This window comes from Pithys albifrons, chromosome 6 (assembly GCF_047495875.1).
Source record: "Pithys albifrons albifrons isolate INPA30051 chromosome 6, PitAlb_v1, whole genome shotgun sequence".
In the NCBI taxonomy this organism is placed as follows: Eukaryota; Metazoa; Chordata; class Aves; order Passeriformes; family Thamnophilidae; genus Pithys; species Pithys albifrons.
The window spans coordinates 26,057,027-26,345,384 of NC_092463.1; the positions used below are offsets into that span (position 1 = coordinate 26,057,027).

Below are 288,358 nucleotides of genomic sequence, written 5' to 3' on the forward strand. Positions count from 1 at the left end.
TATGGTGCTAGTTGTCATTACACGTGCACTCTGTATTATGTTTTTCTCCCCTACTAAATGTCCTTCTTGTTGACTTCATAAACGTTTCAGTACATGTGAAGATAGAAGCAAACACAGCATTTCAAGTGCAGAGGCATTAGCACCATGTCTTGGAAACACTGCTGCTTTTCCTTTCTGCACTGACTCACAATATGTTTTACCAATAGCATCCTGTGCTTCCATTTGCAACTTCACATTTATTTTTTATCTTTAAAACTCCACCCATTCCTAAACTTACTGACTTATAAAGAGCTAATCCTTAGTTTGTATCCATCCTATTGGTTAGTCTTCCTGTGCCATATATAAGACCTTACACTTACTGCTATTTCATTTTATGTCAAACATGAGTTTTCACAGTCGTGCAATTTCTAAGTCTTCTCTTTTTTTCTTTTTTTCTTTTTGGTACTGATTGTTCATAATGAATGGATTAATCTCTTGCTCATACCTCTATTTTCTTTGCAGTGAGTTCACTGTTCTAGACCAGGATATGCCCTCATGTGCACAGCCAACTCCACTGTGAAAGCTGCTGTCTGTTTAAGTACTTATACAGGACTGCCAAAGGTCCCAGGATGGTCACTTGCTCTGAGACCTGGCATTACGGGACGCAGTGGTGTTGGTCATTGTTATCTTCAATTCCTTTCCTCCCATTTTGCCCAGCCTACTACAACTATTTGGAGGCTGTAAGAGCTGTTTTTCCTATTGGAAAATGAAACACATTCTGAAGAGGCAGTGGGTGGGTAAATACTTCAGTGGAAGAAACACAACTCTGTAGTCCTTCATATGTTGATATCCTTTGAGGATATCACAGGTCTAAAGAAGCATTTGCACACACGCACACCTGCTACCAGTAGGATTTCTTAGAGTTACTGCTTTATCTTCTTTCTCCTTTCTCCTTTAAAGTGCAAATTTTACACATTTTTCTATAGGCATGAGTTGGTAAGGCATTGCTTGTCATGGCAGCTGTCACTGCTTCCCTCTGCCAGCATCCCAGCACCACAGCCCAGGCAGCTGCTTGGCCAAGACACGAAGCAGGCTAGCCAGAGGCTGCCTACCTCTGGAATGCAGATCCCTGGCCCTGCATAGCTCTCACTTTTATTCGTCTGCTTTAATGCACTGCCCAGCTGCAGCTTCACACAGGTGGATTCCACTTAGGACTAAACTAACTTCATACGCAACTAGTAAATTGACTGTGACAGTCTTACCTGAAGTAGAAATACTCTTCATTTTTATATTAACTTTTCTTTTTCCTCCTTCTTATCACTGTTGGGCTTTTTGCTGTCTGTGAAATGGCACAAACTTTCCCCAATTTTTTTCTCCAAACAAATTCGAATTTCTTTGACCTTGATCAGCATTTTCCTCGTATGTAGATTATAGTTCATATTAAATTGAACTGAAATACCTTTTAACATGAAAAGTACTGAGTAGCAAAAAGAAAAGAAATTTACCTTAACCTATCCTCTGTTCCAGTTCATCTGACATTTTGACACCTCTGACTGATTTCTTTTGGAAAATCATTGACTGAGATTTTTAGACACCTGGGATTTTTCACTGGTTTTTGGTAAATAAATATGCTTGCTCTACATTAAAACACATTAGCTTGGTTAAAGAGCTTTTTTTCTGTTTCCACAAATACCGTCCTGTTGCAAATGAAGTCGAAGGGCATTGGTTCTCTGCATGTCTTTGTAAATTGACTCTGCTTTTTGTTGTTGATGTTGTTGTGTGCCCTCCCTCTTCTCTCTGTCTTCTTCATATTTCTATGGCTAGAAGACAAAACTGAGCTGGTTATTGAGACAGCATCATTTATTTGTGTTCTTTAAGCAGGCTGCAGCAGAGCCAGAAGATAATGGGCACCTCATTTATTCAGGCTTTGAATGATCATATTTAATTCCCAGTGACAGCTGTCTTCAACATATTAGAATTGCAAATCAGCGCTGTTTTGTAATGGCCTTCTATTGAACGTGATTCAATTATGTGTGGTCCGTAGCAAGGCAGGATACGGTCTTAGTATCTATAGCAATATTTCTGCAAGCTGCTGCTCTTTACACTGCTCACATTTAAGCTGTCTGTTTACCACAATGCTTTCCTTGAACTACACTGAACTCTCTTCATTTTCCAGCTAAATAAAGAAGAATGAATATAATTTGTAAAAGCAGTTATCTGGTCAGACATATTACATACCCCATCTTCTTTACACATGTCTGGAATCAGGAAACACTTGTTAAAATAATTGTTATTATACTTAGAACATTTATATTACAAAAGTCATTAAAGTGGACTTAAATTATTATACATTATTAGATGGTACTAAGTACTAAAGCTAAATACTCACTTGACAAAAAATTGTAACATCATATCAAACAAGTAAATTTTCTTTTAGCATCATAATTTTCCAGGAAAAAGACAGCAAGGCTTAACATTTATAAAGCAAGATAAAAATAATAAAATTTAAAAAGTATAGTTTCAAAAGTTTTCAGAAGTCCTGTTTCATTTACTATGAAACGGCTAAATCCCATGCCCCATATATTCTACTCTGCTTCCTGGGTTGACACATGCATATGACATTTCAGACTATGCTGTTGAAGGTTTGAATTTCAACATCATAGTTTAAAAGGTATCTGTGTTTGTTATAATATAAAAACCTTTATAAATTCTGATTCCACTTGTAAGGCAAGTTCTCCTGTTTTGTTAGGCAGCCTCAAAAAGAAACCTTTCCTCTGCACAAATTCAGCAAATACTTCTTTCAGTGCAAGGCAAAGCACAAACGTTATTCTTTTCTTCAGGTTTTCCATTCTTATGATCTCTACAACACTGAGCTCCTGTAGATATCTCATTATACACAATACAACTGTCCTCAGCCCCAGGGCTCTCTTAGCATCTTTCATCTTGATGGCACAGTGAACCTATAGCAGAAATACATAATTTATTCCACAAACTAGAGTGCTGGGCCATCATTCCAAACTGTTTGATTGAACAACAAGAGGGAAATTATTTTAATCATACACTAATCTTGAATTGTTTAAAGATGCTTTCTAGATAATGGGGTCAGAGGAGAAGATATCCTCAGTTTGAGGTTGGTCCTGCGCTGAAGCCAAAGATGTCCCAGGTGGGATAGAAGGTCACAGTCATCCATGCTAACCACACCACTCTCTCCAATGATGCTGCCTTGAATTCCACTGTGCATTTACCACATTCATTCACTTCTTAAAGGATTACTTGAGAGTTTTTTCTTATTTTTTAATTCTTCAAACCTTTCAACTGTCTCCTCTGAAAGATTTTGTTGTCTTTTTTGCAAAAGTTTGGGGCATGTTAATTTCTCGATTACATTCCTACTTTCATTTATGAGCCTTTATTTGATTTAATTACATTTTTGAAACCAAAAAACTGATGTGAAAATAGTCCCTGCTTCATCACTCTCATAGGGGATTAATTGCATTTTTTAGATAAGACCCATTTGTTGTTAGTGGCTGGGCATTTTAGCCATATATTCATGTATAAATTGTATATTCACCTACCTGGGAAACAAACTGGAGCTTATGGAAGCAGTTTAATTATTCTTATCATGCCTACTGCATGAAAAAACTATGTATGTGCAAGCAAATATCTGTATATGCTGTTTTTGCACATGATCCTTCTTGAAGCTGCTCCAACGGTCTCCCAAGAGTCAGTTACTTTAGCTGGGTCTAGGCCTGTTTTCAGAGGTATTTAGGGATCTAGAGCCCATCAGTCCAAGGGCTAGATGAAAAATCTGGCTGTACACTTAAAGAAAAGCTATGCCAATAAGTTAAAAGTTAATGTAGAAATTACATTCAAAGTCTGCTCTGGTCAGACATCCAGAAAAGAAAGTTGTCTCCTTTTTTATTAAGCTACCTGAACCTTTCAGCTGACTAAAAACTGTTAACAAAGGGAATGAAAAATATGGATAATGGAATAAACCAGTCTCTACAATATATTATTACAGTCGCATTCTCTAAATTCGTCACAATCTGAGACTTTTAAAAAATTATTAGAAGGGAGTAATTCAGTTACTTTCTTACATTTTTCTCCTCTTGTTTTTTCTGTTTTTATAATATTACCTTGAAAGATTTTAATTAAAACTCTTTTTCTTAACAGAAACTAACAACAGGGATAAAATTTTGTTTAAGAATGAATAATGGAACAAGGAAAAAGAGCAAAAACAAAACACACACCACAAGCTCTACAGAGAAGAGCAAAGTGAAAGGCTTTATAAAAAAAAGTGAAGGAGAAACACAGTCTTATCTGTGCCCTTCAGTTTATTTCCATTGTCAGGCATTAAGAAAACTTCTGTATATCTGTCTTGGTTTTGACTGGGATAGAGTTACTTTTCTTCCTAGTAGCTGGTATAGTGCTGTGGTATGGATTTTGCATGAGAATAACATTGGTAACACCCTGATGTTTTGGTTGCTGCTAAGTGGTGCCTACCTTAAGTCAAGGACTTTTCAGTATATCATGCTGTCAGAGGAGCTGCACAAAAAGCAGCAGGGAACATGGCCAGGACCACTGACGGAACTGCCCCAAGGGATATTCTGTGCAGTAGAATGTCATGCCCAAGGGATGAACTGGGGTGACCTGGCCAGGAAGGGCTGAGCACTGCTTGTGGACAGGCTGCACATTGGTCAGTGGGTGGTGAGCAACTGTATTGCGTATCTTTTTTCTTTGGTTTTATTACCCTCTCTCTTTTTGTTATGTCCTTTTATCCCCCCCTCTTCTTCCTCCTCTTCCTTCTCCTTATTATTATTATAATTATTATTGCTATTAATGTTTTTACTTTTTTTCAGTTATTCAACTGCACTTATCTCACCACACAGGTTCTACCTTCTCACAGTTTTCCACTCTATCCCAGCAAGGCAGGGCATGGCATGAGCAAGCAGCTGCAGGATACTTAGTTGCTGGCTGGGGTTAAAATACAACAAAATCAGAATATGTCCCTTTTTCATCACAGTCTTTCACCTTAGACACATTGCACTGTGACTAAAAATGAAACGCAAGTGTGATGTCTACACTGTGGCAGTGTCTGGTGGGGCTGCCAGAAGAGTATGTCTTGCTACAGCAGCCTGGCATATGGGTCATCATACTGTCTGACCCTTCTACATCATTCTTAGGCTCACATTTTCAGATGCTGACCTTCACACAAAATTTTATTGGCTGTTTCTTTCCCTAGGGAAACAAGGTTTATATTAACTGCAGTATCACTCTCTCAACTAATTCCACACACATACAATCACTATTAACACAAATTTGAAAGGTATTAGAAACTTATAACCTATAATATTGCCCTCCTACATGTTTTCTGAAGACCAGCAGTTAACAATAAATTTGGAAAGACAGGAATCTATGTCTGCCCCAGAGAGGCACAGGTGGCCTCTGCAGCTGCTGATGCAGCTGACACAAACACACTGAGGAGAGGTCAGCATGCGGCATCTACATTGCTGCTTGCCTTAGGATACTAGAGGGGACATAGAGGGAAGTGGAAAAGGTGCTGCAATATTGGGCACAGTAGACCCTAGTCCATATGAATCCAGGCTTCATTGATTTTATCACTCAGAGACAACCTTTTTATTCTGAAATATGTAAGCTTACGAAAACTACACAAACAAAACTAACATCACCCCTTGAGTATGTATTGCTGTTATGTAAGACTGGTCATGTTTCCAGTCAGCTACCACAGAAAACAAGGCAGTTTCTTTCTATATGGCTTCATGTAATGGATACTAATGATGACTTCCTCTGCCTGTCATGTAATTTGGTTTAATTAATGTCATTTGTTCTGGTAATTGTAAGAAGATCAGGACCAGAGTTCATGAAATATGAATCACTTTCACATCCCATTTCAAATTTATCATCCCATGTTATCCATACATACAATCATTGTACAAATAAAATAAACCTTTCCTCAAAATAAGGAAATTAAAAGTAAATCCTATTACACCTCATTCTCCAGAGGCATGTGTTCTGTAGCATTCACATACAGTAGGCCACCACTCCAGAACCTCCTAGAAGTGTCAGCCTTCAAAAATCATACTTACCAACTGCATTGCTGTAGCACTTTATGCTACTTGCTGCTGCCTCAGTCGACTTATTTTGCAAAGTACAGAGAAAATTAGTGCAGACATCAGTGGGGGAGATAAGGCAACCAGCATTGCTCAGCTTGACCTCAGGAGGCTGTGCTCATACTCTCATGTATAAGTCTTAGTTAAGAAGGATATTAAGCAGGGATTTGGAGGATAATGTAGTAGTTTGGGTCTGCTTATAAGGATATTTCCCTTTCCCAGGTTAGGGGGAGGTATAGCAATACTATGGGGAAAAAATCAAATGTGTCTGCCTGAAACTTCAACAAGTAGATGAAGAAGGATGGTCTTCAATTAATTTTTTTAAAATTTGAGCACAGGTTTTCTGGTCTTCCTTCTGCATTAACATTTTTTATAGTCTTCACATTTGTTTCTTGGTTTGAAAATGTGCTTTCTGATACATCCCCTGGCTGGTTGCATGTGGTAGTGTTTTCCTGAAACTGTTGATATTTTTTGTGAGGAATAGGGACTATTGGAATACTCAGTAATGATGCTAATACACATTCACTTGTAGTGTTGCTGCCTAGATATATAGTAATTGCTCCAGAGCCAACTGAAGGTCAGTGCTCACCCTCAGTCTGAAGATAAGGTCCTAAGTGTGTTGCAAGCAGTTGTGAAAAGCTTTGAGAATTAATCAACAGATTAGGTTTAGTGAAGCAAAGGGGTACTGTGCAAAACAAAAGAATCAAAGATAAGATAAATACAGGAAGAAAGATCTTTGCAGCAATATGAAGAATTATCAGAGGAAAACAATTACAACAAAAGACAAAAAGTGTGTTGTAGTAATGGAGTCACACGATAATGCCTAATTCTGCTACATGGAAAGAGAGGAAAGATTTGAGATATTGCAGCAAGAATCATCAAGATAGCCCGAATAACAAAAATAACCCTCCTAGCAAATCCATGCTATGAGCCTCAGTGACAAGTCTACTAGTGTTCACACTCATAAAGTGAAATTATAGGCTGGAATTAGAATCAAAGACTAGTAGCTATCTCGGAACTGAATACAAGCCTCTTTGAGACTATATAAGATAATCGACATAAGGTTTTTGTTGTTTGGGGGTTTTTTGACAAAATAAGTGAAGACTGGAGTAGAGAGGAATGTGAGTCCTTTTATAACAGGGTGTTAAATTTGTATTTTCACAGGCAGATATGCAGAATACAATTAAAGAAAACAAACATGATGCAGAACCACTATAAAAATTTGTAAGTAAGGTGAATCAGACAACTTCTCTAAGGGACTACTTCCCAGAGATTCAGTGGTAGGAAGGAATCAGAAGAGGACAGGATCTGCAGAAGATGGTAGGATTTGAGCAAATGAAAGGCTAGGATAGAATATTTGTTCAGTAAATTTATCAAAAAAGAAGCTGTAGTGACAGAAAGAAATATCAGTGAAATGTAGATACTAAAACCAAAGGCAGACAGAAAGGGAGTTTGGTAACAGAGCATCTATATGAGACCGAAAGAAGGGAAGTAGGTGGGAAGAAAGGTCTCATCATTATAGAACATTATAGAATCTAAAACATGCTCTTTATTGTGAAAAAAGAATGTGAAGTTATGAATGATGTTATGGAGAGTGCAAATGTGGTCACTTGGTAAAGCACTAATAACAATGGAAGGGTCACCAGCCTAGGAGAACAGTGAGAAAAGCAGAGAGGAGGAAGAAAAGGTCACATCACATTTTGCCAAGTTTGTACAGTAAGAAATAGGAGAAGTCCTGTGGGAAATGGGTGCAGAAGCTATATATCTAAAGAACTGGGGGGAAAAACATTGTGCTGAAGTAGCTGGAGGTGTCAGTGTGGAATTCAGGCAGCAAACAGAGTGGGGACTGCAGAACTGCATGGCCAGAGTTGTATCACATGCTGAGGCAATGTAAGTACCCAGCTCCTCCTGGTACACATCAGGTCTTTCTGCTGTCTTGCACACCTACTTTCTGTTGAAGTGAGTATGGCCTCTGAAGTTCTTCTATTTTTATATTCTTTATGCTTAGAATATTATCTGGTAATTATCTTACTGAGACTATTGCCTACATTGTAGAGACCTCTGAAGTGACCTGGCTCTTTAGTTCTTGTGAGTTTGTATTTTCCACAGCCACTTTTGGAAGGGGAAAAGTTTATGGGCTCTAAGTTTCTTACCTGAAAAGACCATGATTTCACTGAAATTCAGTCTTATTAGTATCAGTCTTATAAACACCAGACTACAAATGTTCCAGCACATCAATTCTTGTAGTAATGGACCCAAAACTGAACACAGGATTCAAGGTGCAGCCTAGTTCCAAGTACAGAGAGACAATCACTTCCCTAGGCCCACTGGCCACACTGTGTTTGACACAAGCTAAAGTGCCTTTGGCCTTCTTGGCCACCTGGGCACACTGCTGGATCATGTTCAGCTGGATGTTGACAAGCATTTCCAGGTCATTTTACACCAGGCAACTTGCTAGCCACTCTGCCCCAAGCCTGTAATGCAACATGGGGTTGTTACGGCCCAAGTGCAGGACTCAACACTTCACCTTTTTTGAACTTAGGAGAGTTGGCCTCAACCCATGGATACAGCCTGTCCAGATCCCTTTGCAGATCCTTCCTATGCTCCAGCAGATCCACTCTCACACCCAGCTTGGTGTCACCTGCACACTAACTGAGGGTGCACTCAATCTCGTCATCTAGACCATTGATACAGGTATTGAACAGGACTGGCCCCAGTACTGAGCCCTGGTCACCAGCTGCCAGATGGATTTAATTCCATTCACCATTGCTCTCCGAGCCTGGCCTTTCAGCCAGTTTTGTACCCAGTGAACACAGCATGCTTCCAAGCCATGACCAGCCAGCTTCTTCAGAAGAATTCTGTGGGAGACAGTATCAAAGGCTTTACTGAAGTCCAGGTGAACTACATCCACAACTTTTTGCTCATAGACTAGGTGGGTCAACTGGTCATAAAAGGAGATCAGGCTGGGCAAACAGGACCTGTCTTTACTAAACCCATGCTAGCTGGCCCTGATGCCCTGGGTGTCCAGTACATGCCCTGTGATGCACTCAAGATCTGTTCCATAACTTTTCCCAGCACCAACTACAGACTGACAAGCCTTTAGTTCTCTGTATCCTTCCAATCTTTCCTGTAGATGAAGACGTTGATCACATTGACCAACCTCCAGTTGTATGGTACCTCCCCATTTAGCCAGGACCAATGATAAATGATGGAAAGTGTCCCAGTGAGCAATTCCACCAGCTTCTTCAGTACTCCTAGGTGGATCCCATCTAGCCCTGTAGACAGCACACAATCTAGTGAAAACTGAGAATAATTTGGTAAAGTGCAATGTGTCCATTTGGAAAAGATTCTGCAGTTACTCCATCTACAGTCTTCTGCAGGTCAATTCCTCCATCAGATATTTTACCCAAAGAAATTGATGTCTGTAGTCACTGGTTGGAAGATTTGGGGAAAACCAAAACCAATCGGTTCTCAACATTTTGTTAATATGATGTAGTAAAGGCTATTGCAATGAACCATCAGCACTGTTTTCTAGTTTCCCATTCTGTTGTGTGGTATTATTTATATGGAATGCAGTTTTATTTTCTCTTACATTCATTTTCTCTCATATAAATTCTCTGTACTTGGTACATGGTGATTCACAATCACCAAAGAGCCTTTAAGAATACTACAGATGGAACAAAGAGTGGCTGTTCTGAGAGCCAATTCCCTGACTTCTCTGTGGACAAAGAAGTCAGATTAGCAAATTGCCATTATAAAAGAAGCTCTCCAGCATTCTCTCAGTTTGGTTCAAATTAACAGTTGCCAACTACAGCAAGAAAATTTAAGCTGAGGAGTTAAATGAGAAAAAACACAAGTCAAATTGCTCATGAAGTGCAAAAGTCAATCAAATAACCAGTTTATCTGACTCCAATACAGTTAAATAAACATTGTGTTATTAATATAATAAAGCAGTCCTCTGACTTTCTAGGACTGTGGTTCTCTTGTCTCATGAGCACCCCAGCCTCTCAGGACTCAGCCCCGACACTGGAGATAAAGGTCAGAGGTGAGTGCTCTGAAAGTAATGCCAGCAGCTCTGCAGCTAAAGAAAACTGTATTAACTTGGACCCCAACAGAACACATTGCACAAATAGAGTAAATTATTTTATGGACTCAAAAACTCTTAGAAAGGTAATCTATTTTCATTTTAAAGTGCCAGAAAATATAGATTGTGCCACCTAATCTTTGATGTTGAAAATGGTCACTTCAAAGTTGTGGCAATGGTTCAGTGTTTTCTTGTACAAGTTCTCTTTCTACCACTCTCTCCCCACCAGATATTCCAACTCTAAGTGAGCACTCTAGAACAATGTTTTATTAATCTGATCTCAAAAACTATTGCAAAAGGTGTAAACAAACCCCTGCATTTGCAATTGACAGCTCCATGCTTACGCACACCCATACATGCAAGGAAGCAAAAATCCCTAACTGATTTATTTAACTTTAGTTTTAAATGAAAAGACAAACAACTCTGGAATAAATGAAATATCTTGAGGTTTTTAAAGGCTGAAACCACAGCAACTAAATAATTTTAAACTCAATGACAGTCTGCAGGTCTCCATCTCAGGGCAGTTCTGTGCATCCTAACATGGTGCACTACGCCATGAAAGCAGCAGTTGATTCAGGAACCCTCCCCATTTTGTCTTCAGGGAAAATCCTCCTTGCACAACAGTGTCTTAGTAGTGGGTATGAACAGGAAAGGTTGCAATGGGTGCTATGCTGGTATTATGGTTTCCAAGACATTCATACTTTAAATACATTGTGACATACAAAATTCAGTTTAAAACACCAGACATCACAGGTGTTCAACCAATGTGTCACAGTATTTTAGGATTACTGAAGTCATACATATATATCCTTAAAACCCATATCCGTATACCTGTCCTTTCTCTTCTCATTAGAAAAAACCAAAAACCACAATACAGTTCTGAGCTTAAAGAACAAATGAGTTCAAAATCAGTGATGTCTTCATCATGAATATTTTTCCTTATCAGAATGGAGTGTCCTGAAACAATTACTATGTATTTAGGCAGCAGCACTACAAGTGAATATGAATTAGCATCATTACAGATTGTTCCAATAGTGCCTATTCCTCACAAACAACAACAGTTTCAGGAAAACATAACACTACCACATGCAACCAGACAGGGAACGTATCAGAAAGCACATTTTCAAACCAAGAAACAAATCTGAAGACTATAAAAAATGTTAATGTAGAAGGAAGGCCAGAAAACCTGTGCTCATATTTAGAAAATTTAGTTCAAGTTTTTAATAATTTCTGACAGCTGCATTGTAAAATCTCTTATTTCTACAACACAAAATGTTATAAGCAGATGCTGCATTCAGACAGTGACCTTGTCAGAGAGTACTGGGGGATTAAAAAAAAATAGGCACATTCCCTGTCACATTCTCCAACACCATTATTGCTCTACTGCCCCATAGAAATGTCATGCAATTAGTGGAGGATAATGCATGTTAAATGTCTTCCACACATGAAAAAGTATGGGAAAGCATAATTAGAATTAACATGAAGAATATTTTGCACCATATCTCCCCCATTTTTATCCTAGCAAATGAAAAGAAATATGCCTGTTCTCCCCCATTATTAGTTATCATCAGTATCAATGCATGCAAGCAGTACAACAGCACTAGATGCCATATTTATGCTAACTTGCTGAACTAGTTTTACAGTTAAACACAAAGAACAAATGCATCGTTTAATGCATCAGTTTTGAATTAATATTTTAGAAGAAAATTCGATCAACTCTGCTTACTTGAAAATCTTAATTCGGGCAGCAGACACTGTATTGCTGAGAAAGAGGAAATATTTTCAAATATACAATCTGCATATTTTAAAAATAATTCAAAATGATTTTTATTAGTATTTTGTGTCTCTGTAGGAGACCAGCTATTGTTCATACCTTACTTATATCAGATTCACCTCTGTGGGCCTGCATTTCTGTGCCTGTACAACCCAAAAAACAGCCTCATTTCACCAAGAAGACAAGTTTCTATTTTACTGTTCTCAAAATTTTTGAGGAAACATTTTCTTCACATCATACTATTTTTCTTTGTTAAAATAATTTCCAAATTGTACTAGCAATCTTAAATATAGAATCATTTTCAAATATGGTCAAGGTTTACTACCTGCATTTTAACAGCATGAGAAATCAAAGCCTATGGGTCTTGGATATTTTATTCAAAATTGCAGAGTAACAACAGGAACTCAATATTGCTCTTTCTTTTCACCCAACACGTTCTTTCCACCAGTCCCCAGAAATCAAACCTACACTGATACTGTGTAATCTAGACTGCACACATGGAATTTTTTCCATTTTGAGTATTCCTACTCCAGCATAAATGCAGATTCCATTTCCATTCTGGTTTCATCAAACTGATATTCCAGGAGTTCAAGAAGTGAGTTCAGCATGTTTCTGCAAATAACTGCTTGATTCCACCAGCTTCAAACATACATCAAACATAACCAGAAAGCAATTGGCAGTGACCATTACACATTAAGCATACCAGAGCAGATAAGAACTTAAATGTGGAAGTTCAACACAGTAATTTTGAAATCTAATCCTCGTTGATACCTGCTTTCAATTTGCATCTCATTTTTGACACAAATTCCTCAAAACACCTAAACGTGGACACTGAAGCACATGCAACAGTACCTGAGACCTGCTCAGGGAGAAAGAGGAAAGGTTCTTAGAGTCTGTTCCAAGTCTCAAAGGTCAGGATGTTGATACAGTGCCCAAAACAGTGCTTCTTTTACACCACAGACTTACATCCTGACAGGACCATTCAGCCCATTGCCATTGTGCAATATATCCAACACCACAAATATCCACCTCCATGTGGTATTTCCAGCCAGTCCAACTTGACATAGATGACATGCTACTCTTACAGCTGGAGCCAGGTGCCATTTGTCCAGGTGCACATATGTTGACAAGTGAAGCCAGTGTTGAGTTTAATGTTGCCAGACTTCTTGTACTGGAAACAAATGGCAATACAAGAGATGAGGCATCCATTCAAATGGGCCCTCCCTCCCTCCCTCCCTCCCTCCCTCCCTCCCTCCCTCCCTCCCTCCCTCCCTCCCTCCCTCCCTCCCTCCCTCCCTCCCTCCCTCCCTCCCTCCCTCCCTCCCTCCCTCCCTCCCTCCCTCCCTCCCTCCCTCCCTCCCTCCCTCCCTCCCTCCCTCCCTCCCTCCCTCCCTTCCTTCCTTCCTTCCTTCCTTCCTTCCTTCCTTCCTTCCTTCCTTCCTTCCTTCCTTCCTTCCTTCCTTCCTTCCTTCCTTCCTTCCTTCCTTCCTTCCTTCCTTCCTTCCTTCCTTCCTTCCTTCCTTCCTTCCTTCCTTCCTTCCTTCCTTCCTTCCTTCCTTCCTTCCTTCCTTCCTTCCTTCCTTCCTTCCTTCCTTCCTTCCTTCCTTCCTTCCTTCCTTCCTTCCTTCCTTCCTTCCTTCCTTCCTTCCTTCCTTCCTTCCTTCCTTCCTTCCTTCCTTCCTTCCTTCCTTCCTTCCTTCCTTCCTTCCTTCCTTCCTTCCTTCCTTCCTTCCTTCCTTCCTTCCTTCCTTCCTTCCTTCCTTCCTTCCTTCCTTCCTTCCTTCCTTCCTTCCTTCCTTCCTTCCTTCCTTCCTTCCTTCCTTCCTTCCTTCCTTCCTTCCTTCCTTCCTTCCTTCCTTCCTTCCTTCCTTCCTTCCTTCCTTCCTTCCTTCCTTCCTTCCTTCCTTCCTTCCCTTCCTTCCTTCCTTCCTTCCTTCCTTCCTTCCTTCCTTCCTTCCTTCCCTTCCTTCCTTCCTTCCTTCCTTCCTTCCTTCCTTCCTTCCTTCCTTCCTTCCTTCCTTCCTTCCTTCCTTCCTTCCTTCCTTCCTTCCTTCCTTCCTTCCTTCCTTCCTTCCTTCCTTCCTTCCTTCCTTCCTTCCTTCTTCCTTCCTTCCTTCCTTCCTTCCTTCCTTCCTTCCTTCCTCCTTCCTTCCTTCCTTCCTTCCTTCCTTCCTTCCTTCCTTCCTTCCTTCCTTCCTTCCTTCCTTCCCTTCCTTCCTTCCTTCCTTCCTTCCTTCCTTCCTTCCTTCCTTCCTTCCTTCCTTCCTTCCTTCCTTCCTTCCTTCCTTCCTTCCTTCCTTCCTTCCTTCCTTCCTTCCTTCCTTCCTTCCTTCCTTCCTTCCTTCCTTCCTTCCTTCCTTCCTTCCTTCCTTCCTTCCTTCCTGTGGATATATATCTCTCTCATTTGTCCTTAACCCATACTGTACTTATTGAGTCTTAAGCTGTATATTCTTATTACTTTTTCTTAGCAACATAGAAAATATTTGTACAACATTAGATATAGAATAAATGCCTAAAAAGGAACATTTAATGGAAGGGTTTGGTTGGATTATTATTGAAGTATTATTGATTCTGAAGTGCTCAGTTATATAATATTAAATCATGGCACCCAAATGAAACCTGGTTAGCTTTTATACAGACAATAGGATAAAGGATGGCAGAATCAGAGCTTACAATTATAGTTCTGAAAAACCTTATTTTCCATGCTCTTTTCCATAAAAACATACACGCCAAATCAAACCAAAAAGAAAAATATTTTTCTCAGCCAGTGACCAGCAGCCAGTGTTTAGAAAAAAAGAACATACGAAAGGGAAAGTAGAGCAGTAGTTGCCAGCTACTTCTTTTCAAAACCATCCATCTCATGTTTAATAGCTGTTCACAGTCTTACCTTTATAAAATTGTTTAATCATTAATGATTTTGAACTTATTTGTCATTTTGGCATTCCATGAAAATGAATCTCAACATGTAATATTGTTATGCAGGAAAGGGCTTTCTTCTTTTGTTTGTTTTAAACCTGCTCCTAACAATTTTCTTGGGTACCCCACAGTGAGTAATCATTCCCTATTCAGTTTCTTCCTGTCATTCATAATTTTATATTCCTCTGTCAGATCCACTCCTTGTTGTCTCTTTGCCAAGCTGAAGAACACTGGTACACTGTTATATCTCTCAGACAGAAATTGTCCCATACCTCTAACCTTCCCTTCTGCTCTTCCCTCTGCCCTTTCGAGGTCTATTTCTCTCTATGTTTCCCCAAACCATTCACTGTGTTCCCATCTCATCAATATACACATAATCAAGCTTTCTGATTACTTTTTTTTATTACCATTCTTTTCCCAATGCTTCTTAATATTTTATTTTTCTTTTAATGCTTGCTAAAAATTGGGTTGATGCCTTCAAAAAAGTTTCAAGATTTTTGATAATTTAGAGTCCACCACTGTGAGCTTCACCATTGAATCTGTTTTTCCCTCAGGAGGATTACTTTGCATTGATTCTGTCTTTTCTCAGCCAACCACTCAACACTAACATCCTTACACAACTCTTTACAGTAAGCTTTGGCTATCTGAATAATTTCAAATCAGCCAAAATTGTCTCATTATTCACACCCTTTGCTAGACCATTTAAGAGTATGTTTAATACCATACAGCTCCATCCATGTTCTTTAATCCATCACTAATTCAGGAAGAAACTTATTCTTTATACCATTTGGTGATAGCCTTTGGTGAGACACCTACTAAATATCCAAGTTATGCCAATTCTTCTCTGTTACGACAGATTAAAACACTGTGACTTACTAACTCTAATATTTATTATTATTTCATCCAACAAGCTCACTATGGAGTCCAGACACACTAGCAAACTCAAATCTCACACCATACAGGTTCTTTAAAAAACTTGGCTTCACAGCTATCACCTTTAGGCTCCTCGGGTATTGGGGCTGATGTTAGTCATAGTTAACCTTCACAGGATGGGGTTAAGCAGTTTAGTTTTGGTTTCTGCTAGAGTTCTCACATTAACGAAATTCATTTCTGTTGCTTTGTTACTATACATATATAAATCTGTTCTAAACCTTTTTCATGACAGCTAAGTCAAGGTCCTTAGTTCTCCACACAGGAAGACTCCACTACAAAAAAACCAAACGAAAACAAACAAACAAAAAACCCACAAACACACACACACACAACCAACCACACCTCTTTTTGCCTTGTTTAGTTAAGGGTTGTCTGTGGTGGTTTTGCTCAAATCTTATCTTTCTGGAATGTTTCTTTCACACTTTGTCAGAACTAGAGAGTCAGACTCTCTACTTCTTTTATTTTAAATGCTGTTATTACTTGTGCTAATGCTTTTTAGCAACATAAGGCTCAGCAATGTTTTTTTTTTAATCTGTTTCATATGAGTTTTACATTATCTTCCCAGGGTGTTGTATTTTCTTATTTTGATAGAAGTTCCACAGTGCTAGACATCTCTGGTACTTTCAACAGTCTTCTGCAAGGATATTATCCTTTGGGCTACTTCACTTGATTTATCTTGAGAAAGGGTCTTCATTTGTATGTACTTTCTAGCTGTAAATTGTATCATGGTGAGCAGATGGGCAAAAAGTTGTGGGTTTCTCCCTTCCCTGATACTGAATTTGAGAAAGCTGCAGCCAGGATTGAAGGACAGGTCATCATTATGATTTTAGAAAACAATTGCAAGGATAAAATTAATTTTATTTTCATTATTATTTTCTAATAATCTTTTGTGGATTAATATAACAGCTTTAAGAACTGTAACCACTGATAGATAAGTGTACCACATGGCATGTAGTTAACATCAAAATATAATTTCAATAATTTCCATTAAAAAAGAAAGTGGAATAAAGCATATGCTGTCTGGGATTATTTGTGAAATATTATATCAGGATCATCTTAATCTATTACTCTGAGTTCTTCATTGTGGTTGTTTTAGAAAGTAATTTAGTTTCTGAATATGACTAAGCCTGCCTTTTTCATGTCATTGCAGAACCTTTCACCTGGGCTAAAAATTAGACATTGCATTTTATTATTCAATGAATATACAAAATCTTGCAAGGAAAAGATGACCTTGTTACCATGTCAACAATCTCTCTTTTCTAGATTATTGAAATGAAAGGTAGGGCTAAGAGTTAATTACCACTTGCACTGCTGAATAAAAACAAAACAAAAAAAAAGGGTAATTGCTGTTTCAAATGAATTCTTACTAAGACAACTAAAAATTCTGCATTGACATGAGACCTCATAGAAATTATTTCAATCTGTCAGCAATTAGTTCTCATTCTCTGAACACAGTGTGAAAAGTTCAGTATCTTTTTGCCACAAATACTTTCATATTCCCAATTTCATGCATATCAAAAGGCACAATAACTAAAAATTAATTACCAAACTAATATTTCTTCTGTAACAGTAACTGCCACATTGTACTGGCCATAATAATATTCAATGGATGGTTAGTTTTGGTTGATCATACGAAATTTTTGTTTTACAAATGATTGTGACAGATCACAGGTTATTTCAAGACATTGCCCCACACATGAGCACAACAAAAGTCACTGCTGGTAAATTTGGAGCAAAACAAAGGCTGTAGCAGAAAATTTCAAAAACAATGTTGTAACAATTTATAGTTCAATTCAATGTGTCTTATTTTAAAAAGCAAAAGATGGTCAAAAGTTTAAAAATCTTAGTATTATATATCATCTTGCATTTTTTCACATTTGAAATACTGAGAGTTGCTGTAACGAGTCAAAGTCAGCAAATGACTCAGCTTGGCATAAACAGTCTTCAAATCAAAGAATCATAAAATCATTAACGTTGGAAAAGACCTCCAAGATCTTTGAGGCCAACCTTTGACCACACACCACCATGTCAATTAAACTATAGCACTAAGTGTCACATCCAGTTGATTCTTGAACACTTTTAGGGATGGTGACTCCACCCCTTCCTGAGCCAGCCTGTTCCAACACCTGACCCCCCTTTCAGTGAAAATATTCTTCATAATGTCCAGCCTTAAGCTCTCCTGTCACAGACTGAAACTATGTCCTCCTGTCCTGTCACTGGTTGCCTAGGAGAAGCGACCAACCTTCCAACATGCCTAAACCTCCTTTCAGGTAGTTGTAGACCATGAAAAGGTCTCCCCTGAGCCTTCTCTTCTCCAGGCTAAACAACCCCATCTGACTTATTCTTAGACCCTTCACCAGCTTTGTTGCTCTTCTCTGGACAAGCTCCAGCACCTCAGTGTCTTTCCTGTAGTGAGGGACCCAGAACTGGACACAGCACTCAAGGTGTGGCCTCACCAGTGCCAAGTACAGAGGGACGATCACTGCCCTAGTCCTGCTGGTCACAGTATTTTTTATACAATTCAGGATGCCTTGTCCTTCTTGCCACCTGGGCACACAACTGGGTCATGTTCAGCCACTGTCAACCAGCACCCTTAGTCCCATTAACACCAGGCAACTTCCCAGTCCTTCTTATCCAAGGCTGTAGTGCTGCCTGGGATTGTTGTGACCCAAGTGCAGGACTTGACACTTTGCCTTTTTGAACTGGCCTTGGCCCATAGATCCAGCCTGTCCAGGTACCTCTGTAAAGCCTTCCTCCCTCCCAGCAGTTCCACACTCCCACCCAACTTGGTGTTGTCTGCAAATTGCACGTAGGTGCACTTGATCTCCTCACCCAGATCATCAATAAAGGTATTAACCAGGACTGGCCCCAGTACTGAGCCTTGGGGAACTCCAGCAGTGACTGGCCACCAAATGGATGTAATTCCATTCACCACCACATTCTGGGCCCAGCCATCCAGCTAGTTTTCAGCCCAGCAAATAATGCATCTGTCCAAGTCATGGCCAGTCAGCTTCTTCAGGAAAATGCTGGTGGAGGGAGTATCGAAGGCTTTACTGAAGTCCAGGTGCACTATAACCACAGCCTGTCCCTCATTCACTAGGTGGATCAACCAGTCTTAGATCAGGTTGGTCAAGCAGGACTTGCCTTTTCTAAACCCTTGCTATCTGGGCCTGATCCACTGGTTGTCCTGTACATGCCTTCTGACACACTCAAAACAATGTGTTCCATAACCTTCCCTGGCACCAAGGTCAGGCTGACAGGCCTGTAGTTCCCCATATACTCCTTCCAATTCTTCTTGTACATAAACGTCACACTGGCTAACTTCCAGTTATCTGGGACCTCCCCAGTTAACCAGGATCACCCAGATCACAGTGAAATTAGTTCAGGGATACAGGTAATGCTTTGTAAATTTTTCTCCATCTTTTTTCACCCACGACATTTTTTTCTCCAGCTCAGTGAGCTCCCCTGAATTAAGCAGAGAACAAAGCTTTTCTCATTTAACCCAGAGATAAATTCACTAAGGCCACCCTTGCACAGTGAGAAACAGTCAGTGGATGGGAAAAGAGGTTTATATAAGTAAATGTATATTGAGTGGTCCAAACCCACTGTGCCATGAAGCAAATTTTGAACAGAGTTCAAGGATGAATAAAAGCGTCTAAAGACTGTATGGGCCTCTTACTTTCTTAAGTAAGTATGAAACTAGCAACAATTTCCAGGACCATCTGAAATTCAAATGATAGGAGATGAAGAATGTCAATGCCACTGCCAAGAGGAATTTTCCATCCTGTAATTACATGGATTGCAACCAAAGTCCCCTTCTATGCACTTCACACTTGAGAAGCAATATTTTTCTTTCAAATATGCTTAAAATATAATAACATATTACACACAACCACTTCATGCAAGAATGTAGAGATATCAAATTTAGTCAATCCATGATATAGGCAGGCTTCCACAAATCTATACACACAACACTGAAAATAATTTCAGCTATATTTGTAATTAGTTTTGCAACAAATCTTTCATAAAAGAGAACAAAAAAATTTTTTTCTTCTATTCTTTTCAAAAAAAACCCCATTTTTCTCCTTGCCTCTACATGTTATACAGTTGGGTTTCTTCCTGACCTTTTTAATTTCTTTTTTCTCTTCCTCCATGTTCATGTGCATTCTTTTATTCATCTACCTGTCTTCCTTCCTTTTTCTAGCCCTGCCTCTTTCTTCATCATCAAGTAGCAGTGGTACCTGGAACACAGCCTCCAAGTCAGCCTCAGCTGGTTCACATCCATTTTGTTCATAAGAGGGTACCCAGAGCATAAAGGCTTTTTTCCCTGATACCACAGTACCCAAGCACAGTCTTGTCATGGAGTTATCCTAGAATAATAAGAATAGAAAACGTAATGGCTGAGGGATCTTTACACCTGTTTATAGTTTAGAGAAAACAGTAGATACCTGACTGTGCTAAGTTCTTTCTTCTCTGGTTTTGCATTTGTATTGTTCAATAGCATGTCGTTACAAAAGTAAAACAAAACTGCATGTCTCTTTTCTCCAAGTCATGCATCCTACCTTCTCCTGCCATCTCTGCCACACTGGACTACTCATTTGTAACAGAGGTACCTCTTATGCACAGCAACCAGGGGAACACAGGGCCAAGAAAGAAGAGTGGAAACCACATTTGTCTTGCCAACCCAATTTTACAGTTTTACTACTGAACTTTGTAGCTTCATGGAATTCATGGAGAGATTTATAAAAAGATGACCTGTGATGAATATTAAGCCATGATAGCATCAGTGAAGTACTTGAAAACTCAGTCCACAGAGAACTTTGCCCAAATACAGACGCAGGTTCCAGTTGAGACAAAAGCCAGAGAAGTTATCCAAGTATTAATCATTTGCACATCTTTTCTTGCCAACATTGTGAGGTTTTCAAGGACAACACTCTGCCCTAGTACTCTTGCCTCTAATTAACTCACAGTGTAATCAATGGGATGTGTAGCTGCAAAGCTCTGGAAAGATTTTGTCTGTCTATAAAACATTAGAAGGAAAGTTTTTGTTGTTGAATACACATCTATTCACAGAAGCTAACAGGTGTTTGCTCCACTTTCTGCAACTTAAATGTATAACCTTCAATTCTATAAAACCTATTGATGAGGAGAAGAGGGTCTTTTGACAGAGTGCTAGCAAGGCATTCATGAAGCCTTCTCAGTCATACTCTGCCAATTATTTCTCCATGAAGTTCTTGCAAAAATATTTGCATGAGCTTGTGACAAGTCCTATATCCCAGAAGGATATCAGCTTGAGTAACTCTGGATTTGTCTACATATAGGCAAACATATTTCTCTTAGTCAAAAAACCCCACAAATTCATGAATCAAGAAATACACTCTAATATGCTTCTTTTAGAGGGTGAAATCAGAAGAATGGTCGTGTTGCCAGTTTACCTAATTTTTAATAACTTTTTTTAAGAATTAAGGAAATTCCTGAAAGTTAAAGAGTGAATGAAATTCCTGTAAGCAAGAGATTTTTTCTTCAGAGATGTTTTAATTAATGACAAAAATAACCACGAATTCTACTGGGAATAACTTCATTGTTGACACTAATAAACTGAGCCATCCAATGCATCCATAAAAATAAAAGAATTGTACCAATTATTTGTTAGTAGATTTGTAATTTTCATAAACACCAAAGTCACAACTTAATCCTAAATAGCAAATGCCATAGCAAGATTGGCTATTAGGTGCTTTAGAAATAAGGTGTGGATAATGTCCTTGTACAGAGTTCTTCTTTTATTATGCCTATATCTTGTTTAAAGTGTTGGATTGCCGCTGGTTGCCTTTTTGATTATTTTTTGCTGCCAGGCATGTTCTCTTTTAATTCTTTGCACTTTTATCCTGCTTGTTTAGACTGTAACTTTCTTGCCACTAAGAGTAAAGTATGCACTGCATGGCCTTTCTTCTTCATTATTTATGCAGCTATAAATAAAGTTCTTTACTAATTGATTAAATAATTACAGTAAGTTTCTTCTTAGAGTTCTTATGTTGTCAAGTCAGTTTAATTTTTCTCTATGTTGATATTAAGCTTTTTTCAGTTATTTTAGAATATTTTTGGTAAAGAATTGTCTTGACACAGTAGAAAATACACTACTAAAATTTTTATGAGAAAAATCTTTAGTTTCTTTATTGTATTATTTCCTGCATGCAAGCCAATTTAGATGGCTATGTGCTTATTATATTCCACCAGACAAGAAAGCAGTGATGTACCTAGAAGCCCATTGGAGGCAGGAAGAAAGTTGCACTGGGCAAGAGTGCCAGGCCACATATAGTCCTGGACCCATCAGAGGAGGCAGCTGCTTCACACACCTTGTAAAGAGAGATTCAGTATGGAATGAATGAGCATGAGGAATAAGACAAAGGTAAACCATATCAGATCTTATAAAGGCCTTCAACGGTGAGCTACTAAAGATTGGGAGCAGAATCCATGAGTTAAGGAACATTATTGGAACGTACGTTGGAACTGGCTCACTCAGTAGAAATGAGGAACACTTTGATGAATGTTAATAATTTTTCCTACAAAGAGAGTTGCCAAAGTAATGCTTACAGGCAGCTTGTCTCCCTAGTCTTCAGGGACATAGACAGTGGGATCAGAGCAATGACTATTCTCAGCTAAAGAGACCTTGTGTTGACAGGCCAGAAAAAAGAGGAGAGAGCAAATGAAAAAGATGTATCTCCTCTATAACAAGTCACAAAACAGGTATGGGCAACTTTAGTAGCAGTTATAATACAACAATAGAAGATCAACACAAAAACATTCTCATTAAAAAAAAACCCTAACAGATCATTTGTAATGTTCTTTAGACAGACATCTGCTCAAAACAAAACTTAATCATGACAGCATAGTCAAAACTGGCTGATTTTGACATTTATAGCAAGGAAGTATCTTTAAGGGAAATTTACAGTTGCTGTCCAAAAATCAAAGCGTTCTAATGTGGTATTAGATAACTCCAGGTTTGCTCCAAGTGACAAAGAGAACATGAAATGGTTGCTCTTTATCTGAGCATGCCCATCACTTGGAGGGCTGGTGAAAGGAATCACTGTGAAATTGCACTAAAAAAGGTATTAAAATACCTTACCAAGTGGCATGGGATCATACTGGTAGCTGTGGCAGCGGCCCTTCACAGCCTTGCCAATCAGAATAGTAGTATGCTACCATCTGCAGATTTTAATTCCCCCCTGCCAAATTCTGTCAGTGATATTTGGCCTTTCCCCTACCCCTCATCTTTCAAAGTAATACTGTCACATAACAGTATTGCTGAACAGAGTTGGATGGGAGGTGACTCTTCATTTAGAAAAAATTCAATAGTTTAGGTGAAGGTTATCTGTGGTAGAAAATGCAAGATATTTCTTCGGTAAAATACATCTTTTACAAGCTTTGTGATAGTAGGAAATGTCCTGAGATGTCCAAACTAAAATAAATTTACTATCTGAATATTTCCAAAATTATTAAATTCAGACGTGACCTTTTTCCCTTCCAGTTTGCCTTACAGAGGGTCTCTTGCACCAAACCAGAATTCTGCACAGAGACAGAGGACTGGATTTTGCTGCTGTGTCCAGAGCTGTGAAAGATCCACAGGTCTTGCCAAGGGAAGGTTTTCAGTACAATGTATGACTCACTGCAGAACCACCAAGCAGACCAAAGAGGATTTGGAGCAACGGCAGTGACCAGAAGCTCTACAGCAGCATAGATGCAAAGTAACCCTAAAGTAGCAACTCCCTGCAAAAGCTTTCTTTTTTTTTCCGGATCATTCCCAAAGATCATTCATGCCATATTTAAAGGCTGTAAAATTGCTCAAAGCATCCTCAGAGATGATATCTCTTCTGCTTGCCCTAAATCAAAAGGCAGAAAAGTGACTGGATTGGAACAGGGCTGGGGTAGGGAGCAAACAGGTGGTAAGGAGCAATGATATTCTGTATCGTTCTTCATACTTGTATTGCTCAGTAGAGAGACGGAATTATTACCAAAGTGTATCCCCAAAGCAAATAAAATCTATGCACTGAAGGAAGTGAGTTTATCAGCATTGAAGCCAAGATATGGACTGACGGATGAGCAGGTTTTAACACCATTACTGGATCACATTGCTTCCTTCATCACATTTGCAGTTACTCAGTGAAAATCTGCAGCATAGCCAACAGTCATCTCTTACTATGATATCCTTTCAAATTGAGTAAATCCGAGTGCTGATATACACTGCAGATTATTCCAAAGAGTAAAAAACCCAATATGATCATATATAAATGTTGCTCTACTTTTCAAATAAAGTACTTTATGAGTAATACATTTTTCTCTGAAGCAAGGGTGGTTTTTATAAGAACTTCTTAGTAAACAAGATCACAGTCAGGAAATGGTCTTGTCGTCCTTCTTGGATTTAATCTTAATTGAAATGCAGCAACAAACAAAATGCATTTTTAAAAAGACCTTTCAAACCATACAACTGTTCTTATGCCTCACAGTTAATTCATTAATAATTTCCATAAAAAATACTAAGGGCCACAAAGTGGAGTAGGGAAGAGAGGAAAACGAGATTAAGCTTTACTTTCATTATAATCCCTATTCAGCTAAAGGAAAATATGAATTTGTTAAAGCTGAGAATCTTTCCTTTTCTGAAGGACAATTTCTATTTCATTCTAGGAAAAAAAAATCAAATATAGATCAGAAAGTGGGTGGTGTTTTTCCAACATTATATTTTCATTATGTTAATTCAGATAGAAAGCAAACACTGTTTTCCAAGTCAGATGGATATTTAAGATTTTTTTTATGTAAATGTTAAGAAATTGCTTGCTGTCAGCTACAGCTATTGATTTCTACTCCTTTCTCTAAGCTGATATACGCAAAAAGTGCATTTCTACTTGCTGACATTCCCAATATATAAACGCATACTTTCAACAAAAGCATGCCCTTTTCCCAACGGTTTTTTTTGGTTTGCATTTAACAAAATAGCTGCAAATGTCAGGTATTAGAAGGGTTGAAACAACCTTTTCTATTTTGTTGTCTTTAGAACCCCATCTTTTATTCATGACTTCTCTCTTAGTGCTGGAAGGGAGGCTGTGTTGCTATAGCAATGCCCTGCATATCCTTGTGGATAGCTTACAGTTTCACTTTTTTTAAGCAACAAAGAGCCATTGATACTACATGTTGCCAAAGGTTACAAAAGTTGAATTCTAAAATGGAAATATTTCTTCTATAAGGCTGCATAGGATATATGCTATGCAAATTCAAAGCACCAAGTAAACATACAGCCCTTTTGTGAATACAGATGAACCTGGCATAATACTGTTTGGCTTCCATAAATTATACGTAAGAACATTATTTAAAATATACTCGTTATCTACATTATTCAAAATATAAATGTTCAAATATGTATGACCTTCTATTACACCTTTCTGACCTGAGGTAGAAATAAAACATTTCTACATTTTAACAGTTCTGGATAATAAAACACGGTCTTATATTCCAATTATGATTTAATGGTAAATACACTCCCAATGTCAGGGAACAGTCACCTTATAGAAGCTTCCCTGCCCACAATGGATATTAAATATAGTTGAATGTCCTTCAAGGCTCCTCAAGTACAGGGTTTTTTCCTACCCTAATTGATTTCTCTTCTGTCAGATTTGAGTTCCACAGATAGATGTTTACATAGTACAAATTCAATAATAGTTCAACAAGTTAAATCAAATAAAGAGTTATATAGAAAAAATAAGGGTTGCAATTATAAAAAACAAATTTATACTGGTGATTCAGCAGACAGCAGCAAATTACTCAGAACATGTCAAAGAGAGTAACATGGGCAAAACATCTCCCTTCACTACTACAGTACAGTAAATCAGAAAGGAAATCCAAATTTTTCCACCCTCAAAATGTAATGCAGATAGAACAAGTACCTCCCATGCTGGGTTTACAGCAGGTATTCACTGCCTTGCTCCCACTGCACTGACAGGAGGAACGAAACCGTTTACGGAGGTGTTTCAGTGGAGTGATTCACAGTTCTGTGTAATTGTTCTGACATCGCTACCTCTCGGGTCAGAATTCCTAAAACTCTGAAATACTCAAAACAAGATTGCCTCGCTCTTCTTTCCACAGAAACCTGGCATAGGAAGGCCACCGCTTGACAGATAGCAACAGTGCCACATGGAGCCCATCCTGTGCCTCGCAGGTTCACCTCAGCCTGCTCCTCCCCCGCAGTGACACTGCGGCACTCTGCTGGGGCCAGGCAGGAGTGGACTTAACAAAATAGCTATCCTGCCACTCAAAACATCTATTTTAGTTTGCAAATCTAACAGGATTTAGAAACGCATGGTAGAACTACAGCAGGGCAGACTGCAACACAGGAAACATTCATCAAATATCATCAGGACCTGGACCATTTGCGTTCTAACAATCCACCTCCACTATTAGAGAGTGGGATATGCAGACTTTAACAGACTTCGTTTAATTGAAAAAAAAAAAATAAAACATATACCAACCATTCACAACAGGCAACACCACTGCCCCAACAGAGCCTCTACCAATTTTCCTGACCCTGTCCAGCTTCAGGTGCTCCTGATCCATCTCAGAAAGAGAGAACCTGCTCTGCTGGACCTGGTCCTCCTGCTGATGACCTGGTCTGCAGTGCTGCTCTGCCAACTCACCTTTCACATCAGTCCTGTGCACCACAGCAAGGCAGTGACATGCCAAATCCACCCAAGGACTTTGTTCCAAAGGAGTTTGGGCACCTTACTTTTTTTTTCCTTCTGCAAACCCTGAGCCACAGAATTTGATTATGGTGGCTCCTTTGTCCAAAGAAACAGCTGGGCTGCTTGAGCTTTTCCCAGCTTGTTTACAATAGTTCTGTTCTTCCTGGTTTTACAGTTTTATTTTGCAGCTCAGGAAAACCGCTTGGAAATGAAAGCAGCTGACAATAAGGACAGGTTACATTGCTGCAGTCTACCAGCCCATTTCAGCCATCGCTTTCCAAGAGAGGCTCTCAGAGGGACAGGAGAGCTCTGAACTCAGGTTCCTGGAGAAGCATCTCATTTACACCCACAGTTAGGCACATGAGGAAATGTTAGCACAAACCAAAAAGACAAGAATGCCACTAACATCAACTCACATTCTCAAGATTACCACACAACGCTGTAAAAGAAAAGTATGTTAACCTTTTCTATTCTTAAATGATGACAATGCCACAAAGCTTGCTAGAAGTTCCTTGCTAGACATTTGTAAGAGTGCCATGTGTGAGCCTGTACCCCCACCAGAAATGGTCCATAGAAAGAGACTTTAGGCTGTGACCTCATTGCCTAGAGAAACCAGGAGAATCAGGAGAGCAAACTGTTGTACTCTCTGAGACAGCTCCATGCCACTGTCCTCATGCCCATGCAGCACCCATAAGTCTGGCAGAGACTGCCAGTATAGGGATACAGAAGCCAGAATCCAAGCTGTCTGTATTTTCTGTTTGTCTTTATGGCATTTGATGTCACATACTTTTTCTGAAACATATTATCTTGTTACAATGGGAAATTATGTGTGCCACACTGATGGGCCAGAAATGCTGTACTCAGACGTGCTGCATGTAGGTGTGCTGTTGAGGTAGAACCAAGGACAAGCAGAACAAAATTCTCCTTATGTCTCCTCTTGGAAGCTCATCTCAAGCATGTGGTGGAATCCAGATTTTTTTTGTATTTTGGTTGAGGCTTATTGGTGATATGAAATGCAGGCATGGGCTTATCTCTGACACAAAGACACTCTTACCTCTCCACTGAAATGTGAGTGAAGGACCAGCTCCTTCTAGACTCCCCTAACTGGTTTAGCACAGCTTTCCCAGATGTCAAAGTTGTGAACACCCTGAGTTTGCATTTTACCAACATTTTCCTCTATCAGGTGCCCCTCACAGAATTCCTGTCGAGTACTAGGGTTTCCAGCAGGATCCATTGCTTTGGCTTCTCACTTGGAGGCATATCATCAGAGCAGAGATGGCAAAGAAACCCCTGCTTAAAATAAAGTCCTCAGTCTGATACAAGGTGTGCAATACTATATACAACTAATACATTCTACACAGATGCTCCCCCAAACTCTACTATGCAGCTTTTATTACATGCACCTCCCAAACACAGGCCAGGCTGTGACCATGAGCAAGACCTGAGCTGGAAACCAAACAAGTCAGACTCACCAAGTCTCCGATTGGAAAAATCCTGCAATTACCGCACTAACATGTCTGAATCTTTTATGCACATTCTCTGGGGCTCTCACTACTGGCAGGCTGCTTATTAAAACTAGCTTTTTTGAGTTACATAAAGTAGCAGTTTGAGGTGATTGGAAAATTTTGTTTTGTGGGTTTGTTTGCAGAAATAATTGCCTTTAACAGCTGTTTGGCATTCAAAAGGATTTTTTGTTTCATGAATTGTGGGACTTAGTGTTTGAAAAGCTGTTAATTCAGTAACAAATTTATTTGTTGTCTTCTTACTTTAACTGAAATTTCAACTTTTGCTTGCTCTGATTTCCACTGTGACAACACCTGGCATCATAATCTCTTTCCCAGTATAAATACCTACCTACCCCCCTCAAATTACCTACTATACTTATTATTGCCTGTCCTTCTCGAACCCTCTCTAGTCCTATTTTCATGCTTTCCTCACACTACTAGTCTAACTTTTGACCCTTAAACATCCTTCTTCTCTTCTCTGACACATTCTAGAAACTTCTTTACCATCTGTTTGTTCTCACAATGCTAAGTTCCCTCTCAATATGCTCTTAAAGATGAAGTCTGGGCTTATAACTATAGAATGTATATGGAAAAAGTACTCCTGGATAAAAACAGTTCTATAGTCAAGATTGATGCTGAGCAACAAAGAGATGTCATGGTCTAGATTTATAAAAGCCTTACACCTATTGTGCTCGTCCTCTCTTCTTTGCTGTGTTCAAACATGGGATTTCATGTTGCAAATTCTGCGCAAACCTACATGCATTGGACCTCCCTCTGAAACAGAGAACAATGCTTATCGACAGATAAAAACTACAGAAAGATGGAGATGAAGTTACAATGACTACAGCAATGACTTGGGGTAAAATCATTACAGGGCACTATAAACCCTTGTTAAATCAGGGTAAGTCACACTTGAAATAAATCTAAATATGTGAAGATATCTAGGGTATTCTTATAAGCTTTTTTCTTTTTTTTTCATACTGAAGGGCCTTACACACTGGCCTGAAATAACATGAGCTAATAATCATGAGATTCCAATTTGACAAATATGCTGGTCAAGGCCAAGCTAAGAGACCTGCAGCTGTACTATGCAGTGATACTGAACATTAGAATTTTAGCATAGCCTTTTGAGATTTTGCTCTTAAAAGTATAATAATAGATGCTATGGCAGACCATGAGAAAATGAAAAATTTCCACAGCTGAAAAGGGGCTCATAGATGATGGGGATTTTAGTGCTTGTATATTCAGATAAAATCCACTTTTAAAAGCACAATTAATTTTTTAGGTATTCTTGAACTCACAATAGAAGGGGTATTCTTACAGTCATTCATAGCAAAAAAAAAATCCAGAAACCTTTATACATGATGCCATTTTTAATTATTTTCAAATTAATTTACATACTGAAATGCAATATTTTTAAAGAACAATTCTCAGTCCATCACATTTGCTGAAGGAAATCTCTGTAGCTTTCACAAACACAAGTGAGAATTTTTTCATATATTAAAGAAGTCTCCAGTGCAGAAGACTTGAGTTGAAATTTCTTTCCTGATTCAAACAATGTGGCGATCTGAATGTAGGTTTATACATTCTTGGTGGGAGTCTTGGTTACTGGTTATAAATAGTTTTAGGAGTTTTGTCTTTGCTCTTTCTGTCAATGCTCCCTTAACACCTTAAAATTTATATTCAGCCAAAATCAATGGATCAAATTTCACTGGCATTTGCAAAGTTCTTCCTTTCTCTTGAAACTTTCTACTGAAAAAACTATCCTATTAAGCATGTAAATTATCAATCAAATTAGAGAGAGCACTCTGACATATTCACTTTCAGTTTTGAGCACCACAACTAATAACTGAAGAAACATCTGCTAGGTACAAAGAGAGTTCTACTCACCACTTTATAGCAAGATGTTTTACTGTAGAAACTACTGAAGGATGAAGAGAAATTCTCCTCCTTATTTTCCTGTTCTTTTCAGTTACAGCACACATGCTCGAATACAGTTAATAACAAACAAACAAACAAACAAACAAACAAAAAAAAATCTGACTTCAGTCAGCCCCAGGCTCTTCCTTATTCATTCCACACTTCTAGATTACCGATAACATCATAGGAACAAATATATGCTGAGATTCCCATAGGCCCATTTGATTCTAAGTAGGTTTATGGAATGTCAAGCAGATAAGATGCCCATCTGGGATTCCAGTAATGTGTGCAGAAGAAATCCCATAACACCCAAAAGAGAAACAACTTGGCAAGAAGCAAAAAACCCCCATTCTTTCTAAAGCACTGCTTTTCCATGTGTCGGGACCCTTTACAGCGATGGAAACCATGTGGTAGGAAGCAGGGAAAAAGCAACCAGAACCATTTTTGATCAAGGTACTTATACCAGAGGGGTTACAGGAGACAGGAGCCTAACAGAAGAACTAAACTGATGTTGCTAAGCACACATAAAACTGCAAATATTTGCAAAGTCACTATATTTTAAGTAACATAGTCCTATAATCAATGTATAGAAATAAATGCAAGACACTTACTGTGGGAAGCCTGATAAAATCAAATGCAAGTTTTCCAAAGACTTTGCAATAGAAGAAATTATTCTTCTAATATCATATGTGAAGTTGAAGTGGCTGTTAGAGCCAGGCACGGGAGGTGGTAGCATGCTGCCCCCCAGAGACTGCATTGATTGCTTCTCTTAACACTGACTTTTTTAATATTGGAAGCAAAATCTTGTGTTCTTGCTTTCCCCTATGACCAAGGAGCTCTGATCTAGTCAGTTCTGAGCTGTTGTAGGTTTCAGTAGCCATTGGAGGAAGAGGAATAATTTTCTTTACTGCTGCAGCTGAAATCTGACTCTGAAGGCAATAGACGATGCCTGCTTTTTGTTGTTTTGTATCTGAAGTTAACAATTTACCTGCAATCATAAAAATAAATTTTGATATTTACTGTTTTCTCATACAGAATAACACACTCCATGTACTGCTTCTTTGTGTTTAAGAAGATAACATGAGAGATTTGATAGCACCTTATCTTACCTGCTTAGCAATCATCAAAATGTAGCAAGGTAAGGAAGTCTTCACACTCATTCTTCCAAAGCTTCTCTAGCTGTTTTGAGTTCTTGTTTGGTCTTGAAATCAGCACAACTGCAATGGCACCAAAAGGTATACAAAGTCATGGATGTTTATGTCACGTAGGAAATAGTTTTATCACTAAAAAAACCAGGGCTAGAAAGACAGACCTCTGGGTCCAAATACTCACAGCTGACACACTGGCTCAGTCGTTTCTGCCACTCTATGTCCATTTTTTTAATTAGATTTCTCTAATCTCCTCTGAGAAAATCAGTGTCAAGCGTCTCCTCCTTCCTGGTCCTCTGTTTTACCTGGCTCCTTCTCTTTATTTTGGTCCCCTTTTCCCCTTGTCTTATTAACCAACATGAGCATTCTGAGAGGACTCCTTTACAATTATTGTCTTTTCTTTCTAGAACTCTGATCTCATATTGTTGATTTCAACTGTATCTTTCACAGTCCTGAAATCAAACTCTATTCAAAATTAGTGAATTATGTAGTTGAGATGCCCACAGTATTTTTCAACTAATTTTTGCTACTTTAACATCCTCTTCTCAACTCTACTTTAACCTCCTCTTCTCACCTCTACATCCATAGGCCTCCCATTTTCTCTCTGAGGTCTTTAAGGCTAGGTCCATTTTGTCTTAATTTTGGTAAAAACACAAAACAAAAACAAAAACCCTGGTAGAGAATATTTGCTGTAAGGCACTATAATGTCAAGAGAAAAAAACTACTCATTTCTTTCCTGTCCTTCATCTTCAATCAAAATGGAAATTTGATATTTATGAGAAGCTGAGAGTTTGTCATATTGTCTGCTGCTGCAGAAAACTCACATGCACTGTGAAGACAGGAGAAATGATTTAGAAAAAGCCTAGTTGGTTCTGTGGGAGATGGATCACAAAGCAAGTACACATAATCTGGGTATCAAGTAGCTCAATCCCAATGTTTTTTCCTGAAAGAAGTGGGAAATGAGGTGCAAGATACATACATGGTTCCCTCTAGCTGCAGGACATTTATCACCCATACAAATTTTTGAGGGGATATTTTCACAATCCTGAAAGCAAAGATCCACACAGATAAATAGAGGTGCATCACCAACCAGTTCATCAAAGGAGCAAATTTGGCAAGTAGGCTCACAACTGCTACTTGAGTTTCAGGATGTTTCTCACAGCTCTGTTAACTGGTCTAACATGGCTCCGTTAATCTTCTTGGAAAATTATAATCCCTTGTCCAAAGGATTTGAGGGAGAGAACACAAACATGTAAGGCAGGTGTAGTCTTGTATAGTATCCATATTCCTAGCAAAGGAACAGGTCTCAAGCCACTGATCCAAAACAGACCATTTTAGATGTAGGCCAGTACAGAGCTCAGAGCCATCAACTCCCACCTCCACATTTTTTCCCTGTAAAAAGCAAAGGTATCACTACCTGGTGTCCAGCTAACTTAACAAAGTAGTTTTAACAATTCCAAATAGCAGCTGTTAGTTCCTGCAGATGTAAGTTAGAAGCAAAACAAATACAACAAGATTTTTTTAAAATGTTTTGCACACACTGGCAAAATGCATTGAAAAATCCTTTCAACTGAAGGGATTTTTATATTGAGTGTATTTGTTATTTAAGGGAGTGACACAACAAATTGTTTGCCACTTTCCATCTTGAATTCACTAATCTTGGGTCAACATCTGAAAAAGATTGCTACTTTTATCAAAATCATGAATGGCCAGATGAGAGGCATCTCATTCTGCACTTAACTCATTCAGCTCCCTCTGATAGTTTGTGCCTATACAAGCATGCACTTGCTGTATAGGTGAACAGCAAACAAAAGGGTTACAAGCATGTTTATAAGTAAACTGCAGTGATAATTACACTGATTGCAAGATTAAAGGGAATGCAAAGCCGCCTGTGAGTGGAGGAGCAAGAGCTTGGCTAAGTGCTCAGAGCTGCAGCCCCCAGGCCTGGGTGATGGGCAGAGTGGAGCGCAGGGCGCAACCCCAGCGGGAACAGTGATCCATGGTGGTAGGCACCCCTTTCAGTGGGGCAATCAAACAGGTTTGATTATCACTATCTGCCTTTGTCCAGCCCTGACCTACACATTGCGCTGAGGGACATCTTTGTCTCACTTCTCTTTGGTCAGGGAGTTCATGGAGCTCAATGGGCTACAGCCGGCAGTCCATTAACGGGGGTGCTGGGCTTGGTCCCGGGCCACCCAGGAGCCCCGCTGCATGTTCTCACTGAATGGCTTCACTGGTGGCCCATTGAAATGCGATAATGTCAGAAAAAAGAGTTGAATGAAGGAGCCAATGTACACCATTGCTCAGGCAAAGTGACTGCAGCCTCCAACAAAGGCTCCCCTGTGGTGATGTTAAGCAGAGTTATCAATAGTGCTAAGGCAGAGCAAGAACTAATGCTCCAATCATGTCATCCACAGGTGGCACAGATGGAGCCACTTCAATACAGAAACCACAGGGCAACATTTCCTGGTAATTCTATCCTCTTTCCAGTGCTAGCATACAGAAAAATGTGCAGATGTCATGTGGATCTCTTGTAGTGTGTCAGACCCCCTTGAACCAAGCTCCAAAGGACTTTTTTGTTTCCTGTTCCTTTTACTATTCACACCAACTGTAGGCAGTGTTAAAGTCTCATTTTGTGGGAAGTAGAAAACTTGGGGTTTAAGGTACACATAAATAAATTGCTTTACTTTTTCTGAGCTGTGTGATTGGACCTTGCTAGCCGGAATGGAAACTGTTTCAATGTTTGCAACAAGACAGGATACATTATTACACCATTTCGGCAATTCTTAGAGGGCACATTGAGTTATTTTGATGTATTTTAAAAAATTAAATTAAATCAAAATACAGTTGAACTCACATCCACTATGAACATGAACATCTTTCCTTCCCAGCTGAGTACAATGTTCACCTCTAATGTTTCAGAGACAAAACAGAACAGAATAAAAACAGGGCTCCTAACAACTCTGAATACAACATCTATACAAAGCAAATTTGCAAAGCTCAGCCAAGGCAAAAGAACTGCCACAGTTTCTGCTCTAATTAACAACTCATAACTTTGTCTATGTATTTCCATTGCTGCGCTCATAGTAGGTGGTAAATGTTCAGCAGAAAGGAAGTAAACATCTCCACAAAACACGTTACTTTTGAACAAGACAGACATCTTCCTTGCTTAGGCCTAAAGACCTGCATTCATTTTCAAATCCTTCATATGAGACAGAAGGGAAGAAAACAAAAACACTAAAGAAAATTCCTCTGCCTGGGAAATTCCATCATTCAAAGAGTCTGAGATAGGATTCATTCCAAAGGGGGTTCCCACAATTACAGGCAATCAGTCAGGACAAGCCACAGGTCATGGATGCAGACCACTCACCAGAAAGCTTTCCTCAACTCTAAAGCTACCCAAAAACTAAAACCTATGACTCCAAGAGACACAAAGAAACAGAAGAAATCATACCAGTACTCGAGGTCTTTATTCTACAGTGAATTGGTTAAATATAATTCCCAGATGATTTTAGGAAGAGAATTAAGCACAGCAATACAGAAGTGAGAGGAAAAATTCCCTAGCAGTCCAACCTGGCTGAAAAAAACCTCTTATTTGGATTTTGGCTCTCGTTCAAATCCCCTGCTTACCAGGGAGGGACACCTTCTGCTCTATATAGAGAGAAGGGGAACTGGGGACCAGAAACATGAACTAGGCAGTCATCAGTCCTGAACAACAAATAGACTCAAAATTTCTCCACTCCAATCCAAAGAAAATCCACTATAATGGTAGAATTGATCAGAGTGCTAAGACTAATGAGATACAGGTGGGGTTTTCCCATTGGCATCATGTGGACTGGATTTACCCTGGGAAGGTGAGGTTTTTTCCAGTCTGCTGTAGCTTTTTTCAAAATCCATTATTGTGAATACAGAATTCATTACATCAATACAAATGCTGAACTAATATTTTAATTTACTTTGATGTTTAATGGTCTGGATATGATTTGCATTACTTACCAATGTGTTCTCCACTTACACATAATTAAGCTATTCTAAATTCAGGCTGGTAATATTAAAAATTGTGATACAGAGTGATAAAATTTTCAAACAATCATTAAATCAACCTGGCTCTGGAATATATGATTACTTACTGAAAGCAATAGGACAGGTCCACTGAATATAAAGAGGTTTTGCTTTAAATTCTATAAATGTAGAATTACAATAAGACACGAATAAGTCTTTTACAGACTTTCATCCATTTAGATCAGGTTTTCTATGGCCCTTGCCATGAAAATTTATGCATGTTTGTTTTCTTTCTCTGAGTTTTGGAAAGATGGAAGGAAATATAAAAGATATTCTGATGAATAAAGCTTTCCCCCTACTATTTAATCGTTTGCTAATTGTTAATTATTGTTTTCCACTTCACATCCAGCATACAAAAGTTCTGGAAACTTTAACAGAAATTTTGTCTATGTCTTAACCTGCAGAATTCAGCAACCCCTTAAGCTGTGTTCATCTTCATTACACATTTTGTACCAACTCCCATTACAGTTGGAACTTGTTTTCTATCCAGAAAAAAAATACTTTTCTCCACATTTTGACCTTAAATGCTGACATACAATTTCAAAGGGATGTCATAAAAGATGTTATCAGAATAACACAACAGAAAACTTTTTGAAAGTAATTTTCCTTGAGAAAAACTGCTTTCACTTAGGACAGAATCACCTGCTTTTCATTATTTACTTCTTCTTTCCATCTGTATGCCTGTGACGGTGAAGGCTCAGCAGATCTCTGTGGAACTTTAAATCATGAAGCAGGAAAGAAACTCCTGCTGTTTTGTATGACTTAGTCTTCAACACCTTTATAACTGTGCACAAAACCACTGACTCCAACAATTTCACAGCTGGCCTTCTCCTTCCATATCTCCACTTCTAAAAATTTCTCGTTGCTGCCCCTTATGGCCAGCAAACTGAGGAGGAACCTGATGCCTCTCCCAGAGAAAGGAGCAGGAGTCTTCAGTACCCAGCTGGTACAATGGTTCTTTTTACACAACTTTTGGTATTAATGTACACGCCTAGGTGTTTTATAGGACAATATTTATTTTCTTAATTTTTTAAAAATTTTTCTAAAACTCACAACTAATAGTTTCTACTTGCTTTTCAAAGTGTTAGGTTTTACAATGCTGATTGCTTCTGTTTCACCCAGGCCTTCTCACTATGTTGTCCAGTAACAGAACATATAGTGATGACTGGAAGGTCCTGTATGTGTATAGTCTCATCCCTACAAACATGCTGAACACTGCCTGTTTACACTTGGAGGAATGAGTCATTTCACTAAATCAGGCTTTGGCTAAATAATTTTTCCTACAGTTCTTAATATATTTTTAATATATCCAAATATAGACCAGAATAATTTTCTGCAATACTGGGTGGTACCTTGAGGAAAAGAGAAAAAAACTTCAAGATTTATTTCTCTCTATTTTAATGAAAAAGCAAAAAATATCCGTGTTTAAAATGTTACAATTGTCTTAAATATATCTCCATTTCAAATGGGAAACAGCAGCTTCACTTCTGCATAGTGTGATATTTGACACTATGTAATAAAAAGTTCTGTGCCTTACATATTCTATAATGGGTAGATCAACCAGTTAGTATCATGTCATTCATGCAATTATACACAGCACTTGAGCTTTGCATAGATCTCAAATGTTGTCACTTCAAAGGAGTTCAGAACAGAAGCAGTAAGAGAACAGAAGCAGTAAGAGGAAAGAAAGAGTAAGAGAAAAGGTTCTCTTCCTTTTGGACTCCTTCTTAAAGACATGCTTTTCAAAGCCTTCACATCACACTAAAAAAGTTCACTTATGGCTACCTGAATGAAATGACTTTATAATTGTCTGATAATTTAAAAATTAAACTTAGAGATTGCTCATAATTTCAAAATGATAACTAGTATCCCTGCTAAACTGACCTACATTAAAACAATTGTGGTGACAGAGTTCAATTCCATTTGGCTCCATTTGCAGGCAGTCTGCATGGCATAAGGATTCATTTTGCCCACCATTTATGGGTGGTGAGTGAGACAATAACCCCTGCCCCAGCATTTGACAATACACCAATGTCTGCATTCAACAGGAAAGAAAATAAAAACAAACCAAACAAACAAACCCCCACTCCAGCTGTAAAACAATTGTATCCAACTTGATAGTGTCTGGAACACAGAAGTTTTTGGTGTTTGTGGGATACAAATATCCTGCAGACTGGGAGGAGGGTGCAGTTCTTCCATTAGCGCAGACCAGGGCACCTCTCTTCAGGTCCGAGCACATCCTGGACCATTCTGTAATACAAAGACATGAACAATAACAAAAAAAAAACTATTGAAAAAGAATGTCTACAGATTATTTGTAGGAAAAACATATGTGGATTTCTATAATTCACAAAAATATAGTTAAGAAAACGTGCAGACTTTTAAATGGTCACAAATCTCTGTGGGTGATATGTGATGACCAGAGGGCTTTTCCATATATTTAGCTAATTGCAAACAATTAGTATTTTCAGGATATAATTCCAGCACAAACGGTAACAGACAGAAGTATTTGACTCCAGGTACTCTGTCCTGTGATAATTAAATGTGGGAGTGAATAGCAGTTCTTTCACCAGAACTAGAAGGAAGCAAGCACTACCTTAGTTTAGTAAACCATGGGCCCAGTTTCCAACCACACAAGGGGAAAGCCTTTCACTGCCTCTATAATCTACTAGCTGGTCATATAAAACCAGAGAGTGGGAGAAACCCATAGGAATCAAAATTCAGACCAGCATGTAGTAGCAGCAGTTCCTGACTAAACTCATAGAGAAGCTGTCCTCATCTCTTTTCTCTCACACTCACATGGAAGAGCCAATCAAAATATTCTTCACCAGGCAAGCAGAGGGACAGCCAGTAAAGGGAAGGGAACACTATGGCCATGAGAAGCGTTTTGCAGTGTGATGCTCTTTTCTTTTATTCCTCTTCAACCTAAAGCACTCTGCAACTTCTATGCTATCTTCCACTCCAACGTGCAAAATTTCTTCCATCATTTTCTCCTGTACTGTTCAGTGGGCCATTGGAGTAGTGATGTTACCTTTTCTTCCTTGTTCGGCAAGAATTTCCTTTTCTCACCTCACTCTCCATCCACACCAGACAGGAACACAGATGTGCTCCCATCGTCTCTCTTCTTGCAGAGTTCAGCAGTAGCCTCTGCTTTTAAGAGCAAGGAACTTGAAACAAACCTCTTTTTTTGCCCTCCCACTTGACAATATGGAGCAGATAAAGGAGAGAGAACAAGACTTTGAGTACTGGCCAAAATACTGACATACTGTCAGGAAATCATGAAAATGCTGGGCTGAAATAGATCTAAAGAGATCACCTAGCTCAGCAGGGTGCATTAAGGAAGAAATCTCTCTGCCAGCAATACAAATGGTGGGCTCTTAATACTACCATTCCTGACCCACAACTTCTCATCAGAGTATTCGACTCTTCATACTCACTCTTTTTCATTTTTCCCCTTTAAATCCCACATGGTTTGTGCTGTCACTCAGCAAAGACCCAGACCCATATCTCAGAACATGTCACTGACTTCAGACACACTTTCCCCTATGCTGTGTTTTAATGGGTTTTGGAGAGACCATTGCTCAAGGAATTTCTTCTTTCTGCAAGTCACTCCAGAAGAGAAAGGTTAAGTGAAAGAGGAGATGTTTTACTAAGCCCATTGAAATTGCATTCGTTACATCCAAAGGGATTTTTTTCAGGCAGTGCACTGGATTGACAAGAAAGCAGCTGCTCTGCAGCAAACAAGAGTGAAAATTAATAGGAGACCAAGGCAAAAGAAAAACTGTGCGTTTTGCTAACCCACATCAATTTTTTTTATTTGAAAGAGCTCTCTTTGATCTCTCCCAGACTAATTACTGTCCTGGGTCTGACTGCTTAGTACATTGGTTGTCCTTCATAGAAAACGCAACCATTGCAATAAAATCTGTACTGAAACTATAAATGAAAATACAGCATCCAATAAAGATGAAATAGCATAAGTTTTCTGGGAGAATACCCATATCACAAAACTTTTTCAAGTATTTTTTTAGCTGAGCAACAGCATGTGCACTAGTTGTCAAAATGAAACAGTTTTAAACAGAAAAACCATGTATCTAAAAGCAAGGCAGATTAACACCCAGGGCTTTATGATGTATTTTATTTCTTCATTTCTTCCAATATAAAGTTGCCACAGACTGCTGTTCTAAACTCTATACTACCAATCTAAGTCTCAGGTATGTGGATTTTTTCCTGTGATAAATTTGTCTACTGCACCTAGGAGTGGAATGTTCACAGAATACATGGCCATAACTGCCAAGAGATGATGAACAAATTTCAGATATGGCTGTATATAGGCTATACCTTTAGCTTGTATAGGTAAGGCAAAGGAGGGAGTATGGGCTGTGTTAAAATTGCCTTACAGTAAGAAAGAATAAAAATGTGAGATCAACGCAACTTATCTAAACACCCCTTAGCTTGTTGTATTGCAATGTATCACTCAGCATGTGCTGAAAACAGCCTCTTTCACAGCCTGAGCCTTTGTCTGTGAGTCTAGAGCCAGGCAAGGACGGCTATGACTGTGTCTGACTTAGGGTTACCTCCTTCACCAAATCTAGATTTATGAGCAGAATGTTTATTGTGCAAAATCAACCTTGGTGGCACATCTAGTGGGGATTGCAGGTCCAGAGAAGAGCAACGAGGCTGGTGAAGGGACCTGAGCACAAATCCTATGAGGAGAGGCTGAGGGAGCTGGGGTTGTTTATTCTGGAGAAGGCTCAGGGGTGACCTCATCACTCTCTACAACTACCTGAAAGGAGGTTGTAGCAGTAGAATAAGAGGGCACGAGCTTAAGCTCTGCCACAGGAGGTTTGGGTTGGATATTAGAAAGAAATTCTTTACAGAGAGAGTAATTAGGCATTGGAATGGCCTTCCCAGAGAGGTGGTGGACTCTTCATCCCTGGAGGTTTTTAAGATGAGACTGCATGTGGCACTTAGTGCCATGATCTAGTGGTCACAGTGGTGTTGGGTCAAGGGTTGGAATTGATGATATTGGAGGTCCCTTCCAAACCAGTTCATTCTATGATCCTATGATTTATATGAAAGCATCATGACACCAGCAGGATCCTGTGTTTCTGCCACAGTCATTAACCAGAACAGAGATTTGCTGGTTCAATGGACCCATATTGTTCCACATCTGTCACAACATCCACTAGCACATCTGTGCCAAATTCAGATAGCAGCTCATCATTCCCACTGCCTGTATCTCAAGGTGGGGGGTCATGTCCCAGCAAAGGTCTGACTGAAAGTCCAAGCTCTGTGAGGTACCTGTGGAAAGAGATCTCAGCATTTGCTATGGGGTCACCAAGAAAAACCCAAACATGTGGTCCTACAGGTGAGCACATCCTGTACCAAGTAACTCTGTTTATAAATAGTCTTGATAATAATGTATATCAGGCTTTATAGTCACAGAAAAGGCTCTGGACCTAATACAACAAATGTTTAGGTCAAATTTATTCCCAACCTGCTCTGGTCAGATCTGTTTTTATCTCAACTCTTTGTGCCCCATATTGGATGCCAACTAAGGTCGTTGTGGTTTAGGAATAGTATTGTCCAATTTAGCCTTCCCACTAAAACCACATTGCTGCTCACTCACTCCCCCTGTCTCTCCCCCTCCTCTCTGCAGCGGGATGGAGAGGAGAATTGGAGACAAAAATGGTAAAGATCACAGGTTGAGATAAGAACAATATACTGGAAAGAACAATAAGATAAAACAAACAGTAACAGCAACAATATTAATTAAACTGTACGAAAGAGAGAGCTATTCACAAGCAAAATGCTCACTGCTGAGCCCAACCAAATGTGACCGCAGCCACACCATCCCAGCTTCTTCCCATCCCCAGCAATGACATGAGTGGGTATAGAACAATCTCTGTGTCCTAGCCATGTCCCCTCTTGGCTACGTTAAAAATTAACCCTAACCTAGCTGGAACAAGGACAATTTGAAATGTAAAACAAGTCTCACTGACATTATAAAGATCAAGAAGTAAAAGCAATAGTTCTAGTCCATGTAACTGATTGTATACCACAGAAAAGTATTTTAAAATATTTTCTCTGAATGATGAAGACATTTTTATGGTAAACTGCTTCAATCACTAAACGGAAATCTAGCTTCTTGTCCTTTCTTTTCTGTAAACTTTTCTTTCTATCAGGCTTCTGCAGTTCTTTCATCTCAGAATAATAGAAATCCTTGGATTTAACAGTTAACATACATAATTAACATATATTCATTTTCTGTGCAAATTGCATGAAAAAACTAGAGGTCAGCATGACCCTGAAAACACAGTAATAGATTTGGTAAGTCTTATAAAGGGACTTGAGCAAGAAAAGACCTTTATTTTATCTTTTATCAGTTTTATTCCTAATTACAGTATATAAAAGACATAAAGAAAAATCAGCCAAACAAACAAAAACTACTTTCTGGCTAGATGCCCTCTTCCATCCTCAGGAGAGACAGGCAGAAGGAGAAGGTTTAAAACACAACATTGCTGTAGGGGGAAATTTTAGATCTTTTGGGAGATTGCAAAGATGAATATGACATCTAATACTGCATTTTTACCCTTTGAAGACTTGGTTTTGAGAAGCATTTCAACTGATAGAACTGTATCAGTCCAGCATTCACAAGGCCCAGCAACAAACTGCAAAGAGCATTTGAATTAATAGAGTAATGAATCAGAGAAGAAAATGCAGTCCTTAAGCTGCCAGATGGGCTCCATACTCTTCTAAACGCTGTTACCTGACACTGAGTTCACAGAAAAGTTAATCTTGTGCACCCTTTACAGCTAGTTATATTGCCCCACATCTTCTGTTTGTATGTGTAAAATTGATAAATATTTTTGGTTTAATTTGCATACCCCTGAGAAAAAATTTCGCATAGCTTTCCTACACAGATACTATGCAAAACATTGAAATATAAATTATATCTTATGCAAAGACAACAGAAATTTTGACTTATGCCATAGCTCACACTTGTACCTATCAGCATGGAGCAGATATTATCAATAACACGAACAGAGTAAGAGTCACTTTTGCACCACAAAGTTCCAAATACAAGATCAGACAGATGGCAGGTATTACTTCCTCTCACCTAAACACCAACAGCCTGATCCTTCAGCACTTGCAGACCCACAAAAGCCAATTTTGTATCTCTGCAGTACTAGTTCCATGTAAGACCTTCCAGGAACACAGTTCATTCACAGTATTCTCAAGTACAGGAAAAGGCCTTCTATTTTGAAAGTACCTACTGTGTACAGAGTTAAAATAACATCAATAGAGTTACCTACAGAAAAGAAGAGAAACAAAAAAGCTAAACATCTGGAATTTAATGCCAGGTATTCAGAACAGCTAGAATAGTACTCTTTTCTGTACATTTACCCTCTGCAAGTCATACCAGCATCACAGACCAGTATCCTTTGATTTTACATTTCTTCCTCAAAATTACCATGCTATTGCTCTGCACCAAGAAGTCCTTTTTACTCATGATCCCAGTTAGAAAGGCACTCAGACACTCGAAGTATCACTTAAAGCATCATTTAGTGGAGCTAATACTATAAAAAAACCTGAGGATACTACAGATGATTTTACATCTCTTCAGATACTGGGGATCCTGACCTGCATGGCATCAGATGGGGATGCAACCAGCATACAGATCCCTACATCATTTGAAGCTTTTAAGCTTTTATGGGATTTTTTTCAAACATTTCTATTCATATTTACGTGTGAACAAAAAGGACATTCACAGAACTTGTTACCACATTTTCAGATAAAGACACAAACACCTGGGTGGTGTGATCGCTGCTACCAACTGGGAGCTACCCACACACTCTGTCGCCACAGTCACTGGCAACAGCTGTCCCGTGGCCAAGGCGTACATGCAGCTCAGCACAGGCCTGAAAGCAAAGTTATAAATGCAATATTTAAGCTGCTAAAGAAGTGCAGCACAGGCGTGCAGCTCCTGAGGCAAATTCCTGTCACTTGGTCAAGCTGCAAATCCCTAAACCCTGTTTATTTTTCTGCTTTATTAAAGAATTCCTTACAGCACTGAAAAAAAACTCCCAAAGAAAATCAATACCTATTACACATATTTAAACCTGTTGCACCAACCATAAAAATAAAATTTCTAAACATGTTGATATGCATACAAAACCCTAAAATATGGCCATAATACTATTTTTGCAATTATATTAGATAACTTCCTAGCAGTTTAGGAAAGAATTTATATATTCTGTGGGAACTTTCAGGCCACAGGATACCAATAAAATAGCAGGCAAAAGTATGAGTATTTGAGATTAAATCTATAATTAACACATGAAGCATTATGAAAGTTATGAAAAAAATGCAAAAGAAACAAAACCCTACTCCTGGCTTTGGTTTGTGTGCTCACTAATTTTGATATTAGATGCACATACCCATCTTAGTTTAAAAAAAAGTTAGACTTATTCAACTATACTTCCCATTTGTCCATCAGTCATTTCACTCTAAAAATTTCAGAATTTCATCATCTTGAATTACATCAGTGGGAGGATTCAGAGAAAGCACTTTACTACTGTGTGTGAGAACTTGTGGATAAGAGATAACAGCCTACATTGCTGTTCCCTTTGGAGGGAGGTAGAGGAGACCTGACAGCTGAGGTTAAAGTCATTCCCCTTCCACCAGCTACAATATCTTCCACTTCTTGTCTTTAAAGCATAGGGAGTACTTCTGCTGCCCAGTCCTGGCTGGAGGGTTGTAATCTCAAGGCCGAGGAAGTGACTTCATACTCATATTGGAATTACTCCTTCCAAGGGAGGGATTTCAAATCCCAAGTGCTGGTGATGCTGAAAATTCTTCCAAATGATTATCACCAAATGTGATTGTTAACAGTCTGGTTACATATGTTTCTAAAGTTAAAATTGGAGATAATGAGATTAGCCTGATATTAGGTATCAGCAGGTAGCCCTTGCTGTGATAGCCTCCTTCATAAAATAAAATATGACTGGGGTATGGTTGGTCCTCTGTAACAAAAATCTTTCTTGTATCATAAAGCAGAATAATAAAGCAACGCATACCCTGAAGCCTACATAGAGAAGAAAAAGAATTATTCTATATAATTTCAAACAATACTGGGTTATTTATATTCCAGGAGGGGAAAAAGCCAAACACCACCAACAACAAATTGACCAAACAAATGGAAACCCACACAGAAAGAGCATTACTTAAAATGAGAAACAGCTTTCTCCAACTTGCATATGAAATTTTTATGATAGAGCCCCATTCAGATGAAGCCTGATTAAAAATGTTCATTTGCAGGCAAATGTAAGTGTTCATTTGTTGGCTATTGCCTGATCATTAGGAATATATATGCGTCTAAAACTATTTAAAATGGAAACATTGGAAGAATTAAAAAACAAAAACGAAAACAAAAATGCATTTCAACCCAAAAAAATTTCATTTGCTTTCTATTTCGAGTTATAATGAATACTTCAGTCATACAAGAAGCAAACCTACACAATCAAAGAATGAAAGAATCTGGACAAAGCTGAGAGTTTAGTAACTGTTGTGCAACTAATACAGTTTATCATGATTCACAACTTTTTCCACAAGTGCTGAGTTTTAAGCTGTTCAGCACTAATGAGTTATTGAAACAGAAAATACACACTCACCAACTGATTAGTGATTTAATTCCTGCAGTTAAAATGGTAAAAAATTGAACAGGTCGGCTATTGGTTACATACCATGGATAGACTTTGCCTTACTCAATTTATTCATATACCTCAATCCAATAATCGTTTCAACAAAATAATCCTTGTATGATTAAAAACTGCATCCTGCTTCATAGTTTTAAATCTAAAGCTATGTTTTTATTGTGTTGGGCTCAAAATACCTTCTGTATAATATAAATGGCTATTTCTTTTTACTTCTAGGGTTCCCAAATAATCTGATAAATCAACATCCAACACATTAAACCTCATGGCTTCCCCCCAAAGAAGTGCTATTTTACAAGTGAGAACATGTGTAGAGATTAAGAGGCAAACTCACAGTAGCACCTGGGAACCAAGTAGTAAAGCCTTGCATGATTTTGAGGTGAGAGTGAGCACACAGATGGAGTCATCATCTGCAGATGGCTACAACGTCTCTAATTCAAACACATCTGGACAGGTACTGAAGAGGTGAAGCTGTGTATCCCAGACCTTCAGGGAATGTCATCAGCACAAAATCTCAGGGACTAGGCTTCCACTTTTTGAAGCTGTTGCATATGTTACCATTAATGTTTATGGGAAACACTTTAGTATGCAGTTAACACTACCATGTAGGTCTTTTGCATATTGAACGATTGCTTTTGTCACTAGACAGCACCCTATGCCTTCTGCAGGCTGCCTTCAGCTTCACAAAGGCTGTCAACACAGGCAAGAAACAAGCAGTGTGGGGTTAGAAAGAAAATAAGTAAACAAAAAACCAAATAAATCCCACAATATTTCAGGGACTGGGCTTGCATTAAATTTCCCATTTCTAGGGCATCACCAATATTCAGCCAATACTCAGGCAGTAGCAGAGCAGTGGCTATGCTGAGAACAGATTCAGCTGCATAAAAGCAGCTCAGGGTTCTACCCAAAAGAGGCTTGAAACAGGACGGACCTTCAGCTTTGGTTCCTCGAGGTTTTGGGCATGTGCCTCAAGCTCTTTGCTACCTCTCATTTTACCAAGGTAAGAAAGATTGGAAATTATCTGGTTGGTTAGGAAAGTCAAGGATCACAATAACAGTGAATTGTCTCAACCTTTAGGAAGTCATAGATGGTTTAAGAGTCAATTAATTTGTAATAACATTAGTAAGCATAAGAACATTGGTGTAGTGTTTGCCATGGAAAATTAGGAATTTCACACTTTACAGATCCTGAACATGCCACTGGAACATAGCATGGTATTACTAATTTAAGGGCAGAGGTAAATTGTGTCAAATTTTGCACTATTGTGAGTTAATATAAAATATCTAGTGATGACACTTAAATACTTTGCTTGTGGTAAAGTATGTCTCCTTACCTGCAAGCAGGGTGTTGTACTAGCCCAGGGTGCTGCAGTTTTATAGCAAAGAGAGAAAGCAGTGGCCAGACAATTCATCGTAGGCATTACAAGTAAGTCAGATGGAAGAGGTGGGATCCTGAAAGCAAGAATCATGGAATTTGCAGGAGTATCTTACAAAGCCTTAAGGTAAGTCTGCCAAAACAGTCCAGCAAGGAGAGGACAAGCAGTCCATTACTAGAGAACCCACAGAAGATCAGAAGATTCAGATATCCAGTAAGATTTTTTTTTGAGTGGTTTAATGGATTTTATAACTCCAGTTGTTTTTTCTGTGCTCTCACTGGACCAAATATGTTTGATTGAAGTATATTCCCCACAATGCTGCCATTTCGATCTCGATGGATGACAAGAATCTCATAACATCCATGTCCCACTGGAGATGCAACTCACTCAGCTCTATAATCTAAGCAAAGAATTCACGGTACCTTAGTGACAGTTGCATTTTAGTATTTTTAGTTTTGCAGATGTTATTTGTCAGGGAAATAACAACCTTCCACAGAAGACAAGTATGGACAGCATACAAAAAAGGCAAGTTAAAAATCCCATGTAGGTACTGGAAAAAAAGTTTAAAGTGTTTTATTAGACATAAAGGTAATTTTTATGGATAGTACTAATGAAACATGTATTTTCACTTCAGAGTCTTCCAATGTCTGTATAAAAGAAGTTTTCATAATATTCCAAACCAGAACCTTGTTTCTTAACAATTAACAAAAGTTTTTACTACAACATGTTTAAAGTATACTTGTCCAAATGGTTTTCTGGGTCATCTCCACTCCATTTTTAAGTGTATCTCTCCTCACTTTTAAACATTTTTGCAAGATTCATGGTGGTTAGTTACATTTCAAGTTCCAGTGATATTGGTTTATCCAGTTCAGTGAAATTTTGGGTCTTGATTTTAAGATGTTTATTTAAGGTATTATTATCCAAAAAACTCTGAAAGCACTTAAAAAACCCACAACAAAAGCAGAAACCAGTTTATCAGTTACAGCAGGCTTACTTTGTAGTTACTCCAAACAACTTTGTCTGATGAAAAATTGAAAAATATTTTATGCAGAAATCTTAGCAGTGGCAGGTATTCTAAATGTGTTTATACATCCCCATCTCCTCCCCCATCCAAAAGAGAAAAAAATAAAAGTGGAAAATCAATACATTTTTCTAAGTGTTTTTTATGGTGGAGGGTGGGGGTTAAGGATACTTACACTGACAGGGTCAGTTAGCCGGACTACTGCTGAAGATGCTTTAGAAATCAGTGTAAATATACCCAAACACAGCAGGACATACACACCTGAGATTAAGCAACATGAGGAACAAAAGGCAGGCAGGTAGATCTCAAATCAATTCCTACCCCAGAAAGTTCAAAGAATTCATTCTTTCCCCTTCTATTTGCCTTTTGATCTTGCATGAGCAGGGATCCTGGACACACTTAGCCTCTGCAGCAGACCTGGCTCTCTGTGCCCATTCAACATTTCCTCTGGCTTGTTTCCACTCAAAGGTGCAAAGCCCTGGGTGTGCTAAATCAAGGCAGGCAATGTCTTTAGCAGGATTTTAAGAAAGGATGAAAGGGATTCATTCCCATAGAAGCCTGGCAAGCAAGTGCAGATGTGCTACATAAAGGACTTTGAAGGTCAACATTTTCTGCATAAGGCAGATTCTGATATTTCAGCCAAGTTTTAGCATAACCACCTGAACTTGAAATCATACTTTGAACTGAGTGCAGGCTTTTAGTCTTCCTTCTTTCCCTTCACTCTGACAAATAAAGGTAAGAATCATATACCATAATCCTCTCTATATATTGGGGGTTTTTTGAGACGTGGTGCTGTAAAATACAAAGCCAACCAATTTTCAGCCACCACCCAGGGCCACACCCTGAGATGTGCTGAGTAAATGATCTTAATATGGCAATAAGCCTCCTCAGGTTAGAAGCAGCAGAATGTGGTCACCTCCAGGTATAAGTTAACAAAGAGAAGTAATAATCACTGCTACATTTTTGAACATGAAATAGTGGAATATTTTGACAGAAGAATGAAAGGGAGGAGAACTCGAGTTAAACTTTAAGTAAATAGCGTTTCATGAGGAACCTCGAAGTGCCCTCTTCTGGCACATGGCATTAACTGCAGACTCTGAAACATCCTAAACCCCCAGGACTTACCGTCCGGTTATAAAAGAAAATTCTTTTGACACACATTTTTTGTTAAGAAATGGCCTTTATCAGCTACGGAGCAAGAGTGTGAAACTGATCAGATACTTTTATAAAATAAGAAACATTTAAGTGATCTGTTAAAATTTATTTTAAAGTGTAATTAAACAGTTCATACTGTTTGGGGGTTTTTCCCCAAAAAGCATGTGCTTAAGATTTGTATTCATTTAATTGTATTATTAATATCATGTAATAGTAATGTTATTAATCTGCAACAGTATTGATGCAAATCCTCACTGCATTTCTTACTGCTTATTATTATGGACATTCCTTTTAATAGCTTCACCCTAGGAAACAAAACATGTAACCAAGCACAAAAAGTGCAATAGATGAAAATGTTAGAAAAATAAACCTGAATCCTCTGTTTATTTCTGGGTTTGGTGTTGCAATTTAAAATACTCATTCATTTTCCCACCTTTCCTAAATACTTTTATCAGTGTAAGAGATGTAGTATATTTCATTTTGTTTAATTACGTATTTTGTTTCTATGGCAACTAGACAGGATCTAATACATTTCTCTTCCTTCCTAAGCCTTTACATAGCAATTTTCTTTCACGATACAGTAGCGAAAGATAATCCTTCTTTAGAACTCCCAGCACTATCTGTTCTTTCCAATATCCCTTAATTACTATGCATTAGGATTAAAACCAATTGTAGTTGTGTAAGAAACTGTGTAAAAAAAAATCTAACAGGATCTAGACAGAAAATTCCGTAACTACTGTTAACTAACTTCAGCATAAATTTACTGCCACCTGCAGGCTTTCAGCATCATGAGCCTTGGGAGCAAGGGGTACCCACCACCTCATACCCCATGGCCATGGAGGGAAAGCAAATTTGATGTTCCTACTTAGGCCAGCTGATTCAGATTTATTTTAATTACAGGAGAAGGAGGAGCCACTAATGTTTCCCTGTTTAATGAAATAATGTTGCTTATTTTAATTTCTGTTGCCCTATTGTAGCTTGCTTCTATTCATGAAGACAGTGATGATGTCTGAAGATATTCCTCCCGAACTGACATGCTAATAAAAGCTGTAAGTTCTGCTGCTGCTAGCCATCTCTTAAACAGTGTGCCTCATGTATTTTTCTATTATTCAAAAAAATTAGTTTAAAAACATTAAGACAGGTATTTTTTAAAATCTAGCAAGTCACACAGGACAGTAAAAATCATGCCTGTAGTTAAAACATCTGAAAATGTTGTTCTAGGAAAACTTAAAGAGATTACTGTTACTAAATGGCCTGAGTCCTATACATTTCTATTCCTTCATACAGGTGACTCATACCAAAAGAGTAACACTGACACTTGTAAACCTTGCAAATACCAAAGTTTACCTATAAAGACTATTTATGGAGTCATTACCATGTGAAATAATCCTTACTTACAAAATCATACAGTGTTTTTTCCCATAAGAAATTGTGTCAGTCAGTGCCCAGGGTAACTGGGGCTAAATCACCCATCTTACCAATATTTTTTAAATGCTGGTATTTGACAAACACTTCACCCCTTCATTTATTCTATTTACCAGTTCAATCTTTATTAGTTATTTCTTTCAACATTGAGTTCAGCACTGCACCTAACCTCAAGTCCTCTGCCTGCTAGCAAATCTCTCAGCTCACTTTCAGCATTCAAACCTTTCCTGCAGCATCAGGGAAAGTTAGAAGTGAGGTCCACAGGAGAGCCAGCACACTCAAACAGGAGTCAGCTCAACCCATCACTTTTCAGCTTTCCAGGCTGGTAGTTCCAGAAAAAAAAAACCAATAGAATTGAGTCTTAAGTGTTGGAAGTCACATCTGATCCACCAAGACCATACAGATTTTCCATACAGAGAAACAAAAGCATACATAATACCATGCACGCACATTTAGTCTGGCATTTCCAGGAAGTACCAGGCTTACTGAATACATGCTGTGCTTTTGATTAAATTGTAGGCTGCAAATCCCATGCTGATTTACTGCAGATGTACCATGTAGCTGACCTACACATATGCTGCAGAAACACTAAAACATTTCCAGACACCAGTCAAGTTACCTGGAAGTTCACATCTCCCAGATCACTCTGTTAGAACTCTGAGGTACCTCAGGTACCACAGGTAAAATATTGGTTACCTGGTCTTAATTCCAACAGTAGCCATGCCCCTTGCCTGAGAAAAGCATAGTAAAGAACTTTCTTAGGAATGATCACATGGCCTTAGAGCACAGCTTACTTTGCCTTATGTAAAAGGGTGTTTGGACAGAGCTGTCACATGCAGAAACTGAAGAAATCATGTCCTATTTAGCTAACACAAAGAACAGTGAAACGCTCCAACAGATCTGTTATCACAGAATCTTAAAATGGTTTGGGTTGGAAGGAATCTTGAAGATCACCTAAGCTCCACCCCCTCTGCCATGGGCAGGGATACATTTCACTAGACCAGGTTGCTCAAAGCCTCATATGGATAAAAACACTGAAAATTTTAGCTATTTAAATACACGGTCTATTGAACATATGCTTTCTCCCTACCACTTCCCTTTGTCATCTAAAGAAGGCCAAAAGGAATAGTTCTTTCCACAGTAATAATTGAAGAATTTCTCCAGAAGATGGGAAGCTGTATTAGTACTTCCCTGTTTTGATAGAAGTCAAAACTTTTTTCTTTCATTTCAAACAAAAAACCCCCAAACCTAAAACCAAACAAAACCTCCCTTGCAGAACAAATTGAACCTATTGGTGGAAGACAGCATAGGTTTTAAAAATTAGTGAAAATTCCACTATTTAGTCATCTCTTACCACTTGATGGGGGTAGTGAGCTAGTCATGGCAGGCCTTAGCATGACAAGTACCAAAATCCAAGTGCATTTGGAAAGTTTAAGAGATGCTTATTACAAGATACCCAAGGTAAACTCCACATGTATTTAGGCATTGTCTTGTCACATTAAACCAACCGCATTTCAACTAAGTATACCAAATACTTCAGTATGGGAAAGATGAACAGATCAGCTTGCTTTGTGTGTTTAGTGAAAGCCAAACATACCTATTGACACAGAAGCCTTTCATACACATATACAGAAAGTTATTGTTGTCATTCCATGCCTCTCACTCTTCACTTACTTCCTTTTTCACATACTGTATCTCATAGAATAAGTCACATACCAAACATTTTTTTCCTTTCAGCACTTTACAGATCTTAATCCTATCTGTAGTTTAAAACAATGATACCAAAGCTTGAAAAACTCTAATGTAGTGGTGTAAATGATAAAACAGATGGACAACAGGCTAACAATGCCTATACTTCAAAGGACACCACATCGCTTACATGTTATGTTGGAGCAAGTAAACCATTATGTGTTCAAATATTTAAAAAATATACAGTGTGTACAAACATGATTCGCCCAAGCATGAAACAATTAACCAATTACAAACAACAACCAACCTTACAGCTTTCCCATCACTTACATAAAATTCATTACAGGTAAAAAGGAAATCCATAGCTCATTTTCTTGTACTTTCTGGAAAGGAACAAGTAGATCCCAGTTGTCGCTCATCAATAATCCATACTGCTATAATAGTTACCTGTCCTGTTAATATGAATTATGTTTATTCTGAATTAAGAAGTCACACTCATCAATGGTTAGTCCAAGGCACAGGGCTATACAAAGCAAAGTTCTGCTTTGTACAAGGAGATCAGATTAGAAACAGCTGTAGAATTAATCTATTGCAGCTAGAGTGATGAGGAGTACAGGAGAGGAAAAGGGTGGATTACAAAACCATTTTAAGCATGTCAACAGTTAAGAGGTTCTTATCAGTGCTTACATTTGCTGTACAAACAGATCAGAATAAAATATTCCATAAAATATTTTTTAAATATTGCAAGAAAAAATCTATATATAAATACAAACTCTCAAAATTCAAAAGAAAAAAGGGCAAGTCAAAGGTCTTTAAAAAGTTTTAGGCCTTCTGAAAATTTAAAAATATTTCCGTTTAGCATTTGGTGTATCAGCAATTCCAACAAGACTAGAAAATCAAAGAGCAAAAAACCATAGATGCCCACTACCACAGATCATTTATTTATATACTAAGTTAAAAAATGGAAATATTTTATTACAAAAAGTTTATCAAACAACTGTATACATACAGTTAATATTGGTAAAAGCCAACATATCAATTGATACTTTATGTACATTTGATTAACATCACACAATTTTAGAAAAGCACCACTAAGCAGAAATTGATTTGGCATTTGGAAAGTAGTTACCACCCTGCACTAGAAGAGAAAATTCATTTATATGTTACAATAAAAATTCTTATTTGCTGTGATCATTTAAAGCAAATGGATGCTTCCTTTCTCCAAAAAGAATAATTTTAAGTGGAGATTAAAGTGCACATAACCAACGCATTAATAATTCTTCAACAATCCCATATATCATTCTAGATGCTCGAAGCATATCACAGTAACATCAAGGATTTAGGACTTTTCTCTGTGGCTTAAAGAGTAAGATTTTGAATAAAATTCAGCTTCCTAAGCTGCATGAAATACTGCTAGTGTACAATAAGATGTAATGGAGTACAGAAATTTGGAAAACAGCATTTGGTGAAATAGTCAGTGTAAATTCTTCCAGATATATGATTTCTGGGGAAATATTTTCCTTTCTAAAAAAAGATCCATTGTATTTCATACATCTGTGGACCAAACATGCAGACCATGCAACAGCATTTACATAACCATCCCCGCAGTCGTTCTTTGTGGGCTACACATAACACAGGTTGGAGCAACTCTGTCTACCTTATGCATAAATTTTGCTGGCAATCAAGAAAAAAAAAATCACCAATGATTGGTTACTGTAGAATAGGGTCCAACACTAGAAAAGTGCTCTTCAAAAAACAGCTCAAAATATTGGCTTTGTCTCATTACAAGCAATATAGTAAACCTTATAAAGTATAACACAGTCAGTACCAGCAGAACTGATGAGGACAATAATTTTAATAAATCAGTCCACTTTGAATAAAAGAATGCTTATGCATGTTACAATCTATTCAAAAGCAACAGCTGAGCAGGCTAAATTTACATCCACAAGAGAAGCATGACACGGTCACTGAAAACAAAGTGAGTTGCTGGTAATTATGGTTATCACTTTTTTCACACCAACTGGTCGCCAGTTGGTGTGAAAAAAAAAGATTTTTTTTTTCATTTTACAGATATGAGAAGTTCTGAAGCATTATACTTGAAGAGCATACTTCATATCTTAGGAACTGGACCCAATTTAGAGGCAAAATATCTGTCAACATGATTTATTCTCCTCCGGTTTCTGAAGGCTGTTCATATGAAGTTTACATACAGCACAACCAATACACATTAGATACTGCTGTAAATGTATAAGGAATACAAAACACTATTAAATACAACTTTCACCCCATGGCACATCAAGCATGGCAATACCACTTGTTTCACATCCAGTTAGCAATGGTCAGTTGTGGTTATGCTTTATTGAATATTTTCCTTTCTGTAGCTGAGAAATATACAGCTTGGACTTGCTTCCATCCGGTCTTTTAAACCAAACTTCATCATGGTTAATTGTTGTAATTATGGCACTACAGAAAATGAGGGAAGAAGGGTCAGGGGAAGAAAAACAAAAAGAATTTACAAACCTTATAAGCTAAGAATAACCTCATAACTGCAGCTATATTACTACACATCAAATGAAAATAGGCATCAGTTGTAAACGCCAGGCCCCAAAGACACTGCCTCCACTATAAGGACAGTTTTAACAGAATTCTTTGGCAATTGCACGTGTCTAGTGAAGGCAGTTAATGTTTCAGCCATCTGTCTTATTTTATTTTCTTATTAGATAAATCCTTAAGGTGTACAAACATTTTAAAAGAACAATAGTCACACATAGAAAACACAATAAACTACCCATACTAAAAAAAACATACTTGAAATTATGTTGAATATGAAGTATTTGGAAAAAAGTTAAATGGCCTGAAGCCACAACTTAAAGTTCAAAATGTGTTCAACTGTTAATCATTATACCAAGACCATAAGAAATAAAGTCAAGGCTGATTTAGAGAATCACTGTTACACAAGCTCCACTTTTATGCTCCTTATGGTAACCTTTTATACAAATGGTGAACACAAGTCCCTCCCCATACCTCCTAGGAGGAAAAATAGTTTCAATTATAGATTGACAGGGAAAAAAGGCACAAACCGAGAGATTGAAACAGTTAATAAAGATCTTTCACATACTGAGGATGACAAAAGTTGCTCTAGGAAACTCTTCAGCCTTAGAAGTTGCCTGTTAAGCATCAGCTTTTGCCTTTTATCAGACACTGGATACTAAGATCTTTATTTGGCCCAGTTCAACTGCTATGTTCTGCTAAATTAATTCATTTTTTTTAGTTTCAGACAGAATATATAGTTTACTAAAATACCTTTCTGTTTCAGACCTGAACAAACACCAAAATCACCAAAATCTGTTCCTGTTCACCATACACATGGAAGAAAAGAAACAGCCAGTTTTACAGTAAACTACTGCTACATGAAATAAAGTCCATTTTCCTAGATGGATACACATATCTAACCAACACTGGGCTTAGACTGATTTGCCCGAATCAGGAAAAGGTAACATATACATTTAATTTTAAATACACTTAGACTTTCAGAAATTGCAAATATTATTCTTACAGAGAAAATACATTTATATATCTTAAACATTAAATGAAATTTGCACTGTAATATTTAGTCTGTTCCCAGACAGAACCTTTGTTAAAAGAAGGACCAACTCTTTTCTTTCAGAGCACCAATCAACTGAAAACAAAGCTTATCTTCAACAGTATGAAGTGTTTTTCCATAATTATTTTTGGGTGAGCTAACAGATCAAATTCTCAAAATAATAAAAAAGAAATTACTCAAAGGCTATTCAGATATTAGTAAGAGCTTAATTTTTTGTGAGAACCTAACCTGACAAATCTTCAGTGAACTCCAACCTTTACTAGTCTCTCTCACAAGTCCAGCACTCACCCTTCTTTGGTAATGCCTGTCTTCCAAGGTGAACTACTAAATGTTACTGAGGTAGCAGTATTTCCAAATAGGCCCTATTCTTTACTTACCTTCATCCTAGTTATTGCTTAACATAAAAGCAGATAGTTGCATAAGCTAAATAATCTGTACCTTGTAGGACACTCATCTTTCTTATCAATGCATATCGTCTGTCCACGTCCATACCACTCTCCATCATAATAGAGTCTTCCTTCTTCAGATCTAGCACTATGTAGATGCTTTTCTAATTTGACAGGTGCTAAAATGATTAATAAAAGTAATTTAATATTGACTTCACAGAAATCTTAGATATTAAAATGCACTTTCATCAAATTATTTACACAGAATAAACATTTTTTTTCCAAAAGTAGCCTGTCTCTAAATAATTGCATGAAAATTAGAAGCAAGATACCATTTTATTTCCAGTCAGAAAAATTAAGTTATATTTTCATTTTCAAATAGAAGCTATCACCTGCTTGTTTCCTCTCCTTTTTCCTCCTTACTCACCTCCTCCAAGTATTTGATTTTACCTAGCATTAACATGCTTCTCACCTCAGTGCCAAATATGAGTACCATTTCTTTCCCATGTCTCTACTTTTTCAGGGTTGTAGTTTGCAGTGAATGTGAGAATCCTTTAGAATGCACACATAAGGTACAGATGCTCTCAGTTTTCTGCCTCATCTTGTGCAAACACTGGCATAGCTCGCTAATATTAGTTGGTGTAAAACACTTTAAAAGTTTCAATTTTTGTTGATAATTTTCTAGAATTTATGTGTCAACAGAAATAACAGGAATCAAGCTACTCTTATCAGCACTTGAGAGAGGGGAACGACAGAAGCCACACCTTCCAGCTACCTCACCCCACCCTCCATCATATACCAAGGCTAAAATCAATACCATCTGCCTAGATACAGTTTGCACCATTGCACAGAGCAAGTTCTGTCTCACAAAAGCAGACAATGTTTACTTACGTTCTGGCTTTACTCTGTGTGGCCCCAGTGTAGCCATTGCCTTGAGACACAAAAGAAAAAGTTAGTCAGGAAGCACAGTTGTTTTTTTCTTAACTGCCATTTCTATTGTGAAGTTATTTGCAGTATAGCTCAGGATACTTGCCTTTACATGCAAAAAACACAATGAGAAGAAATCTAAAAGAAACGAGTGTTCAATGGTCACTCAGTAACTACATAAAAAAGCATTTTGGGGGTGAAAAAATCACCTTTTTTTTATTTCACACAACTCTGAAAGTTTTCTAAATTAAATCCTCAAAATTGCTGTTATGCAATTCTGTCAAGAAAACACAAAATTACATTAACTCATTCTGAAAACCAAACAATTGTATGAACAATCTACTCTTTGATTTATACATTACAAGCTCATAAATTTTACTTCATGCAAACTACAGATGGCACATAGTATTAGAGTAGGTTTAAAAAAAGAAGCACTTGAGTTTTTTGGCATTGATTGATCTGTTTGTTTTCTGGAGTTATTCTTCATATTTCCAGAAAATCTAAAACAGAGAAGAACTCAAGGGAAACACAGGTTGTGTCTTTTCCTCTGACGTGATGAAAGAGAAAAGTCAGACAAGTTCATATATAAAGGTCACATTTTACATCTTGTTTAAAAGCCATACAAGAAAAAAACAGGATGGAAACTGACTCACAGAGACACTTCCCACCAAGTTTTTGAATTCACCTAAGTAGTTTGCTATTCCATAAGTTGGGAAGCACCAGAGTACTAGGGGAAGCTTTCTGACTGTAAGTGCAAGGCAAGGATAGCATTTCATTACACCAAGTTCTTTCAATAGTCTTACAAAGATCTGAAAAGGCATTATGCAACTAAAAGCTGGATTTATTTTTACAAATACATAAATTTATCAAACAAATTTCTCTTCATATAAACCATGATTCTCTTGTCATCTGGGAAAAACAAAGCTTCTCACTTTAAGGAAAGGTCAAAGCATAGAAATCTTCATAGAATAAAAAAATTTACTGTATGAAAAACATACCATATGATATGCATTTTTTAAAAAATCTTCATTTAAAGCAAAATCCTATCAGACTATGCTATCAGAGTTTCTCCTTAATTATGTTAGACTATGAAAAAGCAGATCCACTCAAAACAGGCTTTAGGCTCATTTTTTCATGGAAAATTAGACTCCCCATTTACAGACAAACTCTTACACCAACCACTTTGTTGGATTCCTCTGCATGACTTGGGTAGAATCAGAAATAGTAGCAATAATATAGCTTGAACTGAAAGGATTAGCTGATTACTGAAGAAATAAAAACCTATTTAGTGTTTTGATTGGGTAAGAAACACAGTTACATATTGTTAAGTAGCAAAAAGAATAGACACAAACCCAAACTAAGCCCACAGCCACTGGCATTCATCCTTTCATCTTACCTTCCTTATTGTTGTCCAGTCTTCAAGTATATCAAGGTCTTGTAACATATAAACTATATAGGGGCGTGGAACAGTTAGGGAAAACTCTTTTAAACAGAAATAATAAAATTACTCTAATGTTTGTAGAAAGATATTAATAGCTCTGTTCTTCCAACCTTTACTCAAAGAATACCTACCTGAAGTAAAAGCTCACACAAATACATTTATCTTTGAATTATGCAACCTAGAAGTACACTTTAACAATAATTAAAAGAGGTAAAAAATAGAAGGTAGACTTTCAGACTATGAGAGTTCAACATGAGGATAAAAGATACACAACTGAGATATAACCATTCCAAAAATCATTCTTATTTGCAGTAATTCAACTTACAATTAAAATTCACTGCAATTTCAATGTACCACTGCAAATCATCACCTACATTAGTACCAGCTTTAATAAAATAATTATTTTTACAGCATTCTGCATCTTTGAGAGGAAAGTAAAGTCAGCACCACATTTAAGAAAATCCAATATTCAAAAAACAGGAAGTAGAAAGGCAAAAGCCCCTTCCTTAATCTATCAACTGCAAAGTAAAAAATGTGTATTAGAACTTCAAAACAAAATTCCATATAGCACAGCTATTCCTTTACAACAGTCTTCATTTTTTACTTTGTTTTTCCCCATTTCATCTCTAAAAAACAAGTTTAGAAGAAAGGTGCTATAGATGCTCAAAAAATAAATTTCCTAAAATGGAATACACAAGCTTAAGATCAAAATTCTGTTTAAAATTTTTAATTTTAAGAATTTTAAGTCACTTTCCAATTTGTTATTCTCTAAATCGCAAAGAATTACAAATCAAAGGCCATGTAAGTTTCTACGTATTTGCTTTACACAGGGCTGTAAAAAGTGGTAAGTTCACAAATATTTAGAAACTATAAACAAAAAGAGGAAATTAATTTACTTCACAACTGAAAGAATTTTCAGCTTTATGAACTGCCTGAAATTGCTGGGATTTTAAATCTAATACTATGTTAGTGTTTTTGGTTTGGAATATATTCTAAAATGGCAAGGTAGCTCATAATTCACAGAATCCAATGCCATTTATACAGACATCCTGAGGACAATGATGACGAACAGTCTAAGAAAATACACTTTCACAGAACCTGGCACCAAAATTGTTAAAGGAATTAAGAAACTAATGAAACCACTTGTAACTGTTGATTAATACCACTTGTAACTGTTGATTAATACCACTTGGCTTTTAAGCACTAGTTAAAAAACATCTCTACTAAACCCAATTTATGACATATCCTAATGGAAGAACTTTGTTATTAGGACAATCAACCATCTGGGATGTGCTCCAGTAAATCAACCATGCTGAAGGAGAGTGTCCCAATGATGACACATTTTTCAAAAACTTCTTCCTTCCCGCTTTCTCCTAACATTAAAAAACGCTGTGAAAGGAGCAGGATTTTTTGCAGCAGCTTAACAATAAAAAAAATTGACTTTATACCCATTTATATAACATCAATACTTAGGAATTGGTCTGTTTTAGATAGTCTCCATGATTCTGGACATGAGTCAACAGTGTGCACGTGCAGTCCTGCCAGCCAACTGTATCCTGGGCTCCATCAAAAGAGGAGCGGCCAGCAGGTCAAGAGAGGCAATTTCCCTCTTCCATTCTGTTCTTGTGAGACTGCACCTGGAGTGCTGCCATCAGCTCTGGAGTCCTCAGCATAACAAAAATGTGGACCTGTTGCAGCACGGTCAGAGGAGGCCACAAAGATGAGCAGGGGGCTGAAGCACCTCTCCTGTGAGGACAGACTGAGAGAGTTGAGATTGTTCAACACGGAGAAGAGAAGGCTCTAGAGAAACCTCATTGCAGCCTTCCCAGTACCTAATGGGGGCTTATAAAAAAGAGGGAGCGCAACTTTTTACATGGGCAGATAGTGATAGGACAGCGGAAATAGTTTTAAACCAAACAAGGAGAGATTCAGGTTAGATGTTAGGAAAAAATTCTTCACTTAGAGGGTAGTGAGGCACTGCAACAGGTTGCCCAGAGAAACTGTGGATGCCCCATCCTTGAAAGTGTTCAAGGTCAGGTTGGATGGGCTTTGAAAATCTTGGACTAGTGGAAGGTGCCACTGCCTATGGCAGGGATGCTGGAAGTACATGATCCCTTCCAACTCAAACCATTCTATGATACAATTCTATGATTCTGGCAACTTATAAGCCTCCACACCTCTGTCCTATAAAAATGTTAGGCAGGGGGTAGGAGCAGAGAAAACACCCAGTTTGCAAAGGCATCTCCTTCTCTCTCTGGAGAAAGACGATACCATCTCTTAGGTGTTACACCTCAAGAAGTTTCAGCTGCACTGCATGCTGTCAGCAGCACAAAGTCATCAATGCAAAACTCATAAATACTATCCTCACTCTACAGGAACCCAAAACTCAAAAACATCCCCCTTGCCAACCATCTCAAGTTTTCAAATTTTAAACTCTTAATCAAAGAGGGTTCTAAAGCCTATGGAATTGTTAAGAAGTAATACGTTGTGGTAAAGATGATCCAGTATGAGAAACAAAGCTACAGAGGAGAAGTTATTCAAGTCAGGTTATACTTCACAAACATAATGCCTAACTTGCTTCTGCATTTGCTTCTTAGCTCTGTTTTTTTTAAGGGTTAGAAAAATCAACTTTTAGAAATATTCTCTACATATAACTAGTAGTTAGATAATAAAATCTTCATTTCAATTTTTATAATGGGATATGTCAGCATGGTTTCTCTAATCTAAATAACATCTGCCATCTAAAAATCAGTTTTGATAATTCATTATCACTTCAACATGTTATTAATGACATAAGTAATAAAAGGAGCTATAAAACTGCAAACACTACTAGAAAGAACAATGATTTCAGTAAAAGGATATCTGATACAACAACAGGTTTCTTCTTGTCTGGACTAAACGGATCCTTCCTTTTCTTCCTGGACTGGAGCTCATCATTCCATAATTCTAAAAAGATATAACAAGAACATGCTATCAATCAGAAATATTTACATGTTTAGCTCTTTTTACAGCAGAAAACTCTCTCCAAAATTGAAAAGTAACACATTTTCTGGTGAGATGCTGTTTCTGAACAGAATTAAAGTGTTACGAGATTATGCAGGCCTGAATTAATTAATTAAGGGATACAGACAATTACTAAACTAAAGTTTAAGTTCTGGCTAAAATCTACAGCCCAAAAGCATTCTAATGGATAACGTGAAACTCACCAGACACACTATGTGTACAGTCAACTAATCAATAGCCACCAGAAGATTAAAACCAAACAAAAATCTCTGAACTCTGAATTTCCATTCACCTGAGGTAATGTCAATGCTATGTCTGTCTTCTTCAAGTCTTCTAATCTTCTCTTCTAGTTCACTTTGTACAGTATCATACAGCAGAAGCTTCTCACTCTAAAAAAGCAAGAATACACATTTTTACATTACTAAGTTCCATCATCTAAATATATATGACAATTTAGAGCATCAGTGGTAAAAGGCGGCAGAAGGTAAGAGCAGCTTTAGTGGAAAAGTTTTCAGAAGTCATAAAGCACATGACATTTCTCTCTATCCACTTTCTTAGCGTGAGATCCTGTCTCCTTAATGACAACACTCACTCAGCATAAATGAAAATCTAGTTACATATTTATCCAATATCAATACCAAGAATAATTAAGTATATATATAAAAGCATGCAGCTAGCTCTCCAGAATAACTTTGCATTTTGACACAGTATTTTCCTTCCGGATAGCAAAGATTTATTCACAATGAGTAACTGTAAAGCACTGACCTTTATGCCACCTTTCATTACGAAATTATTCATTACAAATCACAAAAGCAAGTGTTTTCTTGGAAGGCTTTTTATTAAGCTGCCTCCTATATCAACCAGTCATTTATGGAGAATTATTACCTAATCCCAGAGTATCTATAATTGGCTGTTTTCATAGATCTGAAAAATACAGCAGAATTTTGAGCACATAACATAATCTAGACAGCTGTGAAAGCAAAACTGTCAAAGCTGTGAGAAACATTTCTAAAGCACTGCTTTAGAAAAGTTAGCTAGTTGGTCCTTTTAAAAGGCCACTTGTTTTCCAAATAGATTAACGTATTGCCTGTAATGTTGGGAGTATCATTAGCACTTTGTATATAAAAAGATATACAAAACCAAACTCTGATATGAACTTCCTACAGCATTTTGTGTGATCTACACTCTCTTCCATCTCTAAGTATTTCATAATGAGAAAATCAACTTCACGACAAACTGCTCTCATTATAGTCCACTACACAGGATTGATACTAAAATTACACAGTATCTATATAGATCAGTTACTCTTTTAAAGGCAGCATGAAAAAATCCCCTAAATACTCCAAAACAGTAACTTGGAATTAAGCTGAATTCTAAGCCTCAAGGAAATAACTTTACTGCTCTGTCATAAGCTTGCACAGTTCCAAAAGTGAATGATGAGGAAATACAGCTGATTGATAGATTTTAACATTCTTTTTCATTGAGCAATGTCTTTAACAACTCTGGAAAACAGAGACCTTAGATTTATTCAAAAAAACAGCATAAGCAGCACAAGTCACAGCATTTAGGTATTCACTACCATGTCTCTGTCAGAGGCTGGAGTTCTCTACACACAAATGAGCAGGTGTCTGCATTTCAACTGCTCCTGCCCACACAAGAGCATACTAATAGAAACTTACCTTTACCAGTGTTCAAGCTAGTATGCTGGAGTGAAGCAAACCAGCTGAAGAATAGACAAAAACAAGGAACCCTGTTCTGCTATATGACCGTCATGTTTACCATTCCCTTCAAGTTAAAAGTATTCAAATTGTAAAGACCTCCTTTCATATAATTGTTAATATTAATTTAAAAACAAAATTTTTCCAGGGGAATTTAAGAGGTGGAAGCCTCTTTACATATACCTGAAGTGGCAAATGAGTATTATCTGTTCTGAGACAATTTAAAAATTCCATTTTAAAATTAAATAGCATTTGTGTTTAGACATGTGTTCTGCTCACAGTACTTCGTGACAAATAAGGTGTGAAAAGCTATTGCAGGCACCAGAGGCATTTTTGCTGAATAGTTGTATTCTAGTGGAACAGTGATTCTACAAGCAGCACTGCTGACTTAAAAGAGCTTTTACCCCCAAGAGGCCCTTATTGAATGGTGGATATTTGAATTCTGAAGGTTTCACAGTAAACATAATAGGGACAAGGACCACCTTAGAGAGGAATAACACACAGACAAAGCAAATCATTCAATCACAGATGAGAGACCTGCAAGTCTTACAGGATTCTGTCCAACCTCAGGAATACTCAGAGGAGCAAAGACAATGAGTAATGAGTAGTCCTTCATTATACCTAATTCTTTTCCAAGGCTTCAAGAAAAATGGAAAGCTTTCTAAAAGTAAACACACACATTCTTGCTTTATTGGTATAGTAGCAACCACAGAGTTCAGGAATATGGTGAAACACTCAAGATGAAAACACCTTTAAGCAACTGAAAGGGGGGCTGAGGAGTACTATGATGAAAATCCGAGGATCTAAGTAACTATGAACAGCACTGGACATACATGTACTTGAGTGTTTATACTACAGTATTTAGATGCTTAAACAGGAATGTTTATGTTCAAGGAGAATAGTATGTTTTTCTTGTAACCTCTTTTGAAACTACAATTACATCACTAGCTGTTCAGTGCATCCCAAAAAGACTTCTGAGGTTTGTTATTGAAATGTGTTTTTTGCTAAAATTGACAGATATTTTAGCTACTTTCTTGGTAGTCTTTTTATTACAAAAGTAGAAAAATCATGTGGGAATCTATTAATAAGAACCTAATAATGAAAAATAAGGAGACTTAGCTACATATATATATATGCAAAGCCAAACTCTTGAAAAACTCTTCAACATCTTCATAAATTACTTGGATGAAGGACTGGAAGGGATACTAAGCAAGTTTGCTGATAACAGTAAAATGGGAGGAGCTGTTGACTCCCTCAAAGGCAGACAGGTCCTGTAGAGAGACCTTGACAAATTAGAGAAATGAGGAATCACCAGCCATATGAAGTTTAGTGAGTGCAAGTGCCAGATTCTGCACCTGGGATGGGGCAATCCTGGTTGTGTGTATAGACTAGGAAATGAGATGCTGGAGAGCAGCACTGCAGAAAGGGACCTGGGGGTCCTAGTCAATGGCAAGTGGAATATGAGTCAGCAGTGCCCTGGCAACCAGGGGGGCCAACCATATCCTGGGGAGCATCAGGCACAGTCTCATCAGCTGGTCAAAGGAAGGGACTGTGCCACTTTGCTCTGCACTGGTGTGGCCTCACCTTGAATATTGTGTGCAGTTCTGGGCACCACAGTATAAGAAAGATATTAAGCTCTTAGAGAGTGTTCAAAGGAAGGCAATGGAGATGGTGAAGGGTCTGGACAGGAAGCCATATGAGGAGCAGCTGAGGTCACTTGGCTTGTCCAGCCTGAAGGAGATTGAGGAGAGACCTCACTGTGGTCTTCAACATCCTCCTAAGGGGAAGCAGAGGGACAGGGATTGATCTCTTCATTTTTGTGACCAGTGACAGGACTTTAGGAAACAACATGAAGCTGAGTCAGGGGAGATTTATGTTGGAAAAGGTTTTTCTTCCAGAGGGTGGTTGGGCACTGGAACAGGTTCTCCAGGGAAGTGGTCACAGGACCAAGTCTGAGAGAGTTCAAGAAGCGTTTGGACAATGCTCTCAGGCACATGGTGTGATTTTGGGGGTATCCTGCACAGAATCTGGAGGGTCCACTTCCAACTCAGCATATTCTATGATTCTAATTTTTTGATGCTTTGAATAATCTCCTACATGGACTTAAATGTCACATGGAAATTGCATTCAAATAGCAAGTAACTGCAATAATAAAAACATGCACTGAACCTGAAAAGCATGACAGACAGTAAAGTTAGATGAGGTTAGTTATCAATGTGAAACAACAGGCACAACCTCACAGTGCTGTCGAGAGGCTTGAATTTCACACTCGTACTTGTTCTTCACAGATTCCAGACAAAGCTCTCTATAGATACCTGTAAATCAGACAAATTATAGCAAAATTACTTTCTTTAGCAAATACCCAATTTCCCAATTCCCTTTTAAGACTGCCTGCAAGTCCTAACAAATGCACACAGTGGAAAATACAAATATATTAGGAACTTGCAGTGGCTGGCTGCTTCTAAGAGCAAAAATAAGAACAAGTAAACTCTTAATTCTGAAGATATGAGAAAAAAAAAATGCTATTTTAAGTCCTTCCCCTGTCAGTCAACAAATTACCCCAGTGTTCATGCTAACTTTACAAAATACGTCTATTTCATATTTCTGATCAAATTATCCCGGATATCGTCAGGTTTCTTATTCAAGTACTAAATGGCCTCTTCTATTTTCTGATTAGAGTTTAAAATTATGCTTTGGGGTTTTAAAATGGCTAGAAAACTGACTGAAAGAAAAAGGTTTTACAAATTAATATTCGGAATAAGACTTACTTTGTAATGCATGACCTTAATAAATTAAATCAATTAACAAGACTGTTCCACTCTTTGAAATAGTCACTTTGTGACACAAAGCATACCACTTCTAAGTACTAGGAGCATTTTTTACACATTTCTGAAAATATGTCTACTAAACAGACAGCTGAAAAAAATCTGAAAGATATCTGAAATGTAGTATCTGGCAAGCATATATAGAACTTGATGTACTATATTCAATGCATTCAACACAAAATACTTAAACAGTTTTAGATTACAAACTTTAGGAATTAAGTTTGTACACACACTGGTGATATCTCCCAACAAAAGAACTTGCAAAACCAACTTCCCTTAGAATTCAACTGACTATAAATGAACACAGTAAAAGAGGAACAATACTACCAGCAATTCCCCTGAAAAATAAACCACCAAGTATTACGTTTATCATCTTTCTGCTGCAAAGTCATTTTTTATCTAGACTTCTAAATTTTCTTTTCTTACATTGCTGTATTACACTGGATTTTTTTTTAATATTTACATCTGACTGGCATATCTAGGTCACTGTTTATTTGCCTGAAATCAAACAATATTATCCTGAACAGTTCCAGAAAAAAAGAGTTGTATTTCTGACTTGCTGAAATAGTCAAGATCCACATTTTGTTTGAATAGTGCCTTAAAGAGCAGAGAAACTCAAGTTTCTGTTCTACCACAGATGCAATTATCTCCAAAGTTTAGCTAAGCATAGCTTAGTTTTGGGGGCTTTCACCCCTTCCTTCCCTCTCTCACGTTACAGTAGGTCCTTATAGGTTACCTGCTGGAGGTCAGTCCTGCTACTACCGACTCCTGTCACGACTCTCAAATAGGAAGAGCAAATTAGTCTGTTCTGCAGCTTCTTGCTTTCTATGGAATAATTGTATCAAGTTCCTTCAGTTGGGGACAACAAGGAAAAAAAATCTGGTTTTCTATTCTCACCTTCAAGAAAACTTCAAAGTTTTAATGCTGGGCTTTTTTTACATGGACCTTCAGCGCTGCTGAAGACCGATCAGGAGAATGCACACCCATACTCACCTACGAAAGCACTGATGGACAGCCACATTTAAAACTGAAAACTGAAAGCCTGGATTAAGGTTGCTTTTATAATCAAACCTTCTGTAAGTTCATGTGCAATTCTTTTGCAAAGCCCAAGTGGGCTACTTAGGACTAGTCATGTAAATTGGCTTAAGAACTTAAAACCAAGAAATTCTGGGTCAGCAGCTGAGGAAAAGCATTAAGAGCTGGAGGGAGAGAAAAGCAATAGATCAAAAGATTTCAAATGCTCAAAGTCAAGTACCAGTGAGGACATGCTGAGTAGCACTGACACAGCACTAGTATTATGCCACAGTATTTCTAACTTTAAGACACACTCCTTTAACAATTCTAAAGAAAAGGGAAGATTGACTTTAAATTGCATATCAAGTTTATACTTTGAAACAGCAATACTCATTTTACATGCCTACCTGCCACCTTGGTTCGGATTTGCATATTTTCTTGTAAAGCTGCCAATGGTTCTAAATATTCAGGTGCTTTTCCAGCTATGACCTCTTGCAGTTTTGCATCCACTTGGCTTAATCTTTCTTTGTAAAGTCTTAAAAAATAGAAAAGAAAATATGCATTTTATTTAAAATTACATATTCATATGTATTTTACTTGGAAAAAAAGACAAGTTGGAAGAAATATTTTTAAAATATCTGTTCCTCTGTCATCTCTCTGTTGATGCCATAGAATGCTGAAGCAGAGTGAAGATTTGCTAGCATTTGAATTTTTCAAAATGTATTTGCTTTTTGAACAATACTATTCATGTCTATTAAGCCTTTCTGTAAAGTGAATGCAAACAACCAGAAGTGTAGAAAGCCAAGATAAAATGAAATGTATCTCCATTTCTAAGGAAGAAGAAAAAAAAATTGCATGTCTGTTTATAGGACTAAGATGGATTAGGATGTGAATAAACTTAGAAGAGGACACGAAAAGGTGATACAGTACACAGGAACAACTTGGCTTATGTCATGAAAGAGACAGACATTTTGTGGATAGAAACAATCACTCACTTTTGTGTTCACATATCTGCTCCCACATTACCATAAACCCAGGAAAAAGAGATGCAGGCTCTTACTGAAGTAACCCTCATTTCGTCTCCTGTGAAAATTCACATATTGCATAGTAATGATTTCTAACTGACATCTTCCATTCCTGCCAAAAGGAAGTGTATTTAAAATATTTTTATTTTACCTGAAATTCAATCCTTCTATAAAAGCTGATGTTTATTGGCCGACAATGAAGAAACCTGCTTGCACTTTTTTAGGATTTCATGTAGTATCAATTACAAACATTTTGATTTCAATAAAGTTCCACCTACCGTAACTGACAAATATACTGTTCAATATTAGAATCATCAACATAACTAACTGTTCCTGTTCTCATTTTTTACCTTGCACCCCACAATCAAAAGCTGTAAAATTAAAGCAAATATGTACAAACTGTAAGTGTTAAGAACACATCAGATGTTATCTGTTTACACAGATATAATAGATGCCCTTGGGTCAGGGATGCTGCTTTTTACTTATTTAAAGTGTAGAAGTAATTAATTAGACAAAACGAAGTCCATGTATACTGACACATCAAGACCTCCTTGAGAAGTAACTGCCTGTTCACCTGCCATCTGCTTCCTCATCATCTTGTTTTGACTACTGCTAGGTTAGAACACACGCTTGACCTGTGGAATTGTCATCAGCAATCGCTCCCCACCCTCTTACCTGAAACCGATCAAGAGCACGATCGACGCAATCTGTCCTACAGTGAACTGACAGAGCCTGCAGCTGATCAAACCCCAGTGTGCTGGGCTCAGTCCTTGATGAGCATGCTGTGCATGAGGGGGTTAACACAGAGCCACAGCAGAGGTATTTAGCTAGAACATAAGCCAGGGTGCAGAGTGCACCTGGGTCAGACACTCACATTTGATTACACAGCATCAAGTACCAGCTACATAAGAGCCAGCAGTTATGGACTGGGTGCTGCCAGAACTTGGTACCATGAAGCAGTTGATGGACTGAAACTATTTATCCAGTATTTTCAAACAGTGATTTGCTTAAGACTGATAAATGCTTCCAACCACTGTAAATTCTACTTATCTCATAGCATCCAACTAACCAATAGATCTATGCAATGCTTCCTCCATATATAGCACAGCTTTACCACTCCTCAAACATCCTTTGTAATCCCTAAACCCCCCAGAATACTTCTTTCCTTCCTCTCAAGACCACCTGCTTTCATTTTCTCTCCTTAAACGTCTGTTTCCACAAATTGTTTTCAGTCATCCAAGCTGCTGAACAGATGGAAGAGTAGGGCTGAACTCAACAGTTTTCCAAATGCCAAACCAGTCAGTACTGGCTCCAGTACTTATCAGTTGGCTCCATTTCACAGGTTTCTCCACGCTCAGCCTAAAGAACAGCAGGACAAACAACCTTCTCTAGACACTGCAGCAAGGAATTTCTTGTTAGGCAATTATTTTCAGACTATTATTTACAGACCTCACAGTCCCCTGTTATGCAAAGCAAGTTGCATGTCTCAGTTCTGCAGTAGATAGAAATATCTCACAATATAAACATGCATCTGAAGCATGATGACAACTGACTAGGTTTTCAATTAAAGCATATGCCCAAGAACAGACCAGGTCTCCTCAAAGTTTCACTTGCCAGGTACCTTATTAAGTCAGTTGCCAAATTACCACCATCTGGAACAGATGCATCTAACTTGTCTGGGCACATGTGAAAACAAATTCAACTTTATATACATAGCTGGAGCTTGCCCAAAGAAGTACAATGGAGCTAGTGAAGGGTCTGAAGCACAAGTCCCATGAGCAGCAGCTGAGGAAGCTGGGGTTGTTTAGCTTGGAGAGAAGGAGGTTCAGGGGAGACCTTATCGCTCTCTGCGCCTAATCTGAAAGGAGGTTGTAGTGAGGTGGGGGTCAGGCTGTTCGCCCAGGTAACAAGAGACAGGGCTAGAGGAAATGGTCTCAAGTTGCACCATAAGAGGTTTAGACTGGATATTAGACAAAATTTCTTAACTGAAAAGGTGATCAAGCATTGGAAGAGGCTGCCCAGGGAAGTGGTAGAACCACTATCCCTGAAAGTGTTCAGAAAAATGTGTAGATGTAGTGCTTAGAGACATGATTTAGTAATCGACCTGGCACTGTTAGGTCAGTGGTTGGACTTCATGATTTCCGAGGTCTCTTCCAACCTTAATGGTTTTATGATACAAATGACTGGCTGTAATACAAACAACAATCACTTTTTAATAACTGGCTATTAATATCATCTCTTCTACTTGGTAGGTTTTTACTGTTTATGTAGGTATTATGGCAAACCACAGGGAGAGAGAGAACAGTATTTTCATTCTATTTAGTACTGGTATCTGGTTTGCAGTAACCTAAAGAAACTTTCATTGGTATCAACTACAAAAACTACTGCAATATAAAAAATAAATAAAACCACCAATTTCCCTAAAATCACAATTCCTTGGTTCTACTAAGGAGTTTGATGCAATAGACCCACGCCAGCCCTTCACAGCAAAACCACTTCAAAATTACCGTTAGAGAAAAAAAAGTCATATAAATACATAAAAGTATTCTAGAGCAACTGCCTGCAAATAATTTCAGAACTCCCAGTACTTATTCTTCTCCAAAAGTAGTATTCACATACATGCAAGAAACACCAGCTGCACACAATATTTCCATGGAATGGATCATCAAATGAGACACGTAAAACATTAAAATACTTACTGATCTTTAAGATCTGTAAATTGCTTTTCAAGATTGGACATTTCATCTAAACATTCCATTCTTCTTCTTTCACAGTCCTCATCATCCATTTCTAAGAATAAAAAAAATTGAACAATGTAATATATAACAAATAAACTGGTATTTTGTTTCTAGTGAACATGAAAGAAACCTGAATTATGGCCATCAGCACTTTATCCCCTATTCTCATATAGCAGAATATGACAAATCACTTGTCATATGAGCTACAAAGTAAGAAACTTAGACCTAATTCTAGAACAAACCCCATAAAACAATAATTCTTCCACAAAACAAGAAACAACAGCACTTTGAGACCTCAAGAGGTTACATTCCAAGACTGATAAAACTAAATGTACCTAAGTGATGCCTAGGGATTTAATGTGTTTTTGTGGATTTTAGAACCACGTAAGTTACACAGATTCTTCTAAATTTCTCAAATCCAAAAGTCAGTTACTAAAACTCTAAAACAAGATTACAAGCTTTCTCATGCCCTGCCAAGGCCGTGGTGTTTGTGAGAAGCCACCTGTAGATAGCAAGAGGGTGGCCTAGAAGGTCCTGGAAGATCTCCAGGGGGCTGTCCTGAAGACCCTCTTGGTTGGGGCACAGTGGGAAATGAGAATTATGGTTGGTTGTTAATATCTCATTTGTAAATTACTAGAGAAGTTATAAAAGTTGTAACATTTCTGGTCAGGAGGGGCACATCTTTGGGTGTACACCCTGGAAGCTTCTAATAAAGGGTAACCTGTCTATCTTTCTCCATTAAAACTGTTTTCGTGTGTCTATTTTTTCACAGGAATAGGCAACATAAGAATGCACGAAACAGAAAAACTAAACATTGTGTATCACACCAGATGACAGACACCAATAAGCATGAGAAATGATCAGCCACTACTGAAAATTCAAGTGTATCCTGAGTTAGTATAAACAAAAGCAATCCTCGGAATGCAAGCACAGTTCAACATTGCATTTGTCATATAAAATTCAAGGATCGTTTTATTAAAATTCTTTAAATAAAAAAAAACACATGGTTTTGAAACAGGTTCATCCTGTGCAATTTGAAGAGATTTCTGAAGTTGAAATATTAATATAAAAATATCTGTACCTCCTTTTTCTAACAAAACATTTCTTAACCTGGAAAGTCTAGAACTTTTATGCAGCAAGAGTAACTAACATTAAACTCTTTCCAGGGTTTTTGTTTTAATTTATATTCCTGATTTCTTTCCATAATTTAGCTAGGGAAGCAAAAGTAAAATAAATAGCAACTTTTTTGCAAAAAATTTTGCCACTGTCATTGAGACATTTGATGTTACTAAACATGTGCTGTTACCTCCACTGCTGTTTCTTACACTAGACTAGAAAACCAAGAAACTAAAATACAAAATTCTTAACTCTTTCCCACCCTTTCCAGAAGAAAAAGAAAAAAGTCTGATATGTGAAGCTCATTTATAGCAGCAGTTTCTGCAGGAATTAGTCTCTACAGTTACAGTACAGCCAGCAGGAGACAGGCAGAAGGGACGGCCATGCAATCGGGAACTGGGACTGCACTGGTGCAAACAGCTCAGGTGTTTGAAAGAAGGCACTACCCTAAGGAGGTTGTATCTATGCAAGCAGTTACTCTGGAAAAAAAAAATCCTACCTCCTGACAGAACTGTAACCCTAACCCTAACCCTAACCCTAACCCTAACCCTGAACCCAGCAGGGACAGCCTGAACTCACTTTTCTAGATCATACACAATCTGAGCTTTTAGTTACTTCCTCATTCATATTCTTCCAATAAACAAGTTAAACTGCTTTCTGCTGTCTCCTACACGAGCTACAGAAAGCTCCATGCAAGTCTTCATTCTCATTGTTTTACAGAAGAGTATGGCAATGTGCAAAGGTGATAAGATGAAAGGAATAGTTTCAGGGTCACTAGCTACTTGGAAGGACCTGACTAACTCAGACGTCTACTCAGACCTGTCAATGTATGAAGGTTTCTGAATTAACTTGTTTCTGAAATCATCACAAACTTCTAAGACTAAAAATTACAATAGCCCTCTCTGCCTGGATATGAAAACCAGCAGGCAGCAGAGCAATATCAATCTGTACTACGGTGGCACCTGTGAGTCCAAATTAAAGACCTACTGCAGTCTGTCATACAACAGGTAGTACAATCAAAGCAGTGTGTGCAAAGTTTTAAAGCATAATACAACCTGAAGTATTTGAAAGCAGAGTAAAAAAATTTAAACTTAAGTACATTGAATGGGGAGCGTGGAGGAAGAACATATCAGGCTATTAAGAGATATTATGTAAAACATTGTTCTCAAAAATAAGGCAGAACCAGAATCCCAGAAAAAGGCTGGAAATCAGATTCAAGAAGAAAGTTTTATTTGGCTGTCTGATGCAATACTAAAGCCAAAAATAATTTGGCAACTTTCCTGTTGGTCAGATTTAAGGAAGGTGGCAATCATATTGCTCAGAGTAGTCTAAAGCACTTATGTGCTATAAAAATAAAGCTGCTTAAAAATTTGAAGGCACCTTCCTGTGAAACCCAACAGCAACAAACACTGGGATACCAATAGTTTTCCCACTTTATTCTCAAACACATATTTCAGATGTGTACTGCTATGTTTTTTGGTCTAGGTATGTTTTAGTAAGGAATTCACTCATAAGCTTTTCTTAAATTAACATGCATTTTATTGTTTGTGTGTGTTTAAGGACCACAAAGCAAAAATAACTATTCAAACAGTTACCCTGGCTGAGGGTCAGTGCACACCCACTGCCTGAGCAGGAGGGGACTGCATCTTATGAAACTTGTGTTGCAGGGAAACTGTTATGCATTGGCACCTGAGGGCACAGCTGACTCTCTCTTAGATACTGAAGTAACACGTAACTCTCTCCAGTTTCCCCTCAGCTACAAATACCCTCAAAAGCCACAGAATCACAGACTATTCTTAGTTGGAAGGGAACCACACGGATCATCTTAAGTCAATGGTCCATACAGGGGATTGAACCCATGACCTTGGCATTATTACAACCAAGGTTTAACCAGAGGTAACCTCAGTCTGTGACTTTATGCCAAGAAGTCTACATTCTACCTATCATTTACACTGAATGTCAGGCTTGTTTCATCTTTGTTCTGTCTCCAGTAAGACTCATAAAGCAATGAAGATTTTCAGAGTCCTGAAATATCTTTAATGGATATCATTTATGGAATTTCTTCACCATGGCCTTAAACGAGGGAAACTAAACTACAGACTAGGAAATACGCAGTGCTGAGAAAGTAAAAAGTTTTAGGATCAAATCTCTTGGCTTTAAATTTGAAAATTTATATCACTGGAGGCGGGATTGCTCATTTCATATTAAAACATTTGCTGAGAGGCCCATCCTGTCTCAACACCTCAGATTTCCCATATAATCTCATATTGCAGTGAGTATTTAGGGTACTTTTAAACACTTTCAAAATCACAGTCAGTTTTTCCCTATTATGGTCAAGCAGTCCAGTACAGTAATTAGGGCAGCCTGGGTTAAAGACAAAAAACCCACATAGTACTTAAAATGTAACAGCACCTAAAATAGCTTTTTTAATAAGCTGTGGACTATATAAAGTGTTTTAAAAAGTAGGCAAATTCTCCTCTGGGATGCTGAGCATAACTCATGGCTTTTTTCACTCATCCCTAATAAACTGTTCTAAATCCCAGTCAATAAAAAACCTGCACTATATACATAATGTCAAAAGGAACAGAATAGAAAGAGTGTCAGCTCTCCAGGACAAGTCATGCTTCTTCTAACAGAACCTTTGTATTCTCAGGCATCTACTGGAGGAAAAAAAAAAGGAAGCTGAATGCAAGTAAAGCAAATTACAAATTTAACAAAAAACATTACTGATTTCAATTAAGACTTATTTCATGCAGTGCTAATCATCTTATGTTCATAAGAGCAATATGCTTCCATGGAGTATGTTCATATTTGTTAGGACACTGAGACAAGCATGTAATTTCCTATAATCTTCACATTTTGAGTACTCCCTTAAAAGTCTTTCTCTGTGGAATGCAACAGAAATTATCTAGAGAGCTTCTTGTATTGTCTTAAAGAAACACTCACAGATTACATTCACCAAAGCACAACTCCTCCTTCCTAATCCCAGAACAAACCAATATAAGGACAAAACAACAAAAATATTTGCCTTCAATAAAAATCAGTCAAAATGTCTTAGAGGACATGTAAACTTCAAAGTTTTCTTTAAAAATACCAAATAACAGAACTACAAACAGGAAACTAGGCAAATTTTGAAAAAAAAGCAAACTTCAAAGCTAGAACTAACAAAGACAATTCCCTCTTCATGAGAGCCAGGTAGCAGGGAGAGGAAAAGCCAAGTTTACATATGTTATACCAAACTCACTTTCTCATACAGAAAATGACATTTCCTCAGACACAAAGATTAGCTAGAGAGATGAAAAAAGGGCATTCCCAGATGGCATCTAGCTCCAACAAAAAGTGGAAGGCTAAAATGGGCAAAGTCACTAGTGAGTTTTGTTGCCATGAGTTCACCCAGTTCACCTCAGTTCTCCACTGAGATGTTTTCACTTGCTACCTTTACAGTGAGTAAAGGTATTTATAGTTTTTCTGACACCTTGGCATACAAAGGCCAAACAAGCAAGAGAGGGGGTAGGAAGGTACAGAGCACTGGAAGGTGTTGGTAAGCATAAGAGGCAGACAGTAGCAGTCAGCATTTAGATCCATGTGGACATCACACACCAGCAGCCTGACTTGTAAAATGGGGTTCTAGCAGCTCAAAGACATGACAGGATGGAGAAAAAGAAGAGGAAAAGGAAAAAAATAATAGAAAGCTCTGTATAAATCATGGGTAGATTATCTGGATTTGTGGATTAACCAAGGCCTCTACCAGGAGATCAACTCTGGTGCAAAGTGAGAAGGAACTTAGATCAAGGTATAAGGGAATTACTATACCAGTACTGCAACCACACTCACTCAGCACCAGAAGGGTCTGCACTCTGCTTCTGAAGAGTGCGCTTGGCTGTATTTGTAACACACCTGTGGGGCTTCAGCGCCTTGCTAGCCCATGTACAGGCAGACAAGGACAAACTCCATGTATGCACACAGCACCACCATAGCAGAGCTTTCCCTGAACTCCATCAGTCAGTGTAAATATAAAAGCCACAGAATTTAACTTTCAAAATCTCCCAGATCGTTTAACACTAAAAATTAAGAAGTAACTGTATGCTGAAGACTTTAGCAGACAAATAAATCAATCACAAGACTAACAGTTGTACAAATAAAATTTCCCAGCTGCCTAATTGGTCTGGTTCATGGCATCCCACCTCTTCCAGAGTGTCAAGGCCACAAGTCAATATGCTAGAACAGGCATGGGACAGGAGCCCAGCAGACCATTCTAAATCACTTAACCTGCCAGAAACACGTCAGAACCAGGACTAGTCCTGGCCCATGTCAAGACTTCTCTCAGTTCACTAATTCTGGCCAACTTCCTTTCCATTCGCAGTCTTGCATTTCATCACTAGTCCAATAAGGCACCACAAATTTCTACTGGTAATCATCTGGAAAGACATGTCAAGATCAAAGACAGAAAGAAGCAATTACAAGGAAAGTTTGAACTTTCTTATAACACACTGCAAATTGAGCATAGAAAAACTAATTCTTTTAAAGGTGGATTTCACCTACTAATGTAATTCCAAATCCTCAGTCCAGCAGGAAGGTATGGAAAAAGGAAAGAATCTTCAACAGAGCAGAGGCTGAAATGTTTTGCAAAGGAGGCCAATGGTATTGACATGACTTCCAATATCCCCTCAAAGGCAGATTTCAAAGCATCTAATTGAAATTCACGGATTTGCATACGAAGAAATACATACGCATATACACGTACACATATGTATGTATATATGTACGTATGCATGCCAAGTCCTTAACCGCAGACGCCAGCGAGGGCGCCCCTTCGCGGGTACACTCTCAAGCCCAGCAGTGCACAGGCCACAGCACCCCCACGGATCGGAGCAGCGCGGCCCGGCCCGCCAAGCCCGGGTGCCAGCCGGCTACGGAGCCGGCGGCTCGGGGCGTCCGTGCCCCTGAGCCCCGGCCGGCGGGGCCGAAGCAGGGGCGAAGCCACAGCAGGGGTGGGCACCAGCAGCCACTGAAGTGGTGGGCGGGCCCGGTGTCTCCCCGGGGCAGCTCCGGGTGCTGAGGGAACGGCAGCGGCGCCCCCTCAGCGGCGCTGCCCGCGGGCGGCCACGGTACCTGAGCTGTCCCCCTCCTCGGAGACAGACGAGCTCTCGGTCTCCTCCTCCTCCGAGCTGCTGCCCTCGTTCTCTCCGTAGTCCACCTCCATCTCATCGTGATTATTTTCCTTCTTCTCCCGGGAATGGACCGGCATCGTCCCCACCACCACCGCGGAGTCGCGAGGCCGCCCTTCCCTCCGCCGCTGCCACCGACCGCTTCGCCCCGCCCCGCCCGGCGCCTGCGCGCCCGCCCATTGGCCGAGCCCCGACGCCGTCCGACGCCACGCGCGCGCGGCACTCTGGGAGTTGTGGTTCGCCCGGAGGGGCGAGGGCGGGGAGTGGGCGAGTGTGAAGCGTCTTGGTGATGTGAGGGGCGCCGAGAGGGGCCGGACGAGAAGCGAGAGCGTCTCGCGCCTCTTCCCCGTCCCGGGGCCCTCACGGGATTTCTCGTCGCCGAGAGAGGCTGCATCGTGGCCGGGCAGTGTTCGGAGCGCTTTGCACCTGCCCGCGTCTCCCACAGGTGTCCGGGCAGGGCCGGGGTTCGAGCGGGGCCATTCCCTGCCGGGGCAGCGGAGCGAAGATGTGGGGCCTCATGTCTGCCCGCACCACCCGCCTGGCACCCGCGCTCCTGCCCAGGAGTTCTGCACCCTGGCAGAGGTGTGCTTTGTGGCTCACCGCCTCCCTATCACCTTCCCCCTTGCACCCCGCAGAAGAGAGGTCCCTGTGATTACTGGGGAGAAGTTCTTTACTGTGAGGGTGGTGAGGCACTGGAACAGGTCGCCCAGAGAAGTGGTGGATGCCTCATCCCTGGAACTGTTCAAGGCCAGGTTGGATGGAGCCTTGAGCAACTTGGACTAGTGGAAGGTGTGCCTGTGGAACGTGTTCCTGCCCATTGCAGCAGTCTTGTAACCAGATGATCTATAAGGTGCCTTCCAACCCAAATCATTCTCTGATTCCATGAATAGCGGCCTCCCCGGCAAGAACTTGTTTCTTTCCCAGTGTCACATTCTGTGATATGCTTTAAATAAAATTAGACTTAAGTTGGTCCCCTAAAGCTGACAGCTGTCCACTGAGAGTAGATATGAGAAGGGACTAAACAGATATGCTGCAATTTATGCAGGGTTGGGATAAGTTTTTTGGCTTTCCATTCATTGACCAATTGCTGTTAATTGTGCTAGGTAATGAATACAAGTGGTGCTTACTGGAACAAACTGTCTCAACTGCCCCTTGCTCTGAGGGACTAATTAGCTCCACCTCAGGACATATGCATGTACAAGGAACTCTGGCAAGGATCCTCAAGAGTTCTGAAATACAGAGCTGGTTGTGGCCTGCAGGTTGGTGTTGGGTGGTATCTTTGGGGCAAAGGTGAGCTCAACTGCACTGCACAGGCTGACTCCTGGGGTCTGGGCCAGCTGAAGGAGAAGCAGAGGTGTGCTGTGTGTCTCAGTGATGTGCTGCTCCTGTGAAGTTAAGGTTGTACATGCCTGGCAGTAGCAGTTCTTCATACTGAGATCCCAATTTAGTCCCTCTGTACACTCTGGATGGATGTTATGGAAGCTATTTTGTGAGGCAACAGCTGCCCATCTCAACCTCAGTAACCACCACTGTACGTTAGTCACTTCTTTTCTACCACATCTCTGTATATCCAATGCAAATAATTTTTCCTCCAAGAGGATTGTATCTATCTGTACCACCTCCTCTCAAGAAATATTAGACAAAATTAGCCACCTCCCATCCTTCAGTGTGCAAACTCTTGTCCCTTCTGTTTCTGTTGTCCCTGGTTTTGTAGCCAGCCGGGGACCCAGCAAAACTTGGCATGTTTTGTCCACACCCATCATAATTTGAGTCAGTTTTTTTCATAGAACCATAGGATGGTTTGGGTTAGAAAGGACCTTAAAGGTCATCTAGTTCCAACTCGCCTGCCATGGGTAGGGACACCTTCCACTAGTCCCATCCAACCTGGCCTTGAACACTTCCAGAGATGGGGCATCCACAGCTTCTCCGGACAACCCGTTCCTTTTCCTCACCACCTTCACAGTAAAGAACTTCTTCCTAATATCTAATCTCAGCCTACGATTTGTGAATGAACTGTAGCGCCCATGGGAATCCTGAGTCTCTTCCCAGATCAGCAGCAGCGGGAAGCCGCAGTTGACGAACACCTTTCTCTCTCCTGCCCGCCTCCGCCTGTTCCCCCACAGCTCCCCCCGCCCCTGTCCCCCCACGGCTCTCCCCCCTCGCCTGATCCCTCACGGCTCCCCCTCCCGCGCCTGTCCCCGCACGGCTCCTCCCCGCGCCTGATCCCTCACGGCTCCCCCCCCCGCGCCTGTCCCCGCACGGCTCCTCCCCCGCGCCTGTCCCCGCACGGTTCTGCCCCGTCTGTCTCGCAGCCCCGTCGGCCCCGGGCGGAGACGGGGCGGGGCAGGCGGCTGCGCATGCGCGGGGGGCCGGGCGGGCCAGTGGGGTGGGGCGCTTCGTAGCGTCTGAGTGAGCAACAGCCGGCGGCCTTGTCCGAGGTATTTCCCAGGGAACTTGCGGGACTCTGGCCCAGTGCTGGTTCACAGAGCCTTAAAAACCGACAGAGGTGGTTCCCCTCTCCTATCTATACATCTGTCTGTCTGTCTGTCTGTCTATCTATCTATCTATCTATCTATCTATCGCTGGTATTCCTTTGAGGTAACAATGACTAATACCAAAATAAAAACCAGGGTATTTCATATTCATAGGGATTCAGAAAAAAAATTAAAAAATAAGAATGTCTCACAATCCCCAACTCAAGTGTTGCCCTTTGGACTAGCAAGATAAAAAGACTAGAAATCAAAGGGTCTGGACTAGAAAAAACTACTGGAAACAGGAGCAGGGAAATAAATGACAGGAAGACAGGAAACCTTTGGCTTGATTGTAACTTCCTATTCAAACAATTGGAATTAGCTCTAAAGGAGCTGAAAATAAACCCCAGAAGGAAACCAAAGTTCCCATGCCCCGGTGCAAAGCAGAAATCATGATGGGGAGCTAAGCCAGAAACTTTGTTTAATAACACACAATTTTACATACTTCTGTTTATAGCCAGGAGAGGGGGGGATTACCCAGCTAAAGTAATAGAAACATCTACTGTCTTGAGGATGAAAAAAAAAGGTACTGGTTGAAAATAACCTGACTGTACAAATGGAGTGCTGGAAAAGCTAAGACAAAAGGCTACTTCCAGGGATTAGACATGGGGACACAGTGCTTGTAGCTTATAATTTATTACCAGAAATAATTTATCAGATCACCTATAAGCCCTTAACATACGAAGTGGCAACCCCTAGTGACATCAGGTCTCTAGGGGTACATGCTAGAAGGAGTGGGGAAAGAAGTCATTCTGCCTCGCTTACTAGAGGACTTGCAAAGATTTGTGTCTTATTGTGTGTACATACCAGCTATTAATCCAGTCAGCTACCACAGGACCAGGCTGTAGAATGACCATCAAGATAAGGAAGGAAGCATTAGGTGCCTACAAAGGTATGATTTTCTTTTTCCTGGATCACGACTTACACCCTTCATCAGAGTAAGGGAACCATTTAAAAGGTGATTATCATCATTCTCATCTGCTCGGCTCCACAATACATGGGGAAGTGGGGATTAACAGCTGGCATTTTTGTGGTATTTTTGAATAATTAGAAAGAGACATAGTCTGTTAACAGGGACACTTTGCAACAATTCAAAACTGGAAATTCTGTTGAAAGCTGATATTGAAAAAATTTGGAAGCAGTAACAATAATTTTAAATAAAGTGCTGACTAGTGCAGCTGGTCATACCACTTTTCCCAGTTTGGGACATCTTTAGAAAAAGCTAGAGCAGTAATTTTACACCCAATTTGTAGAATGCAGGCAGTGAGTGCAAATATGTATTACTTTAGAATCTGAAAAGCAGTTACTAACTTTCAGATTATCAACTTGGTTGCCAGCTTTTGTTGTAGTGAGCAATTGCATAGTAACTGAATATTTCTGACAAGAAGAAGGCTGTAAAGGCAGAAGCCAAAGATATATGAGTCACTAAGATGCTGCTATATATGAAACCTTCAAGGAGAAGCAGGGGCGAAAGAGCGTTTACTATGTGGGGAATATAATGCACATCTTAATGAGTTTTGAAATATCTTCTGATCCCAGTTTGAAGATGTAGTATGTCTTGGGCTGGTAATCACAAGTTTGGTTGTGAGGGGTGAGGTCCTCCCAAGAGGACAGGAAATCAATATATTAGCCAGAAAGAAGTGGTAACACTGGGGTGTTTGTGAATTCTAGCAAACCAAATTATGCCACTTATCACTAAGAAATTATACACTGGATATTTTATCAAATCTCATTCTTCACCCTCAATTTCAAAGTGCAATATTGGGATGTGGGTGACAAGAATATTAAAAAGATTTCCCTGCAGGTCAAGGTCAGCAGCAAGTTGAAGGCTGTTGGATTGTGTTCCTTCCTCAGCTCATCTTATCTAGGCAAGATAGTCTGATATATGCAGCAAATGGTGTAAAGTAAGCTTAAAACTACTAATCAAAACAAAGAGATACGATCTATTTCCAGAATATACTGTCCACTTCTGCAGGTGAGATAATAGGAGAGATCAGAAAGGATGGTAGAAAGGAAATAATTTGCACAAAATTAGAGGCTGGCAGACATTCAGAGGTTTTTTTCTGAGTTTGTCAATATTGCAAAACTATTTCATAAGTTGGGGAAGAAAAATAAGGCATCTCAGTGGTTAAGAAAGTGTGTGAGTACTTTAGGTTAAAAAAAATGTTGCAACTGCCCCTGTATTGGTCTATTCATATTTCAAAAGCTCTTTTGTTGCCTAAAATCAAGGAAAAAAACTTTCAAGACAATATTAGTATAGGGAAAGTTGAGAGCAGTTCTCTAATGAAAGTTTCTGGTGCACAAAGTATGTAGATGTGCACCCAGTGTAGGGTCCTTACAAATTTATAACACTACTTAATTGTCATATCTAATGGGAACATCCAAACCAAGAACCTTTTGGCCCCAGTACCACCCTGGTACCATCCTCAGAACTTCAGAACTGCACTGTTGGAGTGCCCTCAAGGGTTCTGTGCTTTTTATCTTGTTATTCTGGTCCAGGTGCATGTTTTCCAAACACGATGTCCTTGCTGCTATCTTGTCTGTTGAAAAGACAGTTAAACAAAATTCAGAAATGTGGCACAAACCATGAGAAACTGTGAGAAACTGTTAGCTGCTACCTTGAGTGTAAGAAACTATACAGCTATATAAAAATTCCACAAATACATAAAAGATAAAAATCTATAAATGTATAAAATTCCTAAGGCATCACTTTCATATCAGATATGGGTGCTAGTGCTTACATTAGAACTCAAACATTGTGAGTTAGAGGTGACTTTGTATAGCAAAAGTCTAAATTCTCTGGCACTGATGAACAGGAATTAATAAAGATTACATCAGTTGAAAATAAATTCCAAGTGTATGAAGGTATATACCTTTTCTGTTCTTTGAACATGGTCCTAGCATGTTAAGAAAACAAAGTTTAGGTGATGATGGGTTGGGGCTTGGGTTTTTTGAGAGGTTTTTTCCTTTTTTTTCCTTTTCCTTCTCCCAGTTGCACTTTCCCTGCTACTTTTAAAGCTATTGTCTAATTTAGATCTCATATTACATGAGAGCATGAGTATTAAAGGTATCAAATTTCTGCATGTTTTCTGAAACAGTATCTGGAGCAAATAATCACTATTAATGTCCCAGAGAGGAAAATGTATTTCCTCAGCTTTTACCCTTCCAAGGGACAAGAGTCAGCTTATCAACCTGTACATATGTAATTAATACTTAACTCCAGTCCAGCCTCCTGCCCATCTCCAGTAGGTGGGGGAAGACTAAACAAGGGAAGGTTTATCATTGTGAAGAAAGGTGACTCACCACATTTGGTGGCTAGAATACAAATTCAGAGGAAATCTGGGTTCATGAATTCTGTAGTTCTTGGAAAAATTTATTCAGACTTGGGATCTTTGGTAGTTGGAAAGACTGAAGTGTTCTAACTTTCCACCAGATGCTCACACAAAGGTATTAATGCTGATACACTGCTTAACAAAAACCCCAGGGTATAAGCTCATGAAGAGCTCTTTCCTTTAAACACAGAAGCATTTCATCTGTGAGATGTGGAGTTGTGCAAATGAGATGAGAAATCATGTTTTCTTCCCAGAAAAAGGATTTTGTTGACGGAACAGCTAGATGTTCCATTATTCTTATGCTAGAAATACATTACAGGATCCTGATATTTGACTGCTTAGGTGAAAGAGCCCAACATCTCCAATATCAATGTTATATTAGGCTACTAAATTGCACATAACCATGGTTTTGACTTTTCAAACCTTAAATATCTAAGTTTAGGGGCCTTTTTCAAAATTAAATAGTTGCAATTAAGTTAACTAAAAATTTGTTACTCAAGATGAACAGGAATACTGTTGCACAAGGAAAGCAATATACCCATAAGATTACAGCACACCATTTGAATGGCCAGGGTGCAATTTGCAGAGGCTTCTTTATCAAAAGCAAGACAACCCCCAAAGGAAGGAAACGGTGAAGCTAAATATGAAAAGATCAAAGGCAGTGGAACACTTCTTAAAAATTCTTTTAAGTTTCTTGTTTTCCCTCGAAGGACCATGTGGGCAAATAGCTCTTCAGTGTATGCACCTCAGGGGGGTCAGGTTTAAGATTCATGCTAGCTACCTGACAACTGGGAAATACTTAGTGAAGGTCTGAGTACTTTTTACTTACTTTTAATCATGTACCTTAATGTGGTGTGAATATCAGTAAAGCAAAAGTTCCAGAAACTTGGATATCTGTGGGTGTATGCAGGAATCCAAAACATAATCTCTCAATTTGAAATGTAAACTGTTGAATCAGGCTAGAACTGAAGAGTTTGTGCTCTCTTTGATACTCATGTACATGGCAACAGCTGAAATATTTGGAAATCATAAATAAACTCTGAGAAGTTAATTGATTGTACACATGTGACCCAGGTGCCCCTACTACTTTGAGGTCCTATGGGGCCCTGCAGAGATAGTAACAAGAAGTGGGAGAAAAGTTCTGCAGCACTTAATTGTCTACACTACTCTAAAACTTTGGTTAAACTTAGTTATGATGATCTCTCCACATTTGGACAAACTGTTTTTAAAGCTGTTTCTTTAAAGTGGAAATGCATAGAACTGGTACAGTAATAGCAGCCTGGAATGCAGCAGAACCTAACCTCTCCCTAACTAATCCTGCTATTTTCTAACCTTGTCCTTCATACATATTCAAAGACACTGAAGTCACATGCTTCAAAGTCAAGCCTTTTCAAGAGCATGGCTTTTCCTGTGCATGCCCTTCCTGCCTGGTGTGATCTACACAAGGAGGTTGTCTGTAGAAGCCATTATTGTCTTGGTTGACACCACTCCCTCCTGTCATTTAATATTTTAATGATGTCTGACTCTATTTATTAAGCTCTGTCTTCAGTTAAAGATCTAAAAATTAACAAGCAAGTGAATTCTCCAAAGAAAAGGTATCTTTTAAAGATTGTCAAAAGGTAGAAATGTGCTAAGAATTAATGAAATCTAGAAAACAAAGCACAGAAATTAACATATCAGATTTTAGAGAGCTGAAATGTGTGCTATAATAAAGCAAATAATTGGATTGTAATACTAGCTATTACCTGATATTGCTAATCTTCAGATCTGATTTCCAGAGGTGGTCCAATATGAGATGCTTTGGGGCAGACCACACAGGCAGGCAGATGACACCAACTCCCTCACTGATGACTTTCTAACTAAATTCTCCTGGCTGTTGCTGCTGTTGATGAGGCTGTGAATAGGACTGGGACAAATGTGGTCTCTTGAGCCCACTTCTGGCTTTGCTGTAGAAACAGCGTGGGCATGATCTGTGGAGCACTGAAGACATGAGGATGCCCCAGACTATCAGGCTGGACCCAGCCATGTGTGATGGCTCAGCCTCGATGCCAGCAAAGGCATAGGCAGTGAAACCAGGGAGAAGCAACTCTGGGCAGGAGCTCAGGGTGAGGAGCTGCAGCACTTTGAGGACCAGTGTGGAAAGAGGAACTATGAGACGACACATCGTTGCCGGTTGCACAACTGAGGCTTGAGTAAAGGTTTGGAATCGCTGCCGCGGTGCACACGGTCGCCACCTGAATTTCATTTCCTTACTGCCTGCAGGATTCCCCCCTCACACTGTAGCGTCTCTGTACAGCCAGAGAGGCTGTGTAATGTGGTGACTTCACATTTTACTAATAAGCAGCTGAAGTACATTTTCCTACCCCCGTTATTGCTGTCCAGGTGCGCAGACGCTCCTGCGGCGCGGCGATGCCCCCCCGGCCCCGCTCTCAGGCCCCGCTCTCAGGCCCCGCTCTCAGGCCCCTCTCCCGGCCCCGCTCTCCGGCCCCTCTCCCGGCGCCCTGCCAGCCCCGCTCTCCCAACCCCTCTCCCGGCCCCGCTCTCCCGGCCCCTCTCCCGGCGCCCTGCCAGCCCCGCTCTCCCAACCCCTCTCCCGGCCCCGCCCGCCGCGCCTGGAGGTGCGCTGGGCAGCGCCGCCGTGACGTCACGGCGCGGTTGCCATGGGGACGCCTGGGGTCGCACCTGACGGCTGTCGTGAAGCGGCGGGCGGAGGGTGAGGGGAGCGCAGGCCAGGCCCGGCCCGGCCCGGCCCCCGGTCCGGGGGGAGTTGGCTCCGCGCCGCGCCCTCCGCCCTCGCCGCAGCCCGGGTCTGAGCGACGAGGCGGCGCTGCCGGCGCTGGATATGTAGGGGCCCCGGAGCGGGCGGATCCCGAGGCCGCTGTTTGACTCTGGAGCGCGGCGCCGGGGTTCGGGCTCGGGTCCGGCGGGATGTTCTCCAAGAAGCCGCACGGGGACGTGCGGAAATCCACGCAGAAGGTGCTGGACACCCGCAAGGACCCGCTCACCCGACTCAAGCATCTGCGCGTCCTCATCGGTGAGGCGGCCGGGAGGGGGAAGGGACCGGGAGCGCAGAGGGGCCGGCTGGGCACTGGGCCGGGGGGCGGGCGCGGGGCTCCGCTCCGGCCACGGACCCCACCCCGCGGCAGGGGGTCCCCGCCCGGCACGGCGGGGCTGCAGCGATGTGCCGGGGCCCGGGATGCTCCGCTCCAGCAGTGCCAGCGGGATTCGGAGGTGTCCACCGCGTCTGGAGGTGGAAGTCCTTTGACGACCGTGGAAGGAGGCGAAATCTGGTGTGGTTACCCAGTGAATTATTCTCTAGAATGCTGACTGCTACATTGGTGGGCATGAATCAAAGTGACTGGTGAGCGCAAATGGGGCTGTGACTCCTTAATCCACTTCCCTTAAGTTCTTACAGTTACGATTTACGTTTGTGTACGTTTTCAAGGTAAGAGCTACCCCAGCAAGTGCTCACTCGAATAGGTGTGGATGTGCATCCATACAGGCAGTTTGAAAGCACTTTTGGTTTGCCAGCTGGTCAAGAAGGGCGCACAAGCCCTTAAATACTGCCGCAGTTCCACGTGAACAACCATTGAACCTGACCAGTGAATTGGAAATTGTGATTATATGGAATAATTGCTTAATGGAAAAAACAATGGGAAAAACCCTCTAGAGTTAACGATTTCAAAATATCTGTTAATTGCATGTGTTTGTAAAAATCTAAGTAATTGTCATCAACCTGTCCTTGAAAAAAGAAGTTTGCTCCTGAATGTCTTTCGGGCCCTTCAGTTCTGTAAATGCTTGTGTTGCTTCTGACAGTTTAGCGACATGTGAGCAGGGTTGGGTCAATGGCAACTGCGTTCTGTGTTTAGCACAGTATGCTGAATGGATTATTTTGGGTTCTATCCACAGTCTGGCATTATTTATGTACCTTGTCCTCCAAAGCTGGATTCTTTCCTTTCAAAGGAAAAGGGCTATTGCTCCCTTTTTTGCATTGGTGTTTGAAGGAACAGGTGTTGCCATGTTGCACCATCTGCTGCTGCATGAGTTATTTTCTGCAACATAGTAATTATCTAGACTTGAAATGGAGCAGGGTTGTGTAGCCAGCTATCCAAGAGCTTCCCTAGGCAGATGTATCCTCTTGCTTCACTAAGAATGTACCACTGTTCTTACCGACCTGTACTGAGCCAGTGGCATCTTGCTCTATTGTTGATTTTTAGCTACTTCATCAGCTGCAACTTAAGAGGAAAAAACATTATAAAGCAACTAAGTACCTCTCTGAACTTAGGTTTTGTGGCTAAAGTACATTGAATGTTTCTAGCTTTGCTTTAGTCTGCAAAACACTCTTAGTGATTTTGATCAGATCTGTTCTAGATTTGGTATTTTAGTTGCTTGCAGTTTATTTTTACGGGGTTTTTTTCTTCAGCTTTTTTAATAATTGGAAATTTCTGTAAGATTCAAGCCACAAGTTCTGGATCAAGAAGACATTCTTATCTAATCTAAGGTTTCTGTTTACTGCCTGTAGGAGAGACCTAAATCTGCTGGGCATGTTTTCATATGATTCCCCACCCTCCATGTGTATGTCTCAGTTGTTGAATCTCAGCTCCCTCAATATCCTTTCTCCAAGTTTGGGACAATATATTATGTGACTGGAAGTAGGCAAAGATGTAACTACTTTTCAGCTTGTCAGTTTTGGTTACATCTACAAGATTCGTCATTATGCCAATATTCATAGGTGCATGAGGTACAAAAACAATGTCTTTTTTAGAGCAGAGGTGTAAGGTGTTTCTATACACATTCCTATTGTAGTGCAGGACAAGTGTGTAGCAGATTATTTGAAGTCTGTCTGCTGTGATCACCTCCTTGCCTTATTCCTTAAATTTCTCTACTGCCCAAAGTGGCTTCCAAATCATAAGCTCTATGCCCTTTCTTCTCCAATTGTTTCTTTGACTAATCTGCAGGACCAGATTAAAAAACTGAGGTGTCCACATAAGATAAACTGCTCCCTGAGGTGTCTTCTCGTACAGGCCCCGTCCTGCAGCTTGAGTGGCGTAGGCTGCATACCATTTTTGACTCAGTGACAACTCCCCCAGCAGAATCTTTGCCATGTTTCCATGTGTTCAAGGGAGCAAAGTTGGGTCTTGCCAACAGACTATCTGAGGGGTGAGGGAGGAAATCTCAGGTCAGCTCTTTTCAGCATCTGCATGAATAAAAATTTATTTGCTTTGTTTATTGCTCTTAGTCCCTTGACATTGAAGACTAAAGGACTATCCAGAAGAGAATTTTCTACAGTTTCACATCCAGGAGGAGGAGTGAATATTCTCTTTTTCTTTAATTTGCAATCCTTTCAGTAGGCCTGGAAAATGTATTGGACCAGAGTTCTTTTCTTTTTGCTGCACTTTTTAGTCCTTCGTTCAGCAACAAAATCTAGGCATAGGCTTGGATTCAGTGTCAAGACTTGAGAGGAGGAAAGGGAGTATTAATTAATTTTCCTTCTATTTTATCAAGATATCCAAAGCAGCAGTTCTCCACTGAGCCAAAATAACAGAGTAGTCATGAAAAGAGGCAAGTGCTTGTGAATTACAGAGTGCTGGCTGTCTATTAAGCCAAAGAGGAGGAATCTTAAAAAATTAATTATGGTAAAAAACCGAGAGTTGCATCCTGCAAGGCAATGGTACAGGTCTAAAAATATTTAAGATATTATAATGTCTTTGTTAGTAAGGACCAGAAGAGACCAAACAAGATCAAAGTATCTAATATGAATCTAAGTGAATAGACAGCACAAAGGCTGTGACATTTATTTTTAACAAATTAAAAGTACTGTACATTAGATAATTTTTTAAATGTCTCTTACAAATAGCTTAGCATGCAGTGAGTTGTATTTCTCTAGGAAAAGGTATCATTGTTGACAATGACAATGTTTATGCAGTTTAAACTTAGTAAACTATGCAAATTAGTTTTCATAGAGATATGTAGAAATCTTGTGTCTTCACAAAGTAGTGGTGTACCAACCATTATACCCAATGTCATTGGGGCTTTCGGAGTCTTGTTGCCATAGTCAGTGTATAGAAGATTTGAGTATGAGAATGACCCAGATGAGAGTAAAACTTTAATGAAAAAGGACATTGGCAGTTTTGAAAACCCCTTCTGTAGGGACAGATGGTGAAAATATGTAAACACATGAAAAGACTAGGAAATAAAGTCTATTAAGGCTGACTGAATTTGAAGTTATGAGTTACAGTAAAATATTTTTGTCTTGGGAAACTCTTGAGTGCTAGGCTAGCAATCAGTTATAGGCACGCTGGGGGAAAATGCATTTGTTGTTGTTTGGTTTTTCGTGTTCTTTTTCTGTTTTTGAAACTGTTTTGTAGACAGCTACTCTTTGCCACTTTACTCCAATGTCCTGTCTCTGATCTGTGTCAGTTGGGCTCTATTCAGCCTTTTTTGTAATTCAGGAACCAAAGAAAATTCTGTGAAAATCAGAAGACTAATTCAGAATTGATTAAATCATTTGGTAAAGCAAATAAAACGTGTCAAATTTATGCCTGTCACAGGCATAAGGGTTTTTTAGTAGCGGTTAAAGCCTTTAGGAGACCTCCAAGTAGTAAGAAATATTATTATTGCTAAGAAATGCTAAGAAAAATTGGGAAGAGATTGAAGTCTTATATCCTGGGACTTAGCAGTATGTGAGTGAAGGTGATCTGCTTTGCATTGTTTTCCTGCTGCAGTATATTTCTTGAAACAACTAGAACCATCTGCTTTAATAGGTTATATTCTTTTGAGATGTATTAGTTTCTTCCCATAGGGAAGCATTTACCCCACCCAGCTCCTTTTGACTTTTTTCTTCTCAGTTCTGAGAAGTACCTTTGAATCACACACAGTTCCCTGATGGAAGTTTGGTCAGTGTGTGACTTTTTATCAAATTGTGCTACAGACTTGTTTCTATACGCTGGAAATGCTGCAACAGTTTTGTTTACTGTGTGCCTGGGTTAGTCAGAGCATACAAACCTTGAGCAGGAATGTCAGATGGGACTTCCTTGGGGTCTTAGGGCAGAGGCTGAGAAGGGAGGCCTTGCTGTAAGGAGGGCTGCCACCTGCATTTGGTGCAGGTGATCCCTGAGACTTCTCCAGCAGAAGGAAGGGGAGGCACAGAGTCCACCTTATAGAATAAGATATGTATGTATGGCCAGACTTTGTGAACGCAGACTTGGGAATGGCTCTCCCCACCTGGGTGTGCCCTTCCAGCCTGTGCAGTGGAGTTAGTAGGTGAGGCACAGCGTGCACAGAACTGGCCCCATCATTCAAGTCCTGAGGTCCATCTGCCACGGCCGAGCGAGCTTGGACAGTGCCAGTGAAGTCTTCGGGACAGTTCTTTGAGTATTCTGTAAATAATTAAGGCAAGTAGATATGTGACCATTTCATAAGGTCATACTTCAACAATATTGAGTTTTCATTTTGATGTCAAATATGTTGGTGCTACCTCTTGAATTTGAGTTTGTCAAAATTTGTAAATAAATAGGTTTTCTTTTTTAAAAAAGGCTAAAACATCTAAACATTTAATGATTTTTATGTAATGTTACTGTGTGCAAGTAAGTCAAATGAATGTACTTGGTTTAAAATTTACTTATATAGCTGAGTTCTTAAGATAATAGTTTTCTTTTTGGGTTGGGTTCACCAACCCCACCCCACTTTTCACTGTTTTGTAGAGTAGAATTTACAGACCTGTAACCTGCTATTTATTGGTTTGTTTTGTTATACTTGGTGGTTGGTTAGTGCTTGCCATCTCTTGTAAGAAATCTCTCAAGGGGAAAAGTCTAGCTATACTGGACCGAATGAAATGGGCTGTGTGGGACTCAGTATGTGCTTTCTGATTTATTATTTAATATTAAATAATAAACAGAGATTGCATTTGTCTAAAGGGATTTTAATTTAAGGAATCTATTTCACTGGCAGTCGGCCCTAATGCTTCAGCTGTATGGCATTCATTGGTGTTGCACATCATCAGCATCATCCATAAATGAAAAATGGTTTCTAGTCATTAAAGTGACAGCAAACGAGAAGCTACAACAAAACTAGCAGCCTGGAGTTTGTTTGGAGATAACTGTTCCAGAAGTTTCTGTGGATATGCAAAGCTGTATTATTTTTGGCAAGAGTTGAAGGGGTTTGTTTTTTTGATCTGTTTGGGGTTTTTTCACTTTTGTTTGTGTTATTTTGTTGTTGTTGTTTTTTTCTAGTAAATCCAATTGCACAGGGCAGTGTCACTGCTCTAATTTATGGATGTAGCTGTGGGTTGCATGGAGTTTAGGAAATTGGATTTGAAGTTCTGTCAATCTTGACTTAGCCCTGAACCAGTTATGTCTTGGTTGGGAGCAGAGGGGGAAGATTTGCTTTGCTTTAATATTCTCCCTAATGTAGCGCTCAGTGCAGCAGTGGCCAGTCCTGCTGAATTGCCAGGGTAAAGGCTGGAGCCACATCAAAGGCCAAGGGCAGATGAAGGGGAGGCTCCGATCACTTGGTTGTGAAGGAAAAGGTTTGTGTGGATTTAGCTTGTGGCAGTTTGGAATGAAAATAAGTACATTACTATGGAAGTGTTTGGAGTTGCTTAAATAAAGGCTTAAGTTCTGGAACGTGTGTGAATTGTTATGGAAGCGTTTCCTGAACGTTTACCAGTGTAACTCTTCCAGAGGTTGCAAGCACCTTGAGAGAATTAGCTTGGCAAGCTGGCAACTGCTTCTGCTCATTGCTGTAAAGCACTGGGGTAACATTTTATATGGAGATGATGGTCATTGTTGCTGTTAACCTGCTTATTTTATTGTGTGATTTTTTTTTCTTTTGTATTTATATTTGAAAGATGGTGGTGGTTGGGAGTTCAGACTTGTTTGATGCAAAATAGAAGTCCTTTAGAAGATTTCAGAATATTTTCTTTGAGCAAATTGCCATTTTTTAAAACATTGGTTTTGATAAATAACTGTTAGTTAGATCTGAAATAGTAAGGGCAATGCAAAGCCTTTGTTTAATAGATTTGCATTTGTGGTCTGTTATCAGAGCTCTATGACAGTATTAACTGTGCCAGAGCCAGCAGTTGGTTCCTGAGGTTTTCCACGTAGCCTTTCTCAGTTACAGGCTTTTCTGTTCGAGAGACGGTCCTGGTGTAACCAAACCTCTCGACTGTTTTGCTGTACAGAAGCCCTTAAATTTTTCAGCATGGAGAATTAATACTGTCCAATTTGATTGTATGCTAACTGAACTTGAGGACACTGGGAAATGTCCTGCTTTCTAATGGATTGATACCAAACATGTCAGTCTGTAGCAGGGCTCTGCTTTACAGAAATAGATCCAGAAGTCTGGCCACCTTCCAGGTCATTGTTTGCTGCAGTTGTCGCCAGTATTTTGGTTATGGGTAAGGATGAAGGAAAGTGACCCAAAAGCCAGTAAGACTTGGAGTGAGAAAGTATAATGTTTTTGTGACACTATGTGCCTGGAAAATTTTATATATAAACATAGTATTAAATTCTGAAACACTTAAAATAGAACATAAAATTAACCACAACTTAATCTGTAATTACATAGGCTATTTTGTTAAATTCCTGTAATGCAATGCAGGAATTTAACAAAACTAATGAAGGTTCTCCTCAGAAAAGTTAATATATATCTAAGATCTGTGTTGGGAAGGTTTCTCTTTAAGTTCAGTATTTTGATTGTTTACTTCTAAAGTTCTGCCCTATGCAGAAAGGTACTAACTTACTTGCTTTATAAAATTTTAATTTTATACAGCAGGCAGTCATCTAAATGATACAGATGCATTTCCCCTTTCTAACTCAACTAATTTATAAATATGTAGCAGATTTCGTGGATTAGTTTATAATAATTTGTAGGGTAATACTTAGAAAACAAAATGAACAGGGAAGACGAATTGTGTATAATGAAAGTTAAAGCCCACTGAGATCTTCTTACAGCAAAGGATTAGGGTGTTGTGTATAGTAAAAATCTGATTCTTTTTCTCATTCATGTTTTACATCTGGCGAAGTAATTTTTAAGCTCTCTGAGCTGTAACTTTTCATTGTAATTCCAAGCATGATGTGCTATTCAAGTAGTATCCTCCTTCTAATGTGTAATAATACAGGGTGAAATTTTTTTTAAAATACTTTTCTGCATGGAAATTAATCCTAGTTAAAAAGGGATGTGCTGATAAATGAACAGTAATAAAAGCATTGGAGGAAATGGGTTTTCTTTCAGACAGAACAAATTTTCTACAAGAAAACTTTGACCTATAATCTTTGCTTACTAAAATGATCACCATGGACACTTAAATTTTGAGTATTTTACTGAGATAGTTGAAAAGAAAGTGACCTTTCAGAAAGTTTTGAACAATTAACGTTCAAAAGAGTTAGCCATTTGAAAATATAGAAAACAAGTTTCTAAAAGTACAGTCCCAGAAGCTGATAGAAGGTTTTTTGGTTTGATTGTTGTGGGTTTTTTCCTTCAGTCCTTCCTTGCTACAGCTGCAGTCTGTGAGGTACCAGGTGACAGCAGAACTTCCATGTTTCAGTGGGTTTAATGGAAATAGGAATTCCAGTGGATCTGGTACTTGAACGCTTTTGTGATGAGAATCATACAAATATCTTAGATAACCAGTCACCCATTTTTAGTTTGGTTGTCTATTTCAAGCATGAAATTAGAACAGAAAACCATAAGCTGAATACAACTTCTGAAACGTAAACCAAAAAAGGGAACTTAACTTCTTAATGCTGAACCTCAAAAAGACTTACACTTCTTTTAGAACCTTTATGGGAGGAAGAAAAGGACAGAGAAGCTGTACAGTGTCTCTTTGTGCTTAAATGTAACCTTCTCCTTGAAACAAAATGAAAAAAACCCAAATCAAAACCCCATCCACTGAACACACAGAGTTAATACGGAGATCAGATTTGTGCCAGTTTTTAAGTTACAGAAAATTATTAAGGAAAAAACAGCATTCAAAGATTTATGTTTCTTGCTTTTGTAAAGGATGAAGAAAACTGCATTTTCTTGACAAACAGCTTTTTTAAAATGCTGGAAATCAGGATTTTAGTGTACTAAAATTATGCTTTGTACCATAGAAAGTTTAATTTACAATAATGTCCTGTTTTTCCCTCTCACATTCTGAGGAACTTTTCCAATTACTTCATATGGTGCCAGATCTATTTTTGAGTCCTTCCCTCCCAGTCTGAACATAGAAACAAGAAGACATGGAGTACATTACTTTGTGTTAGTTACATGATCTGTAGTATAAGAATAAAAAGTTCTTTTTTAAAAAAAGAAGTTATGAAAGTTATGGAGGAAAGCCTGTTTCTGTTTAATCCTACTTTACCTAAAAATAAGGGTATGTCTCTCTTCTTAAAAAGGCAGAAAAGGCTTACCTAGCCAAAACAGAGAAGCAACTTCCTGCAAATTCCCAGTTCAAGACTATCTGAAAAGGATGTGCTGCTTTCCTGTAGAGGAAATGATTTTTACCTTTGTATTTGATATTTATGAGAGAACATAGAGAAGAGACAGTGAACTAGTGTTGGAGAAAATTATTTTAAGGTGTAAGAATTGAGCAGCTCTATGTTTAGTTGATCAAAAAGGTGAAAGTAAACTGAATATTTTAGAGACATTTTCATTAGGAAAAAACCCAGATCTTTAATTAATGAAGAAAGCTGTAACACAGCATATAACTGGAAGTTTAATGTTGCGGTAATGAAGGAGAGCAATAGTCTCTCTGTGTATGTATTAGTCTTGTGGATTGTGTTCAGTATCGAGGTAGCTGTAAGATGGAATGATGTTTACAAGTGGCCAGACTAGATGACTTCCATGTCAAACTCTTCTAAGGTCTACACTGTTGTCTCCATGCTGTATCTGTTTTTGTCCCCTCCTTCTTCTTGCCATAATTCTGTATCAGGGTATTTGAAATGAATTCCAAACTTCTCAACCAATACAAGGTTCCAAGTTTCTGCACCAGCAGCTCACTGAATACACTCTCCTTACCTTGAGGGTGTTGTTTAATGATGAGCAGATGCTCTTTCACTCCAGGTGGCAAACCAATCAGAACAACTGTGTTTTACCTCCCTTAGAAGGAAAGCTGTTCTTCAGCACTACCAGAAATTGTTTGTGGGTTTTTAAAAAAGTTTTGTTTTCACATAATGAGAGAACAAAATTCCCATTAAATAAAATGTTACATTTTCTTCCATCTGATGCGTTGGAGTTTATTGCAAGAATTCAATTGTTGGTAACTGGTTTGAATTTTAAAAACTTGCTTTTGATTATGCTATCAAGTATGATCTTAGGGAGAGATCAGAGTGAAATGCATTAGCTAAAGAATTTGCAAAGTCAAGGGACTTTTTCCTTTCCTCTGACTCTTGAGAGCTGTAGCTGTATTCCAAAGGTATGCTGTTAATGTTAATTGGATGTTAGTGGTAATAGTACAAGTCTAGCAATGCTTCTCCAGGCGTTTTCTAAGGTGATGGACACCACATTTTTCTTAAATAAAGCCAAAATAAAAATAATTTTAAAAAATTTTGTATTTTAGTGTTTTTTGTTGTCTTGTTGTTTTGGGTTTTTTTTGTCTGCTTCAGAGTTGACCCATGTCTGGGGAAAGAATGAGGGCCTATTTCAGGAAGCAAAACATTTAACATGCCTGCAAAAATGCAGCATTCCTGGGTGTTGATTGGCAGAGGCCCTGCTTAACTGCTTCCCATCCCTTTGCTATTTGGAACTAGTATTTTCTGCACATTTCCATCAAGTGAACCATTCTACTGCTTCCCATGTGCAGTTCCCATTAGCAGTTAAATATATGGACTACAAGATACCTTCTGCCACCCTTCTTTCCCTTGGGAGTCTCAGTCATTGCTTTCTTTTTTCCTTTCATCCTCCCATCTCAAACTCTTTTTATTTTCTTCCAGCTACATTTTCTTGTCCACAGTCTAGGACTCACTTAGGGTTTTTCCCTATGAATGGAAGTGGTTGTAATGGTTGTGCCTGTGCTTTAGTCATTGCCCCATTTTGTGTGCACTTGCCCTGACAACTGGCTTGTTTAAAGTGGAATTGTTTTTTTGCTGTTCCTTAACATTTCCACCTCTGAAGTCTAGCAGGGCATCTGCTGATCTGATTCTGTTTATGCAAACCCAGGTGTTTGGTGGTCGTGTAGATGGTCAGGCACATGGTTGCTGCACTGGACTGTTTATTCCTAACTGAGCTGCCTTGCTGAAGAGTTGATCTCAGCTGCTAATCTAGCGCTGACTGCTGTATTTGAGTGCTCTGGCTCTGCAACACTCACTATGCAAGATGTTGGCAGAATACTGGGATGTACCAAAATCTGTACAGGAAACTTTTACAGCGAAATTTCTGTTAAGATAGTCCTCTAAATCTGCATAATAAATGTAACTGAAAATAGCCATGCTCTTGGCCATCCTTTCAATGTTTTTGTGCTTTATACTCTGCTATTTGTATATCCAGTCATGTGAGATAATAAAGATTGATGTCATTCTAAAAAGGGTTAAAAACCCCTATGATCCCATACAGAATTAGAAGGAGATTTACAGAAGATACATCTACAGTGAAAGATGATATCTCAGTATGTAGAGCTGGTGAAAGGGCTGCACTCATGTTTTATTTTCGTTTGGTTTTGTTTGTTTCACATCACTATTCTAAAAATGGAGAGTTTTGACTTTTAAAATGCTGTCTTTCTGTTTCTCTGTGCTCCCATGCTATTGCTATTTCTCTAGTCTTAAGTAGTTAAATAAGAGGACAGGGAGTGTCTTTTGGTTCAGTGTGTACTAAGGCTTGAAGGAATTGATTGTTTAAAACAATCAGTTTAAAATTAATCGAGATAAATCAGTGTGTTTCTTTACTGGAGATTTGCACAAAATCATCTAGGGGGTTGTGGGAAGAGTGTCTGGAAACTTCCATGGGGTACACAAAGAAATGACATCCCTCTATACTTACCAGTGTTGTTTCCACCTCAGGGTGTCCCTGAAGTCCCGGCTTCTGATCTCCTGAGACCACACAGTCAAAGGACTGTGGGGGGCTGAGCCAGACTAGAAAATACAGTGCATGTTGAGGCTTGGAGGGAATAGGGAGGCAACAGCAGGAATCCAGTGCTGCTGTTTGCATCCTCCCAGTTTGTTTTTCCACAGAGCAGATGTGTTCCTCACTTACCATCCTTCTGCTTTCTTTAGTAAGCTTAGTTGTGTCTAGTAATTACAGTTGGAGATCATGATGGTCTTTCTGCTGTAGAGTTTGGGCAGCATTGCTAACTTTATTTCTATTAAATCAACAATTAAAATCAGATTCATCTGTACAGTGTTAGTCCTGATGAAATTAGGGTTTGTTGGCATTACTGTCATGCAAACAATGTGGGTGCAAGAAGTTGCTACTTTCTGGTTTGAAATTTACCAGGCACCTACGGCGTACCATACTGAATTTCATTAGCCTCAGTATAAAGAATGAAAACTTCAATAGCTTCTTTAACAGTAATAAATTTCGTTATGCCATGGTTGATTCCAATATTTGAAAGAAATAAACAGTGTTCTGTTTTGTTTTTCAGAGAATGCAGAATCAATTGATCTCAAACAGTTTTTTGACCTACACTTCTCACATATATATTATGTGTTCTTTGAAAACTTTGTGACTATTGAAGTGGGCCTTAAACAAAAAGGTGAGTACTTTAAATAGAACACTTTTTGTCTTTATGCTTGTGTTTTTGTTGTAAAGTAAAGCAGTGTGCTATAAATAAAGCCCTGTATGGTCACAAATTGTTAACATTGGCTGTGCAGAAATATGTGTGAGCGCTGACTTTGCAATTAAAGGTAGAGCAGTGAGGTGGGTACACATTGAAGGTGAGCAAGAGGCATTTCTTCTCTTATGATGGGGTTTGTCCTTTTGCAAAGTGTGGATTCTTTAAGTGTTAAACTTGGTGTCCTGCAGGATTATTCTTTAACAGGATATTGTATAACTTAATCTGTCCCAGCTGTTGATGCCATAATAGAAACTTATACAAGCTGTAGCTTTTATAAACGGTATTTATGGAATATAATTTCTATTTGCATAATTAGAACAAAATTATGGTTGTATAAATGCTTGTTTTCTTCATTTTACATATTCAAGGATCTTTGTCAGTGCTTTTATATTTGTTTTGTTGATTAAAGTGCATCTTCTATTTATTTTTAATTGCATCTAGGTCACAAGTCTCAGAGAGAAGAATTAGATTCTATTCTTTTTATTTTTGAGGTAAGATAATTTGAAGAGGTTTTTTGATTAAGTCCTGTTATTCTACAGTTGCCTGGAAATACACTTTGCATTTAACTGCTTTCCTTCCTCTTTTGCTTAGAGCTGAATTTATGTGCTTTGCATGAGAAGAAAATGAATTTGACTTGCAGTTTCGCAACAAGATGTCTAAACTGGAAAAAGATATTTTCTGAGTCTTCAGATAGTTCATTAGTCTTTGGTGATGGTGTTTCCCCCATACTGCATTATATGCTTTGAAATTCTTAGTCAGTGTATGTTTAGTCATGATCTTTTTGACTTTTTGATTGCATGTTATCTCTAATTTGTCTCATAATGGATTGTTACTACAGAATTGTTTTTACAGATACTTTTTATTTTTAAAAAGATTAATTAGTTGAAAATCAAATTTCACAATATCTGTTCCAAAAGCATATCTTGACTTAAGTTAAGGTGAATTAGAAACTAATTTAATGAAATCAGAACATTTCTGAGCAGACACTACAGTTTGGAAATAGCCTGGAATGCCAAGTTTTTGTCTTTCCTTTTTAATGGAGGCATCTAACTCTAGAACAAGGACTGTGGGGTTTTTTTTATGTGTGTAAAACTGAAAGCTGATCCATGCTTATCACACGGTTGAATACAAGTTCAATTATTATTAATTTATTAGTGAGGTATGTTAGTGAATCTGAAGAGAGCTCGTTCATTTGTTCACTCGTTCCTGCATAAAGGGGTATTGGGTGATCTCCGCTTTGGAAGCGGCTGCACAGGGTGCTCGAGGGCCACAGCCAGGAATTCATTTGAGAAATTAAGTTTTTTATGAGTTGCAAATGCCTCTAGTGTAAATGTTGCAAGTGCTACATGATAAATTTTTAACTGCCTTTATTACTAACTGTTCTGTTTCTTACTGTCTGAAGATGATCATCCTCTAACCTAGGTGTAGAGGTCTTGTCCTCAGTGTTTTGCTGTAGCTCATTATCCCTCTGTTGAGAAGGCAGAAGCAAATATTTGCTTGTGCCACAGAGGCAAGCTGGCAGCTGAGTGTCCTGGCTTAAGGTGGAATAACCTAATACAATGTGTTGTGAACTAGAGCAACTGAGACAGATACTCATCCTGTTCCATTTTCTGTGCTATAAGCAGCTGTATCCATCAGAAAGGCAGTGGAGCCAGATGAACTGCAGTAACATCTGAAGTCTCCAATGCAGGGTTTTTCAGACAGCCTGTCAGAACCTTTGAGCTTCTTAGCTTTAGGAATGGGATCATCTTGAAAGGACAGTAATGCTTCCAAGGAGAGCAGTGTGGGAATTTTCTAAGTTGACTCTTCAGCTTCTGATCTGTGGTTTTTGTGAAAGTGTTCTTTTGTCTTCTGAGAGCAACATCTACAATATACACCCTGGGGTTCTGGCTTTTTTTTAGAAAATTTTGCAACTCCTTCCCGAAAGAATTCATCAGAGATGGCAATTTCATAGTATTGGTAAGTTGATTTTTTTCCTTCCTTTTTTCCCCCTTTATTTTAATCTTATTTTTTATTAGTAGCTACTAGTAATTTATATTACTCATTTCCTTGAACTTTAAGTGGTGTCCCAGGGATTATGGTCTTGAAACTCTTGCAAGCTAGGTTAAGGAATAAACATAGAAGTTAAATGAAGCAAACAAGAAACCCCACCAATGTAATGAATGCTCTTCTAGATAGAATTAAATCTAGGAATCTGGAAATAGAACAGTGGCTGAGAAAGAGGAAAGACAAGGTGGAAAGTTGTCCTAGTTTAAAGAAAACCAAAGTGTGTATTTAATCTAGAGAAGGGAACTTCTTTTCAATAGCCAACACTATATATGTAGGTCCAGATTTCGCGAACGCAGATTTGGGCAGGGCTCTCCCCATGTGGGTGTGCCCTTCCAGCCTGCACAGCGGAGTTAGTAGGTGAGGCCCAGCGTGCGCAGAACTGGCCCCAGCGTTTAACTCCTAAGGTCCATCTGCAACGGCGAAGCGAGCTTGGACAGTGACAGGGAAGTCCTTGGGACTGTCACAGCACCTGGTACTAACCGGGGCTGACCCTGCTGAGCATCCGAGATCTGACAGGATGGGATGGCAGGGAGGCATTGAACTGCCAGGGGGTGGTCCCACTGAGACTCGAACTCATGTCCTTGGGATTAGAGCCAAGAGTGCTCTCCTTTATGCCACAGGACCACCCCTAACCAACACTACACCCCTTTTAAATTTAAAAAGAACCTTAATTAGAAAATGTATGTAAGAAGGATAACTACTAGAAATAGATATAGATATAATTATGAACAGACCAGAACAAACTACTCCCCCAGCACCAAAAAGACCAACCTCCAAAAAACTGTAATTCCTCCTGGTGCAATTATATCTGCGGACAGCAGGTGGCAGTGTCGCACCTCACCTGGCCACAAGGTGCGTTCTCAGCCTTTTCCCAGCGAGGCTGAGACGAGGGGATGAATGATGCACGTAGGGGCAGGATGAAGCCTTTTCCGTGGGGAAGTGAACTCTCTCCTTGTCCTTTGTTCAAAGAAGGAAATGCTGGAAGTTGAAGAGTGATGATAGTTCCCAGAAATCTCCTTGCAGCCAAAGTCAGTCCCCAGGAAAGAAAGTCTGCAGCGTATCCAAAGACAGCCATGACCCTCCTCTCTCCCTCTCTGAAGCTCAGGGTGCCCAGAGATGGAGAGGGGAAGGGAAAGAGCAGAGCCAGAAGCAGCTTTCATGAGCTCAGCAAACAGTGGCTTCCAGTCCCAGTAGCTGCTCCAAAATGAAGTAAAAGCAGCGCACAGGAAAAGCCTCTCCCCGTCCCGGGTGCTGGAGGTCTGTTTCTCACCTCTGCCTCACCATTTAGTTGGAATCTAAAGTCATCAACCACTCCTTTGTTCTTGGTCCTGGCCCTTCAACTCCCAAAACCTTTGTGTTGGTAGGGAGAGAAAAATTCCTTGAAGGACCCCACTCCCACCCCCCACCTTTCTTTGTTTGAACCTTTAACAAAAGTTCAAAGTTTTAATTATTATTTTTTCCTTATTTTTTTTCTTTTAGTAATACATTTCAAAATTGACTTGAGGTTGGTATGTGTAAATGGGGAATGCTGATGTTATGCATAGTGATGACTTGAGAATGATTTACTTTTAATGTATACATCTCAAAAGTCCTTGGGGAAAGATATTATGCATTATGAAGAAGCTATGAAAGGTGATATTTGTTTTTTTTTTCTTCTGGCATTGAGTCAGTTGCCTGAAGATATCAAGGTCACCAAGATTAAACTGGAGGTTGCCAAGGACTTGTTTAAAAGTTATTATCAAGTCTGACCGAGAACTCTGACATCTTACTTAATATAGAAAAAAAAGGACAAAACCAAACACATACTTTTCCCTTTTTTTTTAGGGTTGATTTTGAAGAAGCTTCTCCACACTGGAAATTCATTGAAGGTATTGAAAAAGTTGCCTACTACTGTTGTCTAAAATACTTAAAAATATAAATGAAAACATAAGGGCAAATTTTTATGTGAAAAGCACAGGAATCAGGACCAGATCATGACTTGTGTGTCATGAAAGAATGACTTCAACTCGTTACCTTTTAACTCAGTAGAACTACTCACAGTAGTGTGTTTATATAGAGCAGCCAGTTGTTTAAAGGATTTTGCATTAACGCAGAAGTATTGCCTTTACCATTCATTGTTAGGGGCAAGGAAACTGGTTTTGGGGCTCAGGAATTAGAACTACCTTGGCAGTGGAAGATTATTTATGCCAAAGAGACCTGCTGGTAGGTAGAGTAGTTTAAATGGCTGACCATGAGACAAAAGCGACTCAAATGCAACATGCAGCTGTTTGCAGCAGTACCAAAACTACACCATTCCTCTGTAAACCACCTGCAGGCTTATCTGGTACTGGCATTCTCCATTTGCGAGCCAGGAGGGGAGTGCTTTAGGACTCCATCACCTTTATTGAAGGAGGAATGGAAAAGGATGGAATGGGTCCTTCTGATACAGAAAGTTCACTATGTTGTTTTAAGTCACAAACACATTTAGAAATTTTATGTCAGTCTTTGCTTTCTGAGAAAGTCATGTGGCATCTTGCAGTGCTGTAGGCAGTGATTAGACGTGTTGGTTTTCTTCCTCTTCTTTCAGAGAAACTGTGAAAAATTCTGTGAGGCAAACAGCACTGAAGGTGCCAGGATTGCCCTTGCATTTCAGCAGGAGCAGTAGATGTATTAGTTTGACTCTGCTGATTGCTGGTACTCATACTGTCGTAATTTTTTTTTGTCACTCACCTTCTTCTCCCTGCAGGACAATTGGAAATTCTTTTTTATGTTCTGGGACAAGATAACTTGGTCTAGTTTTTTTCCTTTTAAGATTCGTCGAGAGGGTGTGCGTCTCTTTCTTTTGTGGCTGCAAGCACTTCAAAATAACTGTAGTAAAGAACAATTATGGATGTTTTCTTGCTTGATTCCTGGATTTTCATCACCACAGTCTGAATGTGGCCCCCGAACACTAGATAATCTCATTAACCCTCCACTTAATGTTCAAGAAAGTAAGTTATTTGGTAATATTACTCAGTTCTCAACATAATTCAATTCTTGTCACGGAAAAGGCAAGTTGAAGTACATATGTAACCAGGGAGATGATGGAGCTATTGATGAGTTTCTTAGCAGTTTATCAGGTCTTCTTTTTGTTGTTTTTCAGAATAAGTTGGTTTTTGTGGTTGTTGGGTTTTTTCCACCAGCTGTGGCTGTTGTAGCTTAACACGTAGCTGGTGAAAATTAACTGACGAATTTTATGTAATTCTTCAAATTGCAAGAGGATACTGCATCTACTGGAAACTTGCACATTCTGCTTGCACTGAACATATGCACTGGCTTTGTTCATACTCCAGGGACCAAGCTCTGCAAGGCAGTTTCTGGTGTGGCCAGAAGAGAATGAGTAGTTGTTAGGGCACTGTGTAAAGACCAATGTGTCTGTGTATGACCAGGCAATTAAGGCTGTGGTATACTTGCAACTTAAAATCTTTGAAAAGCATTGGACCTTGTAAATTACAAACCCTGAGGTCATAAAGGTTTGCATTAATAGAAAAGCTTGAGCATTCTTGGATAAGGTTTTCGTCCTTGCTAAATGGTTTTCTTTTAATGGTAAGGTCATTATCTTGACTGTAATCAATAGAGTGAGGATGATTTTCCTCTTGAGATGATTCTTACAACAGTTTTTCCTTTGTTCACTCTAGAATTAAGTACCAGATACTGGTTTCTTAGGGGAGTCTCTTGCCACCTAGCTCAGTTTATTCCTGTTAGTGGGATTTTATGCTCACTTAATGAATTGCAGTTGGATGGGGTCGTAAGTGCAAACTATGCATTCACATAAATGGGAATAAGAAGTTAACCACTTTTTCCTATGAATATTAAGTGCTGTTGCCTTCTTTCCTCTTCACACAGTGTTTTAATATTTTATTGCTTGTAGAGGCAAGCAGTAGTAAGTGAGTAGTAATTAAATTTTCTGAAACTTAGCAGACAAATTTCATGACAGGATATCTCTGCAGGTAAAAGTTTGCTACATACTTTAACTCTGTTTTGGAGTTATCTTGTGAAATGCAGAGTGAAATATGAACATCTAACTACAGAAACAAGAGAAAAATCAACTCTGAAGTAGCTTCACTGTCAAGGCAAAGAATACAGCTAGTAAAATTTAGCAGAAATGTAACTGATCAGCTACTAAATGAGAAAATTATGAAAAATGTAAATAAAGGTTTGGCATTTGTGCAACAAAAATGTTACTCTATTGTTTGCATAAATTCCAAAAGAAACAGATTACACCTTTTAGAAAAAATCAGTTTTTGCAGGTAGATTCCCAAGGTACATTAAGAAAACCTGGTTATCTGCTGTGCTTTTTATATTAATTAGTTCTGTGTTGGTTTATCAGAAAAAATTTCCTGATTTTCAGTAGTCTGTGGGTGGATTGTTTTACCTGTAACTGTCTCTGCTTACTCCAGTGCATTTCTACTTTTCATAATTTGGTAGGTATTTATGCATGAGAAGAAATGGTCTAAATGTTAGATGTACTTCTGTTTTTCTTTAAATAGCTCAAGTGACTATAGAGGAAATCACTCCACTTGTTCCTCCACAATCAGGAGATAAAGGACAAGAAGATTTAACAAGCTATTTTTTAGAAGCACTTTTGAAATACATGGTAATTCAGGTATGTTCTATAGTTTGTAGCACAGCAGATTTATATAAAAAATCTTTTAAAGATCCCTCCCTCAAGTGTCTTTTGTAAAGAGCAAATTCTCCTAGAGAAGTCTTCACTTGTCTTCTTTGTGAAGATTCCTAGATCTTTTACTGGAGGATCTTCCATCAGATTGTGGCATAGAGGAAAAATGACTTGTCAGTCACTTCCAGCAATGCTGATTTCAGCTCCCTTCCCATTTTCACCTCCCTTTCCCTGTGCTGTTGCCTTCAGCCAGTGGATCGGCTGTGTGCAGAAAATGAAGACTTGAAGGAGTATTTAGTCCACAGTGTGCAACTCAGGCTCACATTATGTCATTCCCATCATAGTTTGACACTTCCATGATCTCAGCCAGTACTTGAAATGCCTTGGACAGGGCATGGCAGCAGCTTCTGTCAAAAACTGTGGCCCAACTGTAGCATGTTATGTAACTGATTTGCTGGCCAACTCGCACAAGCTGCTTCTGAGCCTGCTCTGCTCTCTCATGCACAGTAAGTGGCTTGACTGCATGACATGCAGGAGGTGTTCCATAGTACTGCTTTCTGGATCAGACTTGTCCAGCAGAACCCAGTTGGGTGGCTATCCGTACATTTTTCACACTTTTGCTGGTTTTGCTAGAGAAGATGGACAGTGTACAAACATGCCAATGTTAAACATTTGGTGCCTTCCTTTTATCTATCTTTTTCTGAACTTGCCATACTGGAATAATTCGCAACCTCATTTTGTTGCTTCCAGCATCTTCCAGTTTGAACACAGGCAATCATCCTTGTAATCTGTACTGTAAGCTTATTGCTGACTATTCACTTTGAAGAAAACTAGCCCATACATTTTTGAAGACAACTGCTCTCTCTGTAGTAAATTTGTAGTATTATATGTAAATTCAGATAAGTCATTGAGACAGGTGTCATACAGCTTGTTTGCTATGTGAGTGCTCAAGTTTTTTGCTAAAGTTTCTTTAGAGGCACTGATAGTTGCAAACTGAGTAGTTACTTCTTTGATATTAAGTTCTACTAAAGGACTTTGTGTCATGAAATTATACGTATCACCCATTCTATTGAATTATATTGAGGGACGAAATATATGTATATATCTGTATTCCACTCTAAAGACCCTGAAAATAGATCATAATAGAACTGTGACTTTGAATAAGGAAAGGAGGAGTAGAGGGGAAAAGAAGGGAGGAGAAGGAAGGAGAAGTCTTCCTCTATCTTATTTATGATAGACTTGTCAGATTACCCAGCTCTGCGGGCAGATAGATTCTCCTGAGCAAAGATAGAAACTGCATGTTGGATTTCTTAAGGAGAACTTGCCATGCTTTGTAATCCTGAGCATGTAGGAAAACATTTTATAATGGGGAATGCTTAGCACTCATGATCCATGATAGTACATTTGTGTAACTCAACTTTAAAGTTGTATCTTCTGTTGCATGTGTTTGAAAAATTTATTTGTTTAATATTGCCAACTGCACAAATGAATCGGAGTACCTATTATAATGATTATATGGACACTTTTTAGTTCAAATGTGTTAAAAGAAATTGTCAAAGAAGTATTTGAAGTGGCATGGGTAATTATTCTACACTTATAAAACCTTTCTAAAAAAACAGTGAACTTGGGTTTACTCCCTGACTTGGCAAGATGACTGTAAAAGTGGATGTATTTCTTTTGGTTTCGGTATTTGATGTGTTCAAGTTCATTTTGTAGCAATGTTTTGTAAGAGAACAGTCTTTGTTTCATTGATGTTTCCTAGATAGTTTCTGTTTCATCTTTCGAAAAGTGTTTATTAAAACATATGATTTTATTTCAAAGAAATAGCTGATGGAATGTCCTCTTTATAAGTTATCTTTCTTTTTTACTTATAGATGTTTACTTTGTTTAATTTCTTTTGTTAAGGTTAAGAGTTTAGAATGGAAGAACAAGGAAAACCAGGAAAAGGGATTTTCATTTTTATTCTCTAATTTTAAGAAATACTACTTACCTTCTATTTTCCCAAACATCTGTAAGGAGACCAGCTTGTATAACCCTATACTTGGTAAGTGTTAACACAGCTGATAAAACCATTACTTTTTATCTAATACAGAAGTTATGATATGATGAGTGAGAGGTGCCTCTGACAAAGTTAAGATGCAAACAAGACCAAATGCCAGTTCAACAATACCAACTTGATTTTGTAACATTAGGTGTTTAGGGGAAAGAGAGTGAGAGAGTGAGATAGTGCAAGCAAAAGATAGTTACCACCTGTGGGTCCCATTGATCCTTCTTCACTGCGGGCTCGGTGATAGGGTGGAAATCCTTGTTCATTCTTTTGTTGGTAAGTCCTGTGCAGAAAGGGTGCTGGATCCATCAGGTTTGCTGCTGACTACCAAGTCTTTTCACTATTTATACATTTTAGCAAACAAAGGAATTAATGCTTATTGGCTACAAGTTGCATAATTCTCTTATTAATTAGTATTCTGTTTTCTCTTGGTTAACTGATTCCCTTGCTTCTTATCCTAATTAATCTGCATGCTCAGTCTTTCTCTTTTGCGTCGATGGATTTCTTCAGTCGGAGGGCCGTGAGTTGGCCACCACAATCTCCCCCTGCCTGCCAGAATTACGTTTTACCCAGTTGGAGCTGATTTCAGCATGATTGCTGAGTTGGTTTTATTTGTTTCTTTCTCTCTTGGGAGTTTTGGACAAATGTCCTTGTGGCCCCTAAGTTCCGCATTCTTTGTATCCACTGTCAGTGATACATCCTTCTTCCCAAGCTTTGTTAATCTCCTGCTAGGTCCTAACACCTGAACAACAGTACTACCTTTATACAGTCCAAGTTCCAGCTGTCCACAGAGGTGTGGTCTGTGGGGCTTGGGTAGTCGCTGATGGTTACATAACTTGGGATGATAATTTTGTTTGACTGGTGATGTGCATGTGAGCAGTTGCTTGTTTTCACACAGTCTGTGTGGATGCGTTAACCAGGATGTGCTAACCTGATCTTGCCTCTGCCAAGGACTGGAATTAGCACTTTCCTGTCAGAAATTCCTCCTTTCTGTGGCCTTAACAGTGTTTGAGACAGGTGACCGTTCTCTTTAACTCCTAACAAGAGAATATAGCAAAAAATTTTTGCTTGAGTCATGTTGCCCATGAAGACCATTCCAAAAGTATTTGTCATGAAAGAACAAATTACGGTTCTTGTTTATGGTTTTCCATTCTTTGTTTGTGGAGGCCTCTGACCCTTTCATTAGAGTAATTCTTGCTATATTAACTTGACTGAGGTAAATGAAATGTTCTTGTAAAACAATTCTTTAATGTGACCTCTATTTTTATCTCAGTTGTGCTCTGAAGAGAAACTACTGATGCTGAGATAAAAGGTGTTAGTGTGCTGTTCTTTGAGTGTGTTGGTGTTATCTGTACAGAATTATAGTGTTTGGATCATACAATGTTTGCTCATAGTTCTGACAGGGCAAAGTTAGGTTTTTGTACCTACTGCATTCTGTCAAGAGCTTACAGTTGGAAGAGGAAGCTAGGGTTTAACACAGTCTTTAAAGCTGATGGTGCTAGAATGTACTTTCCATACAGAGAGCGGAATTTAAGGTTTAAGCAAACCTACGTAGAGTTTTACTCAGAGTTTTTTAGCCTACTTTAAACTAGAATGTTGTTTTCAAATCTTGGTTTGTTATCTCAGGTTAGCACACACCCATGCAGGTGTGGGTTGTAAGCCAACCAAGTTCCAGACTCTTCTTTACAAAGCAATACTACCTGCACGGGTTTTAAGTTACTATTTCATTACTTGAATAACACAAACACCTCACCTCACTGCTCCTCTTATCTGTCAGTGCAGCATCTCAAAAGGATTAGTAGTGATGTCAACACACAATTCCGTATTATAAAATCAGGCTGTCAGGGAAGTTTGTTGAAAAGGTCTTAGGTTCTTCCAGTCCATGTACATTTATTTGGATTTCAGAGATGGTTGTTGCAAAATCATGTTTTCCTGGGAAAGACAAGCAGTGGACCTCCTCGTCTAGGGGAGAAGAAACAGTGTTCCAGCAGTAACAGTATAACAAGAGTTTTAGCTGAAGATGCTGAAGAGGTTCAGTGATAAAATAGCTACAAGAGGTGCTGAGAAGGCAAACCTACTGTTGCTTGATGCCCTCAAACAAGAAATACAGAAGTTATATTTTCTCTTTCCATGAAGATCTTGATTGAGTCTTACATAGCAGTGTTACTGTAATCCTCTGTTTTTCTGCAAATTGTAAACAAGACACTTCCAAGGTCTTAATAAAGAAGCAGACGATGGGGAATAAGAAGAAGGGGGCACAGATCTCCAAAATTACTGAGAGTGCCTTAAACTGTGCCAAGTCAGCAACAACGACAAGGATTTTTTTTTCAACAATACAGTGATGAAAACAGCAGAAGCACTGGTAAGTAGAATAATCTTTTCTCCTCTAAGAAGTTCTTCTCTGGCATCTTCCCACCCTATTTGAAAATAACCCTGTGCCTATTCATAGAATCATAGAATCATAGAATCATAGAATCATAGAATCGATTGGGTTGGAAAAGACCTCCAAGATCATCGAGTCCAACCCTTGGTCCAACTCTAGTCCATTTACTAGATCATGGCACCCAGCGCCACGTCCAATCTGCATTTAAAGATCTCTAGGGATGGTGAATCCACCACCTCTCTGGGCAGCCCATTCCAATGCCTGATTACTCTCTCTGTAAAAAATTTTTTTCTGATATCCAACTTAAATTTCCCCTGGCAGAGCTTAAGCCCGTGCCCCCTTGTTCTATTGCTGAGTGCCTGGGAGAAGAGACCAGCCCCCACCTGGCTAGAACTTCCCTTCAGGTAGTTATAGACAGTGATGAGGTCACCTCTGAGCCTCCTCTTCTCCAGGCTAAACAACCCCAGCTCCCTCAGCCTCTCCCCATAGGACTTATGCTCCAGTCCCTTCACCAGCCTTGTTGCTCTTCTCTGGACCCGCTCCAGCATCTCAATATCCTTTCTGAACTGAGGGGCCCAGAACTGAACACAGTACTCAAGGTGTGGCCTCACCAATGCAGAGTCCAGGGGAAGGATCACTTCCCTGGTCCTGCTGGCCACGCTATTTTTGATCCAGGCCAGGATCCCATCGGCCTTCTTGGCCACCTGGGCACACTGTTGACTCATGTTGAGCTTCCTGTCAATTAGTACTCCAAGGTCCCTTTCTGCCTGGCTGCTCTCCAGCCACTCTGTGCCCAGCCTGTAGCGCTGCAGGAGGTTGTTGTGGCCAAAGTGCAGGACCCAGCACTTGGCCTTGTTGAACTTCATCCCATTGAAATCAGCCCATCTCTCAAGTCTATCCAGATCCCTCTGCAGAGCCCTCCTGCCTTCCAGCAGGTCGACACTCCCTCTCAACTTGGTGTCATCAGCAAATTTGCTGATGATGGACTCAATCCCCACATCTAAATCATCAATAAAGATGTTAAACAGGACTGGACCCAATGCAGACCCCTGGGGAACACCACTGGTAACTGGCTGCCAGCTGGATGCAGCTCCGTTCACCAGCACTCTCTGGGCCCGACCCTCCAGCCAGCTCTTAATCCAGGAGAGGGTACACTTGTCCAAGCCATGGGCTACCAGCTTTTTCAGGAGTATATTATGGGAGACAGTATCAAAGGCCTTGCTGAAGTCCAGATAGACCACAGCCTTCCCCTCATCCACCAGGTGGGTCACCTGATCGTAGAAAGAGATCAGGTTGGTCAGACAGGACCTGCCCCTCCTAAACCCATGCTGGCTGGGTCTAATCCCTTGTCCACCCTGAAGGTGCTGTGTGATTGCACGCAGGATGAACTGCTCCATAACCCTGCCAGGCACGGAGGTCAGGCTGACAGGCCTGTAGTTGCCAGGGTCCTGCTTGCAGCCCTTTTTGTGGATTGGGGTGACATTGGCCAACCTCCAATCATCTGGGACCTCCCCAGAGAGCCAGGACTGTTGGAAGATGATGGAGAGTGGTTTGGCAAGCTCTTCTGCCAGCTCCTTCATCACCCTGGGATGGATCCCATCTGGTCCCATAGACTTGTTAGGATCCAGCTGGCTCAGTAAGTCGGTCACTATTTCCTCCTGGAATATAGGAGGGGTATTCAGCTCCCTCTCCCTGTCCACCAGCTCCAGAGGCCAGTTGTGTTGAGGGCCACCTGTCTTACTGGTGAAAACTGAGGCAAAGTAGGTGTTAAGTACCTCAGCCTTCTCCTCATCTTCCTTAACTATATTTCCCTCCAAGTCCAACAGAGAATGGAGGTTTTCCTTGCCCCTCTTTTTGTTATTAATGTATTTATAAAAGGACTTTTTGTTATCCCTAACTGAAATAGCCAAATTTACTTCAAATTCCACTTTTCTTTCCATAATTTTTTTCCTGCATGACCTAGCTCTATCTGTAAATTCTTCATAAGTAGCCAGCCCTTTTTTCCATAGTCTGTAAACTTTCTTTTTATCCCTGATTTCTTGCAGAATCTCCCTATTTAACCAAGCTGGCTGTCTTCCCCTCCAGTTGGCCTTTTGGCACACTGGGACAGCCTGTTGCTGTGCATTCAAAATCTCCCTCTTAAAACATGTCCATCCCTCCTGGACCCCCTTACCTTTAAGGGTTGTTTCCCAGGGTATGCTCTGAATCAGTTCTTTGAATAGGCCAAAATCTGCTCTCCGAAAGTCCAAGGTAGAGGTTTTAATGGTGACTCTCCTTACATCCCTGAGGACTGAAAATTCTATTATTTCATGGTCACTATGCCCCAAGCAGCCTCCAACCACTACATCATCTACCAGCCCCTCTCTGTTTGTAAATAGTAGGTCTAGCAGGGCCTTCCCCCTGGTAGGCTCATTTACCAGTTGATGAAGGAAATTGTCCTCTATACACTCCAGGAACCTCCTTGACTGCCTCTTCTCTGCAGTATGAAGCTCCCAGCAGATATCTGGCAGGTTAAAGTCACCCACAAGAACAAGGGCTGGAGATTTTGAGACATCTGCCAGCTGCTTGTAGAATAATTCATCCCCTTCATCATCCTGGTTGGGTGGTCTGTAACAGACACCCACAAGGGTGTCAGCCTTGTTGGCCTTGCCCCTGATTCTGGCCTACAGGCACTCAACCTTGTCACTGCTGACCTCAACTTCAACAGAGTCAAGAGACTCTAACATATAAAGCCACCCCTCCACCTCTCCTTCCCTGCCTGTCTTTTCTGAAGAGCTTGTAGCCCCCCATAGCAGCACTCCAGTCATGTGATTCATCCCACCACGTTTCTGTGACAGCAACTATGTCATAGTTTTCCTGCTGCACTATAGCTTCCAGCTCCTCTTGTTTGTTTCCCATACTGCGTGCATTGGTGTACATGCACTTCAGCTGGGCCATTGATTTCATTCTCAACTCGGGCTCTATGCCCTTAGGCCTATCTCTGGAGAGCCCAGGTGCCGTCCCTTCCCCCTTCAAACCTAGTTTAAAGCCCTCCTAACTAACCCTGCCAACTTATGGGCTACAGTTCTTTTGCCCTTCCTAGATAAATGAAGCCCATCTGCTTTGATGAGACTGGGCAACATGGAGTTTGCCCCATGATCAAAAAACCCAAAATTTTGACGATAGCACCATCCCCTAAGCCACCTATTGGTAAGCTGGACTTTCCTAAACCTCTCCTCATTCATCCCAGTTAGCACAGGAACTGAGGCAATTACTACCTGTGCTCCTGTCCCCTGAAGAGATCGGGTCAGTGCCTTGAAATCTTTTTTAATTACTCTGGTACTCCTTTTATTAATGTCATCACTTCCAACCTGGACAACCAACAGTGGGTAATAGTCTGAGGGTTGGATAAGTTTAGGAAGTCTTTTGGTAATATCCCTCACCCTGGCCCCAGGAAGGCAGCAAACTTCCCTGTGGGACGGGTCTGGCCGACATATAGGGCCCTCAGTTCCCCTCAGAAGGGAGTCACCGATTACAACAACCCTTCTCTTTTTTCTCTTACCTGTAGTCGTAACCCGTCCAGTAGGCTGGGGGTAACCAGAAGATCTTGTAGATAGATCCTCCTCCTGACTGTCCTCCAACAGACTGCCCGAGTCCAGGGCCATATACCTGTTTTTTAAGGGCACCCTGGCAGGTGAAAGGGGTCGAGAGGGGGTGTTTTTGCCTCTACGACCAGGCACCTGTTTCCATTCATCCCCAACCCTATGGTTTGTTCCGTCTGCCTGATGGCAGGAGGGGCTGGGCTTCACCACCTCCTGCTGGGCTTCCTTAGGAGTGGAAAGGGTGTGACTCCACCAGTCAATTTCCCTTTCACTCTCCCTTATGTTTCTGAGCCTATCGACCTCTTCCTTTAGCTCTGCCACCAGACCCAGCAAATCGTTCACCTGCTCACCTCGTATGCAGGCGCTTCTCATACTGTCCTCTGGTAGTAGGTCCAGGCTCAGACAGTCTATGCAGCCGGAGGCCTGAGTGGCTGCATCCTTTTTAGAGGGTTCTGTCTGTATTGACACCCCTCTACTGGTAACAGGAGCAACAGCTTTCATTTTTCTGGGAGGCATGACTGCCTTAAGCTGTGGGGAAAGGTAGAAAGAGACAAAGAAACAAATTCTGTTTACAGGATTTAGGCTGAAAGCAGGGCAAACCTGGGCACTGAACCTGCTACTTAGAACAATTCTTATGCTATTAGTGTAATGTTTAATTTAGGAGAAACCATGAGATACAAATCAAAACAGTGTCTTTAGTAAGCAAGCATTGATACACTGGATGTAGTATATTAGACTGAGGTTTCCTTCTTTCCTTCTTTCTTTTCAGAAAAATATATTGGTTACAGTAACAAGCACTGAGCATTCCAGTTACGAGAAAGCTAGTATTGTGCCTTACTGTTTATTTTGATTGTAAAGTCTTTTTAAAAAATCTTTTGAGATGGAGTTGGAAACTATTTAGGAAGAGCTATAGATACAGCAGTAGGATTTCAGGGGCATTGCTTCTTCCATTATAGTAATGTGCCTTTCTCTCCCATTTCCAAGTTATTTAGATGGGCTCCTTCATTTACGGGGAAACAACAGTTTCCCTATAAATGAAGTTTTCCTTGTAAAGCTGTTCTACAGCTTTCTTTCTCTTCATTCCTTATGAATGCTTTATTGTCTTAAAAATCGCGTGGTCAAATCATACAGGTGTCCACCATTATAACTTTGGTTTTGCTGGCCTTTTGATTTTCTACCCTGTGTATGTCTTCCATCATCTACAGCTTCCTGCTGCCTTTGTGCTCTGCTGAATGCTAATAGATACCAGAGAGAACTGATTTTTGCATCTTTAAATACTGTGCTATCAGGCATTTGCTTCCTTCTTTCACAATTATACTGTTATATCTGTTTCTGTTTGATATTCTAATTTTAAATTTTCTTAGTGACCTGCTGTTTTCCACAGAATGAAAACAATGTACTGGGTTTTTTATTTGCAATAAATAAACCATTTGTAAACTTTGCAAAAAGTATTCTGTGCATTTGTTACTTCCTTAGGTGCAAGAATCATGTGGGGTTTTCATCTAAAATAATGCTTCCATTGAAAAGTGTGGATGTAACTCTGAAGTCTGTACTGGAAACATTCCTTGGTTTATCAGGATTGCTACTTAAGTATAGGCAGTTGAAGTGACACTGAGATATACCAGCTTGGATATCCTCACTGCTGGTGCTGGATTTTGTGTACTTGTAATGATAACAAGGAAACCTTTACAGCAGTCCGACAGATAGGCTGGCTTCACTTTAGATGCCTAATGTCATTGCCTAGAAAGTAGTTGTTTACTTTTTCACTGCTATCCAGATAGCTCATGACACTGTAAACAGGCAAGGTTATGCAGGATCCTTTAAAACACTTCACCTTGCATTAGGAAGATACAGTCAGGGAACAACTTTATATCGTTCAGTGTGATTACTTTAGATCTTTTTTGACTCTCACTTAGTATTTTTGGACTGCCTTCTGGCCTGTAAAACCATAGAACATCTCTCTTGCTCATGTACTACAGGCCATAGAAGAGTTGAGGCAGTGCTGAAATACCATCTCTGTCCAGTCTGGCACTCTGTATCTGGATAAGACTGTCATTTTCCATGCTTCCTTGTTTTTATTAACTGTTGTTTTGGTTTCAATTTTTTTTATCTTGTGCGTGTTTTGGTTTAGGGTTTTTGTGCTGTCACTATATTAAAATCATGATACTGAAACACAGCAGTGGAGTGTTTTGACAGCACATATCATAATCAGTCCTCACACAAATATTCATCTTCTTTCTGTATTAGAGCACATGGCATAGTTGCCCTTCAGGAGTTAGGACTGGAGTTGGTTGGCACAGTTCTCCCGCAGAAATGTCATTTGCACATGAAAGTACCGTTGCTGCTTCAGGTTGATGATTAGTAATACAGAACTCTTCTGCACCCTGTCTTGGGTTGTGAAACCCAGAAATAATATTCTGCAGTGCTGAGTCACAGAAAAACACACAATTTAAAATCAGTATGTATCCACATGTGTTCCCATCTTTGTAATGCTTTTACCACACATGTCCATTCTGTCCACACGGAGTTATTAAGTATTGTCACAGTTTTCTCTGAAGCAGATTCAGGACTACTAATGACTCTGGCACAGTGGAGAACCAGAAGAGCTAAACAGTTCTGATCCATCACATAAAATATGGGATGGAGAAAATGGAATTGTTGATTATAGGCCCCAAATGAGCACAGTTCCTGCCAGTTGGTGTGCCACTGGACATCATTCATTACATTCCCTGCAGGCCAATAGAGAAGCTAGTGCCACAGAATCATCTTTCAGCTAAGTCACAGAAAGATGCGTGTGCTGTGGTGTGGCAGCAAAGTCCAACAAAACTAGCCAGTGCAGAAGTGAATGCTCACAGGGCTTGGGAGCAGGATTTCTCTGTTCTATTCATATTTCGCCTATTGCAGGGCCAGAAGAGACTGTGTTCATTGCCACTGCTGTACACGTTTTGGAATTATGTATCTCCCATTGTAGCCATGATTAGATTTGAAAATATCTTAATTCTATATGAAAATAGTTTTTTTATATAGGCCATAGTCTAGCTAAGTGTTATTTTGCTACTTAGAACTTCTTTGTAGTTTGCAATGAAAAATGTGAAAATATGCTGAACTTTGTATTTAAATATTGAGTATAACATATAGCTTAAAAAAACCTGAAAACAATGGAAAGAAATGTGTTTATTTGCCTAGAAAAAAAATGCAAGCAAAGCTGTAAGGCTATAGAAATCACTTTCAGATAAAAAATTAAATGTTTTGCACAGCAGAAGTTTCTGTCTTTCAGATCTAATAGTGTTGTCTCCCTCCAGGAGAAAATTTAAGTGTTTTGATGTCTTAAAATATTTGAAATTATTGCATCCATTTCAGCACATTTTGGATTGAGTTGTGCAACAGTGAATGTAACAAAACAACTCTAACAGTTCACATGTTTTGATTATGGTTTTAGGATTTCTTTCTCTCGCAGCTTTCTCTCTGCACGTATTTTTAAGATACTGTATTTCTTCACAGATATACCGCAAATGAGACCAAAGCCACACTATGTAATGGTTAAGAAAGATGCTGAAACCAATGAGGCAATATATTGCACAAAAGAACCTTTTATTAAGGCTCGTGTTATTGTCATTCGATGGTTGGTGTCTTTCTGGCTTGAGCCAAAACCTCATACAGGACCTCATATTCCTGGGATGGAAGGTGAAAATGTGCCAAAGAATATTCAGGTAAAACCAAACGGACTAAAATGTGTTTGCTTTTGTCTTAATTGTTATGTCAGCAGTATGCACTCCTCCAATAAGTACAACTATTGAAAAGTTAAAAAAAGGAATTTCTAAACAAATCTTATGTTTACTAATTCACTTTGGAATGACCTCTTATGCTGCCTTTTTTTTTTAAGTTCTTCAATTTATTTTTAATGAAATAGATGTAAGCCTTGAAATGCCTTGAATCCTTTTTTGTTGGTGGAGGTTTTTTTCTTGAATTCATTGTACTGTTCTAAATTACACTGTCATGTAACTTAAATTGTACCATTCTGTTGTTATACTAAAAATGAGCTATGGAATATTATTTAATTTTTGTTTCAGAGAGCAGCTGCTAGCATGGCTTCAAGGGAGGACAGCAAAAATGACAGTACTGATAAGCAAGATAGAAATGCAGAGCCAGAACAGTCTCATTCTAATACAAGTACTCTAACAGAGAGAGAACCAAGTTCTTCCAGCCTCTGCAGTATTGATGAAGAGCATTTAACTGATATTGAAATTGTCCGCAAAGTCTTTTCTTCTAAAAGAAGTAATGTTAATTTTCTAACTGAGATTTTCCGACAGGTAAAAATGCACGAATCTTCATTTTTATATTGTAAATTATTCTTATGTCATGGTTTTCTTTAAAGAGTACTTGTTAAGCAGATCATTATATAAAGCTGCCATTTTCTTCTGTCATCTTGCCTGCCTTTAAGAACTAAAAAGGTAAAATTCTGAAATATTTTTTGTGTAGAATATCCCTAGTTCCTGATTTTTCTAATTTTAGTAACCAGTTTGACAATATTTAACTTGGACTTTACAGTTCCCCATAGATGAGAATGTTTGATCTTTTCATACATCAACACTAGCTGTTAGAACTCACAGCCAATCATATTACCAAGCCTCCTGTGGGAGTCTGCAGCTGCTAAAGTGCTGGTTTAGGAGCAATTGAATGTCCTTACTTTGATTGTGTTCATCAGAAGAGTGGGACAGGTGGCTTTAGAAGGTAAAAACTTATGCTTCTGACTTCACTGCAACCAGAAATGTCAGCTGAGCATACTCAAAATAGTGTTTCTCAAGTGGAAACTACTAAACAAATTTAAACTGAGAACATGTGTCAGAATACAGCATCTTTATTTATAGTAACTTTGAGTTCAGTATGGGAGAATAGAACAAGACAGACTTTCCTTATGCACCATGCTATAGATCAAAAGATGAAGAGAGTTTTCTGAATAATGGTAAAGAAAAATATACTAAATTTCAAGTTAAATGCACAACACTAATTGCTTTAAACAGCAGAAAGCTAAACATCTAAAACTGTTATATCTGGATTAAATGGATTTTTTTGAATGAGGCAAGTAAATGTCAGAAGCTTATCCACATCCTTTGTATTGGAGAGCTTGGACATATTAGTGAAGAAGATAGAGAGGTACCTGAATTCATCTGCCACTCAAGAGTTTACAAAATCTTGAGACAATAAATGTAGAGTCTAAATTACCAATGGTCTATTTAAAAACTGTCCCCACAGTGAAAAGTGGTAGCAATTTTCTTCATTCTTTTCACAAGGTACTCTGTGAGTTACATGGATTATTTGGATTTCATGTGCAGTTATGAGACCTCATTTACATCATTATTTAGCTGTGAGTTTTTAGTGTAAATTAATTTCTAATATGCCAGATGTTTGTAAGTTTCTGAAATATTAGGGCTAAATTATTCTGGTCAAGAGGAGCTTTCAGTTGTACCAGCTGGTGGAAAGATTGTCTGTAGGGATCAAGTTTTACACATTTTAGACTTCAGGGTACAAAAAAATGTATATGGGCTTTCAAAAGACTGTTAGACTTGATGAGCAAGTGTGTGACTGATAAACTTGTCAATTTAATTCTGTAATACACAGCTGAATTCTTTTTAGTGTGATAATGGTAGGAAATGTCTGTTTTCAGACAGAACATACAACTTGTGTTGTGGGCCCTCCTTAAAGACACGGGCAATGAGGTTTCAACATTCACAGAATGAACTCTGTAAAGCTATGTGTTAGTGTAGTTTATCTGTTCTTTTAAAAATAAAATTAGGGCATCGTGGTCTTTGGTAAATGTATTTATACTTAGTTATAACCTGACTAATGTTAAGAGTTTCTGGTCTGTTGTTACCAGCATAGCAGATACAGAAAACCTACTGGAGGTGCTGATCACCTATTACACCAACTCAAATGCATGATTTTTAGGAACAGCAATTCTAAAATCTTTTCAGGGAGTAATTTGTTTTAAGGATACTATTCTGTAAAATCTCACTTAGCTAAAAGTAAGATAGATGGCTTCCAGTATTGTGTGTGCTTGAATTTTTCTTAGTCATTTAGATCTGGCTTAAGTCCACTCTTCCAAATCCTCTGAGTAGAGAATGTTGTAATAGAAACTTCTGCTCATTCCTTTTGCATATTTTTCATGAATGTTTGGATCTTAATTTCAGCAGGCTCAGTATTAAGTAGATACACCTGCATGGATTCTCATCTCTCTGTTTGGCAATGAAGTTTTCAAAGTACTTTCCTGACAAGTTTCCATGTTTAAATCTGGGTTTTTTTCAGTTTACATAGGAAGAAAGTGAGCAAACATTTATGTTTAGGAATAATTTGTATGATCCTACAGTGGCTGTATTTTTCCCACTTATCTCTTGGAACTTGTACACTGTACAGCCCAGCTTGATTTCAAGTATTGTAACTGGAGTTTGTTTGCTTCTTTTTCTACTCACAGGCATTTCTGTTGCCAATATGTGAAGCAGCTGCCATGAGGAAGGTGGTGAAGGTGTACCAGGAATGGATTCAACAAGAAGACAAACCTTTATTTATGAAAGAACCTGAAGAAATAATGCAGTGCACAACTGTAGATTGTGATGAAAACATTGACCATAATTCATCAGAGAAAGGAAAAGAAAGAGAAGGGGTAAAATATTGTTGCTTAATATTTGTGTATTGTTCTAGTGTGCCAGTAGACAAGAGAAGTGGCTTCCTTACTAGTTTATATGTGGTTTACTTCAGTGTCAGAACATCTTCTAGGGAAAATCAATGGTAAAACACTGCATGAATGAGCTGCCAATTTTGTCCATTATCTGTTGCTTTGGAACATGGTTAGTTCAATTTAAAATTTCATATAATTTTATGAACTCTTCCCAAGATGTAGATCATACAGTATATCAACCTTCAGCTGTATAAAAATTATATAAAAATAAAAGAGTGAGGAAAATAGTGGTTATTTCATTCAGATATGTCTAAGATAATTGCTGCAAGCTTCACGAAGTATTGTTGTGTCTTTAAGGTGCATTTGCCTGCTGTTGTTTATTGTTTAATGTCTTTTATATCCTTTTTCCTTTAATATAAGGCCAAATTATCTGTCTATAAATCTGTGGGATTTTAAGAAAAAATATTTTTCAGGAAAAAGGGGTGAACTCCAGTCATGTTAGAAATTCAAACTGGACAAGAAATGGTTGTTATGAAGACAATTTGCATAAAACATCTGAAACTGATACTGAAGAGCAAAATGTACGAGCTGGAGTGCAGTCAGTATTGCAGGTATGACATAGATTTTATATCTAATTTTATCTCAATTATCAATCTAAATCTATCTAAAACTCTTGTTATCAGCACATAAATAGTGGGATGTAATGCAATATTTCTGCCAGGGAATGCCATGCATCTCTAAGGCATCTTTAAAGTTTAAAAATTATTTTATATGTAACAAGTGTGGTGGTAAATAATGTTACATTAATGTCGGTGTTTCACTGTACCTTTATTGACCTTAAGGAGGACAGTGTATAGACCAGCACTGGGTAACATGGTAAAAAATATCTTTTAATTTGCATCAGAATGTGCATTAAACTCTGCCTTACATCACAGAAAAATAATCCTCATTTGAGTGCAACATCTTCAAATACCAGGCTTGCCAGTGATGAATGACAGGATGGTGTTCCAAAACAGGAGAAAATGAGCACTAATGGGTTCCCTAAATCTGCCTCATGAGGCCTTGGCTACAAGGTACCACACCTGAAATGTTTCTACACCAATGTACACAACATGAGGGGAAAAACAGGAGGAGCTTGAAGCTTTGTTCCAGTCCCAGAGATTTGACATCATTGCCATGAGTGAAACCTCATGGGATGAGACCTGTGACTGGAGTGCCCTGTTGGATGATTACAGGCTCTTCAGGGCAGAAGAGGTGGAGGGGTGGCACTGTGTACAACAGAAGGGTTAGCATGTATGGAGCTCACAGCTGGCAGAGACACAGTTGAGACCCTCTGGGTGAGAATCCAGGGACAAACAAATAACATGGATGTCATCATGAGAGTCTGCTGTAGACCTCCCATCCAGGGTGATGATGCCAATGAATTATTCTTTGAGAAACTAAGGGACACTTCCAAGTCAACTGCCCTTGTCCTTACGGGGAACTTCCAACTTGCCAAAGTCAACTGGGAGCGTCACACAACTGGGCCAGAAGATTCCTAAAAGCCTGGATGACAATTTTATGGAGCAGGTCCTACAGGAACTGACTCAGAAAGATGCTCTTCTTGAGCTGCTTCTTGTCAACAGAGTGGGTCTTGTGAGTGAAGTGGAGGTTGGTGGCTGTTTAGGCCACAGTGACCATGAAGTGATCGAGTTTCAAATCTCTGTTGACAGGAGTTAAAATGCCAGCAAAACCTCAGCTCCGGACATGAGGAAAGCAGACTTCAGGCTGCTCAAGGAATTAGTAAGTAGAGTCCTCTGGGAAAGGGTATTTGCAGGTGCTGGGGTTTCTCTGTGCTGGTCACTTTTCAAACACCACACTAAGGCACAGGAGCAGGCAATTCCGAAATGTCAGAAATCAGGCAGGCAAGGCAGAAGGCTGACTTGGCTGAACATGGATCATCTCTTGGAAATAAGGCAAAAAGGGAAGGTGTATGCTTCATGGAAGGAAGATCAAGTGACATGGGAAGAATTCAGAGATGCTGCTTGTCACTGGAGAAAGAAAATTCATGCAGCAAAAACTCAGCTGGAGTTGAAGCTGGCCAGAGATGTGGGGGACAGTATAAAGGGTTTTTTTCAAATGCATAATGGCAGTAGGCAGTATAGAAATATCATTGGCCTGTTACAGGATGAGGATGGTCACCTCACAAACAGGGACAGAGACAAGGCAGAGATGTTTAATGCTTTTTTTGCCTCTGTCTTTGACATGGATGACAGACCAAGGGGGTCTCAGTACCCTGAGCTGGAGGACCATGACTGCAAGAATGAACAACTTCCCAGTCAACCCTGAAATTGTGCGGAATCTGCTGCTCCAGATGAATCACTAGAAATCTATGGGGCCTGAAGAGATTCATCCAAGAATCCTCAAAGAGCTGGCTGAAGTTATTGCTTGATCATCTTGATGATTTTTTGGGAATGAAGTGCTGGAAAGCAGTGCCTTGGAAAGGGACCTGGGAGTACTGGTCCAAGTTAAGTTTAATATGAGTCAGCAGTGCCCTGGCAGCCAGGAGGGCCAACCGTGTCCTGGGGGGCATCAGGCAGAGCATCACCAGCCGGTGGAGGAAGGGGATTGTCCTGCTCTGCTCTGCTCTGCACTGGGGCAGCCTCACATGTGCAGTTTTGGACACTACAGTATAAGAAAGATATTAAGCTCTCAGAAAGCGTCCAAAGGAGGGCAATGGAGATGGTGAAGGGCCTTGAGAGGAAGCCGTATGAGGAGCGACTGAAGTCACTTGGTCTGTTCAGCCTGGAGAAGAGGAGACTGAGGGGAGACCTCGTTGCAGTTACAACTTCCTCCTGAGGGGAAGAGGAGGGGCAAACAGTGATCTCTTCACTATGCTCACCAGTGGCAAGACCTGAGGGAATGACTTGAAGTTGTGTCAGGGGAAGTTTAGATTGGGTGTTAGGAAAACGTTTTTCACCCAGACAGTCATTGGGTGGAGGCTGGAACAGACTCCCCAGGGAAGTGATCACAGCACCAAGCCTGAGAGAGTTCAAGAAGGGTTTAGACAACACTCTCAGGCATGTAGTGTGACTCTTGGGGATGGTCATGTGCGGGGCCAATAGTTGGACTCTGATCCTTGTGGATCCCTTCCAACTCAGCATATTCTGTGATTCTGTGAAATAATTCTATTTTGTGAGAATGTTTAGAGGTGTTTTTCTTTTATGCTATTAGTCACCGGGGCAGTCCTGTGGTGGAAAGGAGAACACTCTGGACTCCGAATCCCAAGGTTGTGAGTTCAAGTCTCAGTGGGGACCATCCCCTGGCAGTTCAATGCCTCCCTGCCATCCCATCCTGTCAGATCTCGGATGCTCAGCAGGGTCAGCCCTGGTTAGTACTGGGTGCTGGAGACAGTCCCGAGGACTTCACTGTTACTGTCCAAGCTCACTTGGCCATGGCAGATGGACCTCAGGACTGAAACGGTGGGGCCAGTTCTGCGCACACTGTGCCTCACCTAAAACAGCCACTGTGCAGGCTGGAAGGGCACACCCACGTGGGGAGAGCCCTGCCCAAATCTGTGTTCGCAAAGTCTGGCCATACATATATACATACATTAGTCACCACACACAAAACATCCAATGAATAATAATGTGTGCAGGGATATTTTCTCATCTTTTTCTAAGTTTACAGCAGTAAGTGTTTGAAAAATTTAATCCAACTCCACAACTCTCTGGTGATATCCTTAAGGAAGGGGAGTGTCTCAGGAGTTCCCTATCAGAGGTTTTTAAACTGCTTCTAGTAAAATTGCCAGGATAGATATTGTGTCAATTTCAAATGTTTAATTAATTACTTTACTGAAGTTGAGGCTATAGAAAATCAAGAGTCTATAATTTGAGGATCTTTGAAATGCTTTTAAAGTCCTATAAAGTGTGTACATTTTATGTGTGTGTGTGCACATACATACACAGAGGTGGATATTTGACTATAGCCTCCATAATGTTCTTTTGCCTAGCAGAAAATTGATACTGAACAAAACAAAATAGACCTGTGTGTTTACCACTTTACTGTGTGCACTTTTATTGTGGGTGAAATATGCTAATTAAAATGCATTTTTTCCACAGGTTGAATGATTATCTGAATAGGGCTTTTTCTTTTGTGCTGTACACTGTTATATATAAAAATAAACTTTGTAACTCAAATCACTTTTGAACTCAAATATGTTACAATAATTTAAGCCTCATAATCTTTGTTTACAATGACTTTTTAGAATATGAAGTGTTCTGAGAAAAGAAATAGTCAAGTATCTTTATCTATTTCCAATATAATGCAAAGGTTTACACATCTGAGAACATGTCAAAGATTATTGATGTTGAAGTTTTTTAGGCAAAGGCTCATTTGATTGCCAAATGTACTTTTTTTTTAGCCTAAAACTGAGTCAAGGCATCATTCTATCCCAATAGTATGTTTCACTTTGAGAGGTTTTCTGGCCTGGAACCACATTTGACTTTCTCTGTGAATCAATAATCCAAGACTTTTGTCTTGAGTTTTCTCCCTGTTTAGTGCTTTCCTAGACTTATTTCTAGACCTTTAGAGTACATGAAGTTCATTAGTTGAGGCTACTGAATGTAAGGCTGCATAATAGTTTTAATTGTTAAAAATCCAAAACTCTAAGTAGAGAGAAATTGTGATGCAGGACCAATGATTTCCTGTACATGTAGATTAGGAAAGACAAAACAATAATTGAAAATCCAGGCCCGTGATTCAGGTGCTTCCTAAATTTACACTGAAATATAAGAGTACTTCACTAGCCACTCCTTTAAGACCTAAAGTGCTCTTGCCTCCTTTTTTTTCATAATTTTCATTCTGAAAGCCCTAATTCACTGTCACCTGAAGTCAGCCACTTTGGGGGAGGTATCATTAAGCCTTACTGATCCCAGTGGGACAAGTGCTTTTATTTCCCGGAACATAATACAGGCTGTGTCACGCTGAAGCACATACATGTACCAGGACTGTGTCAAGTAGTTTAACATGCATTGTACTGGTCAGTTGCTGCCTTAGAGGTGAAACTTTTGTGTGGACTTTTTTTACTGGGACATTTTTGATGTCCTATTAAAGTAATCATACTGAATAGTTTGTTGTGCCACCTGTCTGTGAGAACAAAAATACACAAGCAATTTTGTAGAAAAAATGGGGTAAAGGTCAGTCTTACTGTTGCTTAGTTATTACTTCAAGCTAACATATTTAAACATATACGTCTGTGTGTATATGGAGCTTTTTCTGATACAGATTTTCTGTTACAGAATTTTTTCTTCCTGGTTCTACCAACTGAATTGCTGAAAACATGAAAGTGCTTCAGGCTTATAACATCCACTCTTTTCTAATTACAGGTTTTTATAATAAATTCTTCAAATATATTCTTTCTTGAACCTGCAAATGAAATTAAAGCTCTGCTGGATGAACACACTGATATGTGTAAACGCATTCTTAATATCTACCGCCACATGGTTGTCCAAGTGACTATGGACAAGAAGACATGGTAAAATGCTAATGCTTTTATCTTAGATTGCCAGTTCACAAGATAAATGTGAAAATTTGCTTGGTAGTAAACACAGTAGAGTGGCATTGGCTATATGAACCAGTTTATCTAAATCAGTAAATACATAAACTTGAGCATCACAGACAACTTAGCAAAGGGGAGGAGGAGTTTATCTGTTCTGCTAAACCCTGTAGTAAGCTCCTAGTTAATTTGAGGCAGCTTAGCCTTAGTGAAAAAAGGAGTAAGTGGAGATACACAGACTGCTACTAAGGAGCTACTGATAATTTTTTTCCAGGGCATTTTGCTTGTGTATCAAAGTTTTAAAATAGGAAAACATATATGAAGCTTCAAAGCCTTATTTAAAAATAAACAAAAATCCCCAGATAAGCATGGATAACTATGACAATCAGTAGTGTGTTGTTCTTGGCCTGTAGTTGTGTACAGGAGTCTGTGTACTGTGTAACTGATTTGTTCCTTTCTAGTGCTTAAGGTGCCTAGCAGGTACAAGGGACCCTGCTTTCAAAGCCAGTTCTATTATTTCCCAATCCTTTAAATAGTTGCCTGTAATAAGGTAGTATATTGCCACCATTTTCCACTGCAAGGAAGCAGTATCAAGGGAATTTCAAGTGTCTGATTTACTCCATTTTAATTTGACTTGGCATTTAATCTGTCAGTAGTATTTCCTGAACTCTGGGTAAGGAGAGTTGGCACTACATGTCATTTTAAGCTTGTCTCCTCTTCTGAGGAGTCAGTTCCAGGTCAACCACTGGGAAATTTAGGAGTGGTAATAGAAAACAGATTCTACTACATTATTATTGTCTTTCTCAGTTTCACATCAATTTAAAGAAGTGACTCTAGACCATGATGGCAAAGATTGTGCCACATGAAATAATTGATAAAGTATGTTAATGATAATTTAACATTGCCAAAACCTGTAATTCATAGGGAAAAAAAAGTAAAAGCTTAGATGGAAAAATCATTAAAACTTTACCTGCAGTTTCAGGCCATTGAAGGTGATGGCAATTGAATGACTTGGCAGAAGATGTTGAGGGCAACAGGGATTCCTCACTCTTAAGTGTGAAAAGAAGATTGGAGTAATTTCTTTCGCGAGAACCAAGTTAGGCTCTTTATAGTCATTATGTCCTGTTTGGAATGTGTTTGAGCAAATCAAGCTTGGTTATTACCTTTAAAAATATCCTGCCATGTACAGAAGTATATCAAAATGGTAACTCTAAGTTTAATACTGTTTTGCAGGGAACAGATGCTACTTGTGCTGCTTAGGGTTACTGAATCTGTGCTGAAAATACCACCTCAAACTTTCTTGCAGTATCAAGGACGAAAAAACTCCACTTTAGCTGGAAGACTTGCAGGACCTCTTTTCCAGGCAAGTAACCATACATTCACTTTAATTAATTCAACCTTATTTCATGAGGAGATTAGATACAACAACCACTGTTCACTAGTTTGTTGTCTTAAGTCACTGATATGTTACCCATAAAGTGAATTTTGTGGGTTAAAGAGCTGGTTACATGTGTTACTTTCTGTCTTATGTTTTAATGACACTGTGACAGTGGTTTTTGAGGTACTGTGCAATTGAAAAATGGTCCTTTAATGGAATTGGAATAACTGGCAAGGGTAACTGTGGCTATGTGTGCAGTTTTGTCCTTCCCTTATGCCTGCCTTACAAAATTAGCTCAAGTCAGCACAAAATCTGTGCCATCCACGCCTAATCAATGGCTTTTTTCATTTCTTAGAGAATTCTGTAATTCCTTACAGAAAGCTGCAGCAAATCCCTTCAAAGTTTATAGTTGCTGAATGCTGTTTTGGTGGGGTTTCTGCAACTAGAATCTATAGAGACTTGAGATTCTTTAGTAGAAAAAACAGAATACACAAGATAATGAATCAAAGCACTTTTTCCTGTATCCAAGTCAGAATCCTGTGTTAGCATAACACTTGATAATTCATTAAAAGTATGTGTGTACTGGGGAGGAAAAGAATTTCAAGACTACACAGAAATTTCTGTGGAAGTTAGAAGTTTCCTTTTTAGTAGTAACATTTGAATCTTGTCAACTTACTTTCACAACCCAACTTTTCTGTATTCTTTTAGACTCTCATAGTAGCTTGGATCAAAGCAAATCTAAATGTGTACATTTCTCGAGAACTTTGGGATGACTTGCTGTCTGTAATGTCATCACTGACATACTGGGAAGAGCTGGCCACTGAGTGGTCGCTGACAATGGAGACACTAACTAAAGTATTAGCTAGAAACTTGTACAGCTTGGACCTGAGTGACCTGCCTCTGGATAAATTAAGTGAGCAGAAGCAGAAAAAACACAAAGGCAAAGGTAAGGCAACACTGTATAGACATTGTTTAGTTTGAGTTTGAGCTGGGATAATTAGACGTTGGGCACAGGATAATATTGGTCTCACTGGGGTTTTTTGGTACACCTAATTATGCATCTCTATCACCTGAAATAACCCGGTTTCTTTAAGGTAAAGCTGCTTTTTAGAACTGCCGCAAAATCCTCACTGTAAGATTTGTTTCTGCAAATAGGCACATGTGGAATGGAGTGTTGAATTTAAACTAAAATGTTACACTATAGGGGGTTATGTCTTTCTCTTTTTAACAGAGCTGTTAAATAGTTGAGTCCCTATCACAACTTCTTCAGAATAACAGTACTTCTCATCTGGTGAAAATTAAGCCATTGCCAGCACAATTAGAATATTGATATTGAAATGTTGTTGCGAGAGGAAATACAAAGGTGAACATAGTTTTGTTTGGTGCTAATTGATAACAAGGCCATGATGAAGACAGATTTTATTAAGATGACCTTGTGGACTATTTAAGTGAAAGTATACTTTTAATAATCTATACAGTGGTACCTGTTTTCAGACTGATTCCTAAACATTGCAGAAAATGTAATTATGTAAGACATAATATAGGGAGAGGAGGTAGCTACTTGCTTAGTATGGTACAGTTCTGGAATTGATAAGAGACAGGAAGTTGGTCCTCCTTGACAGAGGGCTGGATTGAAGGTTGCAAAACCTGAATTCTTTTTTCAGATCAGAGACTGACTTTCTGCATGTGACCATTAAAAATCACTTGTCTTTGTTTCCACTTTTGTAAAACATGGATCATATTAATATTCTCCTTTGAAAAGTGCATTGTGATCTAATAGTGAGAGGCAAGATTATATTTTAGGTGAGTAATAAAGATGGAAAACCATGTAATTTTTAGTCTACTTTTTATATTTCTATATTCTGATTGATGCAGTTCTCCAGTCAAACCTGAGAGAAAGCACTGCCTGGTAGTGTCTTAGGATTTGTCATTGGAATGTAATCTATGTGGATTCCTTCTCTTAAAGAGGATGTTCCTGTAGGCTGTTTTTGCTAAAAACATTTCATATGCTTCTATGATTCTCATCTTGAGCAGAGTCATTGTTCACACTTTTGTTTTTCTAATGTGTGGCAAGTGGATGAAAACACATTTTCTATAGTTGGCCATGTGTTTTCCTACATTATACAGCGTTCTTCTTTTTCTTGATAGAGACACTGTTAAAAAAAGTCTAATGTGGGATAAGAATATGAGTATTTATTTGACTATATCCTTCAAAAATCATTTTGAATAATCTGTTATCACCCAGACTGAACCACAGGAGAAAAGTTCGTTAGCCTTCAGTAACAGAGTTCCAGAGAAAGCCTCCATTGTTAAATGTGATTTGCAGTTTTAAAGCCCAGCTTTGAAATTAATAGGTATCATACAAATTATGCTAAATTTCTTTGGCCTTGTTTTTCATTTTGCTAATAACGATGAACATGTTGGACTAGGGCTCACTGTCAAAGATGTCCTTTTAATGATTGTGGCATTTTAGATTATATGAGTCCAATGTGGATAAGGACATACATTGCAAATATTCTTCACTTCTGGTTTTTACATAGGGTTGTTTTTGATAGCTCCTCATATGAACTTTATTTACTTAAAAATAAGTGTGAAATTTGAATTTGTTTCATCTTACTGTAGTATTTTTTGTCAATTTCCAAAGAGCCTTGTTCTCTGAGCCCGTCATCCCATTTTTTTCCTTTTGCATTTTGTGTGAATATGTTTTCTTATCTTTATTTCGTGTTCCTCAGTGTCACAAAATTATTTGGAAAAACCCCCACATTATTAGTGTTTTAAATGTACGGGTTTGTGCCTTGTCTAGTAGGAATAGCAAAGGAAAAGTTAGGTATTTTATTAGACTACAAGCTTTGTAAACCCATTTTTTTCAGAAAAAAAATTACAGTAGTTTAATAGAACCAACACTTCTGAAGAAGTTTAAGTATCCCTCAATGTTAGTGCTGGCTGAGCTTTTGAAATCATGTGTACTTTGGTAACAATTTATTCCATCCAGCTTTAAAACTCTTTGAAAGAACACAGCTACAATTATCTGGTGACACTAGAATAGAAATGAATAGATTTGCAATTTTATTTTTGCAGGAGTTGGGCATGAATTCCCGAAGTCCTCAGTTGATAAGTCCTTTTCTAGAGGCTGGAGCCGTGATCAGCCTGGACAAGCACCAATGAGACAACGCAGCGCTACAACCACTGGCTCTCCAGGAACAGAAAAGGCAAGAAGCATCGTACGGCAGAAGACAGTTGGTGAGTATCTGTGGCAGCTGATGGGAGTCACATGTGAGAAAGCGTAGGGAATTAATAGCTGACTTCTGCAGCAATATGGAGAACTTTTTCCCACAAAAGTATCCCATCTATAATAACTTACACATTAGTTAAATGTGTAAATTACACAACTTTATGTGCTTTGAGGACAGCTGAATAACTTGTGGTTACTAGAATTACAGTTACTGCAAATGAAAGTAATGCAGTTGATACATTAATTCTTAATGAGTTTGATCACATGTTTAAGCTGGACTGGAAAATAATACTGTTGTGTGTATATGAAGGGAAAATAAGCTGGAATGGTTTGAGCAATGGTGTGGATAGGTGAGTAAGCAATGGTTTCTGAGTGTGTGTTTTCATGAACTACACAAGGTGGATTGAGTATTTCCCAACTGTGCAAAGGAAAATGGGAAAAATATGCATGTCTGCATAGTTTATAAAATATGCTGTCTTTTACTATACTCTGAATATTGCAATAATGATTGACACAGATGTGTGCAATTCTTTTCTGAAGTCATCTATTTCTCAAATTTTATTACTTTCAGATACTCTTTACTGTGTTAGAAATAAGTGATTGCTGAGGAAGGCATTAGGTGAATTCCTCAAAAGGATACTCATTTATATTCATATAGAATATATGATTTGCTTAGACTATGTTAACATGAACTGGACTACAAATTTCTTTACTTTGTTGTCTCATCTTGATTATCTCAGTGCTATTCCTTATGTGAAGGAAAATTAAGCCGATTCTAAGTTTTTGTTTAAAATAAAAACCTTTTAAGAAATATCTCTTACCTTTTTACTCTCTCTGTAGTAGTAGTGGCTTTGAGTGTTGTTGCATCACTGATACTGCTTGGAAATACATACATTCTGACACAGTTTTAGAAACTGGAGATGCATATTGAATATATAATTGTGCTTTGTTTTCAGAAATTAACATTTTCTTTCTTTTTCCAAAATATTTGCAATTAATCTTTTCAAGTCACAGAGGTTATTAAGACAAAGGTTTTATTCGAATATTCTTCAAAATTCTTGATTTTAAAAATGTGTTCTCTCCTAAGGCTTTTGTTGGTATGGGAGAATTAATTGCCCTGTAAGCTGTGCAAAAATGAGTGAAAATTAAGTCTCTACTCCAAAATTTCCTGTCCTTTTTGTACATTCAAATGCTATATAGCTTTTCCCGTATCTCATGCTGACAGGACCTGACTTTTCTTATGGATCACAGATACTTTCAATGTAATTTTGGCTTTTATGTAGATTGTCTGTGATTAGCAATTATGGTGGTTTTGTTTTAAATCTTAATTTCTTAACAAGGTAAAGCTCAAGTTAAAATTTCTCCTTCACAAATTTTTAGTATTTCAGATATTCTGTCAGGTTATGTTGTTTGGTCAATTTATTATTTTGTTTTGCTGGTATTTGAAAGATGGGTATTTATATGATGTTAGCCTTAAAATTACTGGAATTTATCCTAATCAAGCTATATATTGACCTCATTAGCAGAAGACTAATCTGATTTTAGTTTCTCTGTACTTTAGCTTCCATGGTTTTGTTCCTTTCCTGCAATTGTCTTACATATCTGATATTAATAGCCCAAGTTTGTATTACTGCAATCACTTAAAATTTGAGCTCTATTCATGTTATAGAATACCATTTGTGGACAAGCATCCCAGCATTGCTAGGATGATTTTAAAAGATGTAAGGCTCACAACGAGTTGCCAGAATCAGAATCCCAAACTCTTCAAGTTGTTTAAATGTTAATGAGGAAAATGTTGCAAAATGTTACGTCTGACTAAAATGCCTGCAAACCATTCTCTGTTATTGGCCTCTCAGGTCTGCCGTGAGAGCTGTTCCAGATGCTGCTCAGTCTGTGCCAATTAATACAGGGTCACATAATAAAAAAAGAGTCACAAAAAGTGAAATCTTCTATAGAGCATTTTGCTGATCAGATCTTCAGTTTAACACTAGCTCTGCAAGCTAAGGCTGGAACTGAGTCAGACCTTAAATATGTTGCATGATAACTGATATGTATTACATTCCCATTGATTGTGAGTAATATATACTCTTTATGTCTGAGTAGGGAAGATGTGCATGTTGAATATTTTATGGTAAGAAAAAGCTGGGGTTTCTTTTTCATCTGTTTTATGTTGTACACATTTTTGTGTACATCTGTGCACCTCTATTTTTTGAGCCATCATCATGCCAGCACACATTTATTGCTGCACCAAATATGTGTGTGTGCGTGTTACTCAAATAAAAATCACAGCTTTTCTGATATGCAGTGTGTACATTTTTAGCCTGAACTTATGTAAAGTAATTTTTGGAAAAGGACCTTTAAATGTAGTATGCATATGGGTTGAAAAATCTTCTGTAGGGCTAGATTTTTGACTTAGGCAGTAGGTTCTAAAAATATATTAGAAAGAATTTACTAACTTATTGTCAAATATATAGTCCACCTTCTGATATTAAGCCTGCCTCTGCTTAACTACTTATTTGAATGTATTATGGTGGAAAACATCCAGTCAAATTGAGAGGAACACTTTTATGTTAAGATTTGTAATCAATACAGTATCCAATATCAAAAGCTTGATTTATTTATAATCATTTAGGTTGGAAAAGACTCCTAATATTTACTATGTAGCTTGTTATTTTTTCTCTCGTCTGCATTCATTTTAAGATTCACAGTGATGAATGTCATACATCTAGCTGTCACTGTATCCTAAATTTTATATGTCTCAAACAAAGAGATACTAAAGTTTTACACATAATTGCCTTTAAAAAGTGTTTTTTGTCTTACAAACTAAGTTTGAGTATGGCTTCAGTCTTAAAAGGTCTGTCTTTCTGAATTGTTTTTTCAAACTGATGTTAAATGTATTTTCTGTTCCATGTGACCTACCCAGGTTATCTGCATGTTGATGTTAGTAGCAATTCTTTAACCTGGTTTAGAAGTGTGATGTGCTTTAACCTTCAATGCACTCCATTCATGTACTTCTGGTTCCCATGCAGATCAGGAGCACTAAGATTCCAAGTATTCCATCTTGTTTTAAAAGTATATATACCTAGAGAGAAAAGTTCAAATATTGCCCTCATAATATTTATGTAAGTTGCACTGAAGTTTTCCTTAAAGAAATTTATCAGCAATAGTTAAAACAAGCTAGCAGATTTACAACAGTTTGAAGAGGAATCTGCTTGAAACAATGAAGGTAGTCCAGTGTATTTTGAAGTTGAAGGCATATCAGTTCTTGCTATGGCTTACTCTGACAAAGGGAAACAAATGCCATAAAGATTTATTTAAATCTACTAGAAAAGTTACAGATATAACCTTGATTGTGATACCACAATTCTTATCTAAGTTTTCCATTCTGTAGGAATGTTGGCAGGATGTGAGATATAAAAAGGTGAATTAATACCAGTTTAGCAAGATTTATCCAGTATTGATTAAAAAAAGATAAGAAACAACTTAATGCTTTTTGTTGTCAAACCATTTCACGTCAGTCATTTCACTTTTAATGTGGAACTATAACAAGTTTTATTACAAATTTCTCTGCACAGAACTGATCGTTTTCTCCCTATGCTTTTGAATCTCTTTTGGAGAACATAAATTCAAGAGTGTGGGTATATGTAAAACAAAGAGATGCATTTTCAGGAGAAAATCAAAGGAAACTAGAAAAATTCAAATGTAGTGTAAGTTACTTTTTCTGTTTAAAAAAATATTCAAGTTCTGAGTGCTTATGAAGTAAGTTTAACTTCTATTTTTCAACCCTTAATGCAGTGGGAAAAAGTGTTAATTAGTTTCTTGATTTTCAATGCAAAATCTCTGTAATCGTCATAATAAAGGCATTGTTGCTGCTTTACATAAAAGTTGAAAACTCAGAATGTCTTATGTGTCCACTGATTTTTTTCTTTCTTACAGCTCTGCCAGTATCTGCTGTGCTGAAATGTTTTAATTTTTGAATTTTCTTCCTTTTTATCTTTGTTTTCTCTGTTGCTGCTTTTTCTGTGACACAAGCCTTTCATTATAGTCACTCTTCTTTTTTCCTTCCCCACTTCTTTCTTTTCCTTTTTAAAGCCATGAGAAGCCGATCCATTGGTGAATGTGCTCTGCCATCGGCCTATATACGCAGTGCTAAAAGTGCTCCTGTTCTGATCCATACTTCCAAACCCTTCTTGCCTGATATTGTTCTCACTCCCCTTTCTGATGAGCTTTCAGGTAGTGCCACCTCTGCTAATTTCTGCACCCGCTTTATCACTTTTTTAAACCTTCTGCTTTCAAATTCTGCTAAATCATTAAATTTTTCAAAGTAAAAATACTCTGGGGATGGTGGGAGAGGGGAAGAGATTAAGAATTAATATTTTGAGTTATGTAAGATACTCTGCTATTTTACAATTCATTCTGGAACTGTTAGAAGTTAGTGCTGTGCCAATTTTTACTGTCGTAAGAGTGAAAATTAAGAAGTCTCTTCGCTTTTCCAATTTACTTTTAAGCAACAATTTAGCATCTGTCTACCAGAAAGTACAACTAATCTAAAATTTTGATTTGTGATGAGTGAGGGAGGGAAACTGAATTTTACTTTCATTTACCATTTACATCTTTCTATGTGAATTTTTAATTCATTGTCATAGATGTTGTGTGAACAACCATGTTAGTACACTTCAGTTCCCAGGAAAAAAGGAAGTATATGATGTCATATAATATGCTTAGTATAGTATGACTGTTTTTCATTAATATATAAAAACATTTAAAAAATCTGTAGTTTGTAATTCTAAAGTGCTGTGTTTTGGTGTTATTTTCCAAAAGATCCATTTTTTAGAATTGTGGTTTTCCTCAACATTCTGTTTGGTCCAGCAAGGTGGTTGTCTACAACCCTGTCAGTAGCTTACTTTGGATAATTTTCTCTGAACAAACAGATTCAACAACTAGAATTAGCACAGATTTTAAAAATGCATGTTTGGAAACAATGTTATTTTTCCAGCTATTATTTAGGTGTAAATTAGTACTGTGTTAAGGATGACAATCATGTTATATCTCTGTCCCAGTGGGTAAAAAAAAACCAATGCAAACGAAAAGCATAGTGAGAGTATATATAGATTTAGCTGTGTACAAGTAGAAAAACTTAATGACTGTAATGTTTTTATTGAAGATTCTTTTTTCTTTTCTGTCTCTCCTGCCTGCCTTTGTTATCCAAGAAGTACCAACAACTGTGTCTTCATAATTGCATTTTGTCATGTGTCACAAAATTCTTGTAGTGAAACAGAAATTTGGTGCCTTAGTATTCAGTCTAAAAACATAAATAGAGGATCAGGAAAGTTCAAGGTACCCACTTTGGAGAGACCAGACTTTCACAATGAACAATTATAAAGTATTTGAATGCAATTCTTCACAGCACAAGCAAAGTTTAATAAAATACAAATTATGTGTAATGAATTAATAAATGTACAAGTACAAAGGGTATCTCTTCTGAGATATAAATCATTAGAACTTAGAAGGTAGAAATTTTTGTACGAATTATACATGAACAACCTATTAGGAAGTACATCTTACCTGGCCATGGCATTGTTGGAAATAGTCAATTCTTAATGAAGATCTTAAGAGCACCTGCAGAAGGGAGTGAGCTTTCACAGTGAACTATTATTTCATCATATAATCACTAATACCTAATTTTCCTGTCTTAAAGAGGGCAAAAGTGTTCATTCATGTTTCTGTAAAGTCCTGGCTCGCATCTTACTTCTCATGTATCCCAAACCTAAGGGCTCTCTTGCTGTTATCCAATACAAAAACTGCATGACCAATGTAATTCTCAAAATTAAAGTGGTTTTACAGACCTTTGCATTTCGAACACAGAAAAGGTTCTAGGCCCTTCCTGGTCTTGGTGTCTTTGCAAACAGATGGCTGTTGCAGCAGCTTCATGATGTACTTAAGAATCTTGAACAGTGCTAGAAATCTAAAAAGCTCTAGTGAAGTAAGGCAAGCCATTAGAGTGTTGATGGGAAAATAGCAGAGTAAAGGAACACTGCTGGATCAGAGTGCACTTTGCTCTTTTAATTTTCTGTGCTCTCTACTTTGTTTTCTTTTTTTTTTTATGGAGCTTTATTATTTTCCTTGCTTTTTCTTACAGTAAATATGTTATTTTCTGAGAGCCTTCTGTTCCAGATGTACAGCTTGTAATTTGGGAAGTAATCAAATTGCTTCTATCATAAATGTGTTCTAGGTAATGAACAATATTTAGGGAGCTGTGACAGCCCCTCATCTAATTTCATGATTATGTGAAAATTCCTATTATCCAAAATGATTTTACAATCTAATACAACTTGAAGGATACATTTCAACTTACTCCAAAATAATAGGATGCCTAATTTTAAGTTTCTGGAAGTAGTATTCAGCTCCTTTTTAGCTCTGAAACTTCTCATTGAAAAGTGGACTCACTGAACACTGGTGAATCTGGACAGGTAGTCCAACAAAAACTTACCTTATGTACAGTATATTAATTTTGAAGAGTAAGGCAGAACACCAGACTATAATTTGTTGTTTATTGAGGGACAATGTTTTTGCTTGAAGATCAGTCAGTAGGTTGACAAAATATATTGCAAAAACTCAACATTGCCATCCAGTCATCTAACTTCATAGAGGATGCTTTTTGTAAGATTGTAATTCCTTCATGTAGTTTCTAAGTTATGCTCTATTTCCATGTTCAGAATATTTGCAACTTTTCAAATAGTATCCAGAAAGTGGTTTGTGCTTTAAGGTATTTAATTATCAAAGTGTTTTAGTATAGTATATTTGTTGGAAATCTGCAATATTTCTAAAAAGAGCTTTTCATTTAGACTGTTAGAATCATAAAAAATACAGTCTTACACTTTTACAAGATAACTGCTAAAATAACCATTCATTCTGGAGCTGTTGAAGATTTTCATATTCAAGATCACTTGTCAAACAAAGTATCAATGAGATGTAGGCAAGATTCCCAGAAGCAATGGGCAAACTAACAAATTGCAAGTGGGAGATTTTTTCGTTATCCACTGGGAGTAAAAGATTCAAATAAAGTATTAGCATGAAAGGAAGATGCATATTACACCTTTACAACCTTGCTCCCAAATCAGTAAGTAATCATTAAGATTAAATATAAAGAAATCATAATTGTAATGTCAGTATGGCTGTAATTATTCTTTAATCCCAGCAACTCACTGAGTGTGTTCTTATTAAAAAAATAAAAATGAAAGCTGAGAAGCAAAACATTATTTTTTTCCACTTCTTGAACTAACTTTCCATGATGAAATATAAACCTCTCACAGTGTTACATGGGAATATTCTGTTAGTACTCATGCTGTCTTGTCAGTATGTGTCTCTCCATGAGTTTGTATTTTAGCTTATCTCTCTCTCACTTGCTGCTGAAAAGCTACCTTCTCTTTCTGCCTTCTAGCAGAAAAAGGGCAGGTAAGATTGATTTAAGGAAAGTTGTGATTAGGTGAGATTGGCCAGATCTACCATTTTCAATCTCTTCCTCACTGTAGTATAAAGAGGAACCAGGGCAGTGTTTCTCCCAGGTGCACACAGGGTGTCAAGGGCGCAGCCTTCCTGTGCACAGTTGCAAAGTACAAACTCCTTAGGAGTTTATGGTGTCACACTTTGACTACATATCCTGTGTACAAAAGTGAGCCCATGTTGTGAAGGGTCAGTTTGTTTGAGTTTTTAAATATTGCCTGTATTTTTGGGGGGCTGATATGGCAATAACAATATGTTTTTCATTCCCTTTGTTTCTTCCTCTGTTCTATAAGACAGAAATCTCCATTGGCAAAAGCACGTGTTTGTTTGAAAGTGTGTACTTGTATGTGCTAGTCATGCTATGTGAGCAATTAAAATTAATTCTGGATCAACATTGAAATAAATCTAGCTGAATTTATTTCAATGTGTGGAGCTGCTTTGTGTGCATTGTGACTTCTCTGTTCTGTTATTTTTAACATTCTAGAAACTCATGATCACTCCATGCAAGCACAGCATGCGATTCCTTGGCTGCTGCTTTAGATAAGGTTGAGTTTATAATAGATATGCATACTGAAGGCTCAAGATGAGATCAGTGTATCATAGTTCCATATATTAATCTCATATATAACATCATACGTATTTTTTAATGCATCCTGTGGTCCTTCCTTTATAGCTGTAAGAAATAGCCTGAGGCTGTGTAAGCATAACACGTGTTAATCTCTGCCTGAGTCACTGGAGAGTTTGAAATAACAATTCCAGCTAGAGAGAGACACCATTTGTTTCAGACGGTGTTCATTCATGTAGTTAGTAATGAGTTGAATAAGAACAATGATGAGAAAAATTATTGCTTATCGAAACTGAAGAGAGAAAGGACAATAGATTGTGTTGTATTTAATTATTTTTCAGTACGTGTTTATTTTCTGAGGTAGCTTGGATGTCTCTTCTCTTTTTTCCAATATAGGTCTTTCCATTTCCCGTCTTGTAGCTTCTTTACAGTACAGTAAACTTTGTATAAGGTCAAAATTTAATTTTCAAACTTTAACTTCTCTAAAAAATTGAGCACAGAAATACCACTTATCTTCTTCTTCTTTGTAATGAAGTACATATACATATACATATATATAAAATTCCTCCGGTTTATATGCTTTGCTCAGAAGGAAAATATGAGAAAATTCAACTCCAGCTTAAACATTCTCAGAAAAGTCTGAGCATTTCAAAACAGGTTTTTAAGGGGACTTCAGATTATCAATATTCAATATTACTGAATTATATAGATCCACAAAGTACTGATTTGAAAGATTTTTAATATTTATAGATAAGCTTTAGTAATAGTTGAAATACATGAAAATAGAACTATAAACATAGTTACTTTATTTTGGCTGTAACACATCAAAGTCACAGGAAAGGGGTTTAAATTTTTTTCTGATATTAAGTAAATTCACCATTATAGTCCTGAAGTTAAATGCTCTAGACAGAACAACAAGGTAAGTCTGTTTATTGTGGCAAATAACTCTTGCTGGTGTACATTTAAGCTCTTTACTGTTATTCCTGAGTTTGAAAGCATATCTACAACTTAAGTAGTAGGTAGAAAAAAATTAATCTGGGGAATAAAGGATTCTTTTAAAAAGAAACTAACAGAGAAGTGAGTAAGCTGTTTTTACCTTGCTGTTTTAGTGCTTATCTCATAAAAAGACTGCAAGGGATAGGATGAATTGTCTGTTGAATTGTCTGTAGGGAATATTTAGCCATGCCTACACTGTTGATTTAGTATTTCTGTAACGTATCAGGACTCCTGAAAAGGTGTGTGAAGGTTCTTTATCTTTGTGGCTGATGTAAAGTGAGCTGAAGATACTTGTGTACAATTCCTAGGTGATCCATGTTTGAACTGCAGCTTTCGTTACAGTTAACTATGATTTGTACCCACGCTAACATATTAGGAGTCACAACAGAGGCAAGAAATCACTAATTCAAATGGTCATAACAAATGCTCTGGTCTTTTGATAAACAAAACCAGGTTTACTCTAATGTTAACTGTTGCGAGGCTGCAGGATGTTTTTCAGTATCAGAATCCTTAATTCTGTAATCCTCTTATAAGTTATATTTGCTCAAGTAAAACTGGAAGAAGAGGGCATGTAAGCCTTCATTAAGTATTTAGGATCACATTTTGAAGATGGGAGACAAAATGCCCTTCTAGGGAAAAGGGCTGTACCTTTAAATTGTCCATTATGTATAGTCATCTTTTCTGTATAGGGCCAACTCTTCTTTGTCATCTCAAATTTTTAGTCTTTGAGTATACACAAGATTACATATCTTGTAATATTTAGAATTGTATTATAGTATTCTTTCTGATATTTCCGTAGTTTATACATATTCATACAAGTATGCCACTTCAATGGACAGTCTTAATTTTCAAAAAACTTGTTTGTTCTCTTTGGAGTTGCCATTTTTCTGAAAATGTAAATTTGACAAAGGGAGTACTACTGTTATACTCATTTGTATTCTGGTAACCACTTCCTCAACAAGCTAGCTGGAATAATATTGATTGAATTATTGAACTTATTGGCACAGCTCTAGCTTTAACTGTATTTCCAAATGTTCCATGATCTCACTGTTTGTTCTCATGCATGTTAACATTTAAAACTGTGTTCTGATGGTCTAACTCATTTATATTACATTCTGTACTGGATTTTATGTGCGTGTGTTTTTAACACTCTAGTATTGGAAAAAGTATTTTTGTTGTACCTAAGAAAACAAGGCTCTGAACTTTCCTGGCTTTTAAAGTCACATAAGTATGACATAGTGGTAAATATATATTGTCTCTATACGTAAATTTTTGTGCATGTTACATATACTTTTTTCTACAGACATTGACGATGCTCAAATTCTTCCACGTCCACCTCGAGTCAGACATTATTCACAGAGTGAGGATGCTCCAAGTGAAGTTTTTGGTGCATTAAATGAGGAACAGCCACTGCCACGAAGTAGCAGCACCTCTGACATCCTGGAACCGTTCACAGTTGAACGAGCCAAAGGTGCAGTTCCTGTCATTGACAGTTCATCCCATCATGCTCCAAGCTTACAGAGTTCCACTGAGACCTCTTCAATGCATAAATCCACTGAAAGCCATATCACTGATACAAATAGCAGAGAGTCCTCCTTGGAAGTTGGGGATAGTATTTATGACCATCTTTGTCATTTAATAGGGCCGGTAGAATTTGCAAACACTGCCTTTGAACAAAGCCAATATGTTGACCTTGAAGGTGAAGATGATCTCCTTTCCTCTCTGAGAGAATATCTTAAAGAAAAAGAAGAACTTTGCGGTAACTTTGAGATAGATAAATGTAAGGCTTTTGCTCATGATGTTGATAGAAATAGGAATGATAGATTACCACTGGATGGATTGGAAAATAGAGAGCAGACTGGTCAATGCCTGGATAGCATCACTGTTACAGAAAGAGACAATAACACAGAGCTGGACCTAGAACAAAACCCAAGTGGCTTTATAAGTAATATTGCACCTACTCAAGTAGACTTTTTTACAAGAAATCAAGTGCTCAATAAAGCCAGACAGTTAGATATTAATAAACAGTATGAAAGCATGTATGATCCTGGGTCAAGTAGTCCTAGCAGCAAAGAAGGGAAGAGATACCTGTGGAGGCAAGCAGCCACTGAAGCTGATGTAGATTTAGCTGTGGAAGCAGTGGTAGCTGAAAAGCATAAAAGTGCCCATTTTAATGAAAAACTGACCAACTCACGTATTGTTCATGCAAAGAAAATTCTTACTAAAGCACAAGTTGACTCTCAAATGCCGCACATCACAGGCACAAGCAAACTGGCACCAACTAAAAGGAGTATATCTGAAACTGTAACTCATAGGGCCAAAATCATGAAAATAACAACTAAAAAAAGAAATAGTGTTCATGTTACTTTTAGGCCGTCTACAGAATCTGTTCAATTTTACAATCCTCTTGAGAGCAAAGAGGCTGCTTGGAAAGCAAGACTTCGTAAACTTGGTGGCTTCAGTAGTAGCAGCAGTGGTAACAGCAACAGCAGTACCAGTACAAGCACTAGCTCATCAGCTGCCACAGAACTGATTAGACCCGGAATATATAGACATCTAGATGCAATCAATGCTGCTTCAGCTGGCAGCAAGGAATTTAAGGAATCTACAGAAAGTCAAGCAGCTGTGTTGCAGAAAGAAGGTACTGCAGTTAGTCAGTTCCATAATCGTAATGCCTTTAGGGCACCAGGTCAGGAGTCAGCACAACAGCAGGGCTCCCTGGGTGGTGTTTATAAAACTGTTGTACATGCTCTTTCGAAGCCGAAGGCAAATGTTTCCCCACAGAGGCAGAACAGAATGCCAGCAGAGGCTCCACTGAGGGATCTGTACAGTCATGTAATGGGCTATTTTGGAAGGAAGGCTGCAGGTGAGCACTAACAGTGTGCAGAGCGCAAAAGGAGAAAGGCAGCACCAGTTTGGCTTAATGCAACTGAAGCAAGCTCTGATAAGCAATCAAAAGGCTTTGGGATGATCACTGCTTTCCCTGTTTGGTTATGCATGCGCATACAGCCAGCTGATTTTTCTCCCAGCATAAGTTACATTTACATACTTTACATTACTAATTTCTCTTTTCGAGATATTTAGTTGAACCTCTTTGCTGCTGAAGACCATCAGGTTAGGGAAGAGGAAGAGACAGTAAATGACCTAAACAAAGGATTAAGCCATGAGACTTTTGAATTTTCATCTACCGTGCAGAGCCTTAAAATTCAGCCTACTGAATGATGGGCGTATGCCTATTTTATCAGAATGTGCTATTCCACTCTGAATGTAGTTTGTTTATCAAAAGGACCTGGCTCTTGACCAGCTCGGTTGAACTGATTGTATTTCTGGTTCATTTAGTGTGTTTTCTTCTTCCTCCCCATCCTCTTCCTCCTTTTCCTCCTCCAAAACAAACGAACAAACAAAAGCTCCTTAAGTTTACATTTGGAGGTCAGTTTAGATATTTTTTTTAAATAGTGTGGAACAGCAATCTGCCATTACTGGAATGATTTCATTACAACAGTTCTCCGAGTCTAATCATAAGGTTTTGTTTGAGTCTTTTTCAAAACGTGACATAGGCCTTCCTATATTCATTCATCAAAATGGCTGCAGTTACATCTTGGCAACATCTTTCATTGCTTTCTTTTTCTCTTGGAATCGCAGATGTTCATGAAGGTCTCATGAATCTTTCTCCTGCTAACTATGAGACCTCTGTGGACTGATCAAAAAAGAAGGCTATCACTCTAATATCCATTGTCTTAGTTCACATAACCTTAAATGAACAATCAATTAACTTTCAGCAGTAACGCAGGTTTTCTTTTTCCTCCATTGTTATGCTGGCATGATTAACAGGATTCTGCAATGCATCCTGCATTGAGATGCTAGTGCCACCTGAGGGCAGTCTCTGTAAGCACAGCACCCAAGCGCGTTACTGTCATGGGTCTCACAAAAACCATTTGCTGCTCTGCAGAATCTATACTTCTGAAAAAGAGATATCTAGGAAGCACCAGTTTTAGAAGTACCTGTTATTTGAAATCTGTAACATTTAACAGAGCCCTTTTGCTAGAATGAACTACACCATGGTCTCAAGAGAGATGACACTGAGGGAAAAAAATCTTATAAAAAGAACCAGAATAACTTGAAGACTTTAAAGGTTAATATTGTGAAGTCAGGTGTAACAACACAGTTAATATGAACAGTATAATTATATCAAATATATAACACTGATAAATGAGTGAACTTGATTAATTGTTCATAGCCATTGATCATCCACAGTTAGAATTTTCATTCCATGTACCAGCATGTAATTTTATTACGTAGTGTTTTCTTTGCACCATCTATACTATCTGCATACAGTGCCACATTGCCATTTATCATTAGTGTATATGGCAACCTAGTTTGCTTTTTCCACCACATTGCTTTTCATTAGGAATGCAGTGAAGAAGAAGCCTGTAGGAATCATATACATTTTTTAGGATTTTTTACTTGTGATATGGAGGAAGAACATACGCTTTACCCTTAAAGCAAGCATTAACAACTTTGAGTAGTGCTTACCTATAAAGCTTCCTGCTCTTAAAGGTGGAACTGGAAATCAACTAACCCCTGCTTAGTGGGAAGAAGAAGCCATACTAATTCTGAAAGTAGAATCTGCTTTAAAAGACGGACATTCTTAAAATGCATGTTCGGCAAATTTGATTTTTTATTTTTTTAATTTCTGTTAATTAGCAGGTTTTTTAATTTGTTACTTTTTTTTTTGAAAATGCCTTGGTGTGTTCTTTACTATAAATGGTTGTTCATTTGCTTTTAGCTAATAGAGAGGACATGAGTCAAAAGCTGCACCCTATTGATAGTGATACTGGCAGTAGCAATACAAATGTTCCTGACCTCATGGATGAATTTATAGCTGAGAGACTCCGCAGTGGTAGTGCACTGGTAAGCCTTTAAACTTGCTACATTTCAATACCTAAGTCTGCATATATGTGTGAACTTGCCAATGACATTATAAATCAGTTCACAAAATGTATTTCTCTGGCTTTTATGAATCAGAGTTAAGAATATTGCTTAATTATTTCTTGACTTTGACATAGATTCGTGCCATTTTATACCATTTGTGTTTTCATATCTGTTACATCTTCATTGGGAATCAATGCAGAAGTTACTGTCAGGTGAAGAGTCTCATTGAATTAAACCTTAATTGCGCCTATAAAGAATCTTTGTACATGGGCATTTTCAGAATAATAGTTTATATGTACATTTGCAGTACTTGGAGTGGTATGTAGTTTAGTATCATGCTGTAGTACAGTACTTCTCTACAGGTATAGTCAATGCAACAGACTAAAAACTGGTGCAATATATGTTTTTCCTTAACTTTTTAAATTTCATTTCCAAGTGTTGAATGATTTCTGGTAAATAATGCTCTGGTCGTCAAACCAGCTTTTCATATGCTTTCTTCCTGCACTTTTCTAGAAGTGTCATGTTTGGAATGGCATTCATAGTGAGAAATTTTAATCAATTCTAAGTCAAGAATTTCTAGTTACTGTTGAATCCTTACAGAATGAGACAACTGATTTGAAGAGATAAGTGCTTATTAACTAGCAATAAAAGGGAAAACATAAAAAAAAGTTGCAAATAAAGAACAGAATGGCTAACAATTTAAATATAGTGTTTCAAAATGGTTTAGTTGATTTTTCTGCTTAGAAGTTTTAAAGAAGGTCATTTTAAGATTTGCTCCTATAGAAAGTTGTCAATAAGGAGTTGTTGCTAATAAGGGGCAGAAGAAGATTTTTCTAAATGATTAAAAAAATTGTTTCTTTATCATCATCTTGTATAAATGCCAAGAGAGGATCTATAGATTTTGTCCATATGTATGCTTTTTTTCTCTTTTGTATTGAACTCATGTTCATGAAACTGTTGGTGCAAAGTATTCTTGTTAGTAAGTCTTGAATTACAACACAAAATGTTGCCTTGAAGTCCATAAAAAGGTTAACTTAGTGTGCAAATTAGTAAAACAGAAATCATCACGGTTGGCCCAGAAGAAGAGAGAAAACTATTTGAATTGAGAATTGATGCTTTCCTTAGCTAGCAGAAAAGAGCTGAGATAAGTTTGGGTAAATACTCGGACCCTGCCGCTCATTTTTGTAGTTAGCACACAACAATAAATATGCCTTCTTAAAACAGGTCGCAACTTATTAAGATTAGTTTTAGGTTGCTATATCTATTGAATGCTGAAACCTTACCATGAAAAGCTTGTCAGTCTAAGTTAAACTCTAATTAGTAGTAGGATAGTAAAAGAATGCAGAAGTGACTGGGCCTAGTGTAAAAGGAAGGCATCTTTAGTCCCATAATGCATAAAGATTTCAAGCCATTTTGTAAAATGGCTTTTCTGCAAGCAGTCCTATCTGGAAAAAGGTGCCTTAAAGAAAGACTTCAAATACATTGCCACCTTACTTGTACAGGAGCAAATCTGCATGTCTTACTTCTGCTATATGTGGTCTTTGGTGTCCAAACCAATACCAAAGTTGTGGTTTCATCATAAGGGTGTTAATGCATGAATTAAAAATCTATTTGCTTGCTGTTTAAATTAATTTTTTCCTTATAGCATGGTAACCTATAGTCCAGAAAAGGCAAAATTGCTTGACAATTTTTTCTGCTTGTGTCTGAAACTGAGGTTAATAAGTTTTCTTTAGTGATTTAAACTAATATACATTTTTCACTGTTTTTCTCTCTTACCTATAATGTGTGTGGCCCATGCTAGTCTGAATCCTAGCCTTTTATGATACATGCCCAAAAATTCATTATGCAAATACAATTTGTATTTATGAGATTTCCTGACTGCATTAGTTCTTCAGTTGCTGCTGCTTGTCTGGGGGTTTGGAAAATCTGGGCTATGTATTTAGTATGATGACAATTTCTGATTTAGGTACTTACGAACTATATGTTACATTCTGACTTTGGCAAATGTGTGATTGCTCTTTCCATTTTATGTAAATGAGCCATCCAAGATTGTAAGATAGTTTATTTCTATTTATGTAGAATGTGACAAGAAGAGGAAGCAGTCCTGGCAGCCTGGAAGTTCCTAAAGACCTTCCTGATATATTGAACAAGCAGAACCAAATGCGTGCTGTGGATGACCCAGGTGTGCCCTCCGAGTGGACGTCACCGGCCAGCGCGGGCAGCAGTGACCTCATCAGCTCAGACAGCCACTCCGACTCCTTCAGCGCCTTCCAGTATGACGGCCGCAAGTTCGAAAGCAAGTATATTTTTCCTAAAGTAATAGTATATTTTACTAATTGATTACAAATTTCTGTTGGTTTGGTTTGGGGTTTTCTTCTGGTCAAGTTGTACGCCAGCAATTTTCTGTAGAGAGAGATTATTTTGATTTCCCATTGAAATCATTAGCAAGTTAATGGCGCTAGAAGAGTTCTTACAAGATGCTGCTGTGGTTTTAGTATATTTAAAAAAGCACTGGAAAACTACTTTTCAAAATAATACTTCTGTGCAAAAAGCAGAATAACCTGGAACAAAAGTTAAAAAGCAATATTCTGTTTTCCCTGCAGCACATTCATATCTTTGGCACAAAATATAAAAATTAAAGGTTACTTATTTTGGAAGTTATTTTAATTATTTTGAAAGCATTTAGGTAAAACTTAAAGGGCTTCTGTTTTTTTGTGAAATCATAGGTTAATCAAGATACTAAGAGCAATATCGTGGTAAAATTACTATGCTTTATAAAAATTAGTGTGCGTTTCATTAATTTTGTTTATCTATTCCCACATTTGTTCAACAGATGGGGTCATTATGACTTCGTGTATTATGTAAAATAAAAATAATGTTTATATGGTAGAATTTATTGAAGAAATTACAATTTTTATATATGTTGCTATTATGCAACCAAGTGATGATAGCCTACATTTCAGCCTGACAGTTTTTTCTTTAATGTTCAAAATAACATTTGTTAGAGTATCATTGGTCATAATATTTTTAGTTTAGTGTTTTTGCAACAAACTTGAACATTTCTTCCAACTTTTAAATTTTGCAAATAAATTCCTTAATATATTATTCCATTATTTTTACTTTATTTACATGTGAGTGCTCTTACAGCAACTAAGTAGAATACAGGACATGCAACAGGAACATCTTCTGCAGATGTACAGTCACAGGTTCAGTCTCACAAGAAAGAGATTATTCAAAATAGTCAAGTATTTTCTGCTGTTACATTTCCTGTAAATTTTGCAGCAGTATAGTAGTAGCCTAGAAGATGCACACACAGTGTTTCCATGGAGAAGTTTGGTGGTCCTGGGCCCTTGGTTTTTTTTCATATTAGTGGTATTTTTAGGTTCTTAGTTAATACAGTATTTTCCTCACACAGATTTCAGCTTTGGCACTGAGGCAGGGATGCCGGCTTCTACTGACATTGATGCAGTTTCAGGACAGCAGCAGAGTGCTGAGGAGCAAGAAGTGGCCAGTCTAACTACACTCCACATAGATTCAGAAACAAGTAGTCTCAATCAGCAACCATTGTCTGCTGAAGCTGCAACTATTACTGGTAAAGTAGATTTAAAAAAAAAGCCTTTAAAAAAAGGTACATTTATTTTTTGAAATTTTTTACACATCCTGAAGAATGCAAGTTTCAGCTTCTGTCATGAATCTGTATTCTATTTAAGATGATTCTTATATTTCAAATATTTTCTGTTGCTATTGAAAAGTAATGCATGAAATAACATCAGTGGAAAGCCTTTGTCTTAGTTACCCGTAAGATCTTTAGCTCATTCGCAAATGTTTTTTAAACCCTTCACGAGAAAATCTGTACAATTGCCACATTATGTATGCTAGATCTCTTACAAATGTTCTTCTATTCCTGGTAGTTAAATAACTGATTTTCAGGAAAAGTTTTTTCTTTAGAAGGCTTTAGCAGTGTTATTACAAACCAGTGTATCACTCTGAAATATCATTGGATTTTTTTGTATATGTCCATCTTAATGGCACTTTATATTGTCTGTATAATGTTCTTTTGCCATGTAACATCACTTTCCGTTTTTATAACTTAAAAATTCTTTTTATTTTAGTACTTAGGTTGTTTTTTTCATGAAAAAGTAAGCCTGTGAGGAAGGAGCGTGTAATAGCCTCAGTTGCTGAGGTTGATGCGCCACCAGTTTATTTGGCAACTGTTTCTTGAGAGAGTGAGAGAGAAAATAAGTTAGCGGAACAACCACCAGGTGATGCGGTTAACTCAAAATGAATAGATTCCTTTCTGAAAGAGAGAATCCTTCTCTATGAGGTGGAGGATTTTGAAGATCAGTCTCTTGCCAGAGACAAGAGATTCTGTAAATCTGAAGTAAAGATGTTCTTTTTATACAACTTGTTCCATGACTGATACATACTACCATTCCTGTTACAACTCTAGTTGTAACAAGTAACAAGCAGCAACAAGCAGTACCTATTTTATCTGAGAATGCTTGTACCTACATACATTGTTTTGTTCTCTGTGAGAAATCAAACTGCATTTTCAGAGATATGGAAAGACATCTTCTCCCCCAACAGTCTTCACTTTAAAAAGTGCCTTTCTGGGGAAAGAGGCATGGTATTATCTTTCACAGGCATTGTTGTTCAACTTGAATTTTGTCCTCTTCATTTTAATCCTTACTCTGTGCTTGTTGAAGGTCCTTGCTGAAGATCTGTTCTTTTTGTTTGTTTGTATGCCTTTATATGTTAATTATTTCATTACTGTTTTGTATTTTTGTCCAAGTTTGCACTATAATTGAATTGATAAGCTTGCAATTAATGACTGAGTTGCCTATTGAGAGATTCTGTGGTTCTGTCATCTTGCTTAGACCACTCTTTTAGAGAGGCAGCTTTTTTGTGTCACATGCATTTAGCTGGGTTTAATGAGGAAGCAATACTTGTGTGCCATTTTCTGTCTCTGACTGTTCCACACACTCAACAATATTGGAGCCCATTGTCTAATTTCTGCTAAATTGACATATAAGAAAAGAGAAAGATACTATTTTCTTTGATGTCTTCTGAAAGATAGGCAGCTGTCTCGTGAAAACCGCATGTATGCAGAGTCCCATGACAGGGAAGCTTCAACGTCGGTTGCATTATATTAGATGCCAGCAAATCAGTGCAGAAACTCAACCTCAAAACACACTCATAAGAAATAAGTTTTCAGTGGTTCTGCTGATCAAAAAACTGCTCCTTTCAAATAGTTTTATCTTGAAGGTTTTGGAAGGAAATATTATTTTTGGCATATGAGCTTTATTTCATATTCTTAGCGATTACTATTGACTGCAGTTTGCTTGTCCTAGAACAAGTTGAACCCATAATAGTCTCAGTCAAATTCAGATCTGTATATGCTGGAATATCTTTTAGTGACAGTCTCCAGTGTAGTTCTGCAAATTTTACATAATTGTTTCTCTCCATTCTCTTCCGTCATATGATGGTCTTCTGTCCCTCCCTGCCTTCCTTGCCTGCTCTTTCTTTCCATCTCATTCCCTTTCCTTCCCTCTCTATCTCACTCTCACTCACTCTCCCTCCTCTCCATCACTCTTTCGTGCTCCTTCCCTTGCACTACTTTGAGCAGAATGGAAATGAAGTAAGAAAAGATTTCTCTGAATATCTTTTAAGGGTGTATCTTACGTTGTCTTTGTAAGTGTGTACAAAACAAGTGGTCAGTAGCAAGGGGGGAGTGTCATTGCCTGCCGTGTGAAGCAGCAGTACCCCTCTCTCCTGTACAGAGATGTTGATTTAAATTGAGGGTAAAAGCTTCATTGCCTTAGTCATTTAAAGGAGATAGAGACCTTTGCAGTTTAACAATGTAAATAAGATTGTTTACCGCAATTTTGGTTTTGATAACACTGATGTTTTCTGTGTAGTTTTTAAACACTGTTCTCTTTGCAGTCTTTTGATTATTCTCACAATAATTTGGGAAAATTACTGTTTAAAAGCACTCACTTTTTCATTGCTGTCCCTAAAGTTCAGTTTATTTGTATTACTGAACTTCACACATAGTATTTTTATTTACATTTATCTAAGAGTTAAAGTTAATAGGTTTGAATTCTTCCATTTTAACATAGGTAGAAAAGTCTCTTTTTGTCTGCCAGGTGACTGTTCTGGCTGAACTCAGCTTTTTATAAGGATCTTTAGACAAATTCAGAATGTGAAATGTAAGGTAGTGCAGAAGAAAAATACAAGTACCTACTCCCTCTCCACAGATGTCTCAGTAGAGACCATGTAGTTGCCTAGAGAGGTTGCTCAGAGATGATCACAGAAAAATGCCTTTGCAGCATTGCCATTCAGACACTTGTGATTTCCTGTCTTAGAGGAAGTAATACTCCTCCAACTGTATAGAACTTTCCCTTCATACAGATTTTCTCAGTCCAATCAGCAGAAAAACATCAAAGATTATCAGTTACTGGTTTCATTTTTATTTATAAATTAACTTGCATGAATCAGTAAGCCTGGAAAAAGATTTGTTCCAGGAAAAATTTTACTTAAACACTCTGCTGGAGGGAAATTTAGGTGAGGGAATGTGATGAGAAATTTGACTGGTTCAAAATGATGACAGTGCTGCAGAACAAACACATTTAAAATTATTTGGACCTAAAGCAGAGGTCTGTTAATCCACTGACCTAACTGGTGTGAATGTTCATCTCTCAGCTTTCCTACATGCAATTTGTTTTCTTACAGAACACCCGTCACAGGGAGATCTTACTGTTTTTATATTTGATACCTAAAAGCTGCTCAGCTTTCTCTTAATACTGTGTTTAGACAACATTTTGGTAGCTCAAGAGAAATGGAAAAGGCTTTTAAGGTAACTGTTAAAAATTGCATTTGCAGGCTCTGAAAGTGCGTCTCCAGTCCAATCTGCTCTTGGATCCCGATCACAGACACCCTCTCCTGCCACTCTTCATGCAGATCATATTGAGCAGAAGGATCTGCAGCTGGATGAGAAGCTCCACCACTCTGTTTTGCAGACGCCAGATGACTTAGGCAATATCTGGAATAGAAAATTCAAACCTCTTCTTTCTTTCTTTCTAGTGCAATATAGCGAAATAGTATATGTGGCTCATATCATGAGTTGTAAACAATCCTGTACAAGTCTCTTTCATCTGCACTTTAAAAAATATTTAATTACGGGGATTTCTTTTAAAAGCAAACAAAAACCTTTTGCATTTTATCCTGCATTTCATTGGAATTATTAGCAGTGGATTAGTAGTCCACACATTTATAATTGTTCTTTTAGCTGCTTAGAATCTTGGCAGCTTAATCAACTGTGTGGCCCTGCCATGGACTATTTTATCATTGGCGAAGTAATAATAAGACATAATTGTAAAGTAATGTTATAATTTCTCCTTGGAAGTTTGGTTCTTTGCCCTTTCATATTTAGACAAATTTGTAATTATGTTAATTATCTTAGCTATTGAATTCTAAGATACATTCACTTTGTAAATACAATGTACACATTTCTGCCATATTTGGTTTCATGGAAACAAGAGTGTCTGACATATATTTCAGACCTTTTTTCTTTAAGTAGCCTACTAATGAACAGAAATATCATTTTGCTTTGTACTTTGAAATCTACAGCCTAGAAACCATTAATATCTTTACCACAGTGGTCCAGATCTTCAAAAGAAGAGGCTATGTGTTTAGCCTGAATTCAGATTTAAGTTTGATTTGGTTTGCCTGTGGGAGGTATGAGATTTTCAGAGGATCCCAGCAAATTCTGGTGCTGAGATGTTTTGAAAATCCATCTGAGAGGGTGGAAAGAAGATTCTGAATGCCTGTTGCTTTAAAGCTGACTCATTAGCTAGTTTCTTGTGGCTCTTTAGATAGTTAAGTGTAATCCAAGTAGACTTAAGCCACCATAATCTATTGAAGGTTCCTTTGTATGGACAGTCTAGATCAATCATCTGTGTGGAGAAAGCTAGCTGGGTGTTAGAATGTGGTTCTGGGTTACTGAATGCTGCCTCCCCATACATATAAATTTACTGCTTAAAGGACAGTAGCTGGAGACAGGTTTGCTCTTACCTTTCACTTCAGTTTGCAATAAAACACATTCCTAGTACATTCTAAGGAAAGTAATCTTCATGTTTTATTGGGAAAAACATAAAGTTGAAACATAATTTTACTTGAAAGCAGGCAAGTGGAGTTTTAGAGATTCGTTGACTCCAGAGAATGTAAGAGGAATGTACAAGAGAAGTGGCCTTCCTGGGTCCATCTGATCTGTATTAGAGCTCTGGTAGTGACCTTAAATGGTATTTATGGAAAGAATATAAGAAACAAGACAATTCCTCCTCTACAGAGTTTATAATAGAGTTTAACCTATGCAGTGTTGAGGTGGCTGAATGGGTAAAAAATACCTTGCTCTGAAAGCCTGAGCTTTTGATTTTAAGAAGACTATGTATGTAATAGTTATATCAGAACTTCCTTTTCTGGAGGTATGTGTCTCACTCTCCTTTTTTGCTTCTGTTACAGAAACTAGTGAATTCCCCTCAGAATGTTGCAGTGTGATGGCTGGGGGAACACTTACAGGATGGCATGCGGATGTTGCCACTGTGATGTGGAGGCGAATGCTAGGAATTTTGGGGGATGTCAACAGCATCATGGATCCAGAGATTCATGCCCAGGTTTTTGATTATCTTTGTGAACTGTGGCAGAATCTGGCCAAGGTAAAAGAACTGAACCTTTTCTTCAACTTGACCTGTTAGGGCAGGATTTTCAAAAGGAAAAAACCACCACCTTATATGCTTCCCTTAAATAATTATCTTTTCATTTTTTTTCATAATTGCAGATAAGAGACAATCTTGGTATTTCAACAGATAACCTAACTTCACCCTCTCCACCAGTTTTAATTCCACCACTGAGAATTCTAACACCATGGCTCTTCAAGGTAAATTTGAGCATTGAACTGTGAAACAGAAATAAAAGTTAATGTAGATGCATTAAAGGCATTTTTTAAATTTATGAATAATAGATATTGTTTTAAAATTGTAGGCAACAATGCTGACTGATAAATACAAACAAGGAAAGCTACATGCTTATAAACTTATTTGTAAGACAATGAAACGAAGACAAGATGTTTCTCCAAACAGAGATTTTTTAACTCATTTCTACAATATAATGCACTGTGGACTTCTTCATGTTGATCAAGTAAGTTTAATTATGAAGTTCAAGGTAATGTAAATGTTATAACTGAAAGTAAAATTATTTTCTCAAAAATACTTAATGAATTTTCAGCTGAGGAATTTAACTTCATTTTTGAAAATAGTTAGGTGACTGATAGTTTTTCTAAAAAGAAAATTTTGATAAATGGTCCTTATGTCCTTGGTTGAAATTCTTTTTTTTGTAGTCCATTTCAAACAAATATGAGGGCAGAAAATGTACTTTCACATTTTTTATTGATTGTATGTTACAGATTGAAGTATGCAAGAAAGAGAAAGAAGCAGATCTCTCTAAAGTCTGCTGTTCTTACTTGCTCTCTGATGCAACAGTTTAGGTAGTAAATTGTGCTCACTACATTGGAGGGCTTTGTTTCTACAACAGGAATAGGAACCAGCAAACTGAGATGTACTAAGCACATCTAATGAGTGCGAGTAGATCTTTTACATGGATTTTAATATTAACAAATCTGAAAATACTGGATGGCTTAAACACGCTTTTTAAAGCTTTGCATCAGAAATGTGAAAAAGTGGAGTTTGTGAACTTTTTTGAGGAGTGGTTATAGGCATAGGGAGATCAAGGGTTCAAACAACCCTGTTTTCATTAACTGCGCGTAATAGAATTAGTCAACTTATTCCACAGTTGCCTATGGGTAGGACTGATCTCCAGTTTCTATTCTCTAACAACCAGTTTATGCTGCTTTTGTTGCTGGCCAGCAGATCTTCCCCTAACATGCTGCCATTTAGTTGAATATTGCTGCTAGTGGAGAACTATTCAACAGAGAAAAGGGGGGATTTTTTGCCTATCTGTCAACTTGGGATGTTTTTTACTAATTAAAGGGTTTTATAATTTTTTTAAAAGTGCTTGACTAAGTCTGCAAGAATATATTATTCTGTGTGGAATAACTACATACCAGAAATGTTATGAAACACTTTGTTATCTTTCTTTCTTTATATTTTGGTTCCATATGGATATATGTAAGAGGCTAATACCTTTTTGTATAGTCAGGCAATACTTGTTGGAGAGGATTAGGCATGTTGTTAAAGAAGGTAGAATAGCTGATTATCTCACTGCATCTCTTCTGTACATACTTGAATGGTCAATCAGTTATAGAAATCTTAAAAGTGAAATGTATATCAGTATAAGGTATGAACTATTGTCTAAGGTTAAATTGAGCTATAAACTATGCTACAGTTTACTTACAGTAATGTGAGTATACTTAAGGAATTTATCTTTTTGTGCTATTCTTCACTCAGTAATGAGCATCGTAATGGCCACAATGAATTTGCTTTCTCATATTTTTACTTTTTACCCTTGATAAATACTTGTCTTTTTCATTTACTTTTGATCTTGATTCGTGTTGATACTCTTTTCCCCCTTTTTCCTCTGCGAGGACATTGTCAATACAATCATCAAGCACTGTTCTCCCCAGTTCTTTTCACTTGGTTTGCCCGGTGCTACCATGCTTATTATGGATTTCATTGTAGCAGCAGGAAGAGTGGCTGCTTCTTCATTCCTCAACGTAAGTATTCAACAGTTACTTCTCATTTATGAATGAGTAGGAAGAATTCAAGAGAAAACTGAGCAGTATTTTTCCTTGACTGGGGTGTTAACTTGATTCCAGAATTCAGTGTAATGGTTTTTGAATACAGATAATGTCTGACACTACACATGCAAGTCCTTTCCAGAAAATACGTGAAGAATGCAAAAATTACTGTTGAAGCAGAGAATCTTCTTTTACTTCAGAGTTCTCAGAATTATGACTGCTATTTTTCTGTGCTTTAACGTATTTTAAAGTAAATGTCCATTTTCACTGAGATTTCATTTTAAAAGTGTATTTATTCCTCCACATCTTCACTATGTAATGACTTCCATCATCAGGCCTGAGAACTCCAGTCTGCTGTGTTTGCACTATTTGAATGTACTTCTGATATTGTTACTCAGGCAGGTTCAGCCTTATTTAGTAATACTGATACAATTATGTATGTGCTGTTGACCTTGCATGGGGTTGTACTTGCTCTAAGCTCCCAGTAGTCCCTTCCAGTTGTCTGTGAGTTTTGACTGTTTCTCCCGTCATTTCCCCTCTCATCAGCTACAAAATCCAGCCTTCCTCAAGGTACAGTCTGAAGCCTCAGTCAGCTTCTTACACTGTAGCCTTTTCTGTCCAGCAATGCCTTGTGTCACATCTGGTAATTTTCCACATCCTGTTCAATTAGCTGAACCTAAGACCTGAGCCTAGTTAGCAACTCAGTCATTTCTCTGTAATCCTAACAATTCCTTTGCTTCCTTTTGACTATCTTGGAAAATGGGATCACAGGGTTTGCATGAGCAGCAATCCAAGGGGCTGTGGTCTCTGTTTAGTAACTCTGCAGAATTTGCAGGAGAACAGAAATGGCTAAACAGAGTTTCAGCTATTGTACTCTTTTAAGGCAGCTAGAGATGTCAGCTTGCTGATTGCAGTAAGACTATATGTAGTTCTCCCCACCTTTTTTCTTTTTTTTAGGCACCGAGAGTTGAAGCACAGGTTCTTTTAGGATCTCTAGTCTGTTTTCCCAATTTATATCATGAACTGCCAGCTCTTCACCCAAATATTCCTGACATTGCTGTGTCTCAGTTTACGGATGTTAAGGTAGGAATTTTAAGAGTATTTGGCTAGTATTCAGCTAGTATATTTTTAATATGGTGTTTTCCCAGCAAAATACTAACTAAAATTTTAAGATTCTAAAATTTTTTCAGAAATAATTTCAAATAGATTATAAGACTCAAGATCCCATAAAATCTTGTACTACTTTGTACAAGATCCCATCAAACTTTGTACTACTAAACATACTTTATAATTACTCTTAAGTTAATAATAAAATATTTTCTTGTGTTTGTAAAAGGAAATAATCATAGAATAAATTAAATTTTTAAAACATGCTTGTTTAAACCTTGAAGTAGTAGATTCTTTCTGTTATATCCTTCAGCACTACTCACAGAAAGTAGCTTCAGGATGTCCCTTACTGTTTGGTTTTTTCCCCTTGGTATTTTATGGAAATGTTTTGGCAAGAATTGGATAAATGGTTTATCATCAGAAATTAGGACAGTATCCTGTGGGATAGTCTTAGGGTAGCACAATAAGGAGCACCTGGCACAGACTACAAGTTGGAGTAGTGGTAAGCAAACAATTCATCTGACCACAACCCAGAGACTCAGCGAAGCAACATGCCTCTGTGTACTATAATAAAATTGTAATTTTCTGATGCTTCATGTGATGGAGTTATGGGTAAATCAGTGAGTATTTTCCTCTTTGTTTTAGGAACTCATAATTAAAACTGTGTTAAGTTCAGCAAGAGAGGAACCATCTGGTCCTGCACGGTAAGTCATACAAGAAGAGTTTCTAAATTATTAGATATTTTTCTTTACTAGACTGTTTTGAGGTGGATATATTAGAGAGCTTAAAGTAAAAGTTTGTGTGCATTTTATTAATGGGTTTTTTCACGGCTATCAAAACTGCGATCCACTGTGTGAATTCGAAATTGTTTGTAATGGAGACATTAAAAGAACAGTATGGGCTAGTCCAATCTAGTACCCTTTCTCCGACAGTAACTGATAGGGTATAAATATGGGTAAGAGAATAAGCCGTATGCTTTCCCAGCCTACCCTGGTGTTCATCTCAGGGATTTTCTGTACTACAGAGGCATTTTTTTACTTTCATTAAAGACAAAATTTTTTATGAGGGAGGTATACTTATTTTTATTAAACCATACGATTTAATTTGTAAAACAGAAACAATACAATGTACATGAACCCTTCTTTATGGTAGGGACAACAAGCAAAAAACTAAGCTAAGCCTTAAACTAGGAATGATTGCTCTGATGCTTAAATCTAAGCATCTTCATCAAATAGGGGACTTCAGAGACCATAGTTACCAGTTTTCTAATTCTTAATTTGCTTAGGATTTTGTTCCTCCTTACCCATCCTCAGAGGCTTTCACTTACAGAGTCCTGCATATGGGATTGCAACAGGAGTCTGTGGCACCTACCAAGGAAGAGCACACTTGTGTGCCTTATGTATCTGGGAAGAATATACGTATACATATACATATACATACACATACACATATACATATAAATACAACTAATATATATTGTGACTTAAAAATATTAAAACTACACACCCAGAAAACTATGAACCTGGAAAGATCAGCTTATTGAACATTTTGTTCAATAAGTTTTGTTGGAAAACCAAGAGCAGTTTTCATCAGCCTACTTATCTGTTTCTTCACCTGAGCTGATAATACCTCTCAACACAGGGGAAGGAGGGAACGTTCTGAGATCATGTTAATTTCATTTTTCATGTTCTTTACAAAACTTATTTCTAAAAAGCATAACAATGTCCATTTTGCTTTTGAAAAATGTCATTTTAAATCCACTTGGTTAAAAATATTGTTGCTGATGCTGTGGCACTGAAGCACACTGTATGGGCATCTTCAGTTCTGGCGGTGTGACTGGGAAGAAGAAGGGAACATCCTGCACATCCTCATATCCTGTCTGGCTGTGAGAATGTGTATATAGGAGCAGAGGCACATGTGCATGCACAGCCTTTCAGAATGCTGACTTAGGCTGCTCTCAAAATGCAAGTTGGACCACTGTGTGTAATAGCATTAAATTGAGATAGAAAAGGAATAGATGCCCAGTCTCTCCCTTTTCTTCCTTTCTGCGAGACAGAAAGGTTTGTCTTCGTTGGGAGGATAATGATGTTACCACAGCTCCTGAAGCATGGCTGCCTTACTCCTCAGTGGCAGTTTATCCACAGTCCTTTTTGATAATAACTTCTCTGATACCATCTGTTTTACAGCAGTACAGAGTTCACAAGGGTTACTCTTGGAGGCTGTCTTTAGAATCTGCATTATGATTTTGCTGCATCACTAGTAGAGGCTTAATTGTTTCTGCAATTTCCATGGAGAGGACAGATACACAGCTTGTACCTGGAACATAGGTACACATAGCTTTGTGTATCTACAGTAAATCTGAGTGATTATCGTTACCCAAGCTATAAATATCTATTGCTTTTCACTTCCACAGAGACTAAGCATTTTGTGTTTTGACCCAACTAGGCTTCAGGGAAGTCACTTATCTGAAATAGGTTTTACTCTCAGATCTCCATCTATAAGGAGTAAGAACTATGTTAAATACCTCTCCTGCTGCTGACAGTCTGGAAAAGAATTGATGAACTTAGTGTTTGACCCTTTTTCTGCTTGTGCTGTTAAGGCTGTGATTCTTTAATAACAATATTGTGGCCATATTATTACACAGTTTTTAGAAATTACTCTGAATAACGATAACAAAACTGCTGTTCTTAGTAGAAACCTCTCAGACTCTGGATATCTTGGACATCAGTATATCGTCAGATGTGGAATAGTTCTCAGTAGCATGAAGAAAACTTAAAATAGTAACACATACTTAGAATTGTCTACTCTTCTGTATACTAAAGGTTCTTTTTTTAGTCACCTTACACAATCTACAGTTATTGTTAAATCCACACTACAGTATTATTTTAATTTTTTCAGAAAGAACTGAAATGCATACTATGGACTTAGCAGAAGTGTAGATTGCTTTTCCTCCTCTGAGGCTGGAGTATGTTTAAAACATCCCTGGGAGTAGCTTGCAGTAGTAGCTTGTAGCAGTAAATTGTCCTGAAAATTTTCTCTGAGGAGAAAGTTACAAAGATGTTAGATTATTCCAATACTTATCCAATTTTTACAGTCAAGTTGGGTTTATGACAATGTATAGGAATAATCCTTTCTATAGGAAAGGAAATTTTTATGTGTATTATTGTACATCAGAAGATTTCTAATAATTTTCTTTCTTAATTGTGATCTAGACCTAGTATGTCCTTCAGCTTTTCCTCCAAGTGCAATATTTCCCAAAGTTGTTTATTATTTTTACCACTTTTTCCCCTAGATTTCATCAGTCTTGTTTTTATTCTTAAATGAGATTAATCAAACTGTAAATGGAGGCAGTCTTGAAATTATTCTTTCAGTGACAATGTACAAAACAGGGTAGTTTTACAGTATCATGTAGAATTAATTCCTATATGTAATTTTGCTACCTGTAAGCATTTCCATGATTCTGTGCAGCCTTAAAATCCATTTGCTGCAGGACATGCTTCAGAGCCACTTCTGTTTCTATTCTAGGCTACAATTTTTCCTTTCCAGATGTAATACTTTGCAGTTCACATGACCAGCTTGCATCTTGTCAATTTTGGATTTCTCTTCAATTTTATCCAGAGAATTTGGAATTCTGAAGTTGTTTCCAAAATATTTGCAGACTGTGTTCTAGAAGATAATTACTGATTACTTAGAGATTTCTTAAGCTAGATCCTTAACATTTCTGAACAAATGCCATCCATCCTTGCTGATTTGAACACGTATACCTAAATACCCTTTTCCTTTACACTTCTATTTCCTGATTTTAATTGAAGGAACAACAATGGAAGTTGAAGTACTTAATTACAATATGTATACTGACTCTGGGATTCATTTACCCCTCCTCTATTCATCCTCGTTTATTGTCAGTATAAAACAATAAAAACATCTGTGTATGAGTAACATTCCCCTTTCTTGTCTCTGCATCTCAAAAGCTCTAAATAAATATGAGCACCTTTTATTTTGGGAAGAAGGAACAGTTTTTACTTTGTCTTAAGAAATTATAGGGATTTCCCATATACTGATTTCAGGTAATATTTGTAATTGAAAAAGTACATAGGGATGCAGGAGTTCTTCATGTCTTTTGGATTTTTCAGTTGCTCAGATGGGTGATTTGTGTCCATTCCTCTACCTTCACCAGGGTACTTTGGAATTTTTGCTCATTTTTTATAAGTTACAGCACTGTAAAGGTTTTTGTGTAGGTTTTTTGCAAATATTAGGAACATATTTATTGTTATATGTCTTTAACAAGACATAATGAATCATAAAAACTACACATTCTTGTAGAATGTTTCTCAACAATTGTCCTTCAACCTTGTTTTACAGATGTGTTGCACTTTGCAGCCTTGGTATTTGGATCTGTGAGGAGCTAGTTCATGAATCACATCATCCTCAGATCAAAGAAGCGTTGAATGTGATTTGTGTTTCTTTAAAGGTGAGAAACTTAAACTTTTGCATTGTATATTGACTTGATGTGTAAAGATACTTTGCCTTTTCAGAGTCATGATCACAGTTTAGCATCCGTGCTTTGCGGCCTCATTTGCAATCCTTATAAAAGGGTGAATTCAATTTAATTAGTGAATCTTTGAACTGTCAAAATTTCTTTAGCCTTCTTCAAGTTTGGAGGGAATGGTGGGATAGGAGATAAGATAGTGGATCTTTATCTTAATAAACATAATTAGCCACTCTAACAACTACTCTTTGGAGCATAATAGTTTGTCCATTACCCTATCTTTAGTTAATAATCCGTGCAATTTAGGTTTCAGCAAAATCACTACTGTCTCTGTCTGGCTTTGTCCAGCTATACCTCTTCCCATATCCAGGACCCAAACTTCCACCAGAGTTTTCCACATCTATTTGTAACTAGACCCAGAAGCCTGTGATGGATTAACCTTAAGTAAGGGCTAAACTCCCACCCATCTACTTACTACCCCTCCTCAACAGAACAGGGACAAAACAGCATGAAAAATGGGACAAGATGAAGACAGGGAGATTGCTTACCAGCTACTATCATGGGCAAAACAGATTTGAGTTAGGGAAGTTAATTTATTGCTAGTTAAAATAATTTGGGCAGTGAGAAGCAAAGACAAAATTTAAAGCACCACCTTTCCCTGACATCCCTTTCAGCTTCCTCCTTTGTTTCCAACTCCTCTGCTTCCCCCTCGTCTGTCCCAGGTAGTACAGAGCAGATGGGAAATGGGGAGTTACAGGCAGTCCGCAACAGTCACTGCCTGCCACTTCTTCCTCCCTTCTTTCACTGGCTGCTGTCCTTCAGGATAAGCCTCCTTCTGTGTGGACTGTGAACTGCCCACAGACAGCCCTCAAGAAATATCAAGTGCTGCAGTGTGGGGTACTCCATCTTTGTAGTGTGGATATCTCCTCTGGCATTGTTTTTTCCCTAAGCTGCAGAGAAATTTCTATTCTAGCACCTCGAGCCCCTCCACCCCCTCCTCCTTTCCCTGACCTTTGTGTTTGCCAACTATTTCTCATTCCCTCTTTTTTTTTTTTTCCCTCTGCTGGTGTGGCATATTTACCCTTCTTTAAACATACTTTCACAAAGTTGCCACATACTTGGCACATGGACTCAGCTGTTCTTTGGTGGGTCCACTGGAGATCTGGCTGGAACATGCTGTTTCCAGCTTGGGGCAGTCCCTACCCTTCTCTCAGAGAATACCCCTGTGTCTTCTCCATTACCATCATCTGTGGTCAAAAAAACGAATAATTTTTCTGAGTACATCAGCCTTGGAGCCACTCACCGACTTGATGTATCTGCGTATTCCTATCAATATTATTCCTTGTTACCACCAGAAGGATCGAGGCTCTGTGCCCTTGATCCCTCTACCAACTGTCCCAGGGCCCTGAAGTCTCTTTTAATTGCCCTTGGACGACTTTTTGTTGTTTTGTCACTGCCAGTTCGAACTATCAATGGCATATAATAATCGGAGGGCCATATTAGACTGGAGACTTTTCCAATAATGTCCCTTACCCATGTCACTGGGAGACAGCACACTTCCCTGTGAGCTGGGTTTGGTCTGCATATTAGGCCCTACATTCCCACTGGAAGAGAGTCTCCTTTTACAACTACCCTCGTTTTTCTCTTGGTAGAGGAGTAGGTGGTGTTGCTTTAGGAGGCCCCACTACCCCAGAAGGACTTCTGCCCACCTCATCAGTTGTCTGGCCTTCTAGTTCCAGAGCCTCATACCTGCTGTAGGAGGTACCAGTCCTACCTGTCAAATTTTTAGGAGGAACCTTCCTTCAGGTACTTGCAGTGACCAACTTCCAGCCTTCATCTTTAACAGACTTTTGACTAACTTTATTTTGACTCATTACCCTGTAGGGCTCTGAGTCCACCTGCTTCTCCACTACAACTGATGTTGAGACTCCTGAGAGTCTGGAGACTGTAGCACCTCTGAATATAATTGGTCTCTCTCTTGCTCATTCACTCAAATACTACGCAGCCTGTTCACATCCTTCCATAGCTCCTTCACCTGGTGACACAGCCCTCCAACCACAGCACACCTGCAAAGTGACTGCCCCAGCCTCACAAGGAGGCAACAGGCACTTCTGGCAACCTGTGACCCAGAGAGCTGCATCTGCCATCAGCAGGTCTGGCTGGCTGGAGGCGTCTGACACAGCTGATGCAGCGCCTTCTGCAGTTACAGGGGATTGAGCTTTATGGCACATGAACACCATAACTGAGGAGGCTTAAACTAATTTGCTATTAGGACTGGGCTGAAAGGATGTCTATGCTCTTCCTTATCAGTGCTACTGAGTCTGTTTGCTGCCTCTATCGGCTGCTCCTGGATGGCCAGAGAGAAGCCGTGCCACTCTTCCTGTTTGCCTCGCTCCCTTCAGCCCTTTAAAAGGCTCACAGTCACGCCCGGCACTGCCCCCTCCTCGCTGGCTTGTCTGCCAAGGGCCCCAGCATCTTCACGCGGCTGCATTTGGGTGTTCTGGTCATGGGAACCCCTGCACAGCCCAAACTCACCCCAGGACCCTCTTTCAGGCACCTCCTGCTATGTTTTACAGCATACAGCATTTTCCAGAGACAAAGACGGGCCGGTGAAATGTTTGTAGCATTGCACAGCTGCTTCCACGCCACCTCTGAAGGCTCTTGGAAAATAATGCAGAACAAAACAGCGACTTCAGAGAGGCAAATTGTTTTGTTCTCTGGCACATACTCAATGTTGCAACTTGAGGTCAGGAAAATGTCCTTCCAGGACCCACAGCTCTATAACTGTTCTAAAGTGTATGAGTATTTGTTGGTTTAAGTCCAGCTGGGAATTAAGCACCACACAGCTGCTCACTCAATCCCTTCGCTCGCCTCCACCCCTCAGTGGAATGGGAAGCAAAACTTGTAGGTTGAGATAACAGTTTAATTGAAAACAAAGTAAAATACAGTAATAATCGTAAATTATACTAGTAATGAAAAGCTAAAGGAAAAAAACCCAAGTGATGCACAATACAAATGCTCACCACCCATTGACTGATGCCAGACCCCCCCTTCCAAAGCCAGACCAGCCACACTTCCAGGTAACTCCCTCCACTTAATATGCTGGTCATGATTTTTTATGCTATGGAATATCTGTTTGGTCAGTTCAGATCACCTTTCCCAGTTTCTTTTGCATACTTCCGCCCTGGCAGAGCATGAGACAAGAAAAAGTCCTTGACTTAGGTTAACAGGACTTGGCAAAACCCAAACCATCAATGTGTTATCAACACCATTCTCATTCCCAATCCAAAATGCAGCACTGTAGCAGCTACTGAGAAGAAATTAACTCCATCCTTGATGAAAACAGGACAGCATTTTTTTGACATGTAATACATTGACCATATTAGCACAGTTTTCTGAAGCAGATGAAGGGCTTAATCTGTTTCAGCCAGTTACCATAATGTTGAACAAAACTTCTACCTGGTGCTCTTCCCATGAATATGAAAATTTGAGTGCACCAGATTAGATTTTAATTTTTTTCATATTCATTACTTTATAGTTTTCATCTTTATGTGAAATTTATATCTCCACTGACTTTTGTTCCTTTCTTAAATTTAAAAAAAATATGTCTCTTCAACCAAGGTCTGCATAAACCAACCTTACAAATCATTCGTCTTCATTTTAGAGCCTGATGAGCCTCTTAAAAAAGAAAAAACTTTAAAAATTAAAAAAAGAAAATGCTCCCTGTTTTTAAATAGTGAATGTCTGATTATTCATTGACTCTGGAAATTCTCCAGGTCTTTTTCTCAGGTAATTTTTTCTTACAGTCAGTCATCTGGATGCTCTGTATTAAGCTACTCTGGTTTGTTCACCCCATTTGTCTGCTTCAGTGACTTCGGGGTTTTCCTGCAAGCTTTTAAGGATGTTTCCAGCAATCTGGATTTGATCTCAAGTTCTGTAATCAAATTGTTATGCTTTCAGTTTTATTTAATTTTTTTTGGTTGTCACTCAAGCTTGAGTTTTAGAATCTGTACTCTGCTTACTGTGCTCTTACAGAGTACTTTCACAGCATAAAGAGTGGCTATCTCATGAGGGATGAAACATAATGGTGTTCTTGTCATAACTCTGGGAAGACTTGCAGATGTGAGATGTTCACTATGTTCTTAATTAAAAGGCGACAATAACATGAAACTGCATCCACTGAGAAACAGGGAAAGTCAGAACAAGAATTAACTACCCTTTGTGTACTCTGATCTCTGTGGATGGCTTACAAGAGCCATTCATAGTATTTCTTTATGCTTACATAGATACCACAAATAAAAAATGTTAATTAAAGCTTCATACTCCATACTTTTCCTTGTGCTTGTACCATTTCTTTTCTTTTCAAGACTTTAAATGTAAAAATGGATAGCTGTGCTTTGATAAGAAGCTGACCCATAACAGAGTTTTCTTCCAGTGTATTTCCCATCTTTAACTTTTTGTCATTCAAAAATTTTACTCTGAAATCTTTCATCTTCTGCTCAGGCTTCATTGCCCCGGCATTTCAGTTTTCTTTAAGCTTTATTTTTTTTAAGGTTTGTGAGATGGATCTTTCCCTGAAGGGTTAATAGAACTGGACTGAGTAAGAAAACAGTCTGTGAAGCCAAGAAATTAAATCTAAGTATTTTTGCAGCATAATTGTCCTTTTCTGAGTTCAGATGTAGATAGCCACCCTGCAGCACATACCTGTGACAGCTTCCCTGCTGAATAAAATGAGATTAAAACAAGTAAACTACTTTTTTAATAATGCAAGAATTCACTTTTAAAATTAACTTTGTCCATGTCATTTGTTGCACAGCTTTATGTTTTAAAGCAAGTGCAGTGAAGGTAGAAACCTCAGTTACATGTCCTGTGCATTACCAATTTAGGGAAGCATATCCCCATCTCTTAATTTCTTTGGGTTTCCACTTAAGAGAGTAGAACAGAGTATTATATCCCCTCCTAAGGCTCGGAATTAGTTGTACAAATACATTCTCCTCTGCTTTGACCAGCACAGTAACTGTGGAAGGCAGGCTCCAGTGCAGCATTCTCCTGCCTTGAAAAGATAGCAAGCAGAGAAAAGCAGAGTTAAGCACAGAAGCCAAGGTGCATTCATTTCAGTTCAAACAGGTGCTGGGCACAGCAGGTGCTAGCAAACAGCAGAAAAGTTAGTCTCATGTTTAGTACCATAGGCTGCATTTTGAGTGTGTGACTCTTCACCTGCCCTGGTGAAGGTGTCTGATTTCAGAGTTGGATCTTTGGGGTTTTTTGCAGTGATTCATGTAACAAGAAATTAATTCTTCCTGCCTTCATGGTCCTGTACTAACCAGTCTGAAGTTTGTTAGGAGACTCCTTTCCCCTTTCCCTCACTGTGCTCAACTCACTGGTTGTCTGTCCCAAACCTTTTGTGTTAGCTGCTAACATTTGTTTACAAGCAAGTAATTCCTTTTAAGTTTTCTAAAATTTAACTCTGTTTCTCCAGTAGATAGGTAGTTAAGGACCTATATGTATAAAACTGTCACTGAAATTTGTGACCACCCTACCACCTAATGTACTCTTATATTTCATCATTGTTGCTGTGCTGTGTTCTCTTTTCTAGTTTCCAAACAAAACAGTAGCCCAGGTTGCCTGCAGTATGCTGAACATGCTCATACATTATGTACATAGACTTCAACTGTATCAAACTGATTCACCTTTAAGAATTATTCAAGTAAGTAATTTGTTTAAACTTGAAATTTTCAGTTATTTTAAATGAAACAGTAAAATATATTTCCCTGAAATTAAAATAACAAAATATTGACAATTGCGTTTCACAAGACATTGAATTAGTATAAACATAATCTTACTTAACACCAGCAGTAGAGATTTGCAGCATACTTACATCCTGACTCCAGTATTGACATGTAATCTTTCTGTATCATGCCTGTTCCTCTCAAAATTCTATTAGTTCTAAGAAATAATGGAGCTCAGATAGCCCCATACACAAACCAGCATCAGATTCCTTCCTGCACCCTACGAGTGTGTTGAATCAAATTCTCTTCCTGTCTGAATATTTGGGGTAGTTGTGAGTTTCATTGTCCTTAATGCATCTACATCAGTTGAGCAGAACATATTCCTTCAATGTCTTCTGCAAAACTCTATTAAAAGTGTTTTTATTAAAAAAATTGACAAGGAATACTGCAGTTTTTCTCAAAATAACTTCAAGAATCATGTCACATTTACCTGCTTAACAAAATATCTTAAACTTTAATATTTAGGTCGTATTTTAAAAGAAATATGGTATATTTCCCCAGATTCTGATAGCAACTATTACACATCTCCTGCCTAGTACAGAAGCTTCCTCTTATGAGCAGGACAAAAGAGTGAGTATTTTTCATTTCTTGTTAATGTGCCAATTTAATTACAAAGGTGCATGACAAAACGTTTTTTTCATAATTTAAGGTGTTTTAAGTCAGGGATTAGGCTTCTTATGTATAATACAGTATAGCCTTCATAGAATTACAGCAATATTTTTTGTTCAAGTAAATTTCTGGTGGGAAAATATGCATTTAAAATTCATAAAGATTGATTGTTTTCTTTAATCAGAAAATATTCCTTATCCTCAGTGAACTTACAAGCAAATTAATATTACATGTTCCACCTTATAGAGAGTACATTGCAAACATTTACAAGATTATGACTTTTTACTGTTTCTGTAGTATGCACATTGTTAAGAAAGATATCCTGTAATATTCAGATGAATTTAATTATTCTTCTCCTTCTAAATGATTGCTATCTATCAGATGGGCCTGAGTCCCCTAGCTGAGATCTCCTGATTTTCACAGGAGTACTTTCTGCCTCCTGAAAGCTGTGTCTCTTCTGAATTGTTTGGCTTTGCCCTGGGGCTGTGGGACTCAGTGGTCATTTAAATTTGGGCACTTTGGTGCAGTTTGTCACTGACAGCTCCATCGTTCTTGGCTACTATTCCCACAGGAGCTGGAGTTCATCTGTTCCTCATTTTGGCCTTCAGAGCTATCCAGAAAGTAGTTGGATTTGTTTCAAATGATACCTGGTGCTGCATAACATTACTGATCTGTTGTGAAGGAAATTGTGTTATTTATAAAGTACTAAATGCAAATTAATTGGTTCCATTTTGTGTAATCCTTGATTCACTTTACAGTGAAATTTAAGTGCAGAATGGCACATCAGCTTTAATTTGGACCTGTGTTACCTGTTATTTTAAAAACAGCACCCTACAAATCAGTTTCAAAAACCATGAGTATCTTCTTATCTATCTGTAGAGTATCTGCTCATAGTTGAATAGGTGGTCTTTGTTAACTACCTCAGTAGCCAAAGTTTTTACTGATGCCATAGGTTTTGAATGTATGGTGGTTAAACAAGTATGACCTACCATTACTGCAGAAGGTTGACTTTACTGAACTGAAAAAAGAAAACAAAACAGAGAAATAAGTGATAAATGTGAAGTAGCAGGTGCGTTTTATTTGATTTGTAACAGAAAGTGTTTGTTCCAGTTGGTGGTTTCTTTGCTTCTGTGCTTATTGGATTGGATAATGGCCTTACCATTAAAGACTTTGCTGCAGCCTCTTCATACTACAGGAGCAGAAAATGATAAGACTGAAAGATCTGTTCTTAATTGTATATATAAGGTACGTGTTTCTCTACTTGCTAAATGAGAATTTCTACATATGGAGGTAGTGTCAGTTTTCGTGGGAATGAAGTCACAAGTTTTCTGTAAGCTGATCTCCATTCTGTTGCTGACATGTGGAGTGCTGGCTCAGTTCTTGTGTGTTTCACTTTAACACCTTGACCTTTAGTGTATTTGGAATTGTTGATTTTGTTTTACGTTTTGGATGTTTAACCAAGACTTTTTTGTTTGTCATATTGATTGGAGATGCTTGTATTGTAGAAGACTAACTATATATTTAAGACCAAAGGATGTAACATACACCAAGCAATTTCAGTTAGCAACAAGCAAAGCAAAAACCACTGTTATAATTACTGTCTTTAGGAACACAGAAGAAAGGTAGGGGATTTTTTTCTTTTTTGCAAAGGAAGGGGATTAAAACTTGTAGCAGCTTAGACCTAGTATTTGTAATTAAATAAGATAGGAGATCTAAAAATAGAGGTAGCTTAATGGTTGGTTGTAAGTTGTGTTTCTTTATTGTTAAATTCCACTTTGGTGTAGATACTGTTTTAATAATTTTCTCTGCAGACCAGGATTTCTTTCTATAAACATAAAGCATTGAAAATTTTCCAACATTTTGTCCTGCGTACCTGGTTCTAGCAAATCAATTTTTAGAATGTAAATAAAAAATATACTTAATTTATTATAAAACTATCAAGTAGAAATTTCAATAGTTAATGTAATGAAATTCTGGTTTTGTTCTAGGTTCTGCATGGATGTGTCTATGGGTCTCAATGTTTTAGCAACCCAAAATATTTTCCTCTAAGCCTTTCTGATCTGGCATGTATGGATTATGATCCTTTTATGCATTTAGAAAGCTTAAAGGAACCAGAACCACTGCATTCTCCAGACTCGGAGAGGTCTTCTAAACTTCAGCCAGTCACTGAAGGTTTGTCAAATTGCCTAAATACATTTTCTTTCAGAAAGATTTTATTTTGGTTTCCAGTATTGAAGTCTTGACCTAAAGCATAAGTTTTCAGCTATATCTAGACACTGGGTAAACCCCATTAGTATGGAAACAGCAAACATAATTTTGAGCAATTACTGTTCAATTAACTAAGTATGTTCTGAAGAAAACAAAGGTCAATAGGATAAGGATTCTTCTGTGCTCTATTTATCAGCAGAAAGTGTTAAGTACTCCAACATGGATAAATGCTTTCTATTTTACTTTCAGTAAATTAATGTGTTTTTTTCTCAATTGTGCTTCTTTTTCTAAGAATATCTTGGATTTTTGTTCCTGTCTGAACTTGCAATATTGAATGCTTTCAGTGAATTTTTTTAGCCTATCATAATTTGTTATCAATTTCTTTATTTAAAACCACAGGGTTGTCTAAAAATAAAGAAATTTTCTCTCATCTACTTAGAACCTTAAGAGACTTAGGAATTAACATTTTCTTCACAACTCAAAATAAAAATAAAGAATCAATGAACTAAGCTACAGAGGAGTACCATGTATTATGCAGTATATCTAGTAAATATCAAATGGCTAGATTGGGAAGAAAATTGAAAAAGATGAGATTAAGATACAAGAAACTGTGTAGTGCTATTCTCCCTCTGTATTAAGTTGTTCCATTTAGGCTTCTTTAAGGGTATTAAGAACCAGATGAATGCAGCAGCTCTTTGTAGCAGCTGTGTGCTAACAGCAGGTGATTTTGTGGTCTGCAGTGACTACGTGCTGTTTTTTATGTAGAGAAAATGGCTAATCATTGTGCCCTTGTCTAAGGCATGCTTCATCATCCTCAAGTACTTTTTTGGCCAAAGAATTCTAAACATAGGGCTGTCCCCTAATAAGCTCAGTATTGGATTGAACAAGTCTGATTTGAGAACTATTGGCAGAAGGAGCTGTAATTATTAAATTTACTGAAAAATGAAGCAAGGTACTATAGTTGGCTTTTCGTCAAATGGCTGTGGTCTTATTAGTAAAAAGTAATCATCTACTGGGTCAGAATGAAAGAGGCTTCGAAGGATTCATTCTGTCCTAATTACAGTCTCACCTATACATATTATGTAAAGCTAATATTTAAAGCATTTGCCAAAATTAACTTCCACTGCATGTTCTATTACAGTGTAGTGAATTGTAGTAGCTTTTTATGCCCGGCATCTTTTGTATTCTGTAATAATCTGTAATTATGGGTTAGCAGCAAATGCTGTGTGCCTTTTTTAATCTGTCAATCTGAAAAGACAACCCTGAATAGCTTTCTCTTTAAATGAGTACAGTTGCACAAAGCCTTTGCATCGATATCTTCGTTTTGCATTTCTGACTGTGATCTGTTCTTTTACGATTTCTTGTTAAATTTCTTAATAAAAGTAATTTCAGATGCTCCTTTTATTTCTCCAGATAAATTAAGTTTCAGGGCTCTGGAATTGTAAGACTGTGAAATTTAATTGGCAGACCATAACATTATAATGCAACCCTGGTCTTGCAACCTTGGCACTTCTAGTACCCATTGCCAGGCAGAGAATAAAATTGGCAATGCTTAACCAATTGCATAGCATCTGTTCTGCCTGGCGTTGTTGGAGGAGCGAGAGGAGTAAAACTGGTGGATAACAACTAGTCTGGGACTCAATCGAGACGTAGGGTCAATTAGTACAAGCTAGCAGCAGGGCAGTATGCCAGCAGGTCAACCTCTTTCAGTAGAGTAAAGGGGCTATCACAGTATCTTTTTGAAGGAATGGAAATAAGCAGGGCAGCAGTTGTAAGGAAATCAGGGAAGATTTACAAAGACAGTATGGGAATTGCTAGACTCTTTCCTGAGGTCTAAAGCAAAGCTGGAAGTACTGAAATACCAGAATTCTAAAGACAGGGTGCTTTAATGGATGAGATTGATGTACCTGGTTATGCCTCCCATTGTTCAAGGTCAGAGCCATCACAAATTTTGTGGAACTTAGCTACAGGCATAATATGGTATGAGACCATGAAAATATGGGACTTAAAGTTACTGTGCAGTGAAGACAGGATCTATTGAGAGGCTGGAGCAAGCCATGCAACAAACAGCACAGTGAGGATTTATCATATCTCTTGGAATCAGGTGAAGTGGAGAAAGAAGATGACTGTTGGCCTCTCTTTTTCAGTAACTTGGAAAGTTCTTTCTCTCACAAGGAATCTCTTATTCCTGAGATTATCTGTGCAATTGTTTTCCTTTTTGTAGGCCTCAGGTAAAATGGTAGATTTCAGTATAAAATACACAAGGGATAATTTTGACATTCAGTGTAAAGCATATTAAGCTGTTATATTTAGGCCCGAATGAACTTTTAGCAGCTGACAGTAAAGACATCATTAGGAACCTTTTACTGCATTGTCAGAACTTGCAGACAGCAAGTCTGTGGTGCTTTCAGTTATATATAGAATCCCTGGCCTTGCCTGCATGAAGGCTGCTCAACTTTTCTCTAGCTAGTGTCAACAACAACCTGCTCTAGCCACGGTACAGGCATACAGTTGCTGTCTATGTGTGGTGGTTTGACCATGGATGCTGGCTGGATGCCAGCTGCCCTCCAGAGCTGCTCCATTACTCCCCTCCTCAGCTGAACAGAGGAAGGAAAACATAACGAAAGGCTCATGGGTCGATATTAAGACAGGGAGATATCACTCACCAATTACCTTCACGAGCAAAACAGGCTCTCCTTGAGGAAATTAATTGAATTTATTACCAAGTAAGTCAGGATAGGATAATGAGAAATAAACCCAAAACTTAAAAACACCTTACCCTTACCTCTTCCTCCTCCCAGGACTTAACTTTATCATGAATTTCTACCTCCTCCGTACCCCCAGGGTGCAGGTATTAGGGGGCTGCAGTCAGTTCATCACACATTGCCAATTCTGCCTCCACAAGGAAAGGACTCCTTATACTCTTTCCCTGCTGCAGCGTAGGATCCCTCACACAGGAAACAATCCATGAACTTCTCCAACATGAGTCTTTCCCGCGGGCTGCAGTTCTTCATGAACTGCTCCAGCATGGGTCCCTTCCATGTGGTTCAGTTCTTCAGGCACAGGCTGCCCCCACTGGGTCCTCCACTGAGTCACAAGTCCAGCCAGCAAACTTACTCCAGCATGGTCTCCTTGCTCAAAAGCACCACCATTCCTACCAGGAGCCTGCTTCAGCATGGGCTTTCCACAGGGTCATAGCCTCCTTTGGGCATCCATCTTCTTCAGCATGGGGTCCTCCATGGGCTGCACGTGGGTATCTGTTCTACTGTGAACCCCCATGGGCTGCAGGGGCACATCCTGCTTCACCATGGGCTGCACCATGGGCTGCTGGAGAATTTCTGCTGCAGTGGCTGGAGCACTTACTCCACCTTCTTCACTGACCTCAGTGTCTGCAGAGTTGTTTCTGTCACATACTCTCACTCTTCTTTTCTCTGGCTGCAATTTGCTTCTGTCCAATAACTTTTACCTTCTTAACTATGTTATTCCAGAGGTATTACTACCATCACTGGTTGTCTTAGCCTTGTTGGGCAGCAGGTCCAACTTGGAGCTGGCTGGCATTGTCTTCATCAGATGTAGGGAAAGCTTCTAGCAGCTTCTCAGAGAAGTCACCCCTGTAGCCACTCTGCTACCAAAAGCTTGCTACACAAACCCACTGTGCTAATTAACTGCACCTAACTAGCCAGCTTAGATATTCACAATTTAACATGGACTGCTTAGTGCCATGATCTGCTAACTTCTGAACTTTTACTTTTCGTTTCAGGACCAGAAGCATATATGAGGGAGAATTTTTTTGTAATTATGGGCAAAACCATTTTGAAACCCAGTTTTTCATAGATCTCAAATATGTTAGAGATAGTTGTGATTGGAAGGTAGTAGTAATATTACATAGACACAGTCATCTATCAGTTATTGATTTCATTGATTTTTTCCCCCCATTACTTGTGTTTCTCCAGAGATATTTTAAACTCTTTTGCATAGATTGATCATTTTTTTCTAATGTTTTTGAATTTCTAATGAAAAAGTTTTCCTCACCTGATGTTAAGTCTTAGCTTTTATTTTTAAAAGTAGTTTTCTTTTAAAACTTTGGGGTTTGCCTTTTTTCTGAAAGGAGAAAAAAGAAGCATACTTTTAAAAAAAATATACATCGTGCATCTGGATTAGCACAGTTTGTGTTTTGTGGGGGATATTCTAGAGCTAGGTTCTCTGTAGTCACATATCTATATAGCTAAACTTTAAAATTAGTAAGGAATGAGACTTGCTTAAACTACTGTAAAATATAGGTAATTAAGTGAAGCAGAGCACTCAGACTCCCTCTAAATGAAGAAAAAAGAAGAGTTTCAGAGAGTGATTCATCCCATTGCTCCAATTTGAGATGAATCAGTCTGTACAGGTTCATCATTCTTTAGATGGCTAAAAGGATGAGGAGAGTTAAATTCCACCCTCAGATCATCACTTTTTCCTTCTACATAACTGTAGTCGTTTTGAAACTATTCAGCTAAAGTTGAATGAAAGAGTTAACAACACATCTTAAGGAAATGCAGGTCTCCTTCAGTCATGCCAGAGATACAAATTAGTGGTGATGGACCTTCAGAGGTAATTTCAGGGACTGAGAAAAAAAGACAATATAACATGCTTCTAGTAATTACACAAGGGATCATGTACATATATCAATTATATTGCCCAAGCCAGAGGCAGTACCATTGTAAAGAGAGCAGTGATGTGTTCCCTCAGGAAGAAAGGCCAACAAAGCAGTGAGCCTGGACTACCTTAATGTGTAACGATATGGCGTAGTCTGTACAATTTCTGGTAAAATTGTGATGGTTTGCATTATTTCATATTTGATGTGCCCTCCAGAAAAAAAAGCATGTTTAGATACTCATTTCAAGAGTTTTAATAGATTGAATGTCCACTTGTTCCTGAGGGAAAACATTGACAAAATCTGATTTGCTGTGTGGCAAAAATGTTTCAAGATTGTTTTATTTTAACATAACAGGTTGCATTTTACAGTTTACTTTTCAGTATGCTTCTGTTAATACTTTGAATTTAAGTTTTCAGTGTCATTTTTAGAGCTACAATATTCTGAGAGAACCCTCAGTGAGAAGTACTGCTCTCATTTTATAAAAGAGACAATGACACATATATGATTTTAATTAAAGAGTAAAGGTTTCAGAAAAAGGCTGTGTTAGGACTGAGAATGGACCTTCTGAATTTAAATTCATTGTTCCACTCTTGGTATCACTATGTCACCTTTCTTTTCCATATGTCCCTTAGGCTCCTAAGGGAGTAAATTCATGCACACAGCCACTAAACCACCATGGTGAGGTTTGAGATCTCTAGGTTTTGCCACGCAGCAGTAATAGTAGTAACTTAGATGCTGAAAGGTGCCTCTTATGTCTTCAAGTTTCTCAGCAAAACTTAGCAGAGGCATTTAATCTACGTAGGGTAGGACTTCAGGTATCTGGAAAACTTACATGTCTTTGCCCCTAGGAAACTGAGAAAAGTATTACCTTACTTATCTGTGCAGTGCCAAGTGCTAAATACTTGGCATAAATATCATGAAAGAGATGGGCCAGCCTCTGCACTGTCCAGGCACTAATCAATACTGTGCTAATAAATTTTTCTTCAAGCATTCAACTTATTTTCTCTTTGTTTTGTATGAAATCTGCTTCCAATTCCTTCTTACATTTCAGCAGATGGCACTATAACTTAACTTCTTTCTATGCTATCAATATCTGGACACTTAATTCAGCATTACTGAATGTGTTTGTGTTTGTAAATTTTAAATGCCAAGTAGGCTATAGATAAAAATTAAAAAATCTAATTTGTTTATATTAATTTTTAAGGCTTTAATTTATTAAAATACTTGAATAGATAGGAGTTTTGGAACTGTATAAATATTATGTTGATTTTGGAAACTCTTAACTGGGTGAAATATTTCCCTTTTGCTCTTCAGATGTAGTGCTTCCTAAAGGTAGAGGAGAGCCAGAATCCCAAATGTCTCTTACATGCTCTACCCAAACTTTGTGGGGGAAAGAAAAGCAAATGTATACTAATGGTTTATTTTTGCAGATGCAGAATGCATCCATCTTCAGAAACTGAAGATCTGTAAGAGCAGTCAGTACACAATACAAATTTGCCTTTATTTTTCCAGCTAAACCAATTAAAACATTTTAAACTGCAAAAATAAGTTTGTTTATTAAACATTAGATTTTGTTGCTTATAAAGACGCAACATAGAAGGAGATGAGTTAATTATACCTTACTTACACAGCAAAGAGGTTGCATTCTCTCATCAGTGGAAAAAATAACATCATCAGAACGTTCTGGTCTGGTGGATTTTTAGTGAGAAAGCTGTGAAGTGTTTGCAGCAGTTTTCAATGTTTAGTGTAGTTTAAAACACATGATGTAATCCTGAGGAGTACAGCTTGTTTTGTCTTCCCATGGTTAATCCCAGATTTAGGGCAGCCAAGCCCAGTTATGAGAGAGAGGCTATAGAAATGTGTACTTTGCCATATTGATCTTGTTCCCTCTTCTACCTGTGTTCTTCTACAGTGTAATATTTTTGTGTTTGGGTCCTCTGAACCAGTGGAGGGATGTCTGTCTGGCAGTACCACTTTGACCAGCTCTGTACTTCATGGCTAATGTATAGTGGATTTGATAAAAAATAATTCAATAGCAGTATAGTACTGGGATAGTAGGATGTGATATGAACTTTAAGCAATTCCTTTCATGAATTTAGATGACATAACATTCAAGTGGGAAGGTATGCAGCAAAGAAGGAGGTAGGAAAAACCATATTGAATTACCAGTGCACCTCAAAGGATGAATTTCACATAAAATGGGCACAATTAACTTGTCTTTCTCCCTCCCAAACTTTTCTAGCCTGAACCTTCTTAAAATGCAGTCAGGGCATGGGATTTGCTCTTTGAAAATTTTGCTCATGTTAGATTCTGTTCAATATAGTCAGCCTGGTCTTTGATTTTGTACTTTAAAATCATCCAGTATTATTCTCAAGCTAACCTACAGCTCCCTGGGGAAATTAAGATGGATTAGACCTTTTGTGCATCTATGTTCCTTTGTATTTCTCAATGTAATGATGTGTATAAACGTAAAAATACACTGCACTTGGAATGGGCATCTTGCAACACAGTTAAGATCTCTACTTCATCAGCAATTTAAGATTTATTTTCACTAGATAAGAAATAGTGTATTTCAGAAGAACAAAGCTGAAAACAAAGGAGGTATGGTAGGCATTAAATAATGAAGATGCTGCTTTACCCGTCTTAGGATTTTTCATGCTACTTATATACAAGACCAATGTTCATCAAAATACATATTTTCCATTTCTGAGTTAGAGGTATCCTAAGCTTGCAGTGCTCATCTTTTGTTTAAAACTCATGAAGAGACCGAAAGAAATCTCAATGTTGTTTTCTGAACTCTTCTTTTAAAACCTGTGCTCTTTCTCTTTCAGTGAAAACTCATATGCAACAAGGATTAATTTCTGTTGCTGCTCGTACTGTGATAACACATCTAGTCAACCACTTAGGCCACTATCCTATGAGTGGAGGTCCTGCTATGCTAACTAGCCAAGTGTGTGAAAACAACGACAATCCATACAGTGAAAGTCCTGAGCTTTCTCCTGAACTTTTTGAGAACCCAAATCTTCAATTTTTTGTATTAAACAATACTTCCTTGGTGTCTTGCATACAAATTCAAGCCGAAGACAACATGCCTGGGGGAGGACTTTCTGCTGGACTTGCATCTGCTAATTCAAACGTTAGAATTATAGTGCGTGATCTCTCTGGCAAGTACTCATGGGATTCAGCCATTTTGTATGGACCGTCATCTTTATGTGCATCTTCACAACAAACATCTTTTGCACTTTCGTTATCTCAGCAAGATAAACCAGAAGATGCTCTTTCATCTTTTGAGCACGTGGAGGATGTATCTGCAAGGGATGGAATTATGCTCCAAGTAAAAAGGAAATTTAGAGACACTGTACCAACATGGGATACAATTAGGGATGAAGAAGATGCCCTTGATGAGCTTCTGCAGTATTTAGGTGTTACCAGCCCTGAATGCTTACAGAGAACTGGTGTCTCACTCAACATCCCTGCTCCCCAACCAGTCTGCATCTCAGAGAAACAGGAGAACGATGTCATCAATGCAATTCTGAAACAGCACACAGAAGAGAGGGAGTTTGTTGAAAAGCATTTCAATGATGTAAATATGAGGGCTATGGAGCAGGATGAGCCAACCTCACAAAAGTCCCAGTCAGCATTTTACTACTGCAGATTACTTCTCAGTATACTAGGAATGAATTCATGGGATAAAAGGTAAAAAGACTCACAATTTAACTTTCTTTTAAGGAATTGTGCTATTCTTACCATGTAATAGTAGCTGATCGTAGAATTTGTTAATCCAAGAATACTCCAGGCCCTAACAAAAGAAGAGAAGAGATGTGCTACTAAGGGCAAAATGGCAGCTTTCTTCTGCATTTCAGCCTCTCATTTAGAGAGACAGAAAGGAGGAACCTCTTGCCTTTGTTGTGATTTATATTCTTTCTTTAGAACAGTGTTTGAAGTCAAATTGAAGGAGTGATGTATTTTCTTTGCTTCCCGTTTATGTTCCTCCAAAAATCATTACCTTTCTGTGCCAGGATAAGACTCAGAAAGTGTAATATTCTCAACTGTTCTGTCACTAGGCAGTGTCCTGCTACTTTGCCTGCTAAGAGCATGTTTGCATGCAGCCTTAGAGCCTTGCATCTGTGTTAGCTAATGAAAAACGTGTCCCCTACTACTTATTTCAATATTGACCTTGCTTGGGTGTTGTTTAGAACAACATGAGAGAAGCCATGTTCAGTTACAAAAGGAATGTCTCTGTTTACATTATTATTTTTGTGGGGTTGTAGCTTTGTGCATGTCTGCAGATGCATGTGGGTATGTACAAATATTAGCATCCTAGAATTTGTGGGTCTTTCTGAAATCTTCTTTTGCCATTGCTGTCAAAATTTCATACCAGAGTTATTGAAATATTTCCTTACTATGAAGGGAAGTGGGTATTCTGTAAAAAAAAAAAATCTGTGTCACTGAGATACAGCTGGAATTGGACACAATTTTGGTGTTACAGCCCTTTTTATTTGGGTCTTTAATTCCTCAAGGCAGCCTGGTTTTGAACAGTACTGCTCTTAGTCTCATTCCACTGTGTTTTGTGAGAAACATCTTAAACACAGTTGAAAAGAAATTAGAACTGCCTTTCTTGCTCTAACATATTGCTTTGTTTTTTTCTTTAAATTGTTACAGCTGTCTGGGTGACTACTGAGCTTGTTCTGCTCTCTTCTGCAATTCAGAATAGCAAAAGCTCTGAGTTTAATGCACCAACTCCCTACAATAGTAGATTAATGGGAGTGTCTTCTGTCACTAAGCATATATATTATGGCCCAGTAACATGTACAGCTTATATATGCATCAGAAGGAGTTCTGCCTGTTACTCTGTAGAGAAGCGATGGATCCCAGTTGGATCCAGTAGGTCAGCTGAAGAAAGCGGAAAGAAATAAAAGTTGTACTCATGGCTATAATATAGATTTATATAGAGTATAGAAGATTTCCTGGAGTAAGAAAAATGGCATGTATTTTTTAAAGATATCTTAGATTTTAAATACTAGGAAAGGACTGTTGAAAAGACAAAAGCATTTGTTGACTGCTCTTGAATGGACCTGAAAGTGTTCTTGTACCTTTCTTGTACTGTTCTGTATCCATTGGTGAACAAGTGATGAAATAGTTACAAATTTCTCTATTTAGAAGGAGCTTTCATCTCCTAAAGAAAAATGAGAAGTTACTTCGAGAACTCAGAAATTTGGACTCAAGACAATGGTAAATTCTTTTAATGACTGCCTACTTATTTGTTTTAAGTGTGCCTTTGTTCTAAATGCCTCTAATTGCATAGATGTGAGAGCTGAGCTTGTTTTTTTAAATAATTTTTAAAATTATTATTGTATTTTGCACTGTATTATTTGTGTTATTGAAGTTATATTGGTGTAATTTGTAGAGTGAAATTCTGCAAGTAGAATACCATGAGATAAACAAATTTCAAAATAACTTATGAGCATTTGAATATGCACAACATTGAATAGTTTTAAAACGGACAGATCAAAGTCTCCACATTTTAAGCTTTAGTTAATTGTTTGTCTGTGCTCTAATGCTCCTGGTATTTGAAGACACAGAACTCTAGTTGGAATCATAGCACAGAATTAAAAATTGAGTTATTTTTGTAAGTTGAAATTAAATCCACTGGAGATTTTAGAAGTGTGGGAAACCACCTTCAGTTGCTCCAGTGTCTAACAGCAAGCTTTGAACAGAAGACATTGCTATTTACTTAAAGATTCTTCATTCATTTGAATAAGCTGCATTTAGCACAGCGTTCAGAAGGCACTGTTGTTAATGGGCAGTGCAGTGTGGATAATGCCTGCAATACAGGTTTTGCCCATTTCGTAAGTCCAGGTATTCCGTTAACAATTGGTACAGCCAGCACCATCCTGCATCTTAGAAGTGATGAAAGGGAGAAAATGCTGTTGTGTGTAGCAAAACTCCAGGCTCTAAGAGAAAATGAGAATAGAAAAGACAGAATGAGAATGATCCAAAAAGAAGCCATATAGTTGTACTTTAATTCCACTACATAATTTTATGCTTTAAGAGCCCTGCTCTGTCTGTATTGTTTGAATATTTTGTGGTTGTGTTAGTAAGGGCACTCTCATGCAGTGACCATTCTCTGTTTTACAGCCGAGAGACACACAAGATTGCAGTGTTTTATGTTGCTGAGGGACAGGAAGATAAGCACTCCATTCTTACGAATACTGGGGGAAGTCAAGCCTATGAGGATTTTGTAGCTGGTCTTGGCTGGGAGGTATTTATTAACATGTTTTTATCCTAGGTTTGTTTACAGTGAAGATTACATATCCCTTTATATATTGAGTCTTTGGCTCTTCTGCATTACTCACAAGTACTGAAGAGCACTGGTTTGAAAATGGAATGTAGGGAAGAATGTCTGTTTTAATTTCATTAGCAATACTAGCTATTTAAATTTAAGCTCTTAAAATTTAAGAAAGTTTGTGCAGGCAAAGGTAATTCTTTAATGTGCAGTCCTGTACTTGGCTTTCATGGTCTGATTAGGAGGCATCTTGATTTCCCTGTAAGCTTGTAAAATGTTAAGTCCATTGAAGTTTGAGCTTTGCTCAAATTTGGGACTCCAAAAAGTACAAATGAGCAGCTTTTCGCATGCTCCCTCATTCTTGCATGTCTGTAGGCATCTCTCAGTTCACACGCTCCACTCTACTGCTCTTCCAGCAGTCAGGAATAATGTGATGTATCCCATCGTCTATGTGGACCTGCAGCTCTTTAGTCACTTGCTCGAAACTGTTACAAGGACTTCCTTTTTTGCATCCTTTCTTTCCACAGAGGATTAATTACCACTTTAAAGTTCAATTTGGCACTTTTGCACAGAATACAGTAATGGCTCTTGCTCCTGGCTGACTGCATAAGGCGCTGCAGTTTTTTTGTTCCTCTTGCAGTTTGTGCTCATTGGAAGTGTCCACATGAGTGTCTGTCTTATTTGTTCTTTGTGTTTCTTTACTCCTTAGGTATATGAGAGCACTACTAGATTAACTCTGTGGATAATGACTGAATTTTATACAGGAACAGAGGAAAACTGGTAGTAACATGCTGACTCCCATAACAGAGATGTTTATTTCCCAAATTCAGGAGAAAACAAAAACACATTAGTACCTTGAAACACCCTTCCTTAGTGATTTAATTCTCTTGGGCATTATTAGCTAGTTTAAAGAGTTGGCAATTTGGATTAACATTCCATAATGAGACATCTAATATTTTAACAGCTTAACATTAAATTCTGGATCCTGTAGTATCAGAAAGACAAATAATTATCGATTAGTTTCCTGTGTTCTTTTTTCATATTCACAGAATGAAAAGTTCTCAAAGAAAATATATGGAAGGTAACAACACAGTTTAAAATTGGCTCTCCTACAGGGTTTCTTCAGAGCTCAGGTCAAGGTTGATGTAGTATCACAGAATTTTAAAAAATTCAAAAAGCATATGTAAGTGACTACACTCAAGTGATCAGGGAATAATGCAGTGAATATTTATTTTCACAACCTTTCTTCTTCTCTGACCTCATTTTCCCAGCAGCTTCTGTGGTGGCCATGGAATACATAATGCTACAGCATTCAATTGGTTTGCAGTTGTTTTCCTGTCTTTCAGAATAAAGCATAACTGTACTGTTGTGAAAAGACTCTTCACTTTAAAAGTTCAGTTGAAAGTGCATTTCAAAGTATAAAGAGTGTCACCTGCAAATTTTTTTCTTGTAAAGTTTCCTGGACTTTATTTCTAGGTAAATCTCACAAACCATTGTGGCTTTATGGGAGGACTGCAAAAAAACAAAAGCACTGGATTGACCACTCCATACTTTGCTACCTCAACAGTAGAAGTAATGTTCCATGTGTCAACAAGAATGCCTTCTGATTCAGATGACTCTTTAACAAAAAAGGTGGGTGTCTGAGTAACAGAGTTTCCTTTGGTAATAAACTCAGAGAAATTAGAGTCAAAGAACATCCATAACTTTAAAAAAACCCCAACTAGCCAAAACAAAACAAAAACCACAAAAAACCACAAAAACAAACAAAAAAACCCACAAACCAAACCAACCAAAAAATATCATACCATCTTTACCTGATAATAGTTGATATTTTACTGAAGTAGCTTAAGCTGTATAGATTATTCTGTATCAATTTCTAATTTTACCACACTGGTGATTTTTGCCATCATCACAACTGTTGACAGGAACACATGTAAAATGGGGGAAAATGCAGGGAGCTAATGGTTGGTGTAGAAGAAAAAGCATTACGTGTGAATGATGTCTCAGTACCTTGAGATCTTAAATGCCAGTTAATAAATATGTGGTGAGTACTTTTGAAGATGACTTTTAATTCACTTAAGGGTCATATACTGGCTATTAAAATAATTTTCCTTTCAAAAATGTGTTAAAAATATGAAGACAATGTTCATTGTATATAAGGTATTTTGTCTTGGAGCAGGCATAGATGCTCAGCGGTGATACAATCTCTTGTAGCTGCGTTAAGAAAAAATTAGTTTTCTGTATTGGTATTTTTTTCTTTAGAATTTAATAAATTCCACATTAGTGATAATAAGTTACAGTCTCAAACATGTGTTCTATTATAAATGAACAGTTAGCTATCATTAGACTGTCCCCCTGTCCTGCATATATACATCGTCAGATGTGCTAATCCATTCAGTAGACACATTAATGAGCACTGGTTGAAGTGTAATATTGAAGGAACTGAAGCTGGTTGACCTCAGCATGGAGTTTAATACTTGTAATTAAATTAGACAGTAGACAGTCAGTAAAGAGAGAAATAGCCATGCCTCTGGCAAGCTTCAATTATTAATGACTTTTTTGTTCTTTGTGTTCCACTTGAAGAGAAAAAATATTATTGTTCTTATTACAGACTGACTGTGAGTTCTAAATTTTCAGTGTTGCATCTTAGACTGGTTTGGTTGATGTGGGGAGTTTAATTAAAAATGTTTTTGCTTATATGCCTAAGATGCTGCATCCTTTCTGTTCTTTATTTCCTGAGGTAGAGCCAGGGTAGTACTTAGGTTGTTAAATGATTTATAAAAGTGGCTTAGTAGCAAAAATAACTAAAATAAGATTGTCGCTACTGTTTTAGTATAGAACAGTGTGTATTTTTGTTTCTAGGTGACTCAGCTTCTTTATTTTTTTAAACAGAAACTTGATTTAGTAAAACACAGCTTGTAATTACCCTTTAAATGTTTGTTTATAATCTGTTTGAATTAGAGCATTACAAAGTGTTGGCAAGGGGAAGGATGGGTCCCAGTGAAAAATAATTAATAATGATTTATTTGAAAATGCTGTGGGCTTCATCAGAACATACAGGCAAGATCTCATGTCTGTTTCTAGGAGCACATCACAAATTAGTGGTTTAGGTTGTTCCAAGAACCACCAGCAAAGGCATTGGCAAAAGCAGGTTTAATATTAAAATGAAAGCATGACAAAATTCATTGGCAAGGTTCAGTCTATTACTAGTGATGGTTAAAGCACACACAGAAAAGTCAGACTAAAATCTAAAATTATTCAGTCTGAAACTAAGATCAACCAAATATGATCTACATGGAGGCTGGGGATGAAAAAAGGGTAAGGATTGGAAAGGGTAAGGATAAAAAGCAATGAGAAAGATCTTCATGTTGAGTCACAAAGTTCAGTGAACACCCTTGCCAAACTTGAACAACGGTTTAGGCCTAAAGGTTTTAACAGCACTTAAACAATAGCCTAATTTAAATAATTTAATAAAAGATTCCATGGAATTTACTATAAGCACAACAATAATTCACTTATAGACCTAACATAGTTAGGTATCTAAAGTACTTATGAATTTAAGAGAGCAACATTCACAGTACATTTGCTACAGCGGATTCGCATGCACACACACACGCAGACCTAAAACAGTATGTACAAGGTAAAATTTGCCTCGAGTTCAGTAAAATATGTCAGACACTTTTGCATCTTCTCAAACGTGAAGGGTTGATCCTTGAGAAGTGGGAGCATCAGCCCAGATTCTATTGGTGGTGGTCCCCCGAGTGTAGCAAACTTGAGATTGCGTTGGCTCTGGGAGGTGTCCCACTCAGAGGGAGATTGTTGACTGCAGCCCACTGGTGGTCCAGGAATGCTCAAAAGGTCCCACTTAGGACTGCTGTTTATGGAGTTGCAAGAGAGGTGATTCCAGTCATAGTAATTTTCCATCCTATCCACAATCTGAGTTGGTAACTGTCTTTGAAAATTCAATTACAAAAATATTGTTCCACCTGTGTTGTTATTCAGGCAAGAAAAGTAAGTTTCCAAGGCTGTTAAAAAATAGGAGCTCGTTAGCCAGCATAAGTTCCTGAGATCAAACTGGTTTTTTCTTACAAACTCAGGAGGAGCTTAGCCCAGCTACTGTTAAGCCTAACAAGCATTTCTAAGATGATAGTGCAGCCCAAGAAGAGGGGAGGGAAATACGCACCACCACAAAACATCCTGAATCTAGATATAGCTGTTCCTGCCAGGCAAGGTTCAGCGCTGGTCCAGACCTCCTGTGACTCAACTTGTGAAAATTGTGCCGGCTGGACTTTTTAACAACTCCAGCTTGCTGCAGGTGTATTTCTCTCCTTCCTTACTCACAGTCTCACTGTCAGTGATTTGGAATATTTGAGGTCTGTATGGATATGTAGAGTATATCAAAAGACTGGGATTATATTTTTGGCTCAGCTACTAGTCAACTGTTTAATCAAGCTACTTTATTTTTCTGTGACTTTCTTTCCTGTTTTTCCTCAGTGTGTTGGTTTTGTTCTTTCTAAGCACATTTTCCCAAGAATGGAGGCTTGTGAGCCACTCTTTATCTCTCTCCTCCTTCCATGACACCTTTTGGCCCATTCCAATTGAATTTAATAGAGACATGTTTCAAAGCTGTTCATTTCATGTGTATTTAATGATGATAGGCTAAGTAAAGGAGATTGAGCGAATGAGACTTTTAGTGCTCCTACTCAGCAAGTAAACACTGCATGGGAACAAGCATAAGATATCAAGGAACCAATGCCAGAGAGAGATGTTACGGAATTTATCCCAAACTTGAGAAAAACATCAACTGAAGTTTACATCTTGGGAGAAACCAGAAAGTGGTATCAGGAGACATGAGTGTGAAAACAGTCTTAATTCATTTACTAGTTCTGCAGCTACTCATGCTGCTTGGACTGAACACATCAGCAAAAGGAATGTGTTTTATGAAATCCTATTCAGCTCACACACACTGTCAAAATTGTTTGAGAGCCATGTGAGTGCTAACAGTTGTAATTGTTCTGAGTGCATGTACTGTTCATGACCTCCAGACAAATTTGAGATTTGAGCTTCTCTACAGGTCTTTCATGTGATTTTTTTTTGTCTCTTGTATTCAATAGGAGAAAACCAAGCAAACTTGCAGTAGCTGGCTTTGAACTGCTGCTGTTTTTTATTTTGTAAATGTGCCTAGAGGTACATGATAGGTTCGTCTTATAAATGGAAATTAAATTAAATTAAAATGAAACTTCTTCCTGCCAGTTAAGCCACTGCAAAATCAAGATTCTGCTGTTTCAGGGACTGAGCCATTTTTAAACTTATTTTCCATCAGTCTTACAGAGTAGTAAATAAAACTTTTAAGAGTCTTAATACCTCTAAAGTATTTGTTTCTGAAGATGTGAACAAGAGCAAAAAAACACATGAATTCAAGAACTGATGAAAATCTGCTGAATATATAAAGGAACTTAACATTGAAATGCATATATAAAATAGGTATTTGATTTGAAAATAGTCAATTAAATGTTTAATGCTGATAATGCAATCCATTCTGGGGTTTTTACAATTAAAGATTAGAGTAGGAAGTATTTACACTACCCTTAAAAGAGCAAATTTGCAGAGTATTAAGACTAGATCATATAAGTCTCAGCTCACAGAATGAGAAAGCTCATGTAGGTGCCTCTGCAGCCTATCACCTCTCTAGTTCCTCTTTCCTTAGGAAGAACTTCCCAGAGAAGTGAAGGCACTATAAATGAGAATATTATACGCATAGTACACAAATTAAAAGTATTAATGTTGTTAATGTTTGGAATGCCAATTGATCTTGAGTTTTTGTTGTATTGCTCTATACTAAGTTGCGCTTGACATCATTCTAACCACATAAAGGGTTTACAGCTCCTGGTATTTATAGCTAGGGTGTTTCTTTATTATGTTATTAACATGTAATGCAAACTTGAAGGTTTGTAAATGTAAATTATGAATACAGTATTTTTTGGAGTTATAATTAGATACGTGTGTTGCTTAAGAAACTCCAAACAAACAAAAAACCCAAACACACCATAGTTGTGGAGGCAAAGTTTTGTGCAAAATTCATCTAGAGGGTACTGCAGACAGCCATGCTGCTTACATTTAATGGACCAAAGTAGCTGCATTAAGCCATTACTTTAGATAGCTATGCTTCTTCTGTTCTTTTTATAATAAACACTTTCATTTTTGAAAAAGAAAAAAGTTGAGGCTAGCTGTTGTATCATAAGAAAATATAATAGCCTTTTTTCTCTCTCCTTTAGGTAAGTGGGTATTAGAAATTACAGTAATTTTGGCAAGAGTTCAAGGGTTAATGCAACAGATAAATAAAAGGAATTTTCTGTAAATTGAGCCCTGCATTATTTCACTTGTCTTGCCTTTCCAAACCTAACTCATTTAATTTTAAAAAGTAAATACTTAAATTCTTCCTGACAGTGTGCTTTGCTTTTACTATCGTTTATTACTTCAATTATACTTGGTATCACTTAGAACAATCTGCCATTTGGAAATTTCAGTATAGCCTGCAGCTTTGTATTAAGTCTGGCTGCTATTGTAACATGTACAGCATATGACACTAATGTATCAAAATTAGATTTGATCATCCCTCCTGGTTATATTTATTTCACATTTCTTTTGTATTCAGTTAACCTAAATGTATTAGGAGAGCTGACACATGATGATGACTATACAGTAAGAATATTTTAAAGTATTTTGAGTTAAATTTGAAATTTCAGGTAACCTAACACTCAGTCATTTTTATATATTTGTTCTAATGGAGTAGAGTTTCAAAGCAAGCGTAAAAAAATCTCTTTGTCTCTGATATCTCCTCAGGGCTGTCTTCCCGACAACTCAGGTTTAAAATGGCTAAAACAGAGCTCTTAATCTCTTTCTCATTGCCACCTTTCCAGATCACCACAGATAACATGACCATTGTGCCTGTCATTTGTGCCCCCATAGCATGAAATCATCTTTAATTTGGTCCACTTTCTGGATTCTTACATTCAGTCTGTGCTTAAAACTCTTCTTTTTCCTACCTACCATTTTTGCAATGTAGCTCTTCCATAAACACAGTTAAAATTCATCCACTTATATCGTAAACTGTTGTTTTGATCCCTGAACCTTCCTCTCTCTGGTGTTGACACTTTCATTCTCGAGGAATGCTGATACAAAAGACATTTTTCTGGTCTTTAACACCGTCTTACAGCTTCTTTGCATTTGTCCATCTCCATTTTGTGTCTTGCCTTATGCCTAGATAAACTCTCTGTGTTTAGAGTGTTAGAATACTGGTGTGTAACCTGTAGTTCCAGGTGTTTCAGCCATAGTGTATTACTAGTTACTTCAAGTATAACACTATTTTAGGTCTTTATATTATTGTTGTGCCTTATGTTTCTGGCACTGATTTGCACTTTGTTATGCTTACCATGATATGTGCACATATGAAGTTGTAAATTCAGGAATACAAGGGCAGGAAATGAATGTGAAGATGTAGTGGCTTACACAACTGGAAGTGAGTTTTGAGTAAGCATTAACATAGTATGTGGTCTTGACATCTGTCCATTCCGTGTAACCAAATCCCATTCTATTAGGTAACCCTGGGACCATACCTTGGGAAACAATGTTTCTGTCTGTCCTTCAGGTTTCAGTGAGAAGAGGTGGTTGTACCTTGGTATTTTTGTCCTGTTTTGTCCATGACACTGAGTTCTGGGATGTTTCCAATTCAAAACAAAGATTTAAAGAATGCAGATTAAAGTTGAAAGAGGTCAGGTTCTGATTCTCCTCTGGTGTAATAATCACAGTGAATGATGGATCCTCCAAATGTTTGCTGTGCTTGCAGGAGAGCTTGATTATGGAACACTGCTCAATTACAAGGTCCATCAATAGGGAACTGAAAACTTGAGAAGAAAATCAAATCTGAAATTCTCCTTTCTTAAAAGTTTATGCAAAACCTAGCAGACCTTGGCAAGCTTTTCAAGTCAATTTCAGGTATTGGATCTCTTCCATGAATCAAGTGTTGTTGATGAGTCAAGTTACCCCCATTCAAGCTTTCTCCTAACCTTTGCTTGCTGATCAAGGTGAGGACATCTGATAGAAGCAACAAGTACTGTGTTAGTGTCAGAGCCTCTTCTGATCTAATCTCGAAGAAGGAACAGAATGGCTTATCCAGAACTTAATTATTCTTCAAACTTAAGCATCACCCAAACTTGTCAACTTGTCCATTATTTTTGTCAGTTGTCTGACCATCCAAAAGGGAAACAAGGTTTTGATCTTTCTTCATTTTGAATCTGAGTACTTCACATTTTGTTATAAACCACCATTCATAGTTTATACCATCACCCGCCTACTTGTACCATCTGATTTTAACTCTTAATCCAGTATATGGCACAGAGATGCCATTCTACATTTTACTCAAACTGTATTGTTGCCAGATCATTTTTGGTAGTAATCATGAGGTGAAATACAACTGATAGGACTTGGAACACTTTGAAATAATCTGATTCACTTTCCCTTTCCTCTGAAGTTTGTTCTTTTAGCCTAGAATGTATTCTCACTCATCTATGGGGATATAAAGCAGACTTGGAAATTGAAAAGTCAGTAACAACTTTGGTACACTCAGCATCCAAAGATATGTGTCTCTTGTCAGTAATCCTTCTGAAATAACCACACAGTATGCTTTTATCACACCAAAATCTCTGTCAGTATAATGTTAAAGCATGCAACAGCAGTGATGCTCCATCTGGGTAGCTTTCATGGAACTGGTGTCCTGTCTGATTAGCTGCAGGTATCAGTAGCAGATACACAAGAGCAACCTTTGATAAATGAAATTCAGAGGCAGTGATGCCCTCAAGAGGCTGCACTATCTAAACCATCTGTATGCTTTGGATTTTAAAGCTATTTCTTTGGCATGTACACTGTCATCATCACTGGTTTGTGACAGACTATGAGTTTGTTGTCCCTGAGTCTGAAGACGGTAAGTAGAGGAGGAATAATTCTAGTAAATATTTCGGTATTGCTGAATAGGAATGGTGCAGTGCACTAATGAGTGTATTGCTTTTTGGCAGTCAGTTGGCCATCCCTCAGTCTAGGATTATGTATTTTTACATTCCACACCATTTCATGTCCAGCTGATTTGCCTCCTGCTTTCTCTTGAGCTAGGCAGTGTTATACTCCTGAGCTTTTCACTTGCTTCTAAGTGCAAGCCCGTAAGTCCCTGATACCCTATCATTGTCATATTTTGACAGCTAGTTTGATTGTCACTTCACTGAGGAAGCAAAATGGGAAATCTTAATTTTATTTTTTTTTTAATCTGAGGTGCAATTTGTCACTGATTTCTCTGGTGATAAAACCAGTAAAGAAGGTGACAACCCTGCTTGCTGCTCCTGTCATGCTTCAAAAAAAAGGTGCCAACAAGTTGTTTTCTTTTCTTGGGCTATGTTTAAGACCGGTACAGTGACATGAGCTGAGTTTAAAACAAAAACCTGGAGTTTATTTTCCCCCCTTGGATCTTGTCTTTGATCCATTTTGAAAATGGTCTCATGTATGTCTGGAGAAGAGATGATTAACTGTGGCCAAAAGAGAGGAGGCCAAGGATAACAATTTATTAGACAGCAATGCTAGAAGAGAATGAAGTAAAGCTGAACCTTGTGTAAACTGAAAAAATTAGAATTCGATGAAAATTAATGGAAAAGGGTGTTCTGGTGCCAGAGTGCAAGGTTTCTTTGGTTAAAGTTTTGCTACAAAACAAAATGGTTAGAAGGAGAAGTTGCTTTTTCGGTGATTTTGGTGGTTGGCAGTTCAGGCTTTGGTAGTGTATGTTGAAGTTTATCTTATCAAGTATTGAAGTGCTCCAAGCTATAGCCAGGAAAATCAACTAAGTGTGCTTCATATCGCTCTCTTGTTGCTCTTACTGACTTTATTGCTCTCTACATCTAACTGAAAGGAGTTTGGAGGATATGGAGGGAAGTCTTCTCCAAGTAGCAAGAGACAAGACTAGAGGAAATGGCTTCATGTTACACTAGGGGAGATGTAGATTGGATATTAGGAAAAATTTCACAAAAAATGTTGTCAAGCACTGGAACAGGCTGCCCAGGGAATTGGTGAAGTCACCATTCCTGAAGGTGTTTAAAAGGCCTTGTAGATGTGGTGCTTAGAGAAATGGTTTCGAGGTAGACTTGGCAGCCTGACATTAACAGTTAGACTTGATGATCTTTTCCTTTTGATCTTTTTGAAGGTCTATTCCAACCTAAATGATTCTGTGATTGTAAGATAGGTGAGGTTCAGGCTCTCAGAACAATTCTGGAATTAGTTGTCTTTTTATGATGTTTGTCATTGTTAAGTGTCATCCAAGGTTTCTGCAGCTGCTGTTTGTGTGTTGCACATCAGTCATTCAGGTTGCTGCCTGGCTTTATTCTAGTCTAGTAAAGTTCAGTGTATAGAATGTTGTTATAATCAGTTCTTTTTGGGTTGGTTTTACTGTTGACAGAAGAGTACCTGTAACTAAGTGTTGCAAAATAACTCCACCATCTACACAAGAGGCAAGAACAACTCACTTCAAAGGCACTGTAGCCATTGTAGATTAGACTTTTGAACGATCTGGTCCAGGCAAAACAAATGACTTGTTGAGCATCAAAGAAGTAGGGTATTGGAGCCATCTGTCCTTTGCCCAGTCCAACACTGAAGAAAATCCTTTTTTTTGTAGACTGTTTTTCAGTCTGATTTAAAGCTAACAAAGACAGCTTCTTATTTTCTTTTTTTTTCCCTTTTTTTTTAGTGGTTTGTTTTGGGGGTTTTTTTGGGTTTTTTATAGTCTGCTACTGACAACTGGTATAAACCTCCAGATAAGACAAAGGTAGCTTTCCAGGAGGTTTTGTCAAATAAACAAGTGAATACTTGCAATGAAATTCCTCTAAAGACTATGTACATTTTGCTTTTACTTGAAGTGCAATTGTGTTCTGAAAATGAGTATGGCAAATTGTTGCCTTTTTATATACAATAGCTCCTTGTACATGCTCAGATTGATATCTCTATGTTACCTGTTAACAGCAGTTCACAGTGCAGTCCTTTGAATAACATCAAGGTGATGGACGAATTCCGCCCACCTAAAGCTGTGGAAACAAACTGAAAACTGGGGATGGAGACAATTGTCATCTCAAACTGGTGATGCACTCAGAGATAAAAAGAGATTACAGTTTGAATTTTCAGAAATACCTCTTCCTGGAAAGAATCTCACGTTTAATAATCTGAATGTATTTGATCAGTATACATAAAGCCTCTCTGAATGATGTGAACATTTATTATCAGATGGTAATGTTTAGCAGAAGGAGCATTTTGGAGCTTCAGTGCAGATAATTTCAGAACATTAAAGAAATTCCTTAACCTGGTTATATGATTACGTCTGAGGATGCACTATGGATTTTGAGGAACCCATTTGGCCGTTCTGAGCCAGATCAAGAGCCATTTTATAGTTGCTTTGAGGGGATGGGGTGCTATTTTCACGAAGGTATGCAGGTTTCATGGGCGATGAGCATTTAGTTTAGTTAATTTGGGGGCTATGGAAAACGCAGTACCTATTCTACTTTAAAAGCCTTTTGTTTGTAATAGTTTTGAATTTGTCGGGAATGATGAGGTTAAATGCTCAGATACATAGTTTTTAAACTATGGTTTTCATTCATAAGGTGTTTATTCATATGGTCTAAAAGTTCACATAGAATTTAGTAACTTGCTGCCTATCAGTGATGGCAGTCTGGAACACATTTTATGAAATCAGGTTGAACTACTTTGCGTTTTTGAGATAATATAAAGAAAATTTTAGCTTTCAGTAGTAAACAGATAATCACATATCTGTTAATTTAAATAAAAAAGACACCAATATGTAAAAATCTATAGCACGAACCAAAACTGTCAACTAATACACTGAAATTATAAAAAATATAGTGTAATTTGGGTTTTTACTCACTTTTCTTCATTTGTTTTTAGTGGGTTTGTCCTTTTGAAATATGCACATTTAATTTATCTGTATGGCTATAAAATATTAATTAAGAATATTTAAACTGATAGGGCTTTATTCCTCATTTTACAGCTAAGACATTTAGGAAATGATGAAGTACACATTGTCTGGTCAGAGCACACTCGAGATTATAGAAGAGGAATAATTCCAACAGAATTTGGTGATGTTCTTATAGTTATCTATCCCATGAAAAACCATATGTTCAGTATCCAGATCATGAAAAAGCCTGAGGTAAGGGTTTGTTTTCTTTTGTGTTTCCTTCATATGTTTAACGTGACCTGAATTTTGTTTACAATCTGAGCTTTTGGTGTAATAAATTGTTCCAACAAGGCAGTGTCTGAAACACTGACAGGGGCAGTGGTGGTAGGAGGAAAAGGAAGAGCTCAATGAGTACAATGCATAGTAAAATCAGTAACTTGAAATTGCAAAGGCATGATCCTGTAAAGCGTATCTGCTAACAACATAATCTGGAAACAAAGCTTAAATATTCTGCATAAAAATTTAAATATTAAAACAAACTTACCAAACCATTTTATAAAATTCCATACTCTGGCCTGCTCCAGCTTCCTCCATCCATGACATATTCCTCTTTCTTCCTCTCAAAGCTAGTTTGCACTTTCTTCTTGATTTCACACAACAATTTGGAGATTAATTCAGTAAAGCAAGACCGTTCAACCCTTAAGTTGAACACACAGTCTTTCTAATGACTGTTCCTCAAATGTCAGTGCTGACCTTCTTCAAACTGATGCCGTGAATGACCCTTCCCCCCAAAAACAGGACTTCGAGCCACGTTAGTGTAGGGTAAGATAAAAAGTAAAGGTCCTTTAATAACACAGGGCCTACAGCCCACAGGAATACAGGATGACATGCATGTGTCTTAGTTCTTCTTTCCATGGCTTTTATAATAAGATCCCTCCAATCATTGCTTTACACATTTCTCAGTCCAGCCCCAGTCCCACCCCTGGTCCAACCCCCTGGAATTGGGTCTGGGGTCGTCAGGACCCTCTGTCTTCATCAGCTCTTCTTCCTCAGGCACACAAAGGTCTCTTGGAGTTCATCCAATTCTGGCTTTTGGGTCACTCTGACCTATGTTTATGTTTCATTCTGTAGGCCTTCTGATATCCTTCAGCTCTTTACCTTGGAAAGGAGTCTAAACAAGATTAATTAACTAAAGGAATTTGAGCTCCCTGTTCTGGGACAGGGGTAGTGATAGAAAGGCATTAAACTGTTAGAAATATTAACCCTCTAAAAATCTACAACTACCGTGTTCCTAAAATCTACAAAATGTGAAAATCAGAACAAAAACCCTTTCGGCATCAAAACAGTGGTTTAGTGCAGTGAACACTGACAGAGTAAAAGTAGTCATGAGGTTTTGTACTACTTGGCTTCTATGTGTGGTGTCACGTGCCATGAATTTCTATAAATATTACTAGAAGCACTAATATTAATAAATGAGTTATATCACAGAAATAGGATTACCTCTTTATGGCTCGGCTTCACGAACAAAGGGCTCTCCCCACGTAGGTGTACCCTTCAAGCCTGCACAGTGGATTTTTAGATGAGGCACAGCGTGCGCAGAACTGGCCCCACCCTTTGCTCCTGAAGTTCATCTGCCATGGCTGAGCGAGCTTGGACAGTGACAATGAAGTCCTCAGGACTAGAACCTACAGCCCCCGGTATTCCTAGGAGGTCTCCCATCCAAGTACTAACCAGGGCTGACCCTGCTCAGCTTCCAAGATCTGATGGGATCAGGTGTCAGGGTGGCATTTAACTGCCTTGCCATGATAACTACTATTTTAAAATTTGAGTAACTGTTCCTTTTGCTTCCTACCACCTACAATATTGTCAGCTAGCCTTTTAACCTCATAAACATCATATGCATGACTGTTCCTAGGATTTTGGCAGCAAATGTTGAAAATTATCTTTGATGAGTCATAGTATTCAAATAGTGGCTTAATTTTCTTCAAGTGCTGTGTTATCTGTTGTCAAGGATATCAAGCAGTTATATGGCTGTATATTTCCACAAGAGAAAAAGTCTGACATGCAGCGTGATGATTGGTTTGATTATCTAGCAATGAGGAAGGGAAAAGAGATATATTTGAGTGCTCTATTGTTAATGTTGATTGCTAATTGTTATAGCTGAGATCTTACTTTATGTTGAACTTCTAAATTTTTTATTCAGGTTCCATTTTTTGGTCCACTCTTTGATGGTGCTATTGTGAATGGAAAAATTCTGCCTATTATGGTTCGTGCAACAGCTATAAATGCAAGCCGTGCATTGAAATCATTAATCCCATTATACCAAAACTTGTATCCTTTCACTCAAGTGGTTTCCAAGGCATATACATTCCCTTACAGTTCTACAGATATGACTTCCATTTTTTTCTGTCGTGTATTTTGTTTTATTGGATTAATATAGGGAAAATATTTTAATTTTTTTTAGTGGTGGTGATGCCTTTAGGAAACTTATACCCATAGAAGAGTATTCAAATGAAGACCATCTTTTTAAATTAAATATAGATTCAGTACTGAAAAATTGCCTGTTTCCAATGTTTTATAACATGTACCTGTCATTTTTGTTAAGAAAATTATTTGAATAACCATTTTGTGAGTAGTGTTTCTAAAATAGCAATGTCATAATGTTAATAATCTATCTTTCCTCAAAGGGTGTTAAGTATTTATCCAGTATTAGAGACTGACATATTTTCTAGTTCCAAGAATGCTGCTTTCCTTTAAGATGAATTTGTTAAATTTTTGTCATACAGATTTTGTTACTCAGCTCAGAATAACAAGCTGTTGTCAAAATGATGTCAGTGTCTTTGTAAATGTGTCAGAAAAAGCTGTCTCTTTTTTGTTCTTACTGGAACTGAAATTGTAGTTTTCTGGAAGCACTGCTCTTGGAAGAATAGATTTATCAACCAGAAATTTAAAAATATAAGGTAAGTCAGACACTTATTACCTCTTCCCGTCTTGAGTTCTGTTGTATATCCATTAGTTAAATCAACAAGAATATATTATTTTTTAATTTCATAAATTGAAAGATAGGTTTAAATTTTTATCCAAAATAAATTCTGGGCCTAGTTTCCAATCAAGCTGTAAACACTAGTATTTGTCATGTGATAGATTGTTGCTGATATACCCTCTTTTTTCTGTGGCTGACTGTTAATACTTGCAGAGTTTTGGATTAGATATGATGAAATGGATTTACAGATGAATGATGGATGTCTTTTAAGTGATCACATTAAGTGATGTTTGTGCCATTTCAGTAGATGACATATGTTGATTCATTGTATTTTTATGTTTGGAAAGGTCCGATCTTTTTGTCATTACTCAAGTGGCTTAGTTGAAGAATTTAAAATGTATTATCATCGTCATTATACCATGAAAAATGATGGTTTATGGCATTATATTGATGTATAGTGATGAGCAACTGGAGAACAATTTGTTTTGAAATAGCAAACTTTCAGTACAAAAAAACCCCCAAAATACCTCAAATTTGTATGTTTAAATTTCTTTACAGAATATGAAAGTTATAATAAATTCTTTGGACTCAGCTTGCCAACTCAGTGTCTAGGAATGAGCAGGTCCATATAGCTGTGCATTACATTTTTGATTTGGTTCTCCAAATTGTACGTTTTGATACACATCAAAGCACACCATGTCAATTTATGACATAATGTGGCCTCCATTAAAGTGTTGTTATCTCTCCTAATATCGTTAACATGGTAACTGGAAAGCATTATGTGTATTTGATATTAGATAGCATTGGTTGGTGGGTATCACGTTGTCACTTTGTAAGCTTATAAAGTACCAATTGATTGGGCACTAATGTTAAAGGGTGGCTTTGTTATGTAATCAGTGGAATTCTTTTTATATCTGGCTTGGAGTATCTTATATTTAGTGTTTAGTAGGATAATCTAAAAATTAAAATGTGTTTGGGGGCAGTTCTTTAAAAGCTGCTTGCTTGGTGAGAAATTAAAACAATCCTTACAAGCTTGCTTGGTTTGAATTAGGTTATGATGGGGTCAGTTGTGTCAGTGGAGAACAGTAAAAACTGTTGTACTTCAAAGTCTGGCCTAGCTCTTAGTGGTTTAAAAATGTCATGAACATGCTCTTGGTGTTCAGCCCACAGCCAGACTTGAGGTCAGGAGGGAATTTCCCTGGTACAAGAATGGCAAAGTCTGGTGGATGTGTCCTGTAGTGTGGACAAGGTCTGTTATCTAGGAGCATTGGAAAGTTGAATCTAATTATGTTCTTGCAATAGCAGGAAATTGAAGATGCCAAGGGCTGTCTTTGTTGTTTCCCGCTTTTTTTCTCTGGGGTATTTCAGCTATGGCTGCACTAGTTCACTGCTGGCTTTTAAGTTTGCAGTGCACTGAAGGGTGTGGGAAGTAGGCATATTTTATGTTCTGTGGTTAAAAAGATTTTCAGGAGACCTGTAACAGGGTGGGTTCTAAGAGATACTGGGAAGTGAGACAAAAGTGCTGTTGAGAGGTTAGCAAAATAGAATCTTTATTACCAGAAGTGGCTAAGGAATGAGAGGTTTGAGAAAAAGAAAAAGGGAGAGAAGGAGGGGCGAACTAAGGCAACAAGCCCAAAAGTGTAAGCCCCTCACTCACCAAGGGGTTACTCAAGTAGGTTGTCTTACCAACTCAGGACACTCCCCCAGAGGCAGGGACTACATCTTCTAGGCGTTGGCAGACAGCAGGCGTCACCACTGTCTTTTTTTGAGGAAAAACCCCCACACCCAGAGCACGAGTCCTCTCACCTTTATTCAGCCTGCTGGTGATGCCTACCCAGGGAGGTGTGGCCAGCACCGCCCAGGTAGAGGTCTCAGGCTCTGCCTTCTTCCTTCTTGCTCTCTCTCCTTCAGCTCTCCTCCAAAGGCTGTCAACCAATAGGAGAGGCCCAAATAACTTTAGTTATTGCAAACTCTATCTTCAAGGGCAAAGCCTTCACTCTATCAGCTTTTGTTCCCTACAACTTGGCAGGAAAAGAATAAAACTTTCACAGGTGGCATGAGCAAAAACATAGACCTAAATGTCAACACTTTTAATTCCCGATACAAGACCCTGCCATATTCAATGAAGACAGACAGGATTCATTGATCAAGGTGGTCTTTCCTTGTGTTAGAGTGCTACTGGAGCAAAATAAAAGAGGGCTCAGAGTGATAAAAACAGTATATTTGAAGAGGGAGGGAAAAGGGAATTTAAAAACTATTTTTCAGAAGGTACACCAAAAGCGGAGTCCCAGGTGGAAAAGTGGAGCTGGTAGTCAAGGATTTCCACAAGTCCAGGACCATAATGGTTTCAGTGAAAGAGAATTCTGAAGTGATCATCTTGAAATTAATCTTTGTTTACTTACTTGTGAGTATTCAATATACTGGGGCAGTGGCAGTGTATTAGGAACTTTGATGATGTTTGATAGAAATTCAGTTGAATGTGGATCTTGAGGGCACAAGAGTACTTGAGACTTGTCAAACAAAATACATTTCAAGCACTACATTTCTGTATTAATTCTTCTTTTTACAGTAGTAGACCAGCAGAAAGTTAATTTCAAGGCCAGCATCAGTGTGTGGATGTCTCCCTGCCTGCAAGTGTGTTTGTTTCATGGTGCTGTGTACAACTTGGTAGGCACCTTTTGGCTTAGAGAGTTAAAGACATATGTAGGTCTATGCTTATCTGGTTTTGAAGAATGTTTATATTATCACATCATAGATTCTTGTGGTGATGGATAGTGGTAAACTCTTAATTAAACTAAGATCTGCTTGTGTATGGGATGGGAAGAAATTGGCACTGAATTTGGCCCTCCTACTTCCAAAGGAGAGCTTATCCATCCTCCAAGACAGTGCATTTTCTAAGTGCAAACCTGACTGAAGAAATCAGCTGTCATTTGTAATCAGCAGGGATATTCAGTCCTCTTCATGTAACCTGATTGCAACTTTTTCCTTAATGCGCTGGTCTGTTAATCACAATGTGACAATGAGTAGTACATGTGAATGGTATAATAATGGTTGCATGGATACAGGAAATTTTGCTCATCTCCCTCTTATAGTCTTCCCTGACTTTGAGTATGTGTTGTACGGTCTGAAGTAGCTTTCTGAGACTGACATATTCCGTCAATCCCCTTCCTCTTTCTGATGTTGTTTTGACATTTTTGATAGGAAACTTAGATAGTAAAACACTTTAAAGATTTGGTTTTATTAACGATTTTTAAAGGTGCTCTGTGTTTTTATTCTTTGCTCATAATACTATAACGATATATTTCTGTATTGTATTTTAAGATTGAATATTTAGTAAATTTATCAGCAGGCATTAGTCGTGCATGGCAGGTGTCCTGCTTTATTTGATGCCTGACATACTCAATGCTGCAGCCATATGAAGAGCATATTGTTGTTTGGGATGGAGTTTTTACATTGGTTTGTGCAATTTGCTGTAGTTTGTCCTTCAAGGATTATCTTGGCCCTCACTATCTTTTGCTGGCCTGGCTTTCTGATACCAGTACCCCCTCACCAATAGGTGGCATATATATACAAAGTAGCAAGTGACAAACACAAACTACTTATGTTGTCTTGCTAGTGCAGCAGTGGTACCCCCTTCTCTCTCTCATAGCTGATGTATTTCTTCTCCTCATTGTATTTGACGTTTTCTAAGAAGTGCAGCTTATCTCCTGAGTACACTCCAGTTCCACATATGCTAGGAAAACTTGTAAGACTCATAAATGCAGGTGAAATAACAGGACTGAATGTTGAGAAAAATTGGTTTCACTGTAATACAGAGTAAGGAGGCCAATATTTAGGAGATTGTTAAATACTCTTTATGAACTTAATTGTATTGAAATTCCTGATATGAATAGTTTCATTCATGGCTCGCATCCAAGAGCAAACTCTTTGTCACTTTCTGAATTCAGAATCAACCACATGTGGGATATGGATCAATACTAAATATTTCAAACAATAGAAAGAGCAGCTTCATATAAAGTTTTACTTGAACTTCCTGAATAAACAGCAGATGTTAGCCAGATGCCAAGAGATACACCTTGGCATAGTAGGCACCTCCAGTGATTCAACTTGTTAAAATTATTGCAACAAAGCAGGAAAAATAATAGAAACCTTGAGAGAGTGAAATTCCAATTGTGAAACAACTAGTGTTCCTTTTTGCACATTGTACACAGACAATCACAGTGTCAATAATTATTCCAAACTATCTGCACTTCAGACAGTGCAATTCAGACATCGTGCTTTCTGCTTTACTTAGTATTCCCTTACAAAAGGGTGCTACCTAATACTTAGCTAGACACTCAGAAAGAAATTATATTTAGCATCTTTTAAATCTGAAATTTATTGACAGTTTAGACACCTAGAATATGAATAACTGTTTTACACCTAGAATATTGAATGACTGTTTTATGCTTAATCATCATAGCTTAATTTTCACTTCTTTCTAATAACCTACAAAGTCATCAACCTAATGCCAAGAATTGGTGTTTCTTTTGGGGGAGGAAACTATAATGCTGCTTTAAGTATTCCATTGAAAAATGTTACAAAATATATCTTAATCTAAATGATTGGATAAATTAATCTTTGTTATCAAAACCGGAAAACTGACATCCTTGTATCTTTTTTTACATTGTATGACTAAGTGGTTGGTACTTGATGTATTGAAGCTAATCTTTTGACAGTTGTCTTCCAGAAAAGGAGGAGATACTAACCCCACATGATGTCTGACAAGACAGTAACTTAGTTATGAATAAAATAATGTCTGAGAGTGGCTTGTTAAAAGTTTGTTCTATATTAAAAAACTGATCACCCTGCAAAAACTTTTTTTCTTGATGTGTTACTTAATTGCCCCAAGAAAGGGTTTTATTGGACCTGGTAGTGTTGCTGTTTGTTGTGCCTGCTTGACAATCTCCTGCCTCCATATAGAATTGCAAGCACTGGAAAAGTGAAGAAAATGTTCATTATTAATGACATAAAGTGAGCAAAGGGTATTATTCAGATTCTGTGGCCACATTTGTTTCACTTAACTAAGAATACTTGCTTTATTTGCATTTTCAAACTAAAACTTCTGAAGATTTTTAAGATTTCATACTGGTACAGAAACTTAGAGCTGGAAAGCACTGATTTTGGCAATGCCAGTTTCCCTTCCTCCACATCCAGTAAGTTTTCTCTCTTATAGATGCATGAGCATCTGTAAGAAACAAGTGAATAGTGGGACACTGCATCAGCACCAACTGTGTATCAAATGGGAGAGGCATAAGCGTTGCTTTCCCTTAGTTTTGGTATAGTGAAAGGAATAACATTAAAATTGCTCTTCTAGTATTTTCTGGTTTAGAATTTTTTTATATGCCCTATGCCAAGACTCTGCAAATTTTACTACATTTCAGGCAATATGATTTTGATACAGGACATTTAATAAGGTTTTAACATACCTGTTACTATTTTTTTATGCCATCACAGGAGAGGAGATACGAACATTAAAAATAATGCTTGATAACCTTTTTTAAAACTATTTTATATGCTCTACACAAACAATGGACAAATTCAGGATTTTGGTGAGTATTCCAGCCCCGAGTCCTGACATTGTAGCCTTACTTGTTATGAGTTCAAGTGATTTTGCCATATGACCCATGCTGTGTTTTCCAAAAGAAAATAGAGTTATTTCTAAAATCTATTTTACTGTTTAGCAATGGAAACTGTTTTCCAAGTTCAATCAAGAATCATAAGGTACAGATTATGATGTTCAGTCTTTCCTGTGCTTTGATTTGCTCAGTTTTGCTGTTCTCCCAAATCCTAGTTCTGCTGACAATTTATTTGATCTTTTACAAATTAAAAATGTAATTGATTGATTGATTAAATGTCTACATACAAGGAGAAACTGAAGATTTCCAAGACATATATATGTATCTGATTGTTTTAATGGACTGTTCAAGTATTTCAGTTTCAAAGAATAGTTTCTCTGTGAATTATAAGAAAACCTAAATATAAGAGGAAAATTTTCACAGAATCCCAGAATACGCCAAGTTGGAAGGGACCCACAAGGATCATCAACTCCAACCCTTAGCCTTGCACAGAACCATCCCCAAGAGTCACACTGTGTACTTGAGAGGATCATCCAAACACTTCTTGAACTCTTGTCAGGCTTGGTGCTGTGATCACTTTTCTGGGGAGCCTGTTCCAGTGCCCAAACACCCTATGGGTGAAGAATGTTTTTCTAATATCCAGCTTAAACCTCCCCTGACACAACTAGGCCATTCCCTCAGGTCACCTATATGTGTGTCTACTTGTAGTTATGCAATGACAGTAATAGGTCTCTATTATCTTTACAGTACTTTTCCCTCTAAACTAATACATCCGATTAATATATTTTCCTGTGATGTCGTAAGTATATTTGAACAAAAAGAGACTGTTGTGAGGAAAATCCATGGGAAATACCAGGACAATATAATACCAGGTTACTTGTATATTGAGGATGGCTAAAGTGCTCAGAATGGCAGACCGCTAATGCCAAAAAAAGCAAAATGCACGGTACATAAATAACCTCTGCATTTAAGCATGTTCGTGTTCAATATTAGAATTTTAATGTTATATAGAAAATTGGTACATTTTGAAATATCTCATGTAAAGGAATTGTATCCACAATGACAATGTGGTATAATAGAATAATCTAAAGTAACTTTTGTATGGATAACATCACACTGAAGTTTGCCCAATTAAAAAAAAGGCCAAATGAAAAAAGAGCTAAGATTCCAAAGCATAAATTGTGCTATTTATGTTCGTTAAGTATGGTTTGAAATACTGTCTTAGGGGCATCTTGCCTAACTATATATCTCATGCTGCTCAGTAAATGAGAAGAGTATTGATTGGCATATGCTGCTTAAATCGATCACCTTGACAGCCAGAATTACAGTAATCTGTCAGTATTAATGACTGCCTTTCAAGCCTTGATACTTCTCCTTTGCTTGTCTCATCTTGCCTCACTTCTGTTTGAAGTGCATTTTTTGCAACCTCTGGTTTTGTCAGGGTAGGTACTTTTGTAGGGGCTTTTTGTCCCCTGAGTCCAATTTATTGGCTTGATCATGCAATTAAAGTTAAAATGCAATGCCAGGGAGCAAAAGTAGGCAGTGTTCTGAGTAACAATTGGACCTCAGAGGTAGTGCAAGCCTGTTCTCAGCCATGATTTATTAGTTACCTGTTGAAAGAATAGGGTTGTTTTGCAATGAGTAATTCCAAAGCATCACTTTAAATGCCTTTGATTTTAGCCACTACAGACAACTGATTGAGCCAACATTTGTGATAGGCTTTTAAACTTAGTCCTTAGTCTTTTTTATATAGACACTTCAAATAGCTGCTGGAGGAATACTTGCAGATGTGTGTACCAGGCTGCTGTGTTTACTACATCTTCATGTAGTTAACATAATTTCACATAACCTCAATTGGTTTTCATGCATTTTTAATATGAGGAGTAAATTGAAGTATGAAGCTTGAAAGCTGTTTTTTACTATAGTATATTTTCATGGTTATAGTTTTTGACTTTTTTTGCAAAACACATATATACTTTTCTTTAGCAACAGTTCTGGATTTGCATATGTTCTAGTGAATGTACTTTCTTCAGTAACTGCCCAGTTTCTAATCCCACAGAACCTGCCTTCTCTACTGCATCTAATGGACTGTCTGGAGATACGAACTGTAGAATCATAGAATGATTTGGTTTGGAAGGGACCTTAAAAATCATCCAGTTCCAATGCCCCCTACCATGGGCATGAACAACTTCCACTAGACCAGGCCGCTGAAAGTCCCATCCACCCTGGCCTTTTATCACTGCCAGGGATGGGGTATCCACAGCTTCTTTGGGCAATCTATTCAAGTGTCTCACCACCCTGACAGTAAAGAATTTCTTCTTTATATGTCATCTAAATCTACCCTCTTTCAGTTTAAAGCCATTGCCTCTTGTGCTATCACTACATGCCCCTGTAAAAAGTCCCCCTCCAGCTTTCTTGTAGGCTCCCTTTGGTTACTGGAAGGCTGTTACCAGGTCTCCCTGGAGTCTTCTGTTCTCCAGGCTGAACTCTCTCAGCCTGTCTTCAAAGGAGAGGTGCTCCAGCCCTCTGATCATCTTCATGGCTTCCCTCTGGACTGGCTCCAACAGGTCTTATGACCTGGGCCCCAGAACACAGTACTCCAGATGGGGTCTCATGGGAGCAGAGTAGAATGGGGGAATCACCTCCCTGCACATGTTGACTACACTTCTTTTGGTGCAGCCCAGGGTACAGTTGGCTTTCTGGGCTGCCAGTGCACATTGCTGGGTCTTGATGAGCTTCTCGTCAGCCGACACCCCCAGGTCCTTCTCCTCAGTGGTTCTCCCAATCCATTCTCCACCCAGTCTGTTTTGCTTGGATTTACCCTGACCCAGTTGCAGCACCTTGCAGTTGGCCTTGTTGCACTTCGTAAGGTTTGCACAGGCCCACCTCTCAAGCCTGTCAAGGTCCCTCTGGATTGAATCCGTTCCCTTCACTGTGTTGTCTGCACCACAGAGCTTGGTTCATTGGCTGAGGGTGCACTCAGTCCCACTGTCCCTTACACCAATAAAGATGCCAAACAGTGCCGATGCCAATACCAACCCCTGAGGAACACCTCTCATCACTGCTGTCTACTTTGACATTGTGTCATTGATCACAACTCTCTGAGGGTAGTCATCCACACAATTTCTTATCCACCAAGAGGTCCATCCATCAAATCCATGTCTCGAATTTAGAGACAAGGATGTCATGTGGGACAGTGTCCAATGCTTTGCACAAGTCTTGGTTGGTTACATCACTTGCTCTTGCCTCATCTACCACTGCTCTAACACTGCTGTAGAAGACCACCAAATTTGTCAGGCATGATTTGTCGTTAGGAAACCATGTTGGCTGTCATAAATCAGCTCCTTATTTTCTATGTGTTTTAGTACAGTTTCCAGAAAGTTCTGCTCCATGATCTTGTAGGCACTGAGGTGAAACTGACTGGCCTGAACTAGAATGCTGGAAGCACATGTTAAAGAAATATAGTCTAAGTACATGGATTTGAAGATAATGTTGCTGTTGTTATCACAAGGTTTCTATAATATTTTAATTGGTAGTACAGCTTTATTTGTTAGTCACTCTTCTCTAGTGAAATGCATGTGACTTTCTTGAAAGTGGTAAAAATGCAAAATATCAAATGAGACAAAAATAATTGACTCTAGTACTGTCATTTTCTATGTATAAATGCTCTTACAGAGTGCTCTGTTAATGTTGTAGACAATTAGGGGGGAGACTCAAATATTTTTGTACTGTTTAGAAAAATATATTCTAGGTTCTTCTACATTCTTTCCTAAATTGAATTTACCCTTCTGAAGGAGGAATATTTGTTCTATTGATTACTGTGCAAAATCTGGATAAGCTTATGCTGGTGGCATTCTGGTTTAGAATAGAAGGATGGCTGTGGGCTGTCCTGAAAAGCAGTGATGTGTTTTATCAGCCTCCTAGGACTTCTGAGACTGGATATGTCAGTACACACTGCTTTGATGGGGGGAAATTTTTCTTTGTTACAGCATATTTTTATGGTAGGAATTTTTTTCTGTGTTTTAAACTGGACATTAGTAGTGGAATCACTTTCATTTTAAAATGTATTTTAAGTATCTGTAAATCCCTCTTTTAAACAAAAATTTGCAGGGAGAAGACTGTGAGTCCTTGAACTGGAATGAAAAAGGTAAATTAATTCATTGTTATGCTGGGTTGATTGCCTTGTATGTAACACAAAGTGACAGGTTTTTTGTTAATACCTACTTAACCTCATTAATTAATTAAACATTTTGGATAACAAAAGCCCTTTGTTAAAATGTTAAGACTCTTGCCCTCTTAAGGTGTTAAAATTCATACAGATTCGATAGCTGTCAGAAATCTGTGAATAAAAGCAGGGAGGACTAAACATTTTTTCCTGATGTTTTTAAGATGTAAAGAAAGAAATGTTTTTCAGCTATTTAGGCCCTATTTTTGTGTTGAAGAAGACAACATTGTGTATTGATTTAATCCTTTTCTTGTCATAAATTTGCCCTAATAACAGACAAGGGATGTGCAAACATCTTGCAAGATTTGTGTGTGAAAACACTGAAAGCTGCATATATATAAAAATAAATAGCAGCACTGTGTATGGTGGATTCTGGTATTTAAATTGGTGGGAAATATGGGAGATTATTTGTAACAATCAAAACTGACAAAACAGTAATATTTGTGAAATAGAGTGATGTTTTTGGATGAGTTGAATAAGATATTGGCACACTGCTTCTGTGTCATTCTGCATATGGTAATCAAAACAGTTGGGACATACTGTCCAGTGCCAGCAGAGGGATTAGAAGATCATAGGTACCAAAAAAAAAAAAGGAGATTAATAGAAATTAGCACATTGGTTGTCTTTGTTCTCCTACAGGTCTGTCTGTATTTCAGTTACTGAAAGAAGGGGTTATATATAATACCTGATAGTATGTGGAAGTATCTAGCTGGAGATGGAATGTACTTCATGTAAAAATAGTCACCAATTTAGAAAGGTTAAAATACTTTTTAAAACAGGTATAGCTTATTCTGGATGTTCCATATACTTAGTAGAAAAATGGAATAAACTAATATAAAGCAAGGATTAAAAGTTAGTGTTACAGTAACTGGAATTACCATATGGCAGTCCAAAGAACATGAGTCCTAATCATAGCCTGGCCAATCAAATTAATCTCAATATACTTTCTAGACATTGAGAAAATAGTTTAATTGCTGATTAACTGCACCTGAATAGATCATGGATCACAAATACATCTTTCTCTTTCTGAATGCTTCTCCTCCCAAACACAGAAGAATGCAGGCTATTAGAAGATGCTGTAATTTCTACTTGCCAAACCATAGTTACCATCCATCTGTTCTTGCCAATTGGGAAAAAAAGGTCAGTTTTCAGCAAAGCCATGCGTTTCACAGAAGGTATGTGAAGTGAAATTTCACAGGGGACATGATGGATCCTGATTCTTACTGATAAACCTTAGGGGCCAGCAGGGTTGGCATATGGTTCAGCATGATATGACGGCTTGGGTTCCCTGGCTTCACTTCCTTGGCGTGGAACTGATAAAACCTGTCTCTTAAGTATTGTTTCACTGGACACCAATCATGGGCAGCAGGAACTGCCCACTTAACTCTCTGTGGGAAGGAAGCCCAGGCTGTGTTCACAATAGTACCATTGTAGGGCTGCAAACTGCTCTCAACAGCTTGACAACACCAGGGAGGAGGGCGAAGGGGCTGCTTTGCTAATTGTCATTCAAAATAAAGAGGGAAATAACTGAAAATTAGTATTTGTTTTCTTCATTTATAGAGAAACCTGATTTTGAGGTTTAAAAATCGTTTATGAAATTGACTTTACTGCCCTCTGAAGAAGGTTTTAAGTAGATTATCTTGTACTGGTACTGCAGCAACTCAGGGTAAAGAGAAAACATTCTCTTCAAGTAAATAAAAAAAGGTAGTTGTAAAGTTTATTAAAATACACAGATTTAAATTAATTAAAATTTCTCAGATATTTTCTTTGTTACTAGTAGTCTGGAATTGCAAGTGATACATTTCAATATGTGTAGTCTTTTTACTGGACAATACTTAATGTAATTTTTGTTTGTGTAATTTTACAGTTTGTAGTGATTTCTTCATGAAAGGCATTTACTGTTTTTCTCATCAACAAATATGTCTATATAAGCAGAGAAAGTATTTAAGGTAGAAATTGAAATATTTGAATATATGAAAACAGTGGGCTTAAGCGTCCATGCTAATACCAGAGAGCCAATTTTGCTTCTGTATTCTTTACACCCATCAACCTTAATTATTTGAGTTAAAACTGATGTCATGCCAAGTGTCAGAGTGGGGATAAATTCCTCTCCTAACATCAACAGTTAGTTTGTGGGGTTGCAGTTCCCCTCTGGCCTCTACTATTTCATTTATTGCAGTCATCACTTCAGCCCACACCTTAACATCTCACATTTGGTACAACAGCATTAATAAATTTCAGTCCCTTGGCCAGCTGGCCCTGTGCCTCCCCTGCTGCCTTCTGCAAACTCGCGGCTGCCGGCAAGCTCTTCTGTCTGACGGCAGGAGCATCACTCCAGAGAGAGCCTGAAGCAGCGGCAGCTGTAATGGGTTTCAAAACAATTAGCACAACATACCTTATAGATTCATCGATTCCCATCTTGGATACATTAGCAAGATAAATCCTCCCTGGAAGTTGGGAGTAGGAATTCTGCCTGTATACAGGCTTCAGCACCATTTCCTTCATGGTTTTGTTTTCATCTCCATAGCCTGTTACTAAAACATGGACAAGTGGAGTATTTGTAAATACTGTCATTAGTCTTCTAGCCACCCAGCCAAAGTTAATGTGTAATCTGTTATAGTGTTGAGGTATTCATCTTTCCAATACTGCTAGTCATTTGATCTGACTTTTTAATTTCATGCTAAAATGCAGTTCAGAGTTTGTAGATCCTACAATACACAATAAATGGTACTGAAACTGATACTTTCTACTATATTTTTGTATTAATCTGCTCCTGCTATATTTCAAACAGATAATTCATTGAATGCCCATTCTTCCTCTTATTGCAGAGTAGATTATATTTAAGTCAAGATTAATGGATAGATTCTGATGTTAAAACCCAGTCTCTGAGCCTGTTGTTCCCTAGAGGTATATAGTGCATTAGTTTAAGCCAATATGCCTCTTATCATAGATACTCTGACACTGTCTTAAATGACAGTTTACTGTACTTTGTAGCTGCTTACTCTGGTAATAAAATCACTATATTGTATTCTTGATAATTACAATATTAAATAGAAACTTAATTGGATTACTGCACATTTAGATACAGATCGCTCTTAAGTAATTGTCCACTGTAAAATTTCTGATACTCATTTTTTCCTCTCATGCAGTGAGAGGAAAGAACTTTGTCAGAGTCCAAGCTTAATATTTAGTTCCGTCACCTTAGATGAAAAAGTGCTGAAAAGAGATCTACAGTGGTGTTTTTCAGTGCAATGGAGTATCTTTTAGCATACAGGTTTTCACTTGAATCTTGTTGTTTTTTAAACCCTTCCATAAGATGCTCTCATTTGCCAAAGTCCTTAAAATAAAATAACTTCTGGGTTCTAAAGAGTTGAAGAATTTGAAAAGTAGTGTTAATTTGGATTTTCTCTTTAACTTTGAAATTGCTAGAAGTCTGAGCATCGTTTTTGTTATTTTTGCTGCCTAAGATGAACAGAGTTAGAATTAATTAAATTCTGTATTTATTTTTATGTCAACAACTTAAAAATCCACTTTATATATAACTGTTTTTTGCATAGTTTATATTCAAAAGAATATGTATACTGAAATTAAAATTTATGTTAAGTTCATTACACTTGCACTTTAATCCTACATATCTTTATAAGTGCCTTTTGTAAAGGAGCTTGGTGCAGAGTGGTTACATTTTTCGTTTCATAATTGAGTGTTTTAAGTGGTTAAGCATAGTCCAAATTTTATCCAATTCCAGCTTATATTAATGGTGCTCCACTCACACTGCCTTAGCACCTGTTATGGATTTTGAGTCATCTGGCAGCCCGTGGGACTTAGATAAAGAAGTACCAGGTGTCCTGCCAGTCTCTTAATTGAGACGCAATGTAAACAATATAGACTTGGCAATATGGTTATAGGAATGGATTAAAGCCCAGCTTTGTCTGCACTGATGAAACACAGCTTTTTCTTCCTAGAAGATGTTATAAACCATTGATGAATTTAGCTAGCTGTAAGATCTGATGGCACAACATAAAAATAAACAGTACCTCAAGGATTTGCCTGGAAGGACGATGTTGCAAAACGTTAAATGTATTGAGTTTTCTAATGAAAATGGAAGCATCAATTAGAATTTCTTGCAGTAATTTAGCAAGTTTGAAAGCACCCACACTGTGAAAATGAAGATTCTTACATATATTGAGATAGTCAATGCCTTTCAGTGTGTAATGTGTTAGTAAACTGGGAAGAAAACACTAGCATTGACTTGGAAACACTCAGTGGCTGCAACTTTATCTAGCTTACACTTACCTTGAAAGACTTTTAACCATTTAACTATAGAGTAATATAAGTAATCTCCTTTAACTGTATGATTAGTAATCTTATATAAACCCCCCCTCTGAATGGCAAAAGTGTGTGTTAAAATTTGCCTGATAGCAGTTTATCATAGATTTATTGAACTTTTTAGTAGTCTAAGAAATTTAAAGTAATTTTTGTTATATTCATTTAAAGAATGATGCAACTATGTATTGGAAACAAATTGGAAGATCTGGAATAATAGGATTAGCTTGTATGGATTTATCTATTATATATTCCCTTATTTTCTTCATGAAGAAATATACCTCAGAAATTGCCTCAGAAAGCCCTTTTGCAGTTACAACTTGAGTTGAAAAATAATGTCATTAATCATGTTAGATACTAAATTTTAGGCTTTCTTAAATTCTACAGTCTTGTTCTGTTACTTTTTTCATATACATTCTTATTTTTTAGTGAGATAGCTACATTAATTAGTAGATTGTCATACGGACATACTTCTTAAAATTAATGATTTTGGACAAATAACAGAGTACAGTTTTAAAATGTTTTCACCAAAAGCAACATAAAAGTTCACTTCTGAGATATGACTTTGATTTCTCTGAGCTTTATATTCTATTTTTATGAGTAAGAAAATATATTGTTACATTTTATTGTAGAAGAGCTCTATGTACCTAGCTAAATATTTATTTGTCATTTTCAATTTTGGCAGTATTTAAGAAACACTGAAGAACCCATACTGACTTCTAGATATCAAGGTGACTTGAGTAAACAGAGGATACAGCTGGAAGAAAAAAACCCCTCTTTACTTGTGTACCGTGCAAACTAGATGTGGAAATTACTGACATGCAATAAATAGGGAACACCATGATGCCACTTCTACAGAGTCACTTTTCAGAATATAAGAGAACTTTAACTATTCCTCTCAGTGTGGCCAGTTGATACCGATCACCCACCTACATACAAAACGCAGCTAGTTGCAGGGCTTCCAACACTGGATCAATAGCAGCCCAACTTGCATCCTTAAATCTAAGAGCCAACAAAGAGTACAAATTGCTGCAGCTCAGTATGAGTTCAGCTGGTTTGACAACCAGTGCACAATCTCTTCTTTCAGAGTGAGATTTCCAAGAAAAAACTTCCATTTCTGTGATGTGTGTGTTTTGTCCAGTCTTCCTGTAGAAGTTAAATTCTGCTGTGGCTAACTTTTCCTTTCAGCTGCTTAAAACCTGGATCTGAACTTGTACTTGTTATCTGTATAGGGGAGGCAATCCTCCTTTCACACTTTGATGTCAGGACTTGAAATTTACTAGGAAAAATGTGCCCAATAAAAATTGATGCTTTCATCATTTTAACTACCTCAAACTGTAGCAACTAATTCTGTGGGGTTTGCACACCTTTTCAGGCCAGAGAGCAAGAACCTTAAAATCTACCAAAGTATGACATTCACTGTCTTTCACTGTTTCTTTGTTTCATTTGGTCCCTAATATCCTAAGATGTCAACAATCAGTTTTGGGGTTTTTTTCTATAAAAGGTGATGCGTGCTTCTAAACTTGCTCAGGGGGCAAATGTAGTAAACAAGAGAGTTCCATCTTACATAGCTTCTCTTAAAACATTGTTAATTGCTTTTATGTAAATTGTGTATATGTGCAATTAAAAAACCTCTTGCAAGTTTCCATTGATCCTAAAGAAAGTATTACTGGGTGTAGGATTTTCATTTTCCAGTTAAGGATGGAGCAGAACTTCTGCTTCTGCTTGTCTTAAATTATTTTCCAAGTGTCTGGCTGACAAAGTCATACTCTCCACAATCATATCAATATATATTGACTTCTTAGATGATTTTGCTAGCAGCTGAAACTGCCAGGGATGCAGCTGTACATGTATTTCTGAGAGTAGTTTGTAATTTAACCTTAAAAAGTTCATCTTGCTATTTATGTTCTGGCTTTTTTCTAAGAGATACCTCCAAGGTGATCATTAAAACCTTTTATTTTTTTCTTAACACTGGAACCAAAGCATCTCAGGTAATACATACGGACATACAGTTAGATCATGATACACTACACATTTATGCACATATATCCAAATACAAAAGTATCAGGAAGGAAAATCTGTGAATAAAACTTCCATAAGTGTTTCATTTTGATTTTTATTCAGTTTTTCTGAATGAGGGACATAGTGATGGAAAAGTATGAGTGAAGAGTCCACATTTGTACTCCCTTTCACGAAGTAAGTCCTTTTGTTATAATTCTGATTTTTTAAATTTTTCTAAAAACAATTAAAGTCATGTTATCAGTTTATACTGCACTCAACTAACCCATCAGTAGGAGTGTAGGGACACCTGCAGCATTGTTGAGCTTACAAGGTAGATCTTCATAGTTCTGGGTACTTGCTGAACTGTAGTGATCTGGATGCATTTAAAATCCTCCAGACGTGATCTTGAAGTCAACTACAAAGATGTGCCTGCTTCAACACACACTAGAGCTGCCTAAGTCCTTGCTTTACCCCTCCTTCATGCCTCTCTCTATCCAATGAGTAGGTAGGTATTTCTTTGCTCTTGTAACCTGCAATGCAGCAGTGCTGAGTTCTGCAGGTGTACTCACTGGATTAGAGCCCACACACACACAACAGGAGGTAACAGCCTTGTTATATCAGTCAGCCAGGAAATGAACGAGCTGCTTCCAATTTTGCGACCATATCTCCTGCCTCTTACAAAACTGTTCTAACCATTGAGACTGAGGACATTTTTTAATCGGGCACACTGAGTTCACTGCTAAAATTGTTCTTTGTTCATAAAGTAAGATCTCCTCTGAATCACAGGAAAAATACATGCTCATCAGTATAGCCTAATAGTTATGGTATGCTCCTGGGAGAAGAGAGTCCCTGGATTCCAGTCCCTTCTCAGGAAGTGTTCGCTATCAAATGTCCTTTGGAGCTGGCCCATGTGTGAATCTAGCACTTGAGTGTTCTGGTAATAGATAGATTACATAGTTGTGAATTCCTATAACCTTAAGTAAAGTCCTGGGAATTTTTCTCCTTACTTAAACTTTTTCTTCTCTTTTTTTCAGCTTCACGTCACTGTCATTTTAGGGTTGGTCTTACCTGGATGACTGTAACAGTAATCGTGCATCCACTCTTTAACTGCTAAATACTAGACAGATTTATTGTAATGCTTTTTATTCAACTCTAAAACCTAGAGGTGTGAAGAAGAATGGAAAGATGACTATGAGGAGATGAGTGAAGTGACAATGGGGAGATGAGTTCAAAAGAAGGTCTTGAAATATGGAGATACAAGAGGCTGGACCATGGGAAGTATGAGATTTTGTAGAGATTGCATGGTTAAAATTACAGGAAAGAAAAAATACAGACTAAACAACTAGAGATTTGAGAAAGTGTAGCAAACAGATGTCCGTTCCAAACTGAAAGATGACAAAGCCATGAAATAAAAAAAAAAAAAGGACAATGTGAGGTGATTGTTTCATATATAAAGGAAAGAGATTAAGGATGGTGGATGACGATGCAAGGAGAGCTGTTCTACTTGTATTATTGTGGCACATAAATATTCTTAGCATAGACCCATCTTAATATACAGAAATGGAGTGCAGCACAAGGCAAATATTTGTCCTTCAGAAGTAAAAAAGCCACATATAAAAATGAAGACAATTAATTAAGGCAGACACAAAATTCAGGGGAATATGAAGCAGCAATAGACAGCATGAATAGTTGTGTAACCTACACAGAATGGACTTTTAAGTCTTCCAAGGTGTTTTCCTTATTTCTTTTTCAATAAATGTCATAGCTAAGGGGAGAATTTGAGGCAGGGATTGTTTTCTGGACACTTACGTGTACCAGGTACTAGGTATAAGATGCCACAAAGAAGAAAGATGGAAGTGCCTGTCCTAAAATGTCAAGATGAGTGAGAGTTAACTGCATTAACTGAGTAGAGGCGAGTGGTTTTGGTAAAATTGCTGAAATAGGTATGGAATATAAAGTTCAAATTAGTAGCCTGCATATGTGCTAGAGACTGGTGGTGATATTTGAAAAGAATGCACCATCTAAGTAGTATGTTCAGAGAGTGGACTCTGCAATGCTCAGAGTAGATGTAAGAAGGATTAAAAATGCTTTTCTTGAAGCCAAAGAAAAGGATATGGCAGTAACTGAGATGTGAGGTAAGAGCCTAGGTAATTTTTTCAGGTAGATGGCTAAAAAAAGTTTTAGCTTAGATTATGCATAAAGAACGTGCAAGATGTAGATGTATTCTGCCATAGGAATATAAATCTTGGAAGTGATACAATCAACAGAGATGGAGAGTTATTAGATGAAGACATGAGATCTTGGTTTTCAGACAGATTAAGAATAAATAGGTGATCTGACAGTCAGGCTTTCAGTGCTTGTTCCCAAGTGCAAATCAACAGGTCTAATAATGAAAAGTGCAGTATTTTCAGATGATAGATCCTTTCAGATAATTTTTAATAGAAGTAATTGTAAATTTAGAGAATAAGTAAAATGGATTGTAATACAAATGAAATTTGAGCTGGAGTGACTACAACCTGAGTGACTTATAGAGGTATGATTCCTTATTTTTTCTGGTACTGATTCTATTTTTCAGAACAGTTTCTTCTGGAAAAAAAAATAAACTATTTCAGTATTTTGTTACAATTTTTGAGATAATGCATCTGCAAGACTTTAGCTGACAAATTCAAGCAAGTGCCTATATAATTAACATGTATCTTACTTTCTTATCCGTTCTTTTTTATTCCTGTTACAACCTTCTTCAGAAGGAAAAAGCTCACAATACTGTTGTTTAAGTGTTTTGTCACTCTCTGTGCCAGTCTCTCCATTGGTTTATCTTTGCATCGTTCCCATTCCATCTTAATTGCTGATGCCAGTGGCAACATCTGCCCGAAGTAAGAATACAGCTTGCACTGCCCTATTATTACTAACCGTTGAGTTTGTGTGTGCCACTCAGTCTCTAAGTGCTAATAAGTCTTTCCTAGAGAGCAGTGCTTTAAAGAAGAAAATGTCTAGCCTATTAGAAGTATGTAGACATTAGCTACCATGGGTTTATAGTCACTCTTGCAGACAGTTGCATTCAAATACAGTGCACAACTACATTATTTCAGCCACAAAAGCATATAAAATTTTAGTTTTAAAATAATAGAATGTTCTCAAAATGCCAGTGACTAGAAGATAAAAATATGCCAATCTCATCTATGTAGTCTCTAGCACAGAAGAGGAGTCTTCTGTGTGCAATTTATTAGTGCAGAATACAGCAAGCTTTGGACTTGGCTTTTGCCTCAGATTTTTGTTTTGTTTTTAAGCAGGGTTATATTTTTAACAAGCTGCAGATGTTTTGTGGATTGTTGTGACAAGCAGCAGCCCAGATAGCTGGATTACTTTTCTCTGTGTGTTTGAAGTGTGCATTTGAATTAGACTTCAAGAACTGATATAAGCATATCCTCTTCACTGTGTAACAAAAACATCATTATCCTCAGTCAGCATCTATGCCGAGACTTCTTTATTTTGTTGGGAGACAGGTACCAAAATTGGAGAATAGGAATGTCCTTGTCATGTTCAAAGCAGTAACTTTCCTTCATTTTGCCTTATTTGTGTATAAGCTTTGGATATAATAGGATAAACTAAAAGGTTTCTTTTAGAGACCTCTGAAAGTAGAGCATTTTAAAAGCAGGTAGGTGTCTCTACCCTACTTTTTCATGAAACATTTTACCCATTCAAGGAGACTTTTAAAAACAGCTTGTTTTGATAGCAGCCTGTTCTCCTGTGGGCCTTCAGCCTTTGCTTCCTGGCAGCACCTTTGGTGCGAAAAGAGAGTGATCAATTGGGAGACTATCAGTGCCAGCATGCATAGAGTGATAAGTTAACACACCACTGGGAATTTCTAGTGCCCACCAAGATACTTCACTTCTAATGTGCTAACAAGCTCATTTTTCTACCTCTTGCCTCTTCAGTTATTTTTTTTTCTCAGAAGAGCTTAGAAGTTGAGTGCATCAGGCATAATGAAAAGCTCTGTAGGAGGGAGAAGCAATAACCCCATTTTTCCCTTTTCAGCCAAATAGAAAATTAGTTTCTGGTAATACACAAAGGCCAGTATTTTTTGTGCAAGGGGCACTGCTGTGAATCAAAGGACTCTATTAACTGCAGAAAATTCAGCAGCTGTGAATCTCCCCCAATGAAAAAAGTGCTTTTCAACAAGTTGTGAGATACATAGTATTATTTAGACTTCAACCATCAGTTTCATCCTCTACCACTTATACATAGCCTCTTAAAAATTGTGCTATATTACTGTCCTCTGTTAAGGCTCAATACTGTGTTTATCCCCCAACCTAAGAACCATTACAATGGGAGATTTTTATATTTTCTTTTGTCCCAGTGCTTCTATTATACTTCTCCAAACTGAGACTTCTGCTGTGGTTCTGCTATCTCTGGATTTAGAAAGAATTCAGAATATGGATTTTGGAGGGAGAACTGTTTTCCGGTTTCACTATGTAACCAAGTTATGGTGTGAGGAAATACAACAGAAGTAATTTTATTTCTTGATTCCAGATAATATATTCTCTCTATATTTTTTCATATTTAAATACATTGTAAGGCCTACATTAATTAATGTACAGAAAAAAACTACAGAAAGATTGAGTAGGAAAAGTTCTGTAATGGTTGAAGTGTAGTTTTGTAAGCTAATAGGAGGATAATTGTTTTCAATTTGGTGTTGGGAATTTTATTGCTTATCATAACTGAAAATAGTATTGTTATTTATTTTAAATGTTAGCACTTGCAATTAAAAGTGCTTATATAGTGCAATTTTTATGTTTGGATTGCTAATAAATGTGTGCAAGATGAACATTATCTCCATTTCACAGGTGGTGAAATTGAGTCAGAATAGTAGTTTCCTTACTGTCCTTGATTCCCTCAAAAAGAGCAGCAGACCTGAAATCAGACCCCCCTTTCAAGAAATGCATTCTGAGTGCATTCCTCCACAGCATGCTGATTTGTTTGGTGGGTTTTTTTAGGAAAACAGAACTATGTGAGGACAAAATTATCTCACTATCTACAAATAAAATGGGGGGGGGGGGGGGGGGGAAGGTGGGCACAAGTGTAAATGTCAGGGAAAATTTCTTATCATTCTTTGTTTCTGTAAGGTAACTGGAGAGGGTCTCCCTCACTCAACATACTGAGTCCAGGTGGAGGACTTTGAAAGTTGTGTGAGAAAAGGTTAACTGATTTCCCAGTTCAGCAACTATACAACATGAAGTCAGCATGGTAGTTTTTCTTGATAATTGTATGTTGCTGCCTGCTGCTCTACATTTTGACAGCCATTTCCATAGTTGCTTTCATGAACAGCAGAAATACTCTCTCTTTTCCTCACTCTCTCTGTGCTACCATCAAATCGGGCCTGCTGGAACAAGAAGCCTGGAGAGGGTTCTTCAAAAACAACAACACTTCAAGACACAGGTCTCTTGTCAATAATACTACAGGAGGAGAACACAGGAAAAAGGAAGAAGTACAGTATTTTGCTGTCAGTGCCCTGCCAACACTCTGTTAACCAGTAAAGAATCCTGTGGATTCTTTAGAAATATTTTTGCTTGTTTTAATGACATATTTGACAAGATGTTTCTACCTGAAATTTCAATATGTGTTTATCTTAACTGTGAGTATGTTTAAGGGTTAGGGAAGCAGTTCATTTTGGGAAAGAGAAAAATCATTTATTTTCTTAATGCTGTGATTATGTTTCTGCTACACCTCTTAAAAATGGAAAAATTTTTATTTTGGGACCAGAATAGTGTTTAGATTGCTGTTGTTTGAAAACAATTTCAGGAAATTTTGGATCAGACATGAAAAAAATACAGTTTACCCATATGGTTATATTAATCGTGTTTATCTTATGCTTAGTATTATGTCAGTGCATCAGATAATATCACAGTTATGTAAAGAATTAAAAGTAAGTGTGTACAGTCACTGAAATACGTGATACGTGTTTAACAAAAACAAGAATTCTGAATTATTAGGCACTGATATTTAACAGTTACAGTACATTACATCAATTTATCCTTAATTCTTGGCTAAACCAGTTATGAGGAGAGAGCACGATACCTGCAAACAATTGTTCAACATCATCTAGAGCCTACAACGTTTGAAGATTTTGCTGCTCAGGTTTTCTGTCCAGCACCTTATCACCATTTGCCCTCAGAGACGGGTAAGAAGTTAAGAACAGTTCTTATACAATTTTCCTTGAAATGCAGTATCCTTACTTATAAAGACTGAAAACTCAGGCCTTTGCACATCGTTATGTGTTACCATTTAGTGTAGAAATCACACATTCTTGAGAACCTGGGCAAAGTTGCCTTTAAATCTTTATTCTGGCATCATGAGCCAATGCCTGGAATTAAGATTTGGCAAGCTGCTTTAATATAGCAACCAGACTCTGTATTTTTACTGCAAATTTTATCACATTCCCCTCTATAAAGTCTGCATGGAAGTATCAGTACTCTTTTCTTTTTCTAGGCTAGTACAGGCAGATACGTGCTTGAAGTACACCTTCCCCATAAAAAAGTTTTAAGGCTCGCTACATGTTTAAAATTTAAAGTTTTAAACTGGAAATCAGAGCCTTGGAATCATTAACTTTGTTCCAACGTTATTAATTACAAAGTTGGTTTTAAGGTAATTTTTACTTTGCAGTAAAATACCTGTTTTATAAGAGGATACTGCATTTTCAGTTACTAATGAGAAAATCGGTAAAAGAAAATTAATAACTCAAGGCCTTCCTATTCTGACATTTCTTGAACTCCTTATGATTATTTCATTATTTTATTTCCCCTCTTTTTAGATCATTAAATATCAGTTCTGTTTATCTGAAGGTAAGACAAAGTGTCCAAAAAACCCCTTTGTTCCTCTTACTTTTTTACTAGAGCACTAAGCTTGTAACCAACTTGTATGCAAACTTTCCTTGTTGCCCTTGTTCACACTAAAAACCCAGTTCACACTGATTGAGAAATGACCACTACATCTTCTAAAAGTTTTAGTCTTTTACTAACCTCAGGTCTGCATGAAGCACTAACACTGGTTCTGGGATTAAGGTAACTAATGATAGAGACCGTTGTTGAATGAGTAACACTTTATTGTGTTGACCTTTGTTTCTCAGCATGCACAAATAGTACTGGATGGCAGTGGTGTGTTTTGTACCCTGTACTGTCTTTCATTGATGTTGTAAGACATTCTGCAGTGATAACCTAGGAGAGGAGAAGAAGAATGTGTAATACCTGAAATCCTTGTTCATAAAAACCTTATTTAATGATAATCAAAATGCTTCTATGAAAAAGCTGTAAATCTAAATTAAATAAATTTTGTAAGAATAAATTGGCAAGTTGTTATCTGAAAATTTGTTTCTCAATTGCTAAAATATATAGATAAATTAATTCTAAATTATAGAAGAATTCTACAGAGAGAATGACTGGCAGATATTAAGATTCTCCTTTACTTGAAAGTATAAGCAACATAATAACTAGAAATGAGGTGCAGTAGTATAGTAAGTGATACAGTTATGCTAGTGGAAATTCTTGAGATCAAAAAGAAACAAAATTAGAAATAGGCAATTTAAAACTAATTTAAACCACTTTAAAATAGTAACATAATTTAATGCATGAAAACATTTAAATAGGAAAAATCTGTAACTAGAAACATTAAAAACACTAACCAGGCATACCAGTCCTTACCACATTTCTTGCCTAATGGACCTAGTAAGTATTCAACATCAGACACTTGTATGGCTAGTATATATTCTGTATTATAGTGCACTTGTAGTTCTGCCTATTCATTTTCAGAAATCTCATTGCATGGCAAGTTGTTCTGCACTGTACCTCTAGTTCATTCTTTCAGGGCGAAGCAAAGCTGCTTTTCTGTGCTAGTTTGGTGGATTGGTGCGCTGCTCTACAGTGGCAATTCCTGTATTCTTTAAAAAACTGCCCCTGTCATACTTGGTATTCTCTAACATGATCTGAAATTAGGTTGATTTTTTAGAAACTTGATTTTTAACTTAACCTTTCTGTCAAATTTAAAATTTTCTGTAGGAATCTCATTAATAGGAGCTTGTGGTGTATTTCACATCTGCACATGCACGTGTGTGATTCTACATACCATGAAACACAATATCCTGTCCTGAGGGCCACATTCTTCTGGACTTGAATGGTGCAGTGGAACTGACCAAGACATCAGTGTCAGGAGCAGCCAGCAGCTTCCTAGGATGGACATGCAGCACAGTGTGACTCAGAGTCAAACAACATGTTCCCAAATCTTCCTGACTGAGATTTTTCAGCGCAGGGAAGCTGGGGGTGCTCTGGCATCCCACCTGCAGCCTGATCCCTGTTCTGTCTGGGGCTTCTGGAACTCTGATACTCAGCTCCAGGATAGAGTGCCTGGAGTAGCACCACACCATCTGCCTCCAAGCTGACTCCAGAGGGCACAAATTCTAAAAGCTGAGGCAGGTGTAAAATAGCACTGCAGTCATCTGCCAAAAGGATTACCCCAGGTCTTGGGGTTAGCCTAGAAACCAGTGCTTTTCCAATTCTAGTGAAGGCAGATCTGTGAGCAAGGTTGACCCAAATCTCTGAAGGACTGTGGTCCCATGACTCCACCAGGTGTACTTTCAAAAAAAAATAGATACCCTTTAAGTTTCTAGGGCCACTGCCCTGATGGATTTCTTGAAAGAGGTACAGAGCACTGAACTGTGCCAGGATTGAGCATAGGAGTGCTGCTGGAGTCCTGCCTGGGAATCCACATACATTCATCACCCCCAAGATGGCTCAGACAAAACCTTGCAGGCTCTCTGCCCGACATGTCCATGTCATCTGAAAATTTCTGACCAGCTGCTAAAAAGAAGTCACATTTTTTAAATACAAAGTGTTTCATTTATATCTGGGAGTTCTTTTAATGAAGAATAATTGAACAGGAGAGACTAGGAAAACAATCCACATTTTAGATATTACAGACTTGATTCTCTAATTGGACCATGATCTCCAAGATTACAACTGCTGAATATGTTTAATTTTATAAAATACTCTATACATCCTTTTCATCTAAGAAAGAACTGTAGAAACTATGAGGCTTCTACAGCCCATTACCAGGTGTTGTTATTTTGTTGTGATCTCATTGAGCAGTTTCAGCATGCCAGTCTTTTCGTTTGAGCTATGATAATCAGAGCAAATAGAGAACATGGCATTCAGTAACAAACTGTATTTCCTCAGATGGATGTATTTTATCAAGGCTCAACCTGCAGCAAAAGCTGTTTCTTTTTTTACCATGGCTGCTCGTCAGTACGATGTGATTGTGGCAGCTTCTGTTTTATCTAGAAGCTTTGTTTGCCCTGTCAAAATATCTGACATATCCACCCTCCCATGTTTAGGAACCTGACTAGTGTAGTGAATGTGTACATTTAAAAAAATTGAGATTTACCTGTACTTAATCACAGAATGTAATTCAGTTGCCTCTGATTTTTACGATGTTGTCTCTGTTAAGTAGTGTAACTGCAAATACTCTGCTAAACAGACTAACTCATTCTATGCAGCTATTGAGTGAACCAGATCTCTGTGACACCAGAGTAGGTTGAGGGAACTGTCAATGGTAAGCTCAATTATATCGAAGGGCACATTGACCTCATGATGCTAAGATTCTGAGCTTTAAAATGTACTCAGATCTTGGGTTTGTTTTTTCTCTGTCTTCTTTTGTTCCCTTTCTTCCTACTTAGACTAGTATCTCATTACAGTAAACTTTATAAAGAAGAGACCTTTCTACATTAGTCATAGTATTTTCCTTGTGACAAAAACATCAGACTTTTTGGTCCCAACCATCATTCCTGTATTCTCAAACCGGCATTCAGGACAATTCTGCTGTCCCACTCTCAAAGAAGGGATGCCATTGTCCAGGCAGGGAAGCAGGGAAGTGCAGAGTAATGATGCTTCAGCCTTGCACAAGAAAAAAATCAAAATCAACAGATTGCATCTAAATTTATTTTGCTGCTTGCCTGTAGCGGAACTTGGAACTAATAATCTTTTTGGCCCCATACCACCCTTTCATAGGTCATAATGATGGTGCTTCTGTCAGTGTAGAAGGGTTTGAATAACAGTTGATGATGGTGGTTCAGGTTTGTGATTGGAAGTAAAGCTGAAATGTAGAAATGAGGGCTCTGTGTCTGTCAAGGCTGGAAGAATTTCTTATTATCCCTTCTCCAGTCCAAACTTAGGAAGACTTCTTTTCATTCTAATTCAGAGCAAAGCCTCAAAACTTACATTTTCCAAAAGTTTCATATTGAAACAGCTAAAGCTGAAACCTTAGACATTTCTGAACTATTGTCCTTAAGTCAACCACTTGGTGAAGGTACACTGAGGATCCTCAGCACTTTGAGGCAGTAAATTCAGTGTGGGCTGCTAGAAACCCAAATAGATCAGCTTTCTACATTTAATGAAGTGGATCCACTAAAGAAAGAGTATGATTGTCCAATTAAAAAGCATCACACAAGGGGACAAAATTAAATTTTAATCCCAATATTTCCTAGTTTTTGAAGTTTTTACTTTATTTTTTGTGACATTTGCTTTTTGTAATTCCTTCCATTTTTGTTTTAAAGTATAGGGCAAAATAGAAATTCTGTAGCAGTGTTTAACAGCCACATGATATATAAGCAAAACTGCGCCACTACCTCCTGCAGACTGAGATAGGACAACAATTGGTAGTAATGGTAAGCTCTCTTAGCTCTTCCTGAATCTCCACTAGTGGAAAGACTGGGAATTTTGCCAGTGGGTTTCACAGACATTAGTTGACAGAAAGGAATAGGCTTACCTAATAGACATGGTTCCATCCAGGTTCTAAAGAGCATTCTTCACTGGACATGGACTTGGCTGCTGGTTTGCCACAAAATTAATCTTTTTTTGCTGTGTTCTTTCTCATATCTGCCTCTTACTTCTTTCTCTTTTACCCAGTTCTGGTCTCCCACGTCTTTTTTCCTCACCTTTTTGCCTTGCTTTGCAGATGCTTTTGCAGTCTTTCTCTCTACATCTGCTTCTCACTTCCTTTCCTCATTTTACAAAATTAGTGAGAGACTTAATTGACTTGACTCTAGCAAGGCTCTGCTGAGCATGACTGACAACTTGGCCAGATTTGGACTGGAAATTTTAAGAGTGGCAAAGGGCACAAGCAGTGCAAAAATGATTTCTCTCTTCCCTGAAGGTCAGGTGGGACACACTGAAGTATCTTAAAAGACCATCAGAATTTACCAACATGCACAAATTATATTTTCCTCTGTGATCATTCTGAGATGGCACTCAGGACAAAGTTGATCCAGACAACAAAGTGTGATAAAGCCAGAAGCACTGACAGTAGTCTTACTCTGTCTTAACATCAGCATCCTGTCAGGCTTCTGCTTGTTGACTTTTTCACCTCTGAAAGTCAGAACTGATGGACAAGATGAGTTATGGCAATATGTATGTTATGATACCTCCAGATTCCTCCAGCTCACCTTACTTCTAACTCAATTTGTGTGTAACTAGTATTCCATTTTAGAGATAATACTTAATTTCTGAGTCAAAACCCAACATACTATTATTATAAAATCCCAAAATTTTTCAAATCGAGTGTGAAAATGTTGCATTTCAACTTTGTTGACCCACCTCCTTGTTCAGAAGCAATTGAAGTGGCTTTACATTATGGTCCCAAAATATCATAACTCACCTGGCTATGATATTTGTCACTTGTCAAGCCTAAGAGAAGAAAAATACGGATCACTTCCTGACATTTTTCAACCTCTTAAAAACGCAAACACGTTTATTTTATAGAACTTCTGGCTTCACATCAATTGCCAATAGAGCCTTCATATTTAACCCTGGTTTTATACTTTGCATAACTAAGTATATCATTGTTGCTGATCCAGAAGCAAGCCTTTTCTTTGTCCTCAGAAAATGACATGAGGTGGTATTGACTCTAGGTCCTAGCCAGGCCCCCTCCAGGCTACTGGAAAAATTAACCCTGTCCTGGCCAGAACCGGGACATATCCACCTCTTATTCTATACCATGGCATCATGCCCAGCTATATACACACACATATATATATACATACACAGACACGCACAAGCATCATTTTCATAGTCAGTGGCTGTTCCTTCAAGATGTTCAAGTTGAGTTCACTTAGTACATAGCTGTGGATTCTATCTGTTCTAGATGTCTTCCAGGGTCAGATCGCTGTTGTACTGTGTGCTGATTGCAAGCTGCATCAGGAGCTCATGACTGGTCTATCTGGAGCAGTCAGTCCTCATTGTCCATGGTAGTTATGGCATACAGAGGCAGCGTCATTCACCAACCAAGATTATATAATTCAACATTACAGACCGTTCTCACCCAAAAGTCAAATCCCCCTGAGATACATACCGTGTTTCCCTGTAACTCTGCATTACCCACCATGTGCACCCAGGTCCTTGAGCAAACAATCCTATGGGTGGGGTTGCCTTTGCTTGAGGCAGGACTAATCAAACTGTCTTTCCTAACAAGTTTCTCACATGCACCACAGGGACTTAACCCTTTTACAGTATGTGGAGGTTTAGATTGGGCAAGGCCAGCTTGATTGGTGGCGCCTCTAGTGTTAACTAACTATGTGGCCTTTGCTAAACGTAGGTCCCAATGTTTGAAAGAGAGTCCCACCACTCATTGCTTTCAATGTGGTTTTCAACTGTCCACTCTACTGTTCAGTTATCCCAGAGGCTGCTGCAGGATAGGGAGTATCATATACCCACTCAATACTGTGCTCCCTGGCCTAGGTGTCTATGAGGCTATTTGTTAAATGAGTCTCGTTGTCCCACTCAGGTGACATATCACCAGAGGACTTGCTTTTGAAGGCCCAAGATGCTATTCCAGGCAGTGGCATGAGGCACAGGGTACATCTCCAGCCAACTAGTGGTTGTTCCCACCATTGTCAGCACATAGTGCTTGCCTTGGCAGGTTTATTATTATTCAGCCATCATCCAGCATACCACAGGCTTAACCCACTTGGCCTGATTGATTTGCAGCACGTTTCACAGTTATGGATAACCTAGGAGATAGTGTCCATGGTTAAGTCAACCGCTCGATCATGAGTCTGTCTATATGTTGCATCTCTTCCCTGATCACCTGAGGCATCATGGGCCCACTGATCCAGAAGTTATTCGCACTTATGTTGCCAGTTCAGATCCACCTGAGACACTTCAATCTTGGCAGCTCAGTCCACCTGTTGTTGTTGTGGTGTTGTTCTTCAGTAGCCCAATTCTTGGATACATGTGCGTCTACATGCATATTTTGACAGCCAACTTCTCTGCCTGGGCAGTGATGTCACAATTTAGCACCCCAGATGGATTTACCTGTGCACTGCCAATTGGTCTTCTTCCATAGGCCAGCCACCCCCACAGAGCATTTGCTACCATCCACAAGTCAGTGCAGAGATAGAGGGCTGGCCATTTCTGTTCAGCGATATCTAAAGCCAGCTGAATGACTTTCAACCGAGTTGATTCACCTTGTCCATTGGTAGCTTTTGCAACTTGCTACACTGGACTCCATATGGCAACTTTCCATTTTCAGTGTATCCCTACAATATGGCAGGAACCATCAGTAAAGAGATCGTACCACTTTTCATTTTCTGGTGCTGATTATATGGTGAAGCCTCCTCAGCACGTGTCACCTTCTCTGATGATGATAGTCTGAATTTTTGCCTTCAGGCCAGTTCATGATGACTTCCAAGATCCCTGAATGATTAGGGTTTCTTATTTGAGCTCACTAATCAGCACAACTCACTCCATGTAGCATCAGTGGCATGACGTGTGGAAGGGGTTTTCTCTGTGAACATTCAGCCCAGCACTGGCACTCGGTGCCAGCAGGAGCTGTGCTTCACTGCCAGTGATTTCTGAAGCAGCTCAAACCCCTTCATAAGCTGCCAGTATGCCTTTTTTAGGTGGGGTGTAGCAGGTCTCGGATCCTTTGTATCCCCAAATCCAGAACTCCAGGGGTCATCCTCAAGACTCCCTAGGTACTTTTTGCCAGAGATTTGAGAAAGGACCATTCTCTGCAGCTGCAGTGCAGAGCACATTTTTCACATCTTGTCCTGTCCTGACTGGCCCAAGGGCTACGGCATGAACAATCTCTGGTTTAATTTGTTCAAAACCTTGTTGTTGTTCAGGACCCCACTTAAAATCATTCTTCCTCCATGTCATATGATAGAGGGCTTACAATCTGACTGTAATCTGGAACATATATGCTCCAAAACCCCACAACACTAGGAAAGGCCATTTTACCTTCTTGCTTATTGGTGGGGACATAACTGCTGTTTTGTTGACCACGTCCATTGGAATCTGACAATGACCATCTTGCCATTTTACTCCTAAAGATTTCTTGGGCAGGTCCCTTGACCTTGCTTTGCTTTATGGCAAAACCAGCCTTCAAGAGGATTTGAATTATCTTCTCTGCTTTCTCAAAAACTTCCTCTGCTGTGTTGCCCCACAAGATGATGTCGTCAATGTATTGCAAGTGTTCTGGAGCCTCACCCTTTTCTGGTGCAGGCTGGATCCATTCATAGCAAATGGTGGAGCTGTCTTTCCACCTCTGGGGCAGTCAGTTCCAGATGTATTGGATTCTCCTCCAGGTGAAAGCACTGTGGCCTGCACTCTGCTGCTACAGGAATGGAGAAGAATGCATTAGCATTCTGCTGCAGTTTGAGTGGCCCTGGTGCCTATTGGTCTGCTTTCTCCTTCCTCCCCTTGAGGGTACTGTCCAAATAACCCAAATCCCCCCTAAAATAACACAAAGATAACACAAAAAATAACCCAAATACCCCCCAAAATTATCCCAAAAATAACCCGAATCCCCTCCCAAAAACCAACTCAAATCCCACCTAAATCTTCCCAAAAATAACCCAAATTCTCCCCAAAATAACCCCAAAAATAACCCAAATCACCCCCAAAATCCCCACAAAATAAACGAGTAAAGAGAAGCTAGTACCCAATATACAGCAGTAAGGTGGCCCTCTCTGGAGCTGCCTCCACATTGCCCTTGGAAATATTCAGTCACTGTAACACCACCCTGTAGTTGTTCAGGGGTGAACTTCCAAGTCATCGGAACAGAGAATTTTCCCAAAACCCAGCCCGTTTTTTCCCATCTTCCATGACTGTCCTGACTCAAGACATGGTGTTTACCATACTGACCCCAAACATGATCTGGACTGTACTGAGGAGACATAGAATGGATATAATTATTAATGGACTCTCAGAGGTAGCACCTAAGGTAGGGGTAGGAGAGCAACTCTAAATACATATCTCAAATGACCCTCATTGCCCTTAGTGTTATCATAACAAACTGATGTCACAGAGTCTACATCTACAAAACAATCCTAAACCCTCTCCCTGCGCTGAAAAAGAACACCGTGATGGGCACATAGTACGGATACAGAAACATATACAGAGTTAGGTACGCCACCCACATGAACAGACCAAGCAACATTGTGACCAGTGGCTCTGGACCTAATACAACAAATGCTTAGATCAAATTTGTTCCCAACCTGCTCTGGTCAGATCTGTTGTTTCAACCCTTCATTAGGCACCAAGTAAGGCTGTCATCATTTAGGAATGGTATTCTCCTATTTGTGTTCCCACTGAAACCACTCCAAACCACGTGCTGCACCATCGCTCCTCTTCACCCTTCCCTCCTCTGTGGCAAGGCTGGAGAGTAGAATTGAAAGCATAAAAGGTAAAGATCACAGGTTGAGATAAGAACAGCAATGAGATAAGAAAATGAACAGTAACAACAAAAATACTAGTGACAGAGAGTACAAGAAAGAGGCGAACAGTCCACATGGAAACCCTCACAACAATATCCAAGAGCTCCCTCTGCCACACTGTGCCGACCCAGAAGCTGCCCTCCCCCCATCCTCAGACAAGGACATGAAGTGGTGTAAAATAATCTCTGGGTCCTAGCCATGCCCTGTCTGGGCTACTGCAAAAATTAACCCTGTCCTGGCCAGAACCAGGGCAATTGCGGAGGGAGATAGTAACATTTTACACTGAAAATTTTAAAACCCTGAGGGGAAGCAAAACCTGAAAAATTTGTATATACCACATTTAATATCCATGTGTGTATGTGTGTATGTATGTATATATAGATACATGTGCTTATCTAAAATCCAAAGAAATTTAGTTACTAATTAGTCTGTTGATTGCTGTCAGACTAAATATATTTTAAGTGCTGTTACTCTTCACTCTTCTGGTGTGATATGTTCAGACGTGAAAATCACTTTACATGACTTCTGTTCTTCATTAGCTCTAAGTTTCTTTAAAAAATGTGATTGTGAATTTGTGCTTGTGTCTGCAGCAAGTAGAAACAAAATTTTAAGATACACTGGAATCATACCTTAATTGAAATAATGGGGCAGGTTAAGGTTTTCTTTATCCAACCCATGATAAAATTTCACTTTAGGGTTTAACCCTTTGATGCAGACTAATTACCTCAAAACCAGCTGGGTTTAGTTCTTTACATGATTTCAGGAGCCTTATATTGAGACTGGCTAGAATTTTAACATACTCAATACTGGGAAACAGCTGGGGAGCAGAAGCCATATGTCAAGTTGCCATTCATTTTTCCTTCTTGATTGTGTGTATCTGTGTGAGTATTTAACTGTTTTCACAGATGTTAAGCAAACATTTCAGACAGTGTTTAGGATGTATTTCAATTGCTATTAATAAGGTTGCTGGATTTGGATAATGTTATAGAATTCTTTTCTTTCTCTCTCCCTTCCTTTTTTTTTCTTGTAATGCTTAGTTGGTAAGTATGATGCCGGATTTCAGAGCTGTTGCTTCATTGCACATTATCTAACTCATCACTCTCTTTAACCTGTAGCATGAGCAGCAATTGCATAATGAAATTCGAAATTCTGTTTTCTGTGCTCATCTGTTAATACCCTTCAATCTCTGCAGTTCGTGTCTCATGTCTCACACCTGTTATCTTTTATCTTTTCTCCTCCCCTTTCCTCACTTCTTTCCACTCCTCCTTCCTCATCACTTCTTCATTCTCAACAAAGAAAGAAATGCTGTGATATTTCTTCTCCTTCCAAAACCTCCACTAGAAAGCATTGGCCACATCAAGGTAAAGGGCAAAGGCTTGAAACGGAAGGTCTTTCACGCTAGCTGTGAATGGTATGCTGTGCAAAACAACAACGGTTATTTTCTATTCTCTAATTTCCACCATTTGAAATGCTTTAATTCCTTGTAAAATCAGAACAAGATAGAATTTCAGAAAATGTGAATGCGTGTTTCCCTGCCTGCCTTTTTCTGTAAGGCACAGTGCATCAGACACTATCATGGTTTTCCAGACTGTTTGGCAATGAAGTACCAGTTCATGAGCAGAATTACTGTCACCAGCCGGGGAAAAAATAACAGCCCTTTCTTTCCCCTGTCACTCTCATGGGTTGTGTCAGTTTGAAGATAGAAAGTACCATGCTGTCCCTCTGGAACAGACAGGTGAAGGACCAGGGAAGGAGGACAGGTCACTGAATACCAGAGGTTTATGACAATGTTTTAAATGTATTCCTTGACTTCTTACTTGATGACCTCATTTGATTTTAGAGGAATCTTTCTAAATAAATCATGACCAGTTTTGAATCATTTTTGCACCCCCATATATGTGAAATGTATACTGAAGGAGAGAGATCTTCAGTTCTGATTATTACACTGTTATTTTAAAGAATTACCAGTAATAGCATGATGTGGAAGAAATAGCAGGTGATTTCAGGCTTACTGAAGTCAGCAGGGGTTTCCCCATTCACACCTGCAGGACTTTCTGTCTGTAATTTATACAGGTCAAGAAGCCCTCAGTGGCAACTGAGGTAGTTTAGTTCAATCATACTGTCAGTCTCTGTGAATGGCTAATTAAAATGCAGTTTAATTTTATGGATGGGGAGTTCATAGTATTAATTTTCTGTAACATGGGAAGGAGAAGGTAATTTTGATTTTGTATTTTCTCCTTTTCCTTTTGTATCTCTGGAAAATTTGGGGACAGGCTGTTTGTAAGGAAAAGCCTTGTCCCCTTGCAGTGAGGACTTGGGGCCCATTGGAGCATAGCTCTGGGCACTGGGCTAATGAATTACATACCATTGTCTCAAATTCATCTTGTTCCTTTTACAAAGAAACATCAACGTATAGTGCCTCCAGTTAGTACAATCTGTTCAAGCTTCTGCCTTGTGGGCCCTGTAGGAATCTGCCTTTTGAAGCACCAGCTAAAGTTGGGATGGGAGAAAGTGTTTTGCTCTCCCAGACACCTCTTCAGCTGCATTCCTAGAGCTCCCTTCATGCACAATGAGATGTTAACCTTCATGTTCTCATTAAAGACTGGATTCTTCTGGGTTGTTTGAATAATGACTCCCGTTCCCTGCAAGGGAACTGGAGGTGTTTGTTCTCCCAGTTAGCGGGAAACGCCGCCCACTTCAGTGCTGCCTCAATTGCTGAGAGCGAGGGGGTTCTGCAGTCCCATAGCTCAGTGACCTCTGTCATCATCTTTTCTCTAGGGGTGGATTTGTGGCAGTTGCTAACTCCATGAGCAGTACCATCACCCACAGCTCATAAAGGGCTAGGAGATGCTGTGGCAGTGACAGCAGCACTGAAATTCCTCCCTGCCCCTTGCTAAGAGATCCCGTAGTGCAGGAGGTGGCACTGACCCATCTGGTTCTTGCTGTCCTCTTCAGGCTTCTGCCCAGAGACTCAACCGGGAGAAACTCCAGCAGCAGCAGCAACAGCACAGGTGGATGGAACAGACTTAGCCTCTCCAATGTCTCCTCGGACTAGCAAGAGCCGCATGTCCATGAAACTGCGCCGCTCCTCTGGCACAGCCAACAAGTCCTAAGTGGCAAGATGCCTGCAGCTTTCTAGCGAACAGCAATTGGCCACCCTTCCCATAGCAGCACACCACTTTTTTATTTTCACCACTCATACCTTTCACTCAAGGATAATGTCTCTCATACGTGTGTGCCTGTGCCATGCATACTCCTTTTCTGTATGTTTATTTTAAACAGTGACACTGGAATGTTACTTTGATACTTTAGATCAGACTCCAGTCTGCCTTTTTTTTTTTGTTGTTTTTTTTTTTTTTGGCAGTATTGCAGTACAGTTTGTCCTCTGCACCTTTTACCTTCCTGGATGATTATAATATCTTAACAGCAGTCATTTGTAACTCTGGTTGATCTTGAGTCACATATGGAACTGGAGACTGCAGTTGGATTACACTATATTTATTATGCCCCATTGCAATTTTCTCTGTAACAAAGAAAGAAATATGTACAATTTGAAAGTGAATGTACAATTTTAAATTGGCATTGCATATGTAAAGTCTTTGTCAGATGTCACAATGTTAATGCACAATATGTGTACAGATTATTTATGCTGAAAATAAAATAGTTCAATGGCCTTTCAAGCATTACAGAGTCCAAACAAAGTAAGTTGTTCATAGCACCAACTCTTTCTTCACAAATCAGTGTATCATTTCATAACTCTGCAAATAGTCTATGCCAGGAAAAAAAAATCACTGTGCTGAAATTCTACTTATGCTTGGCTTCCAAATATTTTTATAATGTTTGCTTTTCCAAGTGGTATCAATAGTACATGCCATCAAGTTTCATGGGTTTTAGCCTTTATCATGGGGCTACTCAATCTAGATGTATATTCTTTTATCTTACATTAAAAAAAAATTAAAAACAGACACCTTCCTGATAGAAATTAAATGCTGTGATGATGGATACTAGGGCAGAAAAGGGAACATGCTCCAGGAGCCTGGCCTGCATTGCTGACAATTTCAACCCTATGAGCGCAGATTAGTACATGAGTTCCACCCATCCAGAGGTATTTTCCTACAGAAGATGAAATGCTCACATTTTGAGTCTAGTAAACAACAAAATACTGTTAACAAAATGTAGCATGGCATCGGTACTAACTGCATGTGTAAATATAGCATATGAGCAACAATAAAAGAGAAATTATGTATTGTCATTCATGTAGTATTACAAATTTGTAATGGTTGAAGAGAAGACATGCTATTTAATAATACAATAAAATTATTCTTACCACCTTTTGTGTATTAGTCATTCACCTCACTGATTAGATTCTTACTCCAGTTGATAGAAGAAGGGTGTATTACATATGCATGGAGCAGTTAAGTGCAATACACAGTTTAGTTTTCATTTGTATTAAAAAGTATACAGGTTCTTAGGAGCTCTTTCCCAACACATCACAAGAATGCCAGACTGAAAACTCTTCCCCAAATCTGGTAAATACATTACACATAAAATAAAGCACAGGATGTTCTCCCCTGCAGGTTGGTTGTTCAAATGCAGATTCTAGGAACAGTTAATAATCATCATGTTCCTGTGGTGTGGAGCTTTTTGTCTTCGACTACACAAATGGAGAAAGGAGAACAATGATTTTTTTTGAAAACTTAGTGACCTTCTTCAGGGGTGAACTCATTAAATGCATAAATGGGTATTTTTACGTAAGTCTGTTACCTATAAATGACAGAAAAATGCACAACTTAAAATGTTTTTTTTTTTGGCATGTGAGAACAGTGAGCTGTGAATTTAGCCTCCTTTGTCAGAGAGCAAATCTTGGCTACATTAGGTTATATTGTATTAATTCATTTGACCAGGTCCTGGAACTAAAATGACAAAGTCCATGAAGCACATTTAAAATAATGCATTTATTGCTTGCTTACAGCCTTTGGGTGTGATACATCTGAATCTTTTGTTGTGTGTAACAAAATGTAAAACCACAGGAATAATTGCTTTAGAGGATGCTAATCAAGAGAATGAAATAGTTTGCATGCTTATTTCAGAGATTGTTAGAACAAAGACTACAACTGAAATCAACTTGGTTCTTCAGAAACCACAAGCTGACCCACTTTGCCCTACTGAACCGAAAAAAGGTGTGAGCTTTGTTTTAAATCTTTTATTGAATTTTCTTGCCCTTATTTTTAGCCTCATCTGCTAAAACAAGCACTCAAGTGAAAAAATTAAATAAGTAAATAAATAAGTAATAAGTAAATAAATAAATACAGCTGAAATGTCAATATCTGGTAAATTCAACAGCATTTCAAAGCATTTGGCCAGAGCACTGTCAAAGCCAGGGAACACACATCATGGGATGCTTTCCTAAATGTAGTTGTTAGGGAGAAGGAAGGTAGCCTGTCATCTGCACTTTAGCAACATGTCTGAAGACTGTTTCATGTCCTAATTTCAGCTGTTCACAAGACTTGGAGGAACTCACATCAAAAGCACAGCTCACAGGGGAGAGGGGTTGGAGGCTGCCAATAAGGCCAGCTGCAGACAGGTCCTTTCTGCCTGCCTCCAATGCCGAGGCTGGCAGGGCCTCATGCCGCCCTCCTGCACTAACAAACCACTAACGGAGCAGGTTTTGGAATGGGCAGCTGCCAGAGACGTGTGTTTTGCTACCACACTGTCACCAGAATACAGAGACACAGAGTAAGCAGAGGACACATACATAGCTATAGGAGATCAACACCTTGTGTTTCAATTAAGCAGACAGCAAGATTAATTTCCATACGTTTAACTAGCTATTATATGACTTGACACTGACTTAGTATGAACATTTACCTTCTCAGCTATCTTAGTACAGAGTACAGCAAACAGAACACCTCACAATAACTTAAGTGTTGAAGTTCGGGGGCTAAGGCTATTCAAACAGTGTCGCTAGATCAGGCTGCTTTTCTCTCACGAAAAATAATTCTTCTCTTTAAATACCGTATATACAGCTGTACTTCTATCCGAGAGTCGCTACAGAAGATGTACTGGCGGTGAGCCGGCACCCGACGCCCCGCCATTTCCCGCCTCCCGGAAGACGCTGGCAGGACTCCTCGGCAGCTGGGGCTGCGTGGCACTCCCTCCCGTGCGGGCTCCGCGTGGGTGCCGCCCGTGGGCTGAATCCGCTGCCGTACCCGTGCGGGACGTTCGTCCCTACCCACCGGCAGGGAAGGAGACGGGCGGGAGTCCGCGGGCGGCTTCTTCGCCGCCGTAGCCGTGAGACCCGCGACTTTCCATAGGAATTACAGCGTGGCCAGGACTCGCTCGGCTAGCCCGGTCTCTCGGAGCAGTCCCACCGGGGCGGCCGCGGGCCTAGCAGCCCGGCCGGACGGGCACCTGGAGCAGCAGGACCTGCCTGCTCTCCGGCGGGTGGCACTTGCTGGCGTGCCGCGCCAGCCCGGGCGCGCTGAAGAAGGTGGCGGGGCAGTGCTTGCAGGGGAAGCCCTGCCGCTCGCCGCCCGCCGCGGCACCCTCGGGGACGGTGGCAGGCGGTGGCGGCAGCAGCAGCTCCTCCCGCACGGCGTGCCACAGCCGATGCTTGTCCCTGATGTCCGCAGAGGGGAACCGGGCGCCGCAGAGGTGGCAGGCGAAGGCGAGGGGTCCGCGCTCCGGCGGGCCGAATGCGGCCGGCCGCGCTGCCCCGTGGGTGCCCAGGTGCTTGCGGAGGTAAGCCTGCCGTCGGAATCGCTTCTGGCAGCAGGGGCAGGCGAACGCCTCCCCGCCGGGGCCGCCGCCGGGACCGGGAGCGCCGCCGTGAGCTGGGCCAGGGCCGGGGCCGGAGCCGGGGCCGGAGCCGGCCGGGGTGCCGCCGGCGCTGTCCGCGCCGCCGCGGTGCTGACGGGACGGCGGAGGGGGCTGGGCCGTGGGCGCGGCGGGGCCGCGGAACCGGCGCTCGGGGCTGTTCTCTTTGCCCGGGGGGGCGGCGGCTGTGCCGTCGGCACTGGGACCGGGACGCGGCTTGTGCCAGCGGCGGTGTGAGGCCAGGTTGGCAGGGCAACTGAAGATCTTGTGGCACTCGGGGCAGCGATACTCGACGCGCACGATGCGGGAGCAGCGGTGCTGGGCGAGCGCCAGAGGGTCCGCGTACTGCTCCTTGCACAGCTGGCAGATGAACTCGCCCAGCGGCGTGCGCCCCGCCGGCGGCCCCGACCGGGCCTCGGGCCCCTCCTCCTTGATCCGCAGCCCCAGCACGGGCGAAGTTGTCACCTCGTCGGCGAAGCTCAGTTTCCGCGTGGCTTTGCCCTTCTTGGCCGGCGCCTTGGCCCGCGACGGCCGCTTTAGCGCGGGCACCGGCGGCGCCGGCGGGACGGGCAGCGGCGTGCGGGGCTGCAGCAGCAGCTTCTCGGCGGGCGGAAAGGAGGCGGCCAGGGGGAAGGACTCGGCGGAGGCGGGCGAGCTGAGGCACCGCTCGAAGAGAGCCGCCCGCGGCCCCGCAGCGCTGCACGGCCCCGTGGTCCCCCAAGCGGCCGGACCCTTCGGCGGGGTGACCCCGGGACTGCTACAGCTGCCGCCGGATGGCCACATCGCGGGGCAAGCGGCGACGACGCCCTCCTCCTCCTCGCCCTCCTCCTCCTCCTCCTCCGTCCCCTGTCTAGGACTGGGGCTGTCCCCGGTGGCGGGCGGCGGGGGCGGCGACGGATCCCGGTCCGGGTCCCGTTCCCGCTCCCGCAGGCGCACCCGGTAGGAGCCACCGGGGCGCCGGCTGCGCTTGACGAGGAAGCCGCGCGGCATCGCGGGGCAATCCGGCGCGGCGGGAGCGCGGCGCCACCAGCCCGACCGGGCTTTATACCCCCGGCGCCCGCTCCCGCCCGGGCGTCATCCGCCCTTCGGCGGCCGCGGCCAATGAGGAGTTAGGGCCGGCGCTGGCGGCGGGGGCGGCGGCGGCTGGACCGGGCCGGGCCGGGCCGGGGCTCCCGCTGTCGGGGCGGGCGCAGTGTCCCGGGGAGCGCATCCCGCGGCGCCGCGCCCTGCGTGGCTGAGGGAGGTGTGTGGTCGGGGATGGGTCCGAGTCGCGACAGATCCAGACCGGGTCACGGCCGCTGCCCCTCGGCCGGGCGGGGCTCAGCCGGAGCGTCTGTCGTGGGTGTTTGTGCCGGTGCCTTCATCCACCTCCGGGGCTGCACGAACCGCCCCGCACGCCTTTCCACTGAAGGGAGCCAGAGCTGGGAATCGGCTCCGTCCTTCTGCACCGCCACATCGGGAGTTTTCCCACAAGTCGCCGGAAAGCTCCAGTTTTGCGGTGAGCTCCCAATACAAGACCAGGGGCTGCCACCTCCGCGTAAAATGCTAAATCACGGCTCTGCGTAGTGGCCGTGACTGTGGTCCCCTGGCAGCCTCCTCCGCGGGCACCCTCCCAAGCCCAAGGTAGGCAAGACTGAGCTGTGGTGCAGAAAATTGCAAAAACTCCCGAACCTCTCCCCATCCCGCCCAGATGGAACCGCCGTGGGTGTCGTGAGCCTGGTGGTAGCTGATGTGCCCCTGGAGCGAGGCAGAAGTTGTGTTTGCTAAACCACTAATCGCCTTTTCAGAAATGCTGCTGTTCCAGTGAGGAATGAAGCGCACTGGCAGCGGGTTCTCAGCAGCCCCTCAGGCCCCACCGCGCGGTACAACCATCTCCTGTTTGAGCGCTCATGAACGCGGGCCCGGGTTTGGAGGTAGGACGGTGCTGTCCCTCCCGTAGACCAGCTGCCCGCAGTACACACGAGATGGCGTGCCATTGGAAATGAACGCGCTAAAGCCTCGCTCCATCCCTGCCCCTTGACGTCCCTTGCCAGGGTAGGACGGTCGGACTCACCGTGCTGGGAGCATCCCCTTGGCCAGAAGAAGTAGAGAGCACAGGAGAAAGAAAGAAAGAAACAGCACTTCTGGATCGAGGGACTTTCCAGAAGTGGCACGAAAGATTTAAAGCCTTCATGCAAGACCAGAACTCACCCCATCTGCTAAAAACACTCATCCACTTGTCTGTGTAAGTGCCCTGATTATATTTGTTTAGCAAAGTCTTAATCATGTTTTACATACTCTCCCATTTCCCTCCATTTTCATGGTTTCACTGAATCTTAGATGAGATTATGAACTCCTCAGGCTACAGATGACCCATTGTTAGTACAAACTGCTGTAACTGGGACCAATAAGCCCCACTTTTGTGCAGTTAGGCCACTTCACTGACTGGCTGCATCCTTTTACCTAACAATTTTTACCTTTGTATTTGGACTTCCCAGCTCCATTTCTCACTGAATAACTGGATCTCTAGTTACAGACCCATTATTTCATACTGTTCCTCCAAGCAATATGTAAACAGTTTTTTCAGTTTCCCCTTGTAAACAATGTTCCTAATAAAGTTCTATTTGCTTTTGTCAGGTTGCAAAAACAGTCAGTGGTAGGAGTACCTAGTTCTGAATTGCCCAGTTCAGCCTCAGTCCCACTGGATGAGGAACCCAAGGAGACGTTTTAGAATCATAGAATCGATTGGGTTGGAAAAGACCTCCAAGATCATCGAGTCCAACCCTTGGTCCAACTCCAGTCCATTTACTAGATCATGGCACCCAGCGCCACGTCCAATCTGTGTTTAAAAATCTCTAGGGATGGTGAATCCACTACCTCTCCGGGCAGCCCATTCCAATGCCTGATTACTCTCTCTGTAAAGAATTTTTTTCTGATATCCAACTTAAATTTCCCCTGGCAGAGCTTAAGCCCGTGCCCCCTTGTCCTATTGCTGAGTGCCTGGGAGAAGAGACCAGCACCCACCTGGCTAGAACTTCCCTTCAGGTAGTTATAGATAGTGATGAGGTCACCTCTGAGCCTCCTCTTCTCCAGGCTAAACAACCCCAGCTCCCTCAGCCTCTCCCCATAGGACTTATGCTCCAGTCCCTTCACCAGCCTTGTTGCTCTTCTCTGGACCCGCTCCAGCACCTCAATATCCTTTCTGAACCGAGGGGCCCAGAACTGAACACAGTACTCAAGGTGTGGCCTCACCAATGCAGAGTCCAGGGGAAGGATCACTTCCCTGGTCCTGCTGGTCACGCTATTTTTGATCCAGGACAGGATCCCTTTGGTCTTCTTGGCCACCTGGGCACACTGTTGGCTCATGCTGAGCTTCCTGTCAATTAGTACTCCAAGGTCCCTTTCTGCCTGGCTGCTCTCCAGCCACTCTGTGCCCAGCCTGTAGCGCTGCAGGGGGTTGTTGTGGCCAAAGTGCAGGACCCGGCACTTGGCCTTGTTGAACTTCATCCCATTGGAATCAGCCCATCTCTCAAGTCTATCCAGATCCCTCTGCAGAGCCCTCCTGCCTTCCAGCAGGTCGACACTCCCTCCCAACTTGGTGTCATCAGCAAATTTGTTGATGATGGACTCAATCCCCTCATCTAAATCATCAATAAAGATGTTAAACAGGACTGGACCCAATACAGACCCCTGGGGAACACCACTGGTAACTGGCTGCCAGCTGGATGCAGCTCCGTTCACCAGCACTCTCTGGGCCCGACCCTCCAGCCAGCTCTTAATCCAGGAGAGGGTACACTTGTCCAAGCCATGGGCTACCAGCTTTTCCAGGAGTAGCAGGTGACAGAGTGGCAGCTGGAAAGCAGGTGAATTGAGTGTTTACTGGAACTCCAAACATCTTTCCAGTAAATGCTGTAGGCTGGAGTTACATTGAGGAGTTTATTTAGGCCTGATGTCACGATCTGACATGGGCCAGACATCACAGGAAGGCATCACAGTTGAACATATGGAATCGCTGCTCTGCCTGTCCACCTCCTGCCCTTCCTGCTGTGCTTTTCAGCATTTCCCTGTGATCTGGTGCCTGTCTGTGCCTCCTTCTTGTTCCAAGTGCCCTCCAGCACAGCCTTCTTTTAGCCGCCTCTGTTTGTGTCGTTTAAGATCAGTTTCTGAGGCAGGACCCGAAACTGTAGACCCATTCTTCCATCCTTGGTCTTGTTGCAACCTGTTTCAGTGTCCACAGATCTCTGTCAAAAAGAGCAGCAATGTTGCATTGGGAGTCAAATCATTACAGCCACCTTGTGACTCGTTTCTCTCAATAAACATACTGGTTGTCCCAGGCTGTCACTGCTCAGCACAGATTCCCAGTGCTCTGGCTCCCACTGGGAGGGTAATTATTCTGTGATCACAGATTATTTCCCCTCCATCCCCACATTTACAAAGGAGTGTAACCCTGACAACTGGCCTTAGCACCCAACTCTCACAGCTTCTAAGCTTTCCAAACTGTTTCTTGGGTTTATCTTCTTGTTCATCCTTTACTTCTTCCAAAAATTTTATAATTATAAAATTCTGATAATTTATAATTATAATTAATATTTTTGTGCGCACACACACAAACAAATCCTGTAAAAAAATTTGCTGCTCTCTTTTTCCACTGAGTTATTCCATTCCATTAGTCCCATTTCACAGCTGAGAGTGCAGCACCTGACTGTCCTGATCATTATACAACAGGGGAACTTGGTTTAAGGTTGAAGCTTTCCTAAGCAAGGAGCTGAATGATGTTATTGCTTCTGACCTTACAATGCGTTCTCTACAGTCTGATAAAATCAGGTTGGCCTTGATTAAACATATTAACCATTTCCACATGAGAATCATCCTTAGATGACCTTAGATTAACCAAGGGGTTAATCCCACAATAAATAGGAAATTAGACTTCTAGTGGAAAAATGCAGTAGCTGGTGGGGAACTGGCAGAGTGAAAATGAGAAGACCCAGTTCCTCCTCTTACATCTTTTGCTTCCTCAGTCCATACCCTCTGTCGCAGGTTTGGCCTAGCTGTTGCCAACCCTGGACTGGCCCCCTTCCCCCCCCAGAACCTTCCCAGCAAAGGAAAGGAAAAAAAACTGAAAAGAAACGCACTCTAAAGAAACTGAACTGAACAAAAAGAATAAATTATATTTACTAACATTTACAAACCACACTGTATACACAATACATAGGATCCCACCCCCCAGGGGAGAGGGGAAGGGAGAAAAAAGGGGATTGATTAGCTGGAAAATAGGGAAGACACCAACCCAACCCAAAGAAACCGAATGAATCAAAACAAACACAATTAAAAACCTCAAGTAAGGGGAACAAGAATGAAACAATCTCACCCAGGACAGGAGAAACACCAGGGACCGGAGGGACCAGACTTCAACCACCTCCCTCCAGCTCCTCAGCCAAGGACCGGAAAAAGCAACAAAACCACTCCCCCACTGCTACGTGGAAGACACGTGTGGAATACTTGTAACTTCCTTAGATACAATGGTTACTGAGGAAGCCATGGGTCAAACCATTACATTCTCCACCCCTTATTCCACACTGGTCTTCCCACGCAATCTTTGTATTATTGCATTTGCTTATATCCCACACACACATATATATATATAGTCCATATGCAGTCCTTCAAGGCAGATGTCTTGTCATCAAGGATCAACACCAGCATAAGTTCAGCTTTAGTCCATTGCCTTTTGGTTAGAGTCACAGTTCCAAGTTGAGGCCTAGTCCACAGTTTAGGGCTGCCTTATCGTTGGACATCATGGGATACCAGTACCGGCTTTGTTTGGGTTTTTTCCTCGTCTCGTGTCTGGTTTCCTGCAAAACACAACTCAAAGCACAACATTAGTTCTTCCCCAAGGCTAGATTGCCTTGGGGCACACACTGGATCTCACCATCCTTCCTCATTACCCACCAGGTGTTTCCGGACCCTTGGGCAAAAACAATCCCACGAATGGGTTTGTCTTGGCCCGAGGGAGGGGTAATACAGACAGATTTCCCTAACATGCCTCTCAAGTGAATCGCTGGAACTTTGTCTCCATCTACCGTGTGGAGGGATTCTGCTTGGGCAGGACCAGCTCGATTGACAGAGCCTCTGGTGTTAACCAACCAGGTGGCCTTGGCTAAATGCTTATCCCAGTTCTTGAAGGTTCCTCCACCTAGTGCCTTCAGAGTTGTTTTTAATAGTCCATTGCACCTTTCAACCTTTCCAGCAGCAGGTGCATGATATGGAATGTGATATACCCATTCAATACCATGCTCCCGTGCCCAAGTGGCCACTAGATTGTTCTTGAAATGAGTCCCATTATCTGACTCAATGCGATCTGGAGTGCCATGCCTCCACAGGACCTGTTTCTCAAGGCCCAAGATAGTATTCCGGGCTGTTGCATGTGGTACTGAATATGTCTCTAACCATCCGGTGGTCGCTTCCACCATGGTAAGCACATAGCGCTTACCTTGGCTAGTCTGTGGCAATGTGATGTAGTCAACCTGCCAGGCCTCTCTGTATTTATACTTGTCCCAGCGTCCACCATACCAAAGGGGCTTCAATCTTTTTGCCTGCTTAATGGCAGCACAGGTTTCACAATCGCGGATAACCTGGGAAATAGTGTCCATGGTTAAATCCACCCCTCGGTCTCGTGCCCATTTATAGGTTGCGTCCCGGCCTTGATGGCCTGAAGCATCATGGGCCCATTGAGCTAGGAACAATTCTCCCTTTTGCTGCCAATCGAGGTCTACTTGTGACACCTCGATCTGTGCAGCTCGGTCTGCCTGTCTGTTATTATCTTGTTCCTCATTAGCTCGACTTTTGGGCACATGGGCATCTACATGGCGGACTCTCACATTCAATTTCTTTACTCTGGCAGCAATGTCTTGCCACAGATCTGCAGCCCAGATGGGCTTCCCTCTACGCCTCCAATTCATCTTCTTCCACCGATCTAGCCATCCCCAGAGAGCATTTGTTATCATCCATGAGTCGGTGTACAAGTAAAGCCTTGGCCATCCTTCTCTTTCTGCAATGTCTAGGGCCAATTGGACAGCTTTGAGTTCTGCGAACTGACTCGATTCGCCTTTCCCCTCAGTGGCTTCTGCCACCCGTTGGGTGGGATTCCACACAGCTGCTCTCCACTTCCGGCTCCTCCCTACGATACGGCAAGAACCATCAGTGAAAAGTGCGTAGCGCGTCTCTTCATCTGGCAGCTGATTATATGGTGGAGCTTCTTCAGCTCGACTCACTGACTCTTCCTCTTCTTCATCTGCCAGGCTGAAGTTCCCACCTTCAGGCCAATTGGTTATAATTTCTAGAATTCCAGGGCGATTCGAGCTCCCAATTCGAACACGTTGTGTAATCAAAGCAATCCACTTGCTCCACGTGGCATCGGTGGCATGGTGTGTAGGGGGCACTTTTCCTTTGAACATCCAGCTTAACACTGGTAGTCGAGGTGCCAGGAAAAGCTGGGCTTCAGTACCAATTACCTCTGAGGCTGCTCGTATGCCTTCATATGCCGCTAGGATTTCCTTCTCCATAGGGGTGTAATTGGCCTCAGAGCCTTTGTAGCTTCGGCTCCAGAAACCAAGTGGTCGCCCTGGTGTCTCACCAGGCACCTTTTGCCAGAGGCTCCAGGAGGGACCTTTATCTCCAGCTGTGGAATAAAGTACATTCTTCACATCTGGTCCCGTCCTGACTGGTCCAAGAGCCACGGCATGTGCGATTTCTTGCTTGATCTGCTTGAAAGCCTGTTGTTGTTCAGGACCCCATTGGAAAATGTTCTTTTTACGGGTCACAAAATAGAGAGGGCTCACGATCTGGCTGTACTCTGGAATATGCATTCACCAGAAGCCTATGGCTCCCAGAAACGCTTGGGTCTCTTTCTTGTTAGTCGGTGGAGCCATTGCTACAATCTTATTGATGACATCGGTTGGAATCTGGCGACGTCCATCTTGCCACTTCACCCCAAGGAACTGAATCTCTCTGGCAGGTCCCTTGACCTTGCTCTTTTTGATGGCAAAACCAGCTTTGAGGAGAATCTGAATAATCTTTCGTCCTTTTTCAAAGACTTCTTCTGCTGTGTCTCCCCATACAATGACATCATCAATATACTGGATGTGTTCTGGGGCCTCACCCTTCTCCAATGTGGCCTGGATCAGCCCATGACAAATGGTTGGACTGTGTTTCCACCCCTGGGGCAATTGGTTCCAAGTGTACTGCACGCCCCTCCAGGTGAAAGCAAACTGTGGCCTGCACTCTGGTGCCAGAGGAATGGAGAAGAATGCATTAGCAATGTCAATAGTGGCGTACCACTTTGCTGCTTTGGACTCCAACTCATACTGGAGCTCCAACATATCTGGCACAGCAGCACTCAGCGGTGGCGTAACTTCATTCAGGCCACGATAGTCCACAGTCAAGCTCCATTCTCCATCTGATTTACGTACAGGCCAGATAGGGCTGTTGAAGGGTGAGTGTGTTCTGCTGACCACCCCTTGGCTCTCCAGCTTCCTGATCATTTTATGGATGGGAATCACAGCATCTCGGTTTGTACGATACTGCCGCCTATGTACAGTTGCAGTGGCCATCGGTACTTCTTGATCTTTGACTTGGAGTAATCCCACAACAGAAGGGTCTTCTGAGAGACCAGGAAGAGCAGACAACTGTTTGGACTCTCCTTCAATCACTGTGGCTACACCAAAAGCCCACCGGTACCCCTTCGGGTCCTTAAAATGTCCTCTTTTTAAATAGTCCATACCAAGAATGCTAGGGGCTTCTGGTCCTGTCACAATGGAATGCTTTTCCCATTGGTCTCCTGTTAGGCTCATGTCAGCCTCTACCACCGACAGGTCCTGAGACCCTCCGGTAACTCCAGAAATAGACACAGTCTCTGTACTCTCATGTTCTGATGGCATTAATGTACATTGGGCACCAGTATCTACCAAAGCTCGGTATTTCTGAGGATCCGATGTGCCAGGCCATCGAACCCACACAGCCCAATAAACCCGATTATCATCCTCGTCCCTCTCCTCCTCCTGGCAGGAGGCAGGGCCCCTCTATTGTTGTTCCTGGTCAGAGCATTCTCCATCTGACGTGTGCGATGCTCTGTCAGAGGCTCCTTCATCAGCATGGGGGGAGTTGTTTCTTTTGCGTCTCGGAGATCGATGTTTCTTTTCTGGGGTCTTTGCCTCAACTATGTGGACAGCTTTCTTGCCAGCTAATTTCCGTTTTAATTCTTGCACTCGGGCTTTAAGTTTAGAGGTGGGTTCACCGTGCCATTTTTTCATGTTTTCCCCTAGTTCGCGCAGAAGGGCCCACAAGAAACCACGCTCACTTTGTGTCTTACTCCTGGGGCTTCCAGTTTTCTCTCGTGCTGCATGAGATGACCGAGAACGGGAGCGGGAATGAGAACGAGAACTGGAACGAGAATAAGAACGAGACCTTTCTTTGCGACCTCTAGAACGTCTGTGTCTAGGTTCTTCTTCATACACAGAGCGTCTAGTATTCCTCTGGTGGCCTCTAGTTCTCCCTCGTGCTGCATGAGGTGACCGAGAACGGGAACGGGACCGAGAACAGGAACAGGAACTTGAACGAGAATGAGAACGAGACCTTTCTTTGTGACCTCTGGGACCTTTGCCTTTAGGTTCTTCTTCATACACAGAGCGTCTAGGATTCCTCCCTACCCTTTCCCCACTGTAGAGGGACGAATGCTGGTAGTTAGAGGGGACTCTCATGGTTTCCGATATTCTCCGTATCCAGTGACACATTCTGTCAACGTGTATCTCATTCTCGTCCATACTTAGAGGGTATGCAGATATCAGACATGGCATATAAGACTTAGGGGCCCCATTCATCACCTTATCCCACATTGGCTGTGTGCATGGCATCTTCTCTGGGACCAAGATGTCATAGTAATTTGGATCAGAGTATATAATCTCCAACATGGCCAGTTCCCGCAGATACTGGATGCCTTCTTCTGCAGTATTCCACTCTCTTGGAGCACTCACCAAATACTCTTTAAATGGGTATCTTGCCCTCACGGCACGGAGGATTCGGGTCCAGAGACTGGATGCCATCTCCCCCTGTCCCATTTCCTGTTCTATTTCACGGTCTCAGGCAAGAGATCCCAATTGTTGTGCTTCATGACCTTCCAGCACATGACTACTGGCCCCCTGGTCCCAACATCGCACCAGCCAGGTGAGGATACGTTCATCGGGCCACCGACTGTAATCCCTTCGTATATGTCGAATCTCCTTTGGGGTCAATGATCGTATAATTTCACTTTCCCTCATTATTTCCTGTCCATCTCTCCCACGTACTATTCTCTCTACCTGTGTTTTTACTCTTCCACTCCTTCGTGGAACCTCTCTCACTTCCTTTCTGACCCTCTCACGCGAAGATGGGGATTGTTCACGCCGTGAGGACGAGCTTCTATGGTGTTCACTCCGGGAGGATGGGCTCCTACGTCGCCCACGCTGTGGAGAGAGACTTCTACTTCGTTCGAGCCATGGGGAAAGACTCCTAGCTCGTGCACCCCGTGAAAGGGAACTCCTGCGTTGTTCATTAGGTCTGATGAATGGAGGTAGCACATAGTCTTTGGAAGGCCGGGGTAAGGGCCTTCCCCGATCATCTATTCCCTCAAATGTAGGTCTAGTATGGGGAGGTGGAATCATACCTCCAAAGGAGGGTTGCCTTTGGAGAGGCTGAAACGGTCCTTCCTCAGGCTGACGGAAGCGCGTTGACCTCCTCTCTTCCTCCACTGGGTACTTGCGTATGTAGTCAGAGCACCAATCGTCGAATGTTATTCTATCCCAGGATGCTCGCACTGTCCCTTTCCTTTCTCCAGGCATGCCTCTGGTCTCTTTTGGACGTGCCCCCAGTCCCATTAGGTGTGCCCCATCCCTTGTGACCACTCCTCCCTCTCTGGCAGCTGCTCCCTCTTCTACTGTGACTATTCTTTCCTCTTGTGCCGTCGCTCCTTCCATCGTCACAGTAGTTTCTTCCTCTCTCGCAGCTGCTTCTTCATCTGCTTCTTCTTCTTTTTCTTCTTCTTCTTGTTCCTCTTCTTCTTCTTCTTGTTCCAATTGCGGAGGTGGCTCTTTGGGTTTTGTAGTCTCCTTTGTCCTCGTTGTTTTCTTCTTTATGGGGGCAATGATAATCTTCCGGTCCATAACTTCAGTTTGAGTTCCCACAGAGCGAATAGGAACTGTATCCGCGTCGGCTTGAGTTTGAGCTTCAACTGTGGTCTTGGTAGGTTTAGTAGGAATGGCCACTTCCAGATCTGCAGCTTCAGTCTGAGTTTCCACAGAGCGAATAGAAACTGTATTGACGTCGGCCTGAGTCTGAGCTTCAACTGTGGTCTTAGCAGGCTTAATAGAGATGGCAACCTCCAGATCTACGGCTTGAGTCTGAATTTCTACGGAACAACTGGAAGCTGTATTAGCTTCAGCTTGCGTTTGGGTTTCAGCCGTTGTAGCGGGGACAGCAGAAATAGCCTTGTCCAGATTTGCAGCCTGAGTTTGGGTTTCTGTCGAGCAAACAGAGACTGCATTTGCTTCAGCCTGCGTCTGAGTTTCAGCTGAGGTTGTAGAAGGGACAGCAGAAATGGCCTTGTCCAGATTTGAAACCTGAGTTTGGGTTTCTACTGAGCAAACAGAGGCTGAAACTTGAGTTTGGGTCCCTACAGAGTGAATGGGGGCTTTGTTGGCCTCTGTTTGAGTCTGAGTTTCAACTGTAGTTTTAGCAGGGACAGCGGAGGTAGCCATGTCCGGGTCTGCAGCTTGAGTTTGGGTTTCTACAGATCGGACGGAGGCTGTATTAGTTTCAGCTGCTTGAGTTTGGGTCTCTACGGAAACAGCCTTGACCTCATGCTGTGTTTGGACTCCGCTTTCGGTAGTCTGAACAGGGACTGCACGGGTCTCGGATGGCATATCTCCATATTCTATCCTGTCCTCAAGCCATTGACAGTAGTCTATGGCACATCGATAAGCACTAACCAGGCCCCAACACAAAGCAGAGACTCGCGTATACAGGTCCTCATAGGAAAAACACTGTTCTGATAAACAGCGGGCCACCTCAGCAGAGTCACACACTTGTTCTGATGTGAACTTCCAATAAACGGAGGGTGAGATACGCCCTAGCACTTTACCGAGATCCGACCAAGGCCCATCCCACCCAGGGACTGGCCTGTCCAAAGCCCCTTCCAAAGTTCCAGCGAGTCCCCCAGAGGCATAGCCTTTCTTAGGTCTGAAACAAGGGAAGCAACAAAGTGCCAGCATTCTTCCAAACTTATACAACAGTTTCATTACCTTCATAAACACTAGTGCTGTTACAATACAATTTAGGTAATAACTGGGACCAATTGTAACAGTAGGGATCTCTCTCAATAGTCCATTAATGTCATAATTTAACAGGCCTTTAATGTCAAGATTCAGGAGGGCCTTACATGGATGACAATTATCAGGCAGACCTAGGTATGTCCCTAGGAGACCTCTCAGAGTGGGAGTAAGCATTAGCACCATCAGTATGTAAAAGAATAGAAAGACACTTAACAGGAGGCCTTTCACTACAAGAGACTGCCAGGCCATGCCAGCATGGTTGGACTGACCTCCTCTGGTACCTCTCAGGTATTTGCTAAAAAGGGTGAAAACCATTCTTTCTATTGTTTACCTTATGCCTGAGTCCTCTGTTCCCAAACAAAAAACCTTGTTTATAACAAAAAGATACTCTTTTGATAATACCACTTCAGTTGGCAGTTCTCCCGGCCACTGTTCTCTAAACAGAGAATTATTTACAAAACAACTCAAGGTCAGTATCTCGGTGGAACCTCCAAATAATGTCGCAGGTTTGGCCTAGCTATTGCCAACCCTGGACTGGCCCCCTTCCCCCCCCAGAACCTTCCCAGCAAAGGAAAGGAAAAAAAACTGAAAAGAAACGCACTCTAAAGAAACTGAACTGAACAAAAAGAATAAATTATATTTACTAACATTTACAAACCACACTGTATACACAATACATAGGATCCCACCCCCCAGGGGAGAGGGGAAGGGAGAAAAAAGGGGATTGATTAGCTGGAAAATAGGGAAGACACCAACCCAACCCAAAGAAACCGAATGAATCAAAACAAACACAATTAAAAACCTCAAGTAAGGGGAACAAGAATGAAACAATCTCACCCAGGACAGGAGAAACACCAGGGACCGGAGGGACCAGACTTCAACCACCTCCCTCCAGCTCCTCAGCCAAGGACCGGAAAAAGCAACAAAACCACTCCCCCACTGCTACGTGGAAGACACGTGTGGAATACTTGTAACTTCCTTAGATACAATGGTTACTGAGGAAGCCATGGGTCAAACCATTACACCCTCCTTTCTGTTTGAGGCTGAATGCTGGTGTGTTAGGGAATGGAAACAAGAGCAGTACAGCACTGCTTTGCCTCCCTTTTCACAGAAGCTTCTCATTTTGTGTGAAGGGACTTCTATGCTTGTTCATAACTTTGCTGCTAAAATAAGCCTGTAGGACCCATTCAAGTCTTGTGCTGGCTGGGCCAAGCTCTTGGGGACCTTCCAAAGTGAGGACAAACTTCAGGCTCCTCTAGAGACCTTTCCCTGCTGGTGCCTTCTTTTAAGGACATGGTTTAGGACTTGGCAGTGCTGAGATTATGGTTGAATTTGATGATCTTAAAGGCCTTTTTCAACCTAAATGATTCTATGATTTTGTGATTCTGGAGGATCTTCCATCTGATTACCCAGGCAGCACCAGACTACAGTACCAGCAGATCATCACCCAGGTCCTTCTAAATCCCAGCCATCCAGGGACTGTCATTTCTGGTTGCAAGGTAGGAATTCCATTGCTTTCAGCACCAACCATGTCTCCAGCAGCTCCAGGACACCTGGAAGCCTGTGCAGACACTGGAAAGGAGGTGTAACATAGTTCACAAATAAAACATTGTCAAGAAAATGGGCAGCTGCATTTTTGTTTTTGAACAGTCTTGCGGCATAAACAGCAAGAGGACTGTATGACAGAAATGCCAGCTGGGAGGGAGAAGGTCTTGGGTGAGGTCTGGTTCTCAGAGAAAACCTTCTGGGGGCTGAGGGGACAGAAAGAAAAAGAGAAATGCCTTTTGCCACTTATTAAAAGAAAAAATAACCACAACTTTAAAAAATAAGAGTTAAAAATAAAACAGAATATAACTATAAGCAAAGGATTAAAGAACATTTGTCTCCTTCATATTTCCCCTACTCACCACAAAAAAAAATGTTGTGGTTGAGTTTTTCATTCTGCAGGATTTCAAATAAAGTTGACTTTTAAATATTCCCCCAACATCTGGTTTGTTGGAGCAGTAAATAAGAGGGAGACAGAAGCTGCCTCAGAAGCCTGTCCTTGACACATGATTCTCCAGCCACATAGCTGGATGAGCGATACCACCCCCAGGCTCCAGCACTTACACAAACAAAATCCAGGCTGGTTCTGGTGGCAACACAAGACGTTTCATCTTCCCCCCAGAATGAGGCTGCCAATTATCCTACTGCAGTTGGGGATTTGATGCTGGTGACAGACATTGAAGGAAATAGCTGCATTATGAGGATATAGATTGTCTAATATAACTGACCTCGCTAGTACCTTAATTGTGTTTTGTTTTACCTGAGGACAGTGTGCTTCAAGGGGAAAATGATGTTAACAGCTGCTGTGTTTTCTTCATTGCTCAAATATTAACAAAAAGCTTTCTATAAGGAAAGGTAGAAAACACTGTTCTGTGAAAGTACTTGGGCTGGAGCGATTTGGAGGGATTTGAAGACACTATGAAAACATTCAACTTTCCTCTCTGTTCATAAATGCAGTGATGCTGTGAGTTTGCCATGCTACTGTCACTAAGGTGATGTTGGAGGACAGTGATGCTGTGGCTCCCATCCCTACTTTGTAAGTGAGCAGCTGTGTAAGGGCCAAATGAGCACTCCCATGTTTTGGTTCTTCCTCACCTCCATCTGCATTAGCCCATCACAGGGACACCAGGTCCTCTCCAGGGAGCAGCTTGACATTCCCAAACTTATTCAAGTTACTGGAGAGTCTCAGTGGGACCATTATGACTTTTGTTACTTCATTACAGATTTCAGCTGGATTTCAGCTCGTACTTCACAGGCTGAAGCCATTTGCCATGACAAATTTGCCCGCCATGAAGTTATTTATTGATCTCACCGTGTCATAAATAGGAAGATTTGCCTTCCTTCAGCATGAGATACTCAGCAGTCTGTTCCCTACAAGCATATGTTGCAACTCACTGAAGAAAGCTCTCCTTGTATGGAAGGTCATGGTTATGAATTATATGGATTGCAATGGTGGCTTTCAGGGAGGCTGAGTCCTGCTGTTGGTGCAGATGTGTGTGCAGACAGGTGGACAGCTCTGTATGTGAAGAGAGAGACAACCAAAGAGACTAGAAGACAAGACGGCAGAAGGGTGGGAGAAATGAAGCTCCTGAGTGGTACCTGTGATGCATGCTTGCCTGGGAAGCTCCATGCCTGCCTCCAGTAAAGTTCAGGCAGGACAGAAAAACATGAAGTTTGCCTGCTTTTCCAAAAGGGATAAATCTAGGAGGCTTTTGGAAAGCAGAGGTCAGGACCAGGTGTATAACAGCCACAAATGGTCTGATTTGTTATGACCACACTTCTTCCTGGTCTTGTGCTGGCATGGAGCACATGCAGTTCTGCAGGGAATGGTGCAGGGAGCTGAGCCCTCAGGAAAATATTTACCTTTACTTCTTTCCCCACCTTGCAATGTTTTTTCCATGCCCATGTGCCAAGGCCACCTTGTTCAATAAAATTCCTCTGACTTGGAGGTTCAACAGGCAATTCCCCAGGGCTGTTGCTCAGGACCTTTCTCTCATCCCTATTCCCTGACACCCTGTCTATTTCCTCCTCTGTTTTCTGCAGGCCCCATGAAATTCCCAGGTCCCTTTCCTGACAGAACTGCAGGTACTTCCTGCCAGAAGTATGCTCTTGCATCTTTGCTTGTATATGCAAAGGAATGGCAGCATTTATTGTGGAATAAGGTGCAGGTATGCCCTGACCACTGCGAAGCAGATGCAGTGCAAGAGCCAATATTGCCAGAAACAGTTGTTGCAAAGGGGCAGATGGAGCATGTGAGATGGTGTTAAGGAAAACCAGTGGCAGGGAGTGGGCAAGACAAGCAAACCAGCACAGAAAGCTGTCTAGAAACAACTAGGCAGAGCAGCACCCTAAAGAAACAAGTAGGAAAATTGCAGTACAAGGAAATAAACATCTGAACTGGGTGCCTGCATCTCAGAAAAGCAACAAGAAGGGTGATAGCTCCCAAAAGGAAATGGTGATTCATCTTTTTGCAGGCAATGTGACAGAGAAGTGCAAAAGAAAGGCAGGACTAAACCAGAGACCTGCTGCTCTTCTCCAATGGTGCACCTCCAGCTTCTGAGCCCAGTCACCCTGCTCACCCTTAAATGAGACTTGGCAAATAACCATTGTGCACAAAGCTTTAGAGAGGTGAGGCTGCAGTGCTGGCTCTTGGCAGGTGTGTCAGGCTGGAGACTCTGCCTGGTTTGGGTGGGTAAACACCCATGGACAACCCTGTGGGGCAATGACAAAATGCCCTGCTGGCTGATGAGGTGGGAAAAGCAAAAATGCAGCAGTGCTTCAGGATGATCCACAGCCAGAGCTCCTTCTCAGCTGCACCCCCCTCTGGGATCCAGCACCTGCAAGAGGGCAAGGGCAGTGGCAGCTCAAGGGTGTCTCCAGCAGAATCCAAGGGGGAAAGCAGCACCAAACCAAAATCATCAAGCATATATATCATTGTTTTGAAAATATTTTTTTCCACTGAGGATTTAGCTCTGTTTACTCCAAAGTCAGGCAGGGGATGCAAAACCAGCATCAGGCTCCAAGTACTGCAAACGTAAATGATCCCTAGCAGTTGCCATACAGGGTTCTCCATGTACATCTGTTTTGCTTCTTTCATGACATTTGATTAAAGTTTTTCTAACCTAACTATTAATTAAAGTGCTTAGAGGCAAGGCCTAAATTTCAGTTCACCTCCCAAATTCATCAGCTCCATCCTCCTCCTCCTCCTCCTCCAAATATGTTTTGCTATAAATTACTGGCACTGCTTCTGTTGATAGTCAACATAATCAAACATTTGTAAGCATACTGTCTCTTCAATCTGTTCAGTTGATGCACTTTACCTGATCTTTCATTAAAGTAATCAAAACACTTGCTGTGCCACGTCTAATGAATGTTGCATGTATGATTAAGTACTTTCATTCATATTGCAAGTTTGATTTAATGTAATCTGCCTTTCAGACAGCCATTAGCCGAGCTCCTGCGTGAATTCGATTAATTGGCTGAATTCTTCCAGATGTCCATTAAGTATTACAGGAATTTCTATGTAAAAACAGCAGGGACCATCTAGCAGAGGAGCAAACAATGATATGTTGTATTGCTGCCATGACTTACAAAAAGCTGGATTCATTTTCATTAATAAAACATCTGTACTGCTGCACAGCTATGCATCAAGATGCATTTATTTTATATGTTTATTTTTCTTATGACTATAAATAGACAGTTAAACAGAAGCACAGTATGTTCAGTTGGAAGACAAACAAAACTGTATCAGAAATAAAAGCTACACTACAGAATATTGAAGTTAGGACTTAAAATAAATATCAGGTGTTGTAACAAACATGGCAGTGATTCCTATGGCTGTGTGGTATTTCTTAGTGTAAAGTCATTTTTCCTAGGCCATGATGAATCTGAGAAATGGTCAGCCCCTTGGTCAAAATGTCCTACGCCTGGTATATGTTTATATGTACCTTTAAGTGGGAGGAAAAATGCACTTTGGCGTTTTGAAGTGGTATAGGGTAAAGAGAAAAACTGCCATTAAAATAAACAGTTTTTCTTCATTCTCAAAATGAGAATTATTTGAGGGTTTTTCTCTCTCTAAAGTTGCACTTCAGAAAGGAATCACTTTTTCCTAAAAAGCAAAGCCCCCAGAAAACAGTTTATGTGTCAGTGCCTGCTATACCCAGTCCATGCAAGGAGTGATGCTGTTTCAGGAGATGGGGATGATGCCTCCACAAGAGCTCCCTTCACTTCCTGCTGACCTGGATAGATCCAAGAGCACATTTCAAAGGACCGTGGCAGGTCTCAGGAGCTCTTTGCCCATTTTTCCTCTCTCCACCTGCCTACCCTTCTCATCCTCAAGAATAAGCCCATGGGGCAAACTGGAGAAGTCTGTCAGGAGTTTGATGCTGACCCTGCAGCCCTGAGCTCAGCATAGCTTCATTTCCCTGAATGTGTGGCATCTCTCCTCCAAGTCACGCAGCTATGAGTCTCTACCTGTCACCACTCGAAATCACTGGGCTCTGCCAAGTCAGGAACTGAAGAAGGGAGAGGAGCTGCAGCCCTCCACTAGTGCTGCAAGTCTCTCTGGCAATGCTTGGGAAAGTGGCTCCATCTCACTTGGGAACAACCAGATTACACTCTTCCCTCTCCTCCCTGTCTTGGTCTTTCCCAACTGCTGCAAAGCCTTCTAAATGTGTTTGGTCATTGATGTACCACTCCTGTGCTGGGGAAATTATTGTTGCTTTCCAACACTGATTCCCCTGCCCAAATTAGCAGCAGCTGGTACAAGCCAGTTCATTTTCAAAGGCTCTTCAATAGATGATGGATTTACAGGAGGCATCTGAAATAATATTGTTCAGCAAAACTCAAGCTGTACAATAAAAGGGATTGATATATACTAAACGGTAATTCTATTTTTTTTCCCCAAGAGTCACTGCACTGGTCAACAGCTTGCTTCTTTATGTACATATTCTCCTCTGCTTTCACTTCTTTCTCTGTTTCTTGCTTTTATTGCTGCATTCTCTATTATCATCCTATAGCAAATGTACCCATAAAAATCCTGTACTATTAGAATACTATATTATCAATATTATCTGTATTTTGCTATCAAAAACACTTTAAGACAAATTTTCTACCATAGTCCTGCTGTGAGATTCGTCTTCAGTACCCACATAATCTCATAAAAGCATGGCCGGGTTGTACCTAAGTCATTACACAAACTCATTGCAAGTGTGTCCTGTCAATGACAGAGGAAAGCAAAGCTCAGAGAACTGATTGACTACCTTGATCTCTGTTACAGGGGGATTTTCTTAGCAGGGAGAGCAGTAGGTTGTCTGGAGAACGGGAGCCAGGCCTTCCTCAGCAAGCTGCAGCAGCCTCAGCAGCAGCATCACTTCACTCCTTTGAAACATAAGAAATCTGGCTCTCATTGCAACAAAAACAGTTTTTAGATTTTTGCAGAGAAGAAAATGGTATAAATATCATCTCTAGGTGACCAGACTAAAAATGAAATGTAGCAATGCAAAGCAAATCTCTGCTAGTTTCCAGAGCTGAGTGTTTTTCAAGACAAATATAGAAAAGTCACATCTTCTTTTGAAGCCCGAGAGACTGAAAAATTAAATCAGGGGGCTTTGTTATTGATGTTTTTCTAATACAAATGTTTTGAAATCCCTGCCTTTCATGTGTCTCTTACAAATAAGAAGAAATGTGTGATGAGTCATCTTCGCTTTTAATTCCTTTAATAAATTCTTACCTCACCCACTAACGTCTAAACAATTCTCCTTTCTGTAACAATCCCTTCCTCAGTGGTAAATACTGCTCTCAGACAACATCTTTTATGGAGGTTCATTATGTTCATTCTGTGGCTGACACTCATTATACTTGGTTATTTATTTAAAAGAACAAAATTACAGCAAAAGCCTGCATTTATCACATCTCCCCTTAGATGATATATTATATATTACATTAAATATATTAAATATATTATATTAAATATATTTCAGTGAGAAGGCCCAGCTCTCCTTTCTAGCCATCGCTCCTCAAGAAAGGAATACTAAAAGACAATGGCAGTCTAACCTCGGTTGCTAAATGAGACTCTTCTGACACTAATGGGAGATTTGGCAAAGACAGGAAAATAATTCATGAACTATCTGAATATTTTCAATTATAAAGAAAACCCTTTGAGAATGATTATGAAGAAAGAAGCAAATGAAAATGCCACTATAAGCCACGGTGAAATGGCATATGTGGAACTAGTCCAAGAAATAATTTGGATACCTAAGGACAGGTTTGACTCTTCCTAAAGTATCAAAGTATCACCATTCTCACCGATGAGTTTGCCAAAAAAAGCTCACAACTTTTACACAGGAAAAAGCCCTCAGCTCTTTAAACTAATATTTCACTAATCCAGCATTCATGGAGTGGCTTCTCTTCATGTTATTCCTGTCTCCTAAACCAAACCCCCACAAAGTCCTACAGGGGCATCCACTTCTCTTCACACCCAACTACATCTGGCCCTCAAAAGAGAGGTGCTAACTGGTCCAGAGTCATAGCAAATGGATTTTGAGATGCCTATATAGATTTTAATCAGCACAATTAGAAAAATGGAGAGCAGTTTGGCCTCAGGGAGCTGTAAAATACATTTTTAACTAGGCCATTGATATAATAGAGAAAAGATGAAAAACAAGAGAGGAGTGCAAAGTTCAGCTGTGTGGCCATTCTGGGAACTGACTGAAAAACATGAACAAAGCTATTCAGAGCAGGTCATTAAAGAAAAAAAATCTTAAACAAATCTAAAAGATAGGAAATAGAAATATGACATGGTCGCTTACAAAGCAGAGGTCAAAAAGACATCAGTAATTAATGATGAAAAGATAAAGAACCAAGCACTTAATTTCAAAGAAATAGTCAGGGAAGGCATAATGGTACTATGAGCAGGAAAAAAGACTTTGCAGAAGTAAATGGAAATGAATAAGATCTCAATAGGGGAAAAATGGATAATTGAAACAGTAGAAGAACTGCAAATTGCTGTAGAAATTCACCTGGAACATAAATCAGTTATTTAGGACTAAGGGTGAAATACAGTTTTGAATGGGTCCATTTTTTTCAAAGGGACGTCCAGGCACACACTGCTAGTTTTGATCTGGTATTTTTCCACTGCAGTTTTTGTGCATGAAAAGTACAGGTGAAAATGTCTACTGTGTTTGGAAGTTTAAAGACTACTTTCCCAAATGCAGACCAATGGACTTTACTTCTGTTTCATCAAAAGATGCCTACTGGAACAAAAGGGGTGGGAAGCAGAAGCCAAGGAAAACGAAGAACAATAGATGTTTTGAAACATCAGATGTAACCCTGTCAGCATCTTCCCTTGTTTCCTCTTTTGTTTTCTGAGCTTCAGATCAGATAAGTAAAACTAGATAATCATGGAATCATAGAATGGCTTGGGTTTGGGTTGGAAAGGACATTAAAGATTGTCCAGTTCCAACCCACCTGCCATGGGCAGGGATACCTTCCACTAGACAGCACCTTGTACTTGGTCTTTTTAAATCTCATGAGATTCCCATGGACACACTTCCAAGCCTGTTTAGGTCCCTCTGGATGGCATCCTGTCCTTCAACAGCACCACACAGCTTGGTGGCAGCTGGAAATTCACTGAGAGTGCACTCAATCTCTTCATCTATGTCATTAGCAAAGATATTAAATAGCACTGGCCCCAGTATGGACCAGTGAGGGGCACCACTTGTCACTAATGCCCATTGGGACTCTGAGCTGTTGAATGCAGAGTGTGAGACAGCAGTGGGCAGCCTAGATCATACCACCTCAGTTACTCTCTGAAGCTGTAACCAAAGGAGTTCATCTCACTGAGAAAGAAATTAAAAAATGAGGTAGAGGTGTGACTTTCCCACAGTTGCTGATGCAGGAGATTGCCCCACCATTTCCCCCTGAAGAAGATGAGAAAGAGCAAATAATCCACATTAAAGAATTGTTTCAGTTTATTTCTCCAAGAACTGTATGAGAAGACTTCTTTACAAAAACCCACAGTTGTGTTAAGTGGTATCTCAAGCAGGTCCCATTTTTCCTAATAACCAAACCTAACCTTCTCCTCTCTTGATTGAGTCCCCCTGATGCTAGTAAGCAGATCCCCAGTATGTGGAATGTCAGAGCCATGCACAGAGGCACATGGGGCAGTGAAAGGTTTATCTGCTCTTCTGAAGATGCTGCTACACCAGAGGTTTGATGTATTATATGGTAATGCACAAGCCCACCCACCAGACAGTGACTGCTCCAGTCCTATTAGAAGGACAGATAACCACATCACCCCTCTGCTACAAAGCCAGCCACTGTAATTCCCAGGGGCTGGACAACAACACTGAACTTTAACATGAAGGAGTAACCCAAAGTGCCATGGACTGTAAAATACACTGAGACAGTTCTGGGAGAGAACTGGTGACAAATCTACCTGGTACAGCTGTGAGTTTCAGGCAGAAAAGGAGGACATGTGATAGCTGCTTTGTGTAAAGGCAACCAAGTTTAGCAGAAAAGACATGGTGCCATCTCTCAAATACACTTTTTCAGTAGCACATCTGTTTGCAGTTCCAGGGAAAGAGAGTCCATGATGATCTGCATTTTAATGGGACCTGGGCAAACTGCGTATGTCTTGACACTTCCAGAAACCAAGCAAAAGAAATCCTAACAGCTGTAGTAGTTCAGTGAAGGCATAAAGCCTTAAACACCATAAGTCATTTCAGGTGCAAACCTCTCTGGATGCTGAGCCATAATTCCTGAGCTCCCAGCACTTGAAGAGGCTTAGTCCCCTTCAACTATGGGATGAGCTGGAGGCTGTATCCTTTCAAGATTTACATAACACCCCAGCACACAGGTCTTTTGGGAGGATAAGAGCACCTTAGTATGTCCTGCATTCCCATTTTTACAGTTGTTTGGTTTACATCCATGCCTCTCTCCCCAGTGGGAAAACCCAGGTTAATGATGTTGCCCTCAACCCACCAGCATGCTGGTTATGAGCTTCACAGCTGGGTCAGCCCAGCAGAAAGCACTTCTGTATCCACTGTCCTGGGTGCAGCCCTTGCCCTGTCACACAACTCATCTTGCTGTGGCCACCTCGCTGTGACCCCACCAAATGCAGACACGTTTTGTGTCCTCTAAAGACACCACAGCAGAAATGCGTAAGATGATGCTTGAGTTGGAGGAAGTTGTGTGGGGCTAACTGGTATCTCTTGTAAAAAGTGAGTCCCAGACACAAGGTTATTTAACCTTGCCTCGCCCCTTATTGGCCTTTCTGTGTGCAATTCTTCTGCTGTACCCTTACATTAAGGGTCATCTCCACCACAGAGCTCCACAGTTGTGCTCCATTGCCACAGGGCTACAATAAGCTGTATTTCAGTCAGGTCAGGATGGATGCTGCACCCAATGGAATGAAGTTTGCTTTCAAACAAAACTGTTTTCTGGTGAAGTTGTTAGTTCCTTTGAAAGGGAGAAGCAAGCCTGACATCAGCCTTCCTCATATTAATTACTGTAAGTGTTTTCTTCATGTCAGAAATCTCCTATGGATGCAACAATCAATTCTCAGGAAAAGGATAGGTGAACAACTAACACATCTGAACTGAACAGAGAAAAGAGGTATGAAATAGAGAAAAAAAACCATAATGAAAATGAACCCATCTTTTTTGTTATCAGCTGACATCCTTGCATCTTCCTTTTCCCATCACCTGTGCTTCCATGCTCTCCTTTTACAAGCCCTTGAGCAGCTTCATCTGCGAAGCGGCAGATGCACAGAACTCCCTTGGCTCTTTTTCAGTAGCATAAGGCACTTGTCTCCAGCTGCAAAGACTTTCCTTTGATTTGCCAGGAACACATTTGACCATTAATAAGTGTGCCATTTTCAATGTAAGTTTTAGCCTCCTGACACTTTTGCAAATCTACAGCTGCACCACTGTAAGGTCCACACACATGTGGATCATCCCCTAACCCCCTCCTTGGGAGGACAGAACTGAGGAAGAAACTTGGAAATGTAAAAACATACAAATCAGACTGGACATTATTAAAGTTTGTTCCAAAAATGTAGTTATTTTCCTTGTCCATTTCTTTTTACAATGTGCATATAATGCTATCCCTTGCATCACAGCATACAAAAATATGTAAGAATTACAGATATTAAGGACCAGTTTGTTCTCTTTCCCTGCCTGCTTCAGTTACTGTTTAAGCAATTACCTCTGCCTCTGACAAGGTGCTGAAAACAAAAATCTGGCACTTGCATGACAAATATCTGATGCTACAATGATAAAAGTTTCCTAGATCTGTCACCAGAGCCGTTTCATGAAACTGATTCAATCAACAGAGGCAGACCCTGCTAGACCTGGGCACTTACTGTGTTTATGCAAACCTGGTAAATGAGCTACAATCAAAGTCAGCATTATTGTAATCTTACAGCAAAACACAAAATGTTCTTATCTCATTTAAATTCTGCCTCAGTTAAAAGTTTGTTTAGGGATGTGCTTATGCTAGAAAAGACGTATTGATTTGCCATCCCTTATCCAGTTACAAGTTTCACCACAGAGTCCTGCAAACACCTGGGGTACTGAAACCATGCACAGGCCAAGTACACCACTTCAGAATGGCAAGATCAGAGAAATTCAAAAAGCCCAGAATCCCCAAGTCCTTCTCCTGACCACAGAGGGGGCTATAGACTCAGTTAGTCAGAGAACAAGTGCCTTCCAAGCCTGTTCCACCTTCAGCCTCACCACTGAGAGTCAATGGGCCGAAGGGGATGCCCTCCAAGTATATTCCCTTAGCAGCTCCGAGAGATGCCTAGTGCAGTGTACAAGGACTTGGTTCACTTAAAATTGAGGGGAAATTCTCCATGAATACTTTCATAGAGGACAGTGGGGCAGAGCATTAATTTGTTCTAGATAACCAGAGTGAGAACTAGAGCCAGATCAGTGCTTTATTCAGCACCAGACCCACACAGCACCCTTGGTGCCAGGGGGTATTGCTGACCTCCACCCCAGCCTCCTGGTTCTTCAGGACAATGAGCTACCCATGGAGCAGAGAGCCAGATAAAAAGGGAAAATTTGAATGAAAATTCATATCTCAGCTTCAGGAGAATTTGGGGTGTACTCAGATCCCTCAAGAATACTGTGGTTAAGACATGATCACAGTAGACACACACCAGAGCAGGGCCAGGGGATACACCTGGAGTTATACACAGCTCAGTACAGAAAGACGTCCAGGAAATGAAAACAAAGATGAACATACACTGGGCTTGTTTATCATTTTAAAATGCTGTCATAGAAAAAGGAAACAAGAAGAAGACAGGTATTATTTCTTCCCACCATTCTTGTTCTCACCCAACAAAAAAAAAAAAAAAAAAGGGAATCATTGGAGGTCAACATCAAATCTAGATTTAGAAGGGTTTTTATTTTGGTGGGGGGGAGGAAGGTAAGTAAACCAAAAAGCAAACAAATAATAATTTGCATTTGTTTGTCACTCTAGTTTTATGTTCCCTAATACTTTCCATTAATCTTAAAGTAAAATAAAAATTGCCAAAAAACCAAAATTGCTGGGATTGCTAGGAATAATTTTGTGACAGCTGTCTCCCCGCTAATAGTCCCTTACACAATGCCGTGGAAGAGAAAGAGGTGAAAAAACACTGCTATAAGCACTATGGCCATTTAATCCTTAACATGGGAATGTATTTCTGCTTTTTTCCCCCTCTCTAGATTCATTTTATGTTCCCATCAGAAGGTTAATTGTGTTAACAGGAGTTACAGCCACAGGGGAAAGATGTGATTGAATGCTGAGTGCAGTTTTAGCTGATAACCTCTGAGTGAGTGAAAGGGCATAAAAAGGGGTTGATCTCCTCTAAAGAGGTTGTCAGTCATTCAGGGGGAAATGCAGCTGTGGGAGAAACAGCCTTATCTACCAGGACATGAAGAAGAGAAGCTATCAAAATAATCACAAAGCTACACTCATCCCAGGCTCCATGTCTGTGCCTGTGGCTCTGACAGTGGAGTTAAATGGGAATAACTGGCTTTTTTGTGTGTATGAACAAGCAGACCCTGACTTGATGCACATTCTTGAAGACCGATTAGATTGCATGCAAATGTGTAATTAACAACAACAGATATCAAGTAATTATAGCTCTAAAAAGTTGGCATGAAATCTTGATATCTTTTAGCTTGACAGCACAAATCCTGCTTGCTGGACTGGGGACAGGCTTGTATGCCAAGGTTTTAGGTAAGACTAGCAGTGAAATCTTTCACACACATTTAAACCTAATCAAAAAGGTCTATAAGGGGGTCTGCATGAAAAACAAGGACTTCTCTCTGCTTGGTCATTTCAGCCCATCTGAACTCAGCCTGCAAAATTACATAGGATTTATAGTCAGCAGCCTGGAGAAGAAGGACTGAGGGTTTTTAAGATTAAATATTTCCATAAGCTGGAGTTGATGAGAGCAGGCATTTGTGGAAATGTTTGCACCCACAGAGACAGGACAAAGGACCAAGGCATATTTCAGTGTTAAAATACAAGGCGGCAAGTTTGTGTCTGATTTCTCAAAGGTGCACTGCAGATTCAAAAAACACAAAGCCTCCTCCCCCTTCCCACTCCAGGACTACCTTAGAAACACCTTGTGAGCACTTCAGAAAAGGTTTTAGGTGCTGTTACCAGCTGAATTTCACTTGTCTTTCTCTACCTTGTCAATTAAAGGGACACTAAACCTTCAGAAACCGGTAGACCCTTCTTGTTCAAACTGTGGTTCTGCTGCTTTTACAGTGAAGATCCTTTTCTCATGTGCAAAGCTAAAAATATAGATGCTTGTCCAGTTAAAGCCATAATATAAAAATGCAGTCTTGCAAGAGAGAAATAAGTATATGGAAAAATAAATGCTTAGACTTATGCCTTTAAATGCCTAAATACAAACCTGGCAATCTCTTTCCCCAAAGCTTCTAAGTGCAAAAAAGTTCTGAAATATAAACATCCACAGTGCAACTTGAACAAAACAACTAAAATGCTTATTGACTTGGTAGCAGGGAAAGCCAGTTTGAAATATTTGATCCTAACACCAGCTAAGCAAGTATGTGTAAAGTGTAAAGCCTGCACTTGTTGATTTCTGAGATAAAAATCAATAAAACTGTCCATAACCTATAACTCTTTGGTTTACCTCTCCATAGAGATCAAAAGAGAGTAATTAGATTTCTGCCTGACTAGCAGGGGTAGAAAACTGTTTCATTTTGGATCAAAACCTTCCCAGTGGATCACACCTTCTAGCCACTGCCTATCAACACTTAACAATTGCTTCTGTATTTGACTTTGACAGAACTACTAGAATGTTACAATCTAATTTTCAGTGTAGTTGATACAGGGCTTTGATGCTTTATTCTAGTGACAGATTTTAAAATTAATTCTTCCCACTTTGTATTTTACATTTTTACTCTGCCTGGTGTTTTGTAACAGCCAGCCCAGCTAATGTGATAAATAATTAAAAAACAAAACTGCAATACCCATCCAACCTCTAATTTACAATAAGCAAAAAACCCCTTAATCTATTATTGATGATCCAGCCTTTGGATTCAGATATCACTCTAAACAAGCAGTTGTCTGCCTTGGATTGTCTTTGCATTTCATATTCAAATGAGGTGGACCCTGTTGCATATATTTTCATCCGATGACATTTTAATATCACCAGATGCTATTGCCTGCCTAGAAGATAACTGCTTCAAATACAGCCTCCTTCCCCCTCTAAGCACAGCAGTATTAAGAGATGAACACAGAGCTGGTCATGTTTCAAAATAACTGTTTTGTAACACTCATTTCTATCACAGTATTCTCACATTTTAACAGTCCTCGAGTCTTTCTGCAATAATGTGGGTTGTTTTAAGAGAAATGTCATTCTGCATTTTGATCTTTCTTAACTAAGCAGCTTTTTGAACAGGCTGCGAGCATGAAATATCAAATAGCAAATAGTACTCACAACTTCACATGCTAGATAGAGATTAATATGTTAGAAAAGATTTAACAGTTTAAGTTCAAGTTATATGTAATGAGCTGTGGTGATGGGCAATTGCAATAAATTCATGTTTTGATGCAGAGGGCTTTGTAAGATGAAGTCCAGATCACGGATAGCCACTTGCAGCCTCTCAGCACATCCCGGTCTACTCAGAACAAGCATGAGGGCATTTTGCTTACTTGCTTACAAGATTAACAAACATTCTCACAGCTCTGAGCCTTCTCAAAATAAACATTAACCTCCTTTTTAAAAAGAAATTAAACTTGCAGTATTTGAACCTGACTACAACAAATATTTGTACAAAAGTATTACATAAGATTTAAGTTTAGCCTAAGTGTATGTGTTTAGACTGAAAGTCCTCTGAGCTTGAACGCTTCTCACTATATCTTGGGCAGGACAATAAACCATAACGTCTAAAAAGGATAGGATGACTAATGGTTATTTTTTTTACTACCTCTGGTTTCCCTGTCCCTGCACAATGTCCACACAGAGACAGTTGTGAGGAGTCTTGGAGGCCCTTTTTGTGGCTCTTATCTTGACACCAAGAAAACCTTCAAATGGTGTCAGAAGGCTGGAGCTAAGAGGTGTGCGTTCTGCCCCTCTTCTCCCAGTGATCACCATAGGAAATCTATGAGAACTTCTGTGGACACAGGCTGCTTAAGTACAATCCATGCAGGCTGCAGGACCCCTCTATCCTCTGCTAAAGGAACTGAGGAGTCCATGATATGCCAGTTTTGAATGATGAAATCCTCTCTTCCTTGATCACAGCAGTCAAAAAGAGCAAGTGTTCCCTCAGAGTCCATCCAGACCAGAGCACAAGACAGAGAACCCCAAGCTTCAGATCATAAATCTACATTGTGTGACAGGCTGGCATTGTGCTCATGTTCAGAAGTAAGACGGACATTTTCCTCTCCCTGAAAGACACACAACTTAGAGCACATGACATGGCTGTACTACTGCACTTCGACTCATTCATGTGGCTCTGGCTAAGGCAGGGATTTTGGTACTGTACTCCCCAGTACTATTGAGATTAACAGATCCAGGACAGCCCCAGCTGAGGAAGCTCTTTTCACTGGGGAAGTTTGGGGTGTTTCCACAGGGACAGTTTGGATGCATGCTCTGTGCCATGTCAGAAGTGGGGACAAATGTCAGTGATCACCCCCAAAGGCAGAAAAGGTGCTACGCTCTGTGCTTGGTGATAAATATGCTCAGCATGACAATTAACATCATCAACCAGCAGTGGAATGCTCTGTTTTTGAAAATTCATAAGCAAGATGGTACAATTTTCCCCACTTCCTTTGTCACTGCCCAGACTCACATCTATCTCCAAATCCCGAGTGTTTTCATTACAGAGACCAGCCAACACAACGGCTGTAGTACATGCCATTGTTCTGGTTCATAGACTAAACGTGAATAGGGTTTTGTGATTGTTTGTAAAGTGTAGTAGTAAATATTTTTAACTTAAATACACACTTTTGAGAGCCATTTTTTTAACTTCAGTATTGTCAACTCCTTCCCCTACACTCTTCTCAATTTCAAATCAGATTCAGTTCTACCTGTCGTTTCATTTTTCCTCAAGTGAAACATTTCTTTATCCAGTCTTTATCCTTCATCATTTTCCATTAAATCCTGCTGACATGCATCAGCATTAAAAAAAAAGTCAGTAGAGATTTTCTATGTTGTACCCATTGAAGAGTTACGTAGGCAAAAATAACTTTATGTGCAGGTCCACAGCACAATTTCCAAGTGGTAAAGCTGATTTAAGGCAGTCCCAACTTTCTTGATGAAATTCACTAGTTCCACCCACTGGGGTGATAAAACTACTAAATTAAAAAAATACAATAAATTGCACCTGTAAATAACAAACTCAGGTCCTTAAAAAAATAATATTTTTGGAGAGTTACTACATTGCCTTAAATGTTGTATTGTCAGAATGGCTCAGGTGGTTAAACTGAATGAGGAACACTTCAACTACGTTCATCACTTAAGAAATCATTACACAAGACAAACCTGCATTTTGCAGCAATGTAGATGTGCCAGAGGGATCCAGTCCTCAACTCCACTAAACAAAAAGGTCTTGATTCTCACCTTTATAAAGGCATAAAATAGGTACCTGGGGATAGGGAAAAGACAAAGCACTTGTCATCATGCCTAGTTTTAAGCAGTAGCTTCCATGTTTTGCTGAATTGGGACTAGTGACTTAATTGTGAAATTATTCATACTTTATGTCAATCATTTCATTAGGTAACCTTAGCATCTAAGGAGGACAGTTAAGTTATAAGTGGCACTATATTAGCACAAAGCCATTAGCACACCTGACATCTCTGGAAAGGTGTTTGGGCACTTCTCGTTCCCTCCATTGATTCCAATTTTGCTGGTGAGAGAACTATTCTGCTCTTCACTATTGCCCCCCATTTCTCCCCTGCCTCATTCTGCTTTCTGCTCTGGGAAGGAGAAAGCTTTCTGTCTTTATTAAAGTCACACCAGTCAAGAAGTACTCCATTGACATGTAACAGGCTGAAACATAACAGATTTGGAAGAATTAGCAGTTGCACCTTGTTCTACAGTGCACCTTGCTCTCCACTCTGCCTTTGCACAGCGGCTGTTTGTGTGAGAGATACACGCTGTTCCTTTTCCTCTGGTACCCAGGGCTGTATGGCTGTCTGTCTGCCTCAGCCTCGCAGGCATAGGAATTGCACACAAGCTATTTCCAGGCAGGCAGTGTTCTTAGACCTTTCTCTATAGATGCCAATTAGAAGATTAGCGTCTTTTCTCTCCCCCTCTTTGCTATTAAATAGTCACACAAAAGCTGAGCTGACAAATTGCTCTCTCTATGGTGTGGGACAAAGACAGACAATAGATCAACATCATTTACTATACTCAAATCCTATTAATCACAGATTAATGAGAACATGTCTGGGGGGGAGAAATGACCAGAATGTGGGCATATTGTCTTGTTACTCATGTAACATCTGCTGTGGCTTTACCTTTAGTGTCATGTCATCTTTTATCACGTTGAAATAATGTTTGTTCCAGAAACATAATTATGATAATGGGTCCTTCCTTTAACAATAACTAAGGTACAGCAGGACTATATTTCCTAGTCACTTGGTTTAAAAAAAAAATCTCTTAACTACTTTCTGAATGTTTCTATCAGTCATTATCTGATTAAGGAAGATGTATTTATAAGCATTAATAGAAACTTGTTATTCTCTTTATTAATTACAATTTTATTCATTACTTCTCTGACAAATTGCATGTGCAGAAATAATGCTAGAGTTTATCTTTCAGTTTTTAAGCTTAGCGAATTATTTCTTTTTTGGTTTCTCTTAAATTACTGCTAATTTTTCATTAATTCATTACAACAGTATTGGACCACAATGTTTGCTTTGAAAAATGTGCACTTTTCTAGATGTCTCCTTCAAATAATTCTATAGCTGAATTGCTTATAAATTTGTTCCCCCACTTTCTTTTCTGCTGTTGTTATTGGTAAGGAATATTGTTCAGGTCAGCAGCCTAGCACGTGTAATTGCCTCAGAGAATTGCACTGTCCAACCTGGATGGAATCTCCTTTTTTAATCAATTCTTCCATCTGCCTTTAAGACCTGAAATTCAAAGTTTTGGGTTCAACTAATTAGAATTCTTTGCGATGACTCTGAGTGTTGCGATCCTCAATATGGAACAAGCTGCTTCATGGATAAATAGCAAAGCAATTACAGTTATAATCAGCCGGTGAATACAGAAGGACTGCAGTCTACTTGTAGGACCGTGAATTTTAAAAAAATTATCTAGCCCTTGCTCATCACGTCGCGAGTGCTCGCTGGTCCCTGCCGGGGAGCTGCGGGGAGAGGGGCCGGGACGAGCCGCGGCCGCGGCTCTGCCTTTGTGCGGCGCTTCAGCACCGCGGGACGGGACAGCTCCGCAGGACCGGCTGGGCTGGAGCACCGCCCGGCCCCGGCCCCGGCCCCAGCCCCGGCCCCGGCCCCGGCCCCGGCCCCGGGCCCAGCCCAGCCCGTCCCGCAGCGCTTCCCCGAGCTCCTCTCGCCACCGCGACAAGCCCCGCGGCGCGGCTGCCACCGCTCTTGTTATTCCCCCTCCAGAGGGAAGGAGTTGACAGAGGGCTTCAGAACGGGCCCGCCATCCCACTAGATGTGTCTAATCCCTGTCGTGCAGTGCCAAATGCCGTTTGAACCTGCTTGTTCATCCATCTCGGCGCACCCGGGAGCTGCTCCTGCCAGCGCTGTCCTGGCTGCTCTCCGCGGCATCAGCCCATGAACGCCAGGGTCACCTGCTAGGGGACACAGCTCTCGCCCGAGCCCAGACCTCCTGGAGAGCCCAGCGTCATCCACAGCTGGGTTCACAGCTGCTGTCACAGGGAGCAGGGAAACATCTAAGATGGCCAATGGGCATTGTAAAGGCTGCTACATTGTAACCTCCAACCTTCACTAGGACTTAGGCATTCTGGCACAGCATTGCACACAAGTGCCGTTGCTCACTTGAGATTCACAGACATTACACCCTTTTCAGGTACACTTCTTAGTTGTGTGCTTGGGAAACAAAAAAATGGATTACGAGGTTTTTTTACACCCTCACACAACATGTACTCGAGATGCAGAAAATGGGACTCAATGCTTTAACCTATGCGAGAAGAGTCCACTCTTCCTCTTTCTAAGAATGCCCCTCACCATCTGATGACAAAGCTGTATTGTGGTACTCTCCACTCCTTCCATATGAATGAGGTCACTGTTCTCGAGTTATTTAAATACTCATGGAGAAGGGGGAAGAGAGAGATCAATTTTGTTGCTTGGTGTCTAAGACAACCAGAGGAAAACCTAACCATGTGTTCCAGTCCCTGCTCCAAGAATGGTTCATACTTCTTCATCTATATAGATCTATATAGTATCCTATAGCAGGGCTGCCTACAGTAATATTTTACCCAGACTACAAGGAATCTAGCATGAAAGCCCATATTTCTTACCCACCTCTGATGAAACAAGTTCAGCAGAGTTCCACATAAGATGATGGCATGTGGAGATAGAGGTGGTTCACTTAATCTTCACCAGGCCTCAGTGAAATTAGTGAATTTCAGTAAACTGGGAAATCCTACTTTATAGCTCCTGACCTGGACAGTTAACTGAAAGCATGTACAGACAGATCTGAATCCTCCCAAATAGTCTGCTGCTGTCTCAACTACATCCTGCTTCACTGATCTATTCATTCAACTACAAAATATAAGACCAGTGATTAGGCTGCCAGAGCCTTTTGCATCTGGGAAAGGGGAAGTTAAAAATAGAAAGCTACTTCACTAGTGTTAAATGGGAAATCTGTCCTGAGGATTTCAGCAGACTCCAAGCAGTGGCAGCAGATTCATCCTCCAGTGGAGAGAGTCCTGCTGAGGCCATTTTCCTCTGAGAGAGTAAAGTTTAGACAGGCAGCTGCTATGACCTGACAAGACCAGGGTCTTTCAAGATATGGTCAGAAAGAAACCTTCAGGTAGTTGGGACTTCAATATCCATAACAGAGACATCTTCAAAGTAGAGAGACTTTGGATAGTGGCTGCTAAAAATGGTCTTGAGGATTACGTTTGGATTTAGACCCATTTCTGCCCAAACTCTGCCTCCTTTTGTGGCTTTGGTATTTAAAATGGAGATATGTAACCTTTCCAAGTGACTGTGAGGATAAAAGTATTCATGGTTTTGAGGTAATGGTGCTAAAATTCTGGTAATGGGGAACCTGAGACAGCTGAGGGCTGCTTACTCACACTCTGCTTCCTTTCTCAGTAACTAATAGCATGTCTAGGCTTTGATGTTGATGGGTAGGCAAAAGAGAGGTCTTGATTAAAAGCATTAATTTACCTCTTGCAGATAACAGATTCATATACACAGGTCTAAAGCAGGAGTAGCTGCATCAAAATAAACAGCCCTTGGGTAAAACAGGTGTAAAACAGAAGGGAATCAAGCCCTGCATCTAGCAGGTATATGACAAGGTAAATGGGCAAACACAAGGAAAGCGAATTATTGTTATTATATGTGCATGTTACATTCAGTACCATTAAAATCCAATGCTACAAAGAAAATAACTTTGAAACTTGTAAAGTATATGCAATAAGGGCTGTCAAGAACTCATCAAAACCTGTGAATATTTCCTTTCAGCATTGACATAAATCAGGAGTAGCTCCACTGGCAGAAAACTGGCAGAATTAAAAAAAATCAGATCCTTTAGCTTTAAGGAAATTAAATGAGACTCATTGACTTGAGAAAATTATTAATTACATCTTAACTGAACATTTAATTTCATAATTTGTCACCTTAGATACTAATGTTAAGAGATCTATATTGATATAAACCATTGTGTTAATTACAGTAAAATACATCAAACTAAATCCAGTTTCTGGACTCAATAGCATTTCTCCAAGTACCATGTCTAATTATGGCCATAGCTTTCATTTGGAGTTTTATTAGTGTATATGTTTTATCTGTCACCTTCTTCAGTTTCAAGGAAACTTACTGTATTTTAATTCACACCTGATAACAGTATTTCTTGTACTTGCCTTCTAAACCTCATGATAGGATGTGTCAACACTCATAGAATTTTTTGGTTTTTTTGAGGACTTTGTGCAAGTTACATTCTTTTTATTTTAAATCTGCGACTAAATGACAATTTCCAGCGATTTTTATTGTAAAAATTGACAATAAAAATAAAGAATAAAAAATTTCACTCTCTTTGATGCGGTCTCCACTGTAATCCATAGACATGTTGGGAAATAACAAAATCTGAGCAGATCATATTTCAGAAGCTGTTATTTTGGAAATTTTTCATTTCAAGGGGGAGTTCTCTCATGCTTCCACACAGATAAACAATGCAAGTAATTATTTACTTACACAAGCCCCCCCTAACCCTAACCCTAACCCTAAGTCTAACCCTAACCTTAAGCCTAACCCTAAGCCTAACCCTAAACCTAACCCTAACCCTAAGCCTAACCCTAAGCCTAACCCTAACCCTAGCCCTAACCCCCTCCCCCCCAAATCATCTGTTTACATTAAGTTTAGGCACAATACTGTAGAAAATTCCCCATTGCACCTGCCTTGCTGTTTATCGCATGTTTTCAGGCTGTGTATCACAGTCAAACCATCACCTCCTTCAACAGACACTCTCATGACAAACTGCCAGGACACAATAAAAATTGCTGTGAGTGTATAATGCCCCATGCTAATTTCCAGCACATTTTCATCTCTGCAGTTTTGCCTGCCTTTAGCCACCACATCATCAATGAACTTTTCCAAAGCAACATATCTGTCCTGGGCTGAGCTGGCAAAACGCCAACTGTCCAGGACAGAGTGAAAAGAGTTACTCCTCCCCCCAACCAGCTAAGGGAAAAGAAGAGGAAGAGAAAAGAAAAACCCTTAAAACCAGGTTTATGCTGAAACTAACTACATGTATTTATACAGAAAAGAGAAAATTAAGAGGAAACTACAATATAACACACACTTACACAAGTTATATATAACAAGGAATAACGTCCCACTCCCCAATTAATACAAAGCCCATTACTTTAAATTCATAAGCACTCTAAAAGACACTCAGCAAGAAAGAGAAAGTATAACAACAAAATATTTCTACTTCCCTGAATGAAAACAAAATGCAAACAGAGGCAACAGAAGCAGGGCCTAGCATCGTAGAGGAGCTGCTGGATGTCTTCCTCTTAGTGCAGCCATGATGGAACTAACTAAGCCACTCCCACACACTGGATTTTACACCCTTTGAGATGATGTAGTACGGTATGGAATACAATATTATTGGCTGGAAGAAGTCAGCTGTTAGCTAGCTCAGTCCAGCTTAAATCAGCTGACAATCCTAGGCCTAGCTGAACTTTAAAACCTAAGTTTAGGCCCACCTGCCTAAACCCATAACATATTCCACCCCTTATTCCTTACCATATTACATCACTCATATCTTAGATCTATCTATTCCCGCGCTTAAACAGTCTTTGTTCTTTCCAGGGCTGTCTTCCACCCCTCCATATTGTAGGCAATAGTCCATTAGGATGGGGTAATTACATTTTAACTTCGACACAGAGGGAAGTGATACCTTCATTAACTGTTGGGAGGCAATTTTCAGGTCGAGTTGCAAGTGTATTTTTTCATGGACTGGTGTTTTCAGGCAAGGCACAATGTTTTAGAAAAATACACTGTTTTCTTCTGCTCTCAGTCATCCTTAAATAGATTATGAAATCAACTAGGTTTTTGTTGTTTGGGGTTTTCTTATGAAAAAGCACCTTTCATGTGACAATAACCAACTCTAGGAGCACAAGGTCAAGATGACCCTCTTCATGTCACCAGGTGTTAGCCACTTTAAAAATAGGTGTGTAGTTTAAATTAGTTGGCCAAATGCCTTTCACACTCAGTGGAGAGACAGGCACATTCAGGGGTAACTCACCATAACCTACATCAGACCTTCTGGACAGCTTTTTTGGTCTTTATGTGTACTTGCTTGTGAAACATTAGACAACATTCTGGTTATCAGTGCTGTCATCATCCAAACATTTGCTCTCATGTTATTTTTATAGCAAAGTACCTAACTATAAATGTCTGCATGGACACTGCTACAAACAAAGATACATCCTTCAAAACATGTACTTATATATGGTGTGAGTTAATCATGCTTCCTACAAAAAAGAAATTTAGAATCGGGCCCTGACATAGAAATTTCAATAATAATAAACAGAGATGTCAGACTTTTACAGCTTTAGCTGACCTGAGGTGAGGTGGGGACAAATATTTCCACAGCTAAGCCCCAGGTGCCCTCAAGTCAGCACCCTGAAATGAGCAGTCCTGTAAAACCTCTGTCGAAAAATGTGATTCCGCTGAAGGCATCCAACACTGCACTGGCACGCTCTCAGGGGTAACACCTCATGGCCCTTGGTGACCATCCTCAGCTTCCACCAGCAGCTCCTCTCCCTGTCCATGAGCTTATGCAGACAGGAGGAGGAGATAAAACTCGGCAGGCCACCCTCTCCTTTGCCCTGTGCTCCTCACTCAATGCTAGTCACCCTCCACTCTGTGACAAGCACAAGGGAGGGACCCTATGTTAAAAGCAGAGTATTACTGTGTACAGCAAATCTATGTACTAATACACACAGAAGGGCATTGGACTGGGACTTTTCAAAAAGTTACAATCCTAAGATTACAAGTCCCCTTACTTTGACATTTTCTTCCTTCTAAGTGGTAAACTTTGCAAACTTAATGTTATTCTCGTTTTCATTACTTTATTACCTAGTTAATTTTAAGCCTTTTAATACAACCTGAATTGCTACCAAAGACTCATTTACAAAATACTTGGGATTCTGTAAGATGCTACCAAGAATGCAGAACAGAAAGACCTCTGTAGCTTTATAAATACACATACACTTTATATTTTATAAACCTATTTTTATAAAAAATCTTGTGTGCTTGCTGACAGCCCTTCTAATCTTGTGGTTTTGTCTCCTACAGTGGCCAAAAGCAGGTGCTTGTAGAAAAGTATAGGAACAGGAAAGCATAAAGTGGTAGTCTCTAAATATTCTCTCAACAGCCATCTTTAGCTCAGGCAATTCCTGAGTGGTGTCTTTTTATTTAATAGATTTAATAGATTGGCTCTTCCATCCATTCACCTTTGGTCTCTTGCAAACATTCAGCATCTTCAGGAGGTTGTGAAAGACCGTGAAGGAATGGGAGTTCTAGCTTGCCGAGCAGGATGCCTGGGGCTTCAGGCCATGCTCCCATGAGAGCTTATCTTTCCTATGAAATAGCCACTGTGTAACTGTGTGCAGGGCTTGGAACTAACACCACCTCCTCTGCATATATCTTTTCTCAGTTAATCTTTTTTCCACAACAAAAGAAATTTTGAGGAGTCTACATGAGGCAGCGCCTTGCCAAAAGTGTCGTGTGGGAGGCTCACTGGCCTAGGTGCTCCCAAGACACGTGGTGAGAAAGGGATGCAACCTAGATCTCCAGTGAGTTACCCACAGATATGTTGAAAAATAGAGCAGAAGTTGTTTCCAAAGCATCAGCTGCCCCAATATACCAAGCCCACTCCAGCCATGCCGTGGAGGATAATGGACTGAAGATCTCCAAGACCCTTGGGTCTGCCTGGGGGCTGAAACATTGGATGGTTGGCAGCCAAAGTCCTTTGCCACATGAAAGTGTGGCATTCACAGACTTCAGGCCAGGGCCAGACAGCTGTTGAGAGGCAGTTCTCATCATCACAGCTTTGAACTAAAGTGTCTGAGTCCTGCCTGGGTCCTATGACTGCATCCCACACAGAGCTGGATGCACATCTACAGTCATTGCTTTGTCAGTGCTGGTGCTTTGCATTAACTAAAAGCTAATGAAGAGCCTTTAAAGCTGTTCCTACAAGACTTAATATAATAATATTTAAAAGACATAACATTATTGAGCATGAATTAACTATTAACATTACTACTTCAACACACTAATAACATTTTCAAGTACCCATAATACCTTTTTCATTTTAAGAACAATCAGAAGAATCCCCTCCTTCCTCTGCCAGATGCCAAAGAATAAAATGATCTTTCCTTTTCTCATGACAAGGGCCACGCATGATGAGGAGTGTGCAGCTCTTCAATGGCTTTTAGCAGCTGCTGCTGAAGGGATTGAAAAGGAAGGAGATGGCAGGTTAGTGGGAAGATACATGGAGGAGGTGAGGCCAATGGCAGTTCTGGAGAATCGAAGTGACACTGCCAGCATGAGGATGCCAAGATCGTCAAATGTGGGTGAGCAACAGGTGGTATTCCCACAACAGTCTTGCTTGTCTCAGAGGAGATTGTGCAGTCAGAATGGCAGAGAAATGCAGTGACATAACAGCACAAGGCAACAATGCAAACAATGCAAACAAACCTAGAGGCTTGGGTCAGCAGGTCCTGCACCTTGCTCCTCCCAAGTCTTTGGTTTGGGTAATGGGGCACAAGAAAAATTACAGACATCTGCACTGGGCTTTCTAGCACTCACAGTCAATAGCAATGAGGAGCAGGGATGATGTTTGCTCAGATTAGCTTCAAACTTCTCAGGAAAGTGGGGGAGCATAGGGTACCCCATCCTTGGGCAGGACACCCTGCAGTCAGGGCTCCCCCACCTTTGGGCTCAAACCAGCATGCCCCATACTGCTCTGAGCTCTTGCAGCTAAGGATCTCTGCAATTCACTCACTGATGACATTTACATTAGATCTAACAGGAGCTGGAGGACTTAGCTACCCAATTCCAGCTGCCTTTGAGACATGGGATATTTTTCAAAGAGTGAGAAAATCCCTTACCCAGAACATCTTGAGAAAGCTTGAAGGCCCTGCAAGTACCTGTGGAGATGGAGATTGTTAGAAATTTAAGCAGTGGCTAGGGAATATCTCTGGTTGTTTTTTGTGAAGAGTTTCTTGTCCATACAAGGTTTTTTGCCTCAGTTCTGATATACTGAATGTTTTGTTTTCTGGAGGTTTGCAGTATGGCAATTTTCAACAATTCTATCATTATTTTCACCACTCTCTGCCTGTTGCTGGTAATACTAGATAGCAGCAATCAGCAAGAGAATCACAGAGCCTACCATGGACCTCCCCAAAAAGGCATCAGGTGACAGGGAACCAGCTTGATGTTTCAGCATCCTAACTCATTCAAATACAGATTCCTGGAAACAAGCTATGTAGCTGTGCCATAAATACTGTGCCAAATGCTGTCGGACTTGGACTGCACCAAACACTGTCAGTGTTGAACTAGAACACAACAAGAACGTTGATTTCACGTGGTCCAAGAGAGAAGCAGCATCCTTCATAGAGGTATACCTTAGGAGTCTAATGAAGGAAACATGGGTATATTGTTTTTGCTGTAAAGTCAGTGCTGATCAACTGGAGATTGACTGTCAGCTGCAGACACACGACCGTCTCCGTCATCTGCTACCTCAGGAAAGGTGAGCTTGTCGAGCTCTGAATCCAGCCACTCCAGCCAAGCAGTGACGGCCTTTTGGCGGGAGCACCGCATCCTTCTGCAGGGCTCAGGCACCACTAGAGGGAAACCCAGCACCGCCTCGGCCCTCCTTTGAGCTCCGGAAGGGAAAGGGGCGAGCGGCGAGAGCAGCAGCGGGGACAGTGGCGGGCTGCGCTGGGCTGCTCCCGACGAGATGCGGCGGCGGGGGCCACCTTCCCCTTTCCTCTTTCTCTTCCCTTTCTCTTTTCCCTTTCCTTTCCCTTTTCCCTTCCCTTTCTCTTTTCCCCTCCCTTTCCCCTTTCTCTTCCCTTCTCTTTTCCCTTTCCTTTCCCTTTCCCGTTTCCCCCTGCTCTGGGACAGCGGGGGGACCGGGACGAACTGGGATGCCGCACCAAACCTGTGTGGAGAGTAGACGCAAAAGGATGAGGGGGAAGTAATGATAGACAAAACAAAACTAAACTAAACTAAAAACAAAACAAAATAATATTTGTTAATTAAATTTAAAATTAAATACAGTCTTAATGAGCTGAAAAGCGACTGCTGGGAGGGATGTTCCTCTTAGAGTAGTAGGCACAGCTCTTCATTTTAATTTAATTATTAGCCAAAGATGGCTTTTTCCTGGTTCTCTTCATCTTGCTAGTCCAGAAATCTTCCCTGTTGGCAGGGACTCCTTGATCCATTTAGTTCCTACCAAGACAGTACTGTTCCAAACGGCTACTGAATTGTTTGTTAGCAACAAGAAAACCGTCAAAGAAAAAAGTTTACGAGAATTACCATTATTATAATCATCGTTGTGACACACTACACATAGATCATATAATAGGCATGTTTCCTCTCCCCCAGTGTTGCTGTCCAAGAAAAAAATGCCACATTTTTTTACCACATCCATAAATGATCTAAGTAAAGGAGTGAAGGTCAAAGTAGCAAAGGTTGTAGTTGATAGAGAATTATTCAGAATTATTTTAACTACAGCTAAAAAGTGCAGAAATATTTCATAATGTAATGTTGAACAGCAATAAGTAGTCAGATTTTGCATTAAATTCCACATAAACAAATGCACTACGCAGCACCTGAGGGAGGAAATCTATATGTGTCACAGACTTTAAATGAATTGGTTTTACTAGGAAATGAATTTCAGACCCACAATGGATACTTGAGATCAGGGTTCTATGGTGGGCAAAACACCAGAACGAATTATTAGAATTAATTGGAATAAACAGAGAAAAACACAGAAATCATCACTTTACCTTTCTATAAATCCTTAAGTACAGTTTGTACTCTGTATTAAAAAGATAGTAAAAAAAATTTTAAAAACACATTCTGTCAAAGATGATGAGACATGGAAAGGCTCTCATTTGAGAAAAAAATAACCAGGTTGGAAGCAGGACTAACTTGGAATGAGACAACAGAGGGTGGTGACAGTTCTGTCACATCACAGGTGCTCTAAAAAGGTGGAGAACAAAATCTCATTCCGTTTCACTAATAGAAGTATTAATTTTTCTCAATTAAAATACCACCAAGTAGTTTTAAAACAAACACCAGGGAGTTTTGGTGAAGTTTTCTGTTCAACACAGGTATAATTAATCACTGTCACAGGATGTTGAGGAGATCAAAGATGTGGCGAAGTTCACTGAGGGATTAGATACATTCACTGCAGCTGCTGAAAAAAGGTGCATGGAAAGTTCCTAATGCTCTGGAAACTGGATGCACAGTCCAGGAGTGAGACCATCAGAGACCAAATGCTGAACTATGTGACCTAGCATGGTGTAGCCAAGTGGGAAAGCTGGATCACAGCAAGGGTGTCATTTTCTGAAGTTCATATGAAATTTAGGTTGGAGCTGAGAACTGACTTTACACCTACAAACCATCATATCAGGAATACAGCAATACATAACTGGCAGGAGCAGCTTCCCTGCACAACTGTGTGCCAGAGTTTCACTTGCTGGTCTGGAAATGAACCAGGCAGTAAAACCGATTAGCAGTGGAAAGACACTAGACAGCTGTAATTATCTAAATGCCTTCCTATTAACCATGTGAGAAACTAAATCCTCACAGTCACATTCATTAGTAAATGCTAAGGACAAACTAACTACATGAAGTTTCATTTGATTAGGCAGAAGAATTCTACTTCAATATAATTATGTTACACAGAATGACCTAAAAAGAATATAAACCAAATCTGCTTCAGAGGGCAAATGAATGTTAATACTAGCAGACAGATAGAGAAGGGCTGCTCCTACTGAGGCCAGGCTCACTCAGCTGATGGCAAATGTTCCTGGCTCCCTGGGATGGCTCCTGCTCCCACTGCCACACCTGCTGTGGATGATGAGTGCAAGAGGGACAGAGCCAGACCTGCGGCAGCACATGGTAGTGATTTGCCTGCATATTAGGCTCATTTAGGAAACTCTCCTGTAGAGAGAGTGTCATAGAGAGAACAGATAACAGTCAGTGGGAGACATTCACCTGGTTGATGCCTGCACTGTTTTTCACCTGAGGCAAAACTGTGTTTCAGTGAATGGGGCATCAGCATGAGAGGCATGAGCACAACCTGACAGCTGCTTATCTCAGAGGTGCTGGGTTTTCACCATCTCTGGCATAACACGTGCAAAATTGCATCACTGGTACCTATGACAGACACACTCGCTTCTTCCTGAATTTGCAGAGCACAAGGAGAGCTAAAAAACAATTTCTACAGAGATGAGAAAATAGCATGGCAGACATCAGTTTTCAGGCCAGGCTGCCTTCTTGGCACCTTTGCTGCTTCCTTTCTTGAAATACTGATAAAGAACAAACTTTTCTGAATTAATCTCTCCCAAGAACCTACAGATACGGGATAAGAAAAGGGGGTGTGTTGGCAGTGGGGATGGAGGAGTTCACTGCACCTTTAAGAGAAGGATGAGGGCAATTCCAGTACCAAGCTGAATACCACTGGCTCTATAATTTCGGGATATTCCAGTATTGGCAAGCATCATGTCAATGTTCAAAAACACAAAACAACATTCATATGTAATAAAATGAACCATGATCACAGTCCATCAAGAGCACGAAGCACTCCGGGGAAGACCTGTGTGCCTCCAGAGCCTAGGTACTAGTGATGAAGACAGGAGGAAATAGTAAAAGCCTAAGCCAGAATGTCCATTTCCAACATGAATTACAGAGTATGACTTGTTCTTAACTGAATTCCCTCCACATCGCTTTATTTCCAGGCAGACTGTGGATTTCTGGTGATTCTTTGACTTTGCCCAGTCATCCAGTTTAGGAGATTCAGATTCCTGTGAAACCTTCAGGCAAGAAGGAAAAAAGGAGAATGTGGCCTCTCCTGAGAGGCTTCACCACAGAGAAGCCAGTTGATGTAACCTTTTTTGATTTCAGTAAGCTTTTTGATCCTGTCTCTCACAGTATCTTCCTGGACAAAATGTCCAGCACACAGCTGGATAAACGCATCTTATGGTGGATGAGCAATTGGCTCACAGGTTGAGCACAGAGGGTAATAGTGAATGGGGTAACATCAGACTGATGACCTGTCACTAGTAGAGTTCCATAGAGCTCCATCTTAGGCCCTGTGCTCTTCAACCTCTTCATAAATGATTTGGATGCAGGACTGGAGGGGATACTAAGAAAGTTTGCAGATGGCACAAAGTTGGGAGAAGTTGTTGACTCCTTCAAAGGCAGGGAGGTCCTGCAGAGAGACCTCGACAAATCAGAGGGATGGGCAATGACCAACCATATGAAGTTCAACAAGGGAAAGTACCAGATTCTGCACCTGGGAGGGGGCAACCCTGGATGTTTGTACAGACTGGGGAATGAGATGCTGGAAAGCAGGGCCATGGAAAGGGACCTGGGGGTCCTGGTTGATGGCAAGTTGAATATGAGTCAGCAGTGCCCTGGTAGCCAGGAGGGCCAATCGTGTCCTGGGGGGGCATCAGGCACAGCATCACGAGCTGGTCCAGGGAGGGGATTGTCCCACTCTGCTCTGCATTGTGGCGGCCTGATCTTGGATATTGTGTGCGGTTTTGGGCACTGCAATAATAAGAAGGATATTAAGCTCTTGGAGAGCATCCAAAGGGGGGCAACAAAGATGGTGAAGGGGCTTGAAGGGAAGCTGTATGAGGAGCACCTGAGGTCACTTGGTCTGTTCAGCCTGGAGAAGAGGAGACTGAGGGGAGACCTCATTGCAGTCTACAACTTCCTCATGAGGAGAAGAGCAGGGGCAGACACTGATCTCTGCTCTGTGGTGATCAGTGGCAGGACTCGAGGGAATGGCCTGAAGTTGTGTCAGAGAAGGTTTAGGCTGGATATTGGAAAAAGGTTCTTCACCCACAGAGTGGTTGGGCACTGGAACAGGCTCCCTAGGGAAGGGGTCATAGCACCAAGCCTGCCAGAATTCAAGAAGCATTTGGACAATACTCTCAGGCACATGGCGTGACTCTTGGGGATGGTCCTATGCTAGGCCAGGAGTCAGACTCGACAGTCCTTGTGGGTGTCTTCCAGCTTGGTACATTCTGGGATTCTGTGACCACATTTCTGTGTGGGCATAAGTCCCTCCAAAGTCCAAGAACGCTGCTGCCTGCCCCAATGACATCATCTCAGCACTTTTCTTCTGCTCCCCAGAGTAACCAGGGGACACTGTATATGCTGTTGGCAGACTGGGGACAACAAATGCACAGTCCACAGGATAGGCAGGTGACCAAGCATCTGGGTGGTCTGCAGCCCCATCCTGTCCAAGAACTGCAGGTGAACTCTTTATACATAATCAAATAAACCAGAAAGTTATTAGATTTGAATTAGTATTCATTAATACAATTGATTGTGTTGATTTAGCCATCTAAATGGTCAATGCTAGAATGTTTGGGTAATTATTACTGTTTAGTGATATTTCCTTAGCTAATTGTTTTTATTGAATGACTCACTTTGATGATGCAGCTGAAACTAATGTGCAGCTGGGCTCACGAGGACAGGCTTTTATCTGCCCAATCCAGCTCCCAGAGGCTCCAGCCTTCCTGTAAAACAACACATTTTGGTCCCTCCAGATGGTCCTTAGGAAAGAAACCATTTGGGAAATGCTTTGCCTCTGTCAATGCATGCTTGATCATATGTGGTGTGATTTCTCATAACAGCTCACCCCAACAGCGTTAAAAAAAACTGAACTAAACTAAGCTGAAGTGGGTTTTTTTCCAAATTTCGCTTGAGTGGATGCCACCTGTGAGGGCAGCAGGGCAACAGCCCAGCAAGCTATTTCCTCCTCCACCTTCTTAAGAACACTGCACCCTCCTTCCCATGAGCTAATACTCCACTTGTGCTGCCCTCCTCTCCCCTCTTCCACAAAACGGCTCACCCCACTGCCCCACTCCCCCAAACCCAGACTAGGCCCCAGCCCAAAGCAGTGCCTGCCTACATGGGAGAGCTCGTGCAATGACCAAGCCCTGTGCATCTCCTCACAGGTGTCCTTCACCACATTCAGAAGGTCACAGGTAAGGTTCTGCCTGCACAGCACCATGGCAATGTAGTGAGATCAGAGCTGATGCTAAAGTTTTCCCACCTCAAGCTACCTGGAAAAGCCCAAGTGGGCAGACTGCTGCTCCATCAGCAAGACTTTACCCATGCCTGCTTCTTTGTGACCAACACCTTCCTCCAGGTATGATATCTCCCTGCACCACTGTTGTGTTCCTTGGGATTGGTAGCATCAAAGCAATGCTTGCCAGAGGTCTCTACATGAGGCAGCTGAGGGAAGACACTGTGAGAAGATACTGAGGGATACACGAGTGTGACTAGGTCTCACAGTCACACTGTGCCTGAAACTGGGTGATCAGGCTTGATTTTCATTCTATTATATGTTGTCATTTGACATTAGCTAAACCAAAGATATAGAAAGAGTCACAGAGATCTGCAAATAGTTCCCAAACAAAAGAGGAACAGGGGAACTGCATCCCCTGCCCAGACAGCAGGGAGCTCAGCCCCGCACTGGAGGGCTCAGCTTTCCCCGTGGTCAAGCAGTCTGGGTGACGTTGAGGTGACAGCAACTTGACAGTGCTTGCTAGGAAGGGTGGGAAAAGGCATCTTATGCACACAATTCTCAGATGCCCTTTTGCTGTTCATCATCCATGAGAAGTTCATTGTCCAGAGAACCTGTGAATGCCCTGACATTGGAAGTGTTAAAGGCCAGGTTGGATGGGGCCCTTAGCAATCTTCTTGAGAGGAAGACATCACTGCCCATGGCAGAGGGTTTGGAACGAGATGATCATTAAGGTCCTTCCCAACCCAAACCTTTCTATGATCCTATGATTATCCATTAAATGCTCACCCTGATGTCTTAAAGAAGTGCAGGGCACACAGCTTTGCAGAGCAGTGCCAAGAGTCTGTCCCAGACAGAGGGTAGAGCACAGAAGTGCCAGTGGGACAGACAGTCACTGAATGACACCACCATGACAGGAACAGCAGAGAGTGCAGGTGAGGGAGGATTCTCCTTTGAAGGGTAGATATGAAAACAGTGTGATGGACGAGGTGTTGCTGTGAATAGAGAGTGAGACACAAGGTAATAGCACAGTCAGCTGAATCGTGCAAGGGTTCAGGTTCCTGTAGGCTCCTGGGACACAAGGTGACACAGTCACATTGAATGTGATGACTTCTACCTTTCAGGTTTGCAGGGCCATAGAGCTGCCAGCTGGTCAGGATACAGGAAGTAGCTACAATGGCCATAGTGGGATGCTGGGCTCTGGGAGACAGAGGATGCAGCCAAGAAAAGGGTTTGTGTCTGTGAATGCAGGCAGAAGAATTGATGTAACTGTCAAACACTTGTTTCAAAGTGGGACTGATACAGCTTTTCTTCAGTGCTCTTGGGGAAATCACTCCCTCCAATCTCACTTCCCTTGCTGGCTTTCCCACAAATATGTTTCAGAGCCTCCATGACTTTTGTCTCAAGCAGAAACCCAAGACCATGGCCCTAAGCCTGTTACCAGAGGTCAGTGTTTTCCCAAGCAAGTTATATTTTATACTGCTCAGAAATTTTGCCTGGAAAGAACTCAGGCATTAGTTTTTCTCACTTTGTACAGTGTTCCTGGACATACAGGGACATGCCCTTGGGGCTATGTCATGTGCAGGCCCTCCAGATGTCACCACAGCACACGCACAGGATGGTGAGTTCACGAAGAGCTGAATATACTGCCTGTGCACAAACTACTTTTCCAAGAAAGGCAGGACCTTATCCTGGACAGATATTTCCGTCTGGGAAATACCAAAGCCATAAGTTAGTAACTAACTTTCATGAAATCTGAAGAAATCAGAGCCCTAAAAGGCATACACTAAATGGGAAGTCATCCCAGGAATGGATGCAGCCTTGGAGAATGATAAATTTTAAACTTCTTCCAGGCTGGAAAATCTGTGTTGCAGTCTCTGTCTGCTCCCTCTTCCTTCCCAGTATAGCTCCAATAAATAATCATTGGTCCTGGCCTACTCTGAAAGATGCACTGCTGTGTCCAGTTCCCCTTTTCCACATGCAGCTCGGATACCACAGGACCAGCAGGAGCAGCCACCTTCCAGCCACCAGCCTGGGTAGCAGAGGTGAACAGCCCCCCTATGATGGCACTGCTGATTCCCTGCATCTCACAAGTGATGATGGCCCCAAACCTGCTGCCAGTCTTTACCTTCCCTGGGACAGGTCATGCACAGAGTAAACAGTTGGCTGCATGAAAATAAATGGGACTACATGGGAATGAGAGCTGTGTGAGAAAAAGAGGATTTTATTGTAGCCCAGTTTGGAGAACCTGTGTTCTGTGAGTGCAGGCAATATGCAGAGCATGCAGAGCATGGTATGTTTGGACTTTGGAAGAATCTGTATTTAATGTCTCGCAGCCTGCCTTTAGTCTCTCTTATTAGTGTGTAAATCAGAGCTCACCTAACACACCTATAAATGCATCCTCTTTGCTGTCCCTTGGAGATATTCTCCCAGCTTGTTCTCTTGCAGAGACTAACTGAGCTTCCCCAGGCACTGCAACCCACTCTCATCAACGGGCATTTGCATGGCTAGAAGAAGGATGGCCTGGACCAGAATGTGGCACCCAGAAGCACCTCCAGCCCTTAGCAATGCTGCATGCTTCCTACTGGCACAGCCAATGCTCCAGCTCCAAGCACAGCCCACAACCAAGACAGAAAAAACTCAGGTTAAAACCTTGGGAACTTTCCAAGCAGAGCCCCAGAATACACAGATGGGCGTTTTGCACTGAGATACCTAAAGCCAAGCCCCATATAGAACTATCTCAGCAGCAGCAGCTGCTGCTGACACCCCATGCCAGCCTCAGGCAATTTGTGGGTGGCAGATTGGAGTTACCCCTCCCAGAGCCAGGCAGTCTGCAGGGCTTTGGGGCTCCAAAGAACTTTCACCAGGAGAAAAAGCAGGGAGCAGAGCGCCTGCCTTCCTCCTAAGAGGGTGTGCATAGGAGGAGCTGACTTTGACAGTCCCTTAGCTGGCAGTCCCTTAGCTGGCACCCCTTCCAAAATTCATCTTCTATTGGGTTTTTTTCCTCTCAGGGTTATGCTGTTAGTATTGTCTAGTATTTCCTGCTTCCTCCCCTGGCAGCTCCCCTGCTAGCTCAGACAAACAGCTACAGCACTCAGTTCATTAGCCCCTGTGTTTGCCACATCCGTCCCCAGGGAAATCCCTGGGCCCACACACAGTTCAGCTTCTAATTGCGGCTTGCTGCGTGCCTGACTGCAGTGCTGGGCCTCCACTGTGCATAGGGGAGCAGTGCACTGGCTTTTCATGTTTATCCACCATACCAGCTTTAGCCACAAGGGTTGCACAGGAGCATGTGGAGGTTCAGAGCAAATATGTGCTGAGACAGACAGCTCTCACTGCCCACACACAGCCTGGTTCGGACAGCCCAGACTAACTCAGTGAAGATCCTTAGTTTGCTCAAAATACCATCTAGCACCACAGAGAAATTTGTACCCAAATCCAGATTTGACTTTCTGGATCTTTAAGCTTCCTGCTTTGCCCATATTCTGCTGGCTGAGCAAGTTCACACTCCACTAGGCTGAGCTACCCCTCCCAAACCCTCACCAGCTCAGTTTTCTGCATGGTCCCACTGTGCCACTCTCTCCACCTTTGCAATATTCCTACTTGCTGGGAAGAACTAGAGACTGTAACATTACCAAATATTACAGCTGCTTGTAGGGGGAAAGTCCCTTTTTAATTATTAGCATGCTCCCAGTTCGCATTTTCCCCATCAGGTTCTTCCACTCTGTCTGCACCCACAGAGGGGGCCGTACTGATGGGGAGCAATGTTATTGCCAGAGAGAAAGCTGTACAACAAACTCAGGAGACCTGCCTTTACTTCTCTTCTCCCTGCCCAAGACTCTTTTTTCCTACACAAAACACATGTGGCTGCAAGCTTCGCTGCATCAGGCAGCAAGCATCAGTTTAAACCTTTTTGAGCAACATGCTTTAACAAAGCTTCTACATGAGAAATGGGAATGACACCAGAAAAAACTTGTCATCCATGTGGTAGCTCATTTTAAATTACGTGACTGATTTATAGCCCTAAGGCATAACAATAAAAGCAGTTTAAACTGATACAGTATATCTCATTCCCAAGGATCCCCAGAAATTCAACCAACTGATATACAAACAGCTCACAGTTCATGCAGAGAAAAGCAGATCTTCCCAGAGATGCAATTCATCACTTTAAGAAATGCCAAAAATAAGCTGCACTCAAAAAGTAAAAGCAGACTCATGTAGCCAACCAGGAATTTAGATCTCTTAAGACTCTGGTCAGGACACTCCAGCTAACTCTATTTTTGTGTCTGTGGGACATGAGTAGGATTTTATATGCCCTAATTTGGAATTTGGCTTTATGTGCCAAAAATTACCCTGAGCAATATTGGCTTGGATATATGTCAGCTCAAATAAGGTGGAGAAATGCTTCCTACTGCATCCACCACTCTGCTTTTTGGAGTATCTGACTGGAGTATCTGCCTCTGATGAAAAAGTTTGAGGAGGCAGGAATACAGGTCACATGGCACATGTAACACCATCAGCCCTCATCCTGACTGACAAAATTGGATTTTGTGTAACTTTCCTTCCTCTCATTTGGCTGTTTTCTAAAAGTTTTCAAATTAGTAACATATTATTAGAAAGCAGGAGGGAAATATGCCTTCCTTGTTTACCACTGGACTAATTGTTTGGAGTGGCATGTTTTTTATCTCTATAGTAGCTGTAAATGGGAGACTGAGATATGTGGATTTTAACTGCAAAATGTTATCAGAATGACAGCACTAAGTGTCCCCTGGCTTCCCTTGCACTAGCAAAGCCCACAGACTTTGGAAGCAACAAACCGGAGTCCTGTTCCAAAGAGGTATTTGCACATGCACGTACACATACAGACACCAGGTCTACTTGACTGATTTGCTTTGCTTTTGCTTTTAACAGCCCAGGCCAAGATCCTGCTGAATATTGATAACTACCTTTCCTGGTATATTTACTACAAGGCATGTACAGTCCTAGAGATTAAATAAGAGGAAACAGTTAATAGGTATCTGCAGCATCAATCACAAAAGGATGAAATTGAGGGACTGACTCTGGTAAATCAACAGCACTAGATGGTTCTCATGATTAGTGTGGCAATCAGAAAATTACAATTTAATGTGTTTGCTGGAGGAAGCAGCACGAGAATCCTTCATGTACTTTAAAAACTGATTAAAACTCTACTGCCCCTTTTCAGTATTCAGGCACTCAAGGCTCCTTCTCCGAGCCTTGCCAGCTGCTTTCTGCAAGGTACAAGAAAAACAAACATCACATCCCTGCAGCTCAATAGCCTTGCCAATTGAGTGCTTGGGGCACCCAGAGTGGGGGAGGCTTTTGCGAAATCTAGCTCTTAGGTATCAGGTGCAAATCCACCTCCCACGGTTACAGCCTCTTACATTGTTAAAGTGACTTTCAGGTAGTCCTTTGGTCTTGAAGCGCCCTCTGGACCAGGCAGCAGAGACTGTTAACATAATCCTGAATAAAAAATGAAGAGAACATTAATCTCCTCTCAAGTTGATGAGCACAAAACCCACTCCTGTGAAATTAATCCAGACAGCAGAGGTATTAAACCAGAATACACAAGCAGACAAAGAGGGTTCAGGTTGGCATAGATGACTGCAGTATTCAAGTTGTTTTGCTCCTGTTTCAGCAGGGCCAACCCCTGTCCCTGAATAGGTACAGCTGCTCCATCCTTGAGGGGCATATTTGAGCCTCCCAGAACTGCAGCACCCGCCTAAGGGGCCACATAGGAAATTGGAGTTGTGATAAGCTCCACCCTATATCCAAAAGGCTGAGTTTGTTTCTTTCTATTTGTTTTTTTCTTGTGGAAAATGTTGAAAATTATGTATAAGAACTGCTAGAATGTGATAATTTAAAAAAAAAAAAAAGGACAGTACTTCAGCAGCACAAAACCAGCATCAAGGACCTTCATCAGCACCCCAAAACCTTTGCTTTATTCTGTCTTCCATATGACATCCCTTTAGGCAAATACCGTATAATGACTGTGGTAGCTCTGAGGAGTTACTGAGCAGACAGCAGCTTTATTTGTTAATGAGGGTTCCACTTGCCTCTGCATCTGCATCTGACTGCTGCTTTACATAGGGACCGGGATTTAGGACTAAATCCCTTCTCAAACCTTGCTTTTGGCTGCCTAATACCCAGGGGTGCTGGCCCATGTCTGGGCCCCACTGTGATGGCTATGGCCAGGCTGCAGAGCAGCAACATCTCCCTGGGGCAGGGAGTGGGCTGGCCTTGGCATGACTTTCCATCCAGAAAACATTTTCCATCACCTTTTTGCCACCTACAACTGTCTGCAGTACCACCAAGCTAAAATGCACACAAAATAAAAGCATCTCACATGCCTCTGAGAAGAGGCTGCTGCTGGCAAATGCATGCTAAAAATAGCCCCGTGATGGCCTGAAAGAGCAGCTGGAGGTCACTTACGGAAGGAGACAAAGAATTCCCCTTCCTGGTTTCCAGCCATCACAGTGAGGACAGGAAAAAAGTTTCCTTTCTGTGTGGTTCTAGCACACTGTGTGGTTTCTGTGTGTTCCCAACTGAAGACAACATGGGCTCAATTCCCCTGCTAGTCAGAGCAGGAGCTTACTTTCCAACACCCATCTTCCCTTTTTCACAGAGAAGTAGGCAGGAGGAGATTAATTTGTTAATTAAATTTCCCCTGACAATTTACATTAAAAAGAGGAAACCATTTCAAAAAGCTCACAAAACTTTCATAAGCCTTAACCTACAAAAGAAAGAGTTGTATGGCTTTTTTCTAAACCTGCCCAAAAGCACCACTGGGTTGTCCCAGGCCAAGTGATGAACACTGAAAAAAGTCCAGGAATGGCACAGCTGGGCTGAAAATTAGGAACATCTGCTCAGAGAAAGCCAGGCAATCTTTCTTTTCTCTGGCTCCTCCTTTCATCTTTGGATTTTCTCTTAAGTTCTTGCTCAAAGGGATGCCATCCCATGGGAAAATGACAAAAGGAAAAAAAAAAGCACAGACACCATTACTCAGTGAGGCCAGCAATAGTTGCAAGGGAAGAAGAATTCTTCATGGGAATCCCCTACATCTGAGAAGTAGAAGCAAAAATTCACGAGGGAAAAATTCAGTGCTGTCAGCTCTGCAGACAATGTCTTTTATCCATGTGGGAGCCTATTTTTATCCAGTTTTCATTACCCACAGATGGCACAACAGCAGTAAAAAGGAGAAGAGTCATTAGGAATGGTCAGAGAAAGTAATAATAACAGCCAAAGCTGTAATTTCATTTTTAAAAGGTTTGTTCCATTATGGATCTACCCTTTGAAAGAGGCCTATCTAGTCATGGACCAGAACTGGATGTACAGGAGTGGCTCAGAATTCTCACAGCACTGATCCCACAGCACTGAAACAGTGAAAACTTCCACAGCAAAGATGCAAAATCCTCTAAATGTTGAGGCAGCATCTGCACATTTGCAGGTGTTGAGCGTAACATCCATCAGGTGCAATTCTACCTGAATCTCTCCAAAAAGTAATACTGCCCCCCAAGCATGGCATATGCAGTGTACTGACGCAATAGCATCCTCAGCTCTGGTGGTGTTCAATTCCCTGAAATTTTAGCATGACTTTGCTGCCCTGGGCTGGCTACAAAGCTTATTCCTGATTGTTAGATGAGCACTGGTTTGCAACTCCTCAGGGAGTCCCTCTCATCAGACCTCAGAATGATCCTTATAGGCTCAGTGATCTGCTGCTGTTGTGCAGATGGTGGAAGAGAGAGAAGCTTCTACGAGAGTTAATGCTTATGGCTGGGGCTTCTGCCTAGAGACACCTTGGGAGACCGTACTTTGGTCTTGCAGTGCTTGAAGGCAGCCTATAAAAGAGATGGGGATGGGCTTTTTCACAGCGCCTGTTGCAATAGGTCAATGGGTAAGGGTTTTTAAAAGGAGGATCAGTTTAGTTTAGCTATAAGGAAAAAGATTGTTACAATTAGTGTGGTGAAACACTGTTGCCCAGAGAGGTGGTGGATAGCCAATACCTGGAAACATTCAAGGTCAGAGTGAACTGGGCTCTGAGTAACCTGACCCAGCTGAAGACCCATGGCAGGGGCGTTGGACCGGTGTGCCTTTATAGAATCCTTCCAACCCAAGTTACTCTATGATTCTATGATCCCACAGCCCCCCTTACGACCTGACGGAAAGCCGGGGGGATGCAGGGTGCGATCGGGGCCAGCAGTGCCCAGCACTGAGGGGCTCCTCAGCGCTCAGGGGCAGTGAGGCCATAGCGCTGTCCCCCGGGGAGGGGCCGCCGCGAGCCCCACGGCCGTGCAGGGCAGGGCCGGGCCGGGCAGGGCCGGGCAGGGCGGGGAAATCCCCCCGGGGCTCGGCAGGGAAGTACCGCCTGGGACGCCGGAGAGGCGAGTACTTCCCCCCTGGAAAAACGCCAAGTTCCCTCTCGCGCGGGCATCTCCCCGCCCCGCCCCTCCCCTCCGACGCCCCTTCTGGGCGGCCCCGGCCGCTCCGCCCTCCCTACCAGTGCCAGCGGCGCCGAGCACGACCAGACCCGTCGGTCGGGCTTTGACTGGCTGGAAATTCCCGTCCCGGGCGGCTCCTCCCCCGCAGAAATCCCCCGGCCGCGCTGTATATCGAGGCGCCGCCGCCGCGCCGCTCACTCGCCGCCCGTCGCCATGCTGAGCGCCCGCCGCGCCGCCGAGCCCGCCATGGAGGGCTGCGAGGGCTCCTTCCACAGGAAGGACCGCCAGGGCGGGCTCCCGCTCGACGACCGCCACGACAGTGGCTTGGACTCCATGAAGGAGGAGGAGTACCGGCAGCTGGTGAAGGAGCTGGAGGACATACGACTGCAGCCCCGCGAGCCGCCCGCCTGGGCACAGCAGCTGACGGAGGACGGGGACACGTAAGTGGGAGCCGAAGACGGGGCAGGGGCTGCTGGGGCGTGGTGGGGGACGCGGCGGTGCCGGGCCCGGGCGCGATGTGCCGCCGGCGGGGAGGCGCCGGGCTGGGCCGCGGCGCGGCGGGAGGGCGGAAAGTCCCTGGCGCGGCGCCAGGGAGGGCAGAGGCGGCTCCGGGCGCGGAAAGCCCCGGCCGAGCCGAAAGCCCCGGGTTGCGACACCCGCGTGACCCGCCTCGCCCGCCACGGACACGGGGCAGCTGACACCGCACCGGGGCTGGAACGTGCGTCGCTTCATTACTCCTTTTTCCATCTGCAGTTTTCTCCATTTGGCGATTATTCACGAGGAAAAAGCCCTGAGCCTGGAGGTGATCCAGCAGGCAGCCGGCGACCGGGCTTTCCTGAACTTCCAGAACAACCTCAGCCAGGTACTTTCACCTCCACAGCCCCAAATCCGGACCAACCCCAGCTACCCCCACACAGGCCCTCTGGGGAATTCCCCCAAAAAAGTACTCTTAATTTTTTTTTTGTTTGATTGATGGAATCAATAGAATCAAAGCATACTTGAATCAAAGCCTGCATTCAGGAAAGTCCCCAGCTGGCTTCAGCCAGTTTAGTACAGTGCTTCCTCTCCCCTGAGACAGTGGTGTTGAACGACCACATTTTTCAGATATGATGCAGGAAGTTGCATCCCTCTTTATTGAGATGTTAATGATACCCTTCGTACAGATTGAGTGTTGGGTATCCAGAGAGCCCTAAGTTCACCACTTCCAGAGGAAAGGGCAACTATGCAAGATCTTGAGAAGCAGAAAGAACTGAGTTTATGGGACATGCTTTTAGTTCATGGGACAAATCACCAAGTGGTCAAGAGGCCTGCTTGTCCAGATGTTGCTACCAAGAGTGCAGTGTAACTTAGAAGCTACTTTTTCTGTTTTCTGCAGACTCCTCTTCACCTGGCAGTGATAACTGATCAGCCTGAAATTGCCAAGCATCTTCTGAAGGCCGGATGTGACCTGGAAATGAGGGACTTTCGAGGAAACACCCCCCTGCACATTGCCTGCCAGCAGGGCTCCCTCAGGAGTGTCAGTGTCCTCACACAGTACTGCCAGCCACAACACCTCCTCGCTGTCCTGCAGGCAACCAACTACAAAGGTACAGGCACACTGCTAAACAGTTGACCCTATGTCCTGCACTGAGGGTGGGGTTGGTGTCGTGTAGATCTCTTAAGATCTATCTGGAGGTGGAGATGGATTATTATGGCCATTTGAGAGTTGAGGACCCCAAAGCGCTTGGCAATGTGTGACTTCTTTAAAAAGCCACTGTCTTGTAGGCCTCCTCAGTGTTGATTATTGTCTCTCGTGGCTTTGAATTTTGCATTTTTAGTGAGTGTCCTCCTTTTTTTGGTTGCAATAAGTTGCAGTCAAACACTGAAACAAAGCCTCTAAGATATCTTTCCAAAATCCAGCCTTACTATTCATACTCACTGGAAGCTGGAAAGCTCTTTTGGAAAACACCCTTTTGCCATGGGTGAATTGCAAATGTAGATATCATCCTGGCCTATCATGCTGACTCTTAAGCAATGATGAGGCACTGAGTTTGACTTACTCAAAGTTTCCCTTTGTGTTTTGCAGGACATACATGTCTTCATTTGGCATCTATTCAAGGATATCTGGCTATTGTCGAGTATCTGCTGTCTTTGGGAGCAGATGTAAATGCACAGGTACGTAATGTGTACCATGAATTTAACTGAGTGGGGCTGTGTAGTCTTAAAGATCAACAGATCTGCCAATGGTTCTGCCTCTCTTAACATGCCAAACCTTATTTCCACACAGGAGCCATGCAATGGCAGAACAGCACTACATTTGGCTGTT

At 39.8% G+C, this 288,358-nt stretch overlaps 4 protein-coding genes across 12 annotated transcripts in view; 2 read left to right on the top strand and 2 right to left on the bottom strand.

Moving 5' to 3' along the window:
- Nucleotides 1-52,475: 52,475 nt before the first annotated feature.
- Nucleotides 52,476-76,671, bottom strand: BRMS1L (BRMS1 like transcriptional repressor). Its single transcript, XM_071557914.1, has 10 exons — nt 76,464-76,671; nt 70,197-70,287; nt 66,880-67,007; nt 64,869-64,948; nt 61,208-61,304; nt 60,775-60,858; nt 57,868-57,932; nt 56,436-56,475; nt 55,597-55,723; nt 52,476-54,017 (listed from the first exon to the last, which is right to left on the bottom strand). Exons 1-10 carry the CDS (start codon nt 76,597-76,599, stop codon nt 53,894-53,896), a joined length of 972 nt encoding a protein of 323 aa, XP_071414015.1. The 5' UTR covers nt 76,600-76,671; the 3' UTR covers nt 52,476-53,893.
- Nucleotides 76,672-85,057: 8,386 nt separating this feature from the next.
- Nucleotides 85,058-229,772, top strand: RALGAPA1 (Ral GTPase activating protein catalytic subunit alpha 1). Of its 9 annotated transcripts, none has more exons than XM_071557915.1 (42): nt 85,058-85,416; nt 96,940-97,050; nt 97,573-97,622; nt 99,033-99,090; nt 101,005-101,048; nt 101,972-102,149; nt 103,689-103,804; nt 105,722-105,860; nt 115,329-115,537; nt 115,898-116,137; nt 118,297-118,485; nt 118,974-119,111; nt 123,867-124,015; nt 125,270-125,399; nt 126,123-126,360; nt 128,493-128,654; nt 132,739-132,879; nt 139,014-140,576; nt 142,497-142,621; nt 144,722-144,938; nt 146,058-146,234; nt 149,525-149,677; nt 151,163-151,356; nt 151,479-151,577; nt 151,682-151,837; nt 153,240-153,368; nt 154,350-154,475; nt 155,145-155,203; nt 158,862-158,970; nt 164,585-164,695; nt 165,279-165,347; nt 166,497-166,631; nt 167,375-167,558; nt 175,065-175,929; nt 177,394-177,465; nt 178,372-178,495; nt 179,996-180,151; nt 190,608-190,766; nt 192,718-192,845; nt 215,718-215,842; nt 226,718-226,832; nt 228,377-229,772. In XM_071557915.1, exons 1-42 carry the CDS (start codon nt 85,311-85,313, stop codon nt 228,474-228,476), a joined length of 7,848 nt encoding a protein of 2,615 aa, XP_071414016.1. In that variant the 5' UTR covers nt 85,058-85,310; the 3' UTR covers nt 228,477-229,772. The 9 variants fall into 9 exon arrangements, with proteins under 9 accessions (XP_071414016.1, XP_071414018.1, XP_071414021.1 ...); XM_071557917.1 differs by having other exon boundaries at nt 226,718-226,782; XM_071557920.1 differs by having other exon boundaries at nt 139,014-139,181.
- Nucleotides 229,773-231,678: 1,906 nt separating this feature from the next.
- On the bottom strand, nt 231,679-233,227 carry INSM2 (INSM transcriptional repressor 2). Its single transcript, XM_071559434.1, has one exon. It carries the CDS (start codon nt 233,225-233,227, stop codon nt 231,809-231,811), a length of 1,419 nt encoding a protein of 472 aa, XP_071415535.1. The 3' UTR covers nt 231,679-231,808.
- Nucleotides 233,228-286,130: 52,903 nt separating this feature from the next.
- Nucleotides 286,131-288,358, top strand: part of NFKBIA (NFKB inhibitor alpha) — a 3,802-nt gene continuing 1,574 nt past the window's right edge. The window contains exons 1-5 of the mRNA XM_071557925.1: nt 286,131-286,493; nt 286,807-286,915; nt 287,429-287,639; nt 288,119-288,207; nt 288,320-288,358. The exon at nt 288,320-288,358 is cut by the window's right edge and continues 222 nt beyond it. Of these exons, the coding sequence (XP_071414026.1) occupies nt 286,267-286,493; nt 286,807-286,915; nt 287,429-287,639; nt 288,119-288,207; nt 288,320-288,358 (675 nt within the window). The 5' untranslated portion in view covers nt 286,131-286,266. The remainder of the gene's footprint in view (nt 286,494-286,806; nt 286,916-287,428; nt 287,640-288,118; nt 288,208-288,319) is intronic.

Excerpts from the sequence above, each read along its gene's own strand:
- BRMS1L (XM_071557914.1), bottom strand. The coding sequence starts at position 76,599 with ATGCCGGTCCATTCCCGGGAGAAGAAGGAAAATAATCACGATGAGATG. Across the intron at positions 61,305-64,868 it reads CCTCTCGACAGCACTGTGAG|AGTGAGAAGCTTCTGCTGTA; the intron begins GTTGTGCCTGTT and ends TTGCTTTTTTAG. Across the intron at positions 60,859-61,207 it reads TAGCATTGACATTACCTCAG|AATTATGGAATGATGAGCTC; the intron begins GTGAATGGAAAT and ends ATATCTTTTTAG.
- RALGAPA1 (XM_071557915.1), top strand. The coding sequence starts at position 85,311 with ATGTTCTCCAAGAAGCCGCACGGGGACGTGCGGAAATCCACGCAGAAG. Across the intron at positions 101,049-101,971 it reads ACACTGGAAATTCATTGAAG|ATTCGTCGAGAGGGTGTGCG; the intron begins GTATTGAAAAAG and ends TTTCCTTTTAAG. Across the intron at positions 126,361-128,492 it reads GAAAAAACACAAAGGCAAAG|GAGTTGGGCATGAATTCCCG; the intron begins GTAAGGCAACAC and ends TTATTTTTGCAG.
- INSM2 (XM_071559434.1), bottom strand. The coding sequence starts at position 233,227 with ATGCCGCGCGGCTTCCTCGTCAAGCGCAGCCGGCGCCCCGGTGGCTCC.